General features: G+C 43.3%; 10 protein-coding genes, 1 long non-coding RNA gene and 2 pseudogenes across 17 annotated transcripts in view; 7 read left to right on the top strand and 6 right to left on the bottom strand.

Annotated features, from left to right (window-relative positions):
* Positions 1–8,984, bottom strand: part of LOC115154212 (NADPH--cytochrome P450 reductase-like) — a 29,301-nt pseudogene extending 20,317 nt beyond the window's left edge.
* Positions 8,985–16,883: 7,899 nt separating this feature from the next.
* On the bottom strand, positions 16,884–24,245 carry tmem120aa (transmembrane protein 120Aa). Its single transcript, XM_029700210.1, has 12 exons — positions 24,070–24,245; positions 22,016–22,134; positions 21,735–21,851; positions 21,440–21,499; positions 21,195–21,290; positions 20,867–20,956; positions 19,823–19,888; positions 19,470–19,531; positions 19,138–19,230; positions 17,660–17,724; positions 17,497–17,565; positions 16,884–17,372 (listed from the first exon to the last, which is right to left on the bottom strand). Exons 1-12 carry the CDS (start codon positions 24,145–24,147, stop codon positions 17,259–17,261), a joined length of 1,029 nt encoding a protein of 342 aa, XP_029556070.1. The 5' UTR covers positions 24,148–24,245; the 3' UTR covers positions 16,884–17,258.
* An 11,560-nt stretch (positions 24,246–35,805) lies between these two features.
* Positions 35,806–38,059, bottom strand: LOC115154217 (serine/threonine/tyrosine-interacting-like protein 1). Its single transcript, XM_029700217.1, has 4 exons — positions 37,832–38,059; positions 37,344–37,464; positions 37,124–37,185; positions 35,806–36,080 (listed from the first exon to the last, which is right to left on the bottom strand). The coding sequence occupies exons 2-4, from the start codon at positions 37,444–37,446 to the stop codon at positions 35,889–35,891; spliced, it is 357 nt and encodes a 118-aa protein (XP_029556077.1). The 5' UTR covers positions 37,447–37,464; positions 37,832–38,059; the 3' UTR covers positions 35,806–35,888.
* Positions 38,060–38,113: 54 nt separating this feature from the next.
* Positions 38,114–43,149, top strand: LOC115154215 (proline-rich protein 11). Of its 5 annotated transcripts, none has more exons than XM_029700212.1 (10): positions 38,114–38,231; positions 39,129–39,247; positions 39,455–39,569; positions 40,660–40,782; positions 40,889–41,125; positions 41,224–41,322; positions 41,500–41,618; positions 41,905–41,964; positions 42,084–42,180; positions 42,290–43,149. In XM_029700212.1, the coding sequence occupies exons 1-10, from the start codon at positions 38,217–38,219 to the stop codon at positions 42,356–42,358; spliced, it is 1,053 nt and encodes a 350-aa protein (XP_029556072.1). In that variant the 5' UTR covers positions 38,114–38,216; the 3' UTR covers positions 42,359–43,149. The 5 variants fall into 5 exon arrangements, with proteins under 5 accessions (XP_029556072.1, XP_029556073.1, XP_029556074.1 ...); XM_029700213.1 differs by having other exon boundaries at positions 40,892–41,125; XM_029700214.1 differs by lacking the exon at positions 38,114–38,231 and adding an exon at positions 38,295–38,389.
* Positions 43,150–43,335: 186 nt separating this feature from the next.
* Positions 43,336–49,433, top strand: LOC115154214 (protein SMG8). Its single transcript, XM_029700211.1, has 4 exons — positions 43,336–44,945; positions 45,114–45,259; positions 47,696–48,595; positions 48,911–49,433. Exons 1-4 carry the CDS (start codon positions 43,427–43,429, stop codon positions 49,124–49,126), a joined length of 2,781 nt encoding a protein of 926 aa, XP_029556071.1. The 5' UTR covers positions 43,336–43,426; the 3' UTR covers positions 49,127–49,433.
* Positions 49,434–54,631: 5,198 nt separating this feature from the next.
* LOC115154218 (protein yippee-like 1) lies at positions 54,632–75,399 on the top strand. Of its 2 annotated transcripts, none has more exons than XM_029700219.1 (5): positions 54,632–54,784; positions 65,429–65,722; positions 72,607–72,650; positions 72,789–72,897; positions 73,409–75,399. In XM_029700219.1, exons 2-5 carry the CDS (start codon positions 65,615–65,617, stop codon positions 73,496–73,498), a joined length of 351 nt encoding a protein of 116 aa, XP_029556079.1. In that variant the 5' UTR covers positions 54,632–54,784; positions 65,429–65,614; the 3' UTR covers positions 73,499–75,399. The 2 variants fall into 2 exon arrangements, with proteins under 2 accessions (XP_029556079.1, XP_029556078.1); XM_029700218.1 differs by having other exon boundaries at positions 65,443–65,722.
* A 23,340-nt stretch (positions 75,400–98,739) lies between these two features.
* Positions 98,740–107,421, top strand: LOC115154219 (nuclear envelope pore membrane protein POM 121). The gene is made up of 13 exons (XM_029700221.1): positions 98,740–99,331; positions 100,115–100,330; positions 100,530–100,697; positions 100,829–100,909; positions 101,095–101,266; positions 101,690–101,781; positions 101,887–101,966; positions 102,113–102,225; positions 102,320–102,419; positions 102,511–102,780; positions 102,888–104,321; positions 104,547–104,654; positions 104,817–107,421. The coding sequence occupies exons 1-13, from the start codon at positions 98,766–98,768 to the stop codon at positions 104,915–104,917; spliced, it is 3,501 nt and encodes a 1,166-aa protein (XP_029556081.1). The 5' UTR covers positions 98,740–98,765; the 3' UTR covers positions 104,918–107,421.
* A 3,579-nt stretch (positions 107,422–111,000) lies between these two features.
* Positions 111,001–113,506, bottom strand: LOC115154221 (probable 28S rRNA (cytosine-C(5))-methyltransferase; annotated as a pseudogene).
* A 180-nt stretch (positions 113,507–113,686) lies between these two features.
* LOC115154220 (transducin beta-like protein 2) lies at positions 113,687–119,354 on the top strand. The gene is made up of 7 exons (XM_029700222.1): positions 113,687–114,114; positions 115,199–115,314; positions 117,331–117,515; positions 117,899–118,050; positions 118,224–118,350; positions 118,441–118,593; positions 118,723–119,354. Exons 1-7 carry the CDS (start codon positions 113,985–113,987, stop codon positions 119,180–119,182), a joined length of 1,323 nt encoding a protein of 440 aa, XP_029556082.1. The 5' UTR covers positions 113,687–113,984; the 3' UTR covers positions 119,183–119,354.
* A 2,107-nt stretch (positions 119,355–121,461) lies between these two features.
* Positions 121,462–127,097, top strand: LOC115154222 (B-cell CLL/lymphoma 7 protein family member B-A-like). The gene is made up of 6 exons (XM_029700223.1): positions 121,462–121,655; positions 122,196–122,271; positions 122,339–122,441; positions 124,337–124,501; positions 124,666–124,742; positions 125,935–127,097. Exons 1-6 carry the CDS (start codon positions 121,564–121,566, stop codon positions 126,022–126,024), a joined length of 603 nt encoding a protein of 200 aa, XP_029556083.1. The 5' UTR covers positions 121,462–121,563; the 3' UTR covers positions 126,025–127,097.
* Positions 127,098–130,443: 3,346 nt separating this feature from the next.
* On the bottom strand, positions 130,444–220,426 carry LOC115154223 (uncharacterized). Of its 2 annotated transcripts, XM_029700224.1 has the most exons (22): positions 220,126–220,424; positions 210,588–210,678; positions 200,588–201,168; positions 165,544–168,898; positions 165,381–165,425; positions 160,580–160,695; positions 157,491–157,650; positions 156,195–156,334; positions 154,303–154,429; positions 154,036–154,071; positions 153,740–153,861; positions 152,815–152,944; positions 151,733–151,878; positions 149,178–149,304; positions 148,963–148,998; positions 148,731–148,840; positions 148,336–148,462; positions 146,044–146,171; positions 145,658–145,781; positions 131,942–132,100; positions 131,565–131,724; positions 130,444–131,203 (listed from the first exon to the last, which is right to left on the bottom strand). In XM_029700224.1, the coding sequence occupies exons 1-22, from the start codon at positions 220,239–220,241 to the stop codon at positions 131,103–131,105; spliced, it is 6,237 nt and encodes a 2,078-aa protein (XP_029556084.1). In that variant the 5' UTR covers positions 220,242–220,424; the 3' UTR covers positions 130,444–131,102. The 2 variants fall into 2 exon arrangements, 1 of the variants encoding a protein (XP_029556084.1); XR_003867844.1 differs by lacking the exons at positions 130,444–131,203; positions 131,565–131,724; positions 146,044–146,171 and having other exon boundaries at positions 131,972–132,100; positions 220,126–220,426.
* On the bottom strand, positions 133,598–136,165 carry LOC115154224 (uncharacterized). Its single transcript, XR_003867845.1, has 2 exons — positions 134,728–136,165; positions 133,598–134,398 (listed from the first exon to the last, which is right to left on the bottom strand). It is a non-coding gene; the product is annotated as an uncharacterized LOC115154224 (long non-coding RNA).
* A 30,387-nt stretch (positions 220,427–250,813) lies between the features above and the next one.
* Positions 250,814–255,000, top strand: part of LOC115154225 (single-minded homolog 2) — a 16,919-nt gene continuing 12,732 nt past the window's right edge. The window contains exons 1-2 of the mRNA XM_029700225.1: positions 250,814–251,359; positions 252,215–252,471. Of these exons, the coding sequence (XP_029556085.1) occupies positions 252,297–252,471 (175 nt within the window). The 5' untranslated portion in view covers positions 250,814–251,359; positions 252,215–252,296. The remainder of the gene's footprint in view (positions 251,360–252,214; positions 252,472–255,000) is intronic.

The raw sequence follows: 255,000 nt of genomic DNA on the forward strand, positions 1-255,000 counted from the left end.
CATCATCCAGACCCTCCATCCTCCTCTAATGCCCCCACCGCAGCACTAACATTCAGCACAGGGAACACATCATCCAGACCCTCCATCCTCCTCTATATGCCTCCCCACACCGCAAGCACTAACAGTCAGCACAGGGAACACATCATCCAGGACCCTCATTCCTCCTCTAATTGCCCCCATCCGCAAGCACTAAGCATTCAGCACAGGGACACATCATCCAGAACCCTCTCATCCAGCCTACTAACTTGCCCCCACCGCAGCACTAGCATTCAGCACAGGGAACACATCACTCAGACCCTCCATTCCTCCGCTAATGCCCTCCACCGCAGCACTAAACATTCAGCACAGGGAACACATCATCCAGACCCTCTTCCTCCTCTAAATGCCCCCACCGCAGCACTAACAGTCAGCACAGGGAACACATCATCCAGAACCCTCATTCCTCCTCTAATGCCCCACCGCAGCACGAAACACATTCAGCACAGGGAACACATCATCAGACCCTCCTTCCTCCTCTAATGCCCCACCGCAGCACTAAACATTCAGCACAGGGAACACATCATCCAGACCCTCTTCCTCCTCTAATTCCCCGCACCGCAGCACTAACATGCAAGCACAAGGGAACACAATCATCCAGACGCCTCTTCCTCCTCTAATGCCCCAACCGCAGCACTACAATTCAGCACAGGGCACACATCATCCAGACCCTCATTCCTCCTCTAATGCACCCCATACCGCAGCACTAACATTCAGCACAGGGAACACATCATCCAGAACCTCCATCCTCCTCTAATGCCCCCACCGCAGCACTAACATTCAGCACAGGGAACACATCATCCACACCCTCTTCCTCCTCTAATGCCCCCACCGCAGCACTAACATTCAGCACAGGGAACACATCATCCAGACCCTCTTCCTCCTCTAACGCCCCCACCGCAGCACTAACATTCAGCACAGGGAACACATCATCCAGACCCTCCATCCTCCTCTAATGCCCCCACCGCAGCACTAACATTCAGCACAGGGAACACATCATCCAGACCCTCCTTCCTCCTCTAACGCCCCCACCGCAGCACTAACATTCAGCACAGGGAACACATCATCCAGACCCTCTTCCTCCTCTAATGCCCCCACCGCAGCACTAACATTCAGCACAGGGAACACATCATCCAGACCCTCCATCCTCCTCTAACGCCCCCACCGCAGCACTAACATTCAGCACAGGGAACACATCATCCAGACCCTCTTCCTCCTCTAATGCCCCCACCGCAGCACTATCATTCAGCACAGGGAACACATCATCCAGACCCTCCATCCTCCTCTAACGCCACCACCGCAGCACTAACATTCAGCACAGGGAACACATCATCCAGACCCTCTTCCTCCTCTAATGCCCCCACCGCAGCACTATCATTCAGCACAGGGAACACATCATCCAGACCCTCCATCCTCCTCTAACGCCCCCCACCGCAGCACTAACATTCAGCACAGGGAACACATCATCCAGACCCTCCTTCCTCCTCTAATGCCCCCACCGCAGCACTAACATTCAGCACAGGGAACACATCATCCAGACCCTCTTCCTCCTCTAATGCCCCCACCGCAGCACTAACATTCAGCACAGGGAACACATCATCCAGACCCTCCATCCACCGATCAGAGTTGGAAGTATCAGTCACATACTGCTGATGAAGTACTGGCAAGGAATCGCAGACCTCAGCTGCAACCTTCCTCAGTAGGTGAGATGATCGGATTCCTGCTCTTTCTCCCAGCTCCTCCAACGATCTGCTCCTGCTCCGCATCAGCTGACCCAGCTTGGTACGCCCCACACCTAACAGGCATGAACGTAGGCTGGCTGAACCCACAGCACGGGACTGGATCAGAGGCTCTTCAAAAAACCACATCCCTGGTGGCGTGCCGGCCTTACGGGACATATCGGACATATCGGCCTGCATAACAGACTCATAGAATGGAGTCAGGCCAGACAAATCACCCCCCTCTAGTTTTAAGAGGAAAAGGGGCTTATCTAAGCCCAAACAGCCCTCTCTCCTCATCGTATAGGCTGTATCCACCCAGCTAGAACCGTCTCTGTACTATAGTCTCTGTGCTGCTTGAAGCCAGAAAACCTTGATCCTAGAAGAAATATCCACCAGGCCTTGCCCACCCTTGTGAAGTGGCAGGTACAGGGCTGCAGCTTTAATCCAATGTTGTTCAGACCAGAAGAAATTGACAAGGGTCCTCTGAAGATCTTGTATCAGGCCTCCCGGTGGCTGTAAAATCATTAGTCTGTGCCACAAGGTAGAGGCCATGGAGCGGACCCTATCTGAAGTCCCCCTGGTAACCGTGGAGCGGACCCTATCTGAAGCCCCCCTGGTAACCGTGGAGCGGACCCTATCTGAAGCCCCCCTGGTAACCATGGAGCGGACCCTATCTGAAGCCCCCCTGGTAACCGTGGAGCGGACCCTATCTGAAGCCCCCCTGGTAACCATGGAGCGGACCCTATCTGAAGTCCCCCTGGTAACCATGGAGCGGACCCTATCTGAAGCCCCCCTGGTAACCGTGGAGCGGACCCTATCTGAAGCCCCCCTGGTAACCGTGGAGCGGACCCTATCTGAAGCCCCCCTGGTAACCATGGAGTGGATCCCGTCTGAAGCTGACCTGCCCACAGCGATTCACTCTTTTCCCAATTAACTCTAGCTAAGGAGGCCCCCTCATACACCTTTAGAGCGTTTAAGAGAAGCTTAACATCCTCACTCCCTGTAATAAAATCTGTCACGTCATCTGCATATACACAGACAGTGCTATCGTAGGTCCCTTCATAACCCCTGGCTCAGAGAAACCAGGAAGCCTCGCTCTTAAAAAACAAAGGATTGGTTCATTGTCAGACAATATAACTGTCCTGAAATTGGGTATCCCTGCCTGATACCCCTCTGGATGGGGATGGGGCAGCTCAAACAGTAAACATACAGTAAACTCATCCAAGACAAAAAAACATCCCCAAACCCAAAGGCTTTTCATTGTTTTGAACAAGTACTGGTGGTCCACACGGTCAAAAGTCTTCTCCTGATCCAAAGAAAGTAAACCCACATTCACATCAGACAGTTTACAAATGTCTAAAACATATGTTATTAGAAACAAGTTATTATCAATAGAGAGGTCAGGTACACAGTAAGACTGGTCCTTGTGGACCAACAGCCCCAGATATTCTTTCAACCTGTTTGAGAATCCCTTCGATATAATTTGATATTCTTCACACAGGTTGCCATTTTGGGGGGGGCAACAATGAAAGCACAGCATATTGACAGGATACAGGAAGAGAACCCTCATTGAAAGATTCACAGCGCACTTCATAAAAATCCCCCCAATAGACCTCCAAAAGTTCTTATACAACTCAGATGGTAAAGCATCGATGCCAGGGGCTCGGCCTGATGAGAGCTGCATAACTGCAGTGGACAGCTCCTGCAGAGTAATGTCAGAGTCCAAAGCAGCTCTCTGCTCAGGGCCCAATTGAGGAAGTCCATGTAACAACCGTTCAGCACACAGAGGATCACAATCCTCCGCCTTATAGAGGGCAGAGTAGAAATCCAGAGCATGTTGGCACATCTCACCGTCATCCGTGGTCATCTTTCCATCAGGGAGACAAAGGCAGACCATCTGTACACGTTGCGATGTTGACTTTCCTAGGTAAAAAAAAACGCTAGGAACATCCATATCCTCAAGGGTAGCAAAGCGAGACCTAATAAAGGCACCCTTCACTCCTTCATGTAGAAACAACCTCAGTTCATGTCTCTTGTCCTGTAAGTTCATGACTAGTCTGGGGTCATTCTGAGTGAGCAACTTCAATTGAATAGATTTAATGTCCTGTTAAAGAGCCCTGTTCAAGAGCCCTGTTCAAGAGCCCTGTTCAAGAGCCCTGTTCAAGAGCCCTGTTCAAGAGCCCTGTTCAAGAGCCCTGTTCAAGAGCCCTGTTCAAGAGCCCTCAACCATCCGATTGACAAGATGCTCTTCGTTAAGAAAAAACACCACCGCTTTATTCATCCGCGACGCATAAGCAACATTTTCAAAGCCTACCTTCTCTTCTACGGTGACCATAAACTCCTCCACAGCGACAGTAGCTTCAGTAACACACCTGAAGCCGTGCCGAAGTGACAGGAACGGCGCCCCCATGTGGGTCGCCATCCCTACCAAAATCAGGGCAATTCCAACAAGAAATACAATATACCTAATTCTACCACTGAAAAAACCCTTAATCATGCATAGAAAAAGGAAAAACACCATGAAAAACACCAGTCGCACTTACAGTTCCCAGCATGCACCAACACTCCCAGCATGCAGAGAGAGAGGGGGGGAGAAAGAGAGAGAGAGAGAGAGAGAGAGAGAGGAGAAAGAAAGAAAGAAAAAGAAAGAAAGAAAGAAAGAAAGAAAGAAAGAAAGAAGAGATAGAGGGGAGAAAGAGAGAGAGAGGAGAAAGAGAGATAAGAGTAGAAAAAAAGAGTGAGAGGAAAAAGAGAGAGAAGAGAGAAAGAGGAGAAAGCAAGAGCGAGAGGAGAGGAGAGAGGAGAAAAAGAGAAGAGAAAGAGAGAGAGAAGAAAGAGAGAAGAGCAAAAAGAGAGAGGAGAGCGAAAAGAGAAAGAGGAGAGGAGAACGATAGGAGAAAGTGAGACTGAAATAGAGAGATGAGAAAGAGAGAGAGAACGAGAGAAGAGAGAGAGAGAGAGAGAGAGAGAGAGAGAGAAGAAAGAGAGCGAAAGTGAGAAAGAGAGAGAGCAAAAGTGAGAAAGAGAGAGAATGAGAGAGAGTAATGAACTACTAGTGTTTTAGCTCTCTCAACACTGTTCCCATTCAGACAGAGAGAGCCAGTGGGCCTCTTTCTTGTGGTTTCAACATTTCCAGCAATTAAAACCTCCTTCAAGTCCATTGTTTGGGGGGGAATGGAGAGCAGAGCTGGTATTTTCCCTGTGGAGGGAATTGATCCAAGCGACGCCAACAAAGGAACATAGGCAACAGTTACTGATCAAGCCCCATGCCAAGTCCTGCCTGCCTATTCCTGCCTGCCTAAGCCAAGTGGAGACAATGAAACAACAAGGCTCTCAGTAACATTGGTGTGAGATGGAGCATTCACCTTTCAAGGAAACAGAATAAAAACAAACACTACAAAAACTTTTTACAGCTCCTCAACCAGTACCTTATTCAACAGATGAACGCATGTATAGACCTAATCCAGAGAGTTACAAGGAAAAATAAATGAGAAAACAATTAAAACCACTACAATTGCTCCTGTATGTTTCTGCATGTGGCCTGGGCGATGTAGCCTAATTTCCAGGGTATGTTAGAATAAGCTACAATCATCCAAGACTGTTAACCACTTCCAATAATGTTTTCCTTTGAAAAAAGAACAACAAATGTAAACTAATGTCAACAAATGTAAACTAATGTGACCACACACATGCCCCCAGTTATGCCTACATGAGGTCAACCCATTCAAATGCTGGAACCCCTGCCCAGCCCAACCACAGTGTGGTCTAAAGCAGCACATGCACAAGCACACTGCCAATCCCTGCTTTCCACTCAGCTCCAAGTTTCAGGGCATGAAAATATAAATGACTTTTGGTCACTAGGGTGTGATAAAATGGGAGTGTTCTAATTTAAACTTCCTGGGTTTTTGAGGGGGAAATCTGAGCAAATACACACTAATGTTGAATCAACCTTGATGATTTAAATGAACAGCTAAGCACACAATCTTTAAAGATCATTGGCACTATCCCACTTCTGACACCAATATAGCGGATATTGACAATGCAACTTCCCCTGCCGGTCTCAAACCCGGGTCCCGCAGCGCGTTGGCAAACATACTAACACTGTTCCAATAGCATAAACTCTGTTGGGAGTTGGAATTTTACAAATTAGATTGTAATGATTGTAATTGTATCTATCCTACCCTGTCTTTCTAAGGTCTTCAAAAGCCAAGTTAACAAACAGATTACCGACCATTTTGAATCCCACCGTACCTTCTCCGCTATGCAATCTGGTTTCAGAGCTGGTCATGGGTGCACCTCAGCCACGCTCAAGGTCCTAAACGACATCATAAGACAATACTGTGCAGCCGTATTCATCGACCTGGCCAAGGCTTTCGACTCTGTCAATCACCACATTCTTATTGGCAGACTCGACAGCCTTGGTTTCTCAAATGACTGCCTCGCCTGATTCACCAACTACTTCTCTGATAGAGTTCAGTTTGTCAAATCGGAGGGCCTGTTGTCCGGACCTCTGGCCGTCTCTATGGGGGTGCCACAGGGTTCAACTCTCAGGCAGACTCTCTTCTCTGTATATATCAATGATGTTGCTCTTGCTGCTGGTGATTCTCTCATCCACCTCTACGCAGACGACACCATTCTGTATACTTCTGGCCCCTCTTTGGACACTGTGTTAACTAACCTCCAGACGAGCTTCAATGCCATACAACTCTCCTTCCGTGGCCTCCAACTGCTCTTAAATGCATGTAAAACTAAATGCATGCTATTCAATCAATCACTGCCCCGCACCTGCTCGCCCGTCCAGCATCACTACTCTGGACGGCTCTAACTTAGAATATGTGGACAACTACAAATACCTAGGTGTCTGGTTAGACTGTAAACTCTCCTTCCAGACTCACATTAAGCATCTCCAATCCAAAATTAAATCTAGAATCGGCTTCCTATATCGCAACAAAGCATCCTTCACTCATGCTGCCAAACATACCCTCGTAAAACTGACCATCCTACCGATTCTCGACTTCGGTGATGTCATCTATAAAATAGCCTCCAACACTCTACTCAACAAACTGGATGCAGTCTATCACAGTGCCATCCGTTTTATCACCAAAGCCCCATACACTACCCACCACTGCGACCTGTACGCTCTCGTTGGCTGGCCCTCGCTTCATACTCGTCGACAAACCCACTGGCTACAGGTTATCTACAAGTCTCTGCTAGGTAAAGCCCCGCCTTATCTCAGCTCACTGGTCACCATAGCAGCACCCACCCGTAGCACGCGCTCCAGCAGGTATATCTCTCTGGTCACCCCCAAAGCCAATTCCTCCTTTGGTCGTCTTTCCTTCCAGTTCTCTGCTGCCAATGACTGGAATGAACTGCAAAAATCTCTGAAGCTGGAGACTCATATCTCCCTCACTAACTTTAAGCACCAGCTGTCAGAGCAGCTCACAGATCACTGCACCTGTACATAGCCCATCTGTAAACAGCCCATCTATCTACCTACCTCATCCCCATACTGCATTTATTTATTTATCTTGCTCCTTTGCACCCCAGTATCTCTACTTGCACATTCATCTTCTGCACATCTACCATTCCAGTGTTTAATTTCTATTTATTGCCTTAACTTACCTCATTTGCACTCACTGTATATAGACTTTTATTTTCTTTTGTTCTACTGTATTATTGACTGTATGTTTTGTTTATTCCATGTGTAACTCTGTGTTGTTGTATGTGTCTAACTGCTATGCTTTATATTGGCCAGGTTGCAGTTGCAAATGAGAACACTTTCTCAACTAGCCTACCTGGTTAAATAAAGGTGAAATAAATAAAATAAAATAAAAATGAGCTTACCTAGGCAAGGGTTTCAAAATATTAAATCATAGAATTTTGGTGGAAGAACACTTACACAGTGGTGAGCCTCTTGAATTCTGGGATTGGCTCCTGTCTTCTTGTGAGAGAGGAACCAGTAGATGAGTTGGCCAATGATGAGAGAAAAGAGGAATATGTCCAAGTTCCTAAACAGAGGTTCCTGCTCAACAGGGGCCACATCAGGGCCCTCCGGGACCACACTCTCTGCCTCCATGGGGCCACTCGTTGTCTGACAGGTAAATACTGGCTGCAGCCAGGGCAGAGAAAGGACCTGAGGAAACAATTACATTAACTTGGTGTAAGACTAGGCTACAAGGTAATAATGTAACAAGGGTTGGATAGGTGCATCTATATTGCCTTATTTACATACTTTAATTGAAATATATAAAGAGAAGGGAAAAAACGACCTTATTAGGGTGTGGCTTAAGCTATGGCATTAGCCTATGCAGTATACTATTCAGGATACCTGTAATACAGTCCTAATGTACTATGCTTTCTGATGACATTTTAGAAAACATTCCAGGTGACAACAAATGGGTAAATCCATTTGAATTCAATCACTTTTTGATAGCCTTTCCTTCAAAATGGCTATCCATGTTTTGAATTAAGACTTACAAACTCACATAGCAGTCTCCCCAAAAAGCTTGTCCATTTCATGTGACATCCATAATGCCTCTTATTTTCTTTATTTCTCCAACATGCCAGAAGTCCGATTTTTAGGGTATACACTCCCCCCAAGTGGTACTGTAGACACACACATCAAAAGTTTCATTCATATTTTGTGTCCATCCGTTGTGATTTTGCATGCAAATGTAACATCCAAAATGCTGGAATATCGGTGTTGACAAGTTGCCTGCTGCTTTAACACACGAATTGACCTGGGCTGTGTAGGGCACATTTAATCAGCAGCAGCATAGACGAATGTTTGACACAGCTGAGATTCAGTCATGTAGAGATGAGTGACGACTGGGATTTTGCCAGCATTTCTCTCCATGGGTATGACAAAATGAAAGGCAGAATGTTGTGCTCTCGGCTCAAGTAGTACTGAGAACCATTTTTGTCTTTCAATATGCCTTTAATTATTCTGTCAGTCACACACACACACACACACACACACAAAACATTGAAAGAAAGCCTGAGGGTAAATTTGTACAGTGGCAAGAAAAAGTATGTGAACCCTTTGTAATTACCTGGATTTCTGCATATATTGGTCATTGAATTTAATCTGATCTTGTGTCACAACAATCACAAAGTCACAACAATAGACAAACATAGTGTGCTTAAACTAATGACACACTAATTATTGTATTTGTCTTTTCTATATTGAATACATAATTTAAACATTCACAGTGTAGGTTGGAAAAAGTATGTGAACCCCTAGGCTAATGACTTCTCCAAAAGCTAATTGGAGTCAGGAGTCAGCTAACCTGGAGTCCAATCAATGAGACGAGATTGGAGACGTTGGTTAGAGCTGCTTTGCCGGATAGAAAACACTCACCAAATTTGTGTTTGCTATTCACAAGAAGCATTGCCTGATGTGAACCATGCCTCAAACAAAAGAGATCTCAGAAGACCTAAGATTAAGAATTGTTGACTTGCGTAAAGCTGGAAAGGGTTACAAAAGTATCTCTAAAAGCCTTGCTGTTCGTCAGTCCACGGTAAGACAAATTGTCTATAAATAGAGAAAGTTCAGCACTGTTGCTACTCTCCCTAGGAGATGCTGTCCTGCAAAGATGCCTGCAAGAGCCCAGCGCAGAATGCTCAATGAGGTTAAGAAGAACCCTACAGTGTCAGCTAAAGACTTACAGAAATCTCTGGAACATGCTAACATCTCTGTTGACGAGTCTACGATACGTAAAATACTAAACAAGAATGGTGTTCATGGGAGGACACCACGGAAGAAGCCACTGCTGTCCAAAAAAAAACATTGCTGCACGTCTGAAGTTTGCAAAAGTGCACCTGGATGTTCCACAGCGCTACTGGCAAAATATTCTGTGGACAGATGAAACTACAGTAGAGTTGTTTTTGAAGGAACATACAACACTATGTGCTGTGAAAAAAGGCCCATCACACCAACATCAAAACCTCATCCCAACTGTAAAGTATGGTGGAGGGAGCATCATGGTTTGGGGCTGGACAGGGCTTGGACAGCTTGTTTTCGTCGACAGAAAAATTAATTCCCAAGTTTATCAAGACATTTTGCAGGAGAATGTTAGGCTATCTGTCCGCCAATTGAAGCTCAACAGAAGTTGGGTGATGCAATAGGACAACAACCCAAAACACAGAAGTAAATCAACAACAGAATGGCTTCAACAGAAGAAAATACGCCTTCTGGAGTGGCCCAGTCAGAGTCCTGACCTCAACCCGATTGAGATGCTGTGGCATGACCTCGAGAGAGCAGTTCACACCAGACATCCCAAGAATAATGCTGAAATGAAGCAGTTGTGTAAAGAGGAATGGTTCAAAATTCCTCCTGACCGTTGTGCAGGTCTGATCCGCAACTACAGAAAACGTTTGGTTGATGTTATTTCTGCCAAAGGAGGGTCAACCAGTTATTAAATCCAAGGGTTCACATACTTTTTCCACCCTGCACTGTGAATGTTTATATGGTGTGTTCAATAAAGACATGAAAACTTACAATTGTTTGTGTGTTATTAGTTTAAGCAGAGTGTGTTTGTCTATTGTTGTGACCTAGATGAAGATCAAATTTGATGACCAATTTATTCAGAAATCCAGGTATTTCCAAAGTGTTCACATACTTTTTACCACTGTAATTGAACCACAACATGTATCCCCATTTGGAAAATGTGAGCATTGTTCTTTTGAATTGCAGTCCATACATGCAGCATGCCATGGATAAAGAAGGTAACTGAAAGCTATAGTGACGTACACCTGGTACTTCCAATAAGTTCTGTCATTTTGATTGATTTCTGTTGCATCACATTTTCCCCATTATAGCATACAGTCTTGTTGTCTGGGGCCAATTCAATGTAAACAAAGGCAAAATGACATAACTATTGCAATTGTTCAATTACACCAATTAAAATGACAATTGAATGTGGTATATATTAAGGTCCATAATAGTTAACTATTAAAAACTCACTGGTGCACACTTCACTATTGTACTTACTGTAGTGTGGTTTCACAAGTCAAACTTGGTAAGATACGTTGTTCCCTACACTTCCACAAATATCTGTGGTTGGTTGGAAACACAGTGCTTGCTCACTTCATCCAGTGTTGCAGATGCCCATTTTTTTGCAATATACATTATTATTTAGCTAAACTACAGACATTTTTTTTTTAACCTTTATTTAACTAGGCAAGTCAGTTAAGAACAAATTCTTATTTTCAATGACGGCCTAGGAACAGTGCCTTGTTCAGGGGCAGAACGACAGATTTGTACCTTGTCAACTCGGGGACTTGATCTTGCAACCTTTCGGTTACTAGTCCAGTGCTCTAACCACTAGGCTACGCTGCCGCCAGATGCTGCTATGATGTTCACTTTATTAAGAAGATACTTGACATGTTTGAGCTGACAAATTCTTCCTAAAGTCTGACTTCGTCTTCCACCGCTTAGGTTACCCAAAAACCCGTACAAAACAGTGGAGCACACTTGTGTAATCTGTTCAAAGCATCTAGTTACAGTCTACGTGTTGTCTCCATTGTCTTGTAAGGCGACGTCAAATTCCTTTAAGCATATTTGAACATAGTATAAAGTTGAAGTAAAACAAAATACTAATTGAATTCTAACAATATAGTTACTTTTACCTTCAAGCTGCTCCGGCACAATAAAACATCAGCGAGGCTAATCGCTTTTACACCATTACCATAGTGTGCGCTGGTGTGCTCACGGTTGTCAGTAGTTACCACCTTCTTATTATAGATCAGTGGATACCCCAGCTACAAAGTCAAAATGAGCTTTTAGGTATGCATAAGGTTAGCAGTGTGGTTATGGTTAAGGTTAGGTTTCAAATCTGATTTTAAAATTAAACACAAATGCTTTGTTTGTAAATTATGTTTGAGTGTTTGGGTGTGCCCCTGGCTATACGTAAAATATAAAATAAATCATGCCATTTGGTTTGCTTAATATAAGGAATTTGAAATGATTTATACTTTTACTTTTGATACTTAAGTACATTTTACCAATTACATTTACTTTCGATACTTAAGTATATTTACAACAAAATACTTTTAGACTTTTGTTTTGTATTTTACTGGGTGACTTTCACTTTTACTTGAGTCATTTTCTATTAAGCTATCTTTACTTTTACTCAAGTATGACAATTGGGTATTTTTTCCACCACTGGCTGGGCTGACTGTCAGGGGATAAGATTAGGTTAAGGTTAGTGTTAGGAGTTAGGTTAAAGGGTTAGAGTTAGGGCAAGGGTTAGCTAACATGCTAAGTAGTTGCAAAGTAGATAAAAAGTAGTAAGTATACTGAACAAAAATATAAATGCAACATGCAACAATTTCAAAGATTTGACTGAGTTTGTATTTGTATTTATTATGGATCCCCATGATCTTCTCTTAGCTGATGCCTATTAGCTATTCCCTACTCTACTACCACATATCTACAACACAAAACACATGTGTACGTGTGTGTATAGTGCGTATGTTAACGTGTGTGTGTATGCATGTGTCTGTGCCTATGTTTGTGTTGCTTCACAGTCCCTGCTGTTTCATAAGGTGTATTTTTATAATTTTTTCAAATCAAATTTTACTGCTGCATGAGTTACTTGATGTGGAATAGAGTTCCATGTAGTCATGGCTCTATGTAGTACTGTGTGCCTCCAATAGTCTGTTCTGGACTTGGGGACTGTGAAGAGACATCTGGTGGCATGTCTTGTGGGGTATACATGGGTGTCTTAGCTGTGTGCCAGTAGTTCAAACAGACAGACAGCTCGGTGCATTCAACATGTCAATACCTCTCACAAATGCAAGTAGTGATGAAGTCAATCTCTCCTCCACTTTGAGCCAGGAGAGATTGACATGCATATGATTAATGTTAGCTCTCTGCTTACAGCCAAGGGCCAGCTGTGCTTCCCTGTTCTGAGCCAATTGCAATTTTCCTAAATCCCTCTTTGTGGCACCTGACCACATGACTGAACTGTAGTCCAGGTGCAACAAAACTAGGGTCTGTAGGACCTGCCTTGTTGATAGTGCTGTTAAGAAGGCAGAGCAGCACTTTATTATGGACAGACTTCTCCCCATCCTAGCTACTGTTATATCCATATGTTTTGACCATGACAGTTTACAATCCAGGGTTACTCCAAGCAGTTAAGTCTCCTCAACTTGCTCAATTTCCACATTATTCATTACAACATTTAGTTGAGGTTTAGGGTTTAGTGAGTGATTTGTCCCAAATACAATGCTTTTAGTTTTTGAAAAAATGAAGGGGCCTAGACAGCTACCCTTGGGAATTCCTGATTCTACCTGGATTTTGTTGGAGAGGGTTCCATTAAATGTCACCCTCTGTGTTCTGTTAGGTAACTCTTTATCCACAATATAGCAGTGGGTGTAACGCCGTAACACATACGTTTTTCCAGCAACAGACTATGATTGATAATGTTAAAATCCGCACTGAAGTCTAACAAAACAGTTTATATGGCCCTAATCTATGGATTTCACATGACTGGGAATACAGATATGCATCTGTTGGTCACAGATAACTTTTTTTTTAAAGTAGGGTCATGGATCAGAAAACCAGTCAGCACCACATATCTCCTTTGCATAGAGTTGATTGTAGCCTGTGGAATGTTGTCCCACTCCTCTTCAATGGCTGTGTGAAGTTCCTGGACACATCAACCCAAAGCATCCCAAACATGCTTAATGGGTGTCTTGTCTGGTGAGTATGCAGGCCATGGAAGAACTGGGACATGTTCAACTTTCAGCTTCCAGGGTTGTGCAAACCCATAGTTTCATCAGCTGTCTGGGTGGCTGGTCTCAGACGATCCCACAGGTGAAGAAGCCGGATGCGGTGGTCCTGGGCTGGCGTAGTTACACATGGTCTGTGGTTGTGAGACCGGTTGGACGTATTGCCAAATTTTCTAAAACAATGTTGGTAGAAAAATGTACTTTCAATTCTCTGGCAACAGCTCTGGTAGACATTCCTGCAGTCAGTATGCCAATTGCACGTTCCCTCAAAACTTGAGACATCTGTGGCATTGTGTTGTGTGACAAAACTGCACATTTTAGAGTGGCTGTTTATTTTCCTCAGCACAAGGTGCACCTGTGTAGTGATAATGCTGTTTAATCAGCTTCTTGATATGCTTATCAGGTGGGTGGATTATCTTGGCAAAGGAGAAATGCTCACTAACAGGGATGTAAACAAATGTGTGCACAAAATGTGAGACAAATATGCTTTTTGTGCGTATGGAACATATCTGGTATCTTTTATTTCAGCTCATGAAACATGGGACCAACACTTTACAAGTTGCGTTCATATTTTTGTTCTGTGTAGTTGCAAAGTTGCTAATTAGCTCAAATGCTAAAGTTGTTCATGATGAGATTAGAACACACAACCTTTGGGTTGCTAGACATTCATTTTTGCTTTACCAAACTTAAAATATCATACTAATTTGAATGTCCTGTGTTTACATTTACTATGTTACGTCTAATCAATGTAATGTAACATAAAGTAACATATCATACTAAATTAAGTGGCAAGGATTTTTGTTAAAGGTGCACTATGCAGAAATCGCTTCGTTATTTCCTGGTTGCAAAAATTCTAATAGTTTGCCTAATTTCCGTTTATTTGACAAAACAAGCAAGTATAGTGTAGGGAATAATTTTACCATCTAAACCGCTGTGAAATATATTTTCCATAACCAAAAATATTATATTTTCAGTTGTTTGAAGCTGGTTTACAAAATCAAAAGTAAAAGACGCAAAACGAAACTTAAGAATGGGAAGCATATAGAACAGATCTACCACGTCTTTCAAGTAATCGACAGATCTATAACTCATATTTCTATGTGAATTTGGTCTGGTCTCCCAAAAAGTTACATATTGTAGCTTTAAATATAATAAGTTTGCTCTGAGACCAGGCTAAACATTTTGGTTGCTAGAGTTTTGCTTAATATACACACACCCATTCACCCCAGCCAACCACCCTGTTTAAAAAAAATAATGATTCACCGTCTCCGCAAGAGGCCTTTTGCCTTTTGTTAGGCCGTCATTGTAAATAAGAACTTGTTCTTAACTGACTTGCCTAGTTAAATAAAGGTTAACTAAAATAAATGTAAATACAAATTTTACTTAAGCAACCTACTCTCCATAGCAATTGTAACATATCATACTTATTTGAGGTTCTCAGATACATTTTTTACTATGATACCTCTAGTAAATGTAATATAACCGAACATAAAGCAACATAGTATACGAAATGGAATAACACAGATTTTTGTCAAATATAATAGGTTTTATCTCTGAGACCAAGGTTTGTGACTTTGTGGCTGTGGTAACTCCAGATGAGCCTCACATTTATGTACATGGTGCTAAAGGCCTGCAGATGGCAATAATGAGTAGTTTCATCTTACCATCCAAAGGTAACGTGTGCAGCCAGCTATACACTCCTATCCCCCTTGGACCTGTTCATACATAAAACATTCTCCATTCAGGCTGGCAAGAAGGCGGAAAAAAACGGGGGAAATATGCATACTTTTTTTTATCCTTTACAAAAAAAGATTGCAGTCAGAGTGCAGTATAACTGCAGTACACTGCAGTATAACTTCAGTTAGAGTGCAGTATAACTGCATTATGCTGCAAATACTGTGTCCAAAAAAAACGTTTTTTTACTGCAGTAATGTTGCAGTGTAACTGCAGTTAGAGTGCAGTATAACTGCAGTTCAACTGCAGTACAATGCAGTTATTCTGCAATTACTGCGTCTAAAATATCATTGTCGACTGCAGTTACTGCAGTTTCAAAACGGCAATCTTGTTTTGTAAGGGATGAAACACCATTTTCCACCACCATGCTAGAGTGGCTAATGCTAGTCCTGGATGTTATGTGATGCGTTCAGCCAATAAGGTTTCAGTAGTTGTTTTTTTCACGGTCAGTGCTATCTGGGATCCTTGGGACTTCCCTACCCTTACCTTAATAATTTTTTATTTAAACTTTAATGGGGTAGGGATGTCGCAAAGACCCTGGCTGTGCCTGTGTCCAATCCACCTGGTCCTGCTGCCTATCCTGTGCTGCTGACTACCTGCCGTGCCCTAGAATGATGTCCGACTGCCATGCCCCTTACCATCACACCCACATACATTGAATTCCTAAAACATGCACACTATTCATTATGGGTTTTAGGCTGAATATCTGTAAAACACTTGCTAATGTCAAAAGGGCTTTAGAAAATAAATGTGCTTGATTGAAATGTGCTGCCTTCCATTTCGTTATACATTATCAGATAAAATTTCCTTATAAGATCCAATTTGTTTTATTGATATTATTTATTGACTATTAATTACACTTTTCAGAATTAACACATTTATGAACATAAAATGTAATAAACCTCTAAACAAAACTATCATTACATTAATTGCATGTTGCATCTGGGGTGAAAAATACATGTATTTTACTCTTAATCTAATTTTTACTTCATAATTTCACTTCATACATGTTTAATCTTTCTTATTAAAACTGTGAATAATGTTCTGTAAATGAGTTCATTACAACAAATACAATACATGTAATTTTGAAACTATCAGACCAAAGATGAAAAAATGTACTGATACAACCTGATTGGCTGAACGCGTTACGCAACAACATCCGGGACTAGCATTAGCCACTCTAGCATGGTGGTGGAAAACGGCTTCATAAAGAAAGTATGCATATTTTCAGCCTTTTCAGCCTTCTCACCATTAAATCGATTTAAGGTTGGAAAACAGACTCCTTTGCAGCCTGAATGAAGAATATTTTATGTACGAACCAGTCCACAGGGGATACGAATGTATAGCCGGCTGCACACATTCCCTTTGGATGGTAAGATGAAACGACTCGATATCGCCATCTGCCGGCCTTTGGGCTACAGTGAAATGTGATAACGCCATGTTCCTGAAAGGTGCTAGAATTGAATTAAATCGAACTCACTTTGATATCAACCATCCTATCAAACCATCGAGAAGAACACTATCCATCTTCAAAATAGTATCAGCCAAGAAGAAGAAAGTAAAATTGTCAACATATCCCTAACATATCAGTGGTAATACGCATGGCATAGTCTCCTGATGAGACATTTAATGAACAAAGCACACTCAGTCAGTGGCTTATTATTGCAGTGAGCTCTCTTTTGACACAGCTGAACATGTAGACAGTTTAGTGACTGTCGGTGCAAGGCATGTAATTCTCTTCCACTATAATATCTCCAACCTATTCAGGTAATCTCACACACAATTAAATCATACGATGCTGAAAGTGACAAGCTGCATTTCTCAGAAAAACAAAGAACAATGTGGTTCAACATTTTTACTCAAAACGAAACACATTAGATAAAATGGTGCAACAGAAAAAAGTAAACGTTTGCAAGACAAATGCATAAAATAGACATAAAAAGCATATTAGTACAAAACACATTTTGCACATATTATTTTGAATAAATTGTTGTGTTCATAACAATGTCTAGTTATCTTTCTCTTCAAGTCTTATAGGCTCTTGGACTTGTCTTGGTTGTGGATGTACTTATGGTAGACTACTCCAAGTGTGGTGGAGAAGTTCCCCATGAACAACACAAGGTAGGAGCAGCCACACATGAAGACCTGTAGGGTGGGGAGGGAGGACAGGTTAGGAATACTGCTGCAAATGTTCACTTTAAATTTGACAGTCAACAAAATAAACAATAAAAAAACTAAAGGAGCTTGCCACATATTAATATGCACTGACTTGCCACTCTTTACACTCTGGGAGCTGGGCCATCCTGAACAGTGTTAGGCCATTGTAAAGCTGCCAGAACTACAAACACACAGAACATAGTGGTGTCAATCTTCCTCTTACACAATACATACAACTGCAGAAACAACAATATCCAGAAACTGCTGATACTCACATGACCAAAGAACAGGAAGGGCAGAAGGAAGGTCAGGCCTCGCCACATCCACGACTGGAAACCCTCTGAGGTGGTGGAATGTTTGTTTACGTCACTAAATACACTACATGACCAAAGTAAGTGGACACCTGCTCGTCGAACATCTCATTCCCAAATCAGGGACATTAATATGGAGGTGGTCCCCCCTTTGCTGCTAACAGCCTACACTCTTCTTGGAAGGCTTTCCACTAGATGTTGAAACATTGCTTCCAATCATACACAAGAGGATTAGTGAGGTAGGGCACTAATGGTGGGCGATTACGCCTGGCTCGTAGTCAGTGTTCCAATTCATTCCAAAGGTGTTAGATGGGGTTGAGGTCAGGGCTCTGTGCAGGCCAGTCAAGTTCTTCCACACTGATCTCGACAAACCTTTCTGTATAAACCTCGCTTTGTCCACGGGGGCATTGTCATGCTGAAACAGGAAAGGGCCTTCACCAAACTGTTGCCACAAAGTTGGAAGCCCAGAATCATCTAGATTGTCATTGTATGCTGTAGTCTTAAGATTTCCCCTCACTGGAACTAATAGCCCCGTACCATTATTCCTCCTCCACCAAACTTTACAGTTGGCACTATGCATTGGGGCAGGTAGAGTTCTCCTGGCATCCGCCAAACCCAGATTCGTCCGTCGGGCTGCCAGATGGTGAAGTGTGATTCAACACGCCAGAGAACGCGTTTCCACTGCTCCAGTGTCCAATGGCGGTGAGCTTTACACCACTCTAGCTGACGCTTGGCATTGTGCATGGTGATCTTAGGCTTGTGTGCGGCTGCTTGGCCATGGAAACCCATTTCATGAAGCTCCAGATGAACAGTTCTTGTGCTGACGTTGCTTCCAGAGGCAATTTGGAAGTAGCGTTGTAACCGAGAACAGACGTTATTTACGCGCTATGCGCTTCAGCACTCGGCGGTCCCGTTCTGTGAGCTTGTGTGGCCTACCACTTCACGGCTGACCTGTTGTTGCTCCTAGACGTTTCCACATCACAATAACAGCACTTACAGTTGACCGGAACAGCTCTACCAGGGCAGAAATTTGACGAACTGACTTGTTGGAAAGGTGGTATTCTACGATGGTGCCACATTGAAAGTCACTGAGCTCTTCATTAAGGCCATTCTACTGCCAATGTTATCCTATGGAGATTGCATGGCTGTGTGCTCGATTTTATACACCTGTCAGCAACGGGTGTCAAACTAATTTGAAGGGGTGTCCACATACTTTTGTATATATAGTGTATATGGAATGCACATATAATAACCATGAACTATACAATACCAGTAAACATGTACGATACAGCTGCAAACTACACTATGTGTTGATGATAATATCAGGTCAATGAGGAGTGATGGAGGAGGATATGTTTCTGTAATTTTGGTCATGTTACTCTTAAACACGTGATCAGTGAGTAGTCATGATGACACACAACAATGTGTGACTCCTCACTCACCAACTGTCAAGTCCATGTTGTGACTCTCTCCCAGGGCTCGAAGCCTGTACAGACAGCCACTCTGGTAATAGTACTGGAGAAACTGGACAAAACCTATTTTGCACAGACAACACAACAACAGAAGCGTACTGTATTAATACTGAGGCTGTTCTATTTCGTCCCAGGTTTCAGGTCAATCCCATTTCAAAGGTGAATGAATTGAAATGCCTATTCAAAAGTTGAATAGTGCCATTTGTTTTCAATAATGATAGCTTCATATTAAAAACAACTGTATGTGATTTACTCCATAGTCATTCTATCTCGCACTTAAAGATATTACAGTTGTGTCTTACTTTGGTACAAGCAGTAGGTGAGAAACTGATTCCTGAACATCTGGTAGAGTATGCCTTCCGGCCTGTAGGACGGACAGAGCAGTTAGATAAGTACTATGGTGCAAATTCCATTCTAGCCAATCAGAGGTAAAAAAAAAATGCATTTGGGTTAAAGGTCAACAAGCTACCTAATCTGTTCTTGTCTTGTGCACTCATAAATATGGTAATAAAAATGGTAACATGGTAACTTACTAAAACTCCAGGCCTCTGGGGCTGCAGTGTTCAGTGTCTCCCTCGTGCTTAATTTGATCACACGCCCAGCCATAGTTAGAGTGATATCATATTGCAGATGTAGAACATTGGGGAGCACTTACCAAGTCAGCATCACTCCAGACAGGAAGCAGAACACATAGTGATGAAACACCCACCAACCCTTGATCCTGAAGGAACAAACAAACAAGTCACACCAAGATCTATGTACAGGCCACAGCGAATAAATAGCTAGGATGGACAGTACATATGAGATATAAATCTAAGTGTATTATACATGCAGGATTGTACATCAAAGTACAGTAGTTAGTATCAATTCAGGACTGCAGTGTGTGATGTAAAAAGCCTCACAGCATGTGAGGATTTTTACATCACACACTGTGCAGGTATACGGAAGACGACAAAGAAAAATAGTATCGTATAGAAGTTAATCTATAGTGCAGACAAAGTATCCTTGTGTTTCACACAAGAGATGGCATATGCTGGGGGGACAAAGCAGCATCAACATGCCTCCATGTAATGAGGCTGACACAGACAAGGTGCTGTTTCATTGGACCACTGTTGTAGCGCAAACACACAGTGGTGCAGTGTCTTCAGCTGAATGCAAACACACAGTGGTGCAGTGTCTTCAGCTGAATGCAAACACACAGTGGTGCAGTGTCTTCAGCTGAATGCAAACACACAGTGGTGCAGTGTCTTCAGCTGAATGCAAACACACAGTGGTGCAGTGTCTTCAGCTGAATGCAAACACACAGATGTGCAGTGTCTTCAGCTGAATGCAAACACACAGATGTGCAGTGTCTTCAGCTGAATGCAAACACACAGTGGTGCAGTGTCTTCAGCTGAATGCAAACACACAGTGGTGCAGTGTCTTCAGCTGAATGCAAACACACAGTGGTGCAGTGTCTTCAGCTGAATGCAAACACACAGTGGTGCAGTGTCTTCAGCTGAATGCAAACACACAGATGTGCAGTGTCTTCAGCTGAATGCAAACACACAGTGGTGCAGTGTCTTCAGCTGAATGCAAACACACAGTGGTGCAGTGTCTTCAGCTGAATGCAAACACACAGTGGTGCAGTGTCTTCAGCTGAATGCAAACACACACCAGCAGTATGAAGTGGATAATGGCCTGAAGGATGACTACTGACCTGGAGCCATTGCTAATGAGGATACTCTCCCGAATGGTCAGTGTGCAGTAGTACCACACCAGCAGGAAGTTGAAGAGAGCGTCTAAGGCTCTGCCAAACAAAGACGGACACAACCACAAACACTACTTCACCAAGTTCACAGTTAAGTTCACAGAGTTCAGAGTCAAAGACCAACAGGAGCAAACGTAATTTATAGGTATTAGTGCATAATAACAATATATTACAGCTAATAATACATACAATAGTGGAATGTTTTTAATGAGTTGCTCATTTAAATAATACTCCTGATATGGATTGTCAATAAAATGGTATATGAGAGGTTACTCACCTGTAACTAAATATAAAGCGACATGTGAATGAGAAGACGAGGAGTAGGACGGTGAGGACCAATTTAAATTTCTCATATTCATCTTTGTAGGCAAATCTTGTGGCGAGAGAACAGAGAAAAAGCATCTGTTATGTTCACCAAGAGGCAAACAGTTTGAGTTCAGTTTGAATATGAGTTCTCATTGTCATGTTATGACTTCATTATTACATTGCAATACATTTGTTAAATTACTGAAAAGCTCTTACTTGGAGTGTTTGTTGAGCAATGTTACATTCACGTTCCCAAGAACGAGACTGAGGTATAACCTGTACAGCAAAGGGGAGAGAATTTTATCAAGAGAATAATTGTCTACAAATCCTCTCTAATAGAGAGCCAAAGTCACTCTGTCTAGTAGAGAGCCAACCCGTATGAAGCTAAACTGTTTTACACTGACAGTTTGGACACTATGTGCTTAAGGTGTGTTGTAGTAGATAGCCTAATACCGAGACGGTAGCCTGCCAGCAGCTACTGCTATGCAAAAGACGCCTATATTTGTTTTACCCATTCTTCTTTGGCAGGAAAGACTCCATTTCAAAGAAAACATTTGGTCTGTCCTTGATAGATTCCTGGATCCCATCTATTGCATTCATTTCCTCTGTGCTCAGTGTTTCTTTGCATCTAAAGAGGAAAAGGACAACATGATTTAGTAATAAGTATAAAGCGGACCAATAGAATAACGAGAATTATGACTACTGTAGGTCTATTACACTGTGATTACTAGATAACATTGAAAAATGTGAGGTTCCATGTGTCCTATTACATCAACTGTGCTTGATACTCACTCTTCCAGCGACACTGTGAGCTCTTTTAATTTCTTCCTCTGTCGTGCTATGGCATTGGAACAGCTGTCTTGTAGCTTGGAGACCTCCTCAAGCTTCTGTTTATACAGACGGTGAGTCTCCTAGAGGAAAATAGAGATGGTAAGAACAATTTTGTATCTCTATGGTGCATACGCAGCACACTGTATCATCTCAGTCACTCTGCAATGTGGTTGCACTAGATAGGATGGGATATTTCACTGACACTTATTGTCATTGCACATAACCTAAGTATGACCATAAGCCTATTCATTTTGTTTAGATTGTGAAACTTAATCTACCTTGACATTTGTAGACTTAACCGGATGTGGCCTAGGTCTCACACTTTGGAAATTATGGAAATCAATTTCAAAATGTTGGTCTAGTTGTACTGCTTACTTGTGAGGCTTCCAATGCAGACGTTTTTATCTCAATATCAACAACTTTTGGGGTAACAATTAAGTACCTTACTGTGATTGTTTTTAATTAAAATGGTCAAAAAGAAAACAAAAATAGCTTCTTAGCAAAGAGCAATTTCTCTAGCAAGAATTTTGCTAGGACTGTCTGGGAGTCATCTGAGTAGGGAGGAGAAAACAGAAAACTAGCTTTTATTGACAGAGAGGTTTGGAACTCTTGGTCTATAACTAATTTACCGCCTGGTGATGTCACCTGGCAGGCCAAAACTCCATCCCACCACAACAGGCTGACATTTTAGGCGGTCTTTTCGAACAGCTCTTACACTAAACGAGCATTGTTGTAATTTCACAGTATTATTCCAACCTCATAGTGGAAATATAGAAAACAGAGGAAAATCACATTGACAGCACTGGGCCTTTAAAAAAGAAGAAAAGTGATAGCTACTGATCTGCATGTCCTCCAATGTTATAACTTCTCAAGAGTTTTCATGTCAATTTACAGTGATAAGTTGTAGAAGAAAATTAAATTAGTTCCAAATATATTTGATAATGATATCTTTTGTAGGTAGAAATCAGTTACTCTGGAAGCAGCCTAATATCACCAGGTTGTATACTGAATGTGTTTGATATCATAGTGGAATTTAATATGATATATTGAAGCAATAAGGCCCAAGGAAGTGTGGTATATGGCCAATATACCACAACAAAGGGTTGATCTTAAGCACGACACAACGCGGAGGGCCTGGACACAGCCCTTAGCCGTGGTATATTGGCCATATACCACAAACCCCCGAGGTGCCTTATTGCTATTATAAACTGGTTACCAACGTAATTAGAGCAGTAAAAATAAATGTTTTGTCATACCCGTGGTATACGGTCTGATATACCAAAGCTGTCCGCCAATCACCATTCAGGCCTCGAACCACACAGAGTATAAAGTATGATAAATTACATGTATTCAATTTAGTATTGTACTGTGGTATGATTGTTGAATGTATTTTGGGAAATTAATAATAATATGTCAAGGTACAATTAAAAAAAAAAAACAATGTTTACGCCTGTCCAACTACCGCTGTAATCCTTGATAAGAACCTGTGTGCCAGTTTGTTTAATAAAATACAATACATATCCTAAAAAATGAAATCAGATGATCAAAACAGCTTTCAAACAGATTTCTGCTGCAGTAGCTTTCAACAAGTTTTTGGTCTGGAGTGGTCCATAAAATGATCCTACTGAAGAACCGTCATTCTTGCATTATTTCTTGGGTGTGCTAGCTAGACAGCTAGGTTGACGGTTCTGAGTGTGGACAGCTTGTTTATGAATACCCAATGCCATGAATAATTCCCATGACATTTCGTTAGATTACTATTTCAAGGAACTCGCTAACGCTAGTCAGTTCAGGATTGTAACATGTGCAATCACAGCTAGCTAGCCTACAAGTAGTTACATGTTTCTCGATTGGCAAGCATTTGCAGCCAACGTTACCTACCTAGCTAGCTGTCGTAAACACACATTGTGCGGATTAACTCGTTTATGGGCGACTGGCTGTAGCGAATTGGCGAACTGCTAACTTGAAGTCAGCAAGTTTGTAGGAAATATACTTTTCTAAAACATGCCCCTTACCTGGACCCGTTGAAAGTCCTTTTCCAGACCATCCCACTCCTGTAAGCAATCAGCCAAACTAGTTTGGTTGAATAACATTGTATTCCTATGTGGGCAAAGGCAAGAACACAAGAAATGTCAGCTGTGCAACAGTTGTAAGACCTATCACTTCGAGGACACCTCATCCAACTCTTATTATCCAATGAGGTGTCCCGATTCATTTCTTGAAGTTTTCACCGCCCACGCGTGAGCCAATGAACGCTTTCGAACAATAGAACAGCTGCTTGGGTGACTGTTATTACGGTATTTTTTGCGCAAGATCATGGTGTCCTCAGTGGCGGAAAAAGTACCCAATTGTCAAACTCAAGTAAAAGTAAGACACATATAAAAGGACTCAAGTAAAAGTGAAATTCACCCAGTAAAATACTACTTGAGTAAAAGTCAAAGTATTTGGTTTTAAATATACGAAAGTAAATGTAATTGCTAAAATATACTTAAGTATCTAAAGTAAAAGTATAAATATTAAAATCCCTTATATTAAGCAAACCACCCGACACGATTGTCTCGTTTTTTTAATGAATGATTGCCAGGGCCACACTCCAACACTCAAACATAATTTACAAAAGAAGCATTTGTGTTTAGTGAGTCCGCCAGATCAGAGGCAGTAGGGATGACCAGGAATGTTCTCTTGATAAGTGCGTAAATTTGACAATTTTCCTGTCCTGCTAAGCATTCAAAATGTAAGGAGTACTTTTGGGTGTCAGGGAAAATGTATGGAGTAAAAAGTACATTATTTCCTTTAGGAATGTAGTAAAGTAAAAGTTGTAAAAAATATAAATAGTAACGTAAAGTACAGATATCCCCAAAAATGACTTTAGTAGTACTTTAAAGTATTTTTACTTAAGTATTTTACACCACAGGGTGTGCCACTGGACCTTATCATTACATTGATTATATAATATAATCCTGACAAGTTGTCATTCAGCATTCCTATGAAATTCTCAGGACCTATGATTCCAGAATATCAGCAGGACAAATGTATACATGTGTATAAGTTGTTTTAGCTGCACTAATGCCTGGGTCTTCAGAAATAATAATATTGCATTACATATGGAAAGTGAATATCTTACAATGAACTGATGATCAGCAAGCCTATGGCCTGACAAGTAATGCATTTACATTTAAGTCATTTAGCAGACGCTCTTATCCAGAGCGACTTACATATTGTTGCATTCACCTTATGATACCCAGTGGAACAACCACTTTACAATAGTACATCTATATCTTTTTTTGGGGGGGGGTTTAGAAGGATTACTCTATCCTATCCCAGGTATTCCTTAAAGAGGTGGGGTTTCAGGTGTCTACGGAAGGTGGTGATTGACTCCGCTGTCCTGGCGTCGTGAGGGAGCTTGTTCCACCATTGGGGTGCCAGAGCAGCGAACAGTTTTGACTGGACTGAGCGGGAACTGTGCTTCCGCAGAGGTAGGGGGGCCAGCAGGCCAGAGGTGGATGAACGCAGTGCCCTTGTTTGGGTGTAGGGCCTGATCAGAGCCTGAAGGTACGGAGGTGCCGTTCCCCTCACAGCTCCGTAGGCAAGCACCATGGTCTTGTAGCAGATGCGAGCTTCAACTGGAAGCCAGTGGAGTGTGCAGAGGAGCGGGGTGGCGTGAGAGAACTTGGGAAGGTTGAACACCAGACGGGCTGCGGCGTTCTGGATGAGTTGTAGGGGTTTAATGGCACAGGCAGGGAGCCCCGCCAACAGGGAGTTGCAGTAATCCAGACGGGAGATGACAAGTGCCTGGATTAGGACCTGCGCCGCTTCCTGTGTACGGCAGGGTCGTACTCTGCGAATGTTGTATAGCATGAACCTACAGGATCGGGTCACCGCCTTGATGTTAGCGGAGAACGACAGGGTGTTGTCCAGGGTCACGCCGAGGCTCTTAGCACTCTGGGAGGAGGACACAATGGAGTTGTCCACCTTGATGGCGAGATCATGGAAAGGGCAGTCCTTCCCCGGGAGGAAGAGCAGCTCCGTCTTGCCGAGGTTCAGCTTGAGGTGGTGATCCGTCATCCACACTGATATGTCTGCCAGACATGCAGAGATGCGATTCGCCACCTGGTTATCAGAAGGGGGAAAGGAGAAGATTAATTGTGTGTCGTCTGCGTAGCAATGATAGGAGAGCCCATGTGAGGATATGACAGAGCCAAGTGACTTGGTGTATAGCGAGAATAGGAGAGGGCCTAGAACTGAGCCCTGGGGGACACCAGTGGTGAGAGCACGTGGTGCGGAGACGGATTCTCGCCACGCCACCTGGTAGGAGCGACCTGTCAGGTAGGACGCAATCCAAGAGTGAGCCGCGCCGGAGATACCTAACTCGGAGAGGGTGGAGAGGAGGATCTGATGGTTCACAGTATCAAAGGCAGCAGATAGGTCTAGAAGGATGAGAGCAGAGGAGAGAGAGTTAGCTTTAGCAGTGCGGAGAGCCTCCGTGACACAGAGAAGAGCAGTCTCAGTTGAATGACCAGCCTTGAAACCTGACTGATTTGGATTGAGAAGCTCATTCTGAGAGAGATAGCAGGAGAGCTGGCCAAGGACGGCACGTTCAAGAGTTTTGGAGAGAAAAGAAAGAAGGGATACTGGTCTGTAGTTGTTGACATCGGAGGGATCGAGTGTAGGTTTTTTGAGAAGGGGTGCAACTCTCGCTCTCTTGAAGACGGAAGGGACGTAGCCAGCGGTCAAGGATGAGTTGATGAGCGACGTGAGGTAAGGGAGAAGGTCTCCGGAAATGGTCTGGAGAAGAGAGGAGGGGATAGGGTCAAGCGGGCAGGTTGTTGGGCGGCCGGCCGTCACAAGACGCAAGATTTCATCTGGAGAGAGAGGGGAGAAAGAGGTCAAAGCATAGGGTAGGGCAATGTGAGCAGGACCAGCGGTGTCGTTTGACTTAACAAACGAGGATTAGTAGAAGAGCAGCATCTAGTGAAGATGAGGTCAAGCGTATTGCCTGCCTTGTGAGTAGGGGGGACGGTGAGAGGGTGAGGTCAAAAGAGGAGAGGAGTGGAAAGGAGGCAGAGAGAAATGAGTCAAAGGTAGACGTAGGGAGGTTAAAGTCACCCAGAACTGTGAGGGGTGAGCCATCCTCAGGAAAGGAACTTATCAAGGCGTCAAGCTCATTGATGACCTCTCCAAGGGAACCTGGAGGGCGATAAATGGTAAGGATGTTAAGCTTGAATGGGCTAGTGATTGTGACAGCATGGAATTCAAATGAGGAGATAGACAGATGGGTCAGGGGAGAAAGAGAGAATGTCCACTTGGGAGAGATGAGGATTCCAGTGCCACCACCCCGCTGACCAGATGCTCTCGGGGTGTGCGAGAACACGTGGTCAGACGAGGAGAGAGCAGTAGGAGTAGCAGTGTTTTCTGTGGTAATCCATGTTTCCGTCAGCGCCAAGAAGTCGAGGGACTGGAGGGTAGCATAGGCTGAGATGAACTCTGCCTTGTTGGCCGCAGACCGGCAGTTCCAGAGGCTGCCGGAGACCTGGAACTCCACGTGGGTCGTGCGCGCTGGGACCACCAGGTTAGAGTGGCAGCGGCCACGTGATGTGACGCGTTTGTATGGCCTGTGCAGAGAGGAGAGAACAGGGATAGACCGGCACAGGAGAGGCTACGCTAATGCAAAGGAGATTGGCATGAAAATTAACTAAACAACTGGGGAAGCGAGAGAGCAGGGCCTCCCTCACTAACAATTCACTGAAACACTAAAACGCTAAAATATAACTTTTCTAGCTACCACTAGAAATTAAAATTGATGTAAACTACAGTGGTTCAATGTTTCCAGGAATAGGCTCAAACTTAGTTTATTCCGCTAGATAACTTGGTACAGTATTCTTCCGTGAAAACCCACCTAGTGCACCGTGTCCAATGACGCCGTAGCTAACTAGCATGCTAGCATCCTATAAACACACGGTTAGCACCAATACTTGGTAACAACAAGCTACCAATGGATCATTCGTGTCCGTGTCTAGTTCATAACGCAGAAGTAATTAAACGTTGGCTAGCTAACACAAAGTCAGTCCTGCTAGCTACACAAGTGGCCTACACATCTCGAATGTTCAGAAAGTTAAGCTTACGTTGCAAAAATCTTATTGACTAAAAATGATACAGCTAGCTGGTAGGGTTAGCTAGCTAGCAGTGGGCGCGTTGTAGACTATGTTAGAAAATGTAGCTGGCTAGCTAACCTCGATAGTTACTCTGTACTACGCCTTTATCTTGATACAAAGACAACTATGTAGCTAGCTAACATTACACTAGTTCCGTTGTAATGTATATAGTTTCTACAGTACTGCTAATTGGTAAAGTTGGCTAGCTAGCAGTGGCTGTGGTGTTATGGTGTTGACGCCGTTTAGAAAACGGCGCGAACGAACGAATACAGCTGGCTAGCTAACCTTGTTAGTTCCTCAGAGCTACACCTTTATCCTTGATACAAAGACAGCAGATACAACTATGTAGCTAGCTAACAATACACTAATCAAATCGTTCCAATGTAATGTAATGAAATGTAATATTACCCGCGGAGCGAGGTGCAGCACGACCACTCACTCCAGCATCCGGAGTGTGATGATTCTTTTAAACTTAACATGAATTGGGGGTATTTAGAGTACTATATCAGTAGAGAACATTGAATGCTTGCAAGCTGGTTCTCACATAAATATGTGTCTGTGTGTGTGTACTATGACCATACTTTAAATATTTGGTAGAAATTGGTGCTCATTGCATACAAATGTCATCAACCACCCAAGAAGGTCAATATAAAGGAGGAAGGGAACTTCATGACAAAAATATCCATGTACTTTTAAAACATTTCATTGGGTAAATAGTGTTCCGCTGAATTACAGGGCTCTGGTGCCATTAAGGTCTGGACTAATTCAAATGATCTACTGTCCATCTTAATAGCAGGGCACTGCAATATCAGTCATTCTTCTACCCAGTGTGTGCAGCTCCCAGTCGGACAGCTGTTGTACAAACCCTCGGTTTGGCCTCATGTTGGTTTTACATTGCAGGACATGCTCCCAGGCCTCCTGCATTGAGGAAATTGCCATCAATATCATAATGGTGTGGCAAGAATAACAGAAAAATGTGTCACTTACTAAATGCAGCAGCTTACGAGTTAGTCGAGGTAATATGTACATGTAGGTTGGGGTAAAGTGATTATGCATAGATAATAAGCAGAGAGTAGCAGCATGTGTGAAAGAATGTGAATGTGTGTGTGTCATCAATATGCATGTGTGTGTGTGTGTGTGTGTGTCCATGTGTGTGTGTGTGTGTGTGTTGGAGTGTCAGTGTAGTATGTTTGAGTGTGTGGTTAAAGTCCTGTGAGTCTTTCACAGGCTTGATGTACAGAGTCAGTGCAAAAAATAAGAATAAAATAAGGGGGTCGATGCAAATAGTCCTGGTAGCCATTTGATTAACTGTTCAGAAGTCTTATGGCTTGGAGGTAGAAGCTGTTAAGGAGCCTTTTGGTCCCAGACTTGGCGCTCTGGTACCGATTGCCGTGCGGTAGCAGAGAGAACAGTTTATGACTTAGGTGGCTGGAGTCTTTGACCATTTTTAGGGCCTTCCGATACTATAAACACACAGTATTATCATTACTAAGCCAATCAACATTTCTTCAGATTCCCAAAACAGAAACTGGAACAGCCTGATCTTCACTATTTCTATTACACATTCCAAAGAAGACAGGAAAGTATATAAAGATAACTTGCCCCTATTGTATATTTCAAGTGGTGCAAAAGAAAAGCCATGGCTGCAGCACTACAGCGGCTTATTCTGTGACTTGAAAAAATCTCATCTGCAGATCCAGTGTTGAGACGAGAGCCTAAATGGGTGTCACGACTCCTGCCAAGGGTGACTCCTCTCCCTGTTCGGGTGGCGCTCGGCGGTCGTCGTCACCGGCCTACTAGCTGCCACCGATCCCTTTTTCATTTTCTGTTGGTTTTGTCTTTATTTGTATCACCTGTGTTCCATTAGTGATTAGTTGGGTATTTAAGCCCGTTTCCCCACCTGTTCTGTGTGCGGGCTTATTTCGTTCTTGCACTGTGTATTGTGTAAGTGGAACGTGTTTTGGGTCATTGTATTTTGATTACACCCTGTTGTAATTTTGGGTGTATACTCTCTTTGATGGTGCATTTATTAAAGCACTATAGCAAACGCTCTTGTTTCCTGCGCCTGACTCCACACCCACTACATCAAGCGTTACAGAAGCCCGCACCATTTAAGTATGGAGTCAGCAGGATCAGCCGTCACCCCTCTCTCCCCTATGGAGGAACGGGTCCTCCACCACACCACCGTACTCCATCGAATCGGGTCAGCGATGGACCAAATGATGGAGAGGATGGACCGATGGGAGAGGAGTGGTCTCCTCTCTTCACCTCCGACTCACCAGATGAGTTCACCTACTCCGCTCCCTCCTACGTCTGGTTCTGGCGCACTACGTCTTGCGCTCCCGAGGGAGTACAATGGAGCAGCAGCGGGGTGCCAGGTGTTTCTGCTTCAGATTGACTTATACCTGGCTACCGTGAGGCCGACTCCCTCGGGAGAGGAGAGTGTGAGCCTCCTCGTCTCCTGACTGACGGGGCGAGCGTTGGAATGGGCCAACGCTGTCTGGAACAGCCCCAACTCAGCGAGAGAGAACTACCCTGAGATCACCCGCCGTTTCCGGGCCGTATTCGATCACCCTCCAGAAGGCCGGGCGGCGGGTGAGCGACTGTTTCATCTCAGGCAGGAGACGAGGAGCGTGCAAGGCTTCGCTCTGGAGTTCCGGACCTTGGCTGCGGGGGCCGGGTGGAACGGCAGGGCCCTAATGGATCATTACCGGTGCAGCCTCCGGGAGGACGTCCGCAGAGAGCTAGCGTGTCGGGACACTACACTCTCCCTGGATGAACTGATTGACATGTCAATCCAACTGGACAATCTGCTGGCTGCCCGCGGGCGTTCAGAAAGGGTCCTGTCAGTTCCACCTCCTAGCCCTCCCGCGCCCATTCCCATGGAGCTAGGAGGGGCCGCATCTAAGGGAACCAGAGGGCGCTTCTCCTGCACCAATTGTGGTCGCCAAGGACACACGGTCGACCGGTGCTGGGGGGGTCCCTCTGGGAGTCGAGAGGGCAGGCAGAACACTCCTCGTTCACCCCAGGTGAGTCAGCACCAAACTCACCCAGAACCCTCTGTTGGTCATATGTTTGTTTAAATTTTTTTTCTTTTTTCCCCCCCCTGTTCCCAGCATAAGGCGCTAGTCGATTCAGGCGCAGCGGGGAACTTTATGGATCGCGGACTCGCCCTCAAGCTGGGAGTTCCACTAGTGCCGTTAGATTCCCCCTTCCCCGTGCACTCCTTAGATAGCCGGCCATTAGGGTCAGGGCTGGTCAGGGAGACCACGGTGCCACTGGACATGGTAACGCAGGGGAATCATAAGGAGCGAATTAGTTTCTTCCTTATCGATTCACCTGCGTTTCCAGTAGTGCTGGGGGTGCCTTGGCTGGCCAGTCACAATCCCAACATTTTGTTGGGGTTCTCCAGGGGTGGTCAGAGGAGTGTTCAGGTAGGTGTCTGGGAGTTTCCATCGGTGCCACGTCGGTGGAGAGTCCAGACCAGGTTTCCACTGTGCGCATTCTCCCTGAGTATGCCGATTTGGCTCTCGCCTTCTGTAAGAAGGCGACTAAATTACCACCTCATCGACAGGGGGATTGTGCGATAAACCTCCAGGTAAACGCTGCACTTCCCAAGAGTCACGTGTACCCATTGTCCCAGGAGGAGACGTTGGCTATGGAGACATATGTCACGGAATCTCTGAGACGGGTTCATTCGGCCCTCGATCTCACCCGTCTCCTCGAGTTTCTTTTTCGTGAAGAAAAAGGGGGGAGGTCTGCGTCCGTACATTGATTATAGAGGTCTCAATTCCATTACAGTGGGGTTCAGTTACCCACTACCTCTCATCGCTACGGCGGTGGAATCATTTCACGGAGCGCGTTTTTTCACGAAACTGGATCTCAGGAGCGCGTATAATCTGGTGCGTATACGGGGGGGAGACAAGTGGAAAACCGCATTTAGTACCACATCGGGCCACTATGAGTACCTCATCATGCCGTATGGGTTGAAGAATGCTCCAGCAGTCTTTCAATCCTTTGTGGACGAGATTCTCAGGGACCTGCATGGGCAGGGCGTGATAGCGTATATCGACGATATCCTGATTTACTCCGCCACCCGCGCCGAGCATGTGTCCCTGGTGCGCAGGGTGCTTGGGAGATTGCTGGAGCATGACCTATACGTCAAGGCTGAGAAGTGTGAGTTCTCCAAACGAGCCGTCTCCTTCCTGGGTTATCGCATTTCCACCTCGGGGGTGGCGATGGAGTGTGACCACGTTAAGGCCGTTCGTAATTGGCTGACTCCAGCCACGGTGAAGGAAGTGCAGCGGTTTTTGGGTTTTGCCAATTACTACCGGAGGTTTATCCGGGGTTTTGGCCAAGTGGCGGCTCCCATTACCTCACTGCTGAAGGAGGGGCGTTTGCGATGGTTGACAGAGGCGGACAGAGCTTTCACCCAGTTGAAGGCACTGTTCACTGATGCGCCTGTGTTGGCACACCCGGACCCCTCCTTACCATTCATAGTGGAGGTGGACGCGTCCGAGGCTGGGGTGGGTGCCGTGCTATCTCAACGCTCGGGTACGCCACCAAAACTCCGCCCCTGTGCTTTCTTTTCTAGGAAGCTCAGTCCGGCGGAGCGCAACTATGATGCGGGGGACCGGGAGCTGTTGGCTGTGGTCAGGGCTCTGACCGTGTGGAGACACTGGCTTGAGGGGGCTAGACACCCTTTTCTCATCTGGACTGACCACCGGAACCTGGAGTATATCTGGGCAGCTAGGAGACTGAACCCGCGTCAGGCATGGTGGGCCATGTTCTTCACCCGGTTCCAGTTCACTATTTCGTATAGACCAGGTTCCATGAACACTAAGGCCGACGCGCTGTCCCGTCTTTATGACACTGAGGATCGGCCCATCGATCCTACTCCCATCCTTCCAGCCTGTAAGCTGGTCGCACCGGTGGTATGGGAGGTGGACGCGGACATCGAGCGGGCGCTACAGTTAGAGCCTGCGCCTTCTAACTGTCCAGCAGGCCGTAAGTACGTTCCGCTTGGTGTCCGTGATCAATTGATTCGATGGGCTCATACGTTACCCTCGTCGGGTCATCCTGGGGTGGCGAGGACAGTGCTAGGCCTTAGGGGGAAGTACTGGTGGCCCACCTTGGCTAAGGACGTGAGGTTTTATGTCTCTTCTTGTTCGGTGTGCGCCCAGAGTAAGGCTCCTAGGCACCTTCCTAGAGGGAAGTTACAACCCCTCCCCGTTGCACAGAGGCCGTGGTCTCACCTGTCGGTGGACTTTCTCACCGATCTTCCCCCGTCTCAGGGGAATACCATGGTCCTGGTAGTTGTGGATCGGTTCTCTAAGTCCTGCCGTCTCCCCCCGTTGCCCGGTCTCCCTACGGCCCTACAGACTGCGGAAGCTCTATTCACCCATGTCTTCCGGCACTACGGGGTGCCGGAGGACATCGTTTCTGATCGGGGTCCCCAGTTCACGTCCCGTGTATGGAGGGCATTTATGGAGCGCCTGGGGGTCTCGGTCAGCTTGACCTCCGGTTATCACCCCGAGAGCAATGGGCAGGTGGAGAGAGTGAACCAGGAGGTGGGTAGGTTTCTGCGGTCGTACTGCCAGTACCGGCCAGGGGAGTGGTCCAGGTACATACCTTGGGCCGAACTGGCCCAAAACTCACTCCGCCACTCCTCCACTAACATGTCACCATTTCAGTGTGTGTTAGGTTACCAGCCGGTCCTGGCACCGTGGCATCAGAGCCAGACCGAGGCTCCTGCGGTGGAGGATTGGGTGCAGCGCTCCAAGGAGACCTGGAGGGCTGTCCAGGAGGCCCTTAAAGAAGCAGGGGGACGACAGAAGAGGAGCGCTGACCGCCACCGCAGTGAGGCCCCCGTATTCCAACCAGGGGACAGGGTTTGGCTCTCGACCCGAAACCTGCCCCTTCGCCTGCCCTGCCGGAAGCTGGGTCCGCAGCGTGTAGGGACCTTCAAAGTCCTGAGGAGGATAAACGAGGTGTGTTACAGATTACAACTCCCTTCTTATTATCGTATTAACCCCTCGTTTCATGTGTCTCTCCTCAGGCCGGTGGTAGCTGGTCCCTTACAAGATGGTGAGGGACATCGAGGGGTCCCCGGTGTATACAGTACGTTTCATTCTGGACTCAAGACGCCGGGTGAGGGGCCTGCAGTACCTCGTGGATTGGGAGGGGTACGGTCCGGAGGAGAGGTGTTGGGTGCCGGTGGGGGACATACTGGATCCAGCACTGTTGAGGGATTTCCATCGCCTCCACCCGGATCGCCCTGCGCCTCGCCCTCTGGGTCGTCCCCGAGGCCGGTGTCTGCGCACTGCGGGAGCTGCGCGTCGGGGGGGGGGGGTACTGTCACAACTCCTGCCGAGGGTGATTCCTCTCCCTGTTCGGGTGGCGCTCGGCGGTCGTCGTCACCGGCCTATTAGCTGCCACCGATCCCTTTTTCCTTTTCTGTTGGTTTTGTCTTTATTTGTATCACCTGTGTTCCATTAGTGATTAGTTGGGTATTTAAGCCCGTTTCCCCACCTGTTCTGTGTGCGGGCTTATTTCGTTCTTGCACTGTGTATTGTGTAAGTGGAACGTGTTTTGGGTCATTGTATTTTGATTACACCCTGTTGTAATTTTGGGTGTATACTCTCTTTGATGGTGCATTTATTAAAGCACTATAGCAAACGCTCTTGTTTCCTGCGCCTGACTCCACACCCACTACATCAAGCGTTACAATGGGGAACATTTGCAACACGATAAGGTCTCAAGTTTCATGAGCTGAAATAAAAGATCTTAGAAATTTTCCAAACATACAAAAAGCTTATTTCTCTCAAATGTTGTGCACAAATTTGTTTACGTCACTGCTAGTGAGCATTTCTCCTTTGCCAAGATAATCCATCCACCTGACAGGTGTGGCATATTAAGAAGCTGATTAAACAGCATGACCATTACACAGGTGCACCTTGTGCTGGGGACAATAAAAGGCCACTCTAAAATGTGCCACAAATGTCTCAAGTTTTGAGGGAGCATGCAATTGGCATGCTGACTGCATGAATGTCCACCAGAGCTGTTGCCAGATAAATTAACATCAAATGATCTACCGTAAACCGCCTCCAACGTTGTTTTAGAGAATTTGGCAGTACGTCCAACCAGCCTCATACCACAGACCATGTGTAACCACACCAGCCCTGGAGCTCCACATCCGGCTTCTTCACCTGCAGGATCCTCTGGGACCAGCCACCGGGACAGCTGATGAAACTGAGGAGTATTTCTGTATGTAATAAAGCCCTTAAGAAAAACTCATTCTAATTGGCTGGGCCTGGCTCTCCAGTGGGTGGGCCAGGCTCCCAAGTGGGTGGGCCTATGCCCACCCAGGCCCACTCATGGCTGCGCCCCTGCCCAGTCATGTGAAATCCATAGATCAAGGCCTAATGAATTTATTTAAATTGACTGATTTCCTTATATGAACTGTAACTCAGCAAAATCTTTGAAATTGTTGCATGTTGCGTTTATATTTTTGTTCAGTATAAAAAGTGGAAGAAAATACATGCAGCCTACCAATGAAAACACATATCCTCTCAAAACTGGAGTACAGATCAGCATCCACTGAATCTGACACATTAATGTGAAGGATGGTGTGGTTTCCTTTTTCCAACCTAATTTCAAAGAAAAACATTTTATTGAAACAACTATTTAGGACATGCTCCTTTGACATGTAAATACGAGTCCTCACACACGTGACTAGTGTCTTCAGAGACATTAACAAGTGCGCTCAGTTTTAGGTCTTTTAGGACGTGGGGATTGATAGCCTGCTTGTAATCGCCTAAGTAGAGTTGACCTGACAAGAGCTCTACTGTATAAGGCCTCAAGCTCTCCAATTCCTACATTCACATGAATGAAACACACAGCAGGACAATCTATGCAAATCACCATTTTGAAAGACTTATCACCTGAGTATGTTTAGCAATTTCTCAACAGATTCTCGCAATATGAAGCAAATGTTTGGAGCAATGTAGGTGTTACCTTTATTGTGTGAAGGATGTTCTGTGTTCTAAAGAAAGGATTCAAAGCTGAGAACCTCCGATAGCCTCCTTTCAGAATCTGGACAGGATAGCGGTTTGATTTTGTCAGGGCCTCAGCGCATTCCATAGCCTCACCCACCCACCCACCCACCCACCCACCCACACACAACTATCTCCCTGATGGGATATCATGGATTTAATATCATTGTAAATCATTGGGGTGGCAGTTAGCCTAGTAGTTAGATCGTTGGACTAGTAACCCGAAAGGTTGCAAGATGAGGTAAAAATCTGTTGTTCTGCCCCTGAACAAGGCAGTTAACCCACTGTTCCTAGGCCGTCATTGAAAATAAGAATATGTTCTTAACTGACTTGCCTAGTTAAATAAAGGAAAAATAAAATTGACAAGCTGTCAAAGCTGTCAATTCAATTAAAAACAGTTGAGATTAATTTACTTCCGCCTCACACAGAGCTTCATTGAAACTAGTCAAACACATTAAAAAGTATTATTTTTCATTCATCAACCACAATATTCCTCATACACTCAGGCATAATGAATTTGCCTTTAGAGTCCTGTAGATGACATCTCAACTATTTTTTATTTTATTAAATTGAACCTTTATTTAACTAGGCAAGTAAGTCAGTTAAGAATAAATTCTTATTTACAATGATGGCCTACTGGGGAACAGTGGGGAATGACAGATTTTTACCTTGTCAGCTCACGGATTCGATCCAGGGATCTTTCGGTTACTGGCCCAATGCTCTAACCACTAGGATACCTGCCGCCTCCATTGAACATTGCAACTTATATTTCTAAATGGCAAAATAATTGAAGCAGAGTATTTTGAACCTAAGGTGGGATGAGCTATTTGGTACTGTGTTAATGACTGATTTGACACTCATACATATTTTGTATTTCTGGCAGAGATGATATGGCTGGCATTGTACTGTCCTTTAGCACGAGTATCTGCGGAAACGGCACAACCATTTTTCCACTTTTTATAAAAGGCAACTTTGATCGTATTGTTAGAGTGAATCTTAGAAATAAGTTGTGTTTATCAACACAATGGATTTGTTTAAATCGTGTTGAACCAATATGACAGTCAGACCCCACTGACCTCTTACCAATCAAACAGAGGTAGTTGAACTCTGGTAGTCTGGACAGGCGAGTGTACTGATTAAGAATGTTGTAAAGCTCAGGCACATCACAAAAGGTTGTTCCAGCCATTACAGGAAGCCTGACAACCTGAAAATAAAAAGTCAGTGTTTTCAAAAACCTGCATTGGACTACTAGCCTAGCTAGTTAGCTAACGTTAGCTTGCTAACATCATGCTTCAATACTAGCTAAGTTGTTTCAGGAACACAAATATTTGTTTTCTCAGGGTATCAACATCTTTCTGTAGCTAGTCGATTTTTTCAAACAAACATCAGATATGGTAGAGCACCCTAGATAGCTAGCTACCACAAAAAGGATTTGACCCTAGCCTAATGTCCATCTCTGCCCTTGACTGTGACGTTAGGTCTCTGCTAACAACACACATACTCTCATTCACTGATAATGCTAGTAACAAATATGCAGGCAGTTAACGTTACAGGTTAGGGCAGAAACTTACCTGGTTAGGGTGAAAATGACAAAACGACTTTTCCACTCAAGTTAACTAACCAAGGCACTTAGCGAGTTAGCTACAACATTTCTAATATATCTCTGAACTAACCACACAAAATGTAGAGGAAATTACACAGGTTTGTTTAGGTTTTGTTGCTAGGTAACACAATAACGGGCATTGCGTTTGGCTGGATAGTAATCATTTGTGATTGGTCATTCTATTTACTTCCGTATTCAGTAGCCTATCCACGTAAGTCTTCATCAAGCTGTGTGTAATACGTTTCCTGATTTGTTGAAGCGACTAGTAGTACATTTTGAAAATCCTTTTTGAGCAAAGAAAAGATTGTACAAATATTTGTTTTTAATCATCTAGCTAGTTTGAATACGTTTTTATGGCTGGATCATGGGTATGTAACGTCAGTTATAAGTTTCACTAACTTGCATGAATAGGTTAAAAAAACAGAGAAAGCTGGACTAAGCTAGCGCCACGAATACAAATGTGTGTTAACGTCTATGGTCGGACGGTGTTAGGTAGCTAGCAGGCTGTTTTGCAAAAGCGTTGCTGGTAGGCAAAACCTATCTTGTTCATGCATTCGCTTGGCTATTGAAGCAGTAACGTTATGCGTTGGCAGTTTATATACATTCTTTAAAACAGAGTTTGTAGACCGTATCTAGCTAGGTATGAAAAAACAGGAAGTCCAGCCTGTTTGTAACTTTAATTGGCATTTAGCTAGCTGCAATGACAATGAAGATATTAAATGATTGGACATAGGCCAGGGGTGTTAAATTCATTTTGCCCGAGGGCCGCATTCGGTTTTCAACTAAAATTTGTTATTTTTCCTCACCCTCAACATTTGCAAAAAAAAAAAAAGTCCTCTTCCGATGCTCCCTGACTGTCTATCTTTCATTTTGGTGATTTTATCATTTATAGTTTACACAGTTCGATTTGGTTTTAGTCATTTGAAGGTATATTCAATCCTCCCCTTTAGTTATTATTATAACCCCCACCCCCTTTAATTATTATTTATGTTTTACTCAACCCAACCGCGGGCTGGATTGGACCCTCTCGCAGGCCATATGTTTGACACACCTGACCTATGCTATGGGCTGCCAATAGAAAACATGGCTGGCTAATTTGTCAAATTGGATATTGCCCAATTACCATTGCAGCCAAAACATTAAAATGTGTGTGTGAGAGAGAGTGAGTTTGAATGTAAGTCTGGTGTGTAAATAACTAACTTGTCCATTAACCCATACATATTTTGAAATGTAACTGAATCTGACTCTTTTCACTGTGCCTTTAGGGACCAAGCAAAGCCTTCCTGCAACGCAAGAAGAAGAGGGCCAGCAGCAGACGCTGGGCTGTTATGAGTAAAAGGCTCCAAGAAACACCTAAGCCCATCATCACACCTGCAATCACACAGTGAGTCAATCTATGGCTGTCATCACTGCAACATTGTTGTTGTTGACTGACAACCCTTATTAGTCTAGCCTACTGACAGTTGTCCTTCTATTGTTGCCTACAATGTCAACATGAATCTATGGATGGCTGAATGATCATGCACAGGAGGGAGGCCAACCCTTTCCTCAACTCTCTTAACACTTATTATTCTGTGTGTATTTTCTTTAGACTTGGAAATTGTGACCCAATCACCCAAACCAGTCCAGTTCTTTTGCTAGGTGTCAGAGGGTTGCTGCTGGCATTTGGAAGGGTATGCCAAATCTGGAGGAACTGCCTGAGCCAGGTAGGTTTCTACAGCATGGCTATGTTTGTAACAGGGCTGTTTTGGTTGAGGGAAATGTTATGTTAGATTTCATTCCCAAACACTTGCCTATATGATTCACTCTATATGTCAGTGACCACATTTCCATCCACAGGTTTTATGCGAGTAAAGTCATACTGTGTTAAAAAAAACAACATTTTTAAATCACAACAGCTGTGATGGAAACAGGAAGTTTCGGTAAAATTGTATATATGCCGACAGATAATTTGTTCGTTCGACATGGTGGGATCTTTTGTGTTTGTAAAATTAATTATGTGAGAAATTGCGGCGGAAGTGTTTTTTATGCGCATCATATCACAAGTTAGTAAACTTGGAGTCACGTGATGATATGGTATGTGATCCTCCCACTATGATTTGGGGAAACCATGTAGTTTTAGGCTACAGATGAAATAATTTATGATTAACTTCACAGGGTGGTGAAAGTGCACAGTGATCTTGATTCTCCTTTCCAATAAATATCGAGGATCCTATTCTGGTGACATGATGATCGATGCTTGACTGCCGTTTGACAAATATAAATCTTCTTACTCTTATCCATAATAATCTTATCATACCCGCACAGCCTAACCGCACTATATCTGCGAGCTCTTGGCTAGAGCGCACGTGCCAAGACCAGAGTAAGCACATTTGCTATTTAACGCAACTATCTGTAGAGTTGAAAATGCAATGGAAACACATTGAACTTTCGATTTTTATTCGGTACATGAAATCTTAAGCGGAAAAGTAAATTTTGTGGGCACTGCGTCATCACTCACTGATTTTTATCCGCACTAAGTCAGTTTGGTGGAGAAACTCCACTGCTGGGAAAATGCGCATATTTTATTTATGCAGATTTCAGAATATTCGCATGAAAATCTGTTACCAATGGCGACGGTGCATAAAGATGGAGGAATTCAGATATTACGTCATTGTAACGTAAAGAAATGTACGGCGAACTTAGCAAACAAGGCATTTATGGTGAGTACATGGGGGCTGCCGTCTTTATGCACCTTCGCCATTAGATGGAAACCTTGCTACTGACCCAATTTCTACTTCCATCTATCTATTGCAGTCATTTGCTGGATTCTTGAAAACATTTTTCTTCTGGCGGGGGTATGCCAAACAATTAGAGACCCTCCAGAATCAAATGGCTGAGCTGCAGAGGGAGATGGATGCCTTGCATTCTGCTCTTCAGGTGAGACGACAACAATTACACTCAACTGAATGTACCTTATGGTGTGATCATGATGTGACAAACAGCCACATGCAGTACTACGTCACTAAAGCCTGTCTTATTTCAGCAGAGGGGTAACACTGCATGCCACTGCCATGGGACTGTGGCTGGTGGTTTAGTCCGTCCAATGTTCCCTACTCCTCCCCCTCTTCCGTTGGGCTGTGGGTCCAGTGTAGACCCTCTCCCTGCTCTCACACCATCAGTCCCAGCCCCACCACCTCCACCACCACCACCTCCTCCCCCATCTACCACTTTTCTGCAACCCTACATCCCTAAAAAAAGAGTGGCCTCCAATGCTCAACAGGTAAGAACTTAACTCACCGTTCATTCTTTTTAATTTGGTGGTCATAGATCGATTTCAGTCTCATCTCTCTTATGATCTGACCTCTGTCTGTCACTTAGAGCTCCAAGGAGAAGCAGGACATACTGGTGGCTGTGACCCTCAAGGATTTACAGACTGTTAAACTGAGAAAGGTCGTTGTCAGCAGTGTGAAATCAAAGGTAAGCAAGGCATATCCTTAGCCTACTCAAAGTAATGAGTGCTTCCACCTGTCTAAAATGTAAGATCCACAGAACACTCCCACATAGCATGCAGTATTGTGCCTGCTTCTCTTGCATTTCCAGCATAAACGTGTGCAACAAGGCCATTGTATGACAATGGGTCTGTCTCTATTTCAGAGGACTCCAGAGAAGATACGTACCCCTCTGGTCACTGTGGCAGATCTGCAGAATGTCCGTCTGAAACGATCCCACTGCCAACTGCTCCCTAAGCTCCCCAAATGCCTTAGCGCTGGCAGGTAAACCTATCCCCTATTTCTTAATCTGCTGCCATTGTTTTGTGACCAGGAGATTATCAGTGTTCTCCATCATGGTCCTGGGGATCCACCACATGTTGTGCAGGATTTTGTTCCAGGCCAATACTGATAATAATTTGAATCATGTTTTTCAGTGTTTATCAGGCCTGGAACAAAAGCCTGCACACCTGGACGAGAATTGAAGAACAGCTTATGAAATATTTTGTTTTCTTTATTGGATTTATGTTGTCTTACTGTGGAGATGATCAAATGTTATTTCCCACTCTAGAACACCTTCTAAAAATCCCATGAGTTTGCGTACACAGCTGAAGAGGGTTCAAATCAATAGGTAATGCGTTTCAACACTCAAGTGCTTTATTCTGGGGTTCTTGTGTTACCTGAAAATAGGAAGTCAAAGGACTATAATCAAGTGAGAGCTCAGTCTGACTTTTTCTCTCTACTCTTTAGGAGTCCTGGTGGTACTCCTCTGTTTGACAAGGAGAATATGGAGTTAGGCACTGGCCTCACCCCCATCATGACTCAGGCTCTGCAACGCAAGTTCCAGGTAGGTCACTCACTCCGCTCGGGGCACCACAACTTTACAGAACCCATGTGCATGAATGTATGGTCATAAAGGTGTGTCCCCTTTTTCACCACTTTTGTTATTCCCTCAGAGTGCCTTACCACGAGGACCGTCTCCAAAGGCAAAGAATTGCAATGGAAGCTTTGATAATCAAAACTGAGACATTTGTTGATAAATACACAGATGTTGATCCAGACGAGTTGAAATTTAACAGTGAAAAGCAGCTGGTCTGATTTAAAAAAAAGTGAGTGTTGTATGCGGATGGTATGCAAGCTATGGATGTAACTATTGGCGCAATGCACATTTACTAGCGCATTCTGCTTTCCACTGCTGAATGGGTTACTGCTTTCCTTTGCTGGATGGGTTACATAATGCTTTCCATTGCTGAATGGTTTATTAAGTGCTAGGGAGGTTGAGGATGAAAAGAGGAAACACTTGTGTCTTGAACCACTTTTAAAATGAACATCAATTCTGAAAGCAAGCAGTTTCTGTGAAAGCTGCTTTTACAGAACAGTCCTGTTAATTCATTGAATGATAGATGAGGACTTGCCTTAACTGCCCCTCTGTATCAGACATAGGATTGGTCAATCCCGACACTGGTTCTTGGAACAGTGACATCAAGGAGGATGGTAAGTGAGACATACTGAGATTTAAAAGGCAGTAGTTGAGATACTCTGTACATGTTGAGGAAACTCAATCTATGACGAGTTACTTCAACTGAGTGAGATGCATCACATGTTTTTAATGTGGGTTCAGTTAGTTGTCATTTTATGAGGAAGTAAATGTATCTGAGGGACTTTGTTTGGAAATTGCTCATTGACTAGAGACCCAATATGTTTGTGCCCCTATATTGTGTTTTGATCTTTGTTTATGTAACTTTTTTCTAAAATCTTATATTGCATGATATTTTAATTTGCTACTGTAACCAAATAAAATGTATTACATTTTTAACGTTTTTGTTTAAGATTGTATTTTTACCAATATTATGCTTATAAGAATACAATTACATTTGTGAATTCCTAGACATGTTTTAAGTATTATTATAAAACCTTTTGACACAATTTCGGTATCCATAAAAGACGATACATTTACCTGTTTTGGTTGCGGGATTTTTAAAAGGGGACACAGAAATGTCCCTTGTTTCTACACGGAACATTTTACTTGTGTTTACGGAAAGTGGCCTTGTGCGCATATATTTATCTTCCCCATACTGATTTGTCCGGAAGAAATGGCGTTGCCCATGAGTTTGGGATTGCTCCTAGAATCAGAAGTAATAGAGGATCCATTGTATAAAGACGAAGGTCTCTGTGTACTTGGTATAATCGGTAAGACTGCGATGCAACCCGGATCGCCAAAAGAGTTTCTAATCAACACGCTCGCGGACAAGCACATCTATCATCTCTTCGGACTGGATGAGACCGACAATCAGAACAGTGGAGGCTTGATTCAGGCGTACTACAGCCAAGAAAACCGCGTATTGTATCTGGTGCTTACTTCAGTTTGTGACAACAGACAGCTTTTGCGGGCGTGTGAGTCTTTGAGTGCGGGCATCGGACACTCCGAGGCGCATGAATCGTGGAAAGGGGCGGATAAACAGCATTGTTTAGCATTGCTCTATCTCTTTTCCTTGTGCCATGTCCTGCTACTGGTCCATCCTACATGCTGTTTTGATGTCACCTATGACAGATTGTTCCGTGCGGTGGATGCACTTCGTCAGAAAACTCTGCCACTACTACGTGCTGCCATTAAGGATTCCAACATATCCAAAGAATGGAAGGTGAACTGCCGCCCCTGTCCCCCACGCCTCCTATTTGTATTCCAGATGAATGGAACCCTGAGAAGCTGTGGTGGAACTGGTTCAGATCCTTCTGGGGGAAATGCTGACAAGCCCAAGAAACCCTCTCCACGAAGACGCCTACAGCATGCATTGGAGGACCAGGTATATCGCATTTTCCGGAAAAGTCGGGTCCTCACCAACCAGAGCAGTAATTGCTTGTTCACTGTCCCTGCTAACCAGGCGTTTGTGTATGTGGTGCCAGGGCCAGAGGAGGACCCAGTAGCAGCCGTGCTGGGGCAGCTGCGCTCCAACTGCGCCCTGCGGGAAAATGACACCAACACCGCAGTATCTGGACCCAGGCGCTATCAACAAATGCGTCACTCTGCTAGACATCCATCCTTCAATGTAGAAAGCAGCAGCCTCTCAGGGGGGCAACTAGTGGACTGTAGTCTGAAGGAGTTCCTTTGGCAGCATGTCGAACTGGTGTTGACCAAGAAAGGCTTTGACGACAGCGTCGGTCGCAATCCACAGCCTTCCCATTTTGAGCTTCCAACGTACTCCAAGTGGGCCCAAGTGGCCTACAGGCTGCATCAGGTTATGATAGCCAACACAGATGAGGAAAGTGCTGAGCTATCCGTCGAAGTGCAGAGTCAGCTTAAAGTGTTGGAGGGTTTCCTGGACGCGGATGCCAAGTTCTCTGAGAACCGCTGTCAGAAAGCCCTGCCGCTGGCACATAGCACCTACCAGTCCAACCTTCCCCATAACTATACCACCACGGTGCACAAAAACCAACTGACACAAGCACTTCGGGTCTATAGTCAGCATGCACGTGGCGTAGCTTTTCAGCGCTACGCCTTGCAGTTGCACGAGGACTGCTACAAGTTCTGGAGTAATGGGCATCAGCTATGTGAAGAGCGCAGTCTGACGGACCAACACTGTGTGCACAAGTTTCACCTGCTGCCTCGGCCAGGTAAAGCCTCAATCACTACCATACAGAAAATTAGAAAGTATAGTATTTTCCATATTTAAAACTCATAACAGGTATCAACTTAGTTTGTAAATCGGTGTATCTCAGAATATCAATTTTGAAATATATTGTTATTATGGCTAACTGTCTTCTATGCTACTGTATCTGCAGGTGAGAAGCCAGAGATGGACCACAACCCGCCCATCCTCAACCACAACAGCAGGGGGCGTTCCACTGGCTCGTGTAACTGTGGCCGGAAGCAAGCCCCTCGTGAGGACCCCTTTGCCATACAAGCTGCCAACTATGACTTCTACCAAGTTAGTATCTATCATTTTTTTATGCAGAACTTTCTAAAGCGGTATCCACACCCATTGGATTTAGTGAACGTAATAAAGTGGCCATTTCCAGAAAAGCCAAAGGCTGGGCCTAAAATAGTGTGAGATCATATAAAACATTTAGTAGTGATTCCTATGTGGGGGAAGAAAAAAAATGGAACAAATTAGTTGGTCTGGTGTGTGTAACGTGGAGCATCCAGACGCTGCACTTGATGCATTTATGACATTGTTTCTTCCCGTTATTGATAAGCCTGGACTTATTAAGAAACTGACTGTTTGAATTGATGAGGAATTGGAAAACTGTATGGTTGAGAGAGGAAGCAAAAGGAGTGGCTAATAAGTCTAGCTGCATATCTGATTGGCAAACTCACTGTAAATTGAGAAATTGTGACTGAACAAAAAGAAACTACAAAACTAAGACAAATAATATAAAGTATGATGGAAAAAAGCTTTGGAGTACATTAAATTATGGACAGAAAGACTAATTCATCTCCACATTTTATTGAAACAGAAGGCTCAGTCATCACAAAACCTTTTGATATTGGCAATTATTTTAATGACTATTTAATTGCCAAAGTGGGCAAACTCAGGCGTGAAATGCCAACAACAAACTGTGAGACATCATATTCATGCATAAAAAAATGTAATAATTAAAGGAAAGCATTGTAATTTAGAATTCTGTAAATATAGTGTGGGGAAAGTATTGTTGTCCATCAGTAATGACAAACCACCTGGTATTGACATCTTAGATGGAAAGCTACTGACAATGTTAGAGGACTATATTGTCACTCCACATTTTGTTACAGCCCTATTCTAAAATTAATTATTTTTCCCCCTCATCAATCTACACACAATACCCCATGATGACATACTGAAAACAGGTTTTTAGAAATTTCGGCAAATGTATTTACATGTTGTTTTTTTTAAGTATTCAGACCCTTTGCTATGAGACTCGAAATTGAGCTTTGGTGCATCCTATTTCCATTGATCATCCTTGATGTTTTTACAATTTGATTGGAGTCCATCTGTGTTAAATTCAATTTATTGGACATGATTTGTAAAGGCACACACCTGTCTATAAGATCCCACAGTTGGCAGTGCATGTCAGAGCAAAAACTAAGCCATGAGGTCGAAGGAATTGTCCGTAGACAGGATTGTGTCGAGGCGCAGATCTGGGGAAGGGTACCAAAACATTTCTGCAGCATTGAAGGTCCAAGAAGTTTGGAACCACCCAGACTCTTCCTAGAGCTGGCCGTCCGGCCAAACTGAGCAATCGGAGAAAAAGGTGACCAAGAACATATGGAGACAGGTGTGTGCCTTTCCAAATCCTGTCCAAACAATTGAATTTACCATCGGTGGACTCTAATCAAGTTGTAGAAACATCTCAAGGATGATCAATGGAAACATGATGCACCTCAGCTCAATTTTGAGTCTCATAGCAAAGGGTCTGAATACTCATGAAAATAAGGTATTTCTGTTTTTTATATTTAATACATTTGCAAAAAAATCAAACAGTTTTTGCTTTGTCATTATGGGGTGTTGTGTGTAGATTGAGGGGAAAAATATACATAATCCATTTTAGAACAAGGCTATTGCGTAACAAAATGTGGAAACGGTGAAGGGGTCTGAATACTTTCCGAATGCACTGTATGTGTATGTACTGTTGCGTGTCAGCAATGTGTGTAACTGTCATAAGAACCATTCTTTTGTTTGTAGTTCAGTCCTTGAGCTGTTCTTGTCTATCACTGTTCTGTATTATGTTGTGTTTTGTGTGGACCCCAGGAAGAGTAGCTGCTGCTTCAGTAATGGGGATTGGATTAAAATACTAAAGTACTATATCCACCAACAGATCTCTGCAGACAGCCTGGTCTCATAGACTAGACGTAACATACTAAATATAAGACCGGGACTCTCAAATTAGTATGATATGTTACGTTTGGTATGGTTATATGAGCCAGATGGTTACTTAAGGAAAAAACGAAAGTAAGGTGGTTGGTCATGGGTGTACATATAACGCGAATGTCTAGCAAACCAAAGGTTGTGAGTTCAAATCTCATTATACAACGCTAGCATTTTAGCTAATTACCAACTTTTCAACTACTTGACACCTACTTAGCGTGTTGGCTAACCCTTAACCCTAGCCTAGCTAACGTTAGCCAGCTAGCTACCGTTAGCCACCTAGCTAGAATTCCTAACATATGTTTTTAAATTCGTCACATATTGTACATTTCCCAATTTTTTTTACATATAATATTAATTATTTCTATCATAAGAAATGAGCGATGGACATCCAAATTAGTACATACCATACGAAACCTAACAATTCATACTAAATGGAGTGTCGCCGATTTTACGTACCAGCATAACCCCCAACTGTACCTTAGTCTTTTCACTTTATCTCACCCTGTTGCCCTGTAGATGCTTGAAGAGAAATGCTGCGGAATGCTGGAGAGGATCGACTTTCCTGTTTTCCAGCCGAGCACCCCAGACCCAGCCCCGGCCTGCGAAGAAGCACCCAGGTCCCCTGAGGTGGCAGCCCCAGTCCTATCGTCAGGGTCAGAGCCATCAGAGGCGGAGAAGCTGAAGGAGAGTATACCAGCATCCCACACCCCTGGGGAGAGCACCAGCCTCAGCCTGGCCCTCAGCCTGGGTCAGTCCACTGACAGCCTGGGGCCCTATGGAGACGGAGGGGGAGGCGAGGGCCAGGAGAAGAGGCCCGGCCTGGTAAACCGCCAGGCCTCCACCGTGGAGTACCTCCCAGGCATGCTCCACTCAGGCTGCCCCAAAGGCCTGCTGCCCAAGTTCTCTAGCTGGTCACTGGTCAAGCTGGGCCCCGCCAAGGCCTACAACCCCCACACTGGCCTGGAGCAGCCGGGCTTCCTGCCTGGCTCCTCCTTCCTCCTGCCCTGGGACGTAGTGATTCGCTCCCGCTCCGAAGATGAAGTGGGCCTAAATGAGACCCTGGATGGGGGACCCTCTTCCTGGCCAGCCCCCAACAAAGCCCTAGTGGGAAAGCGGGGGAGCGCAGGGGGCCTTGGTAGGGGACGCAGGCGAGATGACGTGGCCCGGGCCTTCGTGGGCTTTGAGTACGAGGACAGTAGGGGCCGGCGTTTCCTTAGCTCAGGGCCTGATAAAGTGGTGAAGGTGCTGGGGCCAGGAGGGGCAAAAGAGCCGGCCACCAGGGCCCTGAACACAGACATGCCCCTGTACATCCCTTCTCCAGCCCAGGGGCGCGGCTTGAAGCACCACTATGCCCAGCTGGCGCGTCTCTACATTGTTGTACCTGACGCCCACCTGGAGATAACGCTTAACCCACAGGTACACTTGCCTGGCCTTCATTTACCTGTCAACTGGTGTTTGTCACAAGTGAATTATTATCATGTTTTCCTCATCTATAAGTAAATTCCTCACTTCTCATGTTTTCCTGGTGACAAACACCAGTTATGCTAAACTCTCAATGCAGTTAGAACTGGACTCATTTTGAGTTGTTAGTATAGAGTAACAGGCTGTGTTAGTGTAGTAACAGGCTGTGTCGACTGGAGATTTTTTGTTGTTGCAAATAGTCCCTTTGTTGATTGAGATGTAATGCTTGATTAATGTTGACTGTAAAACACTGCCCCTTTTTCTTCTTAGGTCCAACTGGGCTCTCCTCCCTGTTCAGTGTTCCATCCAGAGCAGACGGAGCTGGTGCTGCCCCCTGATGGCCTGTGGGTCCTACGTTTCCCCTACTCCTACGTCACAGACCGTGGCCCATGTTACCCACCTAAAGACAACCAGCCCCTGGCCAACTACAAGGTCCTCAGAGGCATCTTGCGTGCCAACACTGCCAGCCCCCTTCCACCACAGTAACCCCCACTCATAACATTGCACCGCAAAGTGTCTCTCACTTACTTGCAAGGTTATTGTAAAAATGACTGTGTTGGTTGGACCGTGACCTCTTGCCTGGTGTTTTTATCCCCTAACAAATTATTTTGAGTCAAATGGAATTGGACTGGATTAGTTTATTATGAATGGCAATCTATTAAAATAAAAAAGTGTTGGTCTGCGCACAACTGCATCTCCACTTGGATATATTCAAATTGAAGATATTGCTCTCTCTGCTCTGTTGTTCATGTAAACCGTCTATTAAGGAGAGAATAAATGGCATCTTATGGATGATCTTGTTTGTTGGCTTTATTCACTGTTATTGTGCACACTCAATCCAGCCTGTATAGAGGCTTATTTTGAGTTTGACTTTAGTATGATCATTATTCAGACAACCATTGCTCGCCTGAGGTAGAGTAGCTCATGATAAGCTGTAGACCACACTATCTACCTAGAAAGTTTTCATCTGTATTTTTCGTAGCTATTTACATACCACCAGACTGAGGCTGGCACTAAGACAGCATTGAAAGAGCTGTAACCAAGAAAACGCTCACCCGGAGGCGGCGCTCCTAGTAGCCGGGGACTTTAATGCAGGGAAACTTAAATCCGTTTTACCAAATTTCTATCCGCGTGTTAAATGTGCAACCAGAGGGGGAAAAAATTCTAGACCACCTTTACTCCACACACAGAGACGTGTACAAAGCGTTCCCTCGCCCTCCATTTGGCAAATCTGACCATAACTCTATCCTCCTGATTCCTGCTTACAAGCAAAAATTAAAGCAGGAAGCACCATTGACTCGGTCTATAAAAAAGTGGTCAGATGAAGCAGATGCTAAACTACAGGACTGTTTTGCTTGCACAGACTGGAATATGTTCCGGGATTCTTCCGGTGGCATTGAAGAGTACGCCACATCAGTCATTGGCTTCATCAATAAGTGCACCGATCGTCCCCAAAGTGACCGTACGTACATACTAGAGGTTGACCGATTTTAAGATTTTTCAACGCCGATCCCGATTATTGGAGGACCAAAAAAAGCTGATACCAATTCATCGGCTGATTATTATATATATTTGTAATAAATAACAATTACAACAATACTGAATGAACAATGAACTTTTATTTTAACTTAATATAATACATAAAATCAATTTAGTCTCAAATAAATAATGAAACACGTTCAATTTGGTTTAAATAATGCAAAAAGACAGTGTTGGAGAAGTAAACGTGAAATATGTGCCATGTAAAAAAGCTACTGTTTAAGAACATGAGAACATATGAAAGCCAGTGGTTCCTTTTAACACGAGTCTTCAATATTCCCAGTTAAGAAGTTTTAGGTTGTAGTTATTATAGGAATTATAGGACTATTTCTCTCTATACCATTTGTATTTCATATACCTTTGACTATTGGATGTTCTTATAGGCACTTTAGTATTGCCAGCCTAATCTCGGGAGTTGATAGTCTTGAAGTCATAAACAGCATTGCTAAGAGCTGCTGTTTGAATGAATGCTTACAAGCCTGCTGCTGCCTACCACCACTCAGTCAGACATCCCTACCAAATATCAAATCATATACTTAATTATAATATACTGCTCAAAAAAAATAAAGGGAACACTTAAACAACACAATGTGACTCCAAGTCAATCACACTTCTGTGAAATCAAACTGTCCACTTAGGAAGCAACACTGATTGACAATACATTTCACATGCTGTTGTGCAAATGGAATAGACAACAGGTGGAAATTATAGGCAATTAGCAAAAAAAAAACAAAGGAGTGGTTCTGCAGGTGGTGACCACAGACCACTTCTCAGTTCCTATGCTTCCTGACTGATGTTTTGGTCACTTTTGAATGCTGGCAGTGCTTTCACTCTAGTGGTAGCATGAGACGGAGTCTACAACCCACACAAGTGGCTCAGGTAGTGCAGCTCATCCAGGATGGCACATCAATACGAGCTGTGGCAAGAAGGTTTGCTGTGTCTGTCAGCGTAGTGTCCAGAGCATGAAGGTGCTACCAGGAGACAGGCCAGTACATCAGGAGACGTGGAGGAGGCCGTAGGAGGGCAACAACCCAGCAGCAGGACCGCTACCTCCGCCTTTGTGCAAGGAGGAGCAGGAGGAGCACTGCCAGAGCCCTGCAAAATGACCTCCAGCAGGCCACAAATGTGCATGTGTCTGCTCAAACGGTCAGAAACAGACTCCATGAGGGTGGTATGAGGACCCGACGTCCACAGTTGGGGGTTGTGCTTACAGCCCAACACCGTGCAGGACGTTTGGCATTTGCCAGAGAACACCAAGATTGGCAAATTCGCCACTGGCGCCCTGTGCTCTTCACAGATGAAAGCAGGTTCACACTGAGCACATGTGACAGACGTGACAGAGTCTGGAGACGCCGTGGAGAACGTTCTGCTGCCTGCAACATCCTCCAGCATGACCGGTTTGGCGGTGGGTCAGTCATGGTGTGGGGTGGCATTTCTTTGGGGGGGCCGCATGCTGGTGCGGTTGGCCCTGGGTTCCTCCTAATGCAAGACAATGCTAGACCTCATGTGGCTGGAGTGTGTCAGCAGTTCCTGCAAGAGGAAGGCATTGATGCTATGGACTGGCCCGCCCGTTCCCCAGACCTGAATCCAATTGAGCACATCTGGGACATCATGTCTCGCTCCATCCACCAACACCACGTTGCACCACAGACTGTCCAGGAGTTGGCGGATGCTTTAGTCCAGGTCTGGGAGGAGATCCCTCAGGAGACCATCCGCCACCTCATCAGGAGCATGCCCAGGCGTTGTAGGGAGGTCATACAGGCACGTGGAGGCCACACACACTACTGAGCCTCATTTTGACTTGTTTTAAGGACATTACATCAAAGTTGGATCAGCCTGTAGTGTGGTTTTCCACTTTAATTTTGAGTGTGACTCCAAATCCAGACCTCCATGGGGTGATAAATTGGATTTCCATTGATTATTTTTGTGTGATTTTGTTGTCAGCACATTCAACTATGTAAAGAAAAAAGTATTTAATAAGATTATTTCTTTCATTCAGATCTAGGATGTGTTGTTTCAGTGTTCCCTTTATTTTTTTGAGCAGTATATAATACTCTGTATATCTGACCCTTGATATTCTTGCGACTGGGTTAACATGGCCAATCGTTTAGGTCAATAATATGCATTATATTTTTAGGTGCTTTAACTAGCAAGTTGGTTATACATAGGTAGCTTACAAGGTTAGCTGACTTTTCTAAAAAACTAACCTCATTGTAGCTAGCTACTTGTCCCTCATGATACTTCAGAAACTTAAAAAGAAATATATTGATATGGCCAGCATTGTAGATCATTTCTCCCCACTTGCTGCAGTTTTAGCTCATCTCAACAGAGAAATGCTGTGAAAACCAGCGTGCTTGGAATAGTAACTGAAATATGGACACTGGCTGTAGGCCTATAACCTCTCACATGTAGCGTAATAGTAACTCCTGCCGTATTATGCAGTTCTTGCAGTGAAATTATACAACAAATGTTAATTTTGTCTCAGGAAAAGGAGCGGAGAAATATGATTGATTTATTTCAGCATCTCCTCTTGAGAAAATGCGAATATGCATGTAATGTGTTATCTTTTACACTGTTATGCAAGCAGACGGTATATATAAAATATGCACTCAAGACCCACTGAAGTCTTATCAGAAACGCGTTTTTTCGTTCTCGGCTTTTAATTTCCTTAAAACCAGTCAAACTGATGCCATTTGGACATTTCGCACAGGACCAATCTGTTTTGGAGTTATTGCGTTTTCTCCCCAGTCCTTACCGGTGTTAACTAGATTACTAATGCATTTTATCAGTATTCTAGTGACAGTATTCTAGTATTCTAGTGACCACTACTTTATTTATTCTTCTGGAGCAAGAAGTTATGAAATAAGATAAGCTGCATGTATCAAACTATAGTTGACAAACAAATGGCCTAGCAAATGTCGGAAATTATAAGCATAAACTTGTCTAAATTAGGGGTGAACATAGCCAGTAGTAAATTAATTATTATTGTTGTGGATCGAACTGCACAGGTAGCCTACTCTTTTAAGTGATTTGTTTGACAATCAGATGAAAACATCACACAACCCCAATGATATGCGAAACTGAGCCTGCGCAGACCGAAAAAACAGTAAACAGGATGTTTGTTTACATGCCACAGTATCCCGTCTTTAGTTTAGCATATTCCAGGCATTTTATCGGGGTTTCTCATAACCGGGATACAACATTTTTGAAGTTATTGTAAACGGGGTATGTTTGTCAACTCAAAAACACAATAATTGAGTATCCGAATAATAACGGAATATTGGTATGCATGTAAAGTGGTCACTGTTTCCGACCCCTCTAGCTGATTTCTGCCATGGAACTTGGTCATGGCTAGAAAGGGTGCCGCTTTTGTCGAATTAACGTCATATTTGACCTTTCATAGCAGGTTAGAAACATTTACGCATTAGGTTTAGATAATTAGGAAAGGGGTTAGGGTTAGCTAAACACGCACATTTGACAAAAGCTGGATCCTTTCTAGCCATGATGAGGCTTATTTTGGGCTACTGGAACCCTAGCCACTGAATTATCAGATAAGGCACAGCATTACCCACTAGATGTCGCAGTTAACCAAGTTCTCGAGTGTGGTGTGAGAATTCTTTACATGGGCCCCTAACAGAAAGTAATTATTTCCCCTGCAAAAGTATATTTCCAATGCTTCGTATGTAATATTTTGTCTTTCCTTAATTTTGTCCTTCAGTGCTGTATGTATGACATAGTCATGCATGCCTCCAGCTTTTATTATAATGCTTAAAATAAATATATTGTTCTGCAGGTACATGGTTTGCTCTAATCAAATTATTTGTCACATGCGCCAAATAAAACAAGTGTAGACCTGACCGTGAAATGCTTACTTGCAAGCCCTTAACCAACAATGCAGTTCAAGAAATAGAGGTAAGAAAATATTTACTAAATAAACACGATAAAATAACAATTACGAGGCTATATACAGGAGGGTGTCGGTACCAAGGCAATGTGCGGGGATACAGGTTAGTGATGTAATTTATACACGTAGGTAGGGGTAAAGTGACTATACATAGATAATAAACAGCGAGTAGAAGTGTAAAAACATACGCGTAATGTATGTAGACCTATTTGCTTTTCTACCATGACTGTAATTATGGACAATATTGAAATTTGTCCATGTTGTGTGGTAAATTGGTTGGCTAACGTTACTTACTGAGGCGCAAAGTGTGCAAGAGCTTCTGTTTATGACCGCCACTCATGTGGTTCACTACTGCGAAACGTACAGTAGGCACCTAACGTAAAGAAAGTAGGCACTTGATGCTCACCGCGCAACGATTGGTCAGCCATATTACCATCTGTAGCCAATGGGCACAATGTTGCTATGCTGTAATGTTACATTGATTGGTTCCCTTGATTGTCAGTATGCTCTAGACGGGGTACTGTCTTTGCTCAATTTAAACCGTGCGCTCTACAGTCAGTATCCGATTAACATCCTCTGCTTATCGAGCCTTGAAGTCAACGCGTAGAAGAAAACCCTCTAACGGAATGAGCAGGATTTGCAACACAAAGTTGTGATCTGCAAAGGACAAGAGGCGACGATTGAATTTTCTCTATCCAAAGGTACAGTCAATGCTTATTGTTATTGCACAACTGTACAGGTAGGTTTAAAACGGATTGCATCTTGTCCGAAAGTTCATAACGGGGCCTGAGACATGATTATAACTATTTTACAACAATTACACAATAACATTTCAGACCGACTATGCTTGGTGTATAACCTGCTGCTGTAGTTTATGATGCGAGTGGAATTGATGTCGAATGTCCGCAGTGGCACTGGATGCGCTGGTTTAGATTACACAAAGTTGGCAGTGGCGTATTCTGCACCACCGCTTCACTGTCGTCCACCCTACGACTGTATGCACGCGATGGAAGTGGAAGTTGCAAAGAGGAATGCGTTATGAAATTAAATTGGCTCTGACTTGTTTTTGTTGACAGTTTTGCCCAATGTTGAAAATCATTTTTCATTACTTCTGCCATATTAATATAATTGACAGACTTAAATTGGTTGTTTTAACAGCTATTCAAAATATTACCATCGTTTAGTGGTTGTATTATCATTCCTAGTAATTGTATTATAATTCCTAATTCTATGGTTGTAACATTGTAACATCGATGTCATTGTCAAAGGTTCGACAATACCCGATGTCAATCTTTCCTATTGATTTTCAGTGACCGGATAGCCTAGTGAGAGGGCTCTATCGTTTTTCTCCGTTCCTACAACACCATACCAAAATAGTGAATCCAGTTTTATGGTGAGCCACATAAACAGATGACAGCTGGTTCCCCTTGATTAGTCTCATAGATCTAATTTACTCTAAATCAGCTTGACCAAGTTGGCAGATAGGGAAAGGGTAGCTATTTTACCCACTGTAACATCTCTGTTCATTTGGACATTTCATTATCATCCGAGTGAGCGAAACAGCGCCCCTCTGCCTCTCTTACGTGTAGGCCAGATCTGATATCTGGTCCAAACGAGTATTACATTTTTGCCTGCCATAGCGAAGCCAGGGAGCATTTGTCCTCCCTTGACCAAAAAAATAGAACAGTATTTCCAATCAGCATTGAGCTAAACTGAGCGAGCTCAACTGTGAAATGTGCTGGCATAAAACAAAGTGTCAAAGGAAGCCGGCTTGGATTTGGCGTCTATCCTATCAAATCGCTTTGAGAGCATGTCATTAACAGAAACAACTTCAATTGTTTCATCTCATTGTGTTATTGGCCTCCGGTGTCTAGCTAGCTAAAATGAGCCCGTTCCTAAATTAGCTATGGATGGAGATAGGGATTTGGACTTGTGGTTTTACTTAATTATCCGTACTGGCCAATGATTATAACGGCGATTCTGATCCAACCATTAATTCATACATTGTTGTGCCCCTGACCTGGGAGGATGGAAGTTCAATATGTAGCTAGATGTAGAAGACTAATGTTAGCTAGCTAATGTTGTCCATGAATGGGAGTTAGGCTAGCGAGCAAGCATTTTAGCCACGTAGCCTAAGATAACAAAAAATAAAAGCGTGTACTGTGATAGACATGAAAGAGAGGAGGATGGCATTGGTGTTTCTCTACAAGTAGGGTGCTTGGCTTCACCATTGATTTTTACCCATGCACCGCTACTGCTTAGGTTCCTATTTAGTCATAACCTTAACTGGCAAGTTAATAAATCAACCACTTAAGAGGTAGTTTTAAAACCACCCAAATGAAGCTACTCAGGGAACACAGCAGATGCATCACTTGATATTGTCAAGCGCTCAATGTTTGTAACCTCTTTCTTAGCCACTCAGTACTATGACAAAAAACAGCCTTTTAAATACTTGTAAGCATAAGCACAAAATCCTAGCGTTTGGCATGAAGTCAGTGCCAATATGTGGAGCAGTGCAACAGAGATATAGCTGTGTGGGAGTGTTGTTGTGAGCCCCAGGGCCTTCTGAGTAGGAGGCTTTCTCTCAGTCAGTCTGCATACGAATGGCTGTGTATGGCTAGACTGAGGTTAGTACGGTAGCTCACTTTGTCATTAAATCGCCATCACAGAGGCTGGACCAATCAGAGCATAATGTCACTATAGGCATAGCCAGGACAGGTATAATACAGTCAAGCTGGTGATACTCATAGTCAAGAATGTTACAATTCAACTTCCATTTCCCCTGAACAGCCTACAGTGTTGTATATTCAGTCAGTGTTTACTCCATACTTTGCATCTTGGTAGGGTTGTGTGAGGTAACGACGGTATAGTATACATACCCTAATGCGCATCACATATGCAACAGAACACTGTACAAGTCAATAGACCCCAACTGGATATGATATTAGTGTGTATCTTCTTCACCGCTTCATAACATCTTGTGTGTGTAAAAAGAGAGCTATTCAAAGGACACTGCTGGGTCCTCATATGGCAGGGAATCAATTCAGAGACCAGCTGTCTGCATTGGCCCTTTCATTCATCCAATGCTAATAAATGGAGGGAGAGAGCATGGCGGGGATGTTTACACATTCTATCCAGCTGGTCACACCTATTTCCTGCCAGTCATTAACACCAGCTGGGACATTAGCAGAAAGTTCTACACCCCCTCCACACATTCAGGAGTTTGTCCTGTGTTGTGAAGGATGTGGTACATTCCATGTCTACGTTTTGAACAGGATCAGATTGACATGAAATCCATGGTAATAATAGACTACCACCACATATCCACTGGGAATCATATCAAATGTTATTTGTCACATGCTCCGTAAACAACAGGTGTAGACTAACAGTGAAATGCATACTTACAGGCCCTTCCCAACAATGCAGAGAAAAAAATTATAGAAAAAAGTAATAAAAACACAATGGTTAATGATAACTTGGCTATATACACAGTGTACCAGTACTGAGTCAATGTGCAGGGCTACAAGGTAATTGAGGTAGGTACTGTATAAAATTGAGCACACCGCCATGCAATCTCCATAGACAAACATCGTCAGTAGAAGGACCCGTACTGAAGAGCTCAGTGACGTTCAACGTGGCACCATCATAGGATGCCACCTTTACAACAAGTCAGTGTGTCAAATTTCTGCCCTGCTAAAGCTGCCCCTGTCAACTCTAAGTGCTGTTATTGTGAAGTGGAAACGTCTAGGAGCAACAATGACTCAGCCGTGAAGTGGTATTTTATAATAATTTTTTATTTAACCTTTATTTAACTAGGCAAGTCAGTTAAGAACAAATACTTATTTTACAATGACGGCCAAACCCTCCCCTAACCTGGACGACGCTGGGCCAATTGTGCGCCGCCCTATGGGACTCCCGATCACGGCTGGTTGTGATACAGCCCAGGATCAAACCAGGGTCTGTAGTGACGCCTCTAGCACTGAGATGCAGTGCTTTAGACCACTGCGCCACTTGGGAGCCTCATAAGCTCACAGAACGGGACTGCCGAGTGCTAAAGCGCGTAAAGTGTAAAAGTCCTCTGACCTCGGTTGCAACACTCACTACTGAGTTCCAAACTGCCTCTGGAAGCAACGTCAACACAATAACTGTTCGTCGGGAGCTTTGTGAAATGGGTTTCCATGGCCGAGCAGCCGCACACAAGCACAATGGCAAGCTTCAGCTGGAGTAGTGTAAAGCTTGCTGCCATTGGACTCTGGAGCAGTGGAAACGCGTTCTCTGGAGTGATGAATCGGACTTCACCATCTGGCAATCCGACGGACGAATCTGGTTTTGGCGGATGTCAGGAGAACTCTACCTGTCCCAATGCATAGTGCCAACTGTAAAGTTTGGTGTAGGAGGAATAATGGTCTGGGGCTGTTTTTCATGGTTCGGGCTAGGCCCCTTAGTTCCAGTGAAGGGAAATCTTAACGCTATAGCATACAATAACATTCTAGACGATTCTGTGCTTCCAACTTTGTGGAATCAGTTTAGTGAAGGCGCTTTCCTGTTTCAGCATGATAAATCCCCCGTGCACAAATCGAGGTCCGTACAGAAATGGTTTGTCGAGATCGGTGTGGAAGAACTTGACTGGCCTGCACATTGCCCTGACTTCAACCTCATCAAACACCTTTGGGATGAATTGGAACGCCGACTGCGAGCCAGGCCTAATCGCCTAACATCAGTGCCCTACCTCACTAATCCTCTTGTGGCTGAATGGAAGCAAGTCCCTGCAGTAATGTTCCAACATCTAGTGGAAAGCCTTCCCAGAAGAGTGTAGGCTGTTATAGCAGCAAAGGGGGGACCAACTCCATATTAATGCCCATGATTTGGGAATGAGTAGTTCGATGAGCAGGTGTCCACATACCTTTGGCCATGTAGTGTAGGTAGGGTTAAAGTGAATAGGTAACAGGATAGATCAGGAGTAGGAACCCTGTTCCTGGAAGGGCTCAGGTACTACAGGATTTTGTTCTAACTAGGCACCACACCTGACCAACTGAGCTAATCGATCAGTTCAGTGATTGCCTAAATTCAACACACCTGGTCTTTTCAGGTCGGTTAAATTAAAAATCGGATGTGCCTGTGGTACTCCAGGATCAGGGTTGCCTACTCCTGGGATAGATAATAAACAGTAGCTGCAGCGTATGTGATGAGTGTGTGTATTGTGCATGGTGCGTGTTTCTATGTGTATGTAGTGTGTATTTCTATCAATGTGTGTGTGTGTGTTGTGCATGTTAAAATGTGTGCAGGCCAATGCAGACCTACATACATGTCAATGTGTTTGTGTGTATCCATCCTCCGCCGACGTCATCGGCCAGCCATCCAGCCAGCCCTCAGTGGCCCAGCCCCCTGACTGTCTGTCTGGCCAGACTCTGTGCTCTGCTTTGCCCCCTGTGGGTCTGCTGCTCTGCTACTGAATGATGAGCGCTAGGTAGCCTAGCAGTGCTGAGTTACTGGGAGCCGTATGTGCAGTCTGGTGATGGAGTGGCTGGCCTACATACAGCAGCAGCCTAGTCTGGCCATGTAGCTGTATACTGTCACACTCACAAGGACCTGACACCAGTACTCCTGCTGCCACTGACCCGGTTCTCCCACTCTCTCTCCTTTATTTATTTATCATTTTATCATGTCTCTATCTCTCCCTCATCCTACTGCAGTCTTTCATTCTCTTTATTTATTTCTCTGGTTTTCTTATTCTCTTTCTCTTCCTGCTGTTCTCTTGTACTTTTCACCGTTTCTCTCTCCATCTCTGTCCTGGTTTCTCTCTCCATCTCTGTCCTGGTTTCTCTCTCCATCTCTGTCCTGGTTTCTCTCTCCATCTCTGTCCTGATTTCTCTTTCCATCTCTGTCCTGGTTTCTCTCTCCATCTCTGTCCTGGTTTCTCTCTCCATCTCTGTCCTGGTTTCTCTCTCCATCTCTGTCCTGGTTTCTCTCTCCATCTCTGTCCTGGTTTCTCTTTCCATCTCTGTCCTGGTTTCTCTCTCCATCTCTGTCCTGGTTTCTCTCTCCATCTCTGTCCTGGTTTCTCTCTCCATCTCTGTCCTGGTTTCTCTCTCCATCTATGTCCTGGTTTCTCTCTCCATCTCTGTCCTGGTTTCTCTCTCCATCTCTGTCCTGGTTTCTCTCTCCATCTCTGTCCTGGTTTCTCTCTCCATCTCTGTCCTGGTTTCTCTCTTCATCTCTGTCCTGGTTTCTCTCTCCATCTCTGTCCTGGTTTCTCTCTCCATCTCTGTCCTGGTTTCTCTCTCCATCTCTGTCCTGGTTTCTCTCTCCATCTCTGTCCTGGTTTCTCTCTCCATCTCTGTCCTGGTTTCTCTCTCCATCTCTGTCCTGGTTTCTCTCTTCATCTCTGTCCTGGTTTCTCTCTCCATCTCTGTCCTGGTTTCTCTCTCCATCTCTGTCCTGGTTTCTCTCTCCATCTCTGTCCTGGTTTCTCTCTCCATCTCTGTCCTGGTTTCTCTCTCCATCTCTGTCCTGGTTTCTCTCTCCATCTCTGTCCTGGTTTCTCTCTCCATCTCTGTCCTGGTTTCTCTCTCCATCTCTGTCCTGGTTTCTCTCTCCATCTCTGTCCTGGTTTCTCTCTCCATCTTTGTCCTCGTTTTGCCTGCCCTTTTTTAGATGATCTCTCTCACACCCTTTCATTCCCTTTTCCGACCCCTCTGTTTTCTCATGACCATCACTCATGCCATGCCAGCCTCATCTCCATTCCCAGGGCACATGTGCCTTTGTTGTTTTAGCTAGTTGGCTGAGAAAAACATCACAAACACTAACAAATGTAGCCGTAACTAACAACTCTTTGTCAGTTAGATAATGACAACATGTGCCAAAAAGCTGCGACAGCTGTCAGATCCTTATATCTCAAATGAATGATGCTGTTTCAACATGATGCTGTTTCAACATGATGCTGTTTCAACATGATGCTGTTTCAACAGTCTCACTCCTTCAAAATAATAACCATGTTTTTGGTAAGGTTCAGTCTCTTCTCACTATAGCATTCTGGTTCCTTGGTGTCCTCCAGATCCTACAGTCTGCAACATCTCTTTTGTTGTGCAAACGTGAAGGGCCCTGCCATTGACAGAGGACCATTTGCTGCAACTTCCACCAAGGCTAGTTCCTTTGTTATTCAATGGCAGGGCAGTCTGTAATCTCAATTTGAAAAGGGGGGATGAAGAGGGAGAGGGCCCTTCTCCGCTGGGGGTGTTCCTGGGGGATCTGAAATCATGAAGGACAATGGAGAATTTCCTTCCCCATGGAGAGGTGTCTCCTTCAGTGACCTGTGAATATTGGTCGGCGTCGCCGTCCTGTGTTGAATGTAGGTTGGAGATGTGGATTGGGAGAAGGAGGTGGTCTACCTGGCCAGACGGTGTGGGTGAGGGCAGTGGGGGGCGAGGTGTTGCTGAAGGAGGTGTCCTACCTGGCCAGACAGTGTGGGTGAGGGCGGTGGGGGGGCGAGGTGTTGCTGACGGACGTGTCCTACCTGGCCAGACGGTGTGGGTGAGGGCGGTGGGGGGCGAGGTGTTGCTGAAGGAGGTGTCCTACCTGGCCAGACGGTGTGGGTGAGGGCGGTGGGGGGCGAGGTGTTGCTGAAGGACGTGTCCTACCTGGCCAGACGGTGTGGGTGAGGGCAGTGGGGGGCGAGGTGTTGCTGAAGGAGGTGTCCTACCTGGCCAGACGGTGTGGGTGAGGGCGGTGGGGGGCGAGGTGTTGCTGAAGGACGTGTCCTACCTGGCCAGACGGTGTGGGTGAGGGCGGTGGGGGGCGAGGTGTTGCTGAAGGCGGTGTCCTACCTGGCCAGACGATGTGGGTGGGGGGCGAGGTGTTGCTGAAGGAGGTGTCCTACCTGGCCAGACGGTGTGGGTGAGGGCGGTGGGGAGCGAGGTGTTGCTGAAGGACGTGTCCTACCTGGCCAGACGGTGTGGGTGAGGGCAGTGGGGGGCGAGGTGTTGCTGAAGGAGGTGTCCTACCTGGCCAGACGGTGTGGGTGAGGGCAGTGGGGGGCGAGGTGTTGCTGAAGGAGGTGTCCTACCTGGCCAGACGGTGTGGGTGAGGGCAGTGGGGGGCGAGGTGTTGCTGAAGGAGGTGTCCTACCTGGCCAGACGGTGTGGGTGAGGGCGGTGGGGGGCGAGGTGTTGCTACATAGGGCCTATAGTAGATGAATCCAGATCCTTCAATAATAATTCTCTACATGGGATGGTTGGAATACTGGGGCTCATTAGTAGCCAGGCAGTCATTTCCAGGCTATTTAAATAGTTGCTGGGTTGGTTTTTAGCCTTATTTGAAATTACCTCACCATGATAGCTTGTCATCTCTTATCTTTGCTGGCTGGCTGTTGTTTCAGTCTTTCATCTTTTGTATTTTGATATTTGCGTTTATTTTTAACCGGTTTGCTGGGGTGAAGGTAGAGCTGTTATTGAGGCTCCGTCAATAAACCGTGTAGAGGCTTGCTTTTGTTTTCATTGGTTTTGCCCAGAGGGAAGACATTAAGGATGGAGTCTGTCGTTTGTGCTTGTTAGGGTAGAGAATAGCTAGTGATGCCTGCCCACATCGCATACACGCATACACGCACGCACGCACGCACGCACGCACACACACACACACACACACATGCACACACACACACACACACACACACACACACACACACACACACACACACACACACACACACACACACACACACACACACACACAAACACGTGCGGTCTGTGTGAGGTGCTGCAGTTGTTGCCCGTAGACAAAGCTGACAATGTATGGCTTTTACAGCCAAGCCAACCTCTTTTTGTTTGGAGATGGGTGTCATTTCTCTCTTCTCGGGCTGACATGGTTAGACTAAGCTATAAGTTATTGATTGGGGCTTCTGAATGGGCAGGATGGCAATGATTCGACAGGAGGTATCTATGGGCACAGTTCCCTTTTCATATCAATGGTGGTCACAGTACATGAACGTTTGTAATCCCAAGCTTGATTCCGTCAAGAGGGGATGTGTGTTTATTTGAACAGGCTCCACTGATACAGCTAGCGCCTTTAATCATGTGAGATTGCGCGTGACTGTTTGATTGGCCATTTGGAATGGTACACACACACACAAACAAACAAACAAACAAAGACACACACACAGTGTCAGCTCAGAGGTAACAGTGGGCCTTAGTGTCATGGCTGTTGTCACTTTGACTGGCCACCATGGCAGTGACCCTTGCCCAGAGAGAGAGAGATAGCTCAGCACTTCCATTCTTCTCTCAGAGGGTGGTGGGTGCCCCCTCCATATTGTGCCAGGCCCTAGGTCCTTAGTCAGCAGGCTTTACAGCAGGCGTACATGGCATGAGCCGCTTACCTAGCGGGAACTGCTGAGTGGGGATACAGGAGTGAGCATTCTGGACTCCCTCTGTATGGCTAGTGTGCACTAACAGTATAGAGCCCCTGTAAATGGACCTCATAGGACAAAATATGGGCACGGCCATTGTTTATGTGGCCAGAGGGGCAAATGTGGTAGCCCTTCTTCACAGGATGAATTCATCCAAAGAGTCACCCCAAAGATGTTACAAATTGGAAACCTTACATGAGTCTGAATTACGAGTCTGTCTGCTTCCTTCTTGCTGTTGTCTTGCAGTCAGGCCAGGTGAAAGGTAGACCTATGAAAAAGCATGGCATGTTTTTATTTGTCAAGGGTAGTTGGAATGCTATTTTGCTATGAAGCAGACTACCTTTTTATTGCGTGGCATGTAAAAGCATGCGGTCAGTGGTTGTGACAAATGGTGTGATAAGTGGGTACAGTACAGCAGTAGTGTTCCCTTCCTCCATTTCTGCTTGTCTGTTATCTCACAACTGGCTTTGCCACTTTAGCCTTTGTGGTGCTGATGTCACAACCCTCTGATCACAGCGTCTGATCAATCGCCTGTGTGTGTGTGTGTGTGTGTGTGTGTGTGTGTGTGTGTGTGTGTGTGTGTGAGGCTAACCACTCTGCCATATGTTTGATTAGCTCAGCAAATCTTTCCTCTCATTCAATTAGCAAGGTAAAGATATCTTCTTATCATGTTCTTTTTGCTTCACGGACAGTTCCTTTGTTTCATCAGTCCACTGATGATACAGTCCCAAAATGTTTTTAATGTCAGAAATGATGTTTTCAAGATATAGAACATTCAAAATGCAGAAAGGTTCACAGATGATGTGTGTACAGCAGCTTTATGTTTTAATTAGGCCTGTTTTAGAATTCAAAGCCACTGCTAACATTGTACAGGTGGATATCATTCCAGAGCTATTAAAAAGTGCAACACCAGCGAAAATTGAAAAGTATTCTAAGAAAAACTATGTTGTGAGATATGAGTACATAAAAACCACGATAATGTACATCAATGTTTCCCATTTTGGTGCTGGAACAGTAGCAGGCCACTGAGGCCAGTAGAAGTAGCATTTTACCAGCTCCACCACTACTGCATACACATCCTGTCCTACACACCTTATCTTCCCTCAGCTCCTCTTCGTGTGTGCTTGGTGGCCGTAGTCTATAGACCACACGCATACATTTAGCTACACACTCCTGGACACTTCCATACATTTAGCTACACACTCCTGGACACTTCCATACATTTAGCTACACACTCCTGGACACTTCCATACATTTAACTACACACTCCTGGACACTTCTATACATTTAGCTACACACTCCTGGACACTTCTATACATTTAGCTACACACTCCTGGACACTTCCATACATTTAACTACACACTCCTGGACACTTCTATACATTTAGCTACACACTCCTGGACACTTCTATACATTTAGCTACACACTCCTGGACACTTCTATACATTTAGCTACACACTCCTGGACACTTCTATACATTTAGCTACACACTCCTGGACACTTCTATACATTTAGCTACACACTCCTGGACACTTCCATACATTTAGCTACACACTCCTGGACACTTCCATACATTTAGCTACACACTCCTGGACACTTCTATACATTTAGCTACACACTCCTGGACACTTCCATACATTTAGCTACACACTCCTGATGGAGAGCATTGTATTGAATTGTGTAATAATTTACAAACACTTTCCACCATGCTTTAATGAGAGAGAGCCTCAAGTAGGACTTGTTGGAAAGATTGAGTCAATGAACCGGCGTTTTTCAAAAGGATTTTCCCACTCTGTGGAGTGTGTGTAGGTCTGGATCATTGTGTCTGTGTGCGTGCACATATGGGCTGTTATGCATGTGTGTAATATTAATATTTGGCATTCTCAACACAAAATATTTCTGTGCCTTCACGATAAACATGACCTGTCATCGTGGATCTGTATTAAAGTGTGTGTGTCCCAGGTGTGAGCCTCCCGCCCCGCGCCCCACCACGGCCCTCACCTGTGTGTTGCGGTGCTTCCCCTGCGAGCCGTCCTGGGCTGGCAGCCCCTTCCTGCACCGCCCCCATACTTCACCCAGCAACAGCAACGCCGTCGCCCCTGAAACCGCCGCTGTCTCCCAGGCAACTGTCATCATGACGCGCTCCAAGACCTTCCAGGCCTACCTGCCCAACTGCCACCGCACCTACAGCTGCATCCACTGTCGAGCACATCTGGCCAACCATGACGAGCTCATCTCCAAGGTAGGCTTTTTCGACAAGGACAAAAAAGTTGAAATACATTTATGAATAGGGCAACTATGTCATGTGTATGAAGCTGCATAGCAGAGGAGCTGCAGGCCAGTTGTAGTTAAACCCCATATTTTAACAGCTGTAAATCCTTATGCTGGCACACTTCCTAGCATCTACTGCAGAGCCTCTGTGTGTGTGTGTGTGTGTGTGTGTGTGTGTGTGTGTGTGTGTGTGTGTGTGTGTGTGTGTGTGTGTGTGTGTGTGTGTGTGTGTGTCTGTGTGTCTGTGTCTGTGTGTGTGCGTGCGTGCGTGCGTGCGTGCGTGCGTGCGTGTGCGGTTGCATTTGACCGAGAGTAGATTCTGTCTCAACTCAACGTGATTGCTTCCATTTGCTTACGATAATGTTGAACGTTCATCGTGTTGCACCAGTTTGACCCGGGTTCACTTTATTCCACCAGTTGTTGTGGTCATTAACACAGTAACGGCCCTGAATTACTTAACACATGTCAGGATCAAGGAAAAGCCCTTAATCCATTTAGCTTTGTGTGCAACTGCAAGAGAGAAGTAACGAAGGAAATGAGAGCAAGATCAAACCATAAAAGAGAGGGGCGAGAGAGGTTATTATATTACTGTCACCTCCTGGAACTCTCTAGACTAGAGCATCATGGGTAATATTCCCGGGTGGATGGAGAAGCCAGGCCACAAAGCTCCCTAATACACAGACACACACAGCTTTTCATAGACACTAGTGGGCTTTTAGTGTAAGCCAGCAGCACATCAAAGCAGATTGACTGTGTTCACTCTGCAAACACACCGTTTCCATGGAAGCAGCATGTTTTTATGTCAGACTAAAATAAAGAGGGCAATGATTGCATGTGTGTGTGGGTGGATGATTTTGTGTGTAATGTGTGTCTGTGTGTGAGAAAGCCAGAGGGAGAGAGTGAGAAAAAGAAAGGAGAAGTTTGTAGGAGAAAATGTGTGTGTGTGTTAAACTGTAGAGGCTTCATGTTTATCTACAATATATTAGACAGCATGGATCATAGCCACAACACAGCTCTACACCAAACACCACACACACACACACACACACACACCACACACACACACACAACACAGCACAGCACAGCTCCACACCAAACACCACCACACACACAGCACAGCACAGCTCCTCACCAAACACCACACACACAACACAGCACAGCACAGCTCCACACCAAACACCACTACACACACAGCACAGCACAGCACAGCTCCACACCAAACACCACACACACAACACAGCACAGCACAGCACAGCACAGCACAGCTCCACACCAAACACCACACACACAACACAACACAACACAGCTCCACACCAAACACAACACAGCACAGCACAGCACAGCTCCACACCAAACACCACACACACAACACAACACAGCTCCACACCAAACACAACACAGCACAGCACAGCACAGCTCCACACCAAACACAACACAGCACAGCACAGCTCCACACACGCACAGCACAGCACAGCACAGCACAGCACAGCACAGCTCCACACCACCCCATACATGACACTACACCACACGCCACAGTACCACACTACCACATCAGCTCTGTCATATCCAAAGCGACTTACAGTCATGCGTACGTACATTTTATGGGTGGTCCTGGCCTGGGAATCAAACTCACTATCCTGCCGTTGCAAAGCGCCATGCTCTAGCAACTGAGCTACATAGGACCACCCCATCCCATATAGCTCCATCCCCCACCCCATCCCATATAGCTCCATCCCCCACCCCATCCCATATAGCTCCATCCCCCACCCCATCCCATATAGCTCCATCCCCCACCCCATCCCATATAGCTCCATCCCCCACCCCATCCCATATAGCTCCATCCCCCACCCCATCCCATATAGCTCCATCCCCCACCCCATCCCATATAGCTCCACCCCCACACCATCCCATATAGCTCCCTCCCCCACCCCATCCCATATAGCTCCATCCCCCACCCCATCCCATATAGCTCCATCCCCCACCCCATCCCATATAGCTCCATCCCCCACCCCATCCCATATAGCTCCATCCCCCACCCCATCCCATATAGCTCCATCCCCCACCCCATCCCATATAGCTCCATCCCCCACCCCATCCCATATAGCTCCATCCCCCACCCCATCCCAAATAGCTCCATCCCCCACCCCATCCCATATAGCTCCATCCCCCACCCCATCCCATATAGCTCCATCCCCCACACTACACCACACAGATCCTTCCCCCCACCATACCCACCACACAGATCCTTCCCCCCACCATACCCACCACACAGATCCTTCCCCCCACCATACCCACCACACAGATCCTTCCCCCCACCATACCCACCACACAGATCCTTCCCCCCACCATACCCACCACACAGATCCTTCCCCCCACCATACCCACCACACAGATCCTTCCCCCCACCATACCCACCACACAGATCCTTCCCCCCACCATACCCACCACACAGATCCTTCCCCCCACCATACCCACCACACAGATCCACCCCCACACCATACACACCACACAGATCCATCCCCCCACCATACCCACCACACAGATCCTTCCCCCCACCATACCCACCACACAGATCCACCCCCCCACCATACACACCACACAGATCCTTCCCCCCACCATACCCACCACACAGATCCTTCCCCCCACCATACCCACCACACAGATCCTTCCCCCCACCATACACACCACACAGATCCTTCCCCCCACCATACCCACCACACAGATCCTTCCCCCCACCATACACACCACACAGATCCTTCCCCCCACCATACACACCACACAGATCCTTCCCCCCACCATACACACCACACAGATCCTTCCCCCCACCATACCCACCACACAGATCCTTCCCCCCACCATACACACCACACAGATCCTTCCCCCCACCATACCCACCACACAGATCCTTCCCCCCACCATACACACCACACAGATCCTTCCCCCCACCATACCCACCACACAGATCCTTCCCCCCACCATACACACCACACAGATCCATCCCCCCACCATACCCACCACACAGATCCTTCCCCCCACCATACACACCACACAGATCCATCCCCCCACCATACCCACCACACAGATCCTTCCCCCCACCATACACACCACACAGATCCATCCCCCCACCATACCCACCACACAGATCCTTCCCCCCACCATACACACCACACAGATCCTTCCCCCCACCATACACACCACACAGATCCTTCCCCCCACCATACCCACCACACAGATCCTTCCCCCCACCATACCCACCACACAGATCCTTCCCCCCACCATACACACCACACAGATCCTTCCCCCCACCATACACACCACACAGATCCTTCCCCCCACCATACCCACCACACAGATCCATCCCCCCACCATACACACCACACAGATCCACCCCCCCACCATACACACCACACAGATCCACCCCCCACCATACCCACCACACAGATCCTTCCCCCCACCATACCCACCACACAGATCCTTCCCCCCACCATACACACCACACAGATCCTTCCCCCCACCATACACACCACACAGATCCTTCCCCCCACCATACCCACCACACAGATCCTTCCCCCCACCATACCCACCACACAGATCCTTCCCCCCACCATACCCACCACACAGATCCTTCCCCCCACCATACCCACCACACAGATCCTTCCCCCCACCATACCCACCACACAGATCCTTCCCCCCACCATACCCACCACACAGATCCTTCCCCCCACCATACCCACCACACAGATCCTTCCCCCCACCATACCCACCACACAGATCCTTCCCCCCACCATACCCACCACACAGATCCTTCCCCCCACCATACACACCACACAGATCCTTCCCCCCACCATACCCACCACACAGATCCTTCCCCCCACCATACCCACCACACAGATCCATCCCCCCACCATACCCACCACACAGATCCTTCCCCCCACCATACCCACCACACAGATCCACCCCCCACCATACCCACCACACAGATCCTTCCCCCCACCATACCCACCACACAGATCCTTCCCCCCACCATACCCACCACACAGATCCTTCCCCCCCACCATACACACCACACAGATCCTTCCCCCCACCATACCCACCACACAGATCCTTCCCCCCACCATACCCACCACACAGATCCTTCCTCCCACCATACCCACCACACAGATCCTTCCCCCCACCATACCCACCACACAGATCCACCCCCCACCATACACACCACACAGATCCTTCCCCCCACCATACCCACCACACAGATCCTTCCCCCCACCATACCCACCACACAGATCCTTCCCCCCACCATACCCACCACACAGATCCTTCCCCCCACCATACCCACCACATAGATCCACCCCCCCACCATACCCACCACACAGATCCATCCCCCCACCATACCCACCACACAGATCCTTCCCCCCACCATACACACCACACAGATCCTTCCCCCCACCATACCCACCACACAGATCCACCCCCCACCATACCCACCACACAGATCCTTCCCCCCACCATACCCACCACACAGATCCTTCCCCCCACCATACCCACCACACAGATCCTTCCCCCCACCATACACACCACACAGATCCTTCCCCCCACCATACACACCACACAGATCCACCCCCCCCACCATACACACCACACAGATCCTTCCCCCCACCATACCCACCACACAGATCCATCCCCCCACCATACCCACCACACAGATCCTTCCCCCCACCATACCCACCACACAGATCCTTCCCCCCACCATACACACCACACAGATCCACCCCCCCACCATACACACCACACAGATCCTTCCCCCACCATACCCACCACACAGATCCTTCCCCCCACCATACACACCACACAGATCCTTCCCCCCACCATACACACCACACAGATCCTTCCCCCCACCATACCCACCACACAGATCCTTCCCCCCACCATACACACCACACAGATCCTTCCCCCCACCATACACACCACACAGATCCTTCCCCCCACCATACCCACCACACAGATCCTTCCCCCCACCATACCCACCACACAGATCCTTCCCCCCACCATACACACCACACAGATCCTTCCCCCCACCATACCCACCACACAGATCCTTCCCCCCACCATACCCACCACACAGATCCTTCCCCCCACCATACACACCACACAGATCCTTCCCCCCACCATACACACCACACAGATCCTTCCCCCCACCATACACACCACACAGATCCTTCCCCCCACCATACCCACCACACAGATCCTTCCCCCCACCATACACACCACACAGATCCACCCCCCACCATACACACCACACAGATCCTTCCCCCCACCATACACACCACACAGATCCTTCCCCCCACCATACCCACCACACAGATCCTTCCCCCCACCATACCCACCACACAGATCCTTCCCCCCACCATACACACCACACAGATCCTTCCCCCCACCATACACACCACACAGATCCTTCCCCCCACCATACACACCACACAGATCCTTCCCCCCACCATACCCACCACACAGATCCTTCCCCCCACCATACACACCACACAGATCCACCCCCCACCATACACACCACACAGATCCTTCCCCCCACCATACCCACCACACAGATCCTTCCCCCCACCATACCCACCACACAGATCCTTCCCCCCACCATACACACCACACAGATCCTTCCCCCCACCATACCCACCACACAGATCCTTCCCCCCACCATACCCACCACACAGATCCACCCCCCCACCATACACACCACACAGATCCTTCCCCTCACCATACCCACCACACAGATCCTTCCCCCCACCATACCCACCACACAGATCCTTCCCCCCACCATACCCACCACACAGATCCTTCCCCCCACCATACCCACCACACAGATCCTTCCCCCCACCATACCCACCACACAGATCCTTCCCCCCACCATACCCACCACACAGATCCACCCAGGCTCCTGGTGGCTACGGAGCTACACACATGTCACAGTGCGACACACTACCAGCTTGGGAAAAGCAGCCAATCGTAAAGCCTTCTCCCTCAGGGCTGTTTTTTCTATGGCCATATGGTAGGGCAGAACTCTGACTCGGCCTATCAAAAGGCTTGTATTATGTGTCTCCTGGGAACTCCTTAGTCGTTGTTGAAAAAAAAATACGTTGTCGTTAAAAGCTTGAAATGATATAGGTTAAAGGTATGCACGGTACATACCATATAAGTGGGTAGGTAGGTACGTACGGTATAGGTAGGTATGCACGGTACATACCATATACGTGGGTAGGTGGTACGTACGGTATAGGAAGGTATGTACGGTACATACCATATACGTGGGTAGGTAGGTACGTACGGTATAGGTAGGTATACACGGTACATACCATATAAGTGGGTAGGTAGGTACGTACGGTATAGGTAGGTATGTACGGTACATACCATATAAGTGGGTAGGTAGGTACGTACAGTATAGGTAGGTATGTACGGTACATACCATATAAGTGGGTAGGTAGGTATGTACGGTACGGTATAGGTAGGTATGTACGGTACATACCATATGTGGGTAGGTGGGTACGTACGGTATAGGTAGGTATGTACGGTACATGCCATATAAGTGGGTAGGTAGGTACGTACGGTATAGGTAGGTATGTACGGTACATACCACATAAGTGGAAAAACAATACCATGTTAGCATATCATTGAGATGTTTTTAATGGGATAGAGAATGGGATACCTTCGTTTTAGGAATGTGAGTGATGCCATGTGTCTGCCTTGAAGCTAGCATCGCTGGTGAAAAAAACAACAGACCATTAATGTCTACTCCCGTGATAGGATTGTGACTTTTCTTATCCTGTTCTCCCTCTCTCTTTGTCTCTCATCCAGTCCTTCCAAGGAAGTCAAGGTCGAGCTTACCTCTTCAACTCAGTGTAAGTACCTGAGCCTATTTTTATTATTCTCCAAATCAAACCCCCAGTTGATCACTTTGCCACCCCTCTCTATTTTTGACATTTTATTTTCTTCACCTTTCTCTCCATTTATCACACTCCTCTTGCTCTCCGTCTCAGGGTGAACGTAGGGTGTGGACCAGCAGAAGAGAGGATTCTGTTGACAGGGCTTCACGCGGTGGCTGATATCTACTGTGAAAACTGTAAAACCACGCTGGGCTGGAAATACGTAAGTAGCTAATTACATAGGAATCCCCCACAAACAGATCTCTAGACATGCAGGTGTATAACACATATATAGACATGGTAAACAAGTGCTCCACATTGCTGGTGTCCCTGGCTTCGCTTTGTGGGCTACCTATGTGGGTGTGTGGGTGTGTGGAGGTCAGTGAGAGAGACCCGGGTGGTACGTGGCCTTGTAGTGTTTTATGGTGTTGCCATCTGTGTGATGTTATTAATATCCTCCACGAGGCCTAATGCTCCAGTCTGTCAAAGGGCCAAAAGTGCTGCTGCTGACCTAGTACGCCCATCAACAGCACACAAACACACACACTCTCACACATGCACATACAAGCACATGCACATACAAGCAGTCTACGTCACACGCACAAACACGCACGCTACGTGTTTTATTAGGATTACGTATAAAATAACAAGAAAGGGAGATTACCCCAGATAGAAAATCACACTGTTTACATTCACGACAATGCTCCAGTTTGTCTCTCTCGTTCTCTCTGCAGGAGCATGCCTTTGAGAGCAGTCAGAAGTACAAGGAGGGGAAGTTCATTATCGAGCTGGCTCACATGATCAAGGACAATGGCTGGGACTGAGGGGGCTGACCTCACCCCTAAGGTTTACTGCTAGCTCATCCACATGACCCTATTCACCTGACACACCGCTCATGTACTCCCACAATACACAGGTGTAAGGGTGTGTGTGCGCGAGTGTGCGTGCATGTGTGTTTACCAGAATGATAATCTCCAGTCTAAAGCATATACAGATATGCACAAACACACACACACACAGTTGCACAGAGACGTGTGTTTGTATTCACTCTGCATGCTGAAGCTTGTTCCAGGCCTCAGGGTGGACAGGAGCCCACAGGTTAAGGGTTATAGGTCATAGGTTATGGTCTCTCTGGGGGATGAATGAGATGAACAATGACCATGGTAATGGACAGACAAGAATGGACCCCTCCAACCCCCCAAGACCCACTAACCCTACAATGAGGTGATATTCTGTTCAACATTCCGTTTTTTACCTGCGATCACCCTCACTACCCTACATGGATCCTTCTACATTCATGCATTTTTTGGTTACTATGTTTCAGTGGACTCCATTGATTTAGGAATGAGAATAATTTTATAGGATCTCTATGATGGGCAGACTCACGGAAGACACCAACCAACCAGAATCACCAGACTTCTTGAAGCCTGAAATCATCCAAAACTCCTTTCAACCAAATCAGCACCTTATCGTTCGGGATTGAGTTTGAAACAGATTGTCATAAATCTAAAACTGCTTGATTGTTCATCTGAAAAAAAATCTTTGCTGTTCTTAGTTTTTTTGTTCGAGCATGTGTTTAAGCTATGGATGTATTTGTTAATTTATTTGGTATTGTTTGGGGATAATCCCCTTTTCCCCCCTTTGTTGGTTCCCCCCTCACTTCCAATGGTAGCAATCTTAAAAATGAGGTGTCATTCAAGTTGTCATCCTTTTGCCGATCTGAGTGTGCTATTACCACCCTCTGTGAATGTTTTAGTAATGGCAGTGTGTGCGAGGAACCCAGAGAGCACAAGGTTTACATGTCAACTGGGTAAAGAGACCAGGGGGAAAATGTAGCACCCGTAGCTCTTTTCAGTCCCAAAGCAATGCAGACATTATAAAGGTGATGCAAACTGATGAGGAAATTAGGCATGTGGAGTGCCCCTTTCCTAGACGCTGATCTGAAGTCAGTGTTGTGTCACCACCCATTCCTCCCAGAGGTTGAGGTTAGGATATGGAGAGGGAAAGCTGATTCTAGAGCTGTTTATAAGGGCAACTTCTAACAGGCACCTCACACAGACTGATGGTTGTGAACTGGTGGTTCTCAGTTTACTTGGGGGTCTGCATCCTCCACTGCCTCCTCGCTGTTTTGTTTTGTTGTTGATTTTGATTTTACAAGATTTGAGAATTACAACATTTAAAATTGACTTTCTACAGTCTGGAACAGGAGAACCAACCGAAAGCCACAGAATACCCAATCAGAGGGTCTCACACGTCCCAGCACAACAACCAAAGACTCCCATCAACAATAAGTTGACCAAACAATGGACCTTGCGGTTAATTGCTTGTATCAGGAAGTTGCCGAATTAAAGATTGTGATTGGCCGAGAGCCACTGTCGAACCTTGGCCTTTCTCTGTGAGATAATGCATTGTTTGGTTGCGACAATTACAATGTTAATACCTGTATATTCACTATGAACATATGCATTATTATATAACGATAAACAGTATTACACCATGTAAATAGCCATATTCAATGTTTTATTTATTCATTTATTCAATTGATGACTATTTTAGTCTATGCTCTACTGTCTGTCTTGGGGCCCCTTGTGGGACAGTTAGATTTCCTACTTTTTTACTATTTGGAGAGAAAAAAAAGAAGGAAAAAAAAGTATTTTGCAAAGGAAGGAAAATTGATGGCAACACATGGAGACTCAATAAAGATTCTCATTTGATCGATCTGAAACAGAGGCCAAAGTATGTTTTATACTCAATTGGTTGCTAGTCTTGTACTTTAGCCAACCCCTGTGGCTTTTGAGATGACAACAACCACAGGTAGCCTAGTGGTTAGAGCATTGGGCCAGTAGCTGAATGGTTGCTGGATGAAATCCCCGAGCTGACAAGGTAAAAATCTGTCGTTCTGCCCCTGAACAAGGCAGTTAACCCACTGTTCGCCGGTAGGCCGTCATTGTAAATAACAATTTGTTCTTAACTGACTTGCCTGGTTAAATAAAACAAATAAAAACCACAAATGAGCTGGCTAAAACAGAAACAGATCTGGCAACCAGGGTCATTGTATTGTACATACAGCGCCTTCAGAAAGTATTCATACCCCTTGACTTATTCCACATTTTGATGTCTTAACCTGGATTCAAAATGGATCAAATATTTTTTTCTCACCCATATACACACACACACACACACACACAATACCCCATAATGACAAAATGAAAACATGTTTTTAGAAATGTTTGCACATTTATTGAAAATGAAATACAGAAAGATCTAATTTACACAAGCGAGTCAATACATGTTAGAATCACCTTTGGCAGCGATTACAGCTGAGAGTCTTTTTGGGTAAGTCTCTTAAGAGCTTTGCACACCTGGATTGTACAATATTTGCACATTATTATTTTTAAAATTTTTCAAGCTCTGTCAAGTTGGTTGTTGATAATTGCTTGACAGCCATTCTTGACAGCCAATTCTTGCCATAGATTTCCAAGCCGATTTAAGTCAAAACTGTAACTAGGCCACTCAGGTACATTCAATGTCGTCTTGGTAAGCAACTCCAGTGTATATTTGTGTTTTAGGTTATTGTCCTGCTTAAAGGTGAATTTGTCTTCCAGGGTATGTTGGAAAGCAGACTGAAGAAGGTTTTCCTCCAGGATTTTACCTGTGATTAGCTCTATTCTGTTTCTTTTTATACAAAAAAACCCATCTTAATCCTTGCTGATGACAAGCATACCAATAACATGATGCAGCCACCACCATGCTTGAACATATGAAGTGATATTCAGTGATGTCTTGTTGGCTTTGCCCAAAACATAAGGCTTTGTATTCAGAACATAAAGTTCCTTTCTTTGCCAAATTATTTGCAGTTTTACTTTAGTGCCTTATTGCAAACAGGATGCATGTTTTGGAATATTTCTGTACACGCTAACTTCTTTTCACATCGTCATTTAGGATAGTATTGTGGAGTAACTACAATGTTGTTGATGCATCCTCACAGCCATTAAACTCTAACTGTTTTAAAGTCACCATTTGCCTCATGGTGAAATCCCAGAGCGGTTTCCTTCCATTCTCCGGCAACTTAGTTAGGAAGGACGCCGATATCTTTGTCGTGAATGGGTGTATTGATACACCATCCAAACGGGCAGTTCTGGGGGGGGGGCTTGGATGGGGCAGAGCCCCTGTGACAACAATTTTGGACCCCCTTGTGGTCCCCCTAAATGTGGAGTATGAAATAATTTTTACAAAACTAATTATTGCTATCGTTATTTTTTTACATCCGTTATTAGACAGTGGCAACGCGGAACCCTAATGATTATGAACATGGTCTTTTGCCTGCTAATGCCTGCAATGCAGTGAAGAAAACGATATGACAACAATAACGTCTAATGTAACTGGCCCCTCTAACAGTACAACTGGCCCCAGCTTGGCCCCCCCAGTTGAAATGGTCTAGAACTGCCACTGCATCCAAAGCGTAATTAATAACTTTACCAAGCTCAAAGGGATATTCAATGTCTGCTTTTTTTCTTTTACCCACCTAACAATAGGTGCCCTTTGCGAGGCATTGGAAAACTTGATCTTTGTGGTTGAATATGTCTTTGACATTCAGTGCTCAACTGGGGGGCCTTACATATAATTGTATGTGTGGGGTACAGAGATGAGGTAGTCATTCAAAAATCATGGTAAAGACTATTATTGCACAAAGAGTGAGTCCATGCAACTTATAATGTGACTTGTTAGGCACATAAAATTAAAATAACAAAGGGGTTGAATACCTATTAACTGAAAACATTTCAGCTGTTCATTTTTTATTCATTTGGTAAAAAAAACAAAAAAAAAAAACAATGGGCTTTCCGAGTGGCACGGTGGTCTATGACACTGCATCGCAGTGCTAGCTGTGCCACTAGAGATTCTGGGTTTGAGTCCAGGCTCTGTCGCAGTCAAGACCCATGGGGCGGCGCTCAATTGGCCCAGCATCGTCCGGGTTAGGGGAGGGTTTGGCCGGCAGGGATGTCCTTGTCCCATCGCACACTAGCGGCTCCTGTGGCGGGCCGGGCGCAGTGCACACTGACCAGGTCGCGAGGTGTACGTTGTTTCCTCCGACACATTGGTGCGGCTGGCTTCCGGGTTAAATGGGCATTGTGTCAAGAAGCAGTGTGGCTTGGTTGGGTGGTGTTTCGGAAGACGCACAGCTCTCGACCTTCGCCTCTCCCGAGTCCGTACGGGAGTTGCAGCGATGAGACAAGACTGTAACTACCAATTGGATACCACGAAATTGGGGAGAAAAAGGGAGAAAAATAATAATAATAATAATAATAAATAGAATATAATAATATAATATAAAAATCTAAAAGCATTATTCGACTGTGACATTATGGGGTATTGTGTGTAGGCCAGTGACATAAAATCTCAATTTAATACATTTTAAATTCAGGCTGTAACGCAACAAAAGTTGGAAAAGGGGTGTGAATACTTTCTGAAGGCACTGTATGCTTTGACTTTCCAGCTGCTAGGATAGCACCATTAAGATGGATTTCAGAGAAACTTCCATAACTGACAACTGTTCATGCATGCATTTATTATCCCATGAGACAAAATAATTTGTCCCAACATCTGCTGGACTCTCTAATTCTGGTACATAATGTGTAAAAATAGATGCAGTTCGACATTTTGTACATTGGATGTCTGAAGAGGGTATTAGCCTTAGCTGGTTATCGTCACCGGGCTCTCGGATGTGCCCGGACCTCCTGCTCTATTTCAATAGCAGCAGATGGTGGGACAGGGTCTCCTAGCAACTGGGTTTCAGGGGCAACAGTATGAATGGTTGGCATTAGTGTTCCCTGACTGGTACTCCACATCATGGTACAATGCCACAGTAAAATTCTGGGTTGCCATCCCTCCCTAATATATTATTTTGCGTGGTTTTATTAGGGATAGAAATGCTTAGTTGGGATATGTGTGCATGACTTGTTCTTGAGCCAAGATAAGAGCATTGAAAGCAATGGAAGAGAAGCATTAAAGTTTGAGTTGCATGTGAATATTCAATTACAGGGCAGTTGCTGTAATGTTAGCATCACACATTCAAATAGAACTTATTTGATACAGTATTCAACGTTCAGCTATGTAGCAGTGGAACAGGGTTACTAAAATGCCTGATCCCACTAGGTGTGGCATATCAAGAAGCTGATTAAACGGCATGATCATTGCACAGGTGCACCTTGTGCTGGCGACAATAAAAGGTAACTTTAAAATGTGCAGTTTTGTCACACAACACAATGCCACAGATGCCTTAATGTGGATGCAGGAATGTCCACTAGAGCTGTTGCCAGAGAATTGAATGTTCATTTAACTACCAAGTGCTGAGGAGTATTTCTGTCTGTAATATGCCCTTTTGTGGGGAAAAAATTCATTCTGATTGAAACTGGGGAGCCAGGCCCAGCCAGTCTCTTAGTCCCAAAGCCATAACATTATTTGCTATAGATAGGGCCATTGTACATGACTCTGAATGCACAGTGCTGGCCTTGTCACATACTCCTGTATGAGAGTCCTTCATGAACAGTGAGAGCAGCGTTTCCTCTCTCTTGCAGCTGCTGCTCCATTTTCTTTGGTCCTGGCCTCAGGAACCACATGCTCTATTTAGTCTGCGGGGCCAATGGGTGTGGAGTGGAGTTTTTGGAAAGAGTGAACATATGTATGAAAGGGATTTGCCTGGGGGACAGGGGTTAGGGGGGATACACTTGTAATTCAGTACAGCCCAGTAGAGCCTTAAGGTGTCTGTGTGTCATCTTTAATTAGCAGTGGTGAGTGGTTTTGACATTGTGTATGTGTGTTTGTAAAGCTGTAACTAGACATGTGTGAGGCTGGATACTGGTTGAGGCTGGGTTGGGTGGTGGGTTAGGGTGGGACGCCCATAGTGGTTGTGGATCGAAGAAAGAGTGGTTAGAGCTGGAAGACTCAGAGTTATTACTTTGACCTGCAGTTGCTAAAAATAACCGAGCCCTAAACAGCTTTCCCTCCCAGCCACACACACTTCCTTGTGTGTTTAAACAGCAACTTAAAAGACACACAAACACCATACAAGACATGCACTGGCACACACATAAAGACTGGGTTAAAAGACACACACAGATGAATGAAAAAAATCCAGATCTCAATACAGTTGTCTGTTCCCAAAACTACAATATGTTATGAACAGAGTGCACTACGTTTTGTAGACGTGACCCAAAGCCAAAGTTTCCAAAAATGTCATTGTTTACAATGAGTGCATGGGCAAATTTTGTTATTGCACACACGCACTTCACAGACCAGGTGTTCCTTAATGGAAATATGCAAATACATGCTAGAATGCACCAATAGGATCTCACTAGCTCATGCTTGGCTCTGCCCACCTTCTTGCTTGTTCTGCCCACTATGCTTCATTTGCTCCCATTGAAACGACAAAGGTGAACTCTTTGGTGCTGTATATGTATTATTATAAGTGAACGAGCTGCTGATATTTTAGAGAATAATTCCTTTGTTCATTCAGACTTACATCTAATGCTTTGCTTCTGGTAACAGGGGTGGCAGGTAGCCTAGCGGTTAGAGTGTTGGGCCAGTAACCGGAAGGTTGTTAGATCGAATACCTGAGCTGACAAAGTAAAACTCTGTCGTGCTGCCCCTGAACAAGGCAGTTAACCCCCGAGGCTGTCGTTGTAAATAAGAATGTGTTCTTAACTGACTTGCCTAGTTAAATAAAGATTCATAAATAAATAACACACACTGAAGAAATGGGGTTGCTGAATGTTAAACAATACATAAAGCCTGACGAACAATATGCTTCATTATAGCCTATAGTGAAGATGATTATCCTGGTTGAGGCTGTCAAAGTATGACAAAGAACATCCTGCTTTACTGTAACAAGTACCAAGGACATACAGTAAGTCCTGTACAAACACATGGTGACTGAACCTGACTGTCATCACTGGCCCAACGCAAGTGAATGTCTATTTATTCAAAGATTTAATGCACTGTGAAACTGTCACCACAGTGGCTCAAGGTCTTCTACAATTATAATTGCTTGTCCCCATAATGGCTCCAACTGCACTGGCCAACATTAGGAGAATGGATCCACAGGACATAAACAAGTCTAATTACGATTGACACGGTTGACTCTGTTCACAGGCACTGGCCCTGGCCTACACTAAGCTGATCAGTGTGCTCAGGAGGCGCTCAGGCCATCTGCTGTGTGTAAGTACACATATACACAGAGAAATACCTACATCACGCAGAAACACAGGGAGAGAGAGAAAACACATACAGCGCACACACTCAGGGTGATTTGAGGTGTCCAGCGGGCAGATGACAAGTATGTCACTGTAAAGAGTGGCCTGTTCCATTTCAATGGCATTGATGCCAGGAAGGATGCATGGCCGTTATATGCACCTGCAAGTTACCAAGGCCAGTACAGAACAGGGTAGAATCTGACAAAATAGAAGGGGGCCTTGAGGTTTGGGGGGCTAGAATTGGGACCCATAAAGGCAAGAAAGGGGTAGCTGCTTGGGCTGGGGGTTGGGGTTAGGCTGGTCCGTGTTTTATAATTACCATGCACTCTGTAGCAGAGAGGGGGTTAATGTAAGTACAAGAGCCACAGCTGGTAGAGGAGTGCAGGCAACCCTGCTTTTAGTTTACGACCCGCTTGAATATTAAACTTATGTATGAGAGGCTCTTAGAACAGACAGTGACACAAAGAATTTGACAGCAAGACAGACCAACAAAAAGAGAGAAACAGAATGTTGCCTACAATTCGCACATCCTCACATCTACATATACCTTCCAACACAAAAAGAAACACACACAAAGACTGTTAAACTTTCAGACCCAAAACAACAGCACCATCCGATACACCATACAAAACACTCTTTGAAGACCACATGTGTTGACACAATGGTAATTGAGGAGTGAGACAAAAAGAGGGAGTAATCAGTGAAAGAGGTGTTTCCCTCACCCCACCCCACCAGGCCCCTCCATCAAGATTAGGATTGGTAATTGGTAATTGGCCTGGCCGTCCCCTCCTGTGGGTGCTGGGTGGGTGTCTGGCAGCAGAATGTTAATCCAAACAGCCATTAGCCTAGTGGTTAGCCCAGCGCCATCTGCACAGAGCTGATCATGGCTAATGAGCGAGAGCCTGGCCAATTGGGGTGGCTTTGTTCTCCGAAAGTACCAGACCAGGGGGAGAGGAAAGGGGTGTGTGTGACTGTGTGAGTGGGTGGTTGAGTGGGAGAGGGGGGTTATAGGACAACAGAGTCTCGCTCAGAGGCATCATCACCCCCATCATGTCTTTCATGTTGTCTTATTCCCCGAGCGGCATGGGCCTACTGATTTAGGGAGTGACCTCTGACCCATGACTAAATGGAGATGAGCTTTGGGGAGAGGAAAGTGATGGGAAGGGAGGGGGGTGTTACACACCTGCCCCTAAAAACCTGTATTAGGACAGCTGGTACTCCATTAACCCCTAAATCAACCCTCTTCCACGTAGACACACACACACACAGTGCACACTAAAACGAACAGAGAGAAAGAAAGATTAAAACATTTACTTATTTGAAAATAATAGGCATCACATGAACACTGCATACCGGGAGCTTGCTGAAATTCACCAAACTCTCCATATTTTCTACAAATTGTACCGGTGGTATTTTAAGATCAACAACATTGGGAACGGGAAAGAGAGTGGATTTCATTCCCAAAGGGAAAAAGTACATTTTACAAAAAGATGAGATTTTCAGTGAAGAATAAAATAAAAGGGTTGAGACTGACATCTGCTGGACATATGTGGAAGTGCAGCTTTAAAAACAAAGCTCCCAGTATCCATGGAAGTTGGTCTGAATTACACATGCACTAAAAGCAACCATACATGGAACAAATAGTTTGACATGTTTTTAGGGTTGAATGGAAGACCATAAACAGTTGCATCACCCTGACTAGGAATGGTAGGAAATTCCTTTCCTTACAGAATGACTGGCGACTCTGGCATTGACTGACTGGCTTATTAAATAAAGCACATTTTATTGGTCACATACACGTGTTTAGCAGATGTTATTCTGAGAAATGTGTCACATTGTCGAAGGCCAAACATGCTCTGTTTATAGCTTTGGGAGACAAACTGTGTCAACCTTATTTAAAAAAAAAATGTAACCAGGAAGAGCTCATTGAGATTTGAAATATTTTTCAAGAGCGTCCTGGCCAAGATAGGCCGCACCAAGTCATTGCACAATTACAGACAGACAACATGAAAAACTACAGACAATTTAGTAAAGAAACATAGAATTCACAGGAGTATAACAAAATCATAAAACAGCAAATTAAAAACATTGACAGGTCAGGGAATCATCCTCAAAATCCTTCATCAATGATTTAAAAACACCAATCGGCCAAGTTCTTCCAGTTTAAAAGCATTTTGTAAGGCATTCCAAGTCGATGGCGCAGAGTACATAAAAGCCCTTTTACCAAATTCAGTTTGGACATTTGGAACCTTGAGATCAGGATAAGATTGCCTAGTTAAATTAAGGTAAAAAAAAAACGTTTAAAAAACGCTACATTGCAGTTCTGAAATCTGTACAAATTGTTGAATTCCAGAAGGATTGTGTCATCAGGCTTGGGCTGTAGCCGTAGTTAAAATATGACCAAATAAAGAATCACTGAAATAATAGCCTTTGGCGAAGACGTGAAAGGAAATTCCTGTGCAGCTCTGATGCCCTTCCTGGCTGGCATCGCCGTTTCCTCTGAATACATTCCACAATCTGCCTGGCAGAAAGAGAAACACCATAACAGGGTTAATTGGCTTTGTCTGGTTGGCAAACCTCAGCACTTTTCAAACTTCTTTGCATTGTAAAGACTTTTGGATTTTTATGTGACCTCCAAAACAAAAACAATCCAGCATCTCTTACCCACTATCTGGACCTATAAGTAAACTATATTTTTGGGGATTAATAAATTATCATGGCAATATTTCTCTTCTCTCAGAACTGAGGTTAGCTTTAGTTAGATCCCTGTCCTCAGGCACAAGTTAGATATGCTGCTGAGGTTAGAGATTGCTTAGCTAAACTGAAGTGTACTGTTACACTGGCAAAATACATATGTGCACATTGCAAGAAATAGGTTAGACCAGATGAGAGATATTTGAGCAAATTGCGTTTGTCTATGTCATTGTCCTCCACTGTCATGAACCTGTGAGAATGTGCATATTGATGTAGGTTGAAGTCAGTGGCTCTCATCATATACTTAATTGTTTCTCATATACAGGTAAGGGACAGATTGAAATTTACTGTGGGGGGTCATTAAAACAAATCACCCCTCTCCCCAATGTTACAAATATTTTCACATGACCCTCACCATGTACTGTAAAATAAATTGAACACCCTCACCCCTCATAAAAATAACTAAAAATAATGTTTACGACCACAAAGTACAATAACTGTAGTGACCCTGTGTTTATAAACGTGGATATCTACTTCACTTTTGTGGCACAGTAGATACCACGCAGGGCTATGGGCCAGAAGGTTGAGTGTTCATCGACCACCATAGAGGAGCTTACTCTCCCTGCTTGTTGGTTGCAGACAGTGATCAGCTAAGGGGAAATCAGATTTTCCACATTTTAATGCTACATTTTAATGCTATATTTAAAATTATATGAAATATGTGCAATGAATTACCCACCAACAGATTTCTGTGCACCACACAACCAAAAAACTAAACATACCAACGTTGGGCACTTCAATATCATGGTTTGTGTTTTCATCACCACAATAAAGAGACTATGCCAATCTTGACAAACAGAAAACACATCCCTCCCTACACTATAGGGTTGCTTACCCAGTATCAAAGGCTTGATTTGACAATCTCTAAATGTAATTAAAGTTGTTGGTGTTTTGTAACATTCAAATTGCCCGCAGCACAGTTTGGATTGATTGATTTTATTTGTCCCAAAAAATACATATATACAGACACAAATAATTTAAAAAGTGACCGGGATTGCACAATAAAGTCGTGGACTTAATTCCATTGTGGCCCCTACATTTGTTGCAGCATATGCTACGGTAATATAAGGTTTGAATGAGCGTCCAATTTACACATCTCCACCTGGCTTTCAGGGTCACCTTATTTTTTTTTACATAGCTACATCTATAGGCTTTTATGTTTTTCTGCCATGCGTAATGTGTGGTAGCCTATATCATATTGTATTGGATAATGTCTCAATCATTTGGGCTTTTTTGGGCTTGGACTCATAACATTTATTTAATGTAGGGCTCATTAAATTGATTTAATGTACTGTATGGCTCATCAGGCTCAGATAGCATCAGACTTGAATTTGCATGTCAATCAAAGCTAATAAAATCCAGACATAGGCTATTAATATGCTTTTTATGCTTTAGAATGACACTTCCGGTTTTGGGCAGGAAATACTGTATTACCTGGGAGAAAAGTTATTATTTTTTTTGTAGAATACCGGAAAATATTCAACCCTAGTCTGTAGTTTATTTATTAGATGTTTGGGGCTGCTAGTGAACCATAACGTGCTGGCATAATCAAAGTGACACTGAACTAACTAGTGCATTTGCCAAGGTCTTTAGGGTGTCTAGGTTTCCATTCAATTGGCGATGGATTTCCATGCGAATATTCTAAAATCTGCATAAAAACAATATGCACATGTCACGGTTTCCTTTAGGAAAATTTGGTAAATGACAACGTGACCTGGAAGATTTTAACTTACCGGACAAATGAGAAATTTACTGGACATCCATATGCTTTCAGAGCCAACATGGCGCAGCCAGCGACATCAATAAACGATCGATATTGGCCAAATGAGCCACATTTACATGTCCTTAAAAACAGATTTGAACAAAAACACTATTCCTTGTGTTTGATGTGTAGCATATGCAGAACTTTATAGTCTATTTGTTATTGTTTTTTTATGCTACATTCCTTAAACAATAATTGTCCACCTCACGGTTCAGCGGTCGGAAATTTGAGCACTAAATGCATCAGGGCATTGCATACATAGGTCTATAGGCTTAGGTATCCACTGTATAAATTACAAATGATAAATTAATATAAAAAACGAAATATAGCCTATATGAAGGCCTAGCCCCAGAGAGATAGCGATATGCTATCGGTACCACACCGACAAGCATATTTTTTTAAATGTCAGATGGCTACTGCTTCTGCTATACAGATATAGGGAAAGGGGGATACCTAGTCAGTTGTGCAACTGAATGTACAACTGAATGCTTTCAACTGAAATGTGTCTTCCGCATTTTACCCTCTGAATCATAGAGGTGCGGGGGGCTGCCTTAATCAACATCCACGTCTTCGGCGCCCGAGGAACAGTGGGTAAACTGCCTTGCTCAGGGGCAGAACGGCTGTACACAAGGAGGCTAATTCGTTAATTTTCTATCAGAATATTTTTTATGAAGATAAGCATTATATTGTTATTTTATAGGAGTAATTCTGGTAGGCCTGAAATATTCTTCCTCACCTCAAATTCAACTGTCAGAGTCAGTTGGAGCTCTGGTGCACATTGCCTTCATATCATAGGCTTGCAGTAGCTAAAGCTTATCAATACCCACATCTTCACAAAAGTTTCTAAACTTTATTAGGGTAATATAAAAAGTAAGTCAAGCCATTGTTTATAGGGAAAATATGAGCAGGCTATTATATTACCCCAAACACAGCATTACAGTTGGAACTTAATTTGGCCAAGGAAAATGGCTCAAATGAATGAAACAAAACACTTGCAAACTGGTTTAGACCTTCACACATGTTTTGAACAAACTAGTGCCTACCATACCCAACAAATTACAGAAATAGTCTAACATTATTTATTTTACTATACACCTACTTATAACATATCTTAAACAAAATAAGGAGCACACAATTAAAAAAACAGATCTAATTTAATTTAGCCAATGAAAATGTCTCAACAGAAAACCAGTCAGTATCTGGTGTGACCACCATTTGCCTCATGCAGCACGACACATATCCTTTGCATAGAGTTGATCAGGCTGTTGATTGTGGCCTGTGGAATGTTGTCCACTCCTCTTCAAATCGTTGTGCGAAGTTGCTGGATATTGGCTGGAACTGGAACATGCTGCTGTAGAAGTCAATTCAGAGCATCCCAAACATCCTCAATGGGTGACATGTCTGGTGAGTATGCATGTCATGGAAGAATTGGGACATTTTCAGCTTCCAGGAATTGCGACATGGGGCCGTACATTATCATATTGAAACATGAGGTGATGGCGGTGGATGAATGGCACGACAATGGGCCACAGGATCTCATCACGGTATCTCTTTGCATTCAAATTTCCATCAATAAAATGGAATTGTGTTCATTGTCCGTAGCTCATGCCTGCCCATACCATAACCCCACCGCCACCATGGGGCACTCTGTTCACATCAGCAAACCGCTCGCCCACACAACACCATACATGAGTACATTTCTCCAGCGTGCCAGTGGCCATCGAAGGTGAGCAATTGCCGACTGAAGTTGGTTACGACGCCGAACTGCAGTCAGTTCAAGACCCTGGTGAGACCCCAGATGTCCTTCCCTGAGACAGTTTCTGACAGTTTGTGCAGAAATTATTTGGTTGTGCAAACCCATAGTTTCATCAGCTGTCCAGGTCTCAGATGATCCCGCAGGTGAAGAAGCCGGATGTGGAGGTCCTGGGCTGGCGTCGTTACACATGGTCTGTGGTTGTGAGGCTGGTTGGATGTACTGCCAAATTCTCTAAAACAACATTGGAGGTGGCTTATAGTAGAGAAATTAACATTAAATTATTTGGCAACAGCTCTGGTGGACATTCCTGTAGTCAGCATGCCAATTGCATGCTCCCTCAACTTGAGATATCTGTGGCATTGTGCTGTGTGACAAAACTGCACATTTTCAAGAGGACTTTTATTGTCCCCAGCACAAGATGCACCTTGTTTAATCCTCATGCTGTTTAATCAGCTTCTTGATATTCCACACCTGTCAGGTGGATGGATTATCTTGGCAAAGGGATGTAATCAAATTTGTGTCCACAATTTGAAAGAAATAAGATTTTTGGGAGAATGTAAAATTTCTGGTATATTTTATTTCATGAAAACATGGGACCAACACTTTACATGTTGCGTTTACATATTTTTTCAGTATAAATTCCCATTGTAGGCTTTTTACTATAGGCCTACTCTTTTTTCTATAACTCTTGTTTTAATTCAATGAAAAAGGCCTCCATCTTCGCAGTAGCCTTGGCCAAGGCTCATCTGTCCCTCTTTCCTTAGCAGAAAGTGCAAGGTTCTGAAGAGCGAATTCAGGGAGTAGGCTATGATAGACAGCCTCTCCTGGACAATTTGGCATAGTACAATTTTATTTAGTCAGCTTTCATGAATTTTTGTTATTTTTTTCACCCAAATGCTGGCAATTTCCCATCAGAGTTGTTTCCATCAAATTGACTTGTTGCAGATAAAAGTCTGTGCTTTAATATGTAGTGCACACAAAAATATATTTTGAGGTTAAATTCCCATGCACTGAATAAAAAATACAAGTTACATTTTCAACTCTTGTCACTAAAAATGTTGCGTAGGTATAGCGAATGTGCCCACTCTGGTATTGGCACATGCGCTCTAGCCAACAGCTTGCAGATACAGTTCTACTACAGTACATTATGAAATTATTATGGACAAAAGTGCAAGATAATTTTTATTTGTCAAATGGCACCCAAACATTGATCATCATCATCAAGACCCTCGATATTTATTGAAAGGAGCATCAGCCTCATCACTGTCACCACCCTGTGAAGTTCAGATTCATTTAATATGTATTTAAAAAAATATATATATTTCACTTTTATTAAACCGGGTAGGCTAGTTGAGAAAAAGTTCTCATTTACAACTGCGACCTGGCCAAGATAAAGCAAAGCAGTGCGACACAAACAACAACACAGAGTTACACATGGAATAAACAAACATACAGTCAATAATACAATAGAGAAAATCTATATACAGTGTGTGCAAATGAGGTAGGATAAGGGGGGTGAGGCAATAAATAGGCAATAGTGGCGAAATTATTACAGTATGGCAAATTAAACACTGGGGTGATAGATGTGCAGAAGATGAGTCTGCAAGTAGTACTGGGGTGCAAAGGAACAAAATAAATAAAATAAATAACAATATGGTGATGAGGTAGTTGGATGGGCTATTTACAGATGGGCTATGTACAGGTGCAGTGATCTGTGAGCTGCTCTGACAGCTGGTGCTTAAAGCTAGTGAGGGAGATATGAGTCTCCAGCTTCAATGATTTTTGCAGTTCATTCCAGTCATTGGCAGCAGAGAACTGGAAGGAAAGGTGGCCGAAGGAGGAATTGGCTTTGGGGGTGACCAGTGAAATATACCTGCTTGTAACGCCCTGGCCATAGAGAGGGGTTTTTGTTCTTTATTTTGGTTAGGCCAGGGTGTTACATTGGGTGGGCATTCAATGTTCATTTTCTATGTTGTCTGTTTCATTGATTTTGGCCGTGTGTGGCTTCCAATCAGGCACAGCTGTTGTTGGTTGTTGCTGATTGGGAGTCACACATAAGTGCCTGTTTTTCCGTTGGGGTTTTGTGGGTAATTGTTTCTGTTTAGATTATTTCCGAACAGGACTGTTTTGCTGTCGGTTATCTTGTTTTTGTATAGTGTTCTTACGTTAATTAAATACAATCATGATGAACACTAACTCCGCTGCGCCTTGGTCTACTCTCTCTCCCGACAGCCGTTACACTGCTGGAGCGCGTGCTACGGGTGGGTGCTGCTATGGTGACCAGTGAGCTGAAATAAGGTGGGGCTTTACCTAGCAACGACTTATAGATGACCTGGAGCCAGTGGGTTTGGCGACGAATATGAAGCGAGGGCCAGCCAACGAGAGCATACAGGTCGCAGTGGTGGATAGCATATGGGGCTTTGATGACAAAACGGAAGGCACTGTGATAGACTGCATCCAATTTGCTGAGTAGAGTGTTGGAGGCTATTTTGTATAAACTGCATGCTTTCCCATGATGTGGTGACATTTTTTATCCGACATGTTGGCTACTTTACTCGCATAAAAAGTTTGGATGGAAACCTGGCTAATGTGAAGTCATTTTGAGGATTATGGAACTATATTTTATATTATTTTGCATGAACGTGCGCATGCCTACAGGAGACCTTTGAAGTAGCCTAATCAGATGAAAACATTTTGACAGGTTGTGTTTATGCCACATATAAAAGGTAATACATTAAAGTTAAATTATAAATATTTATGCTATATTGAAACGTAAGGTTCTAGGTGCGTGAGGAATAGACGCTCAGATTGAAGAGGACGCAGAGCACGTGATAAGCTTTCCTGAATAATTGGGCCTGCCTGGAGCATATGTGGACACACTGTTATAGGAGGATTTAGGAGAATGATGACCTGCAACAGACAGCGCATTCCGTATCAGAAGTAAAATACAGACAACTGGCCTGCTACTGTGCCTTTTTTGACCTTATAAACCTTGGGGTGGCAGGTAGCCTTGTGGTTAGAGCGTTGGGCCAGTCACTGAAAGGTTGCTAGATTGAATCCCTGAGCTGACAAGGTAAAAATCAGTCATTCTGTCACTTAACAAGGCAGTTAACCCACTGTTCCTAGGCTGTCATTGTAAATAAGAATGTGTTCTTAACTGACTTGCCTAGTTAAATAAAGGTTTAAAAAAATATGTTGAGAGTAGACCCACAACTGATCCAAATCGAATGAAACATTCAAATCACAGGGTTTTTGCTCTGTTATTCAAATGACATTTTCACTGTTGTACTCATTTGAAAACAATAATGCAATTACTCATTGCATTGTATGATACTTCTATTGTCCCTAAACAAGATCAATAGGGGAGATTTAGGGGAGATTTTGTTCTTTCAATGCGCAATGATGCACCTGGCCTCTCTGCTGCCCATCAGATATTCTTATTTGTTCTTGTCGATTCATTTAAAAAAATGTATGCAGCTTTGAATATTTGTATGTATGTTTGCTAGTTAGCCTATTGCAGATCTGGACAAATGATCCACCTACCACTATTGTCACTATGAATAGTGGATAGAGGGCAGGATAGACCCTTAGTCTGGTAGACTATACTGACCTGTGGTATAGTAAAAGTTAGCACATGGAAAAGCATAGTGCATAAGGGAAGTACCAAAACACCCAATAAATCAAATCAAATCAAAATCAAAATCAAATCAAATGTATTTATATAGCCCTTTGTATATCAGCTGAAATCTCAAAGTGCTGTACAGAAACCCAGCCTAAAACCCCAAACAGCAAGCAATGCATGTGAAAGAGGCACGGTGGCTAGGAAAAACTCCCTAGGAAAAACTCCCTAGAAAGGCCAAAAACCTAGGAAGAAACCTAGAGAGGGACCAGGCTATGAGGGGTGGCCAGTCCTCTTCTGGCTGTGCCGGGTGGATATTATAACAGAACATGGTCAAGATGTTAAAATGTTCATAAATGACCAGCATGGTCAAATAATAATAATCATTGTAGTTGTCGAGGGTGCAACAAGCACGTCCGGTGAACAGGTCAGGGTTCCGTAGCCGCAGGCAGAACAGTTGAAACTGGAGCAGCAGCATGGCCAGGTGGACTGGGGACAGCAAGGAGTCATCATGCCAGGTAGTCCCGAGGCATGGTCCTAGGGCTCAGGCCCTCCGAGAGAAAGAAAGAAAGAGAGAAAGAGAGAATTAGAGAGAGCATATTTAAATTCACACAGGACACCGGATAAGACAAGAGAATACTCCAGATGAAACAGACTGACCCTAGCCCCCCGGCACATAAACTACTGCAGCATAAATACTGGAGGCTGAGACAGGAGGGATCAGAAGACACTGTGGCCCCATCCGATGATACCCCCGGACAGGGCCAAACAGGCAGGATATAACCCCACCCACTTTGCCAAAGCACAGCCCCCACACCACTAGAGGGATGTCTACAACCACCAACTTACCGTCCGAAGACAAGGCCGAGTATAGCCCACAAAAATCTCCGCCATGGCACAACCCAAGGGGGGGGGCGCCAACCCAGACAGGAAGACCACGTCAGTGACTCAACCCACTCAAGTGACGCACCCCTCCCATGGACGGCATGGAAGAACACCAGTAAGTCAGTGACTCAGCCCCTGTAATAGGGTTAGAGGCAGAGAATCCCAGTGGAAAGAGGGGAACCGGCAAGGCAGAGACAGCAAGGGCGGTTCGTTGCTCCAGCCTTTCCGTTCACCTTCACACTCCTGGGCCAGACTACACTTAATCATAGGACCTACTGAAGAGATGCGTCTTCAGTAAAGACTTAAAGGTTGAGACTGAGTCTGCGTCTCTCACATGGGTAGGCAGACCATTCCATAAAAATGGAGCTCTATAGGAGAAAGCCCTACCTCCAGCCGTTTGCTTAGAAATTCTAGGGACAATTAGGAGGCCTGCGTCTTGTGACCGTAGCATACGTGTAGGTATGTACGGCAGGACCAAATCGGAAAGATAGGTAGGAGCAAGCCCATGTAATGCTTTGTAGGTTAGCAGTAAAACCTTGAAATCAGCCCTTGCCTTAACAGGAAGCCAGTGTAGGGAGGCTAGCACTGGAGTAATATGATCAAATTTTTGGGTTCTAGTCAGGATTCTAGCAGCCGTATTTAGCACTAACTGAAGTTTGTTTAGTGCTTTATCCGGGTAGCCGGAAAGTAGAGCATTGCAGTAGTCCAGCCTAGAAGTAACAAAAGCATGGATTAATTTTTCTGCGTCATTTTTGGACAGAAAGTTTCTGATTTTTGCAATGTTACGTAGATGGAAAAAAGCTGTCCTTGAAACAGTCTTGATATGTTCTTCAAAAGAGAGATCAGGGTCCAGAGTAACACCGAGGTCCTTCACAGTTTTATTTGAGACGACTGTACAACCATCCAGATTAATTGTCAGATTGAACAGAAGATCTCTTTGTTTCTTGGGACCTAGAACAAGCATCTCTGTTTTGTCCGAGTTTAAAAGTAGAAAGTTTGCAGCCATCCACTTCCTTATGTCTGAAACACAGGCTTCTAGCGAGGGCAATTTTGGAGCTTCACCATGTTTCATTGAAATGTACAGCTGTGTGTCGTCCGCATAGCAGTGAAATTTAACATTATGTAAGGGAGGAACATGCAAGCACATGAGGAAATTTGGCTAGGATGGGAAAAAATTATTTAGTAAAATCTGCAAAAGAGCGAATGTAAACTAACACATAACAATGTGTCCACATATGCTCCAGGCAGGTCCAATAAAAAAATTCCAAAACACACAACCCTCCCCAAAGCAAAAAAAAAGAAGAAAGTTGGACAACCCTCCCCTATTTTGGACTATTCCTCCACCCCGGTCAATTGTAATCTGTCCCTAACTGTCAAAACAATGGAAACACTTGAGTAAATAAGGGATACAAAGTATATTGAAAGCAGGTAATTCCACACAGGTGTGGTTCCTGAGTTAATAAAGCAATTAACATCCCATCATGCTTAGGGTCATGTATAAAAATGCTGGGCAGGCCATTATTTTGCCTACCATGACTGTGCCCCCATAGAATGACAATGCCCCCATCCACAGGGCACAAGTGGTCACTGAATGGTTTGATGAGCATGAAAACGATGTAAACCATATGCCATGGCTCTCTCAGTCACTACATCTCAACCCAATTTAAGACTTATGGGAGATTCTAGAGTGGTGCTTGAGACAGCGTTTTCCATCAACAAAACACCAAACAATGGAATATATCGTGGAAGAATGGTGTCACATCCCTCCAATAGAGTTCCAGACACTTGTAGAATGTATGCCAAGGTGCAATAAAGCTGTTCTGGCTCATGGTGGCCCAACGCCCTAATAACACGTTTTATGTTGGTGATTCCTTTATTTTGGCAGTTTCCCATTGTTAGCGCAGAGAGACACGTATCTTGTCAGTATATCCATAATCTTTGATAAACTACAGTCATGGCCAAAAGTTTTGAGAATGACACAAATATGAATTTTCACAAAGTCTGCTGCCTTAGTTTGTATGATGGCAATTTGCATATACTCCAGAATGTTATGAAGAGTGATCAGATGAATTGCAATTAATTGCAAAGTCCCTCTTTGCCATGCAAATGAACTGTATCCCCCAGAAACATTTCCACTGCATTTCAGCCATGCCACAAAAGGGACCAGCTGACATCATGTCAGTGATTCTCTCGTTAACACAGGTGTGAGTGTTGACGAGGACAAGGCTGGAGATCCCTCTGTCATGCTGATTGAGTTCGAATAACAGACTGGAAGCTTCTAAAGGAGGGTGGTGCTTGGAATCATTGTTCTTCCTCTGTCAACCATGGTTACCTGCAAGGAAACACGTGCCGTCATCATTGCTTTGCACAAAAAGGGCTTCACAGGTAAGGATATTGCTGCCAGTAAGATTGCACTTAAATAAACCATTTATCGGATCATCAAGAACTTCAAGGAGAGCGGTTCAATTGTTGTAAAGAATGCTTCAGGGCGCCCAAGAAAGTCCAGCAAGCGCCAGGACCGTCTCCTAAATTGATTAAGCTGCAGGATCAGGGCACCACCAGTACAGAGCTTGCTCAGGAATGGCAGCAGGCATCTGCATGCACAGTGAGGCGAAGACTTTTGGAGGATGGCCTTGTGTCAAGAAGGGCAGCAAAGAAGCCATTTCTCTCCAGGAAAAAGAATCAGGGACAGACTGATATTCTGCAAAAGGTACAGGGATTGGACTGCTGAGGACTGGGGTAAAGTCATTTTTTCTGATGAATCCCCTTTCCGATTGTTTGGGGCATCCAGAAAAAAGCTTGTCCGGAGAAGACAAGGTGAGCGCTACCATCAGTCCTGTGTCATGCCAACAGTAAAGCATCCTGAGACCATTCATGTGTGGGGTTGCTTCTCAGCCAAGGGAGTGGGCTCACTTTTGCCTAAGAACACAGCCATGAATAAACAATGGTACCAACACATCCTCCGAGAGCTACTTCTCCCAACAATCCAGGAACAGTTTGGTGACGAACAATGCCTTTTCCAGCATGATGGAGCACCTTGCCATAAGGCAAAAGTGATAACTATGTGGCTCGGGGAACAAAACATCGATATTTTGGGTCCATGGCCAGGAAACTCCCCAGACCTTAATCCCATTGAGAACTTGTGGTCAATCCTCAAGAGGCGGGTGGACAAACAAAAACCCACAAATTCTGACAAACTCCAAGCATTGATTATGCAAGAATGGGCTAACATCAGTCAGGATGTGGCCCAGAAGTTAATTGACAGCATGCCAGGGCGGATTGCAGAGGTCTTGAAAAAGAAGGGTCAACACTGCAAATATTGACTCTTTGCATCAACTTCATGTAATTGTCAATAAAAGCCTTTGACATTTATGAAATGCTTGTAATTATACTTCAGTATTCCATAGTAACATCTGACAAAAATATCTAAAGACACTGAAGCAGCAAACTTTGTGAAAATTAATATTTGTGTCATTCTCAAAACTTTTGGCCACGACTGTACAGGTGTCGTTGTCCACAAAGCAGCATGGCGGGCTGTCTAGCTCCAACCTATCCTTTCTTTGGATTGGTGTATACATCTCATTATTGTAATCATTTGTTTTATATTAGATGAGGGTTGTTGATGTCAACCGCCTGTATTCAATGAAGAGAGATGCTATGCTAACTAGCCTCCTTTTTCCAGCATTTATTTTTCCCCATTGGAAATTAAAATAAGGCCTGTGTTTTGTGTAGGTTTACCCTGGCATGATGTTTTGATAACCATGTAAATCTCTCTCGGACAAGGTGACTTTTATCAATATATTCAGCTCTATTTACTCTCAGATTTGAAAATGCTAATTAGCGTCATAGTAGACAACATGCAAGACTACACATCTCTGCAAGCTCTTGAATGTCATCTCTAGCTGACACCTTTGCTAACAGGTATTTTGTTAATTTAAAAGTTGCACAAGACAGTTCACAGAATTGTCAATTTAAATAAATGTAGCCAATTTATTCATTACTACATTTAGCTAACATTAGATAGTTAATCCAGAGATTCTTACCTTTTCCTTGATTCGGGAGTCTCGTCCAGATCATCATTGCATTTGTAGTTCTTTATGATAGCCACATTAGCAGCTATTTAGAATTTCATTTTTAGGGGTAAATACAGTCGAATACATTGTTAAGTCATGGTTAGCAAAACGTCACGCCAGGGTAAGCGTACAAGAAACACAGTCCTTATTTTAAGTGTTGTTGTTTTTTACTATGGGAAAAATGAATGGTGGAAAAATGATTGGAACCATTTCATTGTTTGACCGCTAGGTTTTGTGGGTATTATGACTCCTTTTTTATTTCATTTTATTTATTTCACCTTTATTTAACCAGGTAGGCAAGTTGAGAACAAGTTCTCATTTACAACTGCAACCTGGCCAATATAAAGCAAAGCAGTTTAAAACATACAACAACACAGAGTTACATATGGAGTAAAACAAACATACAGTCAATAATAAAGTAGAAAAATAAGTCTATATACATTTTTACATCTTAGTCATTTAGCAGATGCTTTTATCCAGAGCAACTTACAGTAGTGAATGCATACATTTCATACATTTTTTTTTTCCCGTACTGGTCCCACGTGGGAATCGAACCCACAACCCTGGCTTTGCAAACACCATGCTCTACCAACTGAGCCACACGGGACCACAATGTGAGCAAATGAGGTGAGATAAGGGAGGTAAAGGCAAAAAAAGGCCATGGTGGCGAAGTACATACAATATAGCAAGTAAAACACTGGAATGGTAGATTTGAAGTGGAAGAAAGTGCAATGTAGAAATAGAAATAATGGGGTGCAAAGGAGCAAAATAAATAAATACAGTAGGGGAAGAGGTAGTTGTTCGGGCTAAATTATAGATGGGCTATGTACAGGTGCAGTAATCTATGAGCTGTTCTGACAGCTGGTGCTTAAAGCTAGTGAGGGAGATAAGTGTTTCCAGTTTCAGAGATTTTTGTAGTTCGTTCCAGTCATTGGCAGCAAAGAACTGGAAGGAGAGGCGGCCGAAGTAGGAATTGGCTTTGGGGGTGACCAGTGAGATATACCTGCTGGAACGCGTGCTACGGGTGGGTGCTGCTATGCTGACCAGTGAGCTGAGATAAGGGGGGACTTTACCTAGCAGGGTCTTGTAGATGACCTGGAGTCAGTGGGTTTGGCGACGAGTATGAAGCGAGGGCCAGCCAACGAGAGCGTACAGGTCGCAGTGGTGGGTAGTGTATGGGGCTTTGGTGACAAAACTGATGGCACTGTGATAGACTGCATCCAATTTATTGAGTAGGGTATTGGAGGCTATTTTGTAAATGACATCGCCGAAGTCTAGGATCGGTCGGATGGTCAGTTTTACGAGGGTATGTTTGGCAGCATGAGTGAAGGATGCTTTGTTGCGAAATAGGAAGCCAATTCTAGATTTAACTTTGTATTGGAGATGTTTGATGTGAGTCTGGAAGGAGAGTTTGCAGTCTAACAGACACCTAGGTATTTGTAGTTGTCCACATATTCTAAGTCAGAACCGTCCAGAGTAGTGATGCTGGACGGGCGGGCAGGTGCAGGCAGTGATCGGTTGAAGAGCATGCATTTAGTTTTACTGTATTTAAGAGCAGTTGGAGGCCATGGAAGGAGAGTTGTATGGCATAGAAGCTCGTCTGGAGGGTTGTTAACACAGTGTCCAAAGAAGGGCCAGAAGTATACAGAATGGTGTCGTCTGTGTAGAGGTGGATCAGAGAATCACCAGCAGCAAGAGCGTCATCATTGATGTATACAGAGAAGAGAGCCGGCCCAAGAATTGAACCCTGTGGCACACCCATAGAGACTGCCAGAGGTCCGGACAACAGGCCCCCCGATTTGACACACTGAACTCTATCAGAGAAGTAGTTGGTGAATCAGGCGAGGCAATCATTTGAGAAACCAAGACTATTGAGTCTGCTGATGAGGATGTGGTGATTGACAGAGTCGAAAGCCTTGGCCAGGTCAATGAATACGGCTGCACAGTATTGTTTCTTATCGATGGCGGTTAAGATATCGTTTAGGACCTTGAGCATGGCTGAGGTGCAGCCATGACCAGCTCTGAAACCAGATTGCATAGCGGAGAAGGTCGATTCGAAATGGTCGGTAATCTGTTTGTTGACTTGGCTTTCGAAGACCTTAGAAAGGCAGGGTAGGATAGATATAGGTCTGTAGCAGTTTGGGTCAAGAGTGTCCCCCCCTTTGAAGATTGGGATGACCGCAGCTGCTTTCCAATCTTTGGGAATCTCAGACGACACGAAAGAGAGGTTGAACAGGCTTGTAATAGGTTTTGCAACAATTTCGGCAGATATTTTTTGAAAGAAATGGTCCAGATTGTCTAGCCCGGCTGATTTGTAGGGGTCCAGATTTTGCAGCTCTTTCAGAACATCAGGTGACTGGATTTGGGAGAAGGAGAAATGGGGAAGGCTTGGGTGAGTTGCTGTGGGGGGTGCAGTGCTGTTGACCTGGGTAGGGGTAGCCAGGTGGAAATTATGGCCATCCGTAGAAAAATGCTTATTGAAATTCTCAATTATAGTGGATTTATCAGTGGTGACAAAGTTTCCTATCCTCAGTGCAGTGGGCAGCTGGGAGGAGGTGCTCTTACTCTCCATGGACTTTACTCATACTGTGGTACTCCATAAGCCATTAATTTTTTTGTCCACACTCTCTCATTGGCCTCCAAAAACCCCTTGCTTGGTGGGAGAAACAACGCCACTTGCTGGAGGGAGACAGATTTTCTGCCGGGTTCAGTTTCTCTCTTCCTCTCTGAGTTTATTCAGCAATCATCTGTATGATTGGCTAAGTAATCATGATTTTTAAAATCCGGCTGGTGAAAAACCCAAGTTAGAGCAATTTAATTCGTCTGATTCTTTTAGGATGAATTAATAATTTTTTTTCCAATAAAGTAATGTAAACAGTAAAACATTATTTTTGCACAGAATATGCGCTGATTGCGGTTTGCGAATAAATTATGGAAAATGTTGACGCGCGGCATTATGGGATATCAAAGTCCTCCGGCGGCGCGGTGCCGCCATGTCTCCAAGAGAGAAGCGGTTCATAGCGTTTAGCTCTCTCGTGTTTTGTTCTATCGTAATATTCTGTCTAGTTGTGTATTATATTCCAACCTTTTTTTATATAGCGTTCATTCTTGGAGTTTGTTGCGTTGCCTGTATTTATCACAGCGGAGAATCACTCAACGCTAGGTTAGGCCCTCATCCACGCCATGGTCTGACTATTCCACCCGTGCTGCGACGCTGGTTGCCAGAGATTGCGAACGGATTACCCACAGCGGGGAGAGTCAGAAGTCGCACCGTCAAGGGTGATGTTAGGGAACCGCTAGTATTTACCGACCAAAGACGTTCCGAGAGCGCTATTTATCGGCAAGCCGCGGGACACAGCGACTCATTTCTGTTCAGTCCTCGGGATATACTAATGGGAAGTTACATTGGGAAGGCAGAAAGTCCTCCCTCAGTTGTTGGGAGGCCGCGAGCCGGTGCGAATTCGCGTGTTAACCCAAACGCACGAGAGCAACTGCGCGAAATATTGGCGCGACCCAACCACGCGGTTTATACTCCGAACAAAAGGCTGTCATTCGGGAGGTGAGTACTGAAATAATGTTTAACTAGCTAACTTTAGCATTAAAGTTCTTAGGCAAGTTATCAATGACAAGGTAGCTAGCCTAGCATTGTCAGCTAACGTAGCTAGCTGGTTTGCAACTGTCAGTAGCCAATGTGCTAACCGTAGTTAAATACAATTCCGAAACAAAATTGCGCCTACGGATCATGTTGCACACATGGTGCATTTGTCAAACACGATTTTAAACGATTCCAATATTGCTACACTTCGTGTCGTAGTTAGTCATCATTAAATAGGAAAACAGTTGCTTGTTTTTAAATGTATTGAGAATACGTGCTGCTTCGCCGCAACACATACTAGCATTCCCTCCAATATTTGAAAATGTGGGAGTTGCTATCTGCTCCATTCTCTACAAGGAAATGTTCCTTCCCCCCTCAGTTCGTGCTCGAGATATATACGTATGTATGTGTGTATATATTTGTGTATTTCGTACGTTCTTTGGATGACAGTATGGCACGAGACAAGCGATAGCAATGTTTTGAACATGCACTATAGGAAGTTTTACAGTAAGAATATTTTCCACTGTAATGATCACTGCAGTTACAATAGCTTTTACTATAATTTTAAAAACATTGATAGTTATTAAAGTAGCTATGTAAAATGGTTGGTCAGCTCAGGTTCTTGACAGATAAAATGTCCCCTATTTTGTTTAAATTCCTGTTTTGTGGAATATAAAATCAGTTTATAAATGATATATGTCTGTTTCTTGCAATGACCTAATCCTGTGGTCGCATTATTGTGTACAGGGAGCCCCTTGGCATGATGGGCAGGTTCACCATAACTCCCCAGCGCCACTACCCCCTCCAGCAGACCGGCACATCCTCTGTGGGCATCCTGCCCCCTGCACAGTGGGACGGCTTCAGAAAGAAGAACATTCTCAGCCCTCGCAACTCCCCGGCAGTCCACAGTCCAGTCACAGTGAAGATTGCTAGGCCAGATCGCAACACCACTCAATCCCCTTTGTAAGTCATATTGGCCCTGTCTTGCCGCATCTTAATTTTTCTATCAAAATGTTTGTAGATCTGTTGGGGATAATGCAAGCAACTTGTAATTCTGTGATCATTCTGTGGCACATTATGAGTGTCCATATGCAGTTTGAAAACATCCTTAGTTGTTGGGTGGCCCTTCTGACATTTGTTCTGTAATTGATGTTGTCTGCAGCTTTGATCATTTGAACTCCCCGGGAATCCTTGGTTCTCCAGGCCTGGGGGCCCCTGCAGACCCCTGCTCCAGGGAGACTGTTCTGAGCATGCTCAAAGAGAGCCGCAAGAGAGAGGTGGACAATGAAGATGACAGGAGCTTCACTGCAGGGCAAAAGAGCAAAAGGAGGTATGTGACTACCACAGGATGCAATGCCTTTATATACAACATACTGTTCTTCTCACACTTAATTGTCTCTCTTGGTATTGTGTGGCTCTTGAAGACTGTTTACAACGTACACCTGCTCTTTGTTCACTTAGGCGCCATGACAGCAGTGGGAGTGCTCACTCGGCATTTGAGCCACTGCTGCCCAATGGAGCTCCTACACAGCTGGTGCCCAAGTGAGTGTGAGCAATGCCAGTACAAAAAGTTTCTCTGTAATACAAGTCCTGATATTACATTTGAATGCGACTTTGCTTTCATTCAGTGTATAGATGTTTAGTTATCTAAATAATTAATTATTCAAATACTGTATCCCCTCTTCCAATCTCTCCTGAAATCCTGTTTCCACTCCCAACTCCTATAGGCCTGGTACGCTGAAGCGAGGACTGAACACTATGATGGAGGAGTCAACGATGAAGAAGTCGCGCACCTCCTCCATCAGTTCTGTGAGCTGTGGCCTGACCCCCAGCGGCATCCTGGGCTCGGTCCGTAACTCCATCCGCAGCTCCCTCAGCTCCTCACAAGGCTTTGCTCAGGTACTTTTTATCATTTGGATGGACAGTACTCCTCTTATTGGGTATTCCTCTTGTTGGGATCGACAGCCAGGAGTTCAGTTGACAGAGCTGACCTACACAAAGCAGTATTGTCAGAAAACCAGGGGGTGGCAGGTAACCTAGTGGTTAAGAGTGTTGGTCCAGTAACCTAAAGGTTGCTGGTTCGAATCCCAGCGCCAGCGAGGTGGGAAAATATGCCGTTCTGCCCTTGAGCAGGGCAGTTAACCACCAACAACTTCTCCCCGGGTGCCGATGACATGGACGTCATTTAAGGCAGCACACGCAGCTCTCTGATTCAGAGGGGTTGGGTTAAATGTGGAAGACACATTTCAGTTCAATGCGTTCAGTTGAGCAACTGACCAGGTATCCCTTAACCTAACCCTCACTTTCACATTTGTTTTCAAGCGGAAAAAGGCCTCCACCCGCAGCCTCTCCCCTCTCTCCAGCCCTGGGTCGTCCCGCTCCCAGACCCCAGAGAGAGCCTCTAAAAAGCCCAGGTATTCACTCTTCTAGACATTTCTAGGTTCACATCATGTCCTGTGATGAAATGTGAACTGCCATTGTTGCGCGCATTTTATGACCTTGTTTCTTCTGTCTGCCAGGGAAGAGGATGCTCGCTCGCCCAGCTCTGCGTCCTCGACGAGGTCTGACAAGACGTTGATGGACCCAGCACCCACCACTGGTTTGAGCATGTTGATGATGTGTATTCCAGATCAGGCTCAGGGCTTTTTGTCTTGTCCCAAAAGAGACTTATGTTTTGATTTTAAATAATTGAAAATAACTGGAGCCACCACATTAACGGACAATGCACTATATTTTCTGTTACAGAAAAACTGACTCCAGCCCCCGAGGTCCGTGTGGCGTCAGACTCTGCAGGTAGTGGGAAACGGAAACGCAAGATTCCGCTGGTGTCCAGTCGTAGAGGAGACCAAATCTCTCTGGTGAGAAATTCTGCGTAAATGAACATGTACTCAAATGGGACACGTAGCTAATCATCTGACAGATGGCGTCTTAACATTGATGTTGTCTTTGCAGCCTCCACCTCCTGAGCTGGGCTACACCATCACTGTGAAAGACCTGGATCAGGAGAAGAAAGCCGCTCTCAGCCAGATCAACACAGTCCTCGAAGAGTGTGGTGAGTATTCCCAAATCACAACTTTTATAAACCAGTTTGTCAACAACAAAAAGTATGGGATATTGATTTGTGGTCATTTTTTTTGTTCCAGAGAAATCTGCGCCAGCTCCAGTAGTGACCACATCTTATCAACCTCCTGTGTCAAGCGACCCCACACCCACCCTGGCCACCCTGCTGGCCAGCCCTCTTTCCATATCGACATCTGCCAGTGTGGTGGCTCCTATCCCTGTGGTCAACCTGGATCCTGTCCCCTCAAGCATTGCCGCACCCGTCACCACCAACCACTCGGCCAACCCCCTCCTGGAGTCTCTTAAAATGATGAGGAACAACGCCCTCGCCAGTGCTGCTGCCCCCACTGCAGGTCTGTTAGTCACATATCAATCATTTAATGTTGGAAGACGCTTCTTTTTGGTGGTTGTCTTTGAGTGAAGATGTTACTCAAAAGCCTGTTTTTCTCTTTTTTTCCAGCTCCGGCTGTCTCCTTTGTGAAAGCATTGACTCCTGCACCACTGGTGACTTCTGCTCTGCAGGCAGAGACCAGCTTGACTGCTCCTCAGCCCACACCAACCTCCTCATTCCAGCCTGCCCCAACCTCCCTCTCCCAGCCTGCCAGCACCATGTCCTCTGCTTTCATCCAGGTGCTGAGCCAAGTCACCAAGGCCCCCAGCAGTGTCCCCACCCTGGGTGGAGCTAGCTTGTTTGGTCTGGCCAACACACTGACGGCCCCTTCCTCCTCACTGGCCACCACAGAAATAACCAGCAGTAATAATCCCCTCCTGGCCTCTGTGTTCAAGCCCATCTTCGGGCCTGCGACCCCAGCCACCTCAGCCCCAGAGAGCACACCTGCTGTCCCAACTTTTAAGCCCATATTTGGAAGTGCCACAGCCACCAGTGCTTTTGGACAGCCAGCCGCTACCTCAGCCCCCTCCACAGCCAGCGCATCTGCTTCATTGCTCAGCGGGCTCACCAACAGCAGTACAGTGGCTCCTGCTGCCTCCCTGTTCACTGGAGTGTCCAGCAGCACCGCTCCTGCCCCCGTCCCCTCCGTAGTGCCAGCCGCCCCGCCATCTGTCAAGTCTCTGTTTGGAAACTGGAGTGCGCCGCCTGCAATGACCTCTGCCACGACCATTGCCCCTGCCACAGGAAGTACTTTCCAGTTCGGCACCACCTCCACCACAGCTCCTGCACCCACCCTCAGCTCCACCGCAGCCGCCACCACTAGCAACAACGGCTTTTTGTTTGGTGCCATGACCACCACCTCTGCCGCCACTCAACTCGCCCCCCCAGCCACCGCCCAGGGGGGATTTACCTTTGGCCAGGCTGCAGCCACCCAAAACTCTACCACCGCATCCTTCAGTGGCTTTGGCATGGCCACTGCAGCCACTACTACTGCTGCAGCACCTGCAATCCAGTCCACGTTCACGTTTGGGAAGTCGTCGTTCGACGCCTCAGCAGCATCAGCGTTCCCCAGCGCGACTCAGGCCCCGGCTGCTGCTACTGCAGCAGCTAATCCTTTCGCATTTGGGTCAGCTGGGGCCAACCCTGCCCCCTTCGCTTTTGGTGCAGCTGCCACTACGGCAGCTTCTACGTTTGGGACCCCCACTAAGCTGGCATTTGGAGCCAGCTCCACAGGTTTTGCATTTGGCAACACCGCGGCTGCCCCAGCAGCCCCTGCCTTTGGCTCTGCCACTCAGACTGCCGGCACACTCCCAGCCTCCGCCCCAACCTTCTCGTTTGGTGGTGTATCTGCACAGCAGGCCCCCGCTACCCCTGTCCAGCCAACCACCGGAGGATTCAACTTCAGCGCAGCAATTTCAGGCACTCAGTTTGGAACACCCAATCTCACAACACAGACACCAGGCTTCAACTTTGGGGCTGCTGCTAGTGACAAGCCAGCCTTCGGTCAGTAGATCTAGTATAATTTAACACAAACACTCTTTTACTGATTTTGTTTTCATCCACAACAGATTTTTATGATTTAAAATAAATCAGATGTTGGTCAATGTTGCATTTGGGTGGCAGTGAGATTTTACAGTATTGGCCAATTTTAAAAGGCCAGTTCAATCCAAAACCAAAGTTTAATAGATGTCTTTTATTCTAGTCTCTAATTGTTCATTTATTGTACAGGGACGTCTACCCCTACTTTTGGCCAGAGCACCGCTGCAGGTCCTATCCCCTTTGGAAGCCCAGGAACTCCAGTCCAAGGATTCAGTGCTTTGGCACCCTCAGCATTCGGTAAGAAAATAACTAGAACTTGATTCTGATTCTCCAGCATTCTGCCTGAAGTGTGCAGCAAAAAGCATAGTCTGTGTTTCTTCCTAAATCTGAGAAGCTGTAATGGATATAGTCAACAGCCAGGTGCATCTTTATATTGACATGTTTTTTGTTGTTGACCAGGCTCTCCATCAACTCCCTCGTTCTCCATTGGCGCTGGCTCCAAAACGTCAGGGGCACGCCAGAGGCTACAAGCCCGAAGGCAGCACCCCAGGAAGAAATAGCCTAGCCAAGGCAGGTAGCGCATGGCTTGGAAGCCCTTACCCATTCAGCACTGCTATCGACGACGCCCATTACACCCTCCAGAGGAGCTGAACTGCTGCTATGGCTAACACAGCTTTCCATTGTAACCCCAGTCAGACCAACAGGCCTCCCCACTCTGCTGTTCCCCTGGCCGGCCTGGGCTGGCCCGCTATGTGGTACAAGGCTAGCAGAGGCGCACACGGCCCTCCTAGGATGCCTACTGCTCTGACAGTGTAGCCACTCTCCCAGGGAGGATCAGAAAGGGGGACAGGAGGCAGAATGAAACAATGTATTATACTTGAAAGACAAGACTTTTGAAATCCATTTGACTTTAAGTGTAGCATATCCAATTCAAACAACTTTTTTCCCCCTGCTTTTTGGATTTCCCCTACTAGACCTGTTTATGACCCGTTTTTGATTTGCTAACAGCAGGATTTGTTCAGATCCGACACGCTTCTCACTCACTTTGTTTTTCTATAAAATTCTAAGCAGGACTGTGTTAACGGCTATACAAGGGCTGAACTGTTTTTTTGGACATATGCCCACGGTCAAAATAGGGTTCACGTCAGTATGATCTGCATGGACGTATCCAGCTGTACATGGCAACCATAATGTATAGGAGATGTTGAGTTTTTAGACAATGAATTGTGTTTATTTTACATGTAGAGTTTCAATTTGGATTCCTAAAGGCTGTTTCACTCAGTTAATGAAGACTGGTATGTGGCATCTTGGCACTTAAAAGGGCAAACTAATTAGGCTGACCTGTGTTTTGAATGAGTGCTTAGTGTAGTGGTCTCAGATATGCCCTTGTATTATTGTACAGTGTCACAGGCACTGGGACGCATTCCTACAATGGAATATGTTCTACTCGTTTGATCCTTAATGACAGAATAAGGTGAACAATAAAATCCTTTGATATACATAATTTATGTTTAACCAATCTGGGGATGGCATTATGATCATGTGGAGTCCCAGGGTAGTAGTAATTCATGGGTCGATATTGTGTTGGTGTCAATGGGCTACCCTGGACTTGCGCTAAAAACCAAAAACCAAAGGTCTGTCCTACAAAATATTCTCTCTTCTACCACCGCTTAAGTCCTTTTCTCTACTCATGCTATCGCCATAGTGAAGATGGGAGGTGGGGACATTCAAGACCGATCGGGGAACTGTTTGAGAACGTTAACAAATCCTTTCTCCTTCCCTTGAAGTAACTTCTGTGGATTGTATTCCGTTGGATGGGAAAAAGCAAGTTACTGCAGCTTCCACTTATCCTAACCTTGTGAATTACTTCAAGGGAGAGGACGTAAGGATGCGTTTTGAATGTGGTCAGAGCAGTTGTGTGCTATGGGAGGGATGGGTATGGTGATCCTTGCGAGCCATAGGAGATGCAGGGTTTTTCCCCAGCCCAGCACTGAAACACCAGATTCAACTAGTCAGTCTTGATTAAAGACCCTGTTTGATCAGTTAAATACAGAGTTGTAAGTGTTCCCCACCAACATGGCACAGAACAATTTATGTCTTGAAAGCCAGCTCCCACCTTCACACACAGCCCCCATAAGATCTGTCATAGTTCTGACTGGCCATGATAGAAACTAGAAACATCTGGGGACTGTACCACAATACCCCTGCATCTGTATACTACCAAGACAAAGCTGAGTGCATTTATAAAATGAACTGAGCTTGGTGCTCACATGCTCTTATGCATTGAAGATGGACATACTTGCGCCTTCAGCAGTCAAACCGCTTTCCCCTCGTATGATTCCCTTCAAGTCTTTTCTGGTGTTTTTTTGTTGCTTGTTACAGTTTTTGCCTCGGTGAGTCTGGCTTGGAGGAAATAATGTGGTGAATGGCGGCATATTGGTAGTGCCGGACATGGGTTTTACCTGCACGTTCAATGGGTGAGGTTAGGAGTTTTGTTGACTTTTTAACAATTTCATGATGAATGTGTTTGGGTGTGACTACACAACTATATTCACAAATGTGCACAGCAGGAGAGGTGTTCTTGTCATTAATGCTGGATTGAAACTCAGGACTAAAGGAACTGGAGGGGAATTGTCTTCTTTCAAGTCAAACTTAACCTCTGTTGTGCGCTAACATTTTACTAACAATGTAGGTTACAAAAATTACCTCGGGTGTTGAATCGGTTAGTAATTGGTCCACCCCTCTTGAGACAGAACTAGGATTTTGAATACTAATTTTTAATCAGAACTTCTCCTGTTCGAGCCAGTTAGTGTTTGTAAGAGTGTGTGTGTGTGTGTGTGTGTGTGTGGGGGGGGCATGATTTGACTAAATAGTGGCAATGAATGCTAAACATGGAGAGAAAAAAAACGCACAAACTTTATTTTTGTATTAAAGCAGGTTGCCTTTTAGAATTCCTTCAAGCTTGGCTCACTGGCGCAATTGGTCTATAGTTATTGAATTATTTTTAATTTGTTAATCATTCCTCAACCGTATTGCAATGGTGGAATAAAAGCGTCTAAAAGTTTCCATTTGGAAGAGCTCCACTTTTTTTATATACAAGAGCGTACTGGGTCTGCTAGTATATGTGAATGCTGTTTGTCTGATCATTGTGTACAGTACAAGCCTGACACGTGAATTGTCACTTTAGAGAGCGAGACTGGCTTTGCGTGTGGCTGAGTGTATAGAAAAATACTTACGTTAATGTTTGTGCTGGGACACTCAAGTACCCTGTTCATTTAAAAGAATAATCTATTTCAATATGCAGCATTATTCCAGTATGCCATTTATGTATGATGCCCATGTTTTGTTATACCTAATCCCTTTAACAATTGATAGCACCCAACCTCAGTTATTTGGATGTGAAGTGAGAAATGAACAGTCTGCCCAGTGGTCATTTTGACTGACAGCTTTTGAAAGAAGACTGATGCATGTTTTGCTCATTTACCAGGCTTGTTTTTATATCTTGTGAGAAAATGTTATTGTATCTTGAAATATGCTTACGACATGGTTGGAAAATGTGGTGACGGCATTAACTCAAACCACCTCAAATGGCCTGGCCACCTTTTGTTGAAGTGTTTGTTCCCATAGATAGGGCTTAATTATTGTCTTGTGTTATTGTTGAGATTTCTGGTATGCACAATTGAAAAGCACAAACATTGAATGTAGTATAATATTTAGTACTCCGATTTGTAATTTTTCTGTTCATAATTTGTTGACTTTGTGCTTTACCCATTTAGTACAACGATGTCCTTCAGTAGATCAACAAATCCGCATACACTTAAGTCATTTGTAAATTGAACGTCGTCATTCAGCCTTGTGCAGAGCTGTGTAAATAAGTATAGGTGTTTTAATTTGACTTGTTGTGGCCATACTTAACCGTATGGATTTAACCAAGGGTTCAGGCTATTCCATGTGTTTATTTTTGTTGTTGAAGAGGCACCAAATGACTTATCTGAAATGTAGACTTTTGATAATATGACAGTGTTTTTGAGAGCTGGATGTCTTAATGGCTGCATTGGACCTTTTTATCTCAATATCAAATAATTTCAGGGCAGGCCAAAATTCCATCCCACCCAAACAGACTGAAATTCCAGGTGGTCCTTTGAAGAATCAGTGTATAAGTCTAAGCCCTGTAAATAAAATTATTTGAGCAATTACTTTTGGCCTTACTGCTATAAGCCCATAAATGCATTGAATAAGATTCACTATATGGAACAGCACCCCCCCCAAAAAAGTTTTGTTCTGAAGTCCTTTATCTGAGCGATCTAAGATCAGGATCAAAAAAGTCGCATGTATTAAGGCCCTTATTTTTGGTACTACACAGTCCATTTATACGTCAATTCATTTTCCCAACTAGTGTAGAGGGGACCTACATGTGAGGCCAGGTGGGAGTCCTAAAGAAAAACGACATGTTCATGAGTCTCACCTTTCCATAGAAGGGTCATAGTAGTTTGTAGGCCAAACCGTTCCAACGTTAGACAATTTTGTGAGAACCGTTTTTCGGGATGTCTCGTGGTCTGAAACACGGCTCTGGCTCTTTCGCCACAGATGCGGAAGTGCGACATAGGCAGATGTGGTGGATTGAGATGCATCCAATGCAACAAAAAACCTCTAGCTTAAATTTAAGGGATGTTTTATAGGGATTGATGTGGGGGTGTGGACATCGACCTTTTGGGGTTTTATAGTTGCAGGTGTGAATGTAGGGTACAGTGACTCTTCACTACATTTTTATTTAACCTTTAACTAGGCAAGTCCAACATGCAGGACTAAGTGAAATAAAATTATGGAAGTGGTAATAAAAAAACGAGAAATAACACTGCCAGTGATGAATCAATAATGTATTTTGGGGTGGATGCAGAGTAAAGACTGAAGGAGTGGAATGTCAACTGGGCGAGCAGCGGGTAAGGTAAATGGTGGGAGGGGTCCATAGGGGGATTAGCGGGGGAAGCAGGTAGCTGGTGGCTATTCAGCTGCCTACTCCCCTTATGGACATTACCCCCTCTTACAGCTCTTGCACTAAATAGGCATTTTCACAGTATTTTTCCCATCTCAGCATGGAAATATAAAACACAGGAAAGTCACATTTTTGACTGGGTCTAAGTTATGAGTGATGTGGCTATATAATCTACTGTATGGAGGGATGTTTGTGTGACAGTAACCATGTTTTTATGCGAGTAAAGTCACATAGGCTTATATATTAAAAACATGACTGCTGTGATGTAAATGCACTTTCAGTACATGTCACGAGAATTTTCAATCCCAATGATAACTAACAATTATAAAAGCTTTGATTAATTTCCGAGGTTTGTAAGAGCCTGGGTTTAATAATAATTAGGCAAGACTCAGTTTATGCAAAAGGTTCGTACAGTTTATTCACGAGAACGTTCTAAAGTCCACAATACAAAGACATGCCATTTTATAACTCACTACTTACGCACATACCTCCACACAAACAGTAGGTAGAATGTATCCTTCCCCATGGTTCTCACCACTGTTCATCATTACCAAGCTGTCTGTTCCATCCCCCTGAGATTAGAGGAACCTTGAAAGGACTCCCTGTCCTATCGTAAATTTCTCAGTTCTAGCCAGGTTAAGTCATACAGTTTAATTGTTCTCGGTATCTCCTTAGTCACACACACATCTCTACCGAACCTTATTGGACTTACATTTAGTACTTTACATTCATTATACATGCTACATAAACTAATAATCACTAATAGTTATGTTTCAGGGTGGAATTCTTTAATCATTACCTTTAAGCATACAAATTGCCTTATCAGTACAATTACTGATAAGGCAATAATTTAACCTACAGTATAAGTTATTTTGCGCATTTTGATATTGCCTATAAGGCGCAACATTTCTGATATTCGTATTATCGCGGTTTTGTCTCACCAGGGGTGATGGTCAGATTTGCGTTTATCGTCGAAGGAATGAGCGCTACACCGAGGCCTGTACTCTGGAGCGGGATCGATTTGGAGGTGGAGGGTCACAGCATCATCGGACTGAGCTTGTTGTCATTGCAGGAAATCTCAACGCTGTGCTTTACAGGGAAGACATCCTCCTCCCTCATGTGGTACCCTTCCTGCAGGCTCATCCTGACATGACCCTCCAGCATGACAATGCCACCAGACATACTGCTCATTCTGTGCGTGATTTCCTGCAAGACAGGAATGTCAGTGTTCTGCCATGGCCAGCGAAGAGCCCGGATCTCAATCCCATTGAGCACGCCTGGGACCTGTTGGATCGGAGGATGAGGGCTAGGGCCATTCCCCCCCAGAAATGTCTGGGAACTTGCAGGTGCCTTGGTGGAAGAGTGGAGTAACATCTCACAGCAAGAACTGGCAAATCTGGTGCAGTCCATGAGGAGGAGATGCACTTCTGTCCCTAATGCAGCTGGTGGCCACACCAGATACTGACTTACTTTTGACCCCCCTTTTGTTCAAGGACACATTATTCCATTTCTGTTAGTCACATGTCTGTGGAACTTGTTCAGTTTATGTCAGTTGTTGAATCGTGTAATGTTCATACAAATATTTACACATGTTAAGTTTGCTGAAAATAAATGCAGTTGACAGTGAGAGGACGTTTCTTTTTTTGCTGAGTTTACATCAGAAAATGTATGGTTATTTCTGGTTGTTTATCAAAGTTAGGGGCTAACTCATTGAACCTGCTTTGTAGTATACCCCTCAGACAGACAGGTCATGTTGTTACCTGATCTGCTGCACGATGGGTCAAGTAGAATGTACTCCACATCTATACTGCGGCCCATCCGGGTCCACCTTTAGGATGTCCTGATTGGCCAGCGGCTGACACGTGACTCCGGTACAGAGCAGGCGAGTGGACATTGTGGAGAGATGCTTGGCGTCCAGGTCGAAGGCAAACCGTTTCCTTCAACACAGGCCAGAAAGGAGGTTTTGGTCAAAGGTGTGAGGAATGACAAGTAACCCCTACAATGTACTTTGAAATCTGATCAAAAGAGCTATCATTTTGTAACTTTACCTTTTTTCAGGATTAACATCACAGGACAAGTTTCCCTGACCCAGAATAAGTCTATTGCTGGACTATTGAACATGGTATTTAGTCCATGAGTATGCTTAGTCTGGGTCTGGGAAATTGACCCTCCATATTTCAATCAAGCTTTACCCTTTGTTATTCATGATGGCGGCGAGGTGGCTGGTTTTGTTCCCCGGCGCTGTACAGGAGCCAGGACATGGCTGCCTGTAAGAGGGTTCACGAAGTACGCAGGGAGACAGCTGGCCTGTTGGGATATAAGGGAGACAGTAGTAGACATGCAAGTCCATGGGCCCTGTTTGAAATGCATCTTAGCTTCTTTCTTTTATCAGAATAGATCTTACAAGGTAACATCATCCAATCATGTACAGATCAGTGATAACCTCAAGGAAGGAAGGAAGGACGCATTTAGAATCCTCACCTTGTCTTGTAGAATGATGTGGCCAGCCTTGTAGAGATTGTGGTCATGGAAGTCTGTCTTTGCAGAGACAACCAGCAGGTCTGAAAGTTGCAGGTCACCCACAAAGGATTTCCCCTTCAGATTCAGGTCATTGAGCCTGGACATCAGAAACACACATTTTGTTTTTAATTTGCCTAATGTCAACCTCAATCACTAGAATGAATCCATGCTTAGTCAATATAATTAACAGGGAATGAAGAAACATCCCAGGCTTGTCACTGACTGACTTGTAGGCCTGTCCCAGGTAGGCGAAAGCCCTCTCTCTTTAGGTAATTGATGGCGTCCTCCACCGTGGTCTTTAATATGTTCACACACACATACCTTGGGAGCTGATAGCCTGAGGAAGTAATATTTAACATATTTCCAGTGAAGTATCCCAGACAGTGTGAATAATGCAAAAAAGTTGACTAGCTGTACAGACTTCAGAAGCATGTTACTAAGTCAGTAATATTAGTGCACATATATTTTGTATCTAAGACTACTATGCCACTCTCTCTTTGCAGCTCAAATGTCTTATTTTCTAAAATTTCTAACAGGAGTAATAAGGATCAATCAATCCAACCTTCAGGCTGCTGGAGACTGGAGGAGTGTAGGTCCTGGTTGCAGCTGACCTTCTGCTTGATCTTCATGCGGGCCAGGGCAGCCTGGAGCAGTGCTTCATCATCAGAGCCTTCCAGGCCGCGCCACACTTCAGCCCCTTACCAACAACCAGGTCATACACCAGAACCTGTGTAATGGACAGGACCAAACAAGAGATAAGTGACCAGCCATGGTGTTGAGGGAGTGTTCTTCAATCTTGGTCCATGGGGATCTGATCCACAGGGTGCAGCTTTTGTTCTATCCATGTTGTAGCACGCCTGAATCAATTACAGTACATAATCAGGTGTGTTCGTCTGGGTCGAAACAAATGCCTGCATATTAAATATCAGGCTTGAAGAACTATATGTTTGAGGGACTGAATGGAGCTCCCGAGTGGCGCAGTGGTCTAAGGCACTGCATATCAGTGATAGAGGCATCACTACAGACACCCTGGTTAGAATTCAGGCTGTATCACAACCGGCTGTGATTGGTAGTCCCATAGGGCAGCGCTCAATTGGTCACTGTAAATAAGAATTTGTTCTTAACTGACTTGCCTAGTTAAAAAAAAAATGTTTTTTTGTTCAAAAAGGGCCTATGGGGGTGACAATTGTCCAATGTGTTTCACATTACCAGGTCCTTGGCAAGATTAATTTTTATTTTAGTTTGTTTGAGGAGCTTTGTAGACTCAATGATCTCTTGGAGGGTAGATGAAAACTTCTGTGTCTCACACCAGGGCAAACAGATGCTTGACATTCTGGTGAGGTGAGAGCATTATTGTTAACAATATTAACACCCACAGTACTGCTGTAAAGTTAATCTCTGCAGAAAATATCTTTAGCTTCTAGGCATGAACAGCAAGGTGTTGCCTGTGTTATTTGATGTTTACTGGTTAGCTACGTGGTAAATGTTGACAGAGCAAGGCGTTAGCTAGCTAATACACTGTAGCAAATTACCTGAAATGTACTGTCGTAAACCAGTCTATACAGCAGCCTGCTTCCTCTCCACTTCTCGGCAGCTTTCACGTACAAAGCCATTGTTAGAAAACTAGTTTAGAGTAAACCTTTATTTTATTTACAGAGAATGTGTTATCATTATGTACAACTACATTAATATATCTCCACGACACCCACGTTTCTGCAAGTGGGCAATATACTTTACTGCCAAACAAACAACAAAAAAACTTTACTGCCCGATGAAAAATGTAGGTATCGATTTACGTTAGAACTCAGTGCCTACGACCGTGCGACAGTTTCATACTGTACTGTCTTTTACCGTGCTCTGCTACTTACTTCAGAAACTGAATGAAGACGAATGTTTATGCATTTGTAAAGCAAGTTAGAGTAGTCGTTTTTGGGTGTCACACAGTTAATAACTACAACATTATTTATATTTAAAAACACCGATATTGCAAGCTGAGCAAAGCTGCATGCACAGCAAGTAGCTAACGTTACCCAGGCTAGCCTCTCAGAGTTTGCTAGCTAGCTTCAGTTAGCTATAATTTTAGCCAGTGCTAACGTGTCACAAACTGTGCAAAGATGGAGTTTGCTGCTCTTATTGCCTTGACCGTATTAATAGGAATGCTGATAATTTTGGTCGCAATCGCTGTGGGAAAGCAGAAAGGAGAAATAAGTGATCAACTAGAGCAGAAAGAAGAGGACTCAGTTGGTAAATTGCTCCTCTCACTTGTTTGCATGTCTTGTTGCTATGGATTGCTATTGTACTAACGTTAGCTAGCTGTGTCAAACAGGTGCAAGTTACACAATGTAATATAAGCCAGTGACCCTTGATGATAGTTAGAATAGATATATTCATTTATAAGTATTGGCACCAGGTCAAAATTCTCTACATGTCCCGAAGCCAGCCATAAACTTGTTGCTGGAAGAAAGATTGAATTAAATGGTGACCAAAACCATAGAATTAGAATATTAGAAGGGACATTAATCTTCTTATGATGGGATAAAGGTCAGTCCATAGAGATCCGATTAAATTACTTTATTAAATTAATTAGTATTCTAATTCATACTTCTGTGGGTCAGGGAGTTGGTCAACCATGGTTTGCCAGTTCTGTGATAAGATATTGTGTAAAATAATGAATTTAAAGAATGTATCTGCACTGTTTGTTAGCTAACTAGGCAGCCAGTTTTAGAATTTTCCAAATTAACTGCCAATATGCCAACATTCCATTCAAACAATGTAGTCAATCCTGCACCATAGACTGGCTGAAATCAGTTAATGTTAAGACTTAGACAAGTTGTAAATGCAACAAATACCGATATTGTATCATATCACTCAAAGCTTTCCAAGGAAACAAAAATGTAGACATTTATGGTTTGTTTACATATATTTTAGAGGCTATTTGTACAGACCATTTGTATAAAACCCTTATAAACTGTATTTATAATTATTTGACTATTTTAGGTTGACAATAATTATATTACACAATTTCTGATATCAAACACCTTTTATTTTCCTGCATTAGTAAATAAGGATTATGCCTCTACTACCATTAATTCCAATTACACCGGATTTCTCTTAGACCAATATGGCTGCCGTTTTGCCCGTCTAGCAATTTAATGGGATCTCTGACTAAAACATTGTTTTGTTACAGAATTGTAAGATGTTGATTCAAAACATTTACCGTTTCCAGAGGAGAAAGCAGCCAGAAGTTTGAACATTTTGATAATGGAAGTTACTAGAAAGTGTCATATTGAACGTCTTGTGTAACGAGATGCCATTTCATTCCCTGCAGCAGAGGAAAGTGCAGTGAAGGCTTCCACTGCCAAGAAACAGAAACAACAGCGTCCTCGCAAGGAGAAAGCCCAGCAGCAAACCTTCAGCCATCCTCTCCTGGCATCCTCCTTGAAGGTGGGCCATGCTTCACATACTGTGAAACCCATATTACGCCATATCAAAGATCTATTATATTGACAAGATAGTTGAGTGACCGCTCTAACAATGGAAATGCATGTCCTCAGAGATGGGAGGCGAGATCAGGTGGGACCATTCTAGCCAATGAGGGCAGATACACGTGTGAACAACAGTTTTTTTTTTTTTTCAAAGTTGCCAGAATGCCACATGTATCCACTTATATCAGTACATTTTGTAAAAGCCTAAACATTACAAAACCTCTATTCGGTCAAATAAGCCTCACGTAATTCAACACTCTCTCATAGTCCTCCATATAAAAAATCCCAACTTGGTCTGCTTATCTCACGCGGACAGATTTTGGGTAGAGTAATCCTCTCGCTTCGCCTTTTCCTCTCTGGACATATTTGGGCATAATCTGCCATTTACTAGAGTGAATGATGTCATTGCCAAGGGTCGCTAAGAAGTTTATCTACAAGAACCAGCACACAAGCCAGTTGTTTAATGCATGATAAGCTGCACCAACAAGGCACAAGTACTTGGGAGTATGGCTTCTCTCTGCACATATCAAAGCTGCAGGCGAAAGTTAAATCTAGACTTGGTTTCCTCTATCGTCATCGCTCCTCTTTCACCCCAGCTGCCAAACTAACCCTGATTCAGATGACCATCCTACCCATGCTAGATTATAAAGACTTAATTTATAGATCGGCAGGTAAGGGTGCTTTCGAGCGGGTAGATGTTCTTTACCATTCGGGCATCAGATTTGCCACCAATGCTCCTTATAGGACACATCACTGCTCTCTATACTCTTCTGTAAACTGGTAATCTCTGTATACCTGTCGCAAGACCCACAGGTTGATTCTTAAAATCCTCTTAGGCCTCACTCCCCCCTATCTGAGATAACTACTGCAGCCCTCATCCTCCACATACAACACCCGTTCTGCCAGTCACATTCTGTTAAAGCTCCCCAAAGCACACACATCCCTGGGTCACTCGTCTTTTCAGTTTGCTGCAGCTAGCGACTGGAACGAGCTGCAACAAACACTCAAACTGGACAGTTTTATCTCAATCTCTTCATTCAAAGACTCAATCATGGACACGCTAACTGACAGTTGTGGCTGTTTTGTGTGATGTATTGTTGTCTCTACCTTCTTGCCCTTTGGTGCTGTTGTCTGTGCCCAATAATGTTTGTACCATTTTTTTGTGCTGCTGCAATGTTGTGTTGCTACCATGTTGTTGTCATGTTGTGTTGCTACTATGTTGTTGTGTTGCTACCAAGCTATGTTGTCATGTTGCTGCCATGCTATGTTGTTGTCTTAGGTCTCTCTTTATGTAGTGTTGTATTGTCTCTCTTGTTGCGATGTGTTTTTGTTCTATATTGTTTATCCCAGCCCACGTCTCCGCAGGAGGCCTTTTGCCTTTTGTTAGGCCGTCATAGTTAAGAACAAATTGTTATTTACAAACTTGCCTAGTTAAATAATGGTAAAATAAAAAAAATATGTAATGACAACGGTGTGTGACGAGGTTACAGAATTATCTGATGCTTGATCATCGATTGTGTAAAAACTGATCAGAGTTTAAGTTGCTGGTTTGAGTTGGGGCTATCATGGTGGTATCTATTAAAGCACAGAGATGGAGGTTGCAGTTTAAAAGGCTGATGCCCACTCATTCACAATGGTTGGAGATGATTAACTGGAAAAACAAGGAAGGGAAATAATAACAGTAAATGTTCTCCAATCAAATGATAATATAAATCAAGAAATAAGAACAAACTTATCATAAACGCATCCAAAAACACAAAAGGTATTGCAAAAAAACACTTCTGCAAACTGTAAAGTTTGGTCTGCACATTGATTAGTGACAGGTGTGAGTGTTTAACCTGGTGGATTGGCTGAAGACCCGCTTCTGCTGGAGGGGGATTGGACAGGTGAATGGTGGTTGGATGAGAGGACTGTCAGTCAGTGTAGGGGAAATTCGACAACAGCTTGACTGACTCGTCTCTGTCTTTCTCCCCAGAGTCACAGTGGCAATGTGACGTCCCTGGACTTCAGCAGCAATGGGAAGTACCTAGCTACTTGTGCTGACGACCGCACTGTCAGGATATGGAGCACCAAGGACTTCCTGGACAGAGACCATAAATGTCTGAGGGCCAACGTAGAGCTGGACCACGCCACGCTGGTCCGCTTCAGCCCTGACTCAAAGTACATACACACACACACGCATGTCCAGAACAAAGGGTATAGATACAGTACATTCGGAAAGTATTCAGACCCCTTGACTTTTTCCACATTTTGTTACGTTACATCCTTATTATAAAAGGGATTAAAATGTTTTTTTCCCTCATCAAAAATACGTTTTTAGAAACATTTGCAAATGTATTAAATAATAAACAGAAATACCTTATTTACATAAGTATTCAGACCTTTTGCTATGAGACACAAAATTGAGCAAAGGGGCAACGTAACAAAATGTGGAAAAGGTCAAAGGGTCTGAATACTTTCCGAATGCACTGTAGATAGATGGATGGATGGATAGAGAGCCTCTTGTCTTTCTATACTTATTTTTACTCTGTCTTGGTATGCAGGGCCTTCATTACTTGGCTGGCTAACGGAGATACTATTCGCATATTCAAGATGACCAAGAAGGATGATGGTAGTTTCACTTTCAAAGCTGCCCCTGAAGACTTCCCTCAGAAACACAAGACCAATGTCATCAACATCGGCATCGCAGAGACGGGTATGATGGCTAAGTGTATTCAGACTGAATGACTAAAAGGCAGGAAGATGTGAATGTGTGATATGCTCATTTTTATGATTATTGACTGATGAATGACTATTAGACGTTATGAAAGAGACCCTTGTTCCAGTCTAAAATCTCATCTGTCTCCCTTATTGGTTTCTGTGTTCCAGGCAAGTTCATCATGAGTGCCTCCACTGACACCAACATCCTCATCTGGGACCTGAAAGGAGAGGTACTGGCCTCTATCATCACCAACCAGATGACCAACTCCTACGCTGCCATCTCACCATGTGGCAGGTCCGTACCCTAAACGTGTCTGTGCGGGTTTTATAGCTAATGTAATAGTATTCTCAGGTACATCATTTCTGGATGGTTTTCTGTCTTCAGGTTTGTTGCCTCCTGTGGCTTCACTCCTGATGTGAAGGTGTGGGAGGTGTGCTTCGGGAAGGGTGGCGAGTTCAAAGAGGTGGCCCGCGCCTTCGACCTAAAGGGCCATTCAGCTGGAGTCCACTCCTTTGCGTTCTCTAACGACTCACGCAGGTAAGGCATGCATTGTGTGGTATCCTATCAAAACATTGATGGTTGATTTCCATGGATGACATTATGATAACGTTCATAAGGTAGATTTCCCCCATTGAGGTATGTGAAACCGTCTTTTGTTTCCCCCAGAATGGCCACCGTGTCCAAGGACGGCACGTGGCGACTGTGGGACACGGATGTGGAGTACAAGAAGCAACAGGACCCCTACCTACTGAAGTCAGTGCCTTGCCAGTCGTCGGAGGGAAGCCGTGTGGCCCTGTCGCCGGACGCCCGAGTGGTGGCCATCTCCAACAGCTGCAGCGTGGCCATGTACAGCACCTCCACGGGTCAGCTGGAGGAGGAGTTCCACGGAGTCCACAGCGAGGAGATCACTGATCTGAGGTTTGACATCAACAGCCGCTACCTGGTGTGCAGCGGGGACCGGGCGGTACGTGTGTTCCACAATGCGCCGGGCTACCGTGCGGCCATCCAGGACATGCAGGCCATGCTGAAGAAGGCCCAGAACGAGGGCATGAAACAAAGGCTAAAACAGCAGATACAGGAGGCGCAGAGTGCGCTGGACACTGTGCTCACAGCACCCAAGGATTAAAGAACTAAAGCCCCCCCTAGGTTGGCTGTGTAGACCCCTATTTTGATCTCTCTCTTCCTCCCCTTCTCTCACACACTGCCTCCACAGAATGGCATGCGATTCGACTCCTGTCAGGGATGTGGCATTTGCATGCTGGTTTTAATAAATAAATCATGATATGTTTCTATAGAAATATGGCTCTGTTTTGTTTTGTGAATGCTCTGCCTGCTTTGAAGTCAGGAATACTATGTTCTCTCTCTTCTTGGACCAGTAATCCTACTACTATAGAAGAGCTTGCTTTTCTTTGGCAACACAAACATTTGTTGGATAATAGGACCAGAATTCAGCTGGGGTGCCTTGTGTTTCTACAGTTCCTCTGTAGAAACATAAGACATACTAAACTAACAATTTCCATGACATCCTATCCAGGTGAATGCTATGATCCCAATTACATCGCATGTTAAATCCACTTCAATTAGTGTAGATGAAGGGGAGGAGAAAGGTTAAAGAAGGATTTTTAAGCCTTGAGACAATTGAGACATGGATTGTGTATGTGTGCCATTCAGAGGGTGAATGGGCAAGACAAAAGATTGAAGTGCCTTTGAATGGGGTATGGTAGTAGGTACCAGGTGCACCAGTTTGAGTGTGTCAAGAACTGCAATCCTGCTGGGTTTTTTCACACTCAATAGTTTTTCATGTGTATAAAGAATGGTCCACCACCCAAAGTACATCCAGCCAGCTTGACAACTGTGGGAAGCATCCCTGTGGAACGCTTTCGACACCTTGTAGTCCATGCCCAATGAATTTAGGTTATTGAGGGCAAAAGGGGTGCAACTCAATATTAAGAAAGTGTTCCTAATGTTTTGTACACTCGGTGTCTAGACTTGACAGTTCATGCAGCTTTTGTGTTCTGATGGAATACCGAACACATGCGTCTACACCTACATTTAAATGTAGGTGTAGTGGTCTAAGACACTGCATCTCAGGGTTAGAGGTGTCACTACAGACCCTGGTTCGATTCCAGGCTGTGATTGGGAGTCCCATTGGGCGGTGCACAATTGGCCCAGCGTCGTCCGGGTTAGGGTTTGGCCGGGGTAGAACAAATTAAGAATTTGTTCTTAATTGACTTGCCTAGTTAAAACATTTTTTAAATCTACTGTGCCCACATTGTGTCGGGACTCCCTTTTGCCCGCAACATATTCAAATGCCAGTATGCATTTTGCAAACGGTGGAAGCACCTAAATCTGATAACACAACAACTTGATGGCAGTAACCAACTACTGGTGGTCAGCGATGCATTGTGTGGTCAGGGATTCTCTTCACTCTGGATGCAATCAGGCTACCTAAAGCGCATACAGTGGGCGACGTCTTCAGCAATTCGCCCACAGCTCTCCATAAAATGTATGTTTTGGGAGCGAGAGGCTAGGAAATATCACTGGTGAGGAAATACGTTCCTGGTTTTAATGATAAAAAAAAACGTATTAGAATTAGATTTTTTGGGGTTTATTTTTTAAAATTATTGCAGAAACACCAGTAATGTAAAATGGTATTAATGTACTACTAGAATTCCTCATAGAAAACATGGAAGAGTGTTTTTACATTAGTGAATGTACATTTATGAATATGAAAATGTTCCATTAGCACAATTAGATTCATGAGGTAAAATTGTTTTTCCTCTATCCTTATTATAGTTAAGGAAACCGAGCAGCACATTCTCCCATAATAAACAAAGGTCATCAAGAATATACCAATTATAAAACTATAAATATCTTGTCATAATTTCTTTACATGTAGACAATGCCAAAATAAATGCAAAACTGTTTCTGGATGCTCAACACAAAAAGTTCAGTTAATGTTAATGTCTTTTTTTGAGTTTCTTCAGGTAATGATTCGCAGGGTAATACTTATGGATCATTTCGAAAGAGACCTCTTTGACCTTATTAACTAGCAGGTATTTGTGTGGTAATAACCAGACTTTTTTCAAACAGATATTATTGACAAATGTATTCCAGTAAGTTGTGACATAAGGAATAGACACAATATCCCTTTGAAATAAAGCACATCTGTTGTCCTGAGGGAGCAAGGAGAAACACATTTTTTTTATTGGAGAGACACGGTAGATACATTTAAATGTAGGTGTAGAATTCCATGATAAGAACAAGAAAGCTACATGAACTGTCAAGTCCAGACAAGGCCTTTGTGATGCCAGTGTAACTGCAATGTAACAAGTGACCCCCCAGATGGTAACTTCATGTAAACACATGCACATTTCGTGAGGGCGTTCTGTGAGAACAAGAAGTGAATGGGTCCCAAAAGCTCGCGAGATTCGGTGGGCAGGACGGAGAGCTAGCTAAAGCTAAACAGTCTGTCGGAGGCAAATAAAACTAAAACCAAGCACAAAGATGTCTGGACGCTCGGTTCGCGCTGAGACACGAAGCCGCGCTAAAGATGACATGAAGAAGGTGATGGCGGCCATTGAGAGGGTCAGAAGATGGTTAGTACAACACTATTTATTTGTGTGAAAGATCATAAAAGATTGCCGATACAGAAAGTTCAGCGACATGGAGGCGTGGTTTGAGACAGAATGACAGTGAAAGACCGAGAGCACAGCCAATGATTATCACTGTGAAGCTTTCTCCCTCGAGACAAGTGGCTTTTCAACAAGAGGCGGGACCCAAAAGTACACTTTGCGTAAAGCTAGTTAGTTCGCTAGCTTGCGTATAATTGGGGAATGGACAAACAGACAGACAGACTAGCAAGCGAACTATGCAGTGACTGTCGTGTAGTAATCAATAAGATACTAGCCAACCATAGCCAGTGAGGTATCCTCGCTTATTTGTAGCAGCTTCCACTAATAGCGTTGCATTCATTGGTATAATTCCACTCTGGAAGGGCTATGTAAACGGTTTGTGCAATCCGGGGTCCTTGGGACGTCCCTACCCTAACCTTTACCATTTTCCATTTCAACCTCAATGGGTGCACTTGACCCTTGAACTATCTGAATGTAAAGGAGCGCACTCATTGTTTTCTACAGGGAGAAGAAATGGGTCACTGTCGGAGACACATCTTTGAGGATATTCAAATGGGTGCCAGTGGTGGATACAAAAGAAGTAAGTTATTTTCTTATTTAATAACCTAAGTAGCAATGTCAGTTTGTAATGCTTTGTCTTCTTGTAGGAGAAGAGTAAGGTGGTCCCGGCTGGAGCAGTCAGGGAGCTGAATAGCTTCTCCACAGATCCAGCCTCAGAAAACACACATTCAAGTCATCTGGATTTTCATGGTGAGGATGGAGGACAGTTTTGAGTGACATACAGTGCATTCGGAAAGTATTCCATCCCCTTCACTTTTTTCACATTTGGTACGTTACAGCCTTATTCAAAAATGAGTTAAATTCTTTCCCCCTCATCACTCTACACACAATACCCCACAATGACAAAGCAAAAACAGGTTTTGCAAAATGTCTGCTAATTTCTTATAAATAAAAACAGATACCTTATTTACATAAGTATTCAGACCCTTTGCTATGAGACTCGAAATTGAGCTCAAGTGCATCCTGTTTCCATTGATCAGCCTTGATGTTTCTACTCAGGTAACCTAGTGGTTAGAGCGTTGGGCCAGTAACTGAAAGGTTGCTGGATCGAATCCCCAAGCCGACAAGGTAAACATCTGTTGTTCTGCCCCTGAGCAAGGCAATTAACCCACTGTTCCCTGGGCGTCGACCTAATGCAGCACCCCACAGCTCTCTGAATCAGAGGGGTTGGGTTAAATGCGGAAGACACATTTCAGTTGAATGCATTCAGTTGTACAACTGACTAGGTATCCCCCTTTCCTTTCCTTGATTGAAGTCCACCTGTTCATTCAATTGACTGGACATGATTTGGAAAGGCACACACCTGTCTATATAAGGTCCCACAGTTGACAGTGTTTGTCAGAGCAAAAACCAAGCCATGAGGTTGAACGAATTGTCCGTAAAGCTCAGAGACAGGATTGCGTCGAAGCACAGATCTGGGGAATGGTATCAAAAAATGTCTGCAGCATTGAAGGTCCCAAAGAACACAGTGGCCTCCATCATTCTAAAATGGAAGAAGTTTGGACCCACCAAGACTCTTCCTAGAGCTGGCCGCCAGGCCAAACTGAGCAATCGGGTGACAAGGGACTTGGTCAGGAAGGTGTTCAAGAACCCGATGGTCACTCTGACAGAGCTCCAGAGTTCCTCCGTGGAGATGGGAGAATCTTCCAGAAGGACAACCATCTCTGCAGCACTCCACCAATCAGGGCTTTATGGTAGAGTGGCCAGTTGGAAGCCACTCCTCAGTAAAAGGCTCATGACAGGCCACTTGGAGTTTGCCAAAAGGCACAAGATTCTCTGGTGTGATGAAACTAAGATTAAATTATTTGGCCTGAATGCCAAGCATCACGTCTGGAGGAAACCTGGCACCATCCCTACGGTGAAGCATGGTGGCGGTGGCAGCATCATGCTATGGGGATGTTTTTCAGTGGCAGGGACTGGGAGACTAGTCAGGATTGAGCAAAAGATGAATGGAGCAAAGTACACAGAGATCCTTGATGATAACCTGCTTCAGAGCGCTACCCTTCCAACTGGTTCACCTTCCAACAGGACAACGACCCTAAGCACACAGCCAAGACAATGCAGGAGTGGCTTTGGGACAAGTCTCTGAATGTCCTTGAGTGGCCCATCCAGAGCCAGGACTTGAACCCGATTGAACATATCTGGAGAGACCTGAAAATAGCTGTGCAGCGACGCTCCACATCCAACCTGACAGAGCTTGAGAGGATCTGCAGAGAAGAATGGGAGAAACGTCCCAATACAGGTGTGTTAAGCTTGTAGCATCAAACCCAATAAGACTCATGGCTGTAATCGCTGCCAAAGGAGTAACGGGTCTGAATACCTAATGTAAATGTGATTTTTCTTGGGGTTTTTTTGTTGATTTTTAATACATTTGCAAACATGTTTTTTTGCTTTGTCATTATGGGCTATTGTGTGTAGATTCATGAGGATTTTTAAAATCCATTTTAGAATAAGGCTGTAATGTAACAAAATGTGAAAAAGTCAAGGGGTCCGAATACTTTCCGAATGCACTGTATGACCTCACCATATGCTGGCCTAGAGCTCTTTCCATTTCCTCCTATTCCCTGTACTCTCTTCCTCCCCAGATGAGAACAGTAACCAGAGCTCTCTGTCTGATGCGTACCAGCCCAAAGTGGACAGCAGCAGTAACTCTAGCCCCCAGCCTAGTGAACCTCTGAGCCCCAAGAACCTGTGTGACTTCCACACAGATGACTCACAGCCCCCGACTCTGGGCCAGGAGATCATGGAGGGTGAGGCGGACAGACAGATAGATGTACACACACTTACCTCTACACGGGAACGTTAACTGAAGATCTTTTTCAATTATTCTGATGTCAACTAATATGGTCAAATATATCTTCAGATTCTTTAAGAGGTTTTAAGTAAATGTTTATTTATTTGATTTTTTTTTCAGAGCCGTCATTGCCAAGTGAACTGGCTGACGAACCTCCATTGCTGATTAAAGAGGACTTGTTACCCCTCACTACTCAGGTAAATCGCATCTAACATCTCAATGATCATTCCACTTCGACACCACAGCTTTGTCACTCAAACGATTTACACTGAACAAAATTATAAATGCAACAATTTTCAAAGATTTTACTGAGTTACAGTTCATATAAGAAAATCAGTAAATTGAAATTAACTCGGCCTTAATCTATGGATTTCACATGACTGGGAATAAATATATGCGTTTGTTGGTCACAGATACCTTAATGACAGGGGTGTTGATCAGAAAACCAGTCAGTATTTTTTTATTTTTTTAGTCATTTTAGCAGACGCTCTTATCCAGAGCGACTTACAGTAGTGAATGCATACATTTCATACATTTTTTTCTGTGCTGGCCCCCCGTGGGAATCGAACCCACAACCCTGGTGTTGCAAACACCATGCTCTACCAACTGAGCTACAGGGAAGACTAGTTTCTCAAACTAAACACTCTAATGTACTTGTCCTCTTGCTCAGTTGTGCACCGGGGCCTCCCACTCCTCTTTCTATTCTGGTTAGAGCCAGTTTGCACTGTTCTGTGAAGGGAGTAATACACAGTGTTGTACGAGATCTTCAGTTTCTTGGCAATTTCTCGCATGGAATAGCCTTCATTTCTCAGAACAAGAATAGACTGATGAGTTTCAGAAGAAAGGTCTTTGTTTCTGGACATTTTGAGCCTGTTATCGAACTCACAAATGCTGATGCTCCAGATATTCAACTAGTCTAAAGAAGGCCAGTTTTATTGCTTCTTTAATCAGAACAACTGTTTTTAGCTTTGGTAACATAATTGCAAAAGAGTTTTCTAATGATCAATTAGCCTTTTAAAATGGTAAACTTGGATTAGCTAACACAACGTGCCATTGGAACACAGGCCCATTATCAGCAACCATCACTCCTATGTCGATATTCCATAAAAATGAAATCATCTGTTTCCAGCTACAATAGTAATGTACAACATTAACAACGTCTACACTGTATTTCTGATCAATTTGATGTTATTTTAATGGACACAAAAGTTGATTTTCTTTCAAAAACAAGGACATTTCTAAGTGACCCCAAACCTTTGAACGGTAGTGCACTTTCAAGACTATTTAATACAACATATCAAACTCCTAGTTTGTCCAACAATTTACTGATTAAACATAAAACTGATAAAACATGGATTCAAACAAACCTGGCTGTATTTCCCCACACAGGAGGAAGAGGAGTGTTCTGGAGCTCCGCCACTGAAGAGGGTGTGTTCTGAGCAGAACTCCATCCTGCAGAGCTCCTCAATGATGAGCTAACACACTGCACATAGCATCAGGCTCGGACCCAATTCACTTCAGGCACTTTGTTGAATCTCATTTTTTTTTATTTGGAAAAATTGTCTATCATTTTCATTGACAGACATTTCTGGTTCATAAATTGAACAAAACATTTTAAACAAATTGAACTCTCAACTAATTTGCTGATTTTAAAATAAAAAATGCTTTGAACCAGGCCCTGCTTAGCTTTTAGTCAGCGAGTTGCACGACTGCAAGTCTATCCTCCGATGACTGCAATAGATACATTTTAAGGACCAGACATATGGAAGGACCACCATACTTGTTATGATTTTATATTGAATCTCTTTCAAAGTGATTTCGTTTTTCCCTTAAAGGATCCATGAATATGTAGTTTAGTTGACACTATTTAGTTTCAATGGATTAACAGCGGAATACAAAACCAAAGCACTCTACCACAACTCTCCCGAGGTAGTGCAGACCGGTAGGTTACATGTATGTCCTTTTATTTTCTTTGATTTGGGAGATACCATTTTCTGTCTACAAAATATAACTTTTCGCGTAAACTATTTATTGCAAGGCAATGACAGGAAATGTATGAAGTAATAGTTGAATTAAGGTATGGTCAGTGTTGTAGGTTTTAAGTCTGACTCTATTTTGAATGCAGCTTTATATTGTGCCATTGACACTTGTTTACTCAATGCTAGCTGTCAGGATCTTTTGTCAGTTTTGCCGATTTCTAAATCAAGTGTTCTATCTGTCCATCCAGGACACGCTGGTGTGCAAATCAAACGCACTAAGTTTAACATTGTAGAATGTTTCAAAATTACAAGTACTGTATGTGATGTTTTTGAAGTTACTTAAATGATGCTACTAGGTCCTTATTTTTTGTTATTTATCTCTTAAAGATGTTGTCTCAGTTATTTAAGTAAGAGTTCATTTGTAAAATGAACACAGATGGTTTCAGTCTAAAATCTGTTTTGAGTTATCGTCCTTAGTAACCCAAGGAAGCACTTGTCTTTCTCAGAGATATGTTTTATGTCATATTTTACTTGAGTGGAATTAGGAAATTTAATTTATCAGGTTAGCATGTACACTGACTATTTGATGTTATTTTGGAGTGATTGTAATACTTAATAGTAACCATTTATTTATAGTACCAGTCAAAAGATTGGACACACCTACCCATTCAAGGCTTTTTCTTACTTTTTACTATTTTCTACATTGTAGAATAATAGTGAAGACATCAAAATTATGAAATAACACATATAGAATCATGTAGTAACCAAAACAAAGTGTTAAACAAGTTAAAATATATTTTAGATTCTTCAAAGTAGCCACCCTTTGCCTTGATGACAGCTTTGCACACTCTTTGCATTCTCTCAACCAGCTTTTAAATGTTGTATATTTTTTTAACCTTTATTTAACTAGGCAAGCCAGTTAAGAACAAATTCTTATTTTCAATGACGGCCTATGAACAGTGCCTTGTTCAGGGGCAGAACGACAGATTTTTACCTTGTCAGCTCAGGGATTCGATTTTGCAACCTTTCGGTTACTAGTCCAACGCTCTAATCACTAGGCTACCTGCCGCCCCCTTCATGAGCTTCATGAGGTAGTCACCTGGAATGCTTTTCCAACAGTCTTGAAGGAGTTCCCGCATATGCTGAGCACTTGTTGGTTGCTTTTCCTTCACTCTGCGGTCCGACTCATCCCAAACCATCTCAATTGGGTTGAGGTCGGGTGATTGTGGAGGCCAGGTCATCTGATGCAGCACTCCATCACTCTCCTTCTTGGTCAAATAGCCCTTACACAGCCTGGAGGTGTGTTTTGGGTCATTGTCCTGTTGAAAAACAAATGATAGTCCCACTAAGCGCAAACCAGATGGGATGGCGTATTGCTACAGAATGCTGTGGTAGCCATGCTGGTTAAGCGTACCTTGAATCCTAAATAAATCGCAGTGTCACCAACAAAGCAACCCCACACCATCACACCACCTCCGTGCTTCACGTTGGGAACCAGATTTCCACCGGTCTAATGTCCATTGCTCGTGTTTCTTGGCCCAAGCAAGTCTGTTATTCTTATTGGTGTCCTTTAGTAATTGTTTCTTTGCAGCAGTTCGACCATGAAGGCCTGATTCAGGCAGCCTCCTCTGAACAGTTGATGTTGAGATGTCTGTTACTTGAACTCTGTGAAGCATTTATTTGGGCTGCAATCTGAGGTGTAGTTAATTGCCGATTTCCGAGGTAGGTAACTCTAATGAACATCCTCTGCAGCAGAGGTAACTGGGTCTTCCTTTCCTGTGGTGGTCCTCATGAGAGCCAGTTTCATCATAGCGTTTGATAGTTTTTGCAACTGCACTTGAAGAAACTTTGAAAGTTCTTGAAGTTTTCTGAATTGGCTGACCTTTGTCTTAAAGTAATGATGGACTGTCATTTCTCTTTTGCCTATTTGAGCTTTTCTTTCCATTAATATGGACTTGGTCTTTTACCAAATCGGGCTATCTTCTGTATACCAACCCAACCTTGTCACAACACAACTGATTGGCTCAAATGCATTAAGGAAAGAGATTCCACAAATGAACTTTTAAGAATGCACACTTGTTAATTGAAATGCATTCCAGGTGACTACCTCATGAAGCTGGTTGAGAGAATGCCAAGAGTATGCAAAGCTGTCAAAGGCAAAGGGTGGCTACTTTTAAGAATCTAAAATAGAAAATATGTTTTGATTTAACACTTTTTTTTGGTTACTAAATTATTCCATATGTGTTATTTCATAGTTTGTCTTCACTATTATTCTACAATGTAGAAAATAGTAAAAATAAAGAAAAAGCCTGGAATGAGTAGGTGTGTCCAAACTTTTGACTGGTACTGTATGTATGTATGTGTGTGTGTGTATGTATATATATATATAAACACAAAAATATATATTTTTTTCTCTGAATCGACAGCAATTACACTCAAGTTTGTCAAATAGATCAGTGTGTTGCGTTGTGGTTCGCCATTTATGAAAGAAATGCTGTAATATTTGGGACTGGGCGACAAAAGTTAACTCCCGCAATATTGCTAGTTATTACCAATTTGTAACAGTTATAATTTTCAGTCTTATTACTTCATTGTACTGTTAGTCTCTTGATAAGACATGTCTATTTCAAGTGATGCCAGTATGTTGAATGGGCCAGTAAAATGAAGGCATTTACAATGTGATGACTTCTGTATCCACATTTAAATGACCACCTTGCAGATTACTTTGGGATGGTAGGCCTATTCTGCTAATGGATTATTTTATTTTTCAAGAAGGATGTTTGGAGAAGAGTTTGTAAAGACTACTTTGTATTTTATTGTAATTTTCCAAGTACAAATAATTTTATAAAGGAGTATGGATTTGGAAATCTGCAGATTCAATTGTTTGAATTTCATTTTGAATACACATATACCATGTTTTAGTGAATGGGTTTGATTGAAGTGTTATATGCCTTAAGAAATGTGTTGTACATCAGTTCTACATCGGGTGAACTAGGCCATAAAGGGATCTTTCCAATAGATGGAGCTAGAGTGCACACAACCAATTCCATCAGTTGACAGTCTACCTTGCTCTGGTGTGTGCTTAAATTATTTATAGTTTAAACATTACACACACAAGCATGTACGGGTAATTAAGTATTCTTGGCAAACCAGAACCAAATATTGTGTGAGTGCTATGTTTTCTTCCGTCACGAGAGACGTGACAAATGACAATTGAATCTATGTTTACAGATCGGATAGTACTGTAAGGACTCTATTAAATCCGTATCGTGGAAGTTTAGCGTTACATTTAAATTTAAAGGTAATGTTCCTGCGTTAGTGGAGACTGCATATGTCGGCTCAATTGGAAATTACCGTTACATTTCTATTGCTTCAGCGATACAGATTGAATAGAACCCTAGATCTAATCATGTCATATTTCATCAACTGGTGGCACTTCTCAAAATGGATTATGATACATGTGCCTGTCTGTACACAATTGATTAAATAAACAGACTGTTAAGTTAGATGGCACATGGTTGGTCTGTGATACAGTAACAGTATTCTTCCAGGACAGGACCTGCTATTGTTTCCCATGTGACGAGGACAATGAGGTGCACATTAAGATCAGCCCAGCCAAATGTCTGTACTGTATTGCGACTACTGTGGAAGTTACTGTAGTCATCCAGGCCTATAGGCAAACCGCCTGACTACTGACTCACACTGGCAAACAATGAATCTCCATCAAACATAAAAAGCGTGTGTGCACCATGAACTGAACTATGGGCATTTTGATCATTGACAGGTACAGCATTCATTATATTTTTAGAAGATGAACTCCAAAGTAATGCATGAAGAATTAAAGCCATTAAATTCTCTTAATCTTGCATTACTTTGGAGTGTATTTCTCAGAACCTTTTGAATAACAACCCACAGCAAGTGAACAGATATGACATTGACCTTTAATATTAATCACAGATTTAAAAAGAAACATCTTTATTAATATACCATCAGCTTGCCTGAACTGTACACTGTCATCTTTATGGACATCCATTTTTTGTATTTTTATATTTGAATACAGCTATTCCTGAATATCATACATATATATTAAGGTTCTGTGTTTACTTCAGTGAAATAACCAGATGCTCATTTAAAACACTCCCACTGAACACATTTGTAGCGGGCCAGTGACTATTTAACCTTGGGCTAGCGGCAGTTAGTGGTGACATGACATCATGATGTTTTAAGCACGAGGGTAGCTTACAGCAGAAAATTCCTTGACATCAGCAACAACAACAAAATCCTCTAATTTGACATTTAATTATTCCTCTGTCAGTTCTCAACTGTCTACAAATTAAGTGCCACACTGACATGTTCAAGTAGATAAAGACAATTGGATTCTATATCGCTACTCCGTATCAGTGCTGCTGCAATGGTTTCTGGGTCCTGAGATCAAACAGAACAAGACAGGAAATGAACACGATGCTTCTTGCTCTGTCGTAATGGACACGTGGGTCAGATGGCTGGGAGAAGTGCTCTGCCAGGGTAGAAACAAACACTACACTATCCCATACTGTGCTGGGACACTGGCCGGACTTTTTATGAGTCTTTGAAATATTCTTCTATGTCCCAGAACTGTGTGGCCTGATCAGTGGCAAATTCATTGACGACCAGGTGGTCCCTCTTGAAACCCGTTCCACCTGAAAGACATTTCACAAATGGTTCCTTTTAGGCGACAATCTTTCTTCTACTGTGTCTTGGAGACAACTGAAAATAAGTTACGACCATGCTTTCCCCCCCTAATGTATTTGTATAACTGGAAATACAGCATTTCATGGTTCTGGGAATAACCAATTATGTACCAATACAATTTCTAGCTCTTTTCTGAGATGGCTCTGCAAATATGGTTGTTATGATCTCAAAATAGATCCTCCACTAAGTATAGCATACGATAGTTGAGTTCAGCAGCAGTACACAACAGAAACCTGCTCTCCACTATTACAGTAGGCTCCTCTGTGTTTATCAAAGACCATACATTATAGTGGATCTCTATGGTCTCACCTCTTAAGTCCAGTACTAGTTTGTGGTTGAGATGGGAAGAGATGGTTCCGTTGTTGTTCAGGCTCCATCTCTGGTGTGTGCGTCCATGCTCCGGCCACAGGGCCACTCTGGCCCCAACTGTTGCCTTCCCCCCGATCACTGAAAGACACGCCTTACTGGCCTACAGGCAACACACACCGTGTCAATATTACACACAGATACTGCATATTACACACACACACACGCTACGGTAGACACACACACATGCACAGATACTTACCATAGCATACCATAGGGAAGAGGATTGCATATTTCCCAGAATATTCCCATTCTAGTTTTGCTTAAATGTTGAGACTTTACTTTTTTCTCTCCCCTAATGCACGCACACGCACACACACCTTGCAGCGGAGCAGCCCTCCAGTGAAGAGCCAGCGCTGGGTGTCCAGAGAGCAGGCCGGGGACAGGGTCACTCTGGCTGGGGAGGAGTCATCCTTGACACTCTCAGAGGTCAGCAGTGAGCCCAGAGCACGGCTCTTCACCTGTACATACAGCCTGGGCTGGAGGGAGACCACACAGTACAGACTGAATGAGGATCAACAACTTTCACAGCATTTTATATAGACCCTAGGTAATGCTGCAGGGAAACTACATTTTTCACAAAAGGGAAAAACTAACTTATAACTTAAAATAACTGAAGTGGTTACCTAGCATTGGGTGTGTAGGTTTCGCCATTTGTATTGTACTCCAACTACACTGAACAAAAATATAAACGCAACAATTTCAAAGATTTGACTGTTACAGTTCATATGAGGAAATCAGTCATTTTAAAAACTCATTAGGCTCTAATCTATGGATTTCACATGACTGGGAATAAAGATATGCATCTGTTGGTCACAGATACCTTAAAAAAAAAAAGTAGGGGCCTGGATCAGAAAAGCAGTCAGTATCTAGTGTGACCACCATTTGCCTCATACAGCGCAATACATCTGCTTCGTATAGAGTTGATCAGGCTGTTGATTGTGGCCTTTGGAATGTTGTCCCACTCCTCTTCAACAGCTGTGCGAAGTTGCTGGATATTTGCGGGAACTGGAACACTGTCGTACACGGCGATCCAGAGCATCCCAAAAATGCTCAATGGTTGACATGTCTGGTGAGTATGCAGGCAATGGAAGAATGGCACGACAATGGGCCTCAGGATCTCGTCACGATATCGCTGTGCATTCAAATTGCCGTTGATAAAATGCAATTATGTTTGTTGTCCGTAGCTTATGCCTGCTCATACCATAACCCCACCGCCACCATGGGGCACTCTGTTCACAACGTTGATATCAGCAAACCGCTCGCCCACACAAAGCCATACACGGTGTCTGCCATCTGCCCGGTATAGTTGAAACAGGGATTAATCCGTGAAGAGCACACTTCTCCAGCATGCCAGTTGCCATTGAAGGTGAGCATTTGCCCACTGATGTCGGTTGCGACGCCGAACTGCAGTCAGGTCAAAACCCTGGTAAGGACAATGAGCATGCAGATTCTCTTCCCTGAGACGGTTTCTAACAGTTTGTGCAGAAATTCTTCAGTTGTGCAAACCCACAGATTCATCAGTTGTCCTGGTGGCTGGTCTCAGATGATCCCGCAGGTGAAGCCAGATGTGGAAGTCCTGGGCTGGCATAGTTACTTGTGGTCTGCGGTTGTGAGGCCGGTCGGACGCACTGCCAAATTCTCAAAAACAACATTGGAGGCAGCTTATGGTAGAGAAATTAACATTCAATTCTGGCAACACTTCTGGTGGACATTCCTGCATTCAGCATGCCAACTGCACGTGGCATTGTGTTGTGTGACAAAACTGTCCTTTTATTGCCCCCAGCACAAGGTGCACCTGTGTAATGATCATGCTGTTGAATCAGCTTCTTGATATGCCACAGCTGTCAGGTGGATGGATTATCTTGGCAAAGGTGAAATGGTCACTAACAGGGATGTGAACAAATTTGTGCACAAAATTTGATAGAAATAAGCTTTTTGTCCGCATGGAACATTTCTGGGATCTTTTATTTGAGTTCATGAAAAATGGGACCAACACTAACATGTTGCGTTTATATTTTTGTTCAGTGTACTTACTTTTGCAACAAAGTAATAATAACAGGTGCTATCCTACTGGTAGTTCCTCTAAGGACTGTGTAATGTGAAAACCACCATGTAACACAAGATAGCCAGTCCAGTCTAGAACTCTACATACTGTAGAGCTACATCATCAGTAACATAGCACTGCCATATGCATGCACACACACAACTTCAATAATAATACTGTGCCAGTCACACAACCCACTAACACAGTTACACTACAACAGTGTTTCCCAACTCTAGTCCTCAAGTACCCCCAACAGTACACAAACACACAAAAATCTGAGGTTGTTTTATTTGGCCCCCACCTTGCTAGAATCAATATTGTAAATAACCTTGGTAATTTGTCCACCAATGTAAAGCTTACGGCCAGAAACCTTGGTGTCTTCTTTGACCTGGACCTAAACCTTGGTGTCTTCTTTGACCCTGACCTAAACCTTGGTGTCTTCTTTAACCCTGACCTAAACCTTGGTGTCTTCTTTGACCCTGACCTAAACCTTGGTGTCTTCTTTGACCCTGACCTAAACCTTGGTGTCTTCTTTGACCCTGACCTAAACCTTGGTGTCTTCTTTGACCCTGACCTAAACCTTGGTGTCTTCTTTGACCCTGACCTAAACCTTGGTGTCTTCTTTAACCCTGACCTAAACCTTGGTGTCTTCTTTGACCCTGACCTAAACCTTGGTGTCTTCTTTAACCCTGACCTAAACCTTGGTGTCTTCTTTAACCCTGACCTAAACCTTGGTGTCTTCTTTAACCCTGACAAAGCCTTGGTGTCTTCTTTAACCCTGACTTAAACCTTGGTGTCTTCTTTGACCCTGACTTAAACCTTGGTGTCTTCTTTGACCCTGACCTAAACCTTGGTGTCTTCTTTAACCCTGACCTAAACCTTGGTGTCTTCTTTAACCCTGACCTAAACCTTGGTGTCTTCTTTGACCCTGACCTAAACCTTGGTGTCTTCTTTAACCCTGACCTAAACCTTGATGTCTTCTTTGACCCTGACCTAAACCTTGATGTCTTCTTTGACCCTGACCTAAACCTTGGTGTCTTCTTTGACCCTGGCCTAAACCTTGGTGTCTTCTTTGACCCTGACCTAAACCTTGGAGTCTTCTTTGACCCGGACCTAAACCTTGGTGTCTTCTTTGACCCTGACCTTAACCTTGGTGTCTTCTTTGACCCTGACCTAAACCTTGGTGTCTTCTTTGACCCTGACCTAAACCTTGGTGTCTTCTTTGACCCTGACCTAAACCTTGGTGTCTTCTTTGACCCTGACCTTGAGCTGCATGTAAAGAAGGTTGTCCAGTCCTGCTTTTATCATCTTAGAAATATAGCTAAAGTCAAGCATTTTATTTAATTCACTGATCTGGAGAAAGTTATATATGCTTTTATTTCCTCACATCTAGATTTCTGTAACTCTTTCTATACATGTCTGTCAGAAATCACTCCATCTACAGTAAGTTCAAAATGGCACGGGCTACCAGTCACTTTTAGAATAGATTTTAAAATTGTATTAATCACGTTTAAGGCAAGGCATGGTTTAGCCCATCCTATATTTCTGATATTTTATCTCCCTACGAGCCAGAACGTAACCTGAGATCCTCTGGCAGGGCACTGTTGACCATTCCTAAGTCTAGGTATTTTATTAGGATCTCCATTAGCCGTTGCGAATGCAGCAGCTACTCTTCCTGGGGTCCACATGAAACATGACATAATACAGAACATTAGTACACAAGAACAGAACTACATCAATTTTAAAATGGAACACGTGGCCTAGGTTGAAAACTAAAGGAGACCGTGCATTTACCATTGCGGTCCCTAGACTTTGGAATGGTCTGCCAGAGGAGATCAGGCTTGCAGATTCAGTGCCTCTTTTTCAATTCCTGCAGAAGATACACCTTTATAAAGATGATTTCAATGTATGATTTTAATTAGCTATCTTTTTTCATTCTCCTTCCTCCTGTCATTGTTTTTCTGTTAGTACTTTATTATTTTATGATGTGAAGCACTTTCTTAATTGTATTGAATAGCACCATACAAATAAAGTTATTATTATTATTATACATTTTTATTGTAGCCCTGGACAAGTTCACCTGATTCAACTCACCAAGGGTTTGATGATTAGTTAACAAGTTGAATCAGGTGTGTTTGTCCCGGGCTACAACCAGAATGTGTACTGTTGGAGGTACTTGAGGACTGGAGTTGGGAAACACTGCAGTCAGCACCACCACGCACATGCACAAACCCCAATGGAATGTGAACATATAGATCTAGGGCAGTGTTACTCACTATTTTTTGTAAGAGGGCCACTTTGGGTTGAGCCAATCATTCAGAGGGCCGCACAGATCTGTAATTTGTTGTACTTTTTCTTCCAATATTTTCAATTGAGAGCAAAATCAGAGCAATAGAGCACATGCAATTGATTTTATGTATAGCACATCACAAATATATACTGAATATACACTACAGGTCAAAAGTTTAGAACACCTACTCATTCAAGGGTTTTTCTTTATTTTGACTACTTTCTACATTGTATAATAATAGTGAAGACATCAAAACTATGAAATAACACATATGGAATCATGTAGTAACCAAAAAAAGTGTTAAACAAATCAAAATATATGTTATATTTGAGATTCTTCAAATAGCCACCATTTGCCTTGATGACAGCTTTGCACATTATTGGCATTCTCTCAACCAACTTCGTGAGGTAGTCACCTGGAATGCATTTCAATTAACGGGTGTGCCTTCTTAAAAGTTAATTTGTAGGGGGGTATATGGAAGATTGCCCTATTTGGTAAAAGACCAAGTCCATATTATGGACCAAGCTCAAATAAGCAAAGAGAAATGACAGTCCATCATTACTTTAAGATATGAAGGTCAGTCAATAGGGAAAAATTCAAGAACTTTTAAAGTTTCTTCAAGTGCAGTCGCAAAAACCATCAAGCGTTATGATGAAAGCACGTACCACTGCATTTAATCACGGCAAGGCAACTGGGAATATGGCCAAATACAAACAGTGTAGTTATTCCCTCCGTAAGGCAATCAAATAAGCAAAGTGTTAGTATAGAGAAAGTGGAGTCACAATTCACCGGCTCAAACACGAAACTTATGTGGCAGGGTCTAGAGACAATCACGGATTTCAAAAAGAAAACCAGCTCCGTCGCAGACATCGAAGTCTTGCTTCCAGACAAATTAAACAACTTCTTTGCGAGCTATGAGGACAACACAGTGCCACCAACGCGGCCCGCTGCCAAAGACTGTGGGATCTTCTTCTCCGTGGCCGACGTGAATAAAACATGTAAACGGGTTAACCCTAGCAAGGCTGCCGGCCCAGACGGCATCCCTAGCCACGTCCTCAGAGCATGCGCAGACCAGCTGGCTGGTGTGTTTACGGACATATTCAATCAATCCCTATCCCAGTCTGCTGTCCCCACATGCTTCAAGATGGCCACCATTGTTCCTGTTCCCAAGAAAGCCAAGGTAACTGAACTAAATGACTATCGCCCCATAGCACTCACTTCTGTCATCATGAAGTGCTTTGAGAGACGAGTCAAGGATCATATCACCTCCACCCTACCTGTCACCCTAGACCCACTTCAATTTCCTTACTGCCCCAATAGGTCCACAGACGATGCAATCGCCATCACACTGCCCTAAAATGACTGTGCAAGTACAGATACTTGCGTGCAAAGGAGCTAAATAAATCAAATAATAACAGTATGGGGATGAGGTAGTTGGATGGGCTATTTACAGATGGGCTATGTACAGGTGCAGTGATCTGTGAGCTGCTCTGACAGCTGGTGCTTAAAGTTAGTGAGGGAGATATGAGTCTCCAGCTTCAGTGATTTTTGCAGTTTGTTCCAGTCATTGGCAGCAGAGAACTGGAAGGAAAGGAAGCCAAAGTAGGAATTGGCTTTTGGGGTGACCAGTGAAATATACCTGCTGGAGCGCGTGCTACGGGTGGGTGCTGCTATGGTGACCAGTGAGCTGAGATAAGGCGGGGTTTTACCTAGCAAAGACTTAGAGATGACCTGGAGCCAGTGGGTTTGGCGACGAATATGTAGTGAGGGCCAGCTGACGAGAGCATACAGGTCGCAGTGGTGGGTGGTATATGGGCTTTGGTGACAAAACGGATGGCACTGTGATAGACTGCATCAACTTTGCTGAGTAGAGTGTTGGAGGCTATTTTGTAAATGACATCGCTGAAGTCAAGGATAGTCAGTTTTACGAGGGTATGTTTGGCAGCATGAGTGAAGGATGCTTTGTTGCGAAATAGGAAGCCGATTCTAGATTTAATTCTGGATTGGAGATGGTTAATGTGAGTCTGGAAGGAGAGTTTACAGTCTAACCAGACACCTAGGTATTTGTAGTTGTCCACATATTCAAAGTAAGAACCGTCCAGAGTAGTGATGCTGGACGGGCGGGCAGGTGTGGGCAGTGATCAGTTGAAGAGCATGCGTTTAGTTTTACTTGCATTTAAGAGCAGTTGGAGGCCACGGAAGGAAAGTTATATGCCATTGAAGCTCGTCTGGAGGTTAGTTAACACAGTGTCCAAAGAAGGGCTAGAAGTATACAGAATGGTGTCGTCTGCATAGAGGTGGATCAGAGAATCACCAGCAGCAAGAGTGACATCATTGATGTATACAGAGAAAAGAGTCGGCCCGAGAATTTAACCCTGTGGCACCCCCATAGAGACTGCCAGAGGTCTGGACAACAGGCCCTCCGATTTGACACACTGAACTCTGTCTGATAAGTAGTTGGTAAACCAGGCGAGGTAGTCATTTGAGAAACCAAGGTTGTTGAGTCTGCCGATAAGAATGTGGTGATTGACAGAGTCGAAAGCCTTGGCCAGGTCGATGAATACAGCTGCACAGTATTGTCTCTTTTCGATGGCGGTTATGATATCGTTTAGGACCTTGAGCGTGGCTGAGGAGCACCCATGACCAGCTCGGAAACCAGATTGGATAGTGGAGAAGGTACGGTGGGATTCGAAATGTTCGGTGATCTGTTTGTTAACTGGGCTTTCGAAGACCTTAGAAAGGCAGGGTAGATATAGGTCTGTAGCAGTTTGGGTCTAGAGTGTCTCCCCTTTTGAAGAGGGGGATGAATGTGGCAGCTTTCCAATCTTTGGGGATCTCAGACGATACGAAAGAGAGGTTGAACAGGCTAGTAATAGGGGTTGCAACAATTTCGGCGGGTAATTTTAGAAAGAGAGGGTCCAGATTGTCTAGCCCGGCTGATTTGTAGGGGTCCAGATTTTGCAGCATTCAAAACTAATCAAGCTTGAGGCCCTGGGTCTTGACCCCGCCCTGTGCAACTGGGTCCTGGACTTCCTGACGGGCCACCCCCAGGTGGTGAAGGTAGGAAACAACATCTCCACTCCGCTGATCCTCAACACTGGGGCCCCACAAGAGTGCGTTCTCAGCCCCCTCATGTACTCCCTGTTCACCAATGACTGCGTGGCCATGCACACCTCCAACTCAATCATCAAGTTTGCAGACGATACAACAGTGGTAGGCTTGATTACCAACAAAAGCGAGACAGCCTACAGGGTGGAGGTGAGGGCCTTCGGAGTGTGGTGTCAGGAAAATAACCTCTCACTCAATGTCAGCAAAACAAAAGAGATGATTGTGGACTTCAGGAAACAGCAAAGGGAGCCCCCCCCCCATCCACACTGACGGGACAGCAGTGGAGAAGGTGGAAAGTTTTAAGTTCCGCACACAGACAGAAGGCCGAGAAAATGTGGCTTGTCACCAAAAACGAACTTTTACAGGTGCACAATCCAGAGCATCCTGTCGGGCTGTATCCCCGCCTGGTACAGCAACTGCACCGCCCATAACCGTAGGGCTCTACAGAGGGTTGTGCGGTCTGCACAACGCATCACCGGGGGCAGACTACCTGCCCTCCAGGACACCTGCAACACCCGATGTCACAGGAAGGCAAAAAAGATCAAGGACAATAACCGCCTGAGCCCACTGCCTGTTCACCCTGCTTCCATCCAGGCGAGGTCAGTACAGGTGCATCAAAGCTGGGACAGAGAGAATGAAAAACAGCTTCTATCCCAAGGCCATCAGATTGTTAAACAGTCATCACTAGCACAGAGAGGTGACTGCCTACCTACAGGCTTGATATCATTGGCCACTTTAATAGATGGAACACTAGTCACTTTAATAATGCCACTTTAATAATGTTTACATATTTACATTTACATTTAAGTCATTTAGCAGACGCTCTTATCCAGAGCGACTTACAAATTGGTGCATTCACCTATAATATCCAGTAGAACAAACACTTTACAATAGTGCATCTAAATCCTTTAAAGGGGGGGGGGTTAGAAGGATTACTTTATCCTATCCCAGGTATTCCTTAAAGAGGTGGGGTTTCAGGTGTCTCCGGAAGGTGGTGATTGACTCCGCTGTCCTGGCATCGTGAGGGAGATTGTTCCACCATTGGGGTGCCAGAGCGGCGAACAGTTTTGACTGGGCTGAGCGGGAACTGTGCTTCCTCAGAGGTAGGGAGGCGAGCAGGCCAGAGGTGGATGAACGCAGTGCCCTTGTTTGGGTGTAGGGCCTGATCAGAGCCTGAAGGTACGGAGGTGCCGTTCCCCTCACAGCTCCGTAGGCAAGCACCATGGTCTTGTAGCGGATGCGAGCTTCAACTGGAAGCCAGTGGAGAGAGCGGAGGAGCGGGGTGACGTGAGAGAACTTGGGAAGGTTGAACACCAGACGGGCTGCGGCGTTCTGGATGAGTTGTAGGGGTTTGATGGCACAGGCAGGGAGCCCAGCCAACAGCGAGTTGCAGTAATCCAGACGGGAGATGACAAGTGCCTGGATTAGGACCTGCGCCGCTTCCTGTGTGAGGCAGGGTCGTACTCTGCGAATGTTGTAGAGCATGAACCTACAGGATCGGGTCACCGCCTTGATGTTAGTGGAGAACGACAGGGTGTTGTCCAGGATCACGCCAACATATCTCGCATTACTTATCTCATATGTATATTCTGTATACTGTATCCTACACTATCTATTCTATACTATCTATTGTATCTCAGCCGCTCTGTCACTGAACATCCATATATTTTATATTATACACTGCTCAAAAAAATAAAGGGAACACTTAAACAACACAATGTAACTCCAAGTCAATCACACTTCTGTGAAATCAAACTGTCCACTTAGGAAGCAACACTGATTGACAATACATTTCACATGCTGTTGTGCAAATGGAATAGACAACAGGTGGAAATTATAGGCAATTAGCAAGACACCCCCAATAAAGGAGTGGTTCTGCAGGTGGGGACCACAGACCACTTCTCAGTTCCTATGCTTCCTGGCTGATGTTTTGGTCACTTTTGAATGCTGGCGGTGCTTTCACTCTAGTGGTAGCATGAGACGGAGTCTACAACCCACACAAGTGGCTCAGGTAGTGCAGCTCATCCAGGATGGCACATCAATGCGAGCTGTGGCAAGAAGGTTTGCTGTGTCTGTCAGCGTAGTGTCCAGAGTATGGAGGCGCTACCAGGAGACAGGCCAGTACATCAGGAGACGTGGAGGAGGCCGTAGGAGGGCAACAACCCAGCAGCAGGACCGCTACCTCCGCATTTGTGCAAGGAGGAGCAGGAGGAGCACTGCCAGAGCCCTGCAAAATGACCTCCAGCAGGCCACAAATGTGCATGTCTCTGCTCAAACAGACTCCATGAGGGTGGTATGAGGGCCCGACGTCAACAGGTGGGGGTTGTGCTTACAGCCCAACACCGTGCAGGACGTTTGGCATTTGCCAGAGAACACCAAGATTGGCAAATTCACCACTGGCGCCCTGTGCTCTTCACAGATGAAAGCAGGTTCACACTGAGCACATGTGACAGACGTGACAGAGTCTGGAGAAGCCGTGGAGAACGTTCTGCTGCCTGCAACATCCTCCAGCATGACCGGTTTGGCGGTGGGTCAGTCATGGTGTGGGGTGGCATTTCTTTGTGCTCGTCAGAGGTAGCCTGACTGCCATTAGGTACCGAGATGAGATCCTCAGACCCCTTGTGAGACCATATGCTGGTGCGGTTGGCCCTGGGTTCCTCCTAATGCAAGACAATGCTAGACCTCATGTGGCTGGAGTGTGTCAGCAGTTCCTGCAAGAGGAAGGCATTGATGCTATGGACTGGCCCGCCCGTTCCCCAGACCTGAATCCAATTGAGCACATCTGGGACATCATGTCTCGCTCCATCCACCAACGCCACGTTGCACCACAGACTGTCCAGGAGTTGGCGGATGCTTTAGTCCAGGTCTGGGAGGAGATCCCCCAGGAGACCATCCGCCACCTCATCAGGAGCATGCCCAGGCGTTGTAGGGAGGTCATACAGCCCAGTCAAAACTGTTCGCCGCTCTGGCACCCCAATGGTGGAACAAGCTCCCTCACGATGCCAGGACAGCGGAGTCAATCACCACCTTCCGGAGACACCTGAAACCCCACCTCTTTAAGGAATACCTGGGATAGGATAAAGTAATCCTTCTAACCCCCCCCCCTTTAAAAGATTTAGATGCACTATTGTAAAGTGGTTGTTCTACTGGATATTATAGGTGAATGCACCAATTTGTAAGTCGCTCTGGATAAGAGCGTCTGCTAAATGACTTAAATGTAATGTAAATGTAATACAGGCACGTGGAGGCCACACACACTACTAAGCCTCATTTTGACTTGTTTTAAGGACATTACATCAAAGTTGGATCAGCCTGTAGTGTGGTTTTCCACTTTAATTTTGAGTGTGACTCCAAATCCAGACCTCCATGGGTTGATAAATTGGATTTCCATTGATTATTATTGTGTGATTTTGTTGTCAGCACATTCAACTATGTAAAGAAAAAAGTATTTAATAAGATTATTTCATTCATTCAGATCTAGGATGTGTTATTTTAGTGTTCCCTTTATTTTTTTCAGCAGTGTATATTCTTATCCCATTCCTTTACTAGATTGTGTGTGTATTAGGTTTTGTTGTGGAATTTGTTAGATATTAGGTTTTGTTGTGGAATTGTTAGATATTACCTGTTAGATACTACTGCACTGTCGGATGTAGAAACATAAGCATTTCGCTACACTCGCAATAACATCTGCTAAACATGTGTATGTGACCAATAAAATTTGATTTGATGAAACTGGCTCACATGAGGACCGCCACAAGAATTGAAGATTCAGAGAGTTACCTCTGCTGCAGAGGATAAGTTCATTAGAGTTACCAGCTTCAGATATTTCAGCCCAAATAAATGCTTCACAAAGTTCAAGTAACAGACACATCTCAACATCAACTGTTCAGAGGAGACTGTGTGAATCAGGCCTTCATGGTCGAACTGCTGCAAAGAAACCACTACTAAAGGACACCAATAAGAAGAAGAGACTTGCTTAGGCTAAGAAACACGAGCAATGGACATTAGACCGGTGGAAATTTGTCCTTTGGTCTGGAGTCCAAATTGGAGATTTTTGGTTACAACGGCCGAGTCTTTGTGAGACGCGGTGTGGGTGAACGGATGATCTCCACATTTGTATTTCCCACCGTAAAGCATGGAGGAGGTGTGATGGTGTGGGAGTGCTTCGCTGGTGACACTGTCAGTGATTTATTTAGAATTAGAGGCACGCTTAACCAGCATGGCTACCACAGCATTCTGCAGCGATACACCATCCCAACTGGTTTGGGCTTAGTGGGACTATCATTTGTTTTTCAACAGGACAATGACCCAAAACATACCTCCAGGCTGTGTAAGGGCTATTTTACCAAGAAGGAGAGTGATGGAGTGCTGCATCAGATGACCTGGCCTCCACAATCCCCCGACCTCAACCAAATTGAGATGATTTGGGATGAGTCGGACCGCAGAGTGAAGGAAAAGCAGCCAACAATTGCTCAGCATTTGTGGGAACTCCTTCAAGACTGTTGGAAAAGCATTCCAGGTGAAGCTGGTTGAGAGAATCTCAAGAGTGTGCAAAGCTGTCATCAAGGCAAAGGGTGGCTATTTGAAGAATCTGAAATAGAAAATATGTTTTGATTTGTTGAACACATTTTTGATTACTACATGATTCCATATGTGTTATTTCAAAGTTTTGATGTCTTCACTATTATTCTACAATGTAGAAAATAGTAAAAAATAAAGAAAAACCTTAGAATGAGCTATTAGCAAAAACAGAAACGTCCTCTCACTGTCAACTGCGTTTATTTTCAGCAAACTTAACATGGGTAAATATTTGTATGAACATAACAAGATTCAACAACTGAGACATAAACTGAACAAGTTCCACAGACGTGTGACTAACAGAAATTGAATAATGTGTCCCTGAACAAAGGGGGGGGGGGGTCAAAATCAAAAGTAACAGTCCGTATCTGGTGTGGCCACCAGCTGCATTAAGTACTGCAGTGCATCTCCTCCTCATGTACTGCACCAGATTTGCCAGTTCTTGCTGTGAGATGTTACCCCACTCTTCCACCAAGGCACCTGCAAGTTCCCGGACATTTCTGAGGGGAATGGCCTTAGCCCTCACCCTCTTATCCAACAGGTCGCAGACGTGTTCAATGGGATTGAGATCCGGGCTCTTCGCTGGCCATGGCAGAACACTGACATTCCTGTCTTGCAGGAAATCACGCACAGAACGAGCAGTATGGCTGGTGGCATTGTCGTGCTGGTGGGTCATGGCAGGAAGGGTACCACCTATTGCAGACAGTATGAGCACTGATGGAGGGATTGTGCGTTCCTGGTGTAACTCGGGCCGTTGTTGTTGCCATCCTGTACCTGTCCCGCAGGTGTGATGTTCAGATGTACCGATCCTGTGCAGGTGTTGTTACACGTGGTCTGCCACTGCGAGGACGATCAGCTGTCCGTCCTGTCTCCCTGTAGCACTGTCTTTGGCATCTCACAATACGGACATTGCAATTTATTGCCCTGGCCACATCTGCAGTGCTCATGCCTCCTTGCAGCATGCCTAAGGCACGTTCACGCAGATGAGCAGGGACCCTGGGCATCTTTCTTTTGGTGTTTTTCAGAGTCAGTAGAAAGGCCTCTTTAGTGTCCTAACTTTTCATAATTGTGACCTTAATTGCCTACCGTCTGTAAACTGTTAGTGTCTTAACGACCGTTCCACAGGTGCATGTTCATTAATTGTTTATGGTTCATTGAACAAGCATGGGAAACAATGTTTAAACCCTTTACAATGAATATCTGTGAAGTTATTTGGATTTTTACGAATTATCTTTGAAAGACAGGGTCCTGAAAAAGGGACGCTTCTTTTTTGCTGAGTTTATATATATATATATATATATATATATATATATATATATATATATATATATATATATATATATATATATTTTTTACAAATGTTAATATTTTTCTTCCACTTTGACAGAGTATTTTGTGTAGATCATTGACAAAAAAAATCACAATTAAATCAATTTTAATCCCACTTTGTAACAATAAAATGTGGAAAAAGTAAAGGGGTGTGAATACTTTCTGAAGGCACTGTATGTTCGAATCTCACTGACACCGTGCCACAGTAAAAAATACATCTGTTTGCATGATTAATGCCTAGGCAAATACATTTTCCTGTGTCCTATCTGTGTTTGGATTTCAAAACAGTTAACCCAAACTAAGTTAGCAGTGTTATTAAAAGTCTTATTGAAACATTCCCTGAAAGTTTTAAGGAAGTTATTCCAAAACCTCAAAATAACCTATAATTTCCGTTCACAAAATGTTAATAAAACTTCCCAGGAAAACTTTCAGGGAACTACAGTAAAATGTTCTCAGAAAATCCCTGCAACATAAAAATGCATGTTCCCAGAACAGGCAACATTTTCACTTCCGTTCTCAGAACGTTTAAAAAACCTTCAGTTTTACAGGTCAGGAAACATATAGCTTTATTCCCAGAACCAATGGGAAATTAAAAACATACGTTCCCACAACTTCCAAGGAACCAAATGTGCTAGATGGGAAATGACACTTAGAGTGATTGTCAATTTTGTGTGTGTGTTTTACCTGTTTGAGGGGCCGTAAGGAGCCAATGGTGTCCCAGCCACTGTGCTCTCCCCACATAGGAAGCTCCCCTGGCTGCAGCAGCATCTGACAGCCCTTATAGTTACTGTATTCATACACCACCCACCTGCCAAAGACACACACATTCAGCTGAAACAGGGCCATATTCATTAGGGCGCAACGCAGAAAAACATCTTAAAACGGAAAACAAAAATGAGTCTTCTTACTGGACAAGTTCAGGTAGTACCTCCCTGTTTCACTTGTTTTCTTAGTGAACATGACACACGTCTGAGGCCAAAGAAACCTAAGTTCCTTCTCTATGTATAGTGTCTGGCAGTAATGTTAGCTGTTCCGTGACATAAGAGATGACAGGCTATCTCTCTACTCACAGTCCACTGTGGACCTGCAGAGACTGGGTGAAGAAGTCCTTCATGTGCTCTGTGGGCGTCACAACAACCATCTTGAGGCCCTCAAAGGAACTCAGGGAAAACAGGCTGATGGACGGGTCGGAGAAACTCTACAGAGGTAACAGGAAGGGAAGGGAGCCATCTTAGATGAGAATGCCATTGGATTTACTTTATTTATGTTCTGTCCTTTTTCAATAAGTGCCTGTATTGAACTATATTAGGGCAAAATACACAATACATCCTTTATACCTATATTTGTAAAGCAGTCCACACCTTTTGGCTGGAGTCATACTAAGACTAGGACAAAAGTAGGACATTATGGGGAAAAAGTTGTAATTTGTGACGCTCCAATGGTGGCTGAACGGAAACTACATTAATCTACACTACATTACCAAAGGTATATGGACACCGGCTTGTCGTACATCTCATTCCAAAATCATGGGCATTAATATAGAGTTGCCCCCCCCCCCCTTTTGCTGCTAGAACAGCCTCCACTCTTCTGGGAAGGCTTTCCACTTGATTTTATTTGTATTAATTTTTTATTTCACCTTTATTTAACCAGGTAGGCTAGTTGAGAACAAGTTCTCATTTGCAACTGCGACCTGGCCAAGATAAAGCATAGCAATTCGACGCATGCAACAACACAGAGTTACACATGGAATAAACAAAATATACAGTCAATAATACAGTAGAAAAAAAGAAAACAAAAAGTCTATATACAGTGAATGCAAATGAGGTAAGATAAGGGAGTTAAGGCAATAAATAGGCCATGGTGGCGAAGTAATTACAATATAGCATTTCAACACTGGAATGGTAGATGTGCAGAAGATGAATGTGCAAGTAGAGATACTGGGGTTCAAAGGAGCAAGATAAATAAATAAATGCAGTATGGGGATGAGGTAGGTAGATAGATGGGCTGTTTACAGATGGGCTATGTACAGGTGCAGTGATCTGTGAGCTACTCTGACAGCTGGTGCTTAAAGCTAGTGAGGGAGATATGAGTCTCCAGCTTCAGTGATTTTTGCAGTTCGTTCCAGTCATTGGCAGCAGAGAACTGGAAGGAAAGGCGACCAAAGGAGGAATTGGCTTTGGGGGTGACCAGTGAGATATACCTGCTGGAGCGCGTGCTACGAGTGGGTGCTGCTATGGTGACCAGTGAGCTGAGATAAGGCGGGGCTTTACCTAGCAGAGACTTGTAGATAACCTGTAGCCAGTGGGTTTGTCGACGAGTATGAAGCGAGGGCCAGCCAACGAGAGCGTACAGGTCGCAGTGGTGGGTAGTATATGGGGCTTTGGTGACAAAACGGATGGCACTGTGATAGACTGCATCCAGTTTGTTGAGTAGAGTGTTGGAGGCTATTTTATAGATGACATCACCGAAGTCGAGAATCGGTAGGATGGTCAGTTTTACGAGGGTATGTTTGGCAGCATGAGTGAAGGATGCTTTGTTGCGATATAGGAAGCCGATTCTAGATTTAATTTTGTAGACAACCTGTAGCCAATAGATGTTGGAACATTGCTGCGGGGACTTGCTACCATTCAGCCACAAGAGCATTAGTGAGGTCGGGCACTGATGTTGGGCAATTAGGCCTGGCTCGCAGTCTATGTTCCAATTCATCCCAAAGGTGTTCGATGGGGTTAAGGTCAAGGCTCTGTGCAGGCCAGTCAAGTTCTTCCACACTGATCTCGACAAACCATTTCTGTATGGACCTCGCTTTGTGCATGGGGCATTGTCATGCTGAAATAGGAAAGAGCCGTACCCAAACTGTTGCCACAAAGTTGGAAGCACAGAATCATCTATGTCATTGTGTGCTGTACCGTTAAGATTTCCCTTCACTGGAACTAAGGGGCCTAGCTCGAACCATGAAAAACAGCCCCAGACCATTATTTCTCCTCCACCAAACTTTACAGTGGGCACTATGCATTTGGGCAGGTAGCATTCTCCTGGAAATGTGGCATCCTTTGACGGTGCTACTTTGAAAGTCACTGAGCTCTTCAGTAAGGCCATTCTGCTGACAATGTTTGTCTATGGAGATTGCATGTTTGTGTACTCGATTTTATATACCTGTCAGCAATGGGTGTGGCTGAAATAGCAGAATCCACTCATTTGAAGGAGTGTTCACATACTTTTGTATATATAGTGTATTTATCACCATCTATTTATCATGGCATATAATACTGTTAAAATGAATGTGTGCTCACATGTCTCATCTAGCTTGTTGTGCTACCTAAAGATAGCAGTAGATGGGCTGAGGTCATGCCAGGTACACTCACATAGGGAATGGGCCTCAGTGATTTGACAGAAGCGGCCACACAGCCACAGGAAATGAGATCGGGATAAAGGCCTTCTCCCAGGACGTACTGGTTTCCACAGCAACCCTCCTCATCAAAAAGCAGCCAACTGGACGGGGCAAGAAGAGCAGTGAGCGTGAGTAAGACAATCAGCATCACAGACATTGTTCAATGCCTCCTATGGCAACTACAATTAAAGATACATTGTGGCATGCCTACAGTAGAATACTGACAATCCATAATTAGCAACCTATAAGTAAAAATGTGCATTGACCCATAATAATAACGGTTTGGATTTCTATAACATAATAGTAAAAGGGGACATAACTCCACCTCTAGGATCAATACAGATCAAATAGTAGTCCTCCAGTACTCACCTTCCCCTGATGACTCTGAAGGACATGGGGGAGGCAGAGCCACAGGTCCCTGCCTCCCCCTCGTACCCCTCACTCACTCCCCTGTAGTGGGGCTGGCTGTAGGCCCACAGCTGGAGACACAAAAGCACAACTTAATACACACTTCACGGCTGGGTATCAATTCTCAGATAGCCCCTTTTCCTAGTCTCTTTTTGATAGGTGAAAGTAATGTTGTGTAATGATATATACATACCATGAACTTTGGTTCTCTGGTGCCATAAAGGTCCTGCTGTAATAATAAAAGTGATTTGACATATTTTCCAACATCTATACCATATATTTTTCAGAGAGCCACATAGAGCTACAAAGAAGAGACATAGGAGGGATTTCATCTGCATGTCACGCCTTTGTCACTCTTATGTCAGTCTTATGATCTATTCCTCTAATAGGCTACGATATGGAGCTCACCAATCGTATGGGTCGGATAGACTTGGCTGCTCCATAGTTGCCACCCCAGTGCAGAGTGGCAGGATGTTTGCCTTTCTCCAGTATGCACTGCTCTCCACTGAAGCATTTCTCGCTGTACGCCACCCATCTGAAACACAGACCAGCCCAGAGACCATCAGCACTACAGAGGCACAGTGAATAGTGAATGACAAAGTCACGTGAAACTATGTGAACTTTAGTTTGTTGGGATTAGGGTTTCAAAGGGAGGGTATATTATGGGAAACTACCAGCATTTTGGTAACTTTCAAGTTTCTTTTGAATTTGAACAGATGACACCTCTTTGGGTACTTAAACCATCAACTTAGTGAATATCATTGGGGTTTAATATGAGGGTTTCAGCATGAAATATCCTTTATATATTTTTTAAAACACATTTATTAGACTATGTCTTTGTTGTAAATGTGTTGGTGCCAAACTGGTGGCAGTGGTGAAAAAAGTCAATAGTTTGAAGAGATGCAGAGTTAATTTAAAATAATACCTTTGTTGATTAGATACTTTTTTAATTCATTATCTTTAACCATATGGTCTATTCACTAGAAACTAATGGACAATATGGACAAATATAAAAAAATGAATTCTATATGAATACAAGTCATTCAAGTATAAATGACCAAAGTTACCATAGATTACCTGTTAATTACTAAGATTACAGAAGTTTCTGGTAACTTGGTAAATTAATGGTAGCTTTGCAATAATATTTGGGATGCACCTCTATTAAGATGTTATTATGACTGGTCTTCTGCAAAGTTGTGGTGATTTCCATTTAACCCTTTACACTCGTGGGAATTGGCCTATATGGAATTGGCCTATATTTCTTACAGAAGAAATATGAAAAGCATATGCATAAACATTGTAGCAATTGAAAGGGAACAGTTTGGAGATTATGGGAAAATTATTAGACCAATGTTGAGGACACAACAGTTCACCTGACAAGACTGAATGCAAACACTACACTGCTGATTTATGTACATTTTACATTTACTGTAATTTTCGCAGCATTTGTTGATAACAAAATCTGAAAACACTCTGTATACATTCAGTAACATCATAAGAATATTTGGGGGATATTTGGGGTCATCATAAGAATATTTGGGGGATATTTGGGGTAGGTGCAACATAAGACAAAGGAACTACAAGGGTTTGAGTGAGAGGACTAACTGGTGTCTCCAAGTGACTACACACCTCTCCAAAGTGTGAACAGTTCCTAAGTCATTTCAATGCACTTTTATGACAAAGAAGTCTTCAGCTATAAGGTGTTTTTGTGAGCTCTCCTAGCTGTGCTGTTGAGGAACTAAAACAAGCACACTTGTAGTTGTTTTGTTTGGAACACAACCCTGCACCCCCGCCATCACACAACTACTATTGCTGTTAACGCAATCCAAACCGGCCCATTTTAAATAGCGATCTGGGTCAGGTGGGCATCATTTCAATGCTTGTTCTATTGCCAACATGACTAGCTAAGTTATAAAATACGATCTTACAGTGTTAGGCTTCACAAGGCAAATCAGAGAAATAGAAGGTAATTTTGGTGTGCATAGAAAGGAGCCATGAATGCATTCAGGTGCATGTTCCGCTGCTAATTTTCCACACAATCAAAAAACATGGGCTCATTCAGTTCAGAACAACCCAGGGTATGACGCTATGTCATCTTGTAACTGTACATCAAACAAAGTGATCATAAACTTTGACACTGTGCACTGAGTGTACAAAAAAGAAATCCGATCAGATGATCCTTTATTGATGTCACTTGTTGAATCCACTTCAAATCAGTGTAGATGAAGGGGAGGAGACAGGTTAAAGAAGGATTTTTAAGCTTTGAGACATGGATTGTGTATGTGTGCCATTCAGTGGATGAATGGACAAGACAAAAGATTTAAGTGCCACTGAATGGGGTATGGTAGTAGGTGCCAGGTGCATCGGTTTGAGTGTGTCAAGAACTGCAACACTGCTGGGTTTTTCACGCTCAACAGTTTCCTTTGTGTAACAAGAATGGTCCACCACCCAAAGGACATCCAGCCAACTTGACACAACGGTGAGAAGCATTGGAGTCAACATGGGCCAGCATCCCTGTGGAACGCTTTCGAAGCCTTGTAGAGTCCATGCCCTCATAATTTGAGGCTGTGCTGAGGGCAAAAGGGGGCGCAACTCAATATTAGGAAGGTGCTCCTAATGTTTTGTACACTCAGTGTATATGACATGAGTTTTCTGATATGGAAAAGTGAAGTGTACATTTGGACTCACGGGTGTTTGGCTTCCTTTTATGACATCCAAGCTGTATTTATTATAATCCTCAACATCTCATCTTTCAAAATACATCGAGTCCTCTTCATTTACAGGACTTCCCTAACTCAGACATGTGCAAAAGTTTCCCTATTAGCGGGAGGGTAGGGTCAACTTATTGTCGCATGTGGTGCTTAAGTTCAGAACGGCTGTCAGTCAAACCCCATACAGAACTGCGAAGCGCAGAGTTTACTTCCTGAATTGACCCCAACCCTGGTCCTCTAATTGATACTCACACTCCACTCTTCACACAGAATGTGGTGGTCATTTCAGTGGCTCCATCCTTCTCCAGATCAGGGACGTCCTGATCCAAAATGTCCCTTCTCCCGGCTCCAGGAGAGCCAGTGTCCTCCTGCAGTGAGACTAAAGGCTCTATGAAGTCCTAACAATGGGAACCATGCAGAAGAGATCACTGAGTAAGACTGCTTTATAAAATAGCTACAACAACTCTTACACTAATGTAGCCTAGTGCAAAAACAGTGCTTACATGAAGAAATGTGGGCTGGTTCACTGTATAGAAACTAGCACCACTGTACAAACCACTTTTATCCAAATACTATGAAGTTTCCTTTCTCTTGTTCTTTCCTGTTCAAGTAGCCTCAAACTGAAAAACTCTACAAGCTGCATTTACATAGCTGGTGCATTTAGTTCAGGTAGTTCATTCCGTAAGCACTATCCGTAGTGGGAGCTTTACAGAATGGCTGCTGGTGGCTGGTGATTACACAATAGTGTGTAGTTGATCTAAAGAGTGGTGCTGCTAACAGCCAGAGGGCACTAGGGGTGGAGGAGACTGGAATACTAATGAACCTGCGGTATGGTAGACAGTTAGCAATTAACTCTACCTGTTTAATCCTATTAGAAGCGTAGCCTATCCTAGCCAGGAGTTCACTGTTAGAGCGTTTCTACTAGCTAGTGCTTCTGACTGATATCAGGAGGCTAAAATAGACACTTAGACAGTGATGAGGTGATGGAAAGGGAGTGGAATAGAGGTCTGCTGGGTGTCAGCTAGGTCATACCGATGGCTAATATAAAACATTTGGCCGGGTTTCAGACAAATTACTCTGGCACGCACGCACGCACGCACGCACGCACGCACGCACGCACGCACGCACGCACGCACGCACGCACGCACACACACACACACACACACACACACACACACACACACACACACACACCCCAACACATTTCATTGACTTCCCTCATTCTTTCAAATCAAGTGTAAGCGTTCAGGGTTTGCACAGGTACACATTCCCACATAGGCCACATATACTGAATACACTGTAAATAACCATATTATTCAAATCCCGTAACTTACTGCCTGTAAGAAACGGAAAGAAAGCAGCAGAGGGTGATCGGCTCCACCCAGATCTGCACAGTCACTGTATTCTCCCTCCTCCAGTAAATACTGCCGTCCTGTGAAGTCCTCTCCAGTGTAGCCCACCCATCTGTCAAACACAGAGGTCACAGGTCAAACCACAGCTAAATACTCCTACTCACACTTATACCAACACAGCTTAAATAGGAGCCTGGGTGTCAATGATACGTTGGTGCTGATAACAGTGTCTTAGCGGTGGATATGCCACTTGAGTTAGTGCTAAGGAATGTTTGATTGATTTATTGTTTGATTGTTTGGGCTTTTTGTGGTGTTACAAATGAAATGTTATTAGATGTCAGGCGTACCAACCCTCTCTGTAACCAAACACACACACACACACACACACACACACACACACACACACACACACACACACACACACACACACACACACACACACACACACACACACACACACACACACACACACACACACACACTTCCTGTTCTACTTGGCTTATGTTTGCACAGGGAGCTACATTTGCTCCATATGACAGTAGAGGGAGGTAGCATTCCTGAGGAATCACATGACCAGTAGATTGTGAAACTGTTTGCAGCAGAATGACACACCTTGTAAAAACCTCAGTAGAGGTAGCAGTCCAGAGTAAGTATGCAGCTTGGCATGAATGCACTTCCTTTCTCCCTCCCTCACTCTGTCCCTCACTCACTCACAAAAAACAAATGCATGTGAATTCCCAAACAAACAAAACCTTATTTTCTCCATACAAATTGGAATGACATTTAACTAAGAGGGTCTAGACATGTTCATTAATCTGAGTCTATGAGTGAGAGTCCTCATCTGTCTCCATCAGCTGTGGATGACAGGCAGGCGCAGACAGGAGGGAGGGCATTGACATGGACTCACACTCCACCAATGACCCGTAGCGACGACGCCCCCTTCAGCCCAGCCACAGCTCCCAGACTGGGGGTGTGGCCTCTCAGCTCTCTGCCCTGCCCCTGGAAGAGGGGCTGCTCGAACACCAACATCTATAAAAAAAAACACAAACAAAAAACTATATCTCATGCACTTTCTAAATTAATTTACTTTCATTATCATTAATCATCATTGTGCAAATTGAAGTGATTATTTAACTGTATGAGATCGGCTGTTTACTGCAGGGGATAGGGGTTTATGCTGTACTTTCAATATTAATGTCTTACCTTAGGATCCAGAGGTCTCCTCACTCTGAGCCCACTCTGTCAGAAAGACACAGAACATAATGAAACCAAACCTTGATGAAAATGAGGCCCAGACGTATATATTTCTGAGACTTTGAGACATAGACCATTAAATGGAAGAAATCCTATGGGCCAATTTGGAAATCGAATATAAACTCCTTTCCTGAGTGTACAGCATTGAAATGTAATTGGGCCCAAACCAAGCAGTGCCAGCAACCTCAGAGTGATGCCACCGTGGTGAACCCTTACCATTCTGAGGGGTCTCAGTGACCTCACAGTGGTGACCTGGGGATGACCAACGCCAGGTGTTGTGGAGCCGCCTGCTTCCATAACCGCATAGTTCCCATGGAAACCAGGGCTACAGTAGGCAAGCCAACTAAGGTGGAAAAACAAGACGAAGGCATTATCAATGAGAGGCCCAGGTAATCTAATCTCAATTGTTTGCTAAGCAGACGCTTGTGTTACAAGCATCGAAGGCGTCGCTGATATTGTTTTTAATTTACAGGTAAACATTGTCCATTCATGTGGCACCACATTTATGGAGGCTGCTCAGTTCATTGCTTTATGCATGAAATGTATGCATGGTTGAATGCCTGATCAAACACAAATACTTTGTCCACAGTCATACTGTCAGTGTCACTAATCTCCACTACAATAGAAACCACTCATCTTCTCTGTAAGAAAACAAATATTTTATTGAAAACCTGTTACTATGGAACAACAAAGGAAAATCCCTAACGGAAAAACAATGTTTTCCACACAAAATGTAAATCACAGTGCAGATGGCTCGCTTGCTCTCTCTCTTCGCCAATGACACGACTGTGTGTTCAGTCTTCAGTCTGTTGCGTGTAGAATATCCTAGCCTATTCTTTGATGATAGGCAAGACATTGCAAGCCAATAAATTGCGAGATACAGGTTTTGATTGCAGACAGATGGGCCTAATGCACGGTTCTGACTGTCTGTCACCCTACCCTCTCTCTCCTTCCCTCACTAGCTCGCTATGAAAGATGCTATGAAAGATGCAAGTGTTTGTGTTTTCGAAAGTACGTCTCCTCCATTCCAAAAATTCTGAATCTTAGGAGTCGATTTCTAGTGGAAGATGTATTTTCTTTCTACTAAATGTCTTGGTAAGTCACAGTATTTAACAAACTTTAAAGTACTTTCTTAGGAGAGAGTGGTCTGCACGCAGGCTGCATTCAGGCAGCTCGAGATTATTTGATTGACAGTTCTGGTCACCTAGTGATGGACGTTAGTCCCGCTTCGGAAGCCGCATTCCTTTACAGACAAGTCAAATGCCCGGTCAGTGGTCGCTTTGAAACTATCTCCAGAGAAGATTTGGTGTTGGCATTTAAAAGGCCGTAGTGTACCCGTACAGCCAAACAAACATGTCGTAGCCGAGGCACTTTCAAGGGTACATGACCGTGGTAGATAGAACTTCCTTGCCCGGCCCTAGTGGTCATACACATGTAATAGGTCCATTATTCTGCATTGTGAATTGAGGTGCAACTTTGTGATTTTTCTAATCGTTTTAACGGAAAACCGATCAAAAAATGGCTGTTTAAATGTTAAGCAAAACTGTACATTTGTCACATCCCTAATTGCATCATACGTTGGCAGTCAAATTCCGTTCCTAACTGTGGCTGACTTCATCTGTAAATATGGGTGTGTTAGTAAATAGATTTTACAGAGTCTGGTGACATGGTCTTTATTGAAGAGTTACCCCATTAACTGCCTCACTACCTCCACCCTGAAGTGAGACATTATGAAACTTCATTTTAAGTGCTAATTCTGTCACTTCTATTACCACCCATTAACATTCCTGTACCGAATGTGTGTGCTTTATAAACACACCTGAAAATAACAGTTTAAGCAGGAAATGCCCTTTCCTAGCAGGTGCATGCTAGAGAGCTGGAGCTCAATGACTCAGCTGAGAACAATCCACCCAAATTCTGTTGAAACAATATGGACGTTGGTTGGCAAGGACACATCTCCTCAATGAGTCATTCCCCCCGTTGTTTTAGCATTGTAAGTGCTTCCTATTTCAGTCTATATAGCCTGTAGCTACTGAAGCGCCCCCTCAGACAATGGCATTGAGTTCCTCTACAGTTACAGTTACCACTAACAGGATAGGCCTCCTCACCAGCCAGACTTGACAGTCAGGTTTGAGAGGTGGATAGGTCCAACACGTGTCCCCAAGCTGTCTGCTTCCGAGTTGAGACGCTCCGTGGCTCCTCCTGGCACTCCGGCTGGAAGCAGATGGATTTCTGGAGTGCCGTCATCCTGAACAGTGAAAGAGACACAACAACATTTATGTGGAGACATTCCACTACACACAGCTCTATCAATCCTTCTCTATCAGGCCCCATTATAATGACTAAGGCTGAGAAATGGGAAGATAAAGGGGGAAATTGAGAGAAAAGGGGGGAGCAGAGAGGATAACAGAGAGACTGACAAAGTCAGAGAAAAAGAGGAGAGAATGAGAGAGAGAGAGAGAGAGAGAGACAGAGACCCTGGCCCTCTGCCAAAGCTTCTCAGAGAGGGAGTGATAGTCAGAGAGGCCCTGGCCCTCTGCCAAAGCTTCTCAGAGAGGGAGTGATAGTCAGAGAGGCCCTGGCCCTTGCCAAAGCTTCTCAGAGAGGGAGTGATAGTCAGAGAGGCCCTGGCCCTCTGCCAAAGCTTCTCAGAGAGGGAGTGATAGTCAGAGAGGCCCTGGCCCTCTGCCAAAGCTCAGAGAGGGAGTGATAGTCAGAGAGGCCCTGGCCCTCTGCCAAAGCTTCTCAGAGAGGGAGTGATAGTCAGAGAGGCCCTGAACCTCTGCCAAAGCTTCTCAGAGAGGGAGTGATAGTCAGAGAGGCCCTGGCCCTTGCCAAAGCTCCTCAGAGAGGGAGTGATAGTCAGAGAGGCCCTGGCCCTCTGCCAAAGCTTCTCAGAGAGGCCCTGGCCCTCTGCCAAAGCTTCTCAGAGAGGGAGTGATTGTCAGAGAGGCCCTGGCCCTCTGCCAAAGCTTCTCAGAGAGGGAGTGATAGTCAGAGAGGCCCTGGCCCTCTGCCAAAGCTTCTCAGAGAGGGAGTGATAGTCAGAGAGGCCCTGGCCCTCTGCCAAAGCTTCTCAGAGAGGGAGTGATAGTCAGAGAGGCCCTGGCCCTCTTCCAAAGCTTCTCAGAGAGGGAGTGATAGTCAGAGAGGCCCTGGCCCTCTGCCAAAGCTTCTCAGAGAGGGAGTGATAGTCAGAGAGGCCCTGGCCCTCTGCCAAAGCTTCTCAGAGAGGGAGTGATAGTCAGAGAGGCCCTGGCCCTCTGCCAAAGCTTCTCAGAGAGGGAGTGATAGTCAGCCCTGGTAGGTCTAAATAAATGAACCATAGTCTCCCAATAGAAATGTTGGAGGGAAATCACTAATGGTGCATGGCACTGTAATGTCATGGTAATAAATATGCCAACCTTCACTAGTCTTCTGATGGAGCCGATGGTGATTGTGGTGGGCTTGTCCTCTGTCCCCTGGCTGGCCTGCTGCTGACCTGGTTGGTGGCTCAGTACTGTCTCCCCTTCCTCCAGCAGCATCCCGGGGCCCCGGAACCCCGGCTCCAGGTATAACAGCCAGCTACGACACAAACACACTGTGTGAGCACCCATTTCCATCTCTCCGTCCCTCTCATACACAGACTCTTTCTGTGTCTTTTTTTTCTCTCCCACCCACTCAGCACATAAAGAGACGCCAGCCACCAACTGACTGCACAGAGCACACACAAACAGAGCAAGGGCATTGCCATGGAAACCAGGCCCCACCTTCCCTACTCCTTGGTGACAAAAAATAAATAAATAATAATGTATAAAATAAAATGACCCCCTACCAGTACACACACACACCGAACACATGAACTATAACAGTTGATGATTATAGTTCCATGTTGAAGAGAAGATTACAGCACTGTGCTGACAGTAATGTAAATCAATCTGGCTCTCACCAATGTTTTTCTTCCTGTTTAAATATTAAAAGCTGCTTACTAATGCCCCTGAACTACAGGCACACAGCACACAGTTGGGGGCGTCAATACTTCAATATCCCTGCTGAGACCTGGCCAGAATACTGCCTTTTATCTGAGGATAAACATGCCAACAGTCAACAAATATTGTAGATCCTGAAAATAACACGGCGGTGTGATATGTGCAGTGTAAACAACACTATTGTGTGTGTGTGGGTGTGTGTGTGTGTGTGTGTCACCAATATTCCATAAATAATATATGTGGATGGTCAGGAACTGCATCGAAGTGGTAAGAGTCTGTCTATATTCACTCAGACAAACAGCCAGGGCTCTCCTAAATGGTTTAGTGCCTGGTTTTACCGATTATACATCCACCATGAGAGACACAGATCAATATCTCCTAATAGGATAGGCTGCTGGGGATGACGCCCAAGGAGGGAGGAAGCATCTCACGAGAAAGTCAAATCCCTCATAATTAGCATGTAGGAGAGTCTTTTTGTGGCTCACGCCATCACTGATGAGCTTGAACTGAATACAACATTTTTTGAATGACCATCATTCTGGGTGTCCAGAAGTGGTTCTGTCAGACCACTGCCTAGGAGTTTGTTGAGTCATGTACTAGAAAATCTGTCAAACTTAAATAAGTCAACCTGTAAAGTAGCCCTTGTACTGCGAATCAAAACTAGCTTGGGGAACAACTGTAAGTGGTCCTTGACATTAGTTCCTCTGTGGACCGTAGAGGGAACAATAAGACCCAAGTTGGTCGGTTAACCTGAGAATTGGAGGGAGGAGAACGCACACAAATACAACAATGCAGCTACAACATGAGTCGCTTCCTTTCTCTCCTCCCATCTGGTCGACGGGGAGAGAGCTCCTACTCAAATTGTTGGAAAGCTGCTTTGCTTTTCCCACTTTTTGCTTAGAAAGGCTGGTTTGGTGTAAATAATACAACAGGTCTAGGGCTCTGAAAGGGGGGCTGAGCCAACGCACTAGTACACAAATGGAAGGTGGGTCCATCCATAAAGCATGAGATATTGCGTAGGGCACCAAACTTTCGCTAGCAATTCCGCGCAGAGTCGAGCGTGCCTGCCCTTGCTTAAGTCATTTGACAAAAAGCGCACAACGCCAGAGCATGTTCGCAAGACTGAACGTTTCTCGTTCTGCATCCATTCAATATGAGAGCAGTGTTACAGCATAGCCAGACAGATACCAGGTTCTTCTGTACGTGAACCTGCTTTGCCCCTGGCAAAGAGGCACAAAGACTTACTGTCATGTGCATTAGTTAAACCTAGTGCAGCATTATATGAATATAAACAACTAAACTTATGTATAGTATATATTAATACTTTTTTGCTTTTTCATCATGAAATATAAATAAAAGCACCATCTTTTTCGACTGCAGTAGTAATATGATATGAAGCTGATAGTACATTGACGTATGAGAGATTCTTTAGGAATAGTATAGACTTCCATCTATCCATAGTTAGGCCCTCCAAACATTTAAGTATCTGTAATGCCCACTGCTCATTCTCATGGTGCCAATGTAAGAACCTTAACAATGTGGTTAAATGCAGCTGTTAGTGTAAGATCTCTTGCTATGAGGAGTTCAATCAAAAGGGTCACTCAGATGGGAGCTGTGTGATGGGGTGGGTTTTATTTGGGGTTTATTTTCTAATTCATCTGTTTTTTGTTTTACTTGTAATGGTGGAATCAATTAGTGTAGCATCAATTGTTGCTTCATAGGTCTGTGCATGTACTCTGAATGTACCTTATGGTATTGATAAGGATGTAAAGATTATCATGTGATATGGACGTGTGCTGACAAAGTATTTGTCATTTGTCCAATGTTGTTTGTTATGCTGATTGATTGAATACATGATAATACTTATTTTGAAAATGTAAAATATTCATAACATCCCCATTCACCTTTAAAGTAACAACTACTGATGACGCCAAGGAGAAGAACTCAAGAACTCAAATTTGGACAAGGCCTTGATTCCCAGTGATGGCAGTGTTTGTGTAGTTTAGCTGACAGGCCTTTTTAATGGGAGCAAACAGCGATGAGTTATCCAATTACTGTCTGTCACTGCCAGCCCAGGAGATTAAACCCCCCAACACAGTTGGAAGGAACATTATGGGGTCTCAGAGGAATCAATTCCGATTCAAACAAGATGTTCTGTTCTGGCATAAGCTAAAAGTCCTAAGCCTTATATTCAGTGATAATAAGGCCCTTCTTCCATGAGAGCGCATGAGTAAGGCAGGAAGGCAAAGAGACATGGGTATAAGTCCAAAGCAGAGGATGATACTACAGAAAGGCTGGCTCATTCTCATCCAAGTGGGCTATTTTACAGTTGACTTAATATAAGTTTGACAGATTTTCAACTACCTGCTTCAACAAACTCTAGACCTTGGTCCGACAGAACCACTTCTGGAAGCCCAGAGTGTTGGTCATTCACAGACTGATATACAACCTCATAAAGAGCATCCCTCCTGTTTAAGGAGTAAGCAACCTTAAAAGAAGTTCATTTGCTCTAAAGATCTTCTTACCATCCTCCCAGGACTCGCACTGAGGCACCCTGCGGAAACACCATCCCAGAATCCTCCTGGTCTCTATGGATCTCCCGCATCTCCCCAGAGAACGTCACACCATCATAGATGTTCATCTGGAGAAACAGAGTAAGTCATTAGAAAACATAGAGCAACATCTGGGCTAAATATATTGTCAAATGGATAGTCTGACAGTCAACCTCCGCAAATGATCTTTAAACTGAATTTGATTTATTGACTCAAAACAGGGGAACCATACAATAATTAAATATCAACGTTTTTCAAAGTTAGATCATATTTGTGTGACAGCTGAACTGTGGTGGCTGGGTGTTGTTTTCATAATTATATTATTACAGCAAGCTGGGTGCAAGTGAACACAGTCAGGTTTTAAAAGCCTGAGGGGAAGGGTTTCCAGCATGGAGCAGGGAGCTGAGCAATGTGCAGCTGTGCAAAGAAGCACGAGATTGAACTTCACTCAACTTAGAGGCTTCCCTGTTAGTTAACACTATCAATGTTTCCCTCTACTTTGGGAATTGACATTGAATCGATGTAATATTAGCCACTTTCAATGCAACACACCGAAACAAAAACTATGCAAGACTTTGGGCCTCTTTACACTACACTTCTTTGACGACACAACCTAGTTCCAGGAGAGATACTGTAGTGTAAAGATACGGATACAGATTCAAATCTCTGTTGAAGAGATGTCTCCCACAATCAGGGGTTGGAACCAAAATTATTTTCCAATTGTTTAGTTTTGAACAGAACAATAACTTTTTTTCTTCTGTTCCGATCAGCAAAATAATGTTCTGAACTGAAAAAGTTACGGTTTATATAGTTCCTTTCTGTTCCTTTTTAAACCTCTGAAATATTTTTTTTTACATTCAGTTCGACATTAAATGACTTCACCAATCAGTGTAGGATATAGCTGCTTGCTCAAGCTATAGTTGTTTACATGCATTGGACGGACAAGTGTAGGGTGCGAGATGCAATTGAAATTTTGGCAGGTGGGGAGAGAGCGAGAGAGGGTGGAGGAGGCAGCTTGGCTTGAAGCGCTGGGCATCTTGTTATGAAATGCATTATCTGAATTAGGCTCACAGACTTATACCTACGGAGGAGAGGCTTCTGTGAAGGAACTTTGAATGTCTTTGAACTTCTGAGACATGGCTTAACGTTGGACCAGAGCTAGATAGCTAACAAGCTTGTTTGTGCAAAGCGGCACCAGAATATATATTGTATCATTAATTAATAAATACAACGTGGTAACTCCAGTATCCTTAACTAGTACTGAAAAAGTTGATCCATTCCTCTAATAAAAAATCTCTCTCCCTAATTTTTGAATCATGCTTGTAACGTTAGTAGACCACAACAGCCTATGCTTCAGAGGGGGAGGGGCAGGTAGCCTACACACACTGTAAAATATTTTCAGCTGTCAGGCAGACACTGGAATAAGTTTCAGAGTGACAGAGTGAGGGCTTTGCATAGGTGCTTTGTTGTGGTTTTTGTGGGACTGAAAAAAATGCTGAAACTTAAATAACATTATTAACCGGTTTCCATGCTTTTAAAATAACGGTTCTGTTCCCGAACAGTTCCCGGTTCTAGTTCTGTTCCTTGAAAATGTTTGTTACTTTCTGGTTTTCGGTTCTGTTCCCTGAACCGGTTCCTACCCCTGGTTTGAATTACTACAGTATCTTTATTTTGTTTGTCTATATACTATGGTATTTACCGTATGATAATAGCTGCACTCATACATGAAGCAGGAATGTGGCTTTGGCCACATCACATCCATGGCCAGTGTGAACAGAAAAGTTGCTAATCTGATGGTGAAAAGTGATAGATCTCACTAGACATATTTTACTAATGTCAATCGACCCTTAGTATTTAACCTTTATTTAACCAGGAAGGACTCATTGAGATTTGAAATCTCATTTTCAAGAGCATCCTGGCCAAGATAGGCAGCACCAAGTCATTACACAATTACAGACAGACAGCATGAAAAACTACAAGTAATCTAGTAAAAACCATAGAATTCACAAGAGTATAACAAAATCATAAAATAGCAAATTAAAAACATTGACAGGTTAGGGAATCAAAACTAACTATGCAAGAGATTTTACAGAACGCATCGGAGTAGGACTCTACTGCATTAAAGGCACAAGTGGTCGCGAGTAGATGTGCTTGTTTTGATATCAAAGCGAGAGCTGCATGTAGCCCTGTGTGCATATGTGTGCATATTTATTCATAGTAAATGGGCGCCGGAAGTTGCACAGAATTTTCACAACATCCAAGTTTGTGCTCAGAAAACCTGAAATTTGCTCACTACCCCAAGAAATTTGAGGGAACATTGGCGTTGAGTGACTACGCCTGAGGCCCCGAGCACATTTCTGATGACAGAAAGGGAGAGGAAGGGGGGCCAAGGAGGAAGGAAAGGGTGTCGTTAGTCCCCTAACCAGCCCAAAAGATGCCCCAAGCAGTCATTATAGAACACAGCCTCTTCTATAATTAACACTCATTTTCATTTTTTTCACTCCTACCAGCCTACGAGTGTTTGCCTGCTTTCATACTGCTTTACCCAGTCTTGATAGTTTTGCTGCTTTGCTCCCTTTGTTTCCTCCTTGATAACAAATACTTTTCCAACGCGGCTAACAGAACAGAAAACCGTGGTTGTTCAGTTGCAAAGCAATTCCAGTAGTGATTGTGTGAAACAACAATGTACACAAAACCTCTGGCACTCAGCGCTTTGTTCACTGCCTGTGTTGTGAGCCTATAAACTTCATAATCTATGTAAAACCGCATACAAGTTGTTTGTTGGAAAAACCCATTCCTGATTTGCTCGGTTTGGATAAAACAATTTACATATACAGTGCTAGACCACAGGAATATTAATGGGATTGTGATCCAAGTTCCTGACTCACTGTTGCATTCAGCTCTGAAGGCTGCAGACTAGCATTGTAGGTGGTTTTCACTCGTCATTAGAGTGCTATAGAAGAGACCCGCACTCCTCTGCACAGATTCTGAGAAACTACAGCCCTTGATAGCAGAAGATAGCTTTCAACAACAATTAATAGCCATTGCATAATCACAATCTCATCTTCCTTTATGACAGGCCTTAGGAAGAGATTAAACTGAAAAGATGAGTTGCTGCCCTACTTTCTGCAGCCTGAGATATTATTAACTAATGAAAGAGAAATATTCTGTCCAGCTCAAAGGCAGTCTGGAATCTCCAATCTATTCAGCAGCACAGCGATTAGGAGGCAGACTGCCTAAAACATTAACCTGTCTGGGCAAGGGGGTAGTATTTTCACGGCCGGATGTAAAACGTACCCAATTTAAACAGGTTACTACTCTGGCCCAGAAACTAGAATATGCATATTATTAAATTTGGATAGAAAACACTCCGAAGTTTCTAAAACTGTTTGAATGGTGTCTGTGAGTATAACAGAACTCATATGGCAGGCAAAAACCTGAGGACAAGTCAACCAGGAAGTGGATGATTGAGAATTGTAGTTCTTCTTTCTAGTCCCTTTCGAAACTACAGTATCTGTGGGGTTACGTTGCACTTCCTAAGGCTTCCATTGGCTGTCTAAAGCCTTCAGAAAGTGGTTTGAGCATTCTCCTGTCACTGGGCAGATAATAGGAGCTCGGTTTCTGAGTGGACTGCCTGGCAACAAAGGGATTGGATATGCGCGGTCACGCGAGCACGCTGTTCCTTCTTTTTCTCCTTGAATGAATATGCTATTGTCCAGTTTGAATATTATCGCAATTTTACGTTAAAAATACCATAAAAATTGATTTTAAACAGCGTTTGACATGCTTCTAAGTACGGTAATGGAACATTTTGACTTTTTGTCTCTGGTACCGCGCTCGCGCGTTATGCCTTTGGATAGTGCTCTGAACGCACGAACAAAACGGAGGTATTTGGACATAAATATGGATTATTTCGAACAAAAACAACATTTCTTGTGGAAGTAGCAGTCCTGGGAGTGCATTCTGACAAAGATCAGCAAAGGTAAGAGAATATTTCTAATACTAATTCTGAGTTTAGGTTGCCCCGAACTTGGCGGGTGTCTGTATAGCTCGCTGTGATGGCTGAGCTATGTACTCAGAATATTGAAAAATGTGCTTTCTCCGTAAAGCTATTTTAAAATTTGACACAGCGGTTGCATCCAGGAGTAGTCTATCTATAATTCTTTAAATAATTGTTATATATTTTATCAGCGTTTATGATGAGTATTTTTGTAAATTGATATGCACATTCACCGGACGTTTTGGTGGGAATGCATTTTCTGAACATCACGTGCCAATGTAAAATGCTGTTTTTGGATATAAATATGAACTTTATCGAACAAAACATACATGTATTGTGTAACATAATGTCCTAGGAGTGTCATCTGATGAAGATCGTCAAAGGTTAGTGCTTCATTTAGCTGTGTTTTGGGTTTTATTGACACATGTCCTTGCTTGGAAAATGGCTGTGTGATTATTTTGGTCTATGTACTCTCCTAACATAATCTAATGTTTTGCTTTCGCTGTAAAGCCTTTTTGAAATCGGACAATGTGGTTACATCAAGGAGAAGTGTATCTTTAAAATGGTGTAAAATAGTTGTATGTTTGAGAAAGTTGAATTATGACATTTTGTTGTTTTTGAGTTTGCCGCCCTGATATTTCACTGGCTGTGTCCCGCAGGTGGGACGCTTGCGTCCCACCTAGCCCATAGAAGTTAAGACAGTCATTAAGATGAGATCAGAAATTAGCACAACAGTGAGAAAGTAGAGGACTCATGTAATACATGTGATCTCACCAGTGTAGGCCTTGGGATGACCTTCCCATAACTCCAATTTCCCCCCTGAAATGACATCAACAGGGGTCAAATATTAACATATACTAGTTCTAAATGTCAGGGTGCATATCCATTTCTTTATATAATATTATTGAATACAAATGTCAGATGCTGTTGAACTTACAATGTCAGTTGCTGTTGATGGACAGTTATCACTGAGGCGCGGAATGAGTTTGGCATGATGTTTACTGTTGTCATCATCAGGCTCTAGCAACACTGGATGCACTGATTTCAAATACTGATACATTGGTGAATCTGCAGGCTTTTGGATTGTAATCCAAGGGGTGGAAAGATTCTTCACGTCCTTCATTGGATCCCCATCTCGAGGTCCCATAGTGAATAAATCAGTAGGAAGTGTCAGAGAGCCTGGGCCCTCCTGCTTGCTGCTTTGGTCTCCATCCATTCCCTGGCCATCCCCCTCCTTATCCTCCCCCTGGCCCCTGTTGAAGAACTCCCATAGGGGGCGCCGTAGAGGAGGGGTGGAGGGCTCCTCTGAGTCTGCGTCGTTGTCGGAGTAGCCGCTGGACTGCAGGCGCTCGCTGACCGACTGCAGCAGGGACAGGATGGACAAAGAGGAGGATGAGGCTAGCTGTTCCATCCCTACACCTCCGCTCAGACTCCTCAGCTCCTCTGTGGCCGGGGGCACCATGAGGCCCCTGTCCTCCCGCGACAGGCCCCCCTCTGCCTCGCTGCGAAGACTGTCCTCTTCCACGATGGGAGATAGGGAGAAGGGGTAGGCCTTGGCCCGGCGTACAGTGGGGCTCAGCATGGGGCCTGTGTCATTGACGAACACCGCATCTGTCTCCTCCTCCTCGTCAATGATGGAGAAACTACTTGCCTCCATGTCGTGGAAGGCAAGCTGGGGGACAGGGAGGAGGGGGAGGAGAGGTTCCAGGCCTGGGGCTCTCCGGCCTCCTGTAGCATGGAGCCCAGCTAGCCTGCTGCCCAGGTCCTGGTGAAACCCTGCCATAACTGCTGTGGCTGAACCTGCACCACTGTGTCCCAGTGTCTCGGAGTCCTGACTCTGCTGCTGCAGAGAGATGTTGCATCGATACGCACTCACCGAGCTCAACTGTGGCCTGTCCTCGTTACTGGAATCAGTAGCTGAATTAGACACAAGGCCCTCTGAGGTGCTCAGGTCCTTGGGGAGTCTCCTTGAGAAAGAGGGGTCCATGCTGATGGTGCCTGTTGTTCTGCAGTGGGCCCCATCTTCTTCACCCCCAGAGTCAGAGCCCTCTGAGAACACAGAGGCTAAGTAAGTCTCAACCAGTACAAAGCTTTGATCCCCACTGACCGGGATGTCATTCAGCCCATTCAGCCCAACTTTCAATGATATTTCAGGGCCGCTCTCTTGGCCGTCATCATAAAGCGTTATACAGGCAACAGGCTTCTGACTTATAGCATGTCTGACTTGAGATGGTTCTATTGAGTTTGGGGTGTGTTTTGGTCTGACTGACATGAGGTTTGCCTCAGAATTGCCCTTAGCTTCATATTTGAAACTTTTCCTAAGCAGATCAGGCTCAGGAAATGCTGTTTGGTTTCTCAGGTAAGTATTGTCATTCAGAGTGCTTTTGAGGTTATTGGGACTTTCTGAGTTATTGGACACAGAAACATGACCATATTGAGCATTACCATCTTGTTTAGGACTATGTCTATTGCTTTCGATATCATCTTTGGCTACGTGAACTGCGCCGTCTCCTACCTGTGTTTCTTTAACGCCTAGCACCTCGTTACAACCATTGTCCCCTGAAGTGCAGAGCACTTGATCTTTGTTTTCATTAGTTTTCCCTGAGACAGACTCATACTCAAGACCCGCTCTCATTATTTGAATAATATCTCCGTCATCACCATAGAGACCTGGTTTCTCGAAGGACACTCTACCGCCCAAGAGAGGAAACACATCTTTCTGGTGCTTATCACCACTGTATTCAGATTCAATAGGATCATTTGGCTGGGAATCCTCTTCCCCTTGCGGTTGCTCATTAGCATCCATTAGCCGTTGACCTTTGACCAGTAGCTGAAGACCAGTGCCTTTGGTCCCCTCGGCAAAGTGTTCTCCCTGCCTGTGGTCTGAGACACCAATGGTGGGGGCACTGCTCTCACAGGCCGGCCCAGGGCTGCTCCTGATGTCAGTGTCCGAGCCTGCGATAGACTCGTACCCCGAGGAGGGGGTGGACCTGGGGCCCTCCGATAGAGGGTTGGGGTTTAATGAGAGAGTCTGTTCTGCCGGGACGGCTGATGGGTGTCTGTCATCCCCCCTCTCTGAAGGCTCTACCTCCACCAGCTTATCCGGCTCGAAGGACGGATCCATGTCCTCCTCCTCCACTCTGCCTACGGGTAGGACCAGGTAAATCTCCTCACTGGCCTTCTGGAGCACTTCACCCTCCTCCAACTCAGAGGATTCGATTCTCTCCAGGGCTGCTAGAGCATTCTTCACAATGTTATCCACCATCATTTTAGACTCCAAATGAAGGGCCTCCTCAAACAGATCGTCTGGAGGACCAACGTCCCCCTCCTCCTTCCTTGACTCAAAGCAGTGCAGTCCAGCACCAGGGCCTGTATCCAGTGCATCCCCAGAATCTGAGTGCCTAGTTGCTGGAATGGGTCCCTGGCTTTCGGTTGCTGATAAAAGCGAGGCAGACGGTGAAATGGAATGCGGAGCCAGCTGGCCTCCATCACCATCGGAAACAGCGGCAGGCAGATGTGTGTGCTGCGCAGGTCCCCCGGTGCCTGGCCACGCAGCAGCAAATGAAGGTGACCCAGTCTGAAAACACCCACTTAGCCCTGTGTCACTTAGCCCCATATCCTCGCTGGCCATCTCTGCATGAGTCATTTTATCCCGTGGGCTCAGCTCTGCACTGTGGGTCTCACTGACTGCTGTACTAGTCCTGGCATCAGCAGAGTCCTCTGTGGGTGCGGGAGGGGAGCATGTGACGGAGCCAACCCCAGAGAGAGAATCATTGGCCTGGCCTCCTACAGTAACCAGGCTTGTCTCTCCGGATGAAGGGAAGGCACTTTGACTCACAGCCCTTTCTGCTGTCTGTGTTGTTAGTGGAATGTGACTAGACTCAGGTCCAGTTGGACCCAAAACAGAGTCTGTTTCCGAAGTCCAAGCTCCTCTCTCATTGGTTTCTGAGGTTGTAGCTCCAATCTGATTTATCGATACAGTCTGAATGTCACTTTGTTTTGAAATGGCGAGTTCTAAAGTGGAGTGTGTCACCGCACCCAAGGTGCTGCCCTCTACACCTGAATTGGGGGATTCCACCTGCACCTGGTGCCTCCGCCTCATCCTGCGTTTGTCCCTCTGGCCACGGTATGTCCCGTACGTCACCACAGGCGGACAGGCGAGGGCCAGGCGCCGCTGATGCTCATCCACCGCCTCTTCAACTTCACTCAATGGGCTGCTGTCTTCCGCTGCTTTGCCCTCTCGGCATCCTCCCCTGTGGCCTTCCGCCTGCGTCTCCTCCAAGGCTCTGTTCCTAATACACAGAGAGACAAGGTGAATTAGAATACAGACAAGGACACACATATTCTCTCAGTGCTGCTTTGGGAGAGGAGAAGGGGGTTAGGTGATTCATACATAAACAACCGTTCAAAAGTTAGGGGTCACTTAGAAATGTCCTTGTTTTTAAAACAAAGCACATTTTTTTGTCCATTAAAATAACATCAAATTGATCAGAAATACAGTGTAGACATTGTTAATGTTGTAAATTACTATTTTAGCTGGAAACGGCTGAGTTTTTATGGAATATCTACATAGGCGTACAGAGGCCCATTATCAGCAACCATCACTCACTCAAGCTCAAAATGGCCAGAAACAAAGACCTTTCTTATGAAACTCGTCAGTCTATTCTTGTTCTGAGAAATGAAGGCTATTCCATGCGAGAAATTGCCAAGAAACTGAAGATCTCGTACAACGCTGTGTACTACTCCCTTCACAGAACAGCGCAAACTGGCTCTAACCAGAATAGAAAGAGGAGTGGGAGGCCCCGGTGCACAACTGAGCAAGAGGACAAGTACATTAGAGTGTCTAGTTTGAGAAACAGACGCCTCACAAGTCCTCAACTGGCAGCTTCATTAAATAGTACCCGCAAAACACCAGTCTCAACGTCAACAGTGAAGAGGCGACTCCGGGATGCTGGCCTTCTAGGCAGAGTTGCAAAGAAAAAGACATATCTCAGACTGGCCAATAAAAAGAAAAGATTTAGATGGGCAAAATAACACTGGACAGAGGAACTCTGCCTAGAAGGCCAGCATCCTGGAGTCGCCTCTTCACTGTTGACGTTGAGTCTGGTGTTTTGCGGGTACTATTTAATGAAGGTGCCAGTTGAGGACTTGTGAGGCGTCTGTTTCTCAAACTAGACACTCTAATGTACGTGTCCTCTTGCTCAGTTGTGCACCGGGGCCTCCCACTCTTTCTATTCTGGTTAGAGCCAGTTAGCCTTTTAAAATGATAAACTTGGATTAGCTAACACAACGTGCCATTGGAACACAGGAGTGATGGTTGCTGATAATGGGCCTCTGTAGACATTCCATAAAAAAATCTGCCGTTTCCAGCTACAATAGTCATTTACAACATTAACAAGGTCTACACTGTATTTCTGATCAATTAGACGTTATTTTAACGGACAAAAATAAGGACATTTCTAAGTGACCCCAAACTTTTGAACGGTAGTGTATATAAGCAGTGTTGTGTAAAAAGCAGCCACTTAAAAAGCAGCAGTTAAAGAACTTCCTCATCAAATGATCATCCACAGCTACTGGACAAAGCTACGGCATGCCCCAGGGTAACGCATAGATCTAACAACCAGCACCCTTTCCTTTTCCTTCACCTCCCCCATCATAATCCTTCAAAGGGCTTGATGAGAAATCAAACAGTACAATGCTTCAAAAAGATAATGGTGTTCAGGAGGAAAATCTATATTTCAAGGCTGTTACCTTCCAAACACAATGGTGCACAGTGTTTTCAATTAGCCTCCTGCCTGGAAACACACATCAAATAATTACAGCCATTACAATAACCCCCTGCACCCTGATAGTACAAAGCAGCTCACAGCAACTTTCCTTCATCCTTACCCCAACCCGCCCACCTGGTGTTCAACTGACACACCAACGTTAGCGATTGACTTGTTTTTTTTATATTGATCGCAGCCAGTGTATGTGTGAGAGAAACAAACTACAGGGGAGATAAATGCAGGTACCTCAACAGAGTAAATGAGTCATCTCATGAAGAATATTGATGCCAGTGGTTCTGATAATAGAAATGTATCTAAGAATAACTATGTAATCAATGTCATTCATCTAAATAAATCTGGTAGCATTTTAAGGGTGAAAAGGGCACAAAACAGCAGGCGGGTATTCCGTTTAAGAATTCACCTTATTGGATGAGTCACTTGGAGTCATGAGGTGGTGGTATAAGAGGGTTATTTTGGTTGAGTTGCACCATGTTTTCATGACATTACCCCGCAACTAAAGAAATGTATGAGGTTTATAGCCCAAAAGACATCTTGTCACAATAAAACACTTCCCTGGGTCCTTGTACATAATGAAAATAAGAAACCCCATTGCAGCCAGTTAGAATACAAGTAGCATTATTTATAGATAGATATTTCCTTGTAGTTCTATTCATCACCGTCAGTTACTCTTAAAAAATATATATCTCCAGCTTGACTGCTAAAAAAGCCTTTCGTATAACAACGACAATGTCTAATTGGATTCTCCAAGAGGACTATAAATACAGTACATCAGTGGAGGCTCCTCAGAGGAGGAAGGGGAGGACCATCCTCCTCAGTGAACTTCATAAAAATAGAAATGTAAAAAGTTATCCTTTTTATATAAAACTATACTAAATATATTCATATTTGACCAAATACTTGAGTAAAACACACTGTTTTTTTCAATGAAGGTCTCCAGTAGCTTCAACAGCACTCTGTAGGGTAGCACCATGGTGTAGCCGGAGGACAGCTAGCTTCCGTCCTCCTCTGGGTACATTGACTTCAATACAAAACCTAGTAGGCTCTTGGTTCTCACCCCCTTCCATAGACTTTCACAGTAATTATGACAACTTCCGGAGGACGTCCTCCAACCTATCAGAGCTCTTGCAGCATGAACCCACATGTTGTCCACCCAATCAAAGGATCAGAGAATGAATGTAGTACTGAAAGCATAAGCTACAGCTAGCTAGCACTACAGTGCATAACATGTGGTGATTAGTTGACTCAAAGAGAGAGAAAGACAATAGTTTAACAGTTTTCAACAAATTAATTTCTTTAAAAAATGAAGGAGAAGCAAGAGAGAGAGATAGTCATTTTCTTTTACTTCCAGTTTCACTTACTTAGCTAGCAAATGCAGCTGGCTAGTTTAGTTACTCAAACACCCGGCTCAAACAGAGGAATTCTATGCTAGCTAGCTGGCTATGACTATCCAACACAACACCGGAACTGTTCCAAGTCAAGGTAAGCTTTTGGTTATATTAATTTATTGCCATTGGGGACCGCCAGTGTAACTGTTTACCGACTACAGACTCTAACGTTACTGCATGATTGTAGCAGGTTTACTTACACATTAGTTCTATTAGCTATGTTGACTAGGATGTTACTTTAGCTAATATGGGGACAACAATGTAGGCTGTGTGTAGCGGTTATGACATGGTTTGGCTTGGAAAGTTTTTTTTTCACCTGGTCACATACAGCTGATGTGTTGTGCATTGAAGTCCACAAAGGAAGGGAAAAGGTGAGAGGAGGAGGGTGCATAGAGGCAAGAAGGAATACAATGTGGTGTTTACGCGTGATCATGGGTGTATTCATTCTGCCGATTCTGTTGAAAAACGTTTTTTAAACGGAAGCAAACGAAACAGGGATAAAAATACCTGAATTTGTCCAATAGAAACTCTCGTTTGCAACTGTTGGACTAATGATTACACCCTAAATAAGCTAGATGCAGGCAAGAGTGTGCAAGGCGGTATTGAATGTGTCACTGTCTGTCACCTCAAATATTTCTCTCGACCTGTATGAACCTACGTTGTAAACTTGAATTCATAGGCTAGGTTGTAACAACATCATGATGTGTACAGGGAAAACTTTAGTATCATGTAGTAGCCTAAACCTATTGCTGTTACATTGAACTGGGTGGATGGAATATGAATGACAGTCATCCAATATGCGGTAATAGAAATAAGGCCATGGTCATGGAAAAATAAATGTGTCCTCCCTCATCATAAACAGCACTGACCGCCACTGTAGTACAATGACAAGGAGCTGATTGTTTGTCTGTATCGTTGTCTTGATAGCTTTCAGTTTTCAGACTCCAAGGCCCCAGGGGCATCAGTGTGCTGTGACAGCTCCAGGATACTGTGTACAAACTGTGGCTTTGACACATCACAAACAGGGGCCCAGATAGATTCATTTTATACATGGTTGATTGAGCCACAAAATATTAGTCACTGTGTGTATGATGAGGTGTGTGCCACGGGAGGAGAGGAGACTTTGGGCTAAAAACATGACACTGACTTTATGTGACCTACAGTATATTTTATATTTCACCTACAGTTCTACCTTGTATGTTTCCTTTTCCTTTTGAAAAATTACAGGTCTCCAACTTGTTAAAGGGTGTGAGCCAATCAAGCCACTTGAGTGTAACATGTTATCCAATGACTGTGCGAATCTTGTCTCTCTCTTTACCTTACCATATTGAAATAGATCCGTGGTCAGTACAGTGCAAATTGTCACATGAGTTGACGCAGGTACGGGGAGTAAAACATTTAATAAAGAACGGACAAGGAACGAGACAGGAACAGCATCAGCATACAAGAAAACAAAGACAAAAAACAATCAATGCATCAGCTGGGAACAGAGCTGGGGAACTGACAAATATAGGGGAGGTAATAACAGGTGATGAGTGAGTCCAGGTGAGTCCAGTATCGCTGATGCGCGTGACGAGGGAAGACAGGTGTGCGTAATGGATGATAGGAGTGCGTGATGCAGGGCAGCCTGGCACCCTCAAGCGCCATGGGGGGAAGAGCGGGAGCAGACGTGACACAAATGGATGTCAAAGCACTAATCAGGGTCGAGAAGGGAAACCAGGCTGGCTCATTCCTACAACTTATCCATGCTCCCACTTACTGCTCACCAGCCAAATGGCTGAAACCATTCCAACCAGTGATGCTCTTCCAGCCCTGCTAGCATCTTGGACGCACAGGGACAAATCATTACAAACATTTCCCCTACATGCTGTGCTGTGTGAATGAGTGTGAGGAACTCTGTGTGTGTGTGTGTGTGTGTGTGTGTGTGTGTGTGTGTGTGTGTGTGTGTGTGTGTGTGTGTGTGTGAGAGAGAGAGAGAGGGAGAACGTAAGCATGCTCTAGTGTCAAATGATCTAGATTCCTGTCAGTGTTTCCATGCATCGTCTCCCCACTCTGACTTAGCACCAGTAACTGACTGGCTGCCAGGAGGGCTTAGCTAGAGCGAAAGCCAGATGCCTCCCTCCTCCTCATCCTCCACGTACGCACGCACGCACGCACCATAACCAGTCTCCACCCTAGCCTACACTGGACAATTATCCTGCTCCCTCTGTCTTCCTATACACACACCCAGCCTACATATTACCACCGCTCAATGACAGACCCGGCGGAACCACAATAAACCACTATCAAAAAATGTAGCCCTGTAAAATTTGTGCTCTAAAATAAGCTACTAGTAAATGTCCTATGGTAAGGCTTTCAAAGGCATTCAACCTTTACAAGTCAATTGCTCTTGTGTTTTTAGTCTTGAGGTAACAAAACATTTACAGTGCCTTCAAAAATGATTCATACCCCTTGACTTATTCCGCATTATGTTGTGTTACAGCCTGAATTTAAAATGAATTTAATAGATTTTCTTTCCTCAAACGTCAGCATCCACAACAGTTAAATCATAGAGTAGTTGGCAGAATAAGTGTGAAAACATCAGCCCTATCCAGCCCTATCCACCTGCCCGCATCCTCCCTCCCCACTCGGAAACCATGCCTCCCATTCTCGCTGTCGATAATTATACTGCTATAACTTCTAATAGTAACTGTATCCACTGGTTAAATGGGAGAGAGTGAGCTTGTTGCCATCTTAGAGCAAAAAAATATTTTGCAGCAGTATTTACTGCCAGCAGTAATCTTCTCTGATTGATTAAGAGATTTAAGGGGCTATCATCGCAAAGTAACATAATTAGGGCTGTCCCTGACTAAAAAACATCTTGGTCTTCCTTTCTTTGACCAATTGATTGGTCAAAATTTTTAAATGTGTATTTTTTCATTTATAGACGCATCCTATTTGTTTTAATCAAATCAACTATATGCAATGAGCTTGTCTGATGCTTTAAGCAAACTTTTTTATTAAATAATTAAAGACACAAATGACTAGAGGGAGTCTGACCGCAATTGATTTGATTGTGTCGGGCCTGCCTCAGACTTCCTGCGCTTTGTTAAAAAAAAGACAGCGAGTGACTGTGTGACTAGCATCCATTGTTTCTCTCTCCTTCCTGCTGCAGCGAACACCACAGGACAACCACAGAACAAGTGTGTATCAAGCTGTCCGTGTTGCTGAAGCTGCAACAAAATTACAGCCATTTCTGACTGAAAAGTTATGTAACCGGAATCCCTAATTTGTTTAGGAAAAACATTCCTTATTCTCTCAACCATTGCTCTCTTTACGTGAGACATGTATGCATCGTATGCACGTGACCAATAGGGCATGACCTTTAGCATATTATAATCACATCAATAAACTGGTTATAACAAACTCTGAACACAGTAACACATGTGACAGCAAAACGTGTGCAGAGGATGTGACAAATAAACTCAAAACAGGGGAATGTTTACTGGTTGCTCAGGAGGTAAAGGGGAAGTCAGATGTGTGGAATAAATTTGACTAGTTCTGGAAAATACTGGAGATCAAGAAAAAGGTAAGGAGGAAGCACTGCGTGCATATTATGTGTGCCAAACAGGTGCTGTTAAATTACAATAGGCTATAATTTTTCTGACTGGTTGGAACAATGTAAAAACACAAAATAAATTATAAGTGTATGAGATTTTTTTGTAACGTTTTAAGCCTTTATTACAGAAAAGACAAAAAACAGTCGCATTCATTCGTGAATGAATAACATGAATGATAACATGAACAAATAAATTATTGATTGATACAGTAGCCTATATAAGTATTGAAATATAGGCCTAAGTAAGTTACGGTATTAAGACTAAACAGCTTGATGGGGGTTGTACAAGGCTGCTATACTAAGCCTACTAATGATAATGACTACTTTTTATTATAATGATGATCATCATAATAATAGTAATAATAACAATAAGCAGGAGATCAAGGAAAAAGGAGGTTTATTATTATTATTATTATTATAATAAACATAATTTTTCTGACAATTTGGAACAGTGTAAACACTAAATTAATTAGAAATAATACCAGAGAGGCTGTTCTAACAAAAAAAAGTGTAAAGCCTTTATAAGAGCATAGCAAAGATTAAAAACAGCCAAATTTGTGAAATTGTTTATCTGACATGTGGTTGCTTGAGGCTTGGTGCTCACAGAATCAGTAGGCTATAAAACAAACTCAAACAGGCAACAGAAGCAGTCTTATTTCTGTAGATATATATTTTTTGTGATTTATAAAGCCAGGCACATTTAACAGTTAGGCTATTTATTATAGACCTAATTAAGTTGGAGTTTCCGCTCTCCTCACTTTTCTTACACAATTAAGGCAAGGGCTGTTTTCTCGTCTCCTAACTCTGCTGCTGCCTCCACCGCATTGTTCTCAACACCAATATGCTGGTTAACTTTGCTATTATGCACATAGCAACATGGTCTAGGAAAAGGCGCCAATTCAACAGCGCACTGACGTGTTTCAGAACCGCCAGAAGCGACCACTATCCGACGCGGGAGAAAGAGCATTTGTTATAAAATAATATTATTTCTATTTGTGTTCTTACATAATATAACCATATACAATTTCAGTAGCACGTCTTAGACTGATGGACTGTGCCATCCCCATGGCCTCCACAATGGATCAGTCCACTCAGACAGGCGCAAATCAGACAGGTACGCCATGACTTTATTTTATTTTATAAACATTTTTGCGTTTGCTCGACTAAAGAAATCTTGGTCGACCAACAGCCTATCAAGCAAACAATCGACCAGTTTACTTATTTGGGTCACCCCTAAACATAATAGATGCAAAGCATTGAATATTTAAATGAATGCACTTCTAAATAAATGTTGGAACATTGCCCCAGAAGCATTTAACTGCAGAGCACTCCCACATCATATGAAGGAATGTGCCTACTGTACCTGATGTAGGGGACACAGTGAACAGTTGGGAGTTGGGGCCAATTTCATCATAAAATGTTTCCTTGGTGTTAAATACAGTCTGTGAACAAACTTAAAATGTGTAAATTGATGGTTCGGATTACGGGATGCCAAGGTCATATTTTTCCATATTCTGATCCAGTTAAAATGGTTGTTCAGATTCAATTAGATCTGTGGATCATACTTTTTTATTGGCTAGCTCAGAATATGATCTTTCCAAAACTTGTTTATATATTATAGAGATCAGTTATTCAGGAGCCCAGATAATTTATTTATAAATCCATCATTGGATGGTTCGGTAGTTGGGTTTCCCAAGGGAATCCATAGGCCAGCATAGCTGACCTAAATTGTAAATATTATTGTGAAATATTGGATTATGGGCATGCCATTTTGATTCCCAGTTACATTGTTTTAAAATTCTGTGCCAAATAGAAATTGTGTGAACAATAATAGGACCAAAGCATAGTTTACATTGTTTAAGGGATATATCAGTGAAGACCACCTCTTCCTGGGCAATAGGAGACACCATATTTCTCTCTATACTTAGCCAGGGTCAGAACAACCATGTCTAAACCAATTTAGGATGGGGCGAAATGCTAGTGCCTGGAAAGTTTGGTACGGATCGTCCTCCTACGTTTTTCCCTCTTTGTAAATTCGTTTATTTTATCCGTGATTGTTTACCTTGCCAAATACATTTAGAAACAGCACTATGAATTTGATCCCAATAGCCAGAAGGGGGCACCATGGAAAGCATTGAACTACAGAAAATTAGCTGTGGCAATATATTCATTTTGACAAATGATATTCTGCAGATTAAAGCAACTCGGACATTATTCCATCTACTGAGGTTGGATTGAATTGATTTGAGCGTTCTGTTAAAGTTTCTGGCAATGGTTTTATGTAAGTGTGTCTTCCATCACATGTACAGCTGATTCTCAAGATCTTGCACACTAATGACATGCTATTGAGCCCACACTACTACACTGTCTGAGCCAAGGACTACATGCTTTCTCGTAAGTTTGGACTACAATACATATATTTTATATGACAAACATGATTTTTTATTAACTAGTAAATAGTATCCTACAGCAAAGTGTTTAAATCATTTCTAACTTGTTAACAATTTCATTTTAAAACATGTATCTTACAAAGGAGTTGTTTAATCTAACTGCTTAACTATTTATCTGTACATGGAATTGTATTTATTTTTTTTATTTTTTTCTTCTAATCTTTACAGGAAAATGCCACGTGCACTATCTGATGTGTGGAGACATTTCACTGCAGCTAATGTAGAAGGAAAAGCTGTGTACATTTGCAAATACTGTGCAAAGTCATATGTGAAGAATGCAACAAAGATGCAGAATCATCTGGCTAAGTGCATACAGTTCCCTCAGCGCTCACAACAAGCAACCTCTGACAAAAGTCCCTCTACTTATACTTCACAATGGGAAGTATAACTTGTGACAGTTTCTTTATTCCTGATTTTAAAAAAATGCTATCCAATCTCATAATTTAATGTGATGCATAGGGTAATAGAGTATACTTTAAAAAAAAGTTATAATTCAAGAATGATTGACAACAAATAATTCTAATCAAATTAAAATGTTGATGTATAATAATGAGTTCATTACCTGAATGCATCTCTATAGCCTATAGGTGTTAACAAAATATTCATACAAATATGATTGGGCCTCTCATAGACTAGGCCTTGTAGAAAGAGGGTCAATCAAGTTAGGTCTGCCAAATTAATGTAGCATTGTAAAAAATACATAAATCCAGCCAATCTTCATCAAAATAAAACATAATTTATAGCATGCACAATTAGAAGCATCAAGCAAGCGTGACTAAATTCGAGCCCAGTAACTTTGCTCACCGCATCCTCCTTCGATTGTCTCCTCTGGTTGCCACGAAAAGCCCCCACCTTGGGGACAGTTGATCATATCATTGTGGAGCTGCTGATCTGCACGAAGTGAGTGCGTGCCACTGGCGATGTACATTGCCGGACATGCTAGCTGTTCTCGGCAGCGCATCATCATTTCAAACGCATTCCGTCTTGGTGTTATCGGTTGGCCTACTACTACGGCCCCGTTGATGAGAATGGGGGCATGCTCGGTCCTCCTTTTCCTGTAGTCCAAAATCATCTCCTTAGTCTTGGTTACGTTGAGGGATAGGTTGTTATTCTGGCACCACCCGGCCAGGTCTCTGACCTCCCTATAGGCTGTCTCATCGTTGTCGGTGATCAGGCCTACCACTGTTGTGTCGTCTGCAAACTTAATGATGGTGTTGGAGTCGTGCCTGGCCATGCAGTCGTGGGTGAACAGGGAGTACAGGAGGGGACTGAGCACGCACCCCTGGGGGGCTCCAGTGTTGAGGATCAGCGTGGCAGATGTGTTGCTACCTACCCTCACCACCTGGGGGCGGCCCGTCAGGAAGTCCAGGATCCAGTTGCAGAGGGAGGTGTTTAGTGCCAGGATCCTTAGCTTAGTGATGAGCTTTGAGGGTACTATGGTGTTGAACGCTGAGCTGTAGTCAATGAATAGCAAGTGTTCCTTTTGTCCAGGTGGGAAAGGGCAGTGTGGAGTGCAATAGAGATTGCATCATCTGTGGATCTGTTTGGGCGGTATGCAAATTGGAGTGGGTCTAGGCTACAATAAGCTACAATCTAGATCCTCACACTAATTAATCATGGCCTGTAGGCCAAGTCCCTGGGAGATCAATTCAGCAGCGTAAACGGAGAGGAACAGCCACAAAAAAAGAAAAAAGATAAAAGGAATTGTGTGGTAGCCCATATGGGACTGGGCATCTATCCTAAACAGTTTAGCCCAGGGATCATCAACTAGATTTAGCCGCGGGACAATTTTTTCTTGAGCGGATGGTCGGGGGGCTGGAACATAAATTCAAATAATTTGTAGACGGTCTGCCAAACATTCCACCCCCCCAAAAACCCATCAGCGGGCCAAATTGCAGCCAGTTGGGTAACCCTGGTTTAGCCAATAGGGATGCAATGCGCCCCACAAGGAAGCAACCCCAGTCTGTATGACACTTCAATATATTGTCCATTGTTCAATTAATTGGCGTGGCGTCATCATTGTCTAAATGTCCTGGACCATAGGCAATATAATAATGAAGTCCAATGTTCAGCTATAATAGTAATAATTGTGTTTCTTTTATGTAATTGAGGGGGTGTCCTCATCATTGACTTATGCTGAGGGCAGCGTCACAGCCATGGCTGTGTGATTGTGTGTGGATAGCATACCTGAATATTGAGCCAGCCAAATTGGGGTTAGCCTAGATCTGTCTTGTACCCTTGTGTGTTGGGTTTGATGTGTTTCTCCAAGAAGTCTTGAGCCTCCTTGGCAGTGGAAAACGTGTGTGTTGTACTTCGGAAGGTCAAGATGAGGTTTGTCGAGTGGATGAAGCCGCATCTCATGTTGGCATCCTTTGGCAAGCTTTGTAGGAATGTTGGAATGACATAGCAGCTAGATAAAGTTAATATGCCTTCATGGCACAAGCATGTATGTGTGTCCTTCAGGGTGTGTGGTGTCTGTCGATTCGATGGTGTATGGACTGTGGTGTTAATGTCTGGTATGCTGTCTGCGGGCTTGGTGTTGCATTTCCTTTGGCGTTTGTGTGTGTGTGTTAGGCTTGGGCGGTATACCGTATATACAGTGGCGACCCGTCATTCAGGGCAGGGGGGGCTTGCCTGTTTTGTACATTATTTTGGCATTAATATGTGTCACATATCAGTTTGCAAACAATGTAAAAAAATATATACTGCTCAATAAAATAAAGGGAACACTTAAACAACACATCCTAGATCTGAATGAAAGAAATAATCTTATGAAATACTTTTTTCTTTACATAGTTGAATGTGCTGACAACAAAATCACACAAAAATAATCAATGGAAATCCAATTTATCAACCCATGGAGGTCTGGATTTGGAGTCACACTCAAAATTAAAGTGGAAAACCACACTACAGGCTGATACAACTTTGATGTAATGTCCTTAAAACAAGTCAAAATGAGGCTCAGTAGTGTGTGTGGTCTCCACGTGCCTGTATGACCTCCCTACAACGCCTGGGCATGCCCCTGATGAGGTGGCGGATGGTCTCCTGAGGGATCTCCTCCCAGACCTGGACTAAAGCATCCGCCAACTCCTGGACAGTCTGTGGCGCAACGTGACGTTGGTGGATGGAGCGAGACATGATGTCCCAGATGTGCTCAATTGGATTCAGGTCTGGGGAACGGGCGGGCCAGTCCATAGCATCAATGCCTTCCTCTTGCAGGAACTGCTGACACACTCCAGCCACATGAGGTCTAGCATTGTCTTGCATTAGGAGGAACCCAGGGCCAACCGCACCAGCATATGGTCTCACAAGGGGCCTGAGGATCTCATCTCGGCACCTAATGGCAGTCAGGCTACCTCTGGCGAGCACATGGAGGGCTGTGCGGCCCCCCCAAAGAAATGCCACCCCACACCATGACTGACCCACCGCCAAACCGGTCATGCTGGAGGATGTTGCAGACAGCAGAACGTTCTCCACGGCATCTCCAGACTCTGTCATGTCTGTCACGTGCTCAGTGTGAACCTGCTTTCATCTGTGAAGAGCACAGGGCGCCAGTGGCGAATTTGCCAATCTTGGTGTTCTCTGGCAAATGCCAAACGTCCTGCACGGTGTTGGGCTGTAAGCACAACCCCCACCTGTGGACGTCGGGCCCTCATACCACCCTCATGGAGTCTGTTTCTGACCGTTTGAGCAGACACATGCACATTTGTGGCCTGCTGGAGGTCATTTTGCAGGGCTCTGGCAGTGCTTCTCCTGCTCCTCCTTGCACAAAGGCGGAGGTAGCGGTCCTGCTGCTGGGTTGTTGCCCTCCTACGGCCTCCTCCACGTCTCCTGATGTACTGGCCTGTCTCCTGGTAGCGCCTCCATGCTCTGGACACTACGCTGACAGACACAGCAAACCTTCTTGCCACCTTCTCGCATTGATGTGCCATCCTGGATGAGCTGCACTACCTGAGCCACTTGTGCGGGTTGTTGACTCCGTCTCATGCTACCACTAGAGTGAAAGCACCGCCAGCATTCAAAAGTGACCAAAACATCAGCCAGGAAGCATAGGAACTGAGAAGTGGTCTGTGGTCACCACCTGCAGAACCACTCCTTTATTGGGGGTGTCTTGCTAATTGCCTATAATTTCCACCTGTTGTCTATTCCATTTGCACAACAGCATGTGAAATTTATTGTCAATCAGTGTTGCTTCCTAAGTGGACAGTTTGATTTCACAGAAGTGTGATTGACTTGGAGTTACATTGTGTTGTTTAAGTGTTCCCTTTATTTTTTGAGCAGTGTATATATATCATTGAATTAATAAAGCCGCATACAAACATGGTCTCTTTTTTTGTTTTCTTGAGTAAGGCAGCTCCAACATGCAGGTGTTTCAGCCTAGCTCAGTGCTTTCTGTGGTGGTTGGGCAAGCCAGAAGAAAATACGGAGCGTTGTGCCGTGACTGGCTCAGTGTTCTGTCACTCATGGGGAAACTACGTCACCGCGAAGTGTAAGGGGAGACCTCGAAAATTCTAGCCCTTTGGCTGCTGACATTAGAAGTGCCCATCCAAAAAGGCTCAAGGTCATTGACCACAGATAAAATGACATCAAATCACATTATATGTACAGTAGCTTTGATTTGACTGATCATGTCAACATCATACTTTCAAAATCTTAGCTAGCCGTCATCATCATGAATCAAGTTGACAATCTACTGGCAAATCCTTTTCAATCCTTGTCACATGAAGATAAATAGTGAAGAGAAATTATAGATAAAACGTATCGTTGCTCATAGGCCATTGGACATAAACATTACACAAGTTGGAAATCGCAAATTCAACAATGAGTGGTTTGGAAGGTGAGTCCAAAAATGTATTGTATGCTGCTGCATAAATGATGTAATATGCCAGGGAGATATGTATACTAAGTGTGTTACTAAGTGTGTTGTGTAGTAAGCTGTTAGTAGCCCATGTGCCTCACGCTAATAATTTGGTCCCTTTTCCCCTCTTAATTTTAGAGAAATGTAATCATCGAATATTGTAAGAGCTTTCATTGTCAGCGTATATGCCCCCGTCATTTATCCTATGGTTCTGACTTGGTGTACAGGGAGAATACTCTAAGAACAGCCCATGTTCTGAATTCTGTCGCTGCACATTTCAAAAGTGCTGAACAAATATTTATATTGACAACGTCAGTCTCAGCTTGCTCATTAATGCTAAAATCGCCACTGCGTATATACAGCGTACCGGGGTATTTGGAAATAGCCACGGGGTGGTTTTTCAATACCGTCAATACTGTTGAAATTATTTATTTGAAGCTTTTCAATAGATTTTAATATTTGTAGATATTTTTTAAGTACATACCTTCAGTCAATGCAATGCGTTAGGAGATAAAGCAGATCACGTTCTTATTTGACCGGACACATTATTTCACATTATAAAGCTTGCTTAGTTCCCCAGCACAGTTGAGCCAGTCATGTGTTTGTTTGTAAATAGCACAACAGGAGAAAGCGGGAGCAAGTGAGTCGAGCTGTCTATTGACAGGGGTCGCATTTTATTTTGAAAGTCAACAGTGTATTTTTGCTTCAATATAGTGATCAGGGACATGCGACTTTAGTTTTCCTTCACAGAAAATACATTAGTGCAACACATTCGTCATAAAATAGCTTCATTTTCATCAGATGACAACAGAAGCGCAAAGCTATTTGGCTGGCAGCCACACAAGTAAATGAGCTTACAATGAAAAAGCAATTTTCCAAATGTCGACAAAATAAAATAATCTAGGCAAAGTGTGGAAAGAATTATTAGGTACACCACCACGTTGACAAAAATGTTTTGCTCCTACAGACAGTGAGTCACATGGCCATGACTTGCTATATAAAGCAGGCAGACAGGCATTGAGGCATTCAGTTACTGTTGGATTGAACGTTAGAATGGGCAAAATGAGTGACCTAAGCAACTTTGAGTGTGGTATGAACATCGGTGCCAGGCGTGCCAATTCCAGTATCTCAGAAACGTCCGGCCTCCTGGGCTTTTGACGCATGACAGTGTTTAGCGTTTACCGAGAATGGAGCGACAAACAAAGAACATCCAGTCAGCAGCAGCAGTCCTGTGGGAAAAAACAGCTCGTTGATGACAGGTCGAAGGAGAATGGCAAGAATCGTGCAAGCTAACAGGCGCACCACAAACAGGCAAGTAACGGCACAGTACAACAGTGGTGTGCAGAACGGCATCTCGAAACATACAACTCGTCTGTCCTTGTCACGGATGGGCTATTGCAGAAGACGACCACACTGGGTTCCAGTCCTATCAGCTAAAAAGGCAGCAGGTAGCCTAGTGGTTAGAGTGTTGAGCCAGTAACCGAAAGCTCGCTGGTTTGAATACCAGAGCCTACAAGGTGAAACATTTGTCCATGTGCCCATTAATCAAATGGCCACCGGACTGATTACATTGACCCCCCCCCCCATCTCATTTGTTTTTTTACATTGCTGCTTCGCTGTTGATTATAGTCACTTCATGCACATTGACTCGGTATCGCTACCCCTTCTATATAGCCTCGTTATTGTTATTTTATTGTGTTACTTTTTATTATTTTTATTTTAGTTTACTTGGTAAATATTTTCTTAACTCTTTATTGGACTGCACTGTTGGTTAATGTTAAGGGCTTGTAAGTAAGCATTTCACGGTAAGGTCTACACATGTTGTATTCGGCGCATGTGACAAATAAAGTTTGATTTGATTTGAGCAAGGCACTTAACCTTAATTTGCTCTAGGGGAACTGTACTTCTATGGCTGACCCTGTTAAACAACCCATTTCACTGCACCTAAACTCAGCAAAAAAAGAAACGTCCTCTCACTGTCAACTGCATTTATTTTCAGCAAACTAAATATGAAGATTTTATCTTCAACAAGCAAGACACACAGGACATTCTCCAAACACCCGACAGGGCCAACATCCCTGTTATTTGCAAGAGGAAGAAACGCAGGTACAGGGGATACAGAGCGGGATGCCTCATGAGGACCCGCAGAAGGCGAGTGGGAAAGCTGCCGTTACCGTCAATATTACTCGCCAACGTGCAATCATTGGACAATAAATTAGACGAGGTACGATCACGAATATCCTACCAACGGGACATCAAAAACTGTGATATCTTATGTTTCAAGGAATCGTGGCTGAATGATGACATGGATATTCAGCTAGCGAGATATACGCTGCACCAGCAAGATAGAACAGCACACTCCGGTTAGATGAGGGGGAGGGGGGCGGTCTGTGCATATTTGTAAACAACAGCTGAAGAACGAAATCTAAGGAAGTCTCTAGATTTTGCTCGCCTGAAGTAGAGTTTATTGTGATAAATTGCAGGTCACACTACTTGCCTAGTGAGTTTTTAGCTATACCTTTCGTGGCTGTTTACGTACCACCACAGACAGATGCTGGCACTAAGACCGCACTCAGTCAGCTGTATCAGGAAATAAGCAAAAAGGAAACCACTCACCCAGAGGCGGCGTTCCTAGTGGCCGGAGACTTTAATGCAGGGAAACTTAAATCAGTTCTACCAAATTTCCATCAACATGTTAAATGTGCAACCAGAGGGGAAACAATTCTAGATCACCTGTACTCCACACACAGAGAGCTCTCCCTCGCCTTCCATTTGGTAAATCTGATCACAACTCTATCCTCCTGATTCCTGCTTACAAGCAAAAATTAAAGCAGGAAGCACCAGTGACTTGGTCTATAAAAAAGTGGTCAGATGAAGCAGATGCTAAACTACAGGACTGTTTTGCTATCACAGACTGGAACATGTTCCGGGATTATTCCGATGGCATTGAGGAGTACACCACATCATTCACTTGATTCATCAATAAGTGCATCGAGAACGTTGTCCCCACAGTGACTGTACGTACACACCCCAACCAGAAGCCATGGATTACAGGCAACATTCACACTGAGCTAAAAAGGGCAGAGCTGCCGCTTTCAAGGTGCGGGACTCTAACCCGGAAGCTTACAAGAAATCCTGCTATGCCCTGCGAAGAACCATCAAACAGGCAAAGTGTCAAGACAGGGCTAAGATTGAATCATACTACACCGGCTCCGACGCTCGTCTTATGTGGCAGGGCTGGCAAACTATTACAGACTACAAAGGGAAGCACAGCCACGAGCTACCCAGTGACACGAGCCTACCAGACGAGCTAAATCACTTCTATGCTCGCTTCGAGGCAAGCAACACTGAGGCATGCATGAGAGCATCAGCTGTTCCGGATGACTGTGTGATCACGCTCTCCGTAGCCGTCGTGAGTAAGACCTTTAAACAGGTCAACATACACAAAGCTGCTGGGCCAGACGGATTACCAGGACGTGTGCTCCGGGCATGTGCTGACCAACTGGCAGGTGTCTTCACTGATATTTTCAAAATATCCCTGATTGAGTCTGTAATACCAACATGTTTCAAGCAGACCACCATAGTCCCTATGCCCAAGAACACAAAGGCAACCTGCCTAAATGACTACAGACCCGTAGCACTCACCTCCGTAGCCATGATGTGCTTTGAAAAGCTGGTAATGGCTCACATCAACACCATTATCCCAGAAACCCTAGACCCACTCCAATTTGCATACCGCCCAAACAGATCCACAGATGATGCAATCTCTATTGCACTCCACACTGCCCTTTCCCACATGGACAAAAGGAACACCTGTGAGAATGCTATTCATTGACTACAGCTCAGCGTTCAACACCATAGTACCCTCAAAGCTCATCACTAAGCTAAGGAACCTGGGACTAAACACCTCCCTCTGCAACTGGATCCTGGACTTCCTGACGGGCCGCCCCCAGGTGGTGAGGGTAGGTAGCAACACATCTGCCACACTGATCCTCAACACTGGAGCTCCCCAGGGGTGCGTGCTCAGTCCCCTCCTGTACTCCCTGTTCACCCACGACTGCATGGCCAGGCACGACTCCAACACCATCATTAAGTTTGCTGATGACACAACAGTGGTAGGCCTGATCACCGACAACGACGAGACAGCCTATAGGGAGGAGGTCAGAGACCTGGCCGGGTGGTGCCAGAATAACAACCTACCCCTCAAAGTAACCAAGATTAAGGAGATGATTGTGGACTACAGGAAAAGGATCACCGAGCACTTCCCCATTCTCATCGACGGGACTGTAGTGGAGCAGGTTGAGAGCTTCAAATTCCTTGGTGTCCACATCAACAACAAATTAGAATGGTCCAAACAGACCAAGAGAGTCGTGAAGAGGGCACGACAAAGCCTATTCCCCCTCAGGAAACTGAAAAGATTTGGCATGGGTCCTCAGATCCTCAAAAGGTTCTACAGCTGCAACATCGAGAGTAGCCTGACTGGTTGCATCACTGCCTGGTACGGCAATTGCTCGGCACTACAGAGGGTAGTGCGTACAACCCAGTACATCACTGGGGCTAAGCTGCCTGCCACCCAGGACCTCTACACCAGGCAGTGTCAGAGGAAGGCCCTAAAAATTGTCAAAGACCCCAGCCACCCCAGTCATAGACTGTTCTCTCTACTACCGCATGACAAGCGGTACCGGAGTGCCAAGTCTAGGACAAAAAGGCTTCTCAACAGTTTTTACCCCCAAGCCATAAGACTCCTGAACAGGTAATCAAATGGCTACCCGGACTATTTGCATTGTGTGCCCCCCCAAACCCTCTTTTACGCTGCTGCTACTCTCTGTTTATCATATATGCACAATCACTTTAACTATACATTCATGTACATACTACCTCAATTGGCCCGACCAACTAGTGCTCCCGCACATTGGCTAACCGGGCTATCTGCATTGTGTCCCGCCACCACCACCCGCCAACCCCTCTTTACGCTACTGCTACTCTCTGTTCATCATATATGCATATTCACTTTATCCATATCTACATGTACATACTACCTCAATCAGCCTGACTAACCGGTGTCTGTATGTAGCCTCGCTACTGTATATAGCCTCGCTATTGTTTTTCACTGTCTTTTTACTGTTGTTTTTATTTCTTTACTTACCTATTGTTCACCTAATGCCCTTTTGCACTATTGGTTAGAGCCTGTAAGCATTTCACTGTAAGGTCTACACCTGTTGTATTCGGTGCACGTGACAAAAAACTTTGATTTGATGTGTAAATATTTATATGAACATAAGATTCAACAACTGAGACAAACTGAACAAGTTCCACAGACATGTGACTAACAGAAATGGAATAATGTGTCCCTGAACAAAGGGGGGGGGTCAAAATCAAAAGTAACAGTCAATGCAGCTGGGGGCCACACCAGATACTAAGTACTGCAGTGGATCTCCTCCTCATGGACCAGATTTGCCAGTTCTTGCTGTGAGATGTTACCCCACCTCTTCCACCAAGGCACCTGCAAGTTCCCGGACATTTCTGAGGGGAATGGCCATAGCCCTCACCCTCCGATCCAACAGGACCCAGACGTGCTCAATGGGATTGAGATCTGGGCTCTTCGCTGGCCATGGCAGAACACTGACATTCCTGTCTTTCAGAAAATCACGCACAGAACGAGCAGTATGGCTGGTGGTGTAATGCTCATTCCTTCGACGATAAACGCGAATCCGACCATCACCCCTGGTGAGACAAAACCACGACTCGTCAGTGAAGAGCACTTTTTGCCAGTCCTGTCTGGTCCAGTGACGGTGGGTTTGTGCTCATAGGTGACGTTGCTGCCGGTGATGTCTGGTGAGGACCTGCCTTACAACAGGCCTACACGCCCTCAGGCCAGCATCTCTCAGCCTATTACAGACAGTCTGAGCACTGATGGAGGGATTGTGCGTTCCTGGTGTAACTCGGGCAGTTGTTGTTTCCATCTTGTACCTGTCCCGCAGGTGTGATGTTCAGATGTACCGATTCTGTGCAGGTGTTGTTACACGTGGTCTGCCACTGTGAGGACAATCAGCTGTCCGTCCTGTCTCCCTGTAGCGCTGTCTTTGGCGTCTCACAGTACGGACATTGCAATTTATTGCCCTGGCCACATCTGCAGTCCTCATGCCTCCTTGCAGCACGTTCACGCAGATGAGGAGGGACCCTGGGCATCTTTCTTTTGGTGTTTTTCAGAGTCAGTAGAAAGGCCTCTTTAGTGTCCTAGGTTTTCATAACTCTAACCTTAATTGCCTACCGTCTGTAAGCTGTTAGTGTCTTAACAACCATTCCACAGGTGCATGTTCATTAATGAAGACCTGTGAAGTTATTTGGATTTTTATGAATTATCTTTGAAAGACAGGGTCCTGAAAAAGGTCCGTTTCTTTTTTTGCTGAGTTTATATGTGACAAAAAAATTATTGGCTGGTCCGACGAATCCCAGTTCCTTTTGCGTCAAGACTTGGCGTAAGCAGCATGAGTCCCTGGCCCCATTCTAACTGGTATCAGCAGTACAGGCTGGTGGCGGTGGGGTAATGATGTAGGGAATGTTTTCCTGGCACACATTAGGTCCCTTGATATCACTTGAGCAACGTTTCCATCCCCAAATAATTCAGGCTGTTCTGGAGGCAAAGGGGGTTCCGACCAGGTAATATATGGGTGTACCTAATAAACTGGCCTATGAGTGTATAACGCAAAAATGTTGTGACAAAGTCATCAGTAAAGTTGAAAATGTGATGGAAACCCATTTCACTTCTATTTATTATATGGTACATGGCAATTTAATCGCAAAAGTTATTTTTATGTGCACTACGTCATCACGCACAGCCTTATCCGCAACAAGTCAATTTGATGGAAACCATATTTGGTGGGAAAATGCACATATATTTTTTTAGGCAGATATTTTTTAATATTCGCATGAAAATCTGTCACCAATTGGATGAAAACCTAGATAATCTGTCCCTCTCATATCTCATTCTATTTATAGTTCATTGTCATTGCATATGTGTGATGACGAGAATCCACTGGTGTTTTATAACTATTGACCCAGACAGTGCTTGCAAATCCCTTATTTAATCAGAGTCATTACCTTGTTGCAATCAGATGCTTCCCTCCCCTCCAATCCCGCTGTTACATTTCCCATCCTACATCCCTGGAGGAGAAAAACTCTACATCAGCCATGTCATTTATCTTGATTTAATTTGGTTCCCCAGCGTCAGCCCCAGCTGTCTGAGTGGCTACTCCATTCTCCTGTAGTTAATTGCTGTGCTATGAATATAATTGTTGTTTGGCCTACTTCTTCACCTAGTCCGTGAAAAGCAGTTTCCCCTTCAATGACAATCCGTCGCTTTATCTCATCCCTCTCTCTCTCACTCCTGTCCCCTACACTCTTTTTTTGTATCTCCCTCCTCCCTTCCTCCTCCCCTGCCTCCTTCACACCCTATGGGGATGCATGGACGGTCTGTTAGTCTCTCCGTCATTCTTCTACTCAGAACACTGCCTTAACTTCCACTCAGTCCTGTCTTTTATTTTTATTTTTTTTTCACCTTTATTTAACCAGGTAGGCTAGTTGAGAACAAGTTCTCATTTACAACTGTGACCTGGCCAAGATAAATCAAAGCAGTGGGACACAAACAACACAGAGTTACACATGGAATAAACAAACATACTGTCAATAATACAATATAAATAATCTATATACAGTGTGTGCAAATGAGGAAGGATAAGGGAGGTAAGGCAATAAATAGGCCATAGTGGCGAAATAATTACAATATAGCAATTAAACACTGGAGTGATAGATGTGCAGAAGATGAATGTGCAAGTAGAGATACTGGGGTGCAAAGGAGCAAAATAAATCAAATAAATAACAGTATGGGGATGAGGTAGTTGGATGGGCTATTTACAGATGAGCTATGTACAGGTGCAGTGATCTGTGAGCTGCTCTGACAGCTGGTGCTTAAAGTTAGTGAGGGAGATATGAGTCTCCAGCTTCAGTGATTTTGGCAGTTTGTTCCAGTCATTGGCAGCAGAGAACTGGAAGGAAAGGCGGCCAAAGGAGGAATTGGCTTTGGGGGTGACCAGTGAAATATACCTGCCGGAGCGCGTGCTACGGGTGGGTGCTGCTATGGTGACCAGTGAGCTGAGATAAGCTAGGGCTTTAACTAGCAAAAAAATTGAGATGACCTGGTGCCAGTGGGTTTGGCGACGAATATGTAGCGAGGGCCAGCCGACGAGAGCATACAGGTCGCAGTGGTGGGTAGTATCTGGGGCTTTGGTGACAAAACGGATGGCACTGCGATAGACTGCATCCAATTTGCTGAGTAGAACATTGGAGGCTATTTTGTAAATGACATCGCCAAAGTCAGGATCGGTAGGATAGTCAGTTTTACAACGGTATGTTTGGCAGCATGAGTGAAGGATGCTTTGATGAAAAATAGAAAGCGGATGGAGATGCTTAATGTGAGTCTGGAAGGAGAGTTTACAGTCTAACCAGACACCTAGGTATTTGTAGTTGTCCACATATTCTAAGTCAAAACCGTCCAGAGTAGTGATGCTGGACGGGCAGGCAGGTGTGGGCAGCGATCGGTTGAAGAGCATGCATTTAGTTTTACTTGTATTTAAGAGCAGTTGGAGGCCACGGAAGGCGAGTTGTATGGCATTGAAGCTCGTCTGGAGGTTAGTTAACACAGTGTCCAAAGAAGGGCTGGAAGTATACAGAATGGTGTCGTCTGCATAGAGGTAGATCAGAGAATCACCAGCAGCAAGAGCGACATCATTGATGTATACAGAGAAAAGAGTCGGCCCGAGAATTGAACCCTGTGGCACCCCCATAGAGACTGCCAGAGGACCGGACAACAGGTCCTCCGATTTGACACACTGAACTGTGTCTGAGAAGTAGTTGGTGAACCTAGCGAGGCAGTCATTTGAGAAACCAAGGCTATTGAGTCTGCCGATAAGAATGTGGTGATTGACAGAGTCGGAAGCCTTGGCCAGGTCGATGAATACAGCTGCACAGTATTGTCTCTTATCGATGGCGGTTATGATATTGATTAGGACCTTGAGCGTGGCTGAGGTGCACCCATGACCAGCTAGGAAACCAGATTGGATAGTGGAGAAGGTACGGTGGGATTCAAAATATTCGGTGATCTGTTTGTTAACTTCTATGGGCGTCCCACCCTAGTCAACAGCCAGTGGAATCACGTGGCGCGAAATACAAATACCTCAAAATTGCTATAACTTCAATTTCTCAAACATATGACTATTAAAGACAAGACTCTCGTTAATCTAACCACATTGTCCGATTTCAAAAAGGCTTTACAGCGAAAGCGAAACATTAGATTATGTCAGGAGAGTACCCTGCCAAAAATAATCACACAGCCATTTTCAAAGCAGGCATATATGTCACATAAACCAAAACCACAGCTAAATGCAGCACTAACCTTTGATGATCGTCATCAGATGACACTCCTAGGACATTATGTTATACAATACATGCATGTTTTGTTCAATCAAGTTCATATTTATATCAAAAACCAGCTTTTTACATTAGCATGTGATGTTCAGAACTAGCATACCCACCGAAAACGTCCGGTGAATTTACAAAATTACTCATGATAAACGTTGACAAAATACATAACAATTATTTTAAGAATTATAGATACAGAACTCCTTTATGCAAACGCTATGTCAGATTTTAAAATAGCTTTTCGGCGAAAGAACATTTAGCAATATTCTGAGTACATAGCTCGGCCATCACGGCTAGCTAATTTGACACCCACCAAGTTTGGGGCTCACTAAACTCAGAATTACTATTAGAAAAATTGGATTACCTTTGCTGTTCTTTGTCAGAATGCACTCCCAGGACTTCTACTTCAACGACAAATGTTGTTTTGGTTCCAAATAATCCATAGTTATATCCAAATACCTCCGTTTTGTTTGTGCGTTCAGGTCACTATCAGAAGGGTGACGCGCGAGCGCATTTCGTGATAAAAAAAATCAAAATATTCCATTACCGTACATAGAAGCATGTCAAACGCTGTTTAAAATCAATTTTGATGCTATTTTTCTCGTAAAATAGTGATAATATTCCAACCGGGCAACGTTGTATTCATTCAAAGGCTGAAAGAAAAAAAATTGAGAAGTCTCGTGAACGCGCATCTCAGTCTCACTGTCCCCAGGCTGACCACTTACAAACTCTGCTGCTGTACTTTGCCCAGAGACAGCAGCCACCCCATTCCACTTTCTGGCGGCTTTAGAGAGCCAATGGAAGCCTTAGAAAGTGCCACGTTACAGCACAAATGCTGTATTTTCGATAGAGATGCAACAGAAGGACAACAAATTGTCAGACAGGGCACTTCCTGTATGGAATCTTCTCAGGTTTTGGCCTGCCATATGAGTTCTGTTATACTCACAGACACCATTCAAACAGTTTTAGAAACTTTAGAGTGCATTCTATCCAAATCTACTAATTGTATGCACATTCTCATTTCTGGGCAAGAGTAGTAACCAGTTTAAATCGGGGACGTTTTTTATCCGGCCGTGAAAATACTGCCCCCTAGCCCCAACAGGTTAACTTGGCTTTCGAAGACCTTAGAAAGGCAGATATAGGTCTGTAGCAGTTTGGGTCTAGAGTGTCTCCCCTTTGAAGAGGGGGATGACCGCGGCAGCTTTCCAATCTTTGGGGATCTCAGACGATACGAAAGAGAGGTTGAACAGGCTAGTAATAGGGGTTGCAATAATTTTGGCGGATAATTTTAGAAAGAAAGGGTCCAGATTGTCTAGCCTGGCTGATTTGTAGGGGTCCAGATTTTGCAACTCTTTCAGAACATCAGCTATCTGGATTTGGGTGAAGGAGAAATGGGGAGGCTTGGGCAAGTTGCTGTGGGGGGTGCAGGGCTGTTGACCGGGGTAGGGGTAGCCAGGTGAAAAGCATGGCCAGCCGTAGAAAAATGCTTATTGAAATTCTCAATTATTGTGGATTTATCTGTGCTGACAGTGTTTCCTAGACTCAGTGCAGTGGGCATGCGGGAGGAGGTGCTCTTATTCTCCATGGACTTTACAGTGTCCCACAACCTTTTGAGTTTGTGCTACAGGATGCAAATTTCTGTTTGAAAAAGCTAGCCATTGCTTTCCAAACTGCCTGTGTATATTGGTTCCTAACTTCCCTGAAAAGTTGCATATCGCGGGGGCTATTCAATGCTAATGCAGTACGCCATAGGATGTTTTGTGCTAGTCAAGGGCAGTCAAGTCTGGGGTGAACCAAGGGCTCTCTCTTTCTGGTTCTACATTTTCTGAATGGGGCATGCTTATTTAAGATGGTGAGGAAAGCACTTTTGAAGAATAACCAGGCATCCTCTACTGACGGAATGAGGTCAATATCCTTCCAGGATACCCGGGCCAGGTCAATTAGGAAGGCCTGCTCGCAGAAGTGTTTTTGGGAGCGTTTGACAGTGATGAGGGGTGGTCGTTTGACCGCAGACCCATTACGGACGCAGGCAATGAGGCAGTGATCGCTGAGATCCTGGTTGAAGACAACAGAGGGGTATTTGGAGGGCAGGTTGGTTAGGATGATATCTATGAGGGTGCCCGTGTTTATGGATTTGGAGTTGTACCTGGTAGGTTCACTGATCATTTGTGTGAGATTGAGGGCATCAAGCTTAGATTGTAGGATGGCCGGGGTGTTAAGCATGTCCCAGTTTAGGTCACCTAACAGCAAAAGCTCTGAAGATAGATGGGGGGCAATCATTTCACATGGTCCAGGGCACAGCTGGGGGCAAAAGGTGGTCTATAGCAAGCGGCAACGGTGAGAGACTTGTTTCTGGAAAGGTGGATTTTTAAAAGTAGAAGCTCAAATTGTTTGGGCACAGACCTGGATAGTAAGACAGAACTCTGCAGGCTATCTCTGCAGTAGATTGCAACTCCGCCCCCCTTGGCAGTTCTATCTTGTCGGAAAATGTTATAGTTAGAGATCGAAATTTCTGGGTTTTTGGTGGTCTTCCTAAGCCAGGATTCAGACACGGCTAGGACATCCGGGTTGGCAGAGTTGGGACGGCGGGTAGCCTAGTGGTTAGAGCGTTGGACTAGGAACTGAAAGGTTGCAAGATCAAATCCCCGAGCTGACAAGGTAAAAATCTGTTGTTCTGCCCCTGAACAAGGCAGTTAACCCACTGTTCCTAGGCCGTCATTGAAAATAAGAATTTGTTCTTAACTGACTTGCCTAGTTAAATAAAGGAGGCTTCTAATGTTAACATGCATGAAACCAAGGCTATTATGGTTACAGAAGTCAACAAATGAGAGTGTCTGGGGAATGGGAGTGGAGCTAGGCACTGCAGGGCCTGGATTAACCTCTACATGAACAGAGTAGGATAAGGGTACAGCTAAAGGCTATAAGAACTGGTCATCTAGTACGTTCGGAACAGAGCGTAAAAGGAGCAGGTTTCTGGGCACGGTAGAACAGATTCAAGGCATAATGTACAGACAAAGGTATGGTAGGATGTGTATACAGTGGAGGTAAACCTATGCATTGAGTGACGATGAGAGAGATATTGTCTCTAGAAACATAATTTAAAACAGGTGAGGTCACCGCATGTGTGGGAGGTAGAACTAAAGGGTTAGCTAAGGTGTATTGAGCAGGGCTAGAGGCTCTACATTGAAATAAGGCAATAATCACTAACCAAAACAGCAATGGACAAGGCATATTGACATTAGGGTGAGGCATGCGTAGTTGAGTGATCATAGGGGTCCAGTGAGTAGCTCGGCGGGCTGGAGACACGGCAATTCAGACAGCTAGCGGAAGGGCCTTAGAGGGACGTCGCAACGGAAGAAGTCTGTTGCAGCCCCCTTGTGTTGTTACGTCGGCAGACCAGTCATGAAGGACCGTGTGGTAAAAGGGTCCAGGCCAATTGGCAAAATCAGTATAGCGGCCAAAGAATTTGTCCGATGGGCCTCTTCAGCTAACAGTCCGAGACAGCTAGCGGGCCGCAGGTAGCAGGCTAGCAGATGGGCATTCAGGGGACGTCTTGACGAAGGAGCCAGTTGAAAAACCCCCTTGGGCAGTACAAAAATAAAATTAAAAAAATGCATGAAATGTATGTATTCGCTACTGTAAGTCACTCTGGATAAGAGCGTCTGCTAAATGACTAAAATGTAAATGTAAAAAATTACGTCGGTAGTCCAGTCATGATGGATCAACGGGGCTCCGTGTCGGCAGTAAAAGGGGTCCAGGCCAATTGGCAAAATAGGTATTGTAGCCCAAGGAGTGACTGATGGACCTCTTCGGCTAGCTGGGAGATGGGCCTAGCAAAGGCTAGCTCCAGGCTAATTGAATTTTGCTTTGGGACAGAGACGTTAGCCAGGAGTGGCAACTCGGACAGCAGCTAGCTAGCTGCGATGATCCAGGTGAGAAGGTTCAGAGCTTGCGGTAGGAATCCGGAGATATGGAGAAAAATAGGTCAGATTTGCTCTGGTTTGAATCGCGCTGTGCAGACTTGCAAGAGTTGTCCAGGCTAAAGGTTAGCTGATGACCGCTAGCAGTGGCTGGCTGACTACTAGCTAGTAGCTAGTTAGCTGGCTAGCTTCTGTTGGGGGTTCCGGTTCAAAAGTAAAGAAAATAGCAGATCCATACCACAATGGGTGAGGCGGATTGCAGGAGAGTATGTTGAAGTTGAGGTTCATAAAAATATACAAAATATTTTTTTAAATATAGGCGAAGAAAAAATATATAAAAAGATATATACACGGGACACGACAAGACGAGGACGAAGACGTCTGACTGCTATGCCATCTTGGAACAAAAAATCTGAACGTCAGCTGTCTGACAGCTGACCTTGAGAAAGAAGGTCATCTCCGAAATGAATGGTATTATTTTTATATTTTGCTTCTATTCACACATGCCTATCTCCATTACTCACGCTCACATAACTCCAGACAGAATTCACTTGGCTGATGTTCTGCTACAGATGTCCTTCTGTCAAGGCCTTGTTGAGTCATGTGGGTGGTTTTAGTTCACTCCTAACCATTGGTAAACTGGTAATCTCAAAGCCTTAGTTTATCAGCTGCACATGCAGAAACTACAACTGCTGGGTAAGATAGTTAGTAGTGAATGTATTTACTGCACATCAACAGAGTTGCAAATGAAACTGATAGTTTGTTGATAGTGAGTAGTACCCAAATAAAATGGGTCTCAGCCAGGCAGCAAAATATCCTCACTCCACAGCTTGTTTATTAGTTTGCATTTCAAATGTCTGTTTTCTCATCATGACTCTCACATTCCTCTGTGATTTTCCCTCATTCTCCCCCAGCTCCCCGTGCACACTGCTTCTGTTCTTTTCTCCACTTCACACTCTCCCTCCCTTCTGCTGAGGTCATGGTGTCTTTTGGCCTATTCCTCCCTCTCAGAGTCTGACTATTGCTTTCCTCTCTTGTTCCATAACGGGGGCAGAACAGAACAGAACTGCCTGTGGACTGCAGGGCCTCTGTGTATCACTGTCTTTCATTACACAGCATCTGCTGAGGACACACTATCTCAGACCATCCATCTGCCTTGCTGTCCATCCATATTGAAATCAACAGGCTTATGCATTTCAATGGGCACCTAATGCCTGGATTTGCTTAGTTCAGTATGTGATAAACTGTCACTTTCCACACAGACTGTGTGGAAAGTGGAATAGTGCAGTGTTTGATGGTATAGTTGGTTCACCAACTACTTCTCAGATAGAGTCAGTACAGGTGCATCAAAGCAGGGACCAAGGGACTGAAAAACAGCTTCTATCTCAAGGCCATCAGACTGTTAAATAGCCATCACTAACATTGAGTGGCTGCTGCCAACATACTGACTCTAATCTCTAGCCACTTTAATAATTACAAATTGGATGTAATAAATGTATCACTAGTCACTTTAAACAATGCCACTTTATATAATGTTTACATACCCTACATTACTCATCTCATATGTATATACTGTTCTCTATACCGTCTACTGCACCTTGCCTATTTATTTATTTCACCTTTATTTAACCAGGTAGGCAAGTTGAGAACAAGTTCTCATTTACAATTGCGACCTGGCCAGATAAAGCAAAGCAGTTCGACAACATACAAAAACACAGAGTTACACATGGAGTAAAACAACATACAATCAATGATACAGTAGACAAAAATAAGACTATATACAATGTGAGCAAATGATGTGAGATAAGGGATAAGGGAGGTAAAGGGAGGTAAAAGCAAAAAGGCCATGGTGGCAAAGTAAATAAAGTATAGCAAGTAAAACACTGGAATGGTAGAATTATAATTTGAAGAAAGTTCAAAGTTAAAATATAAATAATATGGTGCAAAGGAGCAAAATAATAAATTAAATAAATATAGTAGGGGAAGAGGTAGTAGTTTGGGCTAAATTATAGATGGGCTATGTACAGGTGCAGTGATCTGGGAGCTGCTCTGATAGCTGGTGCTTAAAGCTAGTGAGGAAGATAAGTGTTTCCAGTTTCAGAGATTTTTGTAGTTCGTTCCAGTCATTGGCAGCAGAGAACTGGAAGGCGAGACGACCAAAGGAGGAGTTGGCTTTAGAGGTGACCAGAGAGATATACCTGCTGGAGCACTGCTTTGCTTTATCTTGGCCATGTCGCAGTTGTAAATGAGAACTTGTTCTCAACTGGCCTACCTGGTTAAATAAAGGTGAAATAAATGAAATAAATGAAATAAATAAATAAAAATAGTATCGCATAGGGACAGTGTGCCAACATGTAATAGTGCTTAATAATGCGCTTAGGGGCCAGTTCCTTCTTGTGGGGACATTTCCCACGTCACCATGAAGACAAAGGCTATTTTAAGCTTAGGGGTTAGGTTTAGGGTTAGGGTTACAATTAGTGTTTAGGTAAGGGGTTAGTGGTTAGGTTTAGGGTTAAGGAAAATAGGATTTTGAATGGAAATAGATTTTAGGTCCTCACAGGGATAAAATAACAACGTATGTGTGTAGAAGAACATAACGTGTGTTTATGTGGTGCATAGTCATGGTTGGTCACCTCTCAGTGCTGACACACACAACACATCAGCGTAATCTGATCTGATAGGCAGAGGGCAGAAATGTATTGCAGGGCCATGGCTGGTCCAGGGACAACTCTGTCTACCTTTGTGCCAACCTAAATACCCACAAGCTAAAACCCGAACAGGCCCTAAAAACAGCATTTTAGAGGAAAATGTCAAGTCCAACATAGTCTATCCTCAGAGAGACTGAACCTCAGGAAATAATCGGCCTCTACTTCAACACTCCCCAAATCTTGTTGTGGCCTGGTGTATTTGAAGACATCCCTCCTGGCTGACATTGGCATGGACAGGGTGTTAAAATATAGCCCAGGGGCTAGACAGGGACTAGGGAGAGAGAAAGAGAGGAAGAGAGGGAGAGAAAGAGAGGAAGAGAGAGTGAAAGAGAGGGAGAGAAAGAGAAAGTTGTCACAGCTGTTCATTTAAGACCCAGCTACCATTGTGGGCAAAACACACACACACACACACACACACACACACACACACACACACACACACACACACACACACACACACACACACACACACACACCATAATGAACAGCATATTTCAATCACTGACCAATAGTGTTTAGGTTTGAGAGGAGTCTCCAGGAAGACTTAAGAAGAATAGGTTGTCCCTTCTGAGTACTGACTTGATTTGTGACAGCTCGTCTGCTGCTAAATAGCACTTATCTATAAAGCACTACTTTCCTGCTGTATATGCATTAGCCTCACTTATCTTTACCACTCCCATCAGCTACTGTACCGAGGAGCACTTCCAACTGATGAATGATGACCTTGGTAACCTATCCCTCTGGATGCATTGAGTCCAGTGTTAAGACAAACCCATTTGGATCACTGGTGAGCTACACAAATCAGTAGTTTTCTCCATTGGGTCAACCTCAGGTAACTGAGGAGGATTAGGGCTAAGTAAAAGGCTCCTTCCTCTTTTAACTGGCTGTGGGTTTACATAAAGATGTTCGCATTATCCTGATATGATCCAAGAGCCCAGCTCCTCTCCTTCGGGTGGAGCAACAACCATGAACCTAAATTGCCCAACTTCTTCATAGGCACAGATCTAAGATCAGTTTACCATCCCCCTAAATACTAACTTTAACCATTAGAGAAGAAATGCAAAACTGATTATAGATCAGTGTCTAGTGGCACTTCATCCTACTTCTGGTTTGGCAGCCACATGAAAGGCAGCACTGTCAAACAGTACGGGTGCCGCAACACAGACCTGTTGTATCCCAAACATTCTGCGACGCCTCAAGGGTTCATTCATCCCAACATGGGATGGTGTAAGGTTCCATATCGGGACAGAGCCTGTCCGCACGCTCCTGCTCACATTGGTGACCGTCGTTGGTGCCAAGGAGTGCCAACACCCATGCACAGGAGCACCTCCGACCTCTAGTATACATTCCAGGCCTGGCACCACTACTGCTAATTACCAGTAAGTCCGCTAAGGCTGCCTTTGAAGTTTGTCCCCCGTTAAGGTCAGGCTACAATGGAAGTTCTGTCCAGGGTCTTTACACTTCCTGGATGTTGTTATTGTCCCAATTCTGCTTTAAGCCGTTGAAGATACTCGTATTACTACAAGAAACTCAAAGTAGGAAACTCAAAGTGCCGTTCTGGAAACAATCCAAGAAAGGGTGAGAAATTGAGGTTTGGGATTAACAAAAATATGTCTAGTTTGTTGTTCACATACATTGAGAGTTACATAGATAAACATCTAAGGGAGTTGTAAGTTATTACTGTCCTTCAACCATTATAACCATTCACGCATGCACACACACACACACAAACACATGCGCGCATACAAGCGCGCGCACACACACACACAGACACGTGAAGGAAGTACAGTACTCACGGTTTCTCCAGAGTCTCTAGGTCTGTGTGTGTTGGACTCCTTGTGGATGTCGATACACTGTGTAGGTCAGACTCTCCCTCTCCCCTGTCCTCTGCCTCTGTGTGCCGAGTGTCCTTTTCTCCCGTCAGACTCCCGGCAGAGTCACAGTGGTCCTGGTCCCCCTCTGCATCACATGTCATTCCTGAAAGATCTGGCTCAATAGACCCCACTGCTAATGCTGTTTCCTCCTCCTCTTGTCCTTCTCCTCCCTCCTCTGCCTGCTGCTGTTCCTCGTGCTGCTGGACTGCTGTGGCGGGTTCAGCCTTGAAGTGGAAAAGACTCCCCAGTCTCCTGAAGAAAGCATCTAAAGGGGGAGGACGCTTGGGAGAGTCGGGCCCCGGGGGGCTCGCCGGGGAGAAAGGCACAGAGTCCACTAAGGGAGGTGGGACGAGGGGCTGGTCCTTGGAGGACCCCCCCGCATCGTCCGATATGCTGCTACTGCCCTCTCCTCCTTTCTCCTTCCCCTGGCTCTCTCTGTCCTCCAGTGCCTCTCCCAGCACTCCTTCCCTTACATCACCCTCTTCTTCCGTGCCTTGGAATGCCTGGAACCCCAAGACAATGACACAAAAAAAGAGGGAGAGAGAAAGAGAGGGGTGTGTGTGAGAGCAAATCAGATGAACTTTCTCAGCCGCAGGCTTGCCACTGACAAAGCAGTACACAGCAGCACCCTGGCAAAAGGGTAGAACAGGGGACGAGAGCAGAGTGAGATTCCCATGAAAAGCCGGTAAACTCTCTTTCTCCCTCTTCTCTTTCCATCGGCTGTGCCCTCTACAGCAACAGCAGCTAAGTGGCAGCAACTGCTCTCTAATGCAAATGTTTCAATGAAACACACAGCACTCCCCTCCCCCATAGCCCTGCCCACAATGCAGTTAACTCTCTCCGCACCGCAGCAATCAGCCAGGGTAGTAAAAGAGATGGAGCCGGTGTTTACAGCATGCTGCACATCCGTACGTCCCCGCATGAGTAATACAGAGGGAAAAGAGCACCGCATGCATTCTTCTGCTGCATTTATGTCATAGCCATTGTCAACCTAAACCATTCCTGCACAGAATACAAATCAAGGCTGTCTAATTGAACCATTCCCAGCAGGTAAAACTAGTGGAATTGACGTCATGACAAAATTATGTCATTATGATGACATTTCTATCCGTTTTTCCCACTAGGTTAATCTTCATTCGAAAAGTCCCCCAACATTATTACCCTATTCAAATGTTGCCTGTTTTGGTCAAATGTTGTTTGTAACATGTTGGAGGAAACTCATGGGAAACACTCACCTCACCCACATGTATATAGATATCCTTCACTCTCTGTCCATTAGTAGTCAACAATTAAAACATAAAACCACAACATGAGTGTGTTTACTTCCTCAGCTACTGTAAATCACTTCCTGCCTTGAGACTACAGTATCCACAAGGAGACACAAAGCAATGTGCTACCAGACTAGCTTTTAGCATGACAAATCTTAGGATGTGGGGGCTGGAGGGAAGGGGGCAGAATTAGGGTCACCAAATCAATCAGACAGCGGCTGTCAAGGTCCAGACACAATGGACCACAGAGTGAGGAGCGGAAGGTAGGGGGCTGATTCTCAATACGCCTCTCTTCGTTTGCTTTTCTTTCAAGGTAGGTGAAAGGATTGGAAAGGTTTTAACCATGTTGCTTTGTTCCTCCAGTCCTCTGAGAACATTATGAAGGAAAGGCATTCAAATGAATTCATATTAACATATAATATTATAACCATTAAATGGACATAAAGCTCATTGTCCTTCAGCATATGGGCACAATGCCTCTTCTGGGACAGCTTCAACCAGTGAACTAGCTCTGGTATCACAGTGTGTGCTTCACCCTTCACAGAGAGGCCTTAAGTGAACATCTCATTCAATTATCCTTCAGCTCATCACAAAGGATGAGAACACACAGACAGACAGGGGATGTCTCACATGGCTGGGATTGGATTTAGCACTCCACCATGTCTCACAGACTTACATCAAATAAATATCAAATGGTTATTCAGCGCAAAACATATATTTTTAATACTCCCAAAAAGAATACTTCAAATAGGCTTTGACGACGACCTGGTCTTCTATAGGTCAAAAACATTGCCAGCCATGTTAACTTTATAGAAATAAAACTTATTGGGCAGGCATGACTCCAGGGCATTGTCATTAAAGGGCACTGAGGCCAGACAATCTCTCTGGACTGATCGAGAGTCTTTATAATCCAGATGTAAACTTACACTGCCCTGCGATCCCTCCACCATTCCTCACGGGCATCACTGGACTCACCGTCACTCCTGGCCTACTGGACTCACCGTCACTCCTGGCCTACTGGACTCACCGTCACTCCTGGCCTACTGGACTCACCGTCTCTCCTGGCCTACTGGACTCACCGTCTCTCCTGGCCTACTGGACTCACCGTCTCTCCTGGCCTACTGGACTCACCGTCTCTCCTGCCCTACTGGACTCACCGTCTCTCCTGGCCTACTGGACTCACCGTCTCTCCTGCCCTACTGGACTCACCGTCTCTCCTGCCCTACTGGACTCACAGTCTCTCCTGCCCTACTGGACTCACAGTCTCTCCTGCCCTACTGGACTCACAGTCTCTCCTGCCCTACTGGACTCACCGTCTCTCCTGGCCTACTGGACTCACAGTCTCTCCTGCCCTACTGGACTCACAGTCTCTCCTGACCTACTGGACTCACAGTCTCTCCTGACCTACTGGACTCACCGTCTCTCATGGCCTACTGGACTCACAGTCTCTCCTGACCTACTGGACTCACAGTCTCTCCTGACCTACTGGACTCACAGTCTCTCCTGACCTACTGGACTCACAGTCTCTCCTGACCTACTGGACTCACAGTCTCTCCTGCCCTACTGGAGTCCCATAATGTTTTACTGTTCTACACATCTTAACCCCATGTATTCTCTGTCTTGCCCCCCCTCCCCCATGTACTGTCTGTCTTCTGTTTCTCAGCTTCTGTTTTTTATTTATTTGTTTGTTATTTTCTTTTTTATTTATTAGTTTTTTTGTGGAGTGTTTTGAGACAATTTCAATAAAATGATGATTTGATACATTCTAGGTGACCAGATGAACAGTCATCATGTGGTATACCTACTTAGATGACTCTCCATCTCGTAGACCCAGTCTGTTGATGCGGCCCCTAGCTATATCCTGCACACAGACAACATCACACTCAGACAGATGCCTCCCTCCCCCCTCTATAACTCCCTCTATTCCTCCCACTATTCCTGTGGCGAGACGCTCCGCAGGATGTTGATGAGGGCTGAAAGGGCGGCCGGGCCGTGAGCTAGGGGAGTGTGTTTTTATGAGCTCATTCTCTGCTTGTTTGGCCAGCTGACAAAGCCAACAAACCGAGGGAGAAAAGCAACCTCCTATTTTCTGTTGCTGCCGCTGACCTACTTAATATTTCCAAGACAACCTTTACAGAGGAAGAGGGTGACAAGCCAGGAAAACTCAGCATGCTATAGCTAAGACCTAGCACAGAACAAATAAAAAATTAGGAAAGATGCTAATGTTGCTTTGCTGTGTGACAGAGGGGATGGTAACACTTTATTTGAAGGGTACGTACATAACATCATTAACACCTTTATAATCCATACATAACACATACCTAAGAAAAACAGGCATTTCATAAATGCTTAGGTCAGCAACCCCAAGCGGGTCATTGCAGTACACCTACCGTAAGTGACAACGGAAATGTCAACTTGCTGGTCTTGACAGAAGCGTAAACATTTGTAAAATGCTTACCCACTGCTTATGAATGTGTATGACTGTTTTATGACGTCCTTACCCTTTAAAGGGAGGTATTTATTATTGGTTAGGTTCTAGTCACAATTAGGGATGCACGATATATCGGTGAACATATCGGAATCGGTCGATATTAGCTAAAAATACCAACATCGACATCGGCCCGATGTCTTGTTTAACCTCTTACATCTAAACGTCTGCTCCAATATCCAATGATGGGCGGGGCGCGAAATACAAACTCCTCTAAAATCCAAAAACTTCCATTTTTCAAACATATGACTATTTTACAGCTATTTAAAGACAAGACTCTCCTTTATCTCACCACACTGTCCGATTTCAAAAAGGCTTTACAGCGAAAGCAAAACATTAGATTATGTCAGCAGAGTACCCAGCCAGAAATAATCAGACACCCATTTTTCAAGCTAGCATATCATGTCACATAAACCCAAACCATAGCTAAATGCAGCACTAACCTTTTATGATCTTCATCAGATGACACACCTAGGACATTATGTTATACAATACATGCATGTCTGTTCAATCAAGTTCATATTTATATCAAAAACCAGCTTTTTACATTAGCATGTGACGTTCAGAACTAGCATTCCCACCGAACACTTCCGGTGATTTTACTAAATTACTCACGATAAACGTTCACAAAAAGCATAACAATTATTTTAAGAATTATAGATACAGAACTCCTCTATGCACTCGATATGTCCGATTTTAAAATAGCTTTTCGGATGAAGCACATTTTGCAATAATCTAAGTACATAGCCCAGCCATCACGGGCTAGCTATTTAGACACCCAACCAGTTTAGCCTTCACCAAAATCACATTTCCTATAAGAAAAATGTTCTTACCTTGCTTGTTCTTCGTCAGAATGCAGTCCCAGGACTTCTACTTCAATAACAAATGTAGGTTTGGTCCCAAATAATCCATCGTTATGTTCCATCAAGACGTTTTGTTCGTGCATTCTAGACACTATCCCAACGCTAAATCTCGGCCATGAGCATGACGCAGAATGTGACAAAAAAATTCTAAATATTCCATTACCGTACTTCGAAGCATGTCAACCGCTGTTTAAAACCAATTTTTATGCAATTTATCTCATAGAAAAGCGATAATATTCCGACCGGGAATCTGCCTGTCTGTATACTGAGGGAAAAACCGAAAGCCGGGGGCGGGGCGGGTCGCGAGGGTAAGGCTTAGTCCACTGAGTGACCACTTAGCTTTTGCTCTCCTTTGTTTCAGCCAGGGCTTTGAATTACGTCATTCCTGTTTTTCCCGGGCTCTGAGACTCCATTGGAGACGTGGGAAGTGTCACGTAACAGCAGAGATCCTTAGTTTTTGGAAGAGATGTCAAACAAAGAAAATAAAAGGTCTGACAGGGTACTTCCTGAACAGAAGCATCTCAGGTTTTTGCCTGCCATAGGAGTTCTGTTATACTCACAGACACCATTCAAACAGTTTCAGAAACTGTGGAGTGTTTTCTCTCCAAAGCTAATAATTATATGCATATTCTAGTTTCTGGGCAGGACTAATAATCAGATTAAATCGGGTACGTTTTTTATCCAGCCGTGAAAATACTGCCCCCTAGCCATAAGAGGTTAACAACGATGTTAAAAACCGATGTCAAAGCTACCGTGCATATCTATATAAGTAGGTACGTGACATAATAACGACAAGTAAAATTTTGCGCTACACGTGCAACACAGCATTCCTAACCTAGCTCACACAATGTCTGCTGTGTGGATCGAGCAGTCATTTGAGAGAGTATGAAAATTTCAGCGAGACAACTCAAAGGCGAAATCCATTAAAACCAAATTAATGGAATTTATTGCCCTTGACAATCAACCATTCTCTGTCGTGGGTGATGTTGGCTTTCACCGACTGATCGAGCACCGGTTACACTACCAAGTGCGCTATTTTTCAGATGTTGCCCTACCGGAGTTACACAGTAGTAGCGTCACTGCTATTAGCTTCAACTTCATACATTCTATACATATATATATATATATATATACATACTATCTATAGCTTCAACACATACATTCTATGGAACGCCATAAGAAACAATACTGTGCTGCCGTATTCATTGACCTGGCCAAAGCTTTTGACTCTGTTAATCACCACATCCTCATCGGCAGACTTAGTAGCCTTGGTTTCTCAAACGATTGCGTCGCCTGGTTCACCAACTACTTCTCTGACAGAGTTCAGTGTGTCAAATCGGAGGGCCTACTGTCTGGACCTCTGGCAGTCTCTATGGGGGTACCACAGGGTTCAATTCTTGGGCCAACTCTTTTCTCTGTATACATAAATGATGTCGCTCTTGCTGCTGGTGAATCTCTGATTCACCTCTACGCAGACGACACCATTCTGTATACTTCTAGCCCTTCTTTGGACACTGTGTTAACAACCCTCCAGACGAGCTTCAATGCCATTCAACTCTCCTTCCGTGGTCTCCAACTGCTCCTAAACACAAGTAAAACTAAATGCATGCTCTTCAACCGATCGCTGCCTGCACCTGCCCGCCCTTCCAGCATAACTTCTCTGGACGGTTCTAACTTAGAATTTGTGGACAACTACAAATACCTAGGTGTCTTGTTAGACTGTAAACTCTCCTTCCAGACTCACATCAATCATCTCCAATCCAAAGTGAAATCTAGAATTGGCTTCCTATTTCGCAAAAAAGCATCCTTCACTCATGCTGCCAAACGTACCCTCGTAAAACTGACCATCCTACCAATCCTCGACTTCGGCGATGTCATTTACAAAATAGCCTCCAATACCCTACTCAACAAGCTGGATGCAGTCTATCACTGTGCCATCCGTTTTGTCACCAAAGCCCCATATACAACCCACCACTGCGACCTGTATGCTCTCGTTGGCTGGCCTTCACTTCATAATCGTCGCCAAACACATTGGCTCCAGGTCATCTACAAGACCCTGCTAGGTAAAGTCCCCCCTTATCTCTGCTCACTGGTCACCATAGCAGCACCCACCTGTAGCACGCGCTCCAGCAGGTATATCTCTCTGGTCACCCCTAAAGCCAACTCCTCCTTTGGTCGTCTCTCCTTCCAGTTCTCTGCTGCCAATGACTGGAACGAACTACAAAAATCTCTGAAACTGGAAACACATCTCCCTCACTAGCTTTAAGCACCAGCTGTCAGAGCAGCTCACAGATCACTGCACCTGTACATAGCCCATCTATAATTTAGCCCAAACTACTACCTCTTCCCCTACAGTATTTATTTATTTTGCTCCTTTGCACCATATTATTTATATTTGAACTTTGAACTTTCTTCAAACTACAAATCTACCATTCCAGTGTTTTTCTTGCTATACTTTATTTACTTTGCCACCATGGCATTTTTTGCCTTTACCTCCCTTATCTCACATCATTTGCTCACATTGTATATAGTCTTATTTTTTTCTACTGCATCATTGATTGTATGTTGTTTTACTCCATGTGTAACTCTGTGTTGTTGTATGTTGTCGAACTGCTTTGCTTTATCTTGGCCAGGTCGCAATTGTAAATGAGAACTTGTTCTCAACTTGCCTACCTGGTTAAATAAAGGTGAAATAAATAAATAAAATAAATAAATAAAATAAATTTGGGTCTTTGTGTGTCAAAAAGGACACAGTAGCACTGTCAGAGCTGTACAAAAAAGTCTGCAAACAAGCAAACACCGGCCACAAACAATGTGTTTACAATACTGCGTTGGTAATAAAGCATAATTTGTTCGACAGCAACTTCTGGGGTAGCTAGCTTTAGCTTGGTACCTAGCTAGCACCAATACAACCAGCCTGAAAACAATGACCAGTAGAAACGGCAGTCATTTTCATTATTCTTAGCAATGATTTAGGAATCCTTGTGAGTAAGTATTAGCTAGGTTGCCACTTGTTGTTCGCCTATTGAAATTGAACTGCAGTTCATGAAAATAAATAGCTAGCCAGCTACTTAACCCTATTGCCCAAAGCTAACGTTATAAGCAGCCAGCTAGCTTCATCTGGCTAGTGACGCTCGACCGGAACGAGTTGTGTTGTGAAGCTAGCCACAATAAGGATTAGGCACAATAGTGGAATTTGCGGTTTGCCTTCAAAATAAAAGTATGTCATTGACAGTGATGCAAATGAACACAAATAGTAAAATTATGCCATACTTTTATTTTTAAGGCTAACAGCAAAGTCCACTATTGTGGCTAATCCGAAAATGACAAATGGATCGGCGATGGCTAGAAGACCGGTGACGTCGACCGCCAAACACCACCCGAACAAGAAGAGGCATCAACTTCAGCCGAAGTCGTGACAGTGTGTTAACTATTTAACTGTACTAGAATGCTTAAAATGCACTAAAATTCTAAATATCGGTGATCGGTATCGTTTTTTTTTTACAAGGAAAATATTGGATATAGGTACCGGCCAAAAATGTCATATCGGTGCATCACGAGTCACAATGCTGCTTGTTCTGTCTTTCCAGCAATTGTCAGCATTTTCCACCCTCTGTAGGCTAAGCATGTGTGATCCACAAAATATGTCTGACTGCCAGGGATAGATACAGTACTTTACTTAACACAACATCAACAACAGGGTTCTAAGCAGAGACAACATGGTTCTTAGCACATTAATAAAGGGGTATTTTCAGACCACACAGAGAGGCTAGCAGCTAATAAGGAACCATGTGAGAGACGAGGAGGGGTTGAAGAGAGGAAATGGGGACAAGAGGAGGCAGAAGAGATTAAGGGGTAGAGAGAATTCTCAAGGCTATGAATATAGTTTGGTTTTTCATATTTTTTTACATTTGAACATTTTGACCTTACAATAGGGTTGAGTGAATGTGTTGCTAGACAAGCACTGTTGGCCACACTTGATAACTTGAAAACTAGCACACGCAACAACTCTACAAAATGTGTCCTATTTGGATGGAAAACACAGCACCCTTTCTACGGGGTGTACAGTGTGGGTATACAGTTATCGAAATGTCTCCCAGCAGACCATTCAAACAAAGACAGTACGAAGATAGGCAGAAACTGCTTCTCCAACAGAAATCCCCGATAAACACGGAGAGAAGAGACCAAAAAACGTGTGATCGAGAGGGATAGAGAGCAGTTGATTTGAGAGATATCCAGTGCTTGACTTGGATTGAAACTAATTTTGGATGCTGGGACTGTTTATATTTAGGTGCAGGAGCTCCACATTACTTTTGAGATAATATTCTAGGTCTCAAGCAGAAGAGCATTTGAGGTGCTGGTACTTAGCTCCAGCGAGCTCCTGCCCAAGCCAAGCACTGGAGGTACTGTATCTCCAACTGAAAATACATCATCTAAGTGATTGATAAGTGATTTTGTCAGAGAACATAGGCAGCAGCGCTATACAGATGAGATAATGGCTTGGAATGAAATAATAAAGTCAGAAAATAAAACAAATGTAATATACACAACAACTGAAATATTTTAAAGTAAAGTAATGTGAATAAATAATGGTTAATACTGTAAGTGATAAGCATTAATGGGCAGTCACTACCATCATTGGACTTTTATTAAATTGTTGTATTCTGTGTTGTTACAGCATTCAACCCACATAATAAATAGTGCATTTAATTTAGAAGAACAAACAATCGAAACTGAATCTATATGAAATGTGTGCCTCACGAGCCCAGTACACCGCTATTTATTTTCCCAGAAACGTGTAAACCCTTATTTGGCTTCAGGATGTCTGGTAGAAAGATTACACAGATGGCTACAGAACCGGCATTCATTTCAGCCCTACTATAAAAAGGACCACTTGAGTCTAATTACATCCAGGAGCAAATCCTGTATCAAAGCTGGCTTTAAAAACTATGCTAGAATTATTTCTGGTTATGTGCAAATAATATACTGCCAGGGTCAGCATTATAATTTCCCAGCAGTAGGCTATGTGGAAAATATGAGCTCTAAGCCCTGACTGCAAAACCAAACCACCTTGGTTGATGGTTAGATTCCTTACTTATGCACTACACACACACCCCCTGGGCCACTTCTTATGCAATCATCATAATCCTCAGCACATGCCCCGTGCCTTCAACTGTTCTACTCAGCATCTGACAGCAGTACTGTTAGTGTTACAGGTTCTCTCTGTGTGAGCCTTGTTTACTTGTACACAGTCATGGGCACCAGGTATGGATTGACCAGTCAACACTGCTTGACATCCATACCTTGGACAGCTCCAGGTCTTCTTGGTGCAGCGATGGTTCCCCTTCACAGGTCTCACTGCGGAGGCTGCTGTTGACTCCATTCTGCTGGCCACTGGTGATTGGAGAGAAAAAAGTTATTAGAAAAATAAACCAGAGGTGCACAACATTTGTTTTATACAGCGAAAGTCTGGTTCTCCCTAGCACTCAATTGGCATTGGAGCACACCGGTCATTGATCGAAAGGAAAGGCTGAAAACAAACATACATTGCAGCCTTAGAGCACTAGAGTTGTGTACAGTACTACTGGTATGTAGACGTTACAGTACCGAGTACCACCATCTTCAACAGGACACTGTTTGACAACTGTTAGCCCCATGCTGGTCACTCTCCTCATGGAAATACCATGCCTTCGGAAAGTATTCAGGCCCACATTTTGTTCGGTTACAGCCTTATTCTAAAATGTATTGAATTGTTTTTTTCCCCTCATTAATCTACACACAGTACCCCATAATGACAAAACAAAAACTGTTTTTTAGAAAAAATGATATCACATTTACAAAAAGTATTCAGACCCTTTACTCAGTATTTGTTGAAGCACCTTTGGCAGCGATTACAGCATTGAGTCAAATAAAATAACATTTTTATTTGTCACATATGCCGAGTACAGTGAAATGCTTACTTACAAGCCCTTAACCAGCAATGCAGTTTTAAGAAAATGCCTAACAAAAAGAGATAAAAGCAACATAATTAAAGAGCATCAGTAAAATAACAATAGCGAGGCTATATACAGGGGGTACCGGTACAGAGTCAATGTGCGGGGGCACCGGTGCCGAGGTAATCGAGGTAATATGTACATGTAGGTAGAGTTATTAAAGTGACTGTGCATAGATAATAACAGAGTAGCAGCAGCGAAGAAGGGGGGGGGGGGAAATCAATGCCAATAGTCTGGGTAGCAATTTGATTAGATGTTCAGGAGTCTTATGGCTTGGGGGTAGAAGCTGTTTAGAAGACTCTTGGTCCTAGACTTGGCGCTCTGGTACCGCTTGCCATGCGGTAGCAGAGAGAACAGTCTATGACTAGGGTGGCTGGAGTCTTGGACAATTTTTAGGGCCTTCCTCTGACACCACCAGGTATAGAGATCCTGGATGGCAGGAAGCTTGGCCCCGGTGATGTACTGGACCGTACGCACTACCCTCTGCAGTGCCTTGCGGTCGGGGGCCAAGCAGTTGCCATTCCAGGCAGTGATGCAACCCGTCAGGATGCTCTTGATGGTGCAGTCGTAAAACCTTTTGAGGATCTGAGAACCCATGCCAAATCTTTTCAGTTTCCTGAGGGGGAATAGGTTTTGTCATGCCCTCTTCACGACTGTCTTGGTGTGCTTGGACCATGTTAGTTTGTTGGTGATGTGGATGCCAAGGAACTTAAAGCTCTCAACCTGCTCCACAACACCTCTGCCGATGAGAATGGGGGCGTGCTCAGTTCTCCTTTTCCTGTAGTCCACAAACATCTCCTTTGTCTTGATCACATTGAGGGAAAGGTTGTTGTACTTGCACCACATGGTCAGGTCTCGGAACTCCTCCCTATTGGCTGTCTCATCGTTGATCAGGCCTACCTCTGTGTCATCGGCAAACTTAATGATGGTGTTGGAGTCATGAGTAAACAAGGAGTACAGGAGGGGACTGAGCACGCACCCCTGAGGGGCCCCTGTGTTGAGGATCAGCGTGGCGGATGTGTTGTTACCTACCCTTACCACCTGGGGGCGGCATGTCAGGAAGTCCAGGATCCAGTTGCAGAGGGAGGTGTTTAGTCCCAGGGTCCTTAGCTTAGTGATGAGCTTTGAGGGCAGTATGGTGTTGAACGCTGAGCTGAAGTCCATGAACAGAATTCTCATATAGGTGTTCCTTTTGTCCAGGTGTGAAAGGGCAGTGTGGAGTGCAATAGAGATTGCATCATCTGTGGATCTGTTGGGGTGATATGCAAATTGGAGTGGGTGTAGGGTTTCTGGGATAATGGTGTTGATGTGAGCCATGACCATCCTTTCAAAGCACTTTATGGCTATAGATGTGAGTGCTACGGGTCGGTAGTCATTTAGGCAGGTTACCTTAGTGTTCTTGGGGACAGGGACTATGGTGGTCTGCTTGAAGCATGTTGATATTACACTCAGACAGGGAGAGGTTGAAAATGGCAGTGAAGACACCTGCCAGTTGGTTACCGCATGCTCGGAGTGCACGTCCTGGTAATCCGTCTGGCCCTGCTACCTTGTGAATGTTGACCTGTTTAACTTCACTAGGGTAGGGGGCAGCATTCGGAATTTTGGATGAAAAGCGTGCCCAAATTAAATTGCCTGCTACTCGGGCCCAGAAGCTAGGATATGCATATAATTGGTAGATTTGGATAGAAAACACTCTAAAGTTTCCACAACTGTTAAAATAATGTCTGTGAGTATAACAGAACTGATATGGCAGGCAAAAACCTGAGGAAAATCCATCCAGGAAGTACTATTATTTTTGAAAGGCTGTTTTTCCATTGAAAGCCTATCCACCATACAAAGACTTAGGACCCAGTTCACGATCTCTATGGCTTATTCTACATGTGGCCAGTCTTTAGGCATTGTTTCCGGCTTTTACTCTGAAAAATGAGGGAGATACAGCACTTTCAATGAGTGGACAGTGGAAATTTCCAGACATGAGTCCAGCGCATGATCGGGAGCGCGCCTTTCTTGTTTCTTGTTTTCTATTGACAAAGCTTTTGTCCGGTTGAAATAGCATTGATTATTTATGACAAAAACAACCTGAGGATTGATTTTAATCATCGTTTGACATGTTTCTACGAACTTTTATTGTACTTTTTTGACTTTTCGTCTGGATGTTGAGAGCGTGCTCTGTGCCTTTGGATTACTGAACTAAACGCACCAACAAAACAGGTTTTTCACCCATACCCTAGTGGTTTCTTGTAGCTAGGCACTGTCCTAACATAATCGCATGGTGTGCTTTCGCCGTAAAGCCTTTTTGAAATCGGACAATGTGGTTGGATTAACAAGAAGTTTATCTTTAAAATGGTGTATAATACTTGTATGTTTGAGGAATTTTAATTATGGGATTTCTGTTTGAATTTGGCGCCCTGCAATTTCACTGGCTGTTGTCGAAATGGGACGCTAGCGTCCCAATGATACCAGAGAGGTTAAATGTCTTACTCACATTGGCTGTGGAGAGTGTGATCACACAGTCATCCGGAACAGCTGATGCTCTCATGTTTCAGTGTTGCTTGCCTCGAAGCGAGCATAGAAGTTATTTAGCTCATCTGGTAGGCTCGTGTCACTGGGCAGCTCTCGGCTGTGCTTCCCTTTGTAGTCTGTAATAGTTTTCAAGCCCTGCCACATCCAACGAGCATCAGAGCTGGTGTAGTATGATTAGACCTTAGTCCTATATTGACCCTTTGCCTGTTTGATGGTTCGTCGGAGGGCATAGAGGGATTTCTTATAAGCTTCCGGGCTAGAGTCCCGCTCCTTGAAAGTGGCATCTCTACCCTTTAGCTCAGTGCGAATGTTCCCTGCTTCTGGTTGGGATACGTACGTATTAGAGGTCGACCGATTATGATTTTTCAGCGCCGATACCGATACCAATTATTGGGGGACCAAAAAAGCCGATACCAATTAATCGGACGATTTTTTTTTTTTTGCGATGTATTTTATTTCTTTGTAATAATGACAATTGCAACAATACTGAATGAACACTTATTTTAACTTAATATAATACATCAATAAAATCTATTTAGCCTCAAATAAATAATGAAACATGTTCAATTTGGTTGAAATAATGCAAAAACAAAGTGTTGGAGAAAAGTAAAAGTGCAATATGTGCCATGTAAAAAAAGCTAACGTTTAAGTGCCTTGCTCAGAACATGAGAACATATGAAAGCTAGTGGTTCCTTTTAACATGAGTCTTCAATATTCCCAGGTAAGAAGTTTTAGGTTGTAGTTATTATAGGAATTATAGGACTACTTCTCCCTATACAATTTGTATTTCATATACCTTTGACTATTGGATGTTCTTATAGGCACTTTACTATTGCCAGTGTAAAAGTATAGCTTCCGTCCCTCTCCTCGCTCGAACCAGGAACACATCGACAACAGCCACCCTCGAAGCAGCATTACCCATGTAGAGCAAGGGAAACAACTACTCCAAGTCTCAGAGCGAGTGACGTTTGAAACGCTATTAGCGCGCACCCACTAACTAGCTAGCCATTTCACATCGGTTACACCAGCCTAATCTTGGGAGTTGACAGGCTTGCATAAACAGCGAAATTGCGAAGAGCTGCTGGCAAAACGCATGAAAGTGCTGTTTGAATGAATGCTTACGAGCCTGCTGGTGCCTACCACCGCTCAGTCAGACTGCTCTATCAAATCATAGACTTAATTATAATAAACACACAGAAATACGAGCCTTAGGTCATTAATATGGTCGAATCCGGAAACTATCATCTCGAAAACAAAAACAAAAAAATGATTTCAGTGAAATACGGAACCGGTCCGTATTTTATCTAACGGGTGGCATCCCTAAGTCTAAATATTCCTGTTACATTGCACAATTGTCATAATTACGTAAAATTCTTGCAAATTAGTTCGCAACGAGCCAGGCAATGAACGCAAGAGCAGTGACACAATTTCATGTTAGCAGGCAATATTAACTAAATACGCAGGTTTAAAAATATATACTTGTGTATTAATTTTAAAGAAAGGCATTGATGTTTATGGTTAGATACATTGATGCAACGAAAGTGCTTTTTTCGCAAATGCGCTTGTTATATCATCACCCGTTTGTCGAAATAGGCTGTGATTCGACGAGAAATCAACAGGCACCATGTGTAGTTAACTAGCGATTATGTTAAGATTAAGACAGTTTTTTATAAGGTAAGTTTAATGCTAGCTAGCAACTTACCTTGGCTTCTTGCTGCCCTCACATAACAGGTAGTCAGCCTGCAATGCAGGCTCCTCGTGGAGTGCAATGTAAGGCAAGTGGTTAGTGCATTGGACTAGTAACCAGAAGGTTGCAAAAACGAATCCCCGAATCCCCCCTGAACAAGGCAGTTAACCCCCATTCCTAGGCCGTCATTGAAAATAAGAATGTGTTCTTAATCTGACTTGCCTAGTTAAATAAAGGTGTAAAAAAAAATAATAATAATAATAAATATATAGGCAAATCGGTGGCCAAAAATACCGATTACCGATTGTTATGAAAACTTGAAATCGGCCCTAATTAATCGGCATTCCGATTAATTGGTCGACCTCTAGTACGTACAGTCACTGTGGGAACATAAATTAACTTATTGATGAAGCCAGTGACTGATGTGGTGTACTCCTCAATGCCACCGGAAGAATCCCGGAACATATTCCAGTCTGTGCTAGCAAAACAGTCCTGTAGTTTAGCATCTGCTTCATCTGACCACTTTTTTATAGACCGAGTCACTGGTGCTTCCTGCTTTAATTTTTGCTTGTAAGCAGGAATCAGGAGAATAGAGTTATGGTCAGATTTGCCAAATGGAGGGTGAGGGAGAGCTTTGTACGCGTCCCTGTGTGTGGAGTAAAGGTGGTGTAGAATTTTTTTCTCTCTGGTTGCATGTTGATAGAAATTAGGTAAAACTGATTTAAGTTTCCTTGCATTGAAGTCCCCGGCCACTAGAAGCGCTGCCTCTGGATGAGCGTTTTCCTGTTTTCTTATGGCAGTATACAGCTCATTGAGTGCAGTCTTAGTGCCAGCATCGGTCTGTGGTGGTATGTAGACAGCTACAAAAAATACAGATAAATTCTATGTAGAAAGTGTGGTCTACAGCTTATCATGAGACACTCTACCTCAGGCGAGCAAAACCTCGAGACTTCTTAGATATTATGCACCAGCTGTTGTTTATAAATATACATAGGATGCCACCCCGTGTCTTACCAGAGGTTGTTGTTCTATCCTGCCGATAGAGTGTATAATCCGCCAGCTGTATGTTATTAATATCATCGTTCAGCCACGATTCGGTGAAACATAAGGTATTACAGTTTTTAATGTTCCGTTGGTAGGATATACGTGCTCTTGGTTCATCCCATTTATTTTCCAGCGATTGAACGTTAGCTAACAGTAAGGATGGCAAAGGCAGATTAGCCGCTAGTCGCCTGATCCTCACAAGGTACCTCGATCTCCTTCCACCTCGATCTCCTTCTCAGTTTCTTTCTCCTGCGAATAGGGCCTGTTCGTGTGTTTGGACTATATCCTTCCCGTCCGACTCATTACATAAATGGTTTTTTTCCAATTCGAGGTGAGTAATCGCTGTTCTGATGTCCAGAAGCTCTTTTCGCTCATAAGACACAATAGCAGCAACATTATGTACAAAATAAGTTACAAACAATGTGAAAAAACAAACAATAGCACGGTTGGTTAAGAGCCAATAAAACGTCAGCCATCCTCTCCGGCGCCATCAAACAGTCCAGTCTTCTTGGGTATGACGCTACAAACTTGGCACAACTGTATTTGGGGACTTTCTCCCATTCTTCTCTGCAGATCCTCTCAAGCTCTGTCAGGTTGGATGGGGAGCATTGCTGCACAGCTATTTTCAGGTCTCTCCAGAGATATTCGATCGGGTTCAAGTCCAGGCTCTGGCTGGGCCATTCAAGTACATTCAGAGACTTGTCCCGAAGCCACTCCTGTGTTGTCTTGGCTGTGTGCTTAGGGTCATTATCCTGTTGGAAGATGAGCAAGTTTTCATCAAGGATCTCTCTGTACCTTCCTACATTCATCTTTGCATCAATCCTGACTAGTCTTCCAGTCCCTGCTGCTGAAAAACATCACCACAGCATAATGCTGCCACCACCATGCTTCACCGTAGGGATGGTGCCAGGTTTCCTCTAAAGGTGACGCTTGGCATTCAGGCCAAAGAGTTCAACTTGGTTTCATCAGACCAGAGAATCTTGTTTCTCATGGTCCAAGAGTCTTTAGGTGCCATTTGGCAAACTCCAATCGGGCTGTCATGTGCCTTTTACTGAGGAGTGGCTTCCGTCTGGCCACTCCACCATAAAGGCCTAATTGGTGGAGTGCTGCTGAGATGGTTGTCCTTCTGGAATATTCTCCCATCTCCACAGAGGAACTCTAGAGCTATGTCAGAGTGACCATCGGGTTCTTGGTCACCTCCCTGACCAAGGCCCTTCTCCCCCGATTGCTAAGTTTGGCCGGGCGGCCAGCTCTAGGAAGAGTCTTGGTGGTTCCCAACTTCTTCCATTTAAGAATGATGGAGGCCACAGTGTTCTTGGGGACTTTCAATGCTGCAGAAATGCTTTGGCACCCTTTCCCAGATCTGTGCCTCAACACAATCCAGTCTCGGAGCTCTATGGACAATTCCTTTGACCTTATGGCTTGGTTTTTTCTCTGACATGGACTGTCAACTGTGGGACCTTATATAGACAGGCGTGTGCCTTTCCAAACACTGTACAATCAATTGAATTTACCACAGGTGGACTCCAATCAAGTTGTAGAAACAGCTCAAGGATGATCAATGGAAACAGGATGCACCTGAGATCAATTTAGAATCTCATAGCAAAGGGTCTGTATACTTATGTAAATAAGGTATCTGTTTTTTGTTTCTAATAAATGCGCAAACATTTATAAAAACCTGTTTTCGCTTTCTCATTATGGGGTATTGTGTGTAGATTGCCGAGGAAATGGTTTTATTTAATTCATTTTAGAATAAGGCTGTAATGTAATTAAATGTGGAAAAAGTCAAGGGGTCGTAATACTTTCCGAAGGCATTGTATAGCTCATCTGCAACTGTACACCTTCAGCTCAGAGAACATGGAGGATGTTATACTACACATCGGCAGAAGAATGAGGGCTAACAGGTGGGTTTATTGCCATACACCAAATAGTACTATGTTGTTGAAAATGGTGTACTCGTTGGGCCATACCAAACACACTTCTGCCGTGTCATTTGTTAACCCAGCAATATTGACAGCACAGCATGCCTTCACACCCCTTGACTTTTTCCATATTTTATTGCGTTACAGCCTGAATTTAAAATGGAATTTAAAATGGATTGAATTGAGATTTTTTTTGTCACTGGCCTACACACAATACCATATAATGTCAAAGTGGAATTGTTTTTCTACATTTTTACAAATGAAAAGCTGAAATGTCTTGAGTCAGTAAGTATTCAACCCTTTGTTACGGCAAGCATAAATAAAAAAATTAGTTAACACGTCACATAATAAGTTGCATGGACTCAATGTGTGTGCAAGAAGTGTTTAACATGATTTTTGAATGACTACCACATCTCTGTACCCCATACAAACAATGTATCTGTAAGGTCCCTGAGTCGAGCAGTACATTTTAAACACTGATTCAACCCCAAAGACCAGGAAGGTTTTCCAATGCCTCGCAAAGAAGGGCACCTATTGGTAGATGGGTAAAACATTTAAAATCAGACATTGAATATCACTTTGGGTGGTGTATCAATACAACGACGCCACTACAAAGATACAGGTGTCCATCTTAACTCAGTTTCCAGAGAGGATGGAAACCGCTCAGGGATTTCACCATGAGGAGAAAACTCAGTTAAGAGTTTAATGGCTGTGATAGGAGAAAACTGAGGATGGATCAACAAAATTGTAGTTACTCAACAGAACTAACTTAAATGACAGAGTGAAAAGAAGGAAGCCTGTACAGAATAAAAATAGAATAATCTTACACTAGAGTATTTTGTGTAATTTTTTTTTACAATTAAATCAATTTTAATCCCACTTTGTAACACAACAAAATGTGGAAAAAGTAAAGGGGTGTGAATACTTTCTGAAGGCTCTATACGTATGAATTCTTCCCTGACTCAACCAGTTTGATATGGATCAAGTTTCCACAAGTCTCAAGAGGGCAGCGATTCTCAAAAAAATGGCACCTGAGGCAGGTGCAGCAATTCGGTAGAGTATCGACACACCCTCTGACAACTGAACTGTTTCGTACAGCGTTTTTGCCATGTAAAGAACGTTATCATTCCATAAGACAAAAGTAGCCTAAGCGTTTAAAATACAACGTTTATTATTCAAGTTTATTACGGGCCTACTATATCAGAGCAGGCAAAAACGAGAATGTTTGTTCTATGGCGACCATTGTAGCTGTGTGAAGAGGGTTACTATAAACCACTCAATTGTTTTCTCCACTGTGACAGATGGTCAGATTTGTGCCAGTTCTCGCACTCGCCACTGCCTGGCACGTTACGTTAACGATCATAATGCTGCTTACTTTGCCATTAATAGCAAATTAATATGGTTACATTGTAGAGATTTGTATCTACTTCGCTGCTGATACAAAACAGAATGATAATGTTAGTTAATCGAGAGAACGGTTAACTAAGCCTACAATATAGATGGAAAATATAACAGATTGCGACCACTGTCTCTGCTGCTCGGGTCAAATCTCTGGCCCTCGTGCTTCACATCATATTCAAGCGCGGTTTTGATACAATCTTGCAATAACGACAATTAAAACCATGACACTGATGTATTGTTATTGTTACAATGCTAACCGTGTGGTTCATACCTGATGTCGCTTTCCTCTGTTTTCTCAGGGTCCTGCGATTTACTTATTTGAAAAAGTCTGGAAAAGTTTCGGGCGATATCCTCCTGCCATGAACTTTGTCGTTTCATGTTTGACATAACGGTCCTGAAAAAGTCACATCTGGACAAGGAGTTGAATAGCTTCGAGTCCCTGAGGTGACCTCGATAAAAATGTGTGACACTATAGTTTCGTCGATTCCTTCATGTCTCGTCTCCTTATGGACATAATTCTGCGCTCTACTCCAGTCCAACCCCTACAACGCTGTAGCATAGGAAATGGGGGAGGAGCTAGGGCACTTGGCATATTCTAATTAAGTGTCATTTTTCGCCATACAGTAGAGGTAGCATGGTCCAAGCTATGTCCCACTTTGCGTATTCCCTAATTGCCATATGTCCATATTCCCACGGTACTCAAATCCTCTATAGTGATTATTAGTGACTGACTAGGCCTACATGTTGTAGACTATTTTGCATTTTAACATATTTCGTCTATTACTATATTTGATTTATTACTTTTGAAATTATTTATGAGATGTTTATTGTCAGTTTCAGCATAAAAGCACAGAGGAAATGTATGATAAGATACTGCATTTAGTCCTACAGTTAATTAAAATTAAAACTATACTTGAGCACTATACTGTACAGTATTCTCATATCAAGTCACAACCTGTGGTAGGTTACACTGTAGCTGAAGGGTGTCCTATGGATGTATTGTAGATTATGCCTTTGCATTCTGAAGGATATGAAATGACCAAATAAACTGAACGAAAATATAAACATAACATGTACAGTGTTGGTCCCATGTTTCATGAGCTGAAATAAAAGATCCCAGAAATGTTCCATACGCTCAAAAAACGTATTTCTTTCAAATGTTTTGCACATTTGTTTACATTCCTGTTACTGAGCATTTCTCCTTTGCCAAGATAATCCATACAACTGACCGGTGTGGCATATCAAGAAGCTGATTAAACAGCATGATCATGACACGGGTGCATCTTGTGCTGGAGACAATAAAAGGCCACTCTCAAATGTGCAGTTTTGTCACAACACAATGTCATAGATGTCTCAAGTTTTGAAGGAGCGTGCAATTGGCATGCTGACTTCAGGAATGTACACCAGAGTTGTTGCCAGAGAATTCTCTACCATAAGCCGGTTCCAACGTTGTTTTAGAGAATTTCAGCAGTACATCCAACCGGCCTTAAAACCGTAGACCACGTGTAACTACGCTAGCCCAGGACCTCCACATCCGGCTTCTTCACCTGCGGGATCGTCTTAGACCAACCACCCGGACAGCTGATGAAACTGTGGGTTTGCACAACCAAATCATTTCTACACAAACTGTCAGAAACTGTCTCAAGCTCCTCTATGTGCTTATCGTCCTCACCAGGGTCTTGACCTGCTTGCAGTTTGGCGCCGTAGCCAACTTCAGTTGGCAAATGCTCACCTTCGATGGCCGCTGGCACGCTGGAGAAGTGTACTCTTCACGGATTAATCCTGGTTTCAGCTGTACGGCACAGATGGCAGACAGATGCCGTGATGAGATCCTGAAACCCATTGCTGTGCCATTCATCCGCCGCTATCACTTCATGTTTCAGCATGATAATACACAGCCCCATGTCATAAGAATCTGTACACAATTCCAGGAGGCTGAAAATGTTCCAGTTCTTCCATGGCCTGTATATTCACCAGACATGTCACCCATGTTTGGGATGCTCTGGATAGACATATATGACAGTGTGTTCCAGTTCCCGCCAATATCCAGCAACTTCGCACAGCCATTAAAGAGGAGTGGGATCACATTCCCCAGGGCACAATCAACAGCTTGATCAACTCTATGTGAAGGAGATGTGTCGCTCTGAATGAATCAAATGGTGATCACACCAGATAATCACTGGTTTTCTGATCCACGCGCCTACCTTTTTTAAAGGTGTCTGTGACCAACAGATGCATATCTGTATTCCCAGGCCTAATGCATTTATATAAATTAACTGATTTCCTTATATAAACTGTAACTCTTTGAAATTGTTGCATGTTGTGTATATATTTTTGTTCAGTGTATTTACTCATTAGTAACATCAATGACTGCGTGAAAAGAAGGAAGCCTGTACAGAATAAAAATATTTGAATGTTTGCAATAAAACATTAAAGTAATACTGCAAAAAAAATGCAAAGAAATGTACTTTTTGTCCTAAATACAAAGCATTATGTTTGGGGCAAATCAAACACAATATTTTGTAGGATTTCGCCACAACTTCACTGAGTACCACTCTTCATATTTTCATCATGGTGGTGGCTGCATCATGTAATGGGTATGCTTGTTATCGGCAAGGACTAGGGACATTTTTTTAGGATAAAAAGAAACGGAGTAGATCTAAGCACAGGCAAAATCCTATAGGAAAACTTGGTTCAGTCTGCTTTCCACACTGGAAGACAAACTCACCTTTTAGCTGGACAATTACCTCAAACACAAGGCCAATATACACTGGAGCTGCTGACCAAGACAACTTTGAATGTTCCTGGGTGGCCTAGTTACAGTTCTTACTTTAATCAGCTTGAAACTCTATGGAAAGACTTAAAAACGTCTGTCTAAAAAAATGATCAACAACCAACTTGACAGAGCTTGAAGAATTCTTTAAAGAATAATGGACAAATATTGTACAATCCAGATTTACCCAGAACAACTCACAGCTGTAATCGCTGCCAAAAGTGATTCTAACATGTATTGTCTCAAGGGGTTGAATACCTCTCTAATCAAGATATATTAGTGTTTTATTTTCCATATATATATATATATTTTTATACAATGTTAGAATTTTTCTTATACTTTGGCATTAGAGTATTTTGGGTAGATCGTTGACAAAAAAATTAAAATGTAATCCATTTTAATCCCACTCTGTAACGTCACAAAATGTGGAAAAAGTCAATGAATACTTTCTGAATGCACTGTATGTGGCCACATTATTATAGGATGACTTGGGAGAATGATGATCCGCAACAGACAGCGCATCTCAGCATCAGAAGTAAAAATACAGAGACTGGCCTGTTACTGTGCCTTTCTAGACCTTATAAACTGTCGAGAGTAGGACCACAACTGATCCAAATGGAATGCCTGCAGCAATACAACTTGCAGCAATACATTCTCTCCTTAGCACTGACACTGGCCCTGCATAGCGCAAACTGTCAAACCGCTGCTGTTGGGTAAGATTAGGTTGTTCCTACTACACATTGATTTAAAAGGCACTCCATACACTTCCCGCTATGGTTAACATTAGAAGCTGGGGAGGGTAAACTCATCCTAGTTTTGAAGGGAATTGCTGACTATTGCTCCCCATGCTGTGTTGTTGAATAGAGACATATTTTAGAGAAGAGCTCCCTCTTCTGCCTTCCATGCAGACTTACAATTGGTGTGTGTGTGTGTGTGTGTGTGTGTGTGTGTGTGTGTGTGTGTGTGTGTGTGTGTGTGTGTGTGTGTGTGTGTGTGTGTGTGTGTGTGTGAGAGAGAGAGAGAGAGTAAGAGAGAGAGAGTGGGGGAGTAAACTGTGATGTTATACGATTATTAATCGCTCGTGGACAAAGGAAACGGCGAGAATATGTAGTTCCTGGGTTGGGTTTTTCATCGATGATTATGCTTGATCTGAAAATGTGGTCCGAGGAGCCGTATGGATGGTGTGACGCCAATTCGTTGCCTTGGGAGGCACAGAGGCCAAATTGAGCTCTGTACTGCATCGCTGTATGCCTCTCAAATGTTGTAACAACGTGGAGAGCTCTGTATAGCTCAGTATTGACATGATTGGTTGACGGCAGGTGAGGGCGGGAGGTCCTGTATAAACAAACTCACTCCTTGACAACTTCCTTCATAGCAGCTCATGGACAGGTAGCGACTGGAATGAGCTGTAAAAAAAAAAGTCTAAAAAACACTCAAACTGGACCGTTTCTATCTCCATCTCTCCATTTAAAGACTCAATCATGGACACTCTTATTGACAGTTGTGGCTTCTTCGCGTGATGTATTGTTGTCTCTACCTTGCCCTTTGTGCTGGTGTCTTTGCCCAATAATGTTTGTACCATGCTTTGTTTTCATGTGTTGCTACCATGCTATGTTGTTGTCTTAGGTCTCTCTTTATGTAGTGTTGTGGTTTCTTGTTGTGGTCTTGTCGTGATGTGTGTTTTGTACTATATTTTTAATCCCAGCTTCCGTCCCTACAGGAAGCCTTTTGGTAGCCCGTCATTGTATATAATAATTTGTTCTTAATTAACTGACTTGCCTAGTTAAATAAATAAAAACAGCTCTGCGCTGCTCGGCGAAGCACAAGTATAAATGCCCTGATTTATGCAGAGGCCAAGGAAATAAAACATGGATTTTTTTTGCCCGTGCTACAGATGGCTATATCGGTCTGCTAATACAGAACCAGTAAAGGCCTAGTATGCTACTTTTGGGAAAACATCTAATGTAAACATTTTTTTTTTATCAAATTTTTTTTAAACGATTTTTCAGTGGTTGAATGCTTGTTTCTGATTGGCTTGAAGGTCATTCTAGAGCCTGCATTATTTTCCTTTATACAATGGGTGGGTCTAATCTTGAATGCTGATTGGTTAAAATCGCATTCCAGCCTGTGTCTATTCTGCAAGTTACCACCAGCTAAATCTATGACTGAATTGCCCAGCCAAGCAATTTATAAACTTTATCTCCACTATAAAAAGCATCTAGAGATTATCTCACTATTCTTTTAAACTAACATTAGGTTTTCAAAAGCGGAGATTTGTATAAACCTTGCTTTATGTCTCTCTGACATTTGTAACATTGTTTCAATATTCAAATTTGGTCTCCAGCTGTCCCATAGTAATGAACATGTCAGGAGTCGGAACCAAACGGACAGACAGGTAGCGTTTCTCAGCCAGTGGAAATCATGAATCAGCTGGCATATTTTTTGGGGATATATACAAAGAAATGTCAAATGAAAAAAGGTAAAACGAAATGAAGTGTAGCTAGTTTGCAGTCTTTCCAGCTTCAGTTTGAAGTGATTGTGTTAGCTGTGTCGTTAGCTAGCTCCTCTGAACAACAGTGTCCTGACAAGTGAGCACATTTTCTATGCCAGGCGAAATTGAGCCTCATTAGCTCATTAGCTCATTAGCTCATTGTTATGGATCTATCCAAATATATGTCACTAGAAAACAGCTAAAACGAATGCAAATTCAGTTACTTTGCTCTTATTCTGGCTGCACTTTTTAGTTGACTGTAAGTTAGCTGTAATTGGCTAGCTAGCAAGCAAGGCATAAGGACGTTGCCAGCCAGTATGGCAATGGAACATTTCGAACGAACGATAGATACAGAACAAAAAGACTGAATGACCGGGTCGCATCTCTGGCAACCGAACAGATAGAATGAACGACCAGTCGGCTTGGGTAGCAACCCTAGATTTGTGGCGGGACTATATCTTGTGGAATGATAAAATAATATTTCATAAATATAACGTTTTATATGAAAATATGTCAATCATTACTTGAATATGTTGGTAACCCATTGTGTGAAAATGATAATGCCCTCGAAGTCGGTGTTTGGAGGATATATTGGCCCGTTTTCCCGACCTTTGACTTTATCTCGTGCCTAACAACACCCGTGCCAATATATCCTACAAACACCGGCTTTAACGCATGGTATAATTGTACAGTACATATTCTATGTTTGAGCTGCTTTTGAAAGTAAAAGTCAAATTTAAAACATTGGCATTGTTGAATTTGATTTGTATAATGGCAAGCTAGGCGACTGATGGTTTGGTTAGATATACTAGCAAGTTTGGTTACCTTGGCAACTAATGTAGCTATTAAACTTGCTAGCTAGCTACTTAGTGGACGTTGAACACATTTCTTTGGACAAAGTCAAGGGCAGGCAAACCGTGCCAATATATCCTCCAAACACCGACTTTAAGGGCATTATCACCAACATATTCAAATAATGATTGACATATTTTTATTAAAAACATTATTTTAATTAATGTATTAATACTATTTCATTATTCCACGAGATATTATATAATACAATAGTCCAGACGCAAATCTAGGGTTGCTACCCAAGCCGGCTGGTCGTTCGTTCTATCGGTTCGGTTGCCAGAGACACGACCCAGTCATTAAGTATTTTTATTTATATTTTTTTCTATATATTTTTTTACCCATTTTTCTCCCCAATTTCGTGATATCCAATTGGTAGTTACAGTCTTGTCCCATTGCTGCAACTCCTGTACGGACTTGGGAGAGGCCAAGGTCGAGAGTCATATGTCCTCCGAAACACGACCCTGCCAAGCCGCACTGCTTCTTGACACACTGCTTGCTTAACCTGGAAGCCAGCCGCACCAATGTGTCGGGAGGAAACACTGTCCAACTTGCATGCGCCCAGCCCGCCCCAGGAGTCACTAGAGTGCGAAAGGACAAGGACATCCCGGCCGGCCAGACCCTCCCCTAACCCGGACGACGCTGGGCCAATTATGTGCCGCCTCATGGGTCTCCTGGTCCAGTCCAGGAGACCCAGTGCAATGCAGTCCCTTATACCACTGCGCCACTCGGGAGGCCCTTGATAAGTCTTTTTGTTCTAAGTCTATGGACGTGATATTCAATTGGTAGTCGTTCTTTCTAAATGTTCCGCTGACATGATGGCTGGCAACGTTCTTTCCCTTGCTAGCTAGCCAACTTTGGCTAACACAGTCACTCATGTCAAACAGTGCAGCCAGAATAACAGCAAAGTAGCTGCATTTGAGTTTGTTTAAGCTGTTTTCTAGTGAATTATTTTGGGACACATCCCAAACAATGAGCTAATGATGTGAGATTTCACCTGGCATAGAACATTTGCTCTCTCACCAAGATCAGAGGCAGTAGGGATGATCATCAAAGCTGGGACCGAGAGACTGAAAAACAGCTTCTATCTCAAGGCCATCAAACTGTTAAATAGCCATCACTAACATTGAGTGGCTGCTGCCAACATACTGACTCTAATCTCTAGCCGCTTTAATAATTACAAATTGGATGTAATAAATGTATCACTAGTCACTTTAAACAATGCCACTTTATAAAATGTTTACATACCCTACATTACTCATCTCATATGTATATACTGTACTCTATACCATCTACTGCATCTTGCCTATGCCGTTCGGCCATCGCTCATCCATATATTTATATGTACATATTCTTATTCATTCCTTTACACTTGTGTGTATATGGTAGCTGTTGTGAAATTGTTAGATTACTTGTTAGATATTACTGCATGGTCAGAACTAGAAGCACAAACATTTCGCTACACTCGCATTAACATCTGCTAACCATGTGTATGTGAACAATAAAATTTGCCTTGATTTGATTTGACCAGCGATGTTCTCTTGATAAGTGCGTGAATTGGACCATTTTCCTGTCCTGCTAAGCATTCAAAATGTAACAAGTACTTTTTGGGTATCAGCGAAAATGTATGGAGTAAAAAGTACATAATTATTTTTAGGAATGCAGTGAAGTAAAAGTAAAAGTAGTCAAAAAATATAAATAGTAAAGTAAAGTACATATACCCCAAGTAGTACTGAAGTACTTTACACCACTGATATATATATATACAAAGCAATGTCAATAGAAAAACACAAAATGCAGTTAATTTGCTGTCATTGCAGCTTCAGTTTGAAGTGATTGCGTTTGCTTTGTAACATTAGCTATCTTTTTTAACAGTGGCATGGTGGACTCACTAAACACACATGCGTAATTTGTAAATGTCTGAGTGTTGGTGTGTTCCCCTGGCTAGCCGTAAATAACATAAAAAATAAGAAAACGGTGCCGTCTGGTTTGATTAATATAAAGAATGTGAAATGATTTATACTTTTACTTTTGATACTTGAATATATTTTAGTAATTACATTTACTTTTGATACTTAAGTATATTTAATACCAAATACTTTTAGACGTTTACTCAAGTAGGATTTTACTGGGATGACTTTCACTTCTGCTTGAGTCATGTTCTATTAAGGTATCTTTACCTTTACTCAGGTATGACAATTGGGTACTTTTTCCACCACTGGTATATAATATTAAAAATTATACTGATTCATGATTTCGATTGGCTGAGAAAAGCTCCCAGCCTGTCTGTCTCACCCCAACTCCCAACCTTCATTACTATGGGACAGCTGAAGATCGAATTTCAATATTGAAACAATGTTGCAAATGTCGGAGAGACAGACAGCAAAGTTAATACAAATCTCCACTGTTGAAAACCAAATGTTAGTCTAAAAGAAATGGGAGGTGATGTCTAGATGTGTTTTACAGTGTAGATCTAGTATATACATTGCCTGGCTGGGCTGATGAGACAGTGGATTGCACAGTCAGATGGAACAGAGTAAATAGGCATTTCAATGTCATAGATTTAGCTGGTGGTAACTTGTGGAATAGACACTGGTTGGAATGCGGTTTTAGCCAATCAGCATCCAGGATTAGACCCACCCGTTGAGTAATGGCAAATGAACATACAAATGTGTGAAATTATAGCTATGGTATAAACGGGATAATCAACTCGGGGCTCTATGCCTTCTCCGGAAAATAATGCAGCTCCGTGGAAGGTCAGTTCCACTCCGGTAGTGCGTAGTGAAACACACTTTCCACGTCGTTCATTATTTGCCATAGAATGCATAGCCCCTTGTTGAAATCCCTTTCTTATCCGATACAACTTCATTATGTGTTGTTACAAGGCTAGATAACTTTGAAGAGAAACTAGATCATCACAGCCAGTACTGAGCGGCATAGCTGCAAGAAGTAGGGGTGCTAAGGGTGCTGCAGCACCCCCTGAAAAATCTAAAGAATATAATAATATCACAGCACCCCCAACCCCAAACTACTTCCCGCGACTAAGCTGAGCGGGTCATTCACCAAACACCACAGAACTGCCCATTTTTAACCACCGTCAACTCCCTCCACATGGGACACTGTCTGAAAATCAAACACTTGTGAAGGTGCAGTGCACCTTTTCCTTATTGAATTCCAGCCTTGGTAAAACAATTAAATCATCTTAATTTATAAAAACAAAAACAAATGTATTCTACAATGAATCAAAGTTTAACGTAGTTCATTTTGTGGAGTTGAACAGGAAACAATTGCATGTTTGCATGTGTGGCATAAAAAAACACAGAGGGCAAAACGCCCTAGACTAGGGTGTTGAGAACCGGTTAAGTCATACTACACACAAATACTACACAGATTGGTCGCAGATAATCATTGTAATTTCTTGCAGACATTTTTTAAAATAAAACATGGGTGTCTATTTTTTTTTTAAGAACAAAATGTCAGTTTGGAATGGTTTGTAACAGCGTGTAATTGGACCCACATTTATTAATAGGAACCAGAAAATGAGCCTGACAGCTATATCCCCCTCACTTACGGTTATAGGAAACAGATCTGGTGTAATTTAATTATCTGTTTATTTTAACCTTAATAAATCTTAATGATGGGGCTTGTTCTCCGAGCTGGGAGTCTGGGCAGCAGGCACCATGTGTTTATTGTAAGTGGGCGAGAGGACCCAAATTAGACCAAGAGCTAGTCCAGCTGAGAGGAAGGTGGAGAGGGCTTGGGTATGGCTATAGACCTATTATTGTTATCTTTACATGTTGGGGGTCTAGTCTGAGCAATGGTAAATCCCTCCTGTTGGATCTCTGCTTTGTGCTAGGAGTCTTCTGACAGATAGCCTAACAGATGGCTGAACACTCTTTCACTACATTCTCCTTCTCTATTTCAGTACACTGTCTGCTGGTCTTTATCAGTGCCAACCCAAGGTACTATTTGCAGATGGTAGAAATGAGATGCAAAAAAAGAGGTAAAGAAAGAATGGAGCAATTCTATTGCTAACACAGACGTTGCTAAGAATTTTCTGCAAAGTACAATTTTCTAAATTTCAGGGCCAAATCAACTGAAATCAAATTAAATGTTATTTGTCATATGCTTTGTAAACAACAGGTGTAGACTATTGGTTAACTATTTAACTAACTATTTAGCAGTCTTATTTATTGCTTGGGGGTAGAAGCTGTTCAGGGTCCTATTGGTTCCAGACTCAATTCAATTATTTGGATTTGACATTATTTAAATCTGATTTGGCCATTATTGTTTTTACATTTCATGGTTACCTAAATCACTTCCATTTATTTTTTGCTAGTTGTGGCAAAATGAAGCTTAAGTATGTAGTGGCTGTTTAAAGAAAACCAATCCATGGATTACAGTTTCTCTTAGCCCATAGACTACTTTCAGGGTGACATAACATTAAGTTGTAAAATACTGAACTTCCTCTTTAATCACCACCAGTATTAAACATTGACAAAAAACGGTGGTTTCTTACATTGTAATTGTGTTACATTGTTACTAGCACTAATGTTAGCTAGTGTGATCATGGAAGCATGTGACCAAAACTGAAATGGGATTTTGATCAAAGTTATAAAAATGTATAAGAATGAGAATTGCTTAAGCAACCATGACAGTCACTGCAATTATACCACCATTCAAACTCTGGTCCTTAGTCGCTGGGTTTGGTTATATGTAGGCTGTCTATTCATCATTCAACGCAGTCCAGATGTACAGTGAGTATATTTGCATTTACTATACACTCTCAATGAACCTATTAAAAGTCTGAACACTCTTGAACACCATACAGATATACTTACAAAAACAGAGTGTTTATGAGCGAAAGTAGGGGAGAGGGGCTGTCAAGAAATAATGTTCATATACTGTAGCTGTACAATGAAAACCACTATTTGATTGATCACTTGAAACAACTATTTTCTGTAATTTAAGTCTAAGCATGCGTGTGTGTGTGTTTGCGTGCGTGCAAACGCATGTGTGCCTGTATGTGTGTGTACATGTGTTTGCATATATCTGTGAGTTAGTTTTTGGGTTGCTTTGCCTGACGATGACATCTGTTGTATGGCGCACACAATGCCGGAAGCCATATGTCTGCCATCGGGAGGAGAGCAGGGTCTAGGGGCCACCTAACTGGCTAAGAACTATTAGTCCCCAGGGTCCAGGGGCCCCAGGATAAAAGCGAGGCCGCAATATTATAGATGCAGAACTACATTTTCCAGAGCAAGTCTTCCATCCCATAGAGAGTATTGATAGGAGGGTCTGGATTTCATCACAACTAATACCCCGGCTCTCCGCAGAGAAAGGAACACTGTTAAATGTTATACCAGTGACAACTAGCTATTGTTTTTCTTCAGCAATCAGTGTGTGTGTGTGTGTGCGTACATGCATGTCCGTGTATGACTGTCTATGTGTGTGGAAGGAGCTAATGAAAACATTCTTTCATTTCAGGATCTGGCCTTTTCCTTTTTCTCTTCTAATTCGGGGAGAGGAACAATTTATTCAGCTCTGGTTGACGTCGTCTGCTCTTCTGTCAGAGCCTGAGTTATTTGGACACTAGACTGTGGAGTCTGGGTGTACCTGTGTGATGATGTCGTGTCTTTGGCTATGCCGGATTAAGTGATATGACATGCTATTCTATAAAATCCTTTCTCTGTAATTAATATTACCTGTTTAAGCTAATCAGATAAATGTAATTAACTAGAAAGTCGGGGCACCACGAAAGAGTGTTTATAGAGCTGTTATCTTCCGAATAAACTCTTAAAGATCTAGTCATATTTTACATCAATAGCAGTCAATATTAATCGTCACCTTATTTCAGTCTCATCTGAAAGTTGTCAATTCTTGGTTATCTTCACGAACCCTGGCTAACATATTGAATCAGCAATACAAAATTGGGTTTAATTATTTATTTACTAAATACCTAACTAATCACACAGAATTACATATACACAGAATGCAAATTATGTCATACAGAAAACTTCCCTGGGGGACGGAACCTGTATGACGTCTGGTTACATAAAGAGAGGGGGTTGGGCTTGAATGAAAGAGCGGGAAGACTGAGGAACAAAGGGAGAAGCTGTGCTATCGTAGATACAGTATCTTATGCATTTTAAATTACTGCCCATTTGGGAAAGGATAATGCACTAAATATTTACTCTGAGCTGCGCTTCGGTAGGTTGGTCGTAGATGCTGGCCGTGTTGGCCAACAGAGATCTTCCAGTCCTCGGAAGAATGTCACTGGTGGTAAATTGGATACGTTGTAGTATCTTCGTTGTGTGTTAGACTGGATATGTCGTCCGTCCTTTCCTAGCCCACGTTTACAGCTGCTGTTGCTAACTCAACGGCTAGGAGGTCTCACTTCTTTAGTGAATAAGAGTTCAAAGTTCATACAATTCACAACCAAAGCTCATGCTGAGGTGGCTTAGTTCTGTAGTTGACGTTAGTCCTTTTTAACGTATGGACCGTCATCCTATCGTCCTCGGAACAGGAGGTTACATTTTCGTCAAGGGCTTATATAGTGGAGGGAGAGAAAGGTGTGTTTCATAGTTTATAACCCATGTCTCTTCACAGGGGCCACTGATTGAGCAGGGCTCTAACCTTATGATAACCCAATTCTCTCATTTGGAAGCTAAAATTACATTTAATCTTTTCACAAATAGTTTCATTTAAATTGCATTTAAATGGAACAACAATTCCACGTGAATCTGATAACTATAATGTGTAGACTTTCCCAGATACAGTTTATGTCGTCCTGTCATCAGTCATAATGTCTCAGATGACAACCGAACAGACATCATATTCATTAAGTACCAACGCATATTTTCAACTGGTTCTATTACCGAAATATGGTTCCTTTCCCCCCACTTGTTTGATGTTCCCAGACTCTCTATGTTTAACAAAGGCTATTCAAGAGTCCTTCACTAGAGTCAGAGAGAGAGGGAAGGGAGAAAGGTATTTATGGGGGGGTCATAAACCTTACCCAATGGCCAACATCATGACAATGGTGTGTCTGTGTATGTCTCTGTGTGTGTGTTAATAGACTGTGGTCTGTGAAAACACACTCCCCATCTGCGGGGTTAAGCAAGACAAGGCATTGCACAGGTGATGGGTCAGAGGTAAATGGCTGGCGCTGGATTCACACAGGATTTCCACAACTTGCAAGGAGGGTGACGTTATCCACAGAGGGGCTACCACCTCTAACATGGTGAGATAGGGGACATCGACATCCCTGAAAGAGAAAGAAAGAGAGAGCTTGTGTGTGAGAGAGAAATACACAATAGAGAGAGAGAGATTTGCACCTAGCTACACCTAACAGAAGCCAGCTGGCCTGCCCCAACCAACCCAACCCTCAATGCAACCTGCAGTCATGACTCAAAACACACATGAAAGAGGCTACAATATGAGACAGGTGCAAACCTGAACTTCCATACATTTCTCATTTCATCCCATCCCTTAAAATAATGAATGACTTCAGTTAATGCCACTCTTTATGGAGAAATAATTTTGTGTGGAATATCATGTATTAATATCATTTGAAAAATGTAACAAGCACCTAGTTATCAGTCATGAACACGTGCATTGCAACATTTGGCACAAACCACTTAAGGTTCATCAAACGACCCTACATGACAAGTGTGAATGGTTAAAAAACAAACCATGACCACTTGTATGGCTGCATAAACAGCCGCAGAGTTCTTTAGCACAGAGGCCCAGGAAGGAATGACATAGTCCATTAGTGAGTCATTAGGATTAATAGATGGGTAAATGCATCGCTAACGGGGCTTGTGATTAACCACTTTACAGAGCCATGTTTTGCTTATTTTACTCACTCACAGCGGCCATGTGCGCGTGGAGCTGGAGGGCAGCAAAAGCAACATCGCGGATGCCAGAATGACAAAACCATTAAGGCGGACATCTCATGCAAAGAGAGCGAGAGAGTTTTTAATCTGATGAGACACAAAGGTGAGACATGGTGACCTTACAACCCTCTCTAGGAGATATAGAGGTTGAAACTGAATCAAAAAGATTATATTGACAATCATACGTGTTTGTCACCCACAGACCTTATTTTCAGATTGTTCCTCCCTGCACGGTTACATCAAATATGGCAGATGCTTATCCAGGGGTTGGGAAAGGGAAAGGGGGATACCTTGTCAGTTGTCCAACAATGTATTCAACTGAAATGTGTCTTCCGCATTTAAGTCAACCCCTCTGAATCAGAGAGGTGCGGGTTGACTTGTTTTGGATCAGTAGTGTGAAAGGGTATTTGAGTGGTAGACGTTTATCCCAGGAAAACAGCACAAAGTAATAGCTCTTGTTGGATCTTGTGGATTTAGGCTTATTCAGTCAAAGTCATATCTAACAATTAAAGCTAGAATGCTTAGTTTCTACATCCATTTTTGGACTTATATATTTATGATAGAGTAACGTGGGGTAACTAGCCCCCCCCCCAACCCCCCTCCACCGTCATTCTCACAGAAACCACTTTATGTCACAAAAAGAATGCCCAACACTTTCCATGGCTACCACTACTGTCTCATCAACAAAATGTTAGTCACTCTAACAAAATCATTCTGAGGTAAGCTGATCTATTATTTTGTCATTCATAAAAAGTTATACATAATCTAATTAAGTTAGATCTATTAACCTTCTATATACAGTACCAGTCAAAAGTATGGACATACCTACTCATTCAAGGGTTTTTCTTTATTTTTACTGTTTCCTAAATTGTATGATAATAGTGAAGACAACAAAACTATGAAATAACACATGGAATCATGTAGTAACTAAAAAAGTGTTAAACAAATCAAAATATATTTTATATCTGAGATTCTTAAAAGTAGCCACCCTTTGCCTTGATGATAGCTTTGCACATTCTTGGCATTCTCTCAACCAGCTTCATGAGGTAGTCACCTGGAATGCATTTCAATTAACATTGTTAAAAGTTAATTTGTGGATTTTTTTTCCTTCTTAATGCGTTTGAGCCAATCAGTTGTGTTGTGACAAGGTATGCAGCAGATAGCCCCTCTTTGGTAAAATACCAAGTCCATATTATGGCAAGAACAGCTCAAATAAGCAAAGAGAAACGACAATCCATCATTACTTTAAGACATGAAGGTCAGTCAATCTGGAAAATGGCAAGAACTTTTAAAGTTTCTTCAAGTGCAGTCGTAAAAACCATGATGCACTATGACGAAACTGGCTCTCATGAGGACTTCCACAGGAAAGGAAGACCCAGAGTTACCTCTGCTGCAGAGGATAAGTTTATGAGAGTTACCAGCCTCAGAAATTGCAGCCCAAATAAATACTTCACATAGTTCAGGTAACAGACACATCTCAACATCAACTGTTCAGAAAAGACTGCGTGAATCAGGCCTTCATGGTCGAATTGCTGCAAAGAAACCACTACTGAAGGACTCCAATAAGAAGAAGAGAATTGCTTGGGCCAAGAAACACGAGCAATGGACATTAGCAATGGACACTGTCCTTTCGGTTTGATGAGTCCAAATTTGAGATTTTTGGTTCCAACCGCCATTTCTCTGTGAGATGCAGAATAGGTGAATGGATGATCTCTGCATGTGTGGTTCCCACCGTGAAGCATGGAAGAGGAGGTGTGATGGTGGTGGTGGGGGGGGGTGCTTTGGTGGTGTTACTATCAGTGATTTATTTGCATTCTGAAGCGATACACCATCCCATCTGTTTTGCACTTAGTGGGACTATCATTTGTTTTTCAACAGGACAATGACCCAAAACACACCTCGAGACTATGTAAGGGCTATTTGACCGAGAAGGAAAGTGATGGAGTGCAGCATCATATGACCTGGCCTCCACAATCACCCAATGTCAACCCAATTGAGATGGTTTGGGATGAGTTGGACCGCAGAGTGAAGGAAAAGCACCCAACAAGTGTTCAGCATATGTGGGAACTCCTTCAAGACTGTTGGAAAAGCATTCCTCATGAAGCTGGTTGAGAGAATGCCAAGAGTGTGCAACGCTCATCAAGGCAAAGGATGGCTACTTTGAAGAATCTCAAATATAAAATATATTTTGATTTGTTAACACTTTTTTGGTTACTACATGATTCCATATGTGTTATTTCATAGTTTTGACATCTTCACTATTATTCTACAATATAGAAAATAGTAAAAATAAAGATAAACCCTTGAATAAGTACTGTAGGTGTGTCCAAACTTTTGACAGGTACTGTATATATACATATTATATAAACAGTGCATTCGGAAAGTATTCAGACCCCTTGACTTTTTCCAAATTTTGTTACGTTACAGTCTTATTCTAAAATTGATCAAATCATTTTTTCCCATCATCAATCTACAAACAATACCCCATAATGATAAAGCAAAAACAGGTTTTAAGACATTTTTGCAAATGTATAAAATACTGAAATATCACATTTACATAAGTATTCATACCCTTTACTTAGTACATTGTTGAAGCGCCTTTGGCAGCGATTACAGCCTCGAGTCTTCTTTGGTATAACGCTACTAGCTTGGCACAACTGTATTTGGGGAGTTTCTCCCATTCCTCTCTGCAGATCCTCTCAAGCTCTGTCAGGTTGGATGGGGAGCGTTGCTGCACAGCTATTTTCAGGTCTCTCCAGAGATGTTCGATCGGGTTCAAGTCCAGGCTCTGGCTAGGCCACTCAAGGAAATTCAGAGACTTGTCCCGAAGCCACTCCTGCGTTGTCTTGGCTGTGTGCTTAGGGTCATTGACCTGTTGGAAGGCGAACCTTCACCCTAGTCTGAGGTCCTGAGAGCTCTGGTGCAGGTTTTCATCAAGGATCTCGCTGTATTTTGCCTTGATCCTTACTAGTTTCCCAGTCTCTGCCACTGAAAAACATCCCCACAGCATGTTGCTGCCACCACCATGCTTCACTGTAGGGATGGTGCCAGGTTTCCTCCAGACGTGACACTTGCCATTCAGGCCAAAGAGTTCAATCTTGGTTTCATCAGACCAGAGAATCTTGTAACTCATGGTCTGAGAGTCTTTAGGTGCCTTTTGGAAAACTCCAAGTGCCTTTTACTGAGGAGTGGCCACTCTACCATAAAGGCCTGATTGGTGGAGTGCTTCTGAGATGGTTGTCCTTCTGGAAGGTTCTCCTATCTCCACAGAGGAACTCTGGAGCTCTTTCAGAGTGACCATCGGGTTCTTGGTCACCTAACTGACCAAGGCCCTTCTCCCCCGATTGCTCAGTTTGCCCGGATGGACAGCTCTAGGAAGAGTCTTGGTGGTTCCAAACTTCTTCCATTTTAGAATGATGGAGGCCACTATGTTCTTAGTGACCTTCAATGCTGCAGAAATTGTTTGGTACCCTTCCCCAGATCTGTACCTCGACACAATCCTGTCTCGGAGCTCTATGGACAATTCATTCAACCTCATGGCTTGGTTTTTGCGCTGACATGGACTGTCAACTGTGGGACCTTATAGACAGGTGTGTACCTTTCCAAATCATGTCCAATCAAATGAATTTACCACAGGTAGACTCAAGTCAAGTTGTAGAAGCATCTCAAGGATGATCAATGGAACAGGATGCACCTGAATTTCGAGTCTCATAGCAAAGGGTCTGAGGTTTACTATAAATACCATAAGGTATTTCTGTTTTTATATTTAATACATTTGAAAAATGTTCTAAAAACCTGTTTTTGCTTTGTCATTATGGGGTATTGTGTGTAGATTGCTGATAATTGTTTTTTATTTAATCCATTTTAGAATAAGGCTGTAACATAACAAAATGTTGAAAAAGTCAAGGTGTCACTACTTTCTGAAGGCACTGTGTATATACCATTAGAGGAGCCTAAAGAGAAATAATCCACTTGTTTATGGAGAGCAGTAAAATTAAAGGTGAGTGTGTTGGGGGTAACTCCCCCCCTGGCAATCCAGTGTAAGCCAATGGTACCTAAATGAGAATTTTGCAAATAATGTCCAAGTCATGTCCAAATCATCCACAAGTAACTTCATTGAGTTACACAGTCATTTTTTTAGATACTTTAGGATGATTTGGACATGATTTGGCATGAAAATGTAAAGATGGACCTTACATCAAAACCTTATCATAGTGAGGATATTATTAGTGAGATGGGCAATGCTATTTTGTTTCAATATTTTATTGATTTAATTAAAATAAGATAGCTAGACTTTAACTTTTAAGAGTTAATTACAAAAAAAATTGAAAAATGGATTTTAAAAAGCCACACATAGTCTATATATCCATACATAGACACAAACTATCTGTCACGACTTCCGCCGAAGTCGGTCCCTCTCCTTGTTCGGGCGGCGTTCGGCGGTCGACGTCACCGGTCTTCTAGCCCTCGCTGATCCGCTTTTCATTTTCCTTTTGTTTTGTCTTTGTCTTACACACCTGGTTTCAATTCCCCAATTACTTGTTCATTATTTAACCCTCTGTTCCCCCATGTTTGTTTGTGAGTAATTGTTTATCGTGTATACGGTCTGTTATTGTGGGCTAGGTATATTGTGTTGTATTTTGTGAATCTTGAGTAAATTACTTTGATTACTCATATCTGCTGTCCTGCGCCTGACTCTCTACACCAGCTACACACAGGCCGATTACACTATCTAGGTCAAATAGGGGAGAGGTGTTGTGTCATGAGGTGTTGCTTCATCTGTTTTTGAAACCAGGTTTGCTGTTCATTTGAGCAATACGAGATGGGAGTTACCCCACGTTGCCCAATATGTTAATTGATTGTTGAAGAATATCATTTATAAATGCCTCATGAGCTTAGTTTAACTGTCATACCCCATCAGAACCTGAAATGTAAGCTTGTTTTTCTCCAATGTTAGTGAACAATGTAAATGTAATCAAATGCTGTACAGTCTCAAAAGAAATTTCAACTGCTATTTTTATATCATGGATGGTCTGTCCTTGCATCAATAGCCTTGTCTATGAATTTGAGAGTGATTACATTTCTCCTTTTGACCTAAACAGAGGTGGGTTGACTGCCTTGTTATTGTTTCAATTAAGGATTCTGGCTTTAAATGAGGATCATTATCAGATGTCTAGACCACAATTCATCTTGTGCAGTTGGACATTTGATCAGTTGATCTACAGTAAAATGGCCCTGTAAAAAATGTTTTGGATTTATTGACAATGCAGACATGTGCCCAAATACACTAAAATATAATTCATAAGAGGCTATTTTGAATGTTGTATCCACTAGGGGGAACCCTTGTTTAAAGTACTGTTTCAAATGTTCTCATGTAAAGGAACACAAAGGCTAAATTTACACAGGCAGCCCAATTCTGATATATTTTTTTATTTTGGCCAATCAGATCAGAATTGGGCTGCCTGTGTAAACTCAGTCAAAGTCAAGAAGCGTGTTTGTGTGTGCATATTATACATATTCATAATGTTTAACAACTGATAGCACATTTGATGAAAATAAACTATAATGGGCACCTTTTATTAAAAGCACCAGAAATATTTCCACAATGTTACATATCAGTGGCCTAATGCTCAAGTTGTAAGTTACTGATCATGCTCAATAATTGATTTAGAAATATCCAAAGTAGTAACCATCTGTAGCCTACCCACCATAAAATCATGTTTCTTTCCTTATTCATGAGCATGTGAAAAGGCATCATGTGAATAAGTACTGGGCTGCACTATCAGGGTTGGCAAGAGGTTGAGATGGAACGGAGGGTTGTCTCACTTTAGGCTCAGTAAAAATGTATATCAAAAGTTAAAGACACAATGTGGAATATTAATTAGCCTACAGTAGCCTAAAACTGCACTATTACATAAGCATTGGGCTACATTAGTATTATAAAATAATTATAAAACATAATTATAATAAGGTTAGTCTAAATCATCATCATCATTGTTGACTATCATTGTTTATTATTGTCATTGTTAAAGTTGTTTAACAATTTAGTCAATGTAATTATTCTACATAAAAATATTTGTATACGGGGCTATTAGGACTAGCACCAAAGCAAAATAATACTGGACCTCATAATTACACTATCCCACATATTTTATAAATCATTTAAGTGAGGAAGCATGCAGGCTAATTAATTTACTAGGTCTACATTTTCTCTCAGGTTCTCCCGTGCGCGCAATGTAAACACTTGAATGCACAGAATGTATTCTACAGCATGCTTGCCTCTTGTATCACATTACCAGTCGTGCCTGTTTCTTCCCGCAAGAAAAACCATGCATTTATGTAATGTCAAAAAAATTCTAGGCATAAATGCATGCATTATTTGTAACCTTTTAAGTTCATATTTAGTCCTGGTTCATGTGAGGTTACATTTTTCCTTCGTGTAAAACCAGTCGCTCCAAAAAGTGGCCTAATTTAGGCAAATGTTTAATTCTGCATCGGATTTGTGACTTTTTTATAGCTTAGATGGACAATATAAAACTATATTTTTTTTTTCTAGTCATTTCTTGAAGTAATTTTATAGGCTACAGGCCCATCGTATGGGAAAATGACTGACTGATCTGCAAATAATAATGAGTAGTTATGATGCAAGGTTCTATGTAGATCAGTCAGTCGACTGCAGTGTCGAACAAGCCCAGTGACTGTTGTAAAATTGCATGGATGAATCACTGCACCATGTAGGTCTCGCCTAGAAGGTGGAAAGCGACACTGGGGAAAAGGTCACAGTTAACTTGGATAACTTGACCTCTCTCTGAACTAGGCTACTCTTGCATATACAGGTGTTCAAGGACATTGTCACTTGATTAGATAAAATAACAAAGACTAAATCAAACAATCATCACAGCAGGTTATCATCACACCCCTGCATGTTGCAGCAAATATAGTTTCTCGAAAATAGGCATTCCCAACATTTCAGCAGAGTTTAAGTTAAGGATATATGGATACATTCAAATAAAAATCAACTGATGTGCAAAAGTGTAAATCATGTGGTGCACAATTTCATATAACCTAGAAATTAAAATTCAAATGAGAGAAGTTCATTAAAGCCGAATACCCTCTTTGCCTTAAATGCCTTTGCATTACTGTGGTAAATTGAACCTTTCAGTGAGAAGTGATTATTGTTTGTCCAATATCGGGTGTTTACAGGAGAGCTTAGTGTCTGTTCACCATAATATGCTGTGAGCTCTATTATAGAAGAAGCTCCCTTACAAACCAGGACTGCAGCTGTGCTGTCTACATAAGCTTGGCTCATTTTCTAAAGGTTTTAATAAAACTACCCTGTGTGTGTGTGTGTGTGTGTGTGTGTGTGTGTGTGTGTGTGTGTGTGTGTGTGTGTGTGTGTGTGTGTGTGTGTGTGTGTGTGTGTGTGTTGAGAGAGAGACATTGGCTCCCTTTAGAACTGAAAAATATCTCCATTCAGTCTTGTTATGTCTTACCCTTTTAATTAATTAATACCACATGGATCCTTATCCACATGGATCCTCATTTACATGGATCCTCATTTACAGGGATCCTCATCCACATGGATCCTCATCCACTGACGCAGAGGAGGATGCTTGAATTTATATTCATACATTTGCCACACACTAAACAGTTACCCTTATCAAATGCCATGACCATAACTTTACAGGACATATTGGGCAGGTACAAATCGTGTGAATATCCCCAGAACACGAACAATGTACCCAACATCATTCTTTACGTTAAAATGTTTCTCTTCAGGTGCAGGATGCAGACTTTATGAAAACTATTACAACCTTTCAAATCAAATATTGACTTAACTTTCTGGTATTGTCACTGGCTATTTCCTTGGTGTTCAACCACAGGAATGACCCAGTGTGTAATCAGTCAAGTTCAAGTATAGAGGAACATTCCCCTCTATTACCAGGAAGCGTTTTGACATCCATGACTTGCCAGAGCTGTATGCATGATTCTTTGAAGACTTCACACAAGCTAAATGATACTCATACCCTGTGGGCTGCATTACAGCATGAATGGACTCAGTAAATCGACTCAACTCTCGGACCCAGGAGTCGCTATGTCTTCAGCTGGTACCCCAATGTGGGAAATAGCCCTTAAGAATGGTTATCCTGCTTAGGAAAGTTAGAGTATTGTGTTTCCTTCTAACTGTGTGTCATTAGACTGCCTGTATTTCATCCTCTGCTCAAGGTGTGTTCTGTTTTTCCATTAGGCCGGTAGGTCCTTACAGTATAAATGGGGTGGGTGCGCCACAGCAGGAGTGAGTGATTGAACGAAGGCCTTCTCTTTCTCACAGGACCGTGAAGCCATTTCCTCAGGGAAATCTGACATGTAGGCAACCATTTCCAGTCCTGCTGATAATGTGTGACTGAGAAATGCCACAAGTGCGACTAGAGGGACAAAACATTACCAAAAGGGCCCTCAAAAATATTTTTTTTGTCAGAAAGTGAGTTTTCAACAGTTCGTCAGAGGTTGGGTAAAAAGCCCCCCCAGTCATGTGGGTACAAACGGGTCAATGTGTCTGTCGATGTGGTCAATCAGTGCAGCCTGCTTCTTTGGGGTCTTTGCATCATGGTGGAGAACACATACAATCCACAGGTAGTCAGCATTATTTTCACTTCCTGCTCTTGCCATCAGAATGACTTGAGTACTAAATATCTTCAATGGAAGAGACTGAAGAACAGTAATACAGCAAACCTGTTGAATTGTTTTTTCAAGGGCCTTTCAGGCCTTATATTTTTGATAGATCTCTGTTTTTTTAATAGAGGAAACATAGATAAGAGGTTGCTACTGTAGGAGAAAGAGTTTATCTGCCTGCTAATGCTCTGCCTCTAAACCAGTCCAACTCTTAATGTTAGAAGAATTTGACACTTTTTAAACAATTGGACTGAATTGTGTCGCCCCATAGGAAGCAATGGTGCTGAATAAACAAACACACTCAACACCTTCAAAATACTAACTCTTACAAATTACAATACAGTACAATTCCATGCTACAAACTAGCAGTTCTTCAGACATCTGTCTTTTTTTGCAATGACAAGTTCTTAATTTATTTGGTTGACCTATCCTCAGACAAGAATTTATGAGATGTTTGTGATGGCAAATCATTCAAGTACTTGAGAGCAAAGAATGAGTTATGGCTGAACTGCTATGTAAAGTGGCTCACAAGATATTGTGTAGGAATATCACATCAGTTATCCAGCAATAGGCCTACTGTATGTCTGTTTTCATAATTAGTGGCACGCCTATGTTTACAGGCTGTGCTTTATAATTATATTGGCCAGAGTACCTGAAATCGTTCTACTTTTCTGTGTCCCATCACCAGCTGGACAGTGAAGGGACGATATGTCTAGTCAACTCCCACAACCACCCAAAAACATTCCTATTACCACTCCAAACCACTCCCATAACTTTGCACCTAGATCTACAGCTGGACAGCAGTGTCAGTCTACATCTAGACTTTCTTAATGTATGAGAAAAAGAAAGATTGAGAGACTGAGTGTGTGTGTGTTTACAGAAGAGCCTCTGCCTATACACAGACTATGCGCTGCGCATGGGGCCCCAGCTATCAAACCTTGTAGTAATCATGGCCGAATTACTAACTGGGCACTCAAGGCACATGCCCAGGGGCCCTGACCTCCAGAAGGCCCCCATTGATTTTGTTAGTCACTCTCACTCAGATATCATATGAACATGACATAAGTCATGGCAAAATGGGTAGAAATGCAGGGAATTAGCTTTAAAATAGCAACATCTTCTCTCCATCCCATGACAAAATGAGTCGAATCGCATGTAATTGTTTTAAAACTGCAAAATGTCATCTCTGCCCCTTCGCAAAATGTGTACAATTGCAGGACATTAACTTTAAAGCTGCCAATTTTTCTTTCCGGCCATGAGGTGGGCGCCCAAAACACTAGAGGCGCTTGTGTGTGTGTGTGTGTGTGTGTGTGTGTGTGTGTGTGTGTGTGTGTGTGTGTGTGTGTGTGTGTGTGTGTGTGTGTGTGTGTGTGTGTGTGTGTGTGTTTGTGTGTGTGTGTGTGTGTGTCTGGCCTGACAACCCTCAACATCTATCAATCATTGTACTACTCTCCTTCTCTGATCTCAGCCAATGAACCATCATCATCACCATCAACATTATTATGAACCCCACTAACCTTCTGGCCATATGCCCATTAAGTCACACAGAATTCCACAGCAAAGTTCATTAGTTTGACTTGAATTTCTAAAATGAATATGGAATTTGCTCATAACAAATTGACAAAGCTATCCTCTGCTGCACCACGTACTAAATTAGGCCATACCCAGAATGTCTTGGCGTATCTAGTCTAATGCTCCATCATTCTAAAACAAGCCCCTTCAGAAACCACAACAGTGCACTGTAGAGTGAAATTATAACTGTTCTTGTCTCCCATGGCCCCTATGGATCAACCGGGTGCACATGCTCTGTTATTGCAGGATAAGAATAACAGAAACTCAAGTGTTGGTGGGAAGAGACTGATCTCTAGATGTTCATTTTGGCATCAAACCTAGTTATATATATATATAAAATGAACATCAAAATTAACATCAAACCTAGTTTTATATATATATATATATATATATATATATATATATATATATATATATATATACATATACAGTACCAGTCAAAAGTTTGGACACATCAGATGACCTGGCCTTCACAATTACCCGACGTCAACACAATTGAGATGGTTTGGGATGAGTTGGACAGCAGAGTGAAGGAAAAGCACCCAACAAGTGCTCAGCATATGTGGGAACTCCTTCAAGACTGTTGGAAAAGCATTCCTCATGAAGCTGGTTGAGAGAATGCCAAGAGTGTGCAACGCTCATCAAGGCAAAGGGTGGCTACTTTGAAGAATCTCAAATATAAAATATATTTGGATTTGTTAACACTTTTGTGGTTACGACATGACTCCATATGTGTTATTTCATAGTTTTGATGTCTTCACTATCATCATACAATTTAGAAAATAGTCAAAATAAAGAAAAACCCTTGAATGAGTAGGTGTGTTAATATACCTTAATAGAGAATGACTCAAGTAAAAGTGAAAGTTGCCTAGTAAAATACTAAAAGTCCAAAAGTATTTGGTTTTAAATATACTTAAGTATCAAAAGTAAATGTAATTGCTCAAATATATTCAAGTATCAAAAGTAAATAATTTCATATTCCTTCTTTTAAGCAAACCAGACGGCACCATTTTCTTTTAATTTACGGATAGACAGGGGCACACTCCAACACTCAGACATCATGTACAAACGTGTGTTTAGTGAGTCCACCAGATCAGAGGCAGTAGGGATGACCAGGGATAAGTGAGTGAATTGGACCATTTTCCTGTCCTGCTTTTGGGTGTCAGGGAAAATACATGGAGTAAAAATGACATTATTTTCATTAGGAATGTACAGTAGTGAAGTAAAAGTAAAAGTTGTTAAAAATGTAAATAGTAAAGTAAAGATACACCCAAAAAACTATTATGTAGTACTTTAGAGTATTTTTACTTAAGTACTTTACACCACTGTGTATATGCACACTATAAAGTTTCAATACAACAATTTCTGCACTCAGAGTCAAACTTGTAAAGCTATCTAATTTAAATACTGGGAATAACACATTTTTCTATTCACTTTTGCCCTCCAACACCCTCTTCAGTGAAACTAAATGCTCATGCAGAACTGTTAAAATATTTGTCGTTTGTATTAAACTCCATAAGTACCTTTGTTCCTACAACCAACGGCAGTAACAGCTTCCTGCAGGAGAGACTATGCCCAGAACTCAATGGTGTATGAAACAAACCTTGAGAGAGCATGTTCCTTTCTCGGCAGAATTAGATTTTACTTCACTTACAGCTGAATAACAACCTTTCTGCATTAGTGAGTGTATGTAGACTAAAAGCAATCTGAGAGAGGACTGACTGTAGGAAAGCAAAATACATACCAATACCATTTAGCATTTAGCCGCGGTTTGGAACCTCATCACTCATCCTACCTCTACTGTTTATTTTCATGCACTACATATTTTCATCATCTATTTTTCATGTTATTCCACACCAGCCTAAATTAAATAACAAGCAAATATGTTCAACCTCGATTCATCTGAATATCAATGAGATAAACATTGGCAGTATGGACACACACCCTCGAGAGAAATCCTCTCGTGAGTGGTAGAATCCAAAACAGTTCACCCTTTTATGAAAGTGATATGGTATTAAATAATGGCAAATTACATAGGCCTTTACATTTCCATGGGCATTTCTCCACACGTTTCAGTTTTTTGAACTCTCCAAATATTGCAATCTACATCTTTGTAATACTCTGCTACCACAGTAAGTGACATCATTAGAAAGTAATAATATTGCTGTTGTCCCAAACATATTCTTCCTCTTGCATGTCCATTACTGCCTGTAATTAAAATAACGTAGTATGGAATAGGAGTGAGCTGTATGGACAACCCACATCTATGTATCATGGAATATCGCTCTCCTTTATCTAGAACAATACTCTCTAAGCATTACCGTGGTGCATATTGGCTGTATTGGTGAATGTCGTTTGATATCAGGTTGCTCTCTCAGTGTGAGGTGAGGCTAAGCCCAGAGGCTGCTGGGAACACAATGACCTGGGCGGGAGCAGAACACCTGGAAGTGTGAAAGTTAAATTAGTGTGTAAATTCCCCAAACAGAGGTTAATAAGGGGTTAACCTACTCACCGCCTCTGCTCCTTTTCACCCTCCAGCACTCTTCAACCTTCCTCTGTCACTCTCTCTCTTACACACACACAAGCACACGCACAAGCGCACACACCTACTTAGACTTTTATACAAGTTTGGCTTCCTAGAACAACATGTAGGATGAGTTCATATTTTATCTCTGACACAACTCTCATCAGTGGGCCATTTTGAGAAGTGAAGTTTATCAGTCACTTACCATCCTCTGCATGGTAACCCTCAAACTATCCAACCTGCACCCTCACACCCTCCAGGTAATAAAGCACTCACTGTCTTCCATTCACTCACTGTTATTCTAGAATCCAAGAGATCCATATAGGCCAGTCCAGGAACATAGAAGGATGTCTAGGATGGGGAGGGTGAGACGAGTGGGCGGGCAGATGGGGGAAACCACAAGCATTGGCCTTTAGTGTCTCTTTCAAGTTCCTCCTCCAGCAGGATTTTCCATATCGTCCCAGCGCTCTGTTAATCCATCAGCGGTGACAGCCAGGCAGAAAGTGATAGCCTGAGTATCACAGCCAACACTACAACATAAATAAATGAGCTGATTAGGCCCTTTTAAAAGGCTGCCATTCACACTGTGAAGGACTGAAGGGATGAATGACTCCCATGTTTTTTTTTTTCAAGGAGCAATTATCCGTCTCATACGATATAGTGCCATTTGTGTGATAATAATGTGTTAACCGAGCTAAATGTTAGGTTAGTGAAAAGATGAGAGGTGTTGAGGACTCTTCTATGTGCATTGGACCTGTAAGGGTGGTTAGCCTTGTGTTTGGTTGTTTACATGGGAAAGTAGTCAAGGATGACCAGACTAGCCTATAGCAACTATTACAGCAATGTATTCTTTTATATTTCATTTTGTGGTTTGAGTTTCCCTGAAGGTTAGTTCATTGCACATGGGACAGGTGATGTTCCAACCCTACTGCTGTCAGTTTGAGAGAACAGAGATCGATTGGGTACCCATGGTCTATCTGTAACCAAGACGTCAAGGGAATATCCATCCACACACACACACACACATGGACATCCACATGTAGACCCCAGGAAGAGTAGCTGCTGCATGAGCAGAAGCTAAGGGGGATCCTTATAAACTAAACTAAATGCATGCACGCACACACGCATGCACGGACACACACACACACAGTCCCTGCAACAGAACTGCTTCCAGTTCCCACTCAGCTATTTCCTGTGAGCGCTACAGTAGTGTGCCAGGTATGAAAACCATATTCAGCAGTTTTATTGAAGCTGGCACATTGGTATCAAAGATTTTTTTCTGCTCTTGAAACAGACCATGAGTGTATGCTGACTGGGTCCATTTTGTGTCAAGTCACGGAGAGGTCTCTAATTGTTAATTACATTGAAATACACAGGTAAACAGTAGTTGTGTAAAATTGACTTAATTGCTAGAGTAGACATAATTGGGCAAATAAGAACATTGCTCAGATTAAATTGCTCTTAATTCCAAATTCAGTTTGAAAGATTATTTGTTTGCTGAATGGATGCACATATCTTTTAAATACATGAATTTTGAGGTATTTTATATTAGCTTACCACAGTTATTTTCATTTCTTCCTTAATTTTCATAACCTTACCTGGTTGCAGTAACTTCTGCCAAGGAACTTTTTGTCAAACTTTTGGGCTGATTTTATGAGCATAGCTGCAAGTTAGCCAAATGCATGTTCTATTTGACATCAAGCTAGAACATTTTTACCATACAGACATCAATAGAACTTGCGTGCTTTAGAATTATGTGATGATCCTTAAACATAATCTTGGTGTGTTTACATTCAGACATTCACAAATTATACTGGCAACATCCCACTGGTCACAGACATCAGTTCCATGTCTAGTTTGGATTTACATTTGGTTGAGTTGTCAACTAACGTTAATTCAACGTGAAGTCAACAAATAAATTCTCCACGTCATTGGATTTAGGTTAAAGGTTGGGTGAAAAAAAAAGAAATGCACTTATGTCTGTCTATTACTTTTGTCAAATCCAACCAGTTTTCCATGTTGATTCAAAGTAATCACATTGATTTTGGGGGTTGACATGAAGTGGAAACATCGTTGATTCAACTAGTTTTTTCCCAGTAGGATGGCCGTTAAAGTTGGAATTTCTGTTTAAATGGGACAACCATTCAAAACACTTATATTTAGATTTCTCTGACAGATTCAAGACATTTTTTTTAGGCTAAATAAACTTAAAATATCTGAAGTCTATTTTGACATATAAATTCCGGCAGCAATAGATTGTTATTGGACAATTAATTGCACGAATAGTGGTAGGCCTATGTGAATTATTTCGGCAACAGTAAACATTAACTTAGAATTAAAATATATAAAAACTACAAATATTAGGCCAATGCCATTTGTAAAGATATCTAATTAACGTATTCATTAAATACTGAGCATATAAGCACTTTCTTATTTCACAAAACTATAAGCCTATGAATCCGTAATATAAATCCTAATGAGAAATTATCTAGTGGCAAATTAGTTGTATTAGTATTTTCAAGTTTATTTTAAAAGGAATATTTCTCCAAATTACACAAAAAAGCGAGTGGGGAAATGCTGGTATGATATTTATCTGAATAATGTTTTAGTACATTACAAAGTTAATTGCATTTTTAATTAGGCTACACTGTTATAAGTAGGCCTACACAATAGGAATATAAACAGTAGGCCTGAAAAACAGAAATTACAAGCTAACAACAAAATAGAAAATGAATGATGGACCTAGATATATAGCCTCCATAGCAGGGGTCTCCAACTACATTCAGCCGTGGGCCGATGCGGATGATCGGGGGCCAGCAGTGGTGAAAAAAGTACCCAATTGTCATACTTGAGTAAAATGAAAGATACCTTAATAGAAAATGACTCAAGTAAAAGTGAAAGTCACCCAGTAAAATACTACTTGAATAAAAGTCTAAAGGTAGGCTATTTGGTTTTAAATATACTTAAGTATCATAAGTAAATGTAATTGCTAAAATAGGTCTACTTAAGTATCAAAAGTAAAAGTATAAATCATTTCAAATTCCTTATATTAAGCAAACCAGACAGCACAATTTTCTTGATTTTTACATTTATGGATAGCCAGGGGCCCACTCCAACACTTAGACATAATTTTCAAACGAAGCATTTGTGTTTAGTGAGTCCTCCAGATCAGAGGCAGTAGAGATGACCAGGGATGTTATTTTGATAGTGGGAATTTGACAATTTTCCTGTCCTGCTAAGCATTCAAAATGTAACAAGTACTTTTGGGTGTCAGGGAAAATGTATGGAGTAGAAAGTACATAATTTTCTCTAGGAATGTATTGAAGTAAAAGTTGGCCAAAAGATATAGTAAAGTAAAGTACAGATACCCTAAAAAACGACTTAAGTAGTACTTAAAAGTATTTTTATTTAAGTACTTTACACCACTGGGGGCCAGAACATAGTTCTACATTATTTTTACACTGCAAAGAATCCCAAACAGATAGCTATAGTATTTGACAAAAACAGAATAATTTCAAACTTTGATTACATTGGGATGCGATCATATATGCTTATTTATGCGTGGAAATACTTGGGAACAGATTTCCTAAAGCAAAATCACTTTGAGCTCATTTCCTGGTGATTTTACAGTCTTTTATGTTCGGAACGAAAATAATTACAAAAATAATTATTTTTTGCTCAGAAAACTTGGGGGGCCAAATAAAATTATCCGCGGGCCTCTGGTCGGGGAACCCTACTCTACAGATAATGTGTGTTTCTTGCTTCTGGCCTGGCTTGACTTTGCATGCTGTCTCGCCATGCAATATAGGAGGTATAACGAGTATATCATATGGCAAAGTGTGTTTTGAATAGCCTACTGAATATGCAAAATTATGGGAATACAAATTATGGAAAGCAAACATAACAAGGGGATTCTATAAACGCATATTCAAATTACCACATTGAATCGTTCAGTCAGTGCCTTATGGCCCAGACCTATGAAATCTTTATGCTAATCTTTTGAGATTGTTATTGAAAATATACATTTTGTAGGATATGAACATTAAGGAATTCAATTACTGTAGGCCGAAGAGGTTATAAAGCCTAAAATGTTTAATCGTTCTAAAAACTTTCCTACAAGGCTGGCGGGACTGACTTCATAGGCTACATCACATTGAAATGGACAATAGCCTACAAGATGTGACCAGATGAATTTGGAAGAGACACGCATGCAGTCTATTGTCATGTCAGCCCTGCGCTGCATTTGGTCATGTTTTTAGACAATATCTTGCACTGTTGCTTTGACGGAGGCAGCGGAGACTCCGTGACGTAACTGTTTGGAACCGTGCCCTCTCCGACGTACCGCCCTCGTCCGCCTTTGGTTCTGCGAAAGGAATTAACGTATGCTGCTTGGAATATCGGTCTGCCTTTTGGGATTATTGAACCTGAACAACGAGACTTCTTGAAGAGGAAAATATTGCGTCTGAGGCAACTTCTCATGCTCTCCATTGGTAACGTAGTTCCTATGTATCCTTATCCTGGCGTTGAAATTAAGAAATTGAGAACTCAGTTGATGTCTTCCTGAGTCGATGAAAAAAGGTGGACATTTCATGGGAAGGACACATAGGCCTTATTCACTCATCATCCTAACTGCAGTGCCAGTGCGTCACCGAAGACACATTTCTGATGGTTATGGCAGCGAGCACACGCAGGAATTAAATGTGAAAAATAACAGTCCAGACGCAGGTAACTTCAAATTGATCTTTTGTAAAAACGTATCTACATCATGGACGTCTTGAAATGTGTCTGGGGCATGTGTGCGTCGAGGTTTTAATTACTTGGCAAATGGAATAGTTGGATAGGCCTACATTTCCATAACGCACGAAGAATTTCGCGTCCAATTCTTTTCAAACGTTAACAGTAGACCAAATGGGCTTAATCCACATGCTTTCTTTAGTCAACGATTGAAATAAACTTTTGATTCACGCATATTAATAATATGTCTAGGGGCCTACACATTCACAACAATAAGGTACAGCGAATCTAACAGAATCTTCTGTTGACGGTGTGACTAAACATTGGACATTTTCTGATACTTCAAGGGAGTCATTCCTGTCGAAACGGGGCGTTCATCCGTGGGATGTTTGTCAGAGTCGACGTATTCCGTTGTTTAATCGCTCAATAGAGCATCATGTTTCTCATGCCACCACTTGGAGACTGGAGGGAGCCTACCCAAGATGTGTACTCACTGACTCTTTTGAATGAAAAGTAATCTAAGAAAAAGCCGTTCAGATGATTACAGGGCACTGGTAACTTTAGCGTTGTTTACCACATTAACTGTGTTACGCACACGCGTCGCAAAACAACGTTTGAGACCAAGACCACATTTTTTTACAACTATTGTATCCTCATGTAGGCCTATGGTTTTTAGGTTGAATTTAACGAAATACATGTAACAATTTTCAGTGAACATGCACGTATCTGGAATCTACAAGGAGAGGAACTATTTTTCACATGTAGATCGTTCAAGAAATGAGAATGAATATGCTGCAATATCGTTATGTTTCTATCTAATTGCTAAGTGCATTTTCTGATTCAAAGATAAAAAGGCAAAATCTACGTGTTGAGGGCGAAGAGGAAGGTGTTCTGTTATGCAACAGGCATTACTTTACATCAGTCAGAGATGAAGGAAAAGTCCAAGAATGCAGCGAAGACGAGACGAGAGAAAGAAAATGGAGAATTTTATGAACTGGCGAAATTACTGCCTTTACCTTCGGCCATCACCTCACAACTGGATAAGGCTTCAATCATTCGGCTGACAACCAGTTACCTGAAGATGAGAGCCGTGTTTCCAGACGGTGAGTTATACTACCACTATCAGTTGAATGATCAATCATAGTTATGTCTTCAAGAGAAGAGGAACATGTCAGTTCTCGAAACATAATATTGGTCTTTGTATTATGGTTTTAACAAATACCCATAAAACGGGTCAGCAAATAGAACTAAATAAATGTTAGTTTTGAGCGCAGCAGGACACTCATATGTCCAAAATATAATCACATTTTCGAAGTCATGTAGGTTTCCATTTTCACTTCCCAAAGTTAATGTTCCCATGGAAAATTTGAGTTTTATTTCCAAAAAAATTATCCAGTAGAATACGTGCTACACAAATGATAAATATCAATATACAGGTGCGTAGTGACGGTGACCATGTGTGCGTAAAAGTGTGATTAGAATTGTCACCAACTTTCCCCTTTCCCACCTGGTCATGCAATTAAAAAAAATACTTATTTTACAAGTTTGTTTGCTTGATTTATGTTTTCACTCCTAAACACGAGGCTCTAGATTATGATTTATGATAAATCATCCAATTCTGGTCACTAAAAGGAACAGTTCGACAGGCTAAACCCCAGGAAAGCAGTCCTCCTCCTCTCATAGAATTGGTCTGTCATCACTCATAAAGTCACAGAAACCTGAAAGACACGGACTAAGGGCCACCCGTTACTTTTGGATTTGAGTCGTTCAGTTTATGACCATTTCACCAATAAAAAGTGTGATATCTTGTGGAATCAAAAAAATAAATACACTGTATAACAATATTACAAAACACTATAGCCTACACAACAAAACAGAATAGGAATTATAAATTGAGACTAATAAATTCTATAGATGTAGTAGGCAAATATCTGCTGGCTATCTGCTGGCTATTTCAAAAGGACAGACCATAGGCCTGTGTTTTAAATTGTATTAACTTACAAGTGAAATATTAGTTTAGCACTTTGGTTATAGCATATATAATTAGATAGGGTTGTTTCACCTTAATTACATTCTTTCACCTTAATTACATTATTTCAAACGAAATATAACTTTTGAATTAGTTGTAGACAGTATCCTTGCCTAGGCAAAAATACAGTCTGCCATACATTTTTTGTTTTTATTTTCTCTTTTGACATCAGATGTAGCCTATTGAATATTGTCTGTGTCTCAATTTAATTCCCGACATCCTTGGACTGAGAGAGACCGCCGTCCAACGAGTCTATTTCAATAGCCACTCTCCCTCACATTTGTCAAATTAATGTGTAATCTTATTTTGCAAATAACTATTCTGGGAAATCAGAAACTTAGTCCCGAGGCAGATTTCAATATTTATGATGCGCAAAATTTCGTTAAATATAATAGGCCTATCACCTCATTCCAATTATGCATGTTTATCTCGTGTATTCCATGCGCAAAATGTGCAAATTGCACAAAGAATGTATTTTAGTTTGAGGTAGTTATTTAAAACATTTTCATAAATAAAAAGAAAACACATTTCTGACATTTCCGCGCTACCTCAGATTAGAATTTTCCATTTAGGCCTATAGCGGGGGTGCAGGTGAAACGTCTCTGTCGCTGCCACTTATCGTTATTTGGAACTATAGATCCGGAAAAGGCCTGTCCTGCACATCGCCTAATCCTTTAGTTTACGTCTAATCAAGACACAGGGAATTATAGGAAATAGGTATTGATGGTGAAAGTATGAAAATATAACAGTAAAAAACGTGAGCTGTTAACTCTGAATGTTTGACCAAAACATTATTGAAAAATATTTTGTTGTCAGTTGGACTACTTGGCTATTGCAATATTCTTTTCATATTTTCTCAGTTTTCTTAGTCAAATCAAAGCTCTCAAATCAAATCAAAGTATGCGTTTACATTGAGAAAATGTAGGGTGATCATATATTTTTCTGAGAAAACCCAGACTATGAAACAAGTGTAATTGGCTATTGATTTCACAGCATTTGACAAATTCCACCCTGCTACAAATGTATATGATGGACTAACCTGGCATGCTAATATTCAACTTTATCACACATCATAGTCAATTTCAAATTAAAGTTGTATAATTTCAGATGACACTTCTGAAATGTTACTAACACTTTGTTTTAAAACATGGATCTGTAAAAACATTTTGGGGGGTGATTTGTCAAGTCACAATTTGCTGGCCTCCTTTGCAAACAGACATGTTGAGTATAAACACACAGATGTTATTTGCATGTCCCAGTATCTGATCAAAGCATATAATAGCCAAATTAAATCACAGCGAGTGAGAGTGACTGTAGGGAAAATGTATCTTATTCTTAGTGACTGGTAACACAACAAAATGTGTAATAAGTCAAGGGGGTATGAATATTTTCTGAAGGCACTGTATACATTACAAGGCTCAATACTTCTCAAACTATTATGAGCAGCATCTCAAGGGATATCTGTCATGGTTGATGTCCCCTTTAAGGCTGGCTGGTGTCCATCTTTTCTTTTGGCGTAGAAGGCATTGGGTCAATAGCTTAGTATGTGTGTCTCTGCATTATACGTGGCAGTGCCAAAGATGCCTGAATGGCCTTTTGCAGG

Source organism: Salmo trutta, chromosome 19, assembly GCF_901001165.1.
Source record: "Salmo trutta chromosome 19, fSalTru1.1, whole genome shotgun sequence".
Taxonomy (NCBI): domain Eukaryota; kingdom Metazoa; phylum Chordata; class Actinopteri; order Salmoniformes; family Salmonidae; genus Salmo; species Salmo trutta.

Coding starts and splice junctions, on each gene's coding strand:
- LOC115154223 (XM_029700224.1), bottom strand. CDS start 220,241: ATGTCAAACATGAAACGACAAAGTTCATGGCAGGAGGATATCGCCCGA. Junction 160,696..165,380: donor TCATCCCAAGGCCTACACTG/GTGAGATCACAT, acceptor CTGTTTCTCCAG/ATGAACATCTATGATGGTGT. Junction 146,172..148,335: donor CACTGAGGCCCATTCCCTAT/GTGAGTGTACCT, acceptor TTACCTCTGTAG/AGTTTCTCCGACCCGTCCAT.
- LOC115154215 (XM_029700212.1), top strand. Junction 39,570..40,659: donor GGAGGAACTGCCTGAGCCAG/GTAGGTTTCTAC, acceptor TATCTATTGCAG/TCATTTGCTGGATTCTTGAA. Junction 41,619..41,904: donor AAATGCCTTAGCGCTGGCAG/GTAAACCTATCC, acceptor TTCCCACTCTAG/AACACCTTCTAAAAATCCCA.
- LOC115154217 (XM_029700217.1), bottom strand. CDS start 37,446: ATGGCTGGAACAACCTTTTGTGATGTGCCTGAGCTTTACAACATTCTT. Junction 37,186..37,343: donor CAACTACCTCTGTTTGATTG/GTAAGAGGTCAG, acceptor CCGTTTCCGCAG/ATACTCGTGCTAAAGGACAG. Junction 36,081..37,123: donor CTGCCAGAAATACAAAATAT/GTATGAGTGTCA, acceptor ATGTGAATGTAG/GAATTGGAGAGCTTGAGGCC.
- tmem120aa (XM_029700210.1), bottom strand. CDS start 24,147: ATGTTATTCAACCAAACTAGTTTGGCTGATTGCTTACAGGAGTGGGAT. Junction 21,291..21,439: donor TTGCTCAACAAACACTCCAA/GTAAGAGCTTTT, acceptor TCTCGCCACAAG/ATTTGCCTACAAAGATGAAT. Junction 19,231..19,469: donor CACCTACTGCTTGTACCAAA/GTAAGACACAAC, acceptor TGTGCAAAATAG/GTTTTGTCCAGTTTCTCCAG.
- LOC115154220 (XM_029700222.1), top strand. CDS start 113,985: ATGGAGTTTGCTGCTCTTATTGCCTTGACCGTATTAATAGGAATGCTG. Junction 115,315..117,330: donor TCCTGGCATCCTCCTTGAAG/GTGGGCCATGCT, acceptor CTTTCTCCCCAG/AGTCACAGTGGCAATGTGAC. Junction 117,516..117,898: donor CGCTTCAGCCCTGACTCAAA/GTACATACACAC, acceptor CTTGGTATGCAG/GGCCTTCATTACTTGGCTGG.
- LOC115154214 (XM_029700211.1), top strand. CDS start 43,427: ATGGCGTTGCCCATGAGTTTGGGATTGCTCCTAGAATCAGAAGTAATA. Junction 44,946..45,113: donor TCACCTGCTGCCTCGGCCAG/GTAAAGCCTCAA, acceptor CTGTATCTGCAG/GTGAGAAGCCAGAGATGGAC. Junction 48,596..48,910: donor AGATAACGCTTAACCCACAG/GTACACTTGCCT, acceptor TTTTCTTCTTAG/GTCCAACTGGGCTCTCCTCC.
- LOC115154219 (XM_029700221.1), top strand. CDS start 98,766: ATGTCTCCAAGAGAGAAGCGGTTCATAGCGTTTAGCTCTCTCGTGTTT. Junction 101,782..101,886: donor AGAGCCTCTAAAAAGCCCAG/GTATTCACTCTT, acceptor TCTGTCTGCCAG/GGAAGAGGATGCTCGCTCGC. Junction 102,781..102,887: donor TGCTGCTGCCCCCACTGCAG/GTCTGTTAGTCA, acceptor CTTTTTTTCCAG/CTCCGGCTGTCTCCTTTGTG.
- LOC115154218 (XM_029700219.1), top strand. CDS start 65,615: ATGACGCGCTCCAAGACCTTCCAGGCCTACCTGCCCAACTGCCACCGC. Junction 65,723..72,606: donor ATGACGAGCTCATCTCCAAG/GTAGGCTTTTTC, acceptor TCTCTCATCCAG/TCCTTCCAAGGAAGTCAAGG. Junction 72,651..72,788: donor GCTTACCTCTTCAACTCAGT/GTAAGTACCTGA, acceptor TCTCCGTCTCAG/GGTGAACGTAGGGTGTGGAC.
- LOC115154222 (XM_029700223.1), top strand. CDS start 121,564: ATGTCTGGACGCTCGGTTCGCGCTGAGACACGAAGCCGCGCTAAAGAT. Junction 121,656..122,195: donor ATTGAGAGGGTCAGAAGATG/GTTAGTACAACA, acceptor TGTTTTCTACAG/GGAGAAGAAATGGGTCACTG. Junction 124,502..124,665: donor GGGCCAGGAGATCATGGAGG/GTGAGGCGGACA, acceptor TTTTTTTTTCAG/AGCCGTCATTGCCAAGTGAA.